The 225,083-nt window shown below is 38.1% G+C and overlaps 4 protein-coding genes across 4 annotated transcripts; 1 reads left to right on the top strand and 3 right to left on the bottom strand.

Annotated features, from left to right (window-relative positions):
- Nucleotides 1-1,269: 1,269 nt before the first annotated feature.
- LOC139149626 (prenylcysteine oxidase 1-like) lies at nt 1,270-36,007 on the bottom strand. Its single transcript, XM_070721461.1, has 5 exons — nt 35,761-36,007; nt 14,518-14,593; nt 10,202-10,638; nt 9,481-9,675; nt 1,270-2,911 (listed from the first exon to the last, which is right to left on the bottom strand). The coding sequence occupies exons 1-5, from the start codon at nt 35,987-35,989 to the stop codon at nt 2,349-2,351; spliced, it is 1,500 nt and encodes a 499-aa protein (XP_070577562.1). The 5' UTR covers nt 35,990-36,007; the 3' UTR covers nt 1,270-2,348.
- Nucleotides 36,008-71,084: 35,077 nt separating this feature from the next.
- LOC139149627 (prenylcysteine oxidase 1-like) lies at nt 71,085-84,076 on the bottom strand. Its single transcript, XM_070721462.1, has 5 exons — nt 83,720-84,076; nt 80,120-80,195; nt 77,587-78,023; nt 76,563-76,757; nt 71,085-75,525 (listed from the first exon to the last, which is right to left on the bottom strand). Exons 1-5 carry the CDS (start codon nt 83,940-83,942, stop codon nt 74,966-74,968), a joined length of 1,491 nt encoding a protein of 496 aa, XP_070577563.1. The 5' UTR covers nt 83,943-84,076; the 3' UTR covers nt 71,085-74,965.
- Nucleotides 84,077-87,103: 3,027 nt separating this feature from the next.
- Nucleotides 87,104-177,741, top strand: LOC139149628 (dynein axonemal heavy chain 6-like). The gene is given in 88 exon segments (XM_070721464.1): nt 87,104-87,207; nt 89,564-89,868; nt 90,700-90,890; nt 91,616-91,797; nt 92,481-92,899; nt 93,589-93,728; nt 94,588-94,755; nt 95,688-95,800; nt 96,350-96,412; nt 98,468-98,735; nt 99,086-99,191; nt 101,112-101,357; nt 101,742-101,911; nt 102,663-102,811; nt 103,442-103,498; nt 104,473-104,624; nt 105,099-105,216; nt 105,514-105,635; nt 106,345-106,577; nt 107,809-107,931; nt 108,692-108,865; nt 109,351-109,569; nt 110,111-110,400; nt 111,177-111,409; nt 112,118-112,308; nt 114,102-114,182; nt 114,588-114,749; nt 115,290-115,411; nt 116,071-116,242; nt 116,548-116,652; nt 116,814-116,932; nt 117,319-117,393; nt 118,931-118,993; nt 120,992-121,076; nt 121,535-121,785; nt 122,422-122,707; nt 123,114-123,259; nt 123,851-123,919; nt 124,599-124,785; nt 125,434-125,525; nt 126,672-126,843; nt 127,628-127,858; nt 128,625-128,873; nt 130,416-130,736; nt 131,013-131,075; nt 131,458-131,650; nt 135,204-135,384; nt 136,045-136,283; nt 136,971-137,249; nt 137,811-138,005; nt 138,609-138,799; nt 139,364-139,492; nt 139,956-140,044; nt 140,811-141,030; nt 141,458-141,628; nt 142,166-142,333; nt 143,149-143,439; nt 144,064-144,225; nt 144,902-145,105; nt 145,693-145,874; nt 146,059-146,167; nt 146,492-146,617; nt 147,254-147,508; nt 147,898-148,029; nt 148,526-148,621; nt 149,072-149,212; nt 149,502-149,717; nt 150,077-150,195; nt 150,455-150,688; nt 150,832-150,961; nt 151,278-151,392; nt 151,902-152,038; nt 152,537-152,856; nt 153,365-153,564; nt 153,974-154,276; nt 154,834-155,067; nt 157,317-157,527; nt 157,917-158,019; nt 159,382-159,531; nt 159,534-159,599; nt 160,369-160,566; nt 161,079-161,269; nt 161,881-162,092; nt 162,998-163,227; nt 164,318-164,546; nt 168,883-169,040; nt 170,180-170,326; nt 175,867-177,741. Coding segments are annotated over 88 exon segments (15,408 nt in total). The 5' UTR covers nt 87,104-87,199; the 3' UTR covers nt 176,128-177,741.
- Nucleotides 177,742-189,623: 11,882 nt separating this feature from the next.
- Nucleotides 189,624-222,637, bottom strand: LOC139149629 (anaphase-promoting complex subunit 1-like). The gene is made up of 47 exons (XM_070721465.1): nt 222,464-222,637; nt 220,838-221,078; nt 220,043-220,198; nt 219,696-219,765; nt 218,766-218,860; nt 218,328-218,410; nt 218,055-218,134; nt 217,562-217,701; nt 216,764-217,014; nt 216,010-216,213; nt 214,857-215,046; nt 214,287-214,352; nt 213,415-213,564; nt 212,721-212,867; nt 212,019-212,079; nt 211,120-211,307; nt 210,620-210,685; nt 209,591-209,782; nt 208,538-208,608; nt 207,551-207,645; nt 207,119-207,267; nt 206,736-206,820; nt 206,114-206,394; nt 205,156-205,319; nt 204,673-204,750; nt 203,679-203,768; nt 203,351-203,462; nt 202,175-202,324; nt 201,629-201,678; nt 201,022-201,206; nt 200,483-200,574; nt 200,149-200,235; nt 199,380-199,510; nt 198,909-198,987; nt 198,087-198,161; nt 197,586-197,665; nt 197,260-197,350; nt 197,017-197,070; nt 196,156-196,436; nt 195,547-195,664; nt 194,921-194,998; nt 194,580-194,723; nt 194,105-194,254; nt 193,652-193,747; nt 192,861-193,056; nt 191,277-191,411; nt 189,624-190,474 (listed from the first exon to the last, which is right to left on the bottom strand). The coding sequence occupies exons 2-47, from the start codon at nt 221,012-221,014 to the stop codon at nt 190,380-190,382; spliced, it is 5,808 nt and encodes a 1,935-aa protein (XP_070577566.1). The 5' UTR covers nt 221,015-221,078; nt 222,464-222,637; the 3' UTR covers nt 189,624-190,379.
- Nucleotides 222,638-225,083: the final 2,446 nt, after the last annotated feature.

Below are 225,083 nucleotides of genomic sequence, written 5' to 3' on the forward strand. Positions count from 1 at the left end.
CCAGTATTTAGCGTGTCAATACAAACCATACAGTGAACAGTCAGGGTTGTTTTTGTTGAAAAGAGATCTCAGATCAAGTCCAGACTAGAATTCATTTATCAACAATAACGATGGTCATTTATGTTCACACTGGTATGTTGCTAAATACAGCATTGGGTGTTCTATGTAGTGATAGAATAACAAACAAATGCTGATACACAGAGATGAACATTGAACAAATGCTAAAAATTACAGCAAATGTCTTTTTAAGGTTGGGTTTACCTTGTAGCTTGTAAAGCAGTTGAAAGTTGCATGATAAAGAAGTGTTATTTATGCAAATGTATGCAAATCACCTCATTTCTTGGCTTATTTTGCCTCCCAATTTCAAAATTTCCAACGAATTTAACTCCAATCCGGCTGGGTCAAATTTTCTGAAATTTCACATTATGTTTTTTAAATGCTATATAACACAACAACTATCAATTGGTTTTGTTTGGCAATAAAGCTCTTACATTTTTAATAAGAGGCATTTTAAATAAGAGGCATTTTAATTTTGCTGATCATGATTTTAATCAATTATTAGAGTGTCAGTCTTTAAACCCCTACAATTTTAAAATGAAGATGGATAATGCCAAGTAAAATAGTTGTTTTTTTTCTACATGAATACTATCCTTTCAAGTGAAATATTACATTTCAGAAAATACTGTCTAGTTTTCGACTTAAATTAATTTTTATCATTAATACAAAATTGATGTTTTTTACCCCAAATATACACCCACTTCATCCTTTGAGTAAACTACTGCTACTGCTACTCTTCTTTTCTGCTCCTTTTTTCTACGTTTCATTCTCATCAATTTTACCCTTTCTAATTTTTTTAAATGTTCTACATAACTTTTTACAGTGTTTACATCTACTATAAACTTTTTGAAAATAAATTTATGGCCGTCTCATCTTCAAGGTGCTTTTCAACGAATAGGTTTTAATGTTGAAAATAAAAATATTATGTATTACTGTCAAAATATATATGGTGAAAAATTTACAAAAGGGTTGATTTTCCAATAATCCTGCATATGCATCCAGAAGATCATGTGGCGCTGCACCAATGCTATGGTGTCGGATTGTTGAAATATTGTGTACACAAGAAATTTGCTGTAGTCCAAGAAGTGATCTCAGTGTGTATGAGGCTAGGAAAAATGTGGATAGGCTTACACATTGTGTATTGATGCTAATACTTTTGTGTCCCATTCATTCTGATATGTATAATCAAAGATTTCACAGTGGCGGCTGGCAGAAAAGGCAAAAAAACAAATTAACATGTATTGTTTCGTGTCATCTGAAAACATGCGCATCATGACTATTTTAAAATTAAAGTTTGTTAAAAAAATTTGAAATATGAATGCTCTGTCAATTTTGAAAAATACTGCTGACAAAATGTGAATTTTGACTTACACAGGGTTATCTGCATTTTAATATGAACATTGGATTGTGAATGGAATGAGCAGAATAACATGTGAATTCATGTTTTGGATAAGGTGTTTTGTTCAAGAAATGTTCTAAAATATTCCTCAGCATTGTTGCTTTCAGTGGCAGCAACTTGGTTTTATGACAACCAATTAGAAAAAAAGAGACAATTAAAAACAAGTTGGCTTTCACCAATTTTAATTCCTAATGTTTAAAACTTTCACCGTGAGTCTGCAAATATTCAGCATCATCAAATGAAAATGTATGCTGAACGTGTGCATGTACATGTACATCTCACTTTCCAGAAATATCTGGATATCTGCAAATGAGATGTACCATTAAACTTCAAGATATATATCACTTTGCCAATTATCTGCTCCTCTGATTTTCTGTTCACCATTTCTAACTGACATCTTTGCTTGTCTTTGTGTGCATCATATGTATCAGTGAGACATAACGAAAAAAGTATTCATATTTAGTAATTAACTTTTCTTCAGAAATTTACAACCAGATATGTTTATTGCTACCCTTTCCAAAAGTGTGCCACTTGCAGTCCCTGCAAATCATTCTTTTTATAGTCATATAACCCTGAAATGATTTGTTATATCATCGATTAAATGTCCACTACAGTTCCTGCAACTTGTTAGACTGGATATGTCTATAATGTATAAGCATGCATGTATATATTAGGGGGGCCATGGAAAAAAAACAGGAAAGATGAGGGGGGCCATAGATTTTTTCTATAATTTACTAGGGGGAGCCATGGAAAAAAATCACCGAGAAAATAGAAAATCCTCCACCCTCCCCCTGGAAGTAAATTCTGAATCGTCCCTAACGACCGATGAAATTCTCATCATGAGTACATAACATGCGTTAATTTGGAAGGTGATCACAGTAATTTCAATATTCTATATGTCAATAATGAATATCCACATACTTGTAAAGATAATGATTATTATTGCTGGTACTATTTGAATAAAACTAATAGCGCAACTGACACTAAGGCTTTCCTGTTTTATCAACAGAGCAGCATTTCGAGCGGCTATGACTGAACCTTCCATCTGACTCATGACGTCATTCATTACACCAATGTTATACAGACCAGGCGACAATACCACATCTTGGTAAGAGGCGCCACCAGCGGATTGGGGCTCCAAAACTGGATGTCCAAATTTCCAGTGGTGCTCAAAACGAATAGACGGGTTGATAAACATGTCTTCAATGTCGACAGTAAAGTTGCGGGTCGTCGTCACTGTGTAATAGATAAGATCTGCCACGTTTTTGGATGTAATGAAGACAAGGCCGCTGGATTCGCCAGGAGTGCCGACGACGAATCCAGGAACATCGCGACCAGGGTCGTTGGTGAAATATTCCTTGTTGTAGCCCTCGGCAGCAACGACGTAAACATACGAAGCGTACCAGTTCCTCGATGGTTGGCTCACAGGAGGATCAAAGTTCTGGAAATTTATGTCTAGAGAAAAAAAGTATACCGACAGTAGGTGGGTATACGAGCAAGATGAACCCAACCTAAGGATTTGCGTGAAGTTATTAATTGAAATTTTCCAGCAAAGTATAAACCAGATATGATATATACTGAACCATGTTTCAATATATATTGCAGTCGTCTTTAAATTGAAACTTTTGCCACATGTTTGCAACTTCATTGAAACTGTTTATTCAACATCATGAAAAATATTTACCATAGATTAATTCCAAAGGTTAGTAAGTATACAAATATGTAATAAGCTAAAATAAAAATACTAAATTTCTTCGAATGCTATCATTGTATCACCACTTTATATAGCAAGTGCACTTACGTTTCGTCAATTCCTTCAAGGTTTATATGCCAAATTTTGAAAGCCAATTAGATATGTAAATTATAAATTAGCGTAGATAAAATGTAAAAAATCTTTCATTAATACAATATAATTGACTCATCAATATACATATTAAGGTTTATAAACTTTTATTGTAGAGTCTTTCCGGCCTAATGTATCAATTTTTGAAAGTTAATTATACATGCAAATTAGTAATTAGCTGGTGTAAAAATCCTAACACAACTTTCACATGAGTGTTATATCGTAGCATGTCGAATGCATATAGTAAGTTTCGTCAATTTGGATTGAATGTACTTAGATATATATACCTAATTAGGAAAGTTGGTTAAATATGCAAATTAGTAATAAGCTGTATTATAAATGCTAAATGACTTTCAATAATGTTATATCAAAGTATCTTCCATGTACATGGCAATTTTCGTCAAATTTGATCGAGTCAATTAGATATGTATATCCCTCATAAGGAAAGTTCGTTAAATATGCAAATTAGTAATTAAAATGTCTATGCCACGCCCCAAACAACGGCTTTTAAAATCAATCTCCATGCCTTGGAGTCAAATTCTAACCATACCTCACATTGAGAGTTGCGCGCTGTGGATAGTTATGAGCAAGTAAAGTAGGTGGGCGCGTCCCCAATGCCCAGTCAGTCGACTTTTTTCGACTTTCCGAAGTTCAAACGTACGAGGTTTATCTAAGTATTTCACACCTCTAAAAGCTTTCCTTAAATAACTGTGAATTGCGAGGCTTCCGTTGAACGACCTTATTCAACACCATTTCTCCACTGACCATGGTTAAAGGCTGTTCGTTTTATGACTGCGAGAACAAAGGCGGTTGGGGTGAATTTTTGTCAGATTCGCGTCTCGAAGTCGACTAAATAAGGCAGGAAGTGCTAAGACTGTTCTGTATATGTATGAATGCGAGTTTGTCGAGCTACAATTATACCCCAGTCCCTCAATCGTTACCTAATGGTGTCCCCTAGAGATTTGTCAGCGAGAAAGTTCAAGAGTATACGATGTAATTTTTTCTGAGTCGGATTATGCCTTTTTCAACTTACAACGACCAGGGAGGTAAAAAACGTATATTATTTCCATGAAACTCCATAGTAGGCAAATAGACTAAATAAACTGAAACACCTCTCGAATTTCACCATTACACACATCAATTTCTCTAAATTTTCGTTGCAAGAGGGGCGGACAACTTTTCTCGTGCTCTCCCCCTCGGAGTATTCTAACACTTCTATTTAGTAAAAAAGCAAATTAAAACACCTCTTAGATCGCACCAGACTGCACCATTGCACACAAAAATTTATCTAAATTTTTCACGCAAGATAGGGCGCACCCCCTCTGACACTTTCCCACTCAGCCTCGCGTGTTTTCCCCATGTACTTTCAAATTCTGCCCAGTCAGATATCCTATTGAAAACCCTGTCATGATACCCATCCTAATTGGATACGGTTGGATACTGTACTGGTTATAGTATGAGCTTTTATATCTGTATTTTGCTGTCACTTTGAATTTCATTTTGTGAGTTTCATCTTTTTCAACCGTCATGAGATAACTGATAATAATCTAACAAGGTACGTCAGGATTTGAAAGTCTTTACTATTGCTGTATTTTTGTAAATTTTGCAAATACATATATTGGTATTTAACTCTTCTAAGTTTGGGGGGTCAGTCAAAATTCTGAGTAAGAGAGGGGGGGTTACTCAAATTCATCGTGGTTGGGAAAGGGGTTACTCGAAATTTCGGAGTTTCCGATGAAATTCCTCCGATCCCCTCCCCACGCCGTAAACAATGACGGCTCCCTTACGTTGGCAGTACGGGGAATTTCCGAACAGGTACTATGATATTGAGGGTTGTTTTGTTGATGAAAATGCATAAATTCTAAACTGATTCATTTTTTTCTTTTGTAACAATGTGTCTTTTTTTCTGTACACATTAATAACTTCAACTTAGGTTCAATGCGTGCTGTACAATAAAAACCAGATGTGAACTGAATGTGCTCACGTGGTTTACAAAAGGTTCATTACATAGTAGTACGCTTCACAGAACAATCAGATATCTGTCAGATCATTATATGTAGCAGGTTTCATCAACTTTCGCACAGTACTCTCAGAGTTAAATGACTAATTACAAAACTTCATTTAAAATGCAAATGAGCTGTTTATTAACTTGACACTGCTCAATGCTTCATGGGACAATTAGATATCTATCAGATCAACATCTGTAGCACGTTTCATCAAATTTAATGCTGTAATTACGGAGTTATATCAACAATTACAAAACTTCATTAAATATGCAAATGAATCCTTAATTCACTTGACACTGCACAGCACTTCACACGACAATTAGACATTTATAAGATCATTATTTGTAGCTGGTTTCACTAAATTTGGTTCCATAATTTGAGAGTTATATCACTAATTGCAAAGTTCATTAAATATGCAAATGAACCCTTAATTAACTTCACACTGCTAAATGCTTCACAACACAGTCAGATATCTGTCGGATGAGTATCTGCAGCAGATTTCATCAAATTTGGTGCAGTCATTTCAGAGTTATATGACTAATTACAAAACTTCATTAAATATGCAAATGAGCTACTCATTAACTTGACACCGCACAGTGCTTCATGCGACAATTACATATTTATCAGATCAATATCTGTAGCTGGTTTCACCAAATTTGGTGCCATAATTTCAGAGTTATATCACTAATTTTCAAAGTTCATTAAATATGCAAATGAATCCTTATATAACTTCGCACTACTAAATGCTTCTCAACACAGTCAGATATCTGTCGGATCAGTATCTGCAGCAGATTTCATCAAATTTGGTGCAGTTGTATCGGAGTTATATGACTAATTACAAAACTTCATTAAATATGCAAATGAGCTATTTCTTAACTTGACACTGCCCAATGCTTCTCAGTACAATTAGATATCTTTCAGATCAATATTTGTAGCAGGTATCATCAAATTTGGTGTAGGAATTTCGGAGTTATATCACTAATTACAAAAGTTTATTAAATATGCAAATGAGCAGATAATTGACATGACACTCACAGTATCATTATAATATTCTGAGATTATCATCAGTGAAAAGTTTATGAAATTCTTCACAGTATTTCTTGATATATGTCGACACTGTCATTACTGTCTCCATAGGAAAACTATTGTATGGGAAAAATGATGTTTCATAACTTCATTAATATGCAAGACACACCAACCAAATTTAATCAGTTCTTGCAATTGACATGCAGTACATGTCTACCTAATCTGACTTGAATCTGTTCAGGCGTTTTTGATTCATCGTAAAAACAGACAGACAGACAGACAGACACGGACAGAAAGACAGACACCCGCTACGACATTAACACGTGAGCTAAAAACGGCCTGCTACACAATCATCCTTGGAAAAACTTCCCAACGTATGACTCTGAAGGTGCAGTGTCGCTCGCATCCATGGCGATGACTGCGTATACTTCAGTATGATGGCGGTTGCTGGTACTTTGTTGCTTGTCCTGAGCGTTGCATCTGCCAGACTGTTTCCATTTTAGCTTTATTTGTGAATCGGATATCAGAAGTGCCGCTATGTCAGCTTTACATGTCATGCATATCAATTTGGACATTTGACCTAATTTGTACCTGATCAACAGTATGCAAATACCTCAGCTGGCCGAAGGCGTCCTGCAGAAGTAGCACATTTCGCATGTTGTTCATATTTCGTATCGACACTATACGCAATGTGACAAACCAACCTCGGAGGAAAGTTTTAAGGAATGTTGCTCGGAGTATGGCACAGACACTTTAAGTAATGTAATTTCTTAGTATCTTTCAGTGCTGATATATCCAGAGTGATCAAACTTTATAACAATTCTCATCAAATGGTGTGTGGCCGTTGTCAATGTATATCCGTTCTTTATTACAATCATTAATTATGCAAATAAGCATAAAATATGCACACTCTCTAAACACTAGTCACTTCTTGCCATTTGCAAATCGAATCTATTTACTAGATTTCATTTTGATCCAATAAGCCATACTCGAGAAATCGCGCTAACAGACAGACAGACAGACAGACAGACGTTGCTGCGACATTAACTCACGCGTGTGAACACGTGAGCTAAAAATGCATAGATCACATTCGTTTGCAATGTTCGTTAATTTTGAAAAAAGCTTGCTCCGTAAAAATGACGTGAATCGATTTGTCGACAGTCTACCATTTCTCCACTGAACGCTGTTTGTTTGGTGGCTGCGAGAACAAAGGTACTTCGGGGTGAATTTTGATTGCTTGCCTTGCAATATTGGTACCGGCATTTGTCAGATACGTGTCTCTAAGGGACTGTTTAGAATTTACTTCCAAGGGAGGGCGGAGGATTTGCTATTTTCCCGGTCATTTTTTCCATGGTCCCACTAGTAAATTATGGAGAAAATCTATGGTCCCCCTTTTTTCCTGTTTTTATTCTCCATGGCCCCTCGATATATACATGCATGCTCACACACTAAAAACACATTATGCAAAAGTTCTGACTCAGCAATTTTTGAAAAATATTTAATGCATTAAATATGTGACATATGTGACTTTGTTATTAGATCAGTAACTTCATACATGTTGCTTGTATTGGAAATACTACAGGTAGAGGACTTTTAGGATAAGAAGTGTAATGAAATAAAAAGATTTTTATCCATCATGGCTATTGATTTCTTTGAAAGGGTCAAATTTGCAATAAAGTCATGTGTGGTGCTCAAAATCATTGGGTAAATAGGTGACTGAATGTAAATTACCTCAAAACTAATTGGAAACACCCATTTTTCTGGCCATTTTTTTAAACTCATCCTTCCAGCTACAACAAATGTTATCTGTTGGAAAATGACTATGTTGTTGGTATTCGGTCGTCTCTCACCTTGAAGGGACATTTGCTGTAACTTTTGGCATTTGTTCAATGTTTTATTTTCTGTGTATCAACAATTGTTTCTTATAATTCTATCCCTATATAGAACACCCGATGCTGTATTTATCAACATACTAATACATACAGTCGTAAATGACCATTGATATTGTTGACAAATGAATTCTAGTCTGGACTTCATTCGAAATCTCTTTTAAACAATAACAACGCTGACTGTTCACTGTATGGTCTGTGTTGACATGTTTAATACTGGACATGTCATGTTACATGAGGGAGGAGAACAAGATACGGCAGTAGATGCATAAAAAACCACTGTGAATATTACCAACTTTGCAGCTACAGGAATTTAAATACACTTATGAAGGTTATCTGTACACCTATGGAGTTTATCTGTCACCCAGGTAGCCACAATGGTTCTCTGTTTATAGATCAGGACTTCTGGGCAAATATTGAATTGATGTGGGGTTTCCCTTAGTCCCCCTAGAAGATTGTAGCATTTATGTCTGGGCCCCCTAATTTTTCTTGAATGAAATGGATGGTCCCCCTGAAAATCCTCCGGGCCCCCTGGAAGTCAATTCTGAACACTCCCAAAGTCAAGTAAATGTGGCATGAAGAGAAAAGACTGTTCTGTATACGTGCATGAATGCTTTTACCAGCCCTCGATGGCTATTGACACCAGGCTGTCAACAGACTCGCCCTATAATTATACCTCAGTCCCTCATTGTCACCTAATTGATGTTCCCTAAAATTGCGAGATTTGTCGCATGCCTGTTCCGGCGAGAAAGTTCAAGAGAATTCGATTTAATTTTTTCAAAGTCGACGTACGCGTATTTCTACTACGTATAGGCAAAAACACTCATTTTCACCAGTAAATGCCATTAGAACAGAGTCGGCACTTATAATAAATGTGAAGCCGTGCAAATAACTTCAATGTTCGATGTTTCGTCATCTAATTTCCGAGTTGGCCACAATACAGATGTGCTGATCACATGATCTAGTATGGCGACTGTGTTCATTAATATGCAGTCAAAATTGACTGAAATATTAGCCCATACCCGACTCTATTTTCGTGAGCAGCGCAGCCAGCGGTAGAAATGGGGCAGGGGACCAAACTACCAGACCGTCGGTCACTTCGCTCCATGCCCACGACATGTCTCTCCCTACCCCAGTCCCTACCTCCAGCATAGCACTTTAATTTTATGGTTTACATTGTGTCTGCGAAGTGAAGGAGGTCTTGAATGCCAGACTACCACTGAATAATTGAAAGAGCAACAGTCCTGATTGCATCCTGACCTGTCGCTTCCAATGGTGCTGCGATAACTACATAGTCGGCATACATTTCACGTTGCTCGTTCTCTCGTTGGTACACCACGTTGAAACCATCCGACAATCTCTCCACCGTTGTTACTGTCGAATTCAGGAACACATCAGCTGATGTTGCCTCAGCAAGTGCATCAATTAACTTCAAATTACCGCCAACAACTCGACCTAAGACGTACACAAAAGCATTAACACTTTACAGAAGATTGATATATTAACAGCTAGGATAGTATCTTCTGCAATCTACCTGACGAGATTATGATCGATGTGTGTACATCAGCCAAAGTCCTTTCGATGAATATATATACAAACAGTAATAGACCCTCGACATAGGGTCTGTGATATAGTTCATCACGTATTTGCAATTAAGGAAGAATGCGCCTTCGGGACAGAAATTCGCACTCTCAAAATTTTACAATTCTTTTGTGATCTACCAATAGGCGGTCTCATTAAAGCTCTTGGAGTAAGAAACGTTTTCGCCGTTCATAGCTTTTCCGAAATTGAAAATTCTATTTTCCCCCAAAGTTAACACAGGGATGGAGGCCACTTTGAATTTCAAATATCGGTAAATGTTAGATAATATTTTTCTCTCGTACCAAACTTTGCGCAGTGGCCCCCTGATTTTTATTTTTTTATTTGAATGAGAATGGTTGAAAGTTTGACCTGTTGATTGTTGTTACTCGCACGATCTTACCTCTCCCCATTTCCATTGACAGTGACGTGTACATGGAAAATACATGACCTTCCATTCCTTGAGAATTAATCAACTTCTGCAGGGGTTCCATCGCTAAATCTTGCAGTTCGAGATGTACACCCCCGTCCGTGTAATACTGTCGACTTTCAAGAGTCGGCCATTGTCCAAGTGCACCGTAGGACAAGAACTCCTCCATCTCTGAGAAGGTCTCGTAGCCCCTTAGAGCATAGTTGTCTTCCATCCTGACATAGAAATCAACTGTTCCGTTTTCCAGAATGTCCATAGACTCCTCGTGGGCTGTAGCGATTTCCCTGGTGTCGATCAGATGCGTACCGTTCCATGCAGTGAACGTAAACGGTGACACAAAATTTGGTTCACCGTCAAAATCTCTGTCTGTTCTATCGAGACCCATTTCATTGACAAGTTCCCTGACATATCTACAAGAAAACTTGACTTTGTTAGTGATTGCATTCACATTGATTGCCTCAACATAACCATGCTCATGCTAATGATTTCAATATTTCAATACAGGCGATAAGACTTGGGACAGTGAACTACAGACCTCCATCAAAAATTTTTAAAACTCAGACAAAATTGTTAATCTTTACGGCCCTGATACCGCTTTTGCGGACCGAGGTCGTACAGCGGAAGGGCCCGAGCGTGCGAGGTCCCGTAGCCCGTACGACCAAGGTCCGCAAAAGCCGTATCAGGGCCGTAGGCCTAAAGGTTTTATCATATACCCTACGGAATGACAAATATGTAGTAAACGTAGTAATCGACATCGCTTTGGAGATAAAAATGCGTGCGATATCAAAAATTCATCGCCGTTTGTGTCAATTTTTCAGAAAAGCGATGGCCGCTTCCCGTCGCGGATTGACATATGTGACGTCATTTGTTTTGCTGCAGAATTCTAAAACGCGCAAAGCAACATGCGAAGTAGTACGTGACCTACAGAGATCCAGGCAGAAATCAAGGTGTAAGAAGGACAAAAGCGTCATGTCTATTTATTGTAATTTATACTGAATAGGCACGCACTTGGAATACACAGGATTTCACCAGAATTTAGAACTATAAGCCGATGTCACCAGCGCGGCACAACTTGTCGCCACGCGCCACTACGATCTGAGCAAGCAGACGTTTTCCTAGTATTTGTGTAGAAATGGAACGTTTGCGGATGGCAACGCGCGTAGTAACAAGAACCGGGGTAGGTCAGAAATACACGCCATTGCCCATTATTGGGCACCGGGCCGGGCATAGTAAGTAAAAAAATGCATGGATGTGAGGGTGCTTTCCGCCATAGCTTTACACAGGCACGTGAATGTAGTTATATGATAAATCTTCTTTACAAACAGCATAATTCAAAAATGATGACGACATCACTTCAAATTGTGGCTAAACGTTTTGATGCCATCTTCTGTTAAATTTATGCAAACATGAAACGTTCTTGACGACCTTGACATTAATGTAGCCGTGTTGATCTCAGTAGATAACCACAGGGGTTTAGGTAGCACATTGAGATCAACTGCAATTGATTAAGCATGAATTGAATTAAGCATGAGCTTTCGAAGAAAACAATCTCCTTCATCAGATGCTGAGGTGGAATGAATAAGAAAGAAGAAAAGCCAGGCATGCTCATGTGAAAATATGCCAAACAGAAGGTGTGAAAACGAAACAAAGGAGCAATTAAGAAGTGTCAAAAATTAAACAAAGGGCAATATAGAGCCAAATGCTGTGCGGTTAACTGTAGCCAGGAGAAAACAGTTACTTGTAATGTGATAGAAACCCATAGCCTTGGTGATTATATACACTGGAAGGTGTGTTTAGGGTGGAAACTGGTAGGGGAAAACAACTTTGACTGTCGGTTGACTTTCTATAGATGGTTGTTACCAAGCTGCCATTTTGGATTTTGATAGTGGTGTCTGAGTATGCTACCTACACCCCAGTTGTTATCGTAGATCAACACAGCTACCTGTCACATAACTATCAACATGTCAAGTACCATATTGGGCCGAAAGAAGTGGAATGCTGTCAACCTAAAAATCAGTCAGCCCAGGTACATCCAGATATCATGTTCCTCTCCGAACTCGAAATGCATGATTTGACAATTAAAATCCCTCGAAACACACCTACAACACAATTCAACCTTCTCTGCGAAAATGTGCCACAAGCTTTCGGAGAAACTTCGCAACCATCTCATCAATGTCCTGTACAGCAGACAAAGGAACACAAACAGCCAGCTAACAGAACTCAACAACAAATTGAAGAATTTTCCGTCAATATCTGCCCGTACTATAGAAGAGGTCGGATGTGCGACCGACAATGTTTACCTTATCAGTGTCACAAGCTGAAAGTAATAAAGGATAAAAAACTGTCCGTTCTGACCAAAACTGCTAGAAATAGCAATCCTTGCACTAGTGGAGAGCCTCAATGCAACAACATTGTCACCGTATCTAGTAACACACTGTTACCCGTGAACAGTCACTATTAACCCGTAGTTTGAAATTTTGACCTTACTGAACCACTTGATAACTTAAAGTATGTCTTTGTGGCGATTTAGAGTCCTGTTTAGAGTCCTGTTAGAGTGCTGAATATTTCCACAGCCAACTAAGTGATGACTCAGGACCAAATCAAACGGCGATGTATCAACTACATAAACCCAAACACACATCAAAAGAACAAACTTAGACACCACGAGAAGGACGTAACCCTAAACTCACCTTTACATCGACAGCTTACACATATTCGCCTGTTCAGAAATCATCGATAAACAACAGACTGTTGTACAATCTAAGTTCTGAAGAACGCAATGCTGTCAAGGCCCTCAAATTCAATTCCGATACTGTCATGTGAATCATTGAAAAATTCTAAGATGGTTTCCATGCATTCCACCACAGCATAAAATTCATCATGAACCACTCTGAAGACCTGGTCAACTTCCTAGACACCATTATCAAAAACCAAGATGGCATTTTGGTGACAACCATATATAGAATACCAAGCGACAGACAAAGCTATCTTCCACCTACTAGTTTCCACCCTTAACACACCCTGTCTACAGTAAAGCACTAAGATACACACGTATTTGTGCTGAGAGGGCTGACTGTGAAAATCACATTGGCAAACTGTGTCGGACATTCACTGCATTTAATTGCAAGCCAGCAACGTTAACAGTAAACGAACAGATAAGCGTGTCAGCCACATCCAGCGTAGTGATCTCCTCCAATATTGACCAAAATTGCCAACGACAGAGTCCCATTGGTAATCACCTATAGTCCACAACTCAGTAAACTACTGACAATAATCAACAAACTACAACCTATAATAGAAGAAGACACACACTTAAAGCAATATTCCGGGGAAACGCTTATAGACAGCCAGCTAACCTGAAACAACACATAGGAAACAGTAGATTGTCTGTATACAATCAATACTATGGAACATCACCCTGCCGTAAAACTAGATGCAAACTTTACCCTGCCATCAACACAGACACCACTATAATTGGATCAAACAACAATAGCTTCAACATCAAGGGATCACATAACTGCGACACCACCAATGTCATCTATGCTATCACATGCAAGAAATGCCAATCTGCCATATATGTTGGCCAAACTGGACAATCACTGCGTAATTGGCTCAACAATCACAAATTTGACATATAGAACAATAAAACATGCAAAGCTGTTGGCGAACACTTCAATCTACAAGAACACTCCATCAGCGATTTCGATGTGCTCGTATTAAAAAAGATGAGATGCAAAATCAACAAGAAATAGAGGAACTTAAAATCATAAACCATTTTGACTGTGCAAACAAAGAACTTTACCGAGAATATGGGTTTCTATCACATTACAACTGTTTTGTCCTGCCTACAGTAATCCTTTCAGCCATTAACTCTTTATTGCCCCTTCTTTAATTTTAACACTTCGGAACTGCACCTTTGTTTCGTTTTCATGCCTTCTCTTTGGCATATTTTCACATGAGTATTCTTGGCTTTCCTTCTTTCTTATTCATTCCACCTCAGCATCTCATGAAGGAGCTCTTCGAAAGCTCATGCTAAATTCGACTATACAGTCGATCCCATTGTGCTATCTAAAACCCAGTGATTAATACAAAGATGAAGCATACAGAAATGATGTCAAATAAAAGGTTTTAGTACATTGGATGGAGAAGTATTTAGATGGAGAAGTATTTAGAACTTTTGTTGTCTGTCAAATCATGGTGCTAACTTACAAAGAAAATTGGATTTTGAGCTAGACGTGCATGTAGTATGTGTTACACGGGATCAAGTATAGACAATAGTTCATACATACTGGTGGTATCCAGCCCAAGAATACACGCCGATGACGAAGACTTCACCGTCAATTTTCACATCATAAACACGGCCACCTGATGTGGTTAAGGTCATGTTCAGGGAGACGAAGGGAAATTAAAAACAGCGTCAATGACACTTGGCTCTCATTTGGGTAGTTTTGGCAGGCCAAAGTGAGTGTACTTACAACACTTAATAGCTTCTATGGGCCTTTGGCTTGTAATAGTCATAATGTCAAGTGCATTTAAACACATTTTGATTCATAGTTCATCAAATACCAAGGGGAAGTATGTGTGGTTTGCAAACTGTTGCAATGGACAAACCCATATACAAATAATCGCAATCATACCAATCCGTAATCCAATAACACTAGGTCAAAATTGTAAGACAATAGTTGTAAACATAGACACCAAACAGCACAGAACAGACAGTAAATAGACGGTACACAAACAAAGTCATATTCGTGAAAGAAAGATATATGGACCTCTGGCCAGAAGACCAAGAAGTGATGTCAGGTGTTTCGAAAATAGTAAGCGCATCCTGCCCCACATGTGGCACCCGCCATATATCAATCTGTAAGTCAGATAGGTAGTGGTCACTAACTAAGGCCCCATGTCACCGATGCCATCAGTGATCATTTGTCGAAGAGAGATATTGTATTTATCAACCAGCTTGCGATACCTGCCAAAAAAGCGTTTGAATGTAGAGACAAGTCTTGCTCTGGTGTAACCTTGATTTAACAGTTTGAAAGAGAGATGGCCATGTCTCTCTACAAAATCACCATATGAACTGCATGCTCTTGCATATCGAATAAGCTGGGAAATGTATACCCCATATGCAGGTGAGAGTGGAATATTACTGATGAGGTGTGGAAAATTAATTATACTAAAGTTGAAATCATCTCTCTTGTCATATAGCCTAGTAGAAAGGTGACCATTAGAGTCGAATTCAAGTAAAATGTCCAGATATGATGCAGAAGAGGCCGTTTCTATAGTTTCTTTAATCTCCAATTCTGGAGGATAAATCATAGCGAGATATTTACTGAATTCAGAGTTATTCAATGAAATAACATCGTCTATGTATCTAAATGTAAGGTTGAAAGTACGAGCTACAGAGACCTTTTTCTGCTTGATAAGGTTCTGGATAAATTCTGCCTCGTATGAGAACAGAAATAAGTCGGCAAGTAAGGGAGCACAGTTAGTGCCCATGGGAATTCCTATACACTGTTGGAAAATGTGTCCTCCAAATTCAACAAATATGTTGTCAATGAGGAAATCAAGCATACTGATAATGTCTTTCTCGGTATAAAACACTTTAGCGTTAGTTGTATTTTTAACAAAATATGTAGAATTATACCCTAATACCACATATTTGTAACGGCGTGAACCGTTTTTGTAGAAAAATGCTTGGTTGATGATGTTTTTCAAGCGTCTCTTCAATTTATCATGTGGTATTGTGGTATACAATGTGGAAAATCGAAAGTTTTAATAGATGTGAACAACATGCAGCCTCGCACATCAACATTAGCAATACAATCTACCATACCAAGGTGTCCTCTTGTGTATTGTATTACATTGAATTAATGTAAACAATATTTGTCAAGCAGTAATATTTAAGAAAACAACATATTATTGGCTTGGAGTTCTTTGGTTGTGTTTCTGTAAAAATATCAACAACATGTAAAATTCTGACTCACAGTTACTGACATCTTCACAAAGTTTACACTATTGCTGCTTATCATATTTATCCAGCAAACTTTTGCCAGTGATAACTTTATTCAGACAAAGTCCCATTCACAGTTTAGCATGTACCTACACACCTAATACAAAGGTGTAATGTGCAGCGGTTTTCATTTTTTTGCAATTTGATTAGAGAATTCAAGAATGAGATATGTGTCATTTTATTTTTACCAAAAACAGCCAAACTGTCTCAAAAATGCACAATTGCATATTGTCACAATTTGAACACACCCAACTAAGTTTACCCCTGGGAACATGTACACCAAGTTTCAAAGCAATCGGACAAGCAATTTCACTGAAGAATATAATTGACTAAAAATGGGAGAAATTGCCCAAAATTGCTAGCGATAGAATGAAACTCCGTACTTATATGTTATTCAGAAGAGTGTAAAAAACAGAACCATATGTTTACATGACGCTTTCTCATAGTCAGCGGTGTTAGGGGTTGATCACTTAATTTAGGAGGAGCTGGAGGTAATGGATATGGCAACATTTTTTTTTATCCATGCTGGCAGAAGTTTTTTTTTAAAGGTCACTTCGAAATAATTTTCTATCTTCCAGTACAGTCAAAGCAATTGTTCAACGAAAAACAAAGACATTAAAACAATCATTTCAAAAATTTCTTTGTGAAATACAGTGTTGTTACAGTGACAGTAGCCGTAATATTGTTGATTTTTTTCAGTATTAAAGTGTTCATTGTATCCACTACTATTTCTTGTTCTACTCTCAAGACTTTATTGAAATGCCCGCTATTCAGCTGGTGAACACATTAAAAATATACTTGTAAAGTGCATTAATAGTGTGTACAAATAGATCTCAGTCCAGATGAAAATTTAATTGTGCACAACAAACAATGCATTGTATACACTCCACATGTAATGACTGTAATTCCTGGTGTCAACATGGGAAGCCACAAACTGTAGTGACACCAACGATACTTGATAAAATCAGCAGATGTTATAGCTACTTGCTTTTAACATTTAATCATTTAATTATGTGACAAAGTTACACAACCCTCTAAGATAAATCCATGGTGGCATACTATGGTATAGCATCGGCCCACTACAAAATTGACTTTATGTAATAGCCCATGACCCTCTTAACGGGCGGACACCTTCAGCGGCCCTGTCCAGTACAGTTTACTTTATGCAATGGCCATGATCGACCCTCTTTACCGGCGGGTGTTCAGTGCGCGGGTGCATCATTCGGGCCTTCCCAAAGTAGATCCTAACACTTCTTGATTTATTTAATATATAGAAATCTTGAAAAGTTACATCTATATAGGGATCTGCAATTTCCTAAAATAATTTGTCTTTATTTTAATCTGCCTGGAAAGTATTTACGTAGTTCTTTTGAAATTCATTATGCAGGTTCCTGCAGATGTTCACATTCAGATACTTCTAAGCTTAAGTTGTGACAAATTAGCTGCGTTGATTTTAGGATAGGTTAGCTATTCAGAATATCAAACGATATTCTGCAGAAATTGCTTTTCTGATGGCTTGAAGTTTTAACGTTGGTTTTAAGATACCAAGCATTTCAAGAAATTTGTTGTTTTATAAAACGTCTTTAGAATATTGTTGAATGGAAGTTTTAAAGGGACAAGTCCTCTTTTTTACCTTTTCCAACAGTTAACCTTTTTTTAGGTTTAAGAAAGTCAGCAGTAATGCATTTGTAAACAATTTGCAAATAAAGAGAATACAAGTTCACATCCATGCATACTGAGATTTCTGCTCATTCATGTCATATACCATATGCAGCAGATTAATTATCATCCAATATATGAATGCTTTCCTTTAATTAACCACTGTACTCAGCAGCGTCCCGAGAGTACTGAGGGCACAGTCTACTGTCATTTTGTTTCCTGTCCACTGGGCAGACAATTTTTTCTATAGATTGCCAGCAAAAATTTTATTCGAAAATTCTCGAGCCCCCCAGAAATCAAATGGGCTACCCCTTAGTTTGTTTTCCTTACGATCTATGAGCGGTCTATTTAGGTCATGACCAAATGTACCGGCATGCAGCGGGCCATTACATACATGGGCCTGCGTACAGCCTAGTTTGGTTCGAAGTCACAACGCGGTCACACTACAAACAAACCTGACAACATGCTGACAGCGTACGGTACCTATATCGAGTTTGATTATAACATTGAGGTAGCACAAGAGTACCTCCATAATTACAATAACATCGATTTGGATTTCGTTCTAAAGAGGCAGACGATATCGAAAGCCCTCCCATGGTAGAGTGAAAGTTACTGTAATTACAGAGGATGACAGTCCAATGATATCCCGAATCGCTAGCTCTGCATGGCAGGGCCACAGGCGTGATGTTTTCTGGGTAGTTGCTATAAGTGTAGTTTATGCTACGTTCCGACGTTCTCTTCCGTAGCCTAATCACCAAGGTAAGAAACAGAATTATCCGGCCTGCCAAGAAAACTGCACGTTCAAGTCGAAAAATAAACACGAATCCTACAGTCAGTTACCTCGTTCGACGCGGAAGGCTCTCAACTGTCCAAAAAACACTCTCATGTCACGATAAAATGACAACTTTAGGAGAAATCTGCCTCGTTTTGACAAACTAGGCATTTCTGGCGTCCACCGTTGTAATAACGCAACTCATAATCATAATAATCTTCGAAAGTTTTCATTTTATCGTGACATGAGTGTGTTTTTCGGACAGCCGAGATCCTTCCGCATCTAACGAGGTAACACAATGTAGGATTTGTGTTTATTTTTCGACTGGAACGTGCAGTTTTCTTGGCAGGCCGGATAATTCTGTTTCTTAACTTGGTGATTAGGCTACGGAAGAGAACGTCGGAACGGAGCATAAACTACACTTATAGAAACTACCCAGAAAACATTAGGCCTGTGGGCAGGGCCGTGTGTTACTGGCACAGTACACAGCGGTGCTCGGTGCCACGCAGAGTATACCGTGTCGCCTACCCGACGCAGGCATTTCTCCACTGACTATGTGTATCACTATCACCGCCGTACAGTGTAAGCACGTATCGTGGTCACGTAAAAAGGCACGCAGCATTTTGCTACTATCGACGGCCGCTGTCTTGAACTTGTAGGCCTACGGGGCCCGGATGTACAAAACGAAGACCCCTGAATTTAGATTAAAGGGACAATACACTCTGACCGGCAAGGACGGATCGAACGTTATAGTATTTAGTGCGCAGTAATTACGCTGTTTCGGACATAATACACGCCAAATTACTATCACATCAGAGTCAAACTGAACATTCGGCTGTGCGACTTGATGATGTAATAACAATGGCCGCTAACATTCCAAACACAATACACGAAGTGAAAGTAAAATTAAGCCAAAACGGCGAAATATGGCCCTTAAATACCGGAGATATTCACAGGTCTTTGATTTGTACTTTTGACTTTGACAGATACGGCAAGCCGCTAGTAGGCCTATTGGTTTCGGATTGCGATTCTCAAATAAACGCAATTATTATAGGTTTTAATGTTTCATATGACCATTTTTTATAAAGTTGTGGATGAATAACTCACTCCTTCACTAATTGAATCAATCCCAACTAAAAATGGACGATTATTACGAGATATGTAACAGGGTCTTCGTTTTGTACATTTGGACCTGAAAAACGCCCAAAATTAGAAGGTTATTTTAAACTACTCCAAAAATATACGTCCAAATTTTGTTTTTGGCACGGAATTGACTTCCTCCCACTATTCTTCACAAATTAAACCAGTACTGACGAAATGTGGCCCCCAAATACCGGAGATATCTTCGTTTTGTACTTTTGGACGTTGAGAGGTACGAAAGCATGATCTAGCATTGATTTCGGATTACGATTCTCAAATTTACTGAGTTATTGTGTTTTTGTTGGTTATGAGACACTTTTTGCTACATTTATGATAATAACTCTGTGTTTCTTGTAACATGTCTCCGAAAATTCGGTTAGGTACGGCGACGATTGTTTTTGCTGATTTTATTTTGTGTGTAAAACCCCATACAAGATATACAACGCTGAAATTAAATATAATTTAGTAAAATTTGCTCTGAATTTGAAAGTGCGGACAAATTCTTGGGCTGACGAGTTTTTGGACAGTTGGGTTACCGAAATTTGATATCAAACACTCGTTTGTGCTAAATGTTTCAGTCGCTGTACAAGACCGGACGATCGTCATAACAACGGTTGTAGTGCTACAAATGACAAGTCATCGTTGATGACACGAGTCCCGCTTGTCCATTTTGTTATAATCTTTGGTGTCTAGGTAGCTGTGGTCTAGGTAGCTCGTGGAATGACATTGATGCAAGGGTGCATCAGGCCTGTGACTTGCATAATAAAGTAATCTGAGGAACGTTCAATAAAATTGACCCATCTCTGCCGGTAATGACCATTGAAGGAAATTTTGATTCATCACACATAACGATGCCCTCACTGCCTCTAGTGTCATGATGGCATATACTATACACATGGTTTGGTGGAATTTTAGAAATGGTATGGGATCGGGTATGTTGTTGTAATCAGCCATTTCGGATCATATAATGAAACAAATTAATGTGCACAAGAATGCAGCCATATCACGTTTAAACAAAATCAGTCCATCGAAGGACAGTGACCTATGTTTATGTTTCAAAGACATAAAAAATCACACCAAAATTGAAATCAAATGGCTGTCTATTGACCATATGGATCATAGCACAAAATTAGTAGACATGCATATGTATGCCATAGTACTTTATCTTTGTACCAAGTCTCAACAACATTGGATAAGGAATATTTGCATATGATTAAGCCTCAAAGACATGAAGAAATCCAAAAAAACACCATCTGGCAGCGATATTGGGGAAAAATGACAATCTGGCAACCATATTGGAACATGTCACGAAGTACATTGACATGTATATGTATGCCATAGTGCATGATCTTTGTGCCAAGTTTGGACAACATCGGTGTAATAACCTTTGAATTAAGCTTCAAAGACATGCAAAATTCCAACAAAATGGCCAGTTCTGCAGCCATATTGGCTCTATCCCAAGGTTAATTGATACATGCATATGTAGGCCATAGTGTTATGTCTTTGTGCCAAGTTTGAACAGAATCGGTTCAAGGATGTTTGAGTTATGGTTCAAAGACATGAAAAATCGCAAAAAAATGGCCGCCTCACGGCCATATTGGATTGTATCGCAAATAATTCGACATGCATATGTAGGCCATAGTGTTATGCCTTTGTGCCAAGTTTGAACAGAATCGGTTCAAGGATGTTTGAGTTATGGTTCAAAGACATGAAAAATCGCAAACAAAATGGCCGCCTCACGCCCATATTGGATTGTATCGCAATATAATTCGACATGCATATGTAGGCCATAGTGTTATGCCTTTGTGCCAAGTTTGAACAGAATCGGTTCAAGGATGTTTGAGTTATGGTTCAAAGACATGAAAAATCGCAAAAATATGGCCACCTTGCGGCCATATTGGATCGTATCGCAAAATAAATCGATGTGCATCTGTAGGTCATAGTGCTATGCCTTTGTGCCAAGTTTGAACAGAATCGGTTCAAGGATGTCTGAGTTATGATTCAAAGACATGAAAAATCGCAAACAAAATGGCCGCCTCACGCCCATATTGGATTGTATCGCAATATAATTCGACATGCATATGTAGGCCATAGTGTTATGCCTTTGTGCCAAGTTTGAACAGAATCGGTTCAAGGATGTTTGAGTTATGGTTCAAAGACATGAAAAATCGCAAACAAAATGGCCGCCTCACGCCCATATTGGATTGTATCGCAATATAATTCGACATGCATATGTAGGCCATAGTGTTATGCCTTTGTGCCAAGTTTGAACAGAATCGGTTCAAGGATGTTTGAGTTATGGTTCAAAGACATGAAAAATCGCAAAAATATGGCCACCTTGCGGCCATATTGAATCGTATCGCAAAATAAATCGATGTGCATCTGTAGGTCATAATGCTATGCCTTTGTGCCAAGTTTGAACAGAATCGGTTCAAGGATGTTTGAGTTATGGTTCAAAGACATGAAAAATCGCAAAAATATGGCCACCTTGCGGCCATATTGGATCGTATCGCAAAATAAATCGATGTGCATCTGTAGGTCATAGTGCTATGCCTTTGTGCCAAGTTTGAACAGAATCGGTTCAAGGATGTTTGAGTTATGGTTCAAAGACATGAAAAATCGCAAACAAAATGGCCGCCTCACGCCCATATTGGATTGTATCGCAATATAATTCGACATGCATATGTAGGCCATAGTGTTATGCCTTTGTGCCAAGTTTGAACAGAATCGGTTCAAGGATGTTTGAGTTATGGTTCAAAGACATGAAAAATCGCAAAAATATGGCCACCTTGCGGCCATATTGAATCGTATCGCAAAATAAATCGATGTGCATCTGTAGGTCATAGTGCTATGCCTTTGTGCAAAGTTTGAACAGAATCGGTTCAAGGATGTTTGAGTTATGGTTCAAAGACATGAAAAATCGCAAAAATATGGCCACCTTGCGGCCATATTGGATCGTATCGCAAAATAAATCGATGTGCATCTGTAGGTCATAATGCTATGCCTTTGTGCCAAGTTTGAACAGAATCGGTTCAAGGATGTTTGAGTTATGGTTCAAAGACATGAAAAATCGCAAACAAAATGGCCGCCTCACGCCCATATTGGATCGTATCGCAATATAATTCGACATGCATATGTAGGCCATAGTGTTATGCCTTTGTGCCAAGTTTGAACAGAATCGGTTCAAGGATGTTTGAGTTATGGTTCAAAGACATGAAAAATCGCAAACAAAATGGCCGCCTCACGCCCATATTGGATTGTATCGCAATATAATTCGACATGCATATGTAGGCCATAGTGTTATGCCTTTGTGCCAAGTTTGAACAGAATCGGTTCAAGGATGTTTGAGTTATGGTTCAAAGACATGAAAAATCGCAAACAAAATGGCCGCCTCACGCCCATATTGGATTGTATCGCAATATAATTCAACATGCATATGTAGGCCATAGTGTTATGCCTTTGTGCCAAGTTTGAACAGAATCGGTTCAAGGATGTTTGAGTTATGGTTCAAAGACATGAAAAATCGCAAAAATATGGCCACCTTGAGGCCATATTGGATCGTATCGCAAAATAAATCGATGTGCATCTGTAGGTCATAGTGCTATGCCTTTGTGCCAAGTTTGAACAGAATCGGTTCAAGGATGTTTGAGTTATGGTTCAAAGACATGAAAAATCGCAAACAAAATGGCCGCCTCACGCCCATATTGGATTGTATCGCAATATAATTCAACATACATATGTAGGCCATAGTGTTATGCCTTTGTGCCAAGTTTGAACAAAATCGGTTCAAGGATGTTTGAGTTATGGTTCAAAGACATGAAAAATCGCAAACAAAATGGCCGCCTCACGCCCATATTGGATTGTATCGCAATATAATTCGACATGCATATGTAGGCCATAGTGTTATGCCTTTGTGCCAAGTTTGAACAGAATCGGTTCAAGGATGTTTGAGTTATGGTTCAAAGACATGAAAAATCACAAAAATATGGCAACCTTGCGGCCATATTGGATCGTATCGCAAAATAAATCGATGTGCATCTGTAGGTCATAGTGCTATGCCTTTGTGCCAAGTTTGAACAGAATCGGTTCAAGGATGTTTGAGTTATGGTTCAAAGACATGAAAAATCGCAAACAAAATGGCCGCCTCACGCCCATATTGGATTGTATCACAATATAATTCGACATGCATATGTAGGCCATAGTGTTATGCCTTTGTGCCAAGTTTGAACAGAATCGGTTCAAGGATGTTTGAGTTATGGTTCAAAGACACGAAAAATCGCAAACAAAATGGCCGCCTCACGCCCATATTGGATTGTATCGCAATATAATTCGACATGCATATGTAGGCCATAGTGTTATGCCTTTGTGCCAAGTTTGAACAGAATCGGTTCAAGGATGTTTGAGTTATGGTTCAAAGACATGAAAAATCGCAAAAATATGGCCACCTTGCGGCCATATTGAATCGTATCGCAAAATAAATCGATGTGCATCTGTAGGTCATAATGCTATGCTTTGTGCAAAGTTTGAACAGAATCGGTTCAAGGATGTTTGAGTTATGGTTCAAAGACATGAAAAATCGCAAACAAAATGGCCGCCTCACGCCCATATTGGATTGTATCGCAATATAATTCGACATGCATATGTAGGCCATAGTGTTATGCCTTTGTGCCAAGTTTGAACAGAATCGGTTCAAGGATGTTTGAGTTATGGTTCAAAGACATGAAAAATCGCAAACAAAATGGCCGCCTCACGCCCATATTGGATTGTATCGCAATATAATTCGACATGCATATGTAGGCCATAGTGTTATGCCTTTGTGCCAAGTTTGAACAGAATCGGTTCAAGGATGTTTGAGTTATGGTTCAAAGACATGAAAAATCGCAAAATATGGCCACCTTGCGGCCATATTGGATCGTATCGCAAAATAAATCGATGTGCATCTGTAGGTCATAGTGCTATGCCTTTGTGCCAAGTTTGAACAGAATCGGTTCAAGGATGTTTGAGTTATGGTTCAAAGACATGAAAAATCGCAAAAATATGGCCACCTTGCGGCCATATTGAATCGTATCGCAAAATAAATCGATGTGCATCTGTAGGTCATAATGCTATGCCTTTGTGCCAAGTTTGAACAGAATCGGTTCAAGGATGTTTGAGTTATGGTTCAAAGACATGAAAAATCGCAAACAAAATGGCCGCCTCACGCCCATATTGGATTGTATCGCAATATAATTCGACATGCATATGTAGGCCATAGTGTTATGCCTTTGTGTCAAGTTTGAACAGAATCGGTTCAAGGATGTTTGAGTTATGGTTCAAAGACATGAAAAATCGCAAACAAAATGGCCGCCTCACGCCCATATTGGATTGTATCGCAATATAATTTGACATGCATATGTAGGCCATAGTGTTATGCCTTTGTGCCAAGTTTGAACAGAATCGGTTCAAGGATGTTTGAGTTATGGTTCAAAGACATGAAAAATCGCAAACAAAATGGCCGCCTCACGCCCATATTGGATTGTATCGCAATATAATTCAACATGCATATGTAGGCCATAGTGTTATGCCTTTGTGCCAAGTTTGAACAGAATCGGTTCAAGGATGTTTGAGTTATGGTTCAAAGACATGAAAAATCGCAAAAATATGGCCACCTTGCGGCCATATTGGATTGTATTGCAAAATAAATCGATGTGCATCTGTAGGTCATAGTGCTATGCCTTTGTGCCAAGTTTGAACAAAATCGGTTCAAGGATGTTTGAGTTATGGTTCAAAGACATGAAAAATCGCAAACAAAATGGCCGCCTCACGCCAATATTGGATTGTATCGCAATATAATTCGACATGCATATGTAGGCCATAGTGTTATGCCTTTGTGCCAAGTTTGAACAGAATCGGTTCAAGGATGTCTGAGTTATGGTTCAAAGACATGAAAAATCGCAAACAAAATGGCCGCCTCACGCCCATATTGGATTGTATCGCAATATAATTCGACATGCATATGTAGGCCATAGTGCTATGCCTTTGTGCCAAGTTTGAACAGAATCTGTTCAAGGATGTTTGAGTTATGGTTCAAAGACATGAAAAATCGCAAAAATATGGCCACCTTGCGGCCATATTGAATCGTATCGCAAAATAAATCGATGTGCATCTGTAGGTCATAGTGCTATGCCTTTGTGCCAAGTTTGAACAAAATCGGTTCAAGGATGTTTGAGTTATGGTTCAAAGACATGAAAAATCGCAAACAAAATGGCCGCCTCACGCCCATATTGGATTGTATCACAATATAATTCGACATGCATATGTAGGCCATAGTGTTATGCCTTTGTGCCAAGTTTGAACAGAATCGGTTCAAGGATGTTTGAGTTATGGTTCAAAGACATGAAAAATCGCAAACAAAATGGCCGCCTCACGCCCATATTGGATTGTATCGCAATATAATTCAACATGCATATGTAGGCCATAGTGTTATGCCTTTGTGCCAAGTTTGAACAGAATCGGTTCAAGGATGTTTGAGTTATGGTTCAAAGACATGAAAAATCGCAAAAATATGGCCACCTTGAGGCCATATTGAATCGTATCGCAAAATAAATCGATGTGCATCTGTAGGTCATAATGCTATGCCTTTGTGCCAAGTTTGAACAGAATCGGTTCAAGGATGTTTGAGTTATGGTTCAAAGACATGAAAAATCGCAAACAAAATGGCCGCCTCACGCCCATATTGGATTGTATCGCAATATAATTCGACATGCATATGTAGGTCATAGTGTTATGTATGAGGGCCCGTTCTGGTCAAATTATGTTTTATTAATTTTAGTATGTTAGAATTAATTTTATGTAGATTGGAATTAATTTACTAGCACCTCGAATTAATTGTATCTTTCTTTTAGTTAATTTTTATATGCTTTAATTAATATTGTGTAGTCTTACCGAATTAATTCATGTGTTCCAATTAATTATTTCTGCTTATCTTTGCTGTAATTATTTTATGTAGTCTAGAATTAATTTTGCTAACATTTCAAATTATTTATTTTATGTGCCGGAATTAATTTTATGTAGTCTAGATTTATATATTAATTCCTTCAATTAATTTTGGGTTCAAAATGTTTTCACGTGCTGCAAGTTGAATGTTTGCTAGAATTAATTCTACCAGTGTCTTGAATTAATTTTGTGTTCGGTCTAAGTAATTATGTGTGTGTACGCTCGAATTAATTGTGTGTTTGTGCGAATTAATTATATGTGTTCGCTCGAATTAATTTTATGTGTTTGCTCGAATTAATTATATGTGTTTGCTCGAATTATTTTCGGCCGATCCCACAGTCCTTTGCGCACACTTTCTTGAATCAATATGGCGGCTCCCGACCCGGAGTGGTATTAATGACAGGCGCGCGCTCGAACCGTGATCTGTAAAAATGGATATCAATAAACTGATCACAAAAACTTTTGTGGTGTCTCCGTCTGAGGGATCTTGTATGTGATTGCCCATAGAGCCAAGCCCAACCAATTTTGTGTTTTCACCCTTTCTATCGGGCTTTGCCAATCATCGTGTACTGTAGTGTAGTGCATTGTACTGTAAGCGTACGCAGCATTCAAGCAAAAATGAAATCTGCTGAACAGATATCTACGAATATGAAAACCAATAAAGAACTTAACAATGACCACCATGAAATGTCTCCAAGCTTGATTACTGTGAAATGTCCCTAGTTACAAATATAGCATTCGGCAGTTTCACCTCTATCTGTATATATATACAGATAGAAACAGAGAAACTGTCGCTATACACAAAGCCGGCCTGTTTTCTCCTCCGGTATAAAGGCCGGCTTCGCGTAGCGCGAGTTTTAAGCTTACGGTACACTGCACTACACTTCAGTACACGATGATTGGCAAAGCCCGATAGAAAGGGTGAACGTTCACGTCTGACGTAAACACAAAATTGGTCAGGCTTCGCTCTATGGGCAATCACATACACGATCCCTCAGACAGGAGACACTACAAAAGTTTTTGTGATCACTTTATTGTATTGATTTCCATTTTCACAGATCACGGTTCGAACACCTGGGGTCGGGAGCCGCCATATTGATTTTAGAAAGCGTGCGCAAAGGACTGTGGGATCGGCCGGAAAATAATTCGTGCAAACACATATAATTATTCGAGCAAACACATAAAATTAATTCGAGCGAACTCATAAAATTAATTTGCTCAAAGACATAATTAATTCGAGCGAACACACAATTATTTCGACCGAACACAAAATTAATTCAAGACACTAGTAGAAATTAATTCTAGCACACATTCAATTAATTGCAGCACGTGAAAACATTTTGAACCCAAATTAATTGAAGGAATTAATATATTAAATCTAGACTACATAAAATTAATTCCGCACATAAAAAACATAAATAATTTGAAATGTTAGCAAAATTAATTCTAGACTACATAAAATTAATTACAGCAAAGATAAGCAAAAATAATTAATTGGAACACATAAAATTAATTCGGTATGACTACACAAAATTAATTAAAGCATATAAAAATTAATTAAAAGAAAGATACAATTAATTCGAGGTGCTAGTAAATTAATTCCAGTCTACATAAAATTAATTCTAACATACTAAAATTTATAAAACATAATTTTGACCAGAACGGGCCCCCATAGTTATGCCTTTGTGCCAAGTTTGAACAAAATCGGTTCAAGGATGTTTGAGTTATGGTTCAAAGACATGAAAAATCACAAAAATATGGCCACCTTGCAGCCATATTGAATCGTATCGCAAAATAAATCGATGTGCATCTGTAGGTCATAGTGCTATGCCTTTGTGCCAAGTTTGAACAAAATTGGTTCAGCAGTGTCTGAGAAACGGCTGTGGACGGACGGACGGGACCCAATCTATAAGTCTCCGCCGCACTTCGTCTGCGGGGACTAAAAAGTTCAGTGACTAAGCAAGTGTTTGTAAGCTTCAATATTGAACGTAGATAATCATCTCATAGATAAAGGTATATTGTTTCGCACTACAATGTAAAACGTACTATTTTACTCAGTCTCAACACGTATCAATTTGGCATTTGTTATCAGCGATAACAAGAAATCATCGTTTAAGCTATATTTTATTCTGAACGTACGTCATCAGAACAACTCATAATTTGTTAATTTTTTAAACATTGGACCTTTAAGTTATAACATTTCAAGGGCCCATTCCTGAACATGCACTATTTTTTCGACCATCGATTGAAACTTACACAACATATTTCCTTCTATTACCTAATCATTAATATGTCTTTTGCGATAGAAGGGTTTGATAAGCCGAGTATTTGCTTATCGATCTATAGGAAAATCGATATCAAAATGTTTTCTTTTTACAGTTAAACTTGTGTAAATGGCCGACGCGTTATTTGAAAACGTGTGTATAGTGGCGTTTTGCTTTTGAAAGCAGCCCCTTTCAAACTAATAATTCCCTGACAATTACAAGTAGGAACTATCTTGAATCAGCTCTTAGTAGGTTTTTCCAACAATCTATAGTTTAAAGGGCTCGTATCTCAGTATTTGTCAGAGCATCGTTAGTTTGAATGGGGTGTTTCCTACGAATGACCTGTCAATGAAGCCTGTGAGAGATGGTCCCTTGACTGGCCAAAGTTCAGATTTTACTGTAATTCGATTCATTCGAAGGTATAGCTCCATGATTTTAGAGATGTCATAAACGCTTTGATAGCGCATTTATTTTTTTTTTAAATCGTTGTTCAAAATGCTTAAATGTCACTATGTTGTTTAACGATCATATGCTACAAGGCAACTGTTGAAATTACGATTTTCGTATGCATTTCTAAAAGAGCTGAGCTAGCAAAATCTGTTCATATATACCATTATTTACTCAAGAGTCTGATGTGAAGAAACTTCGAAAAAATAGTTTTTGCTACATTTGTCATAAAGCAAAGCGAAGCAATTTCATGATTAAAGCTCTATAAGCTGCATTTTTGGCATTATTTTCATGATTTTACTTCCAAACGTACATAGGTCCATATAAACACTGGTGGGTATGCATGTACGTATTTTCAACCGTGATTGTGACTCTATCTTGAAATTTGAACAACTAAAATATTAAACTAGTGCCGCACCCGTTTATTCAGCCTCCATGGCAAGTGTATACAAACTACGTTGTATGCATTGCCAAGAGGTGACAATGGATGCAAATGCAGTTGATATGGCTTGATGGAGATGATTAAAAGGATGAGAGACAAAACTGGGACATTTGATTGTGGGAAATTTAATACTAAAAGTGACAGCTCATTGGGCTTTAAACTTGCGGATTGAGAAGCTCTGTCAACATTCTTGAAAATTTGATTGCACTTCTCCGAGGCTGAAATCACTTTTCTGTCGCAACAATAAACCTACGCGCGGAGATATGTTTTTTATTTGGCTTGAAAGCTGTCACTTTCTAAGGTCAAATCAGTCCGAATGTGTACTCGAATAATTGATAACATTTGTCGAGTACATTTAACTCTTAAAAGCTGGTGTTACCAAAATCTACGAAAACAAATACGGTGGTCTTTACCTATCTAAATTTCCTTGGCAAAGTCTGATTGCAGTTATCATTTCGTTGGGTCTTTTTTGGCATTGATAGAAACCTATAGAACAGTTTTATAATACGACAAACGTTGCTTTGTGTTATGATAGACATGAAAGGACATTGCTTTTGATTTACTCGTCTTTAGTTGTGCAATGTTGTTTTTCAAATTACACGTTGCTGTAGTATACACAAATTTTGGCCTTCATTGGCAATGTTGTGGCTATTACACAACTTTCACCTCTTTCTCCGATGATGGTTGTTCTTTGCAATGAGAAAGTGGGTTCTTTTAAAGTTGCGTGACCAATGAACCGCGGCCTACTTACAGCGAAAACGGAGTCAGCGAGGACACTCTCTTGTGCCGAGCGACAAAATAAACGCAGCCACTGACTTTTTTTACAGACAAGACACACAGACGATGTGGCAATATCATGAAATCTTTTCTATGAAAAGGTGTGCTAGCGTTACCAGACTTACTTTTTTGAACGTGTTGATTTCGTCATGGATGTGTAAGACAAATATATCCATGTCTTGAACAAAAAAATTGAAAAAATCTAAATTTCAATATTATCGATGATTTTATCCAACTCACAAACTGAAGCAAGGGTTTTCCGTCTTTAGCTGACGCTAAAAGCGGATAGCGTCAATGGAAAAACACACTACGGACCCGACCCTAGTACGGATAGTCGCTGGGAGGGTAGAGGTGTCGGTCAAATAGTCGACGGTGTGCTCGCTGTCGTCGGAATTTCGTCTGGACGTTTGTAATAGACGTACGGTGATGAAGGTGGCATCGAATAATATAGATAAGGTGTATAATACTGGCATTTCGATGGCAGCAATCTATATTGAGCCACTTGATGCGATGTTTGTTCGGTTGATGCTTTCCCCGTTTCGCTGAAGCTACCACCTCGATTGAAGTTTGCGTAGATGCAGACGCAGGAAACGTGATACCGCGCCGTTCAAGCTCTTTCTGTACACAATTTACCGTATTTTTGGTTTTATTCTCAACTCGCCATGAAGAACATTTTGTAACAATAAGAATACAAATTGAATCTTTTGTTTGATTTGTGGGATTTATTGAATAGGCGGTGTGCCTTCGATGACGTTAGTTTGGTGTTCTGTCTGAAAAAACGTCTGTGGCTGCGTTTATTTGTTGCCCGACACAACAGAGAGTCACGCTGACTCCGTTTTCGCTGTATATCTCATGCTAATATTGTCAATGATGGTGTAAAATGATTATTTCGCTCGCATGCAAAATGAAAATTTGGTAATCTTTAGACTGAAACATCGATATGTTACAGCTTGTTGTTCTGTAGTTTTTTGACTATGGTCACTTTTCATTATATTGACTTTACTGCAGTGTAACAATCCCTCTTTACCAAAAGCGTTAAACTCTGCCGCAAGCAACATTTTAACTATTGCACACCACGGAGTTCGTCGATTTTAATAATTCTTTAATTCATGCAGTAAATGAATGTTCCACTACATGGAACAGTCCCTTTCAAACTAAGATTTCTGTAACAAATACTGAGAAAGAAACTGCTATGAACTATATACAGTTGGAAAGCCTAGATATTTGGCAACTAAGTTACGACCATTTTGTTGTCATCACGTGACAGCAATTATGTTCGGGTGTTTAACAAAAAGTGCGTCTTAGATTTCTGTTTATATCTGTTTTTGTTTTAAAGTTTACACAGAGAGTATTTTAACAGCTAAATATAAATACTCCGTCATAAAAATTGATTTAAGGCCCGCATAAAAATCTGAGACACCTTTTCAAGCATATAATACCTTTCCATCATGTAAATTTCAGTGAGAAATCTTACAGTGTTGACACAGGAAATAGTGAAAACTTATTTTTGGCAGCGTATTTAAAGTGACAGTAGCTATAACTTTTGGAAATAATTTGACTATTTTTGTTAAACATCACGTCCTTTTCACATACATAAATCACACTGAATAATAGAGAATCACCTTCTAACTGACTCCGTGCACAACGTGTGTCAATTTCTTGTGATGAAGAATGTAGTCAAAATGAATTTTTGAACGGACTGAAATTCAACAATGTTGACAAACGAAATTCAATGCAGTCTACTTAGTGTGCTTGGCTATAATTATATCCTCTCTAATCGACATTTAGTGTGGTTTCAATATCTTGTGAATATTGTTGAGGGTAGCACACTGTAGATCACTTTTTTAGTATGACATAAGCTTTCGGAGACAACAGTCTCCTTCATCAGATGTACTTGCAGAATGGACAAAGAAGCAAAAGGCCAAATGCATCGTGGGTAATGGACAATGCCTAAAGGAGGTGTCAATGTGAAACAAAGAGTTTGAGCAAAGGTGTAAAAACACTGTTGAATGAGGACAATGGTTGGAACAACTGGGGCAAAATACAGCCAACATAGTTATTTGTAATGTGTTAAAAATCCGTAATCTCGATTGAGTCCTTCTTTGACACAGTCGAAATATTGTATGATTTTGAGTTCTTCAGTCTCTCTGCGGATGGTGCTTTTACTACGAATCTTTCTAAGTACAGCCACACGGAAATCATTGATAGAATGTCCGGCCAGGTTAAAGTGTTCGGCAACAGGTTTATATGTTTTGTTGCTCTGTATATCGAACTTGTGATTGTTTTGATGCGTTTCCGCAGTGGCTGTCCCGTTTGGCCAATGTATACAGCGGAAGGACATCTTATACAGGTGATAGCATAGATGACGTTACTGGAGTCACAGTTATATGATCCTTTGATTGTGAAATTCTTCTGATTGGGTCCGACTACAGTGGTGGCGGTATTGATGAGAGGGCACAGTTTGCATCTTACTTTATTACAGGGTTTTGTTCCATGGGATTGGATGGTCATAGGAAGTTTACTGGTGACAATGCGTTGTTTGAGGTTAGGAGGCTGCCTATACGCTACATCGGTTTTTCCGGGAAGACTTCTCGGAGTAGTGTGTCCTCTCGTATGATTGGGTGGAGTTCATTGACTATTTTGTTCAGTTTCTTCAGTTGTGTACTGTAAGTTACAACCAGTGGGATTCTGTTTAAGTCTTTCTTCTGCCTGTATTGGAGGAGGTCGTTGCGATCGATATTGCTGGCCCGGTTGATCTGTTCATCAACTGCAATAGGATTATAATTTAGGGCGACAAATGTTTGGCGAAGCTGACCAAGTTGTTCGTCACGGTCGCAATTCTCAGAGCAGATTTTGCAGTAACGTATTGCCTGGCTATATATAATTGAACGGAAGACATGTCTGGGGTGGAGCTTGCTGGTCGAAGATAGCTGTGGTTTCAATAGAATCTGACTTGGTTTCCGTCACGATATCGGCGAAAAGTATGGTCAAAAGTTACAGCTACTGTGGCTTTAATTAAATTTCCTGTCGCGATCCCTGTGTAAACAATGACAAAGAAATTAGTCCAGTAGGTTTTCAAATATATAGGCTTTCCAACAGTATACAGTTTATAGTGGTTTCTTTCTCAGTATTTATTTGAGAATTCTTAGTTCGATTGGGACTTTTTCTTGTACTAGAACCTTGGTTCCAAGATTCACTGTAGCAATTACGTTTGCTGCTAGTTGGAGATGGCAAATGGCGTAGCAAGAACAACATAAAATGACTGTTCGTATTTCCAGATAGTTCTCACATTTATGTAGCGTTTCAAGTCGTCAGATACCAGTATTTCTTCGGGGAATCACAGTTACTTATACTGCGATGCCACGATGCCTATTAAAATGCACATCACCAAGTTAGGGTCTATCATACTACCCATGCTGTTACTTATTAAGTAACATGTACACATGTACCTTGTGTTGAAAGTGTTTCAACAGGATCATAAACCGATGACTCTCGCTTTAATTGTTCTAAGCAATTGTTTTCCTTCGTAAGATAATACCGATCACAATACTGTAGTTATCTGAAGTTCTATTGCTACAAATTTGATGTTTTACCATTACAAAGGACTATGTAAGGTTGACAGTAAAGTTGACAGTTCATATTATTTTAATCAAATAAACTTTCAAAGTGCATTAAGCTTGTATTATATAATATATATATATATATATATATATATATATATATATATATATATATATATATATAATCGTATATCAATCTATCTATCTATCTGTCTATCTATCTATCTACCTATCTATCTATCTATCTACCTATCTATCTGTCTCTGTATGTACGTATGTATGTATGTATGTATGTATGTATGTATGTATGTATGTATGTATGTATGTATGTATGTATGTATGTATGTATGTTAATTATTATTAATAATAATTTATTGAACTCTTTGATATACATTTATGCATTATTTTTGTAAATTTATTAAAAATTGCCTCATAACCAATAAAACACAAATAATTCAGTGAATTTGAGAATCGTAATCCGAAATTAATGCTAGATCATGCTTTCGTACCTGTCAACGTCAAAAGTACAAAACGAAGACCCGCGATATCTCCGGTATTTAAGGGCCACATTTCGTCAGTACTGGTTTAACTTGTGTAGAATAGTGGGTGGAAGTCGATTCCGTGCCAAAAACAAAATTTGGATGTATATTTTTGGAGTAGTTTACAAATAACCTACTAATTTTGGGCATTTTTCAGGTCCAAATGTACAAAACGAAGACCCTGTTATATCTCTCGTAATAATCGTCCATTTTTAGTTGGGATTGATTCAATTAGTGAAGGAGGGAGTTATTCATCCACAACTTTATCAAAAATGACCATATGAAACATTGAAACCTAAAATAATTGCGTTTATTTGAGAATCGCAATCCAAAACCAATACTAGCGATTTGCCGTATCTGTCAAAGTCAAAAGTACAAATTAAAGACCTGTGATATCTCCGGTATTTAAGGGCCATATTTCGCCGTATTGGCTTAATTTCACTTTAACTTCGTGTATTGTGTTTGAAATGTTAGCGGCCATTGTTATATCATCAAGTCGCACAGCCGAGTGTTCAGTTTGACTCCGATGCGATAGTAATTTGGCGTGTATTATGTCTGAAACAGCGTAATTACTGCGTACTAAATACTATAACGTTCGACCCGTCCTTGCCGGTTAGAGTGTATTGTCCCTTTAATCTAAATTCAGGGGTCTTCGGTCTTCGATCTTCGGTCTTTGGTCTTCGATCTTCGGTCTTCGTTTTGTACACCCACGTAGGCCTACAAGTTCAATCACCACATTGCGCAGCACTAGTACACAGTAGCATTTGCCATGATTTGTTTTTATTTCTACTGCATGATAAAGCGGCCATCGGCGTGTACCGAACCACACGGGACCTTGGACCGCTAAAACGCTAAAATGTAAGCAAAGCATATAAACAAAATCAACGCACCCATGTACGCAGAAATATGTTTAATAGGACAGTTAATCTCCATGCTTTCTGACTTACCTATACGTGAGTCTGTCTCCAGTATAATGGCGCTGGCGTTGGGTACCATTTTCTTTAAATAGTACGCACACGATGTCCCGCCGATGCCAGATCCTACAATGACCACTGTTGGGTTACTGAGAGAAGAAGTACTAGTTGCATCGACCGTTAGTTTACAAAGTACATTTTGCATCGTAATGCAGAAAAAAAGCAGTGAAATCCATAACAAAAACATTCTGGTTGGGAGCATTGCGGTTGTCCTCGAAAAAATCCCTGAACCCGGAAGCTCGTACATATTGCGTGAATAGTATTACTCTGCACAAAGGTCATTCCGCCGTATATACGCTCTGTGACACACCTGAAATCACCATAGTTATCGGAGTCTTTATGCATTCGCTAGAAATTGTTTACCTTTAATGCACTAATAAATCAACGTGTTGGAAAATCTGTCACGTTCCGTCTTGTTTCATCTACAGGCGCTTGTTACTTGGACGGGGCGACAGCCCCTGTACTGTGGCCGACTGAAAAAAAATGATCATGAAGATATAAGACCACACCTGCACCCTCAGAAACTGTTTTCATTCTCAATAGAGGTGCAAGTTATTCAATTATAGGAGCTCTGAAAAAATAAGATTTCGATTGCGATTCCTCCAGCCCTCTCTAACCGTTATTTGTGAACGCAGCCTTACACGTTTAATGGCTATTGCTATTGTTGACAAATTGATTCTTTTCTGCACTTGAATTTAATTTTAAACAATAGCAATGCTGTCAGTACAAATATAAAATGTGTTACAATAAGCTAAGGGACAACACAGATTATAGGGGAAAGAAGGTCGATGATTTTTTTGGGGGTGGGTCGCAAGCGCAACTTTTCACCCAAGCAATTTTGAGGGTAATAAAATTTCATGCATGCCTTGGAGGAGGGTCACCATTTTTGGGCAACTGTTAGAAACTAAGATGTAGAGCTTCGTCCATACATTTCAAATCATTTCTACACGGGAGTTTATTGGGCAAAATATTAACAATCCGATAGGCACATTTATCATGCACATAACTTACGATATAAAATGGCAGAACATATAGTCAAAACTGCTGGTCCTAAAACTATCCTTCTTTCGTATAGTTTTTCTGAGTGTTGGTTTAACCAGGGAATAGGGAATGAAGACATGTTTTTATCCCATTTCAACAGCGCTGCAGAGACATAGATACGCAAAATTGACATGACCCTATTAGTAATTATAGTAGGCGTTCAACATACTCCTTATCTAAAACTTCACTATGCACGGAAAGTTGTTTTTCGCATCCCAATGAAACCCATCTTCAAAACTGGACGGACGTCAGTCTGCATATCAGCCTATACACTAAATATTTAAAAGGGGAGATACAGCGGTTGTGCAAGAGAACGAAGGGTGTGTTCCTATGCAATGCAACAATTGAGGATGAATTTCGCTTTTTGATGGTATGTCATGTGTACAATAAGCTTAGAAAAAGTATATCCCTTAATTCTACCACTACCAAAATGAATACAAATAAATTAAAAATTACACGTAATGTCGGTAAATTTCTATTTTATACTTTCAAATCATGAAGTGGTGCTCACTCTATAACATAGCACATCTTTGACTGTAAATGTATTTTTCTTCTGACTGAAAGCATGCAGGCCGATGTCCTTTAGTGCAAAATAATTATTATTATTATTATTATTATTATTATTATTAATAATATTATTATTATAAACAATTTTCCCGTACAAACCTTAGCTTTATCAGTACTTGTATATGTGTCTGATACTTTATGTGAAATGTACGTTGCTTGAAGAGGGAGGTTAAAAGTGCATGTGAGTACAGGAAATATGATCCTTGGATTTCATCGAAAATGTTGATTCACTATACGTGTACATGGTAGTCTATGAGATAAATATAAGCAATGCTTTCAAATATAAAACTTGCAATATTTGTACATTTACAGACATTGGATAATTTATATAAATGTGCTTGATTAGAACATAGACCCTAAAAAGAGGGTCTTTAAGTAGAATAGGATGGTTAAAAGTGCATATCTGTACAAGAAATTTGATTTTTGAATTTCACCAAAAATATTGAGCCACTATGCATGGGATTCCATGAGAAACCATGAATAAGTTTTCCAAATATCAAACTTGGAATATCTGTACATTACTAGACATTTGGATGCTTGTTAAGAATAGGGTTATTACAAGTGCGTATGTGTACAAGAAATTTTGTTTTGGAATTTCACCGAAAATCATACATGGTTGATCTACTATACATGGTAGTCGATGAGAAAACTTTGAACAATTTCTTTCCGTTATAAAACAAGTAATATCTGTGCCCTAATAGCCGTTGGTTAATTGATACAGATGTACATGATTAAAATAGGGTGGTATAAGTGCATATGTGTGTAAGAAATTTGATTTTGGAGTTGATACACTATACATGACAGTATTGTTGTGAAGTTTCTTTACACAACTCATTCAGACTTTACATCCGTTATAAACTTAGCAATGTAAAATGTGACCGTTCCTTCTAAGGCAAGTTTGTAAAATACAGCCATTCTATGATTTAGTTTGTACCATTCGCTGGTTTTGTTTTCAGCAAACACACGTACATCAATACAACTCTCAACTTTCAAAACTGCTAGTACATGTACTAGCATTTTTCACATCATATCTGCTTTATATACCGATTGTATACAAAAATGATCTATTAGGTACATGTACTACTGGTCAGATGGGGTCAAGGAAATGGCACAGCATTTTGCTGCATGCTTATTTAGACGACCTATCTAAAAATCCTACTCCATTATACGGTCGTTTCATCTTCATCACAAAGTTAACAATCTCACGATAGTATTGTGTTGATGACCTAGTTACTTTGCCTTCTTAGCCCAGTGAATATTAGTCAACATCTGCCACCTTTTACGCTTTTTGTTCGTACGACCTCAATAAGTCTTTGCTTTTCCATGTGGTTGTGTCCCAGGTTACGATAAATGGATAAAATTTTGATTCACGCTGGCGGGTAAGTAGTTTTCTGATATTGGGACAACTGCCAGCAAATGTTAGAGAACGCTCTGGGTAGAATGGCAAATGAGTAGAATGGCAAATGAATCTTCGAGCTTGCATGATGTTACAAGGTTGATACTTTGCATAAACTTTACTATGAATTCGATGAGAAAAAACGGTAGTGTTCTATAGTGTTCTGCTCCGTGTTTTCTACATTTGTTGGTATCTTATTGCGTTAGTTTAATTTAATATTCCCTAATAAACTCTGTAACATCACTGCGGGGCCTGCTGAGAGCAATTTCAATAGCAATTGACAATGTAAGGTTTATTTACAAGTTACCTTCAACTGAAACTATGCGAGGGAAGCGTCCGTATCCGCCGCCATTGTGAGTGTCATTCAACCCATGAGCACTCACGCGAAAACCAGCCTTGCAAACAAAAGAACATCGCGATGTAACAGTCTGTAATTAACATTATTTCTAACCACCGCTCAGCTATTTACTATCTAAGATGAACATTTTCTATCCTGTAAATATTTTTCTTTTTCACTCTTCAGAATTGATATATATTTAATAATTTTCTCTTGTTGCACTCTCCGCAGAACGTCGACTTTCGAGGTTCGATATCGCGATGCTCTTTTGTTTGCATGGCTGGTTTTCCCCCGAGTGCTCATGGGTTGAATGAGATTAACAATGGCGGCGGATGCGAACGCTTCCCTCACATTTAGAGAGAAAAGTGGGCTCTGCGTAAGTTTACAAGCGCGGCTGAGCACATCGTTTACCTAGGCGAGGTGGATGTGCTCGAAAACGAAGATTAATGTAAGTTTTGGATTCTAAATCGGCTGTTTTTGGCGGAGAAACTTATTTCCGAGGCGCTACCAGCGGTTTTGTCTTTGGCAGTCAGCAGGGCTGTGGTAGGAGGCCTTATAACGCCGGTAACACACAGCCCTGACACGCAGAGCTACAGCTATAAGGGCCATCAAGCGGACGAAACACTCGTGAAAGATGAGCCAGAGAGAAACGAACTGTAGGGAGAAGATAATTTTCAACGCCACATTCTCTGCCATGTTGACAATCAGTCATCCAGTTCTGCAAGCTTGTAAATCCCTATTTAGGTAAAAAGAATTTTACTCTTTCTCACTAAACGCCCCTATCTTGTAAATTATTGAATGCTTGGCCTATCGAGAAAAAATTCCTACTGTTGCCTGTGATATCGTGCAAAATCATACTGACACTTTGATTGTCACGGAACCTAGTTTAACGCAGTGGCTGGTGCAGTGAAAGCTCGTTTTACTTTAACACTTGAAGGGTATATAATATTCATTAATTTCAATGACTACATCGTAGAGGAGGTGGTATTGCTATCATCGCTAAATCGAGCCTAAAAATCACAGTTCACAAAACAGCTGTTTTCAGAACATTTGAATTAGTTGAGGCAACAGCAGGTTTGCCTGCAGCGGGGATACGTCTCACTTGTTTGTCGCTCTCCAATGTCGGATTTTCTCTCTGATTTTTCACCTTTGATGGAAGACGTCATCCTTTCAAAGGGTCATTTGATTATTGCCGGTAACTTCAATTTCCACGTTGATAACACAAATGATCATGATGAACAAAACTTTACAGACCTCAAATCATTCCGACTGCCTAGGCATGTCAAATTCCGACTCACGAATAGGGAGACACTCTCGATCTAATTATTACCAGGATGTATTTCTGATAATCGAACGACTGACGATTGGAAAGTTCTAAAAGAATAAAACAGCTTGAGTTACGTACAATAATGTTTGGCTTTAAGTAGTTTCTAAGTTTATAATAGAGTCGCTTCGACATCTAAAGAATGGCCATTGTGACAATCAGGGTCGTAACGCATTTCGTAAATGATCAATGATCAAAAGTTGAGGGACTTTGATTTTGTAATGTCTTAAAGCTAGGCGGTGGCACTACATGTGGAAGGTAAAACACGGGGGAACTTTTTGTGCCAGGAGTGTAATTTTAGTGTGGCCAGTGAATAAAAATACAAAAGCATTAGCCGATATGACAGCACGAATTGTGGTCTGAGAAAATATCTGTGCCAAGTAAGATAATGGTGATTCCAATAATTTGTAGTTTGACTTTGTTAAATAAGCCAGTTCAAGATTTGATCTAAAGTAATGAAACCTTGCAAATGTCAGATTAATCATAACAGAATGGTCACGTTTGTGCGAATTTGTGAGAATCGTAACCTTGCAATGGCGCAAATCAACGTTTTCAGAATGCTACAATGTGCCAGAGAATCAAAATCTTACTGCATTGTTTGTTTTTTTCGTGTTTCAATGTCGTTCCTGTCTAGGCACCGGGTCATTATCAATATTTTACTTTGACAAGTTGCTCATAGATTATACGATACAGACTTTCAGACTGGAGACTGAGGTGAGCCGCGTGCAATGTTGATCATGTAGCTGCTTCTCAGGACCACTCTCGATTCCCCATAGTCGATACAGAACGTTTGGTAGTGCTGTATCAGATTTCTTTCACGTATACAAAAGTGTCCTAAACGGTTTGAATACGTTTGCGTAGGCAGAGATAACGCAAATGGAAAAAACTGAAAGTAATCTGTGTTTGATTAGGTGGAGTAGGTACTCTAAGCGGCAGCAAGCATGAAAAGATGCGAACTATTTTTCTGAGATAGAACTAATTTCGATTAAATGAGGTACAGGTATTGGCAACGAGGTTCTTGCTATAACGGGTCTACACGGTAGCGGATGTACTGGTACTGGTACTCAAACCCTGCTATTATCACAAATAAGTTCGATTACTATATTCGACAGAAATAGAACGCATGCCATCCACGAATGATTAGAACTTTTTAATTACTTTAAGTAATTATGGCTTGCAGATTGATACATCCTATGCAAATTTGCATATATCCCTATTTAAGAAAGTGGTCGAGACTCGTCAATAACTCCCACCTTTTACAGGACTTTGTTACCACTAGCACCAGAGGACCAATAGAAGCTATCTGGTGAGTACCCGACCAAGTTTGAAACTTTATCTTGAAATAGTAACCATATTGGTCATATATGTCTAGAACTTATTAATGAAATGTGTAATAGACATCAAATCAGGTCCAATAATCGTTTCATTCAAGGTAAACTATGAAATTTACCAGGTCCAAGGACATATAGATGATGACAAATTTAAAGGCAATGGGGCCATCTTGAACCACGAAATAGTGGTGGTACCAGGTGTCCGGAATGGGTAAGCGTACCCTGCCAGCTAGCCGCACCCGTCAAGATTGACCAAAAGCGACAAATTCATTGTTATTTGGTGAATTCACCAAATTACTTTTGTGAGTCAAAATTTGGTATGCTGTCACTCATCATTTGAGAAACAGACAGGTCATATTTGGATACAACATCTCTGTATCTACCGTAGAACTTCTTAAATGATTTCACTAATCTACTTTCTGAGAATCCTTGCCTCACTAACTTTTGAGCTAATAGGCTGTGTCTAACTCGAAAGTCTTCATATGAATGGCATGCTCTACTGTATCTGAGGAGTTGTGAAATATACACACCATAAGCTGGAGATGATGGTATATGCTCGACAAAAAGGGAAAGTTTATGATTTCAAAATTGAAATCGTCTCTTTTGTCATACAGCTTAGTATATAGAGTATTATGTCTAATTTCAAACAATACATCTAGGTATGATGCCGAGTCCACACTTTCAGTTGTTTCTTTTATTTCTAAATCATCTGGGTAGATGTGGTGTAGATAATTGGATATACCAGGATTGTTTAAACTGATGAGATCATCAATATATCTGTGGGTGTTGTTAAATCGCTTGGCAATCCTTTTACACCAGATTTCTGAAGTGATTGCATGAACTCTGCTTCATACGAATACAAAAATAAGTCTGCAAGAAGTGGGGCGCAGTTTGTGCCCATGGGAATGCCTATGGTTTGCCTGAATGTCATGCCAGCAAACTTGATAAATATGTTGTCAATTAGGAAATATAGCATTTGAATCACCTCAACATCACTGTATTTGAGTTTGGCATCACTGTTGTTGGTGAAATAGCCTAAGTTGCGCTTGATGGCAATGTATTCATACCTACGACTACCATTCTTGTAAAAGAAGGCTTTCTTCACGAGAGATGATAGCCTGTCTTTAAGTTTGTTATGTGGGATGGTTGTGTACAACGTTGAAAAATCAAATGTGTGGATTGAATTGTACATGTTTTTGTTATTTTGTAAAATATGTAACAATTCTTTGGAGTTCTTTAATATCCACATTTGATTGACCCCACTAGTTTCATAAATTTTGTCACAATACCGTACCAAACCAGATTTAATGGTTGATAAAATGATGGTTAAAAGTTGTGACAAGCGTTTTGTTGTACACTTACTGGAACCAGCTATGAAACGTTGTTTAATGAAATGTGTAAGTAATTATGGTGTGCGGATTGATACATCTTATGCAAATGTGCATATATCCCTATGTGACAAAGTGGTCGTGTTCGTTAATAACTCCCAATCTTTAATGTGGGCTTTGCTAGCACCAGTGACAAATAGAAGCTATCTGGTCAGTACTCGACCAAGTTTGCAGCTTAACTTGAAACATTGAGTCATATGAGTCTGAGACTAACAGCGTACGTGTTTACCTAACTAATTTAAATTTTGTAAATGGGCCCCGCTCGACTTGCGAACCAGCTATATTTTTCTGGCTCCACATTACCACTGAAATGTAAATTTTGTATTTGCCTGTTATGACTTGTGAAGTGTACTACTACTTTTCATGGTAATAAACCAACCAACAACAAACCAAACATTAGCACTGACGTTCAGTGAATTTTATGATTCAAATATATGTATATATAAAAAAAGACTTTCGTAGAGTAGCCAGAGACCGATTTTCAGGAGGTTCTGATCAAAATGATTTGAAAGTTGCAACAGTACATTTTCAGTATGTAGAAACGAAATGTGTGCAGATCTTGAGATTTCGGCAAGTCACATGACAAGTAGACTTCCTGCCAAAAACGAGCCAGAGTTACGAGTCACAACTAGTCCAACAATGCCAAGTATTTTCCTCAATGAGGTAACTTTGTAAACCTTTTCCCGAGTGGATCAAACAAAGACGATATTACAGCAGCTGGGAAGATGCAAGTGACAGTGGAGAGCTAAACTGAAAGTAACATATTCAGAAGATTAAAATGAATTGTCAACCACCCGAATAGTTATGAATCATTTTGTATTTTGAAATCTCACTGAGTCTTGTGAAGTCTCAGTAAGTGCATACTTAACTAGGTCTCGGGACACACGCAAACATGCATTCACAGGAATCAAATCTAGAAACCTATCATGAATATGTCCATCAGGGACTAACCGAGGTGGAAGCCACCGTTAACCTTGAATGTGCATTACGATGGAGAACCAATAATGATGGTGCAAAACCTGACAAGGTAATGTAAACTTTCTGTTTCGCCTGAGACGATTAAAGGTTATACATTTAACACAATCCTTTTATCCGTTCTATTAATTTGACGTAAAGATGACGCAGGTATTTCGTCACAACAGGTCTGAACATATTAAAAGTTAAAAGGTATTGTCATATGTTGCTAACATCGTCAGAAGAAAGCCAATTAAAAGTGCTCGGCTACACATGTTATATTTTGGCCCCCGCCCTTGGCAATAAAGAAACGTCAATTATGAAGACGCCCTTCTCTTTTTTTCTTCAATGAACACGTCACAAGAAGTGAATTCAGACACTTGTGAAGACCATTATCTATAGTGGACCTAGACTGTATATATTTCTGCATTGTTACAATTAAACTTGTGATTACTGTTGTTACAACCATCAGCAAGAAAAATCACAGACTCGGTACCTCTCTTTCACGTACTTTCATACCATGGTTTCTTTCCATTGAGGGGTTTTCTGTAGAATGCATATCAAATGGATATTTTTATAAGCGGAGTAAAAGGTATGGCAAAGTCCCAACAGGGGAGATTACTGGAGGGAGGAGTTCTATTTCCCTGTACGTAGCGCAGTGAAAATATTTAACAAATTTGTTGCCCTTATTTGCATTCTGAAAGACACAACCTCTGAAAAAAGTGTTATTTTGAAAGACATAGGAGACAAGAGCGCTCAGTATTCATAACAAACTACTGTTATTATTTAATGAATCATTGGGCTATCAGGAAAATAGATAAGTCCAATATAAGTAAAATCACTTTGGACAGATCGTCCAAACTCTTTTGCAGTATTGATTTCATCCTAAAGCTCAATTCGATTCTTGCTCATTGTGACGAGCCCGAAAATGTGTTAATAGCTAGTATGAGGTGGAAATAACAAGATTAACCTACCTGTGACTTGGAATCAACTTTTAGTCAGTCAAGCAAATACCAGTAAAAAGCATCGCTATGTATCGAAACGAAGAAAACCAACCTACAAATCCGTTATGCAAGCGATTATTTTTTTCGTCATAAACTTATAGCACTAAAACATTCTGTATCTGGCCATAAGTCTGTCAGGAAACTCTTTTTGATTTTCTTCATTGTATTAGTACATCTTATATTTCAGTTATCAGGACATCGAAATATGAAATAGCTTGTCAGAAGTATATCTGGTATTCACCCTAAAATAAATCAAATATAACGTTAAAGGCTAAGAACAGAGAGGCTGATGTATTCCAGAATCCTATAGGATGTACACGGAGTACAAAAAACGATTCTTAAAAAAACCCAAATTCCTACAAACCCTCTATTTATGACAACCAGATCAGCGTGGATTCTTTATCAAGACTCATAGATGGGTCTCACTCTCTGAAATCATAAAAATAATGTGCAAATACCATGTCAGTATCACTGTTGTTAATCTTATCATAACACTCCCCTATTGTCAGCAAATCTGTAAAATCTTCCAAACAATAGAGCTACAGTCTATGTCTAAATAAATCATTGTCCTAGGTCATTTTTACACTCATGTCTGTATTTTTTTCGCATCATGATGGGGTTCTACTCGAAGTCCTTTTGATTTTAAACTTCGCTGAAAAATATTGGAGTGCAGGACAAAGCTAGCAAATATGACATAGATAATCAAAGTGATAACATAGCCCAACTTCGCCCTTCTTCACCTAATCTGGACGACTGGTACATTGGCAGTCAGTCTTCGGCAATGATGTTTTACGCGGCTTCATTTTAAAACCAGTGCAACGTGGCCACTGCCATGGTGGGTGCCCGCACTTTCCCAAAACTCCTAACCCTACAACACGAGTGTAACTTGGTGCCATGGTGCGTGCCCGCACTTCCCTAAACGCCGAACCCTACAACACGAGTGTAACTTGGTTGAAAATAGTTGGACTTTAATGAGCTCACGTATTTCACAGGAAAGATTGTTTATTTTGCATTTATACAATGTTAAGTCATCCGAAAATGCTCATGCGCTTAAAAATCCTATATGCACATTGATTTTTAGAACTACTGTCCATGCTAGAACCATAGGCCTAGCGAAAATGTACGTCCCAAGGGGGTGGGGGTTTAGGGATGTCTTGGTCTCAGTACAGGTTTCTTGTTGCAATTGTTTGTTTTATGTTAATACGTTGGACTACAATATTGCCAATAAAGATTTACAACCGTAGTTGTCTGGATCTTAGCACTGGGTTTGTAAAGATTCTTTTTTCTTCTCCGCTGTTCATGTATTTATCCTGTGATAATCTTAGGCAAGGTGTTACCACTATGTTGCATCTATCATCTGATGCGTTAGGTTTCCTCATGCGCCAACTCAAGTAAGGGCAAGTTATTGATCTGTGGACGCTGTCACCAGATTATCACCTGATTAACTTTGAGACAATGCCACCAGGCTGCTGACCATCTGTAAATGATTATTCCCCCTTATTATCAGAAATGATAAATTAAAAGTAAGTCGTAAACTTTATCGTATGGGCAAGAATAGCTGGAAATGCAAACGACAGGGTAAAGGAAAGAATTAGCGAAAATATTACCATCTGTTCTAACATAAATGAAATCGATAAAAATTAGATGAAAATCTATTCGCAGCCACTAGGAAGGTATTCAAAACTAATGACTAAATCACAGTAGAATCCTTACAATGATGCTTTTGTTTACTTTGACGATTTACTGGTAGCATACACCTAGATCCCAATATCTATTTATTCATAAGATAACTATTATCAAATTGTAAAGAAATGTTCATGCTTTTCTGAATCAGACCACAGTACGCGTAGATGGAGTAAATATATAGATCAGGCGACACACGAATTCACTTTGCGCTCGAAACTTTATTTTGCCCGGTCAGCCTGATGGCTGCTTGGGGCAACTCTTAGCTCCGAGAGCCTGGAGATATGCTCACTCCAAGGCCCCCAAAGTCTGACTCTCAAATTTACAATACTTTGTTGACAAGAAAACTTGCCAACGCTAGTTTCACAATGATTAATACGTAGTATGCATGAGACGTGTGACAACACCATTGTTTTAAATCCAAGCTGTGAAAATATGAAAAGCGATACTTAACAAGTACAGTTCTGATAAACGTTTGACTACATTGATCTTTCTATTGTCCAGCCTTGCGTGAGACATTCCATGCATAATCATAGGAATTAACGAGACACGCGCTGCCATTGAATTTAAACAAAAGAGACTTGAAAATATAATTTGCCGCCAATTTTGAAGAATTACACCTCGTTCATTGAAATCATTGGCAAGTAATAGGAAAATTAAAGGTGTCTTGCCGCAAGGGACGTGTTACGACTCTACGCAACCACATATTATCGGTAACAGAACATTTAGTCAAGTTTACCCATCGTCGTACACCACGCCCTCTTCGGCGAGTCTTATCACCCAACGCCGAAAGAGCAGGCGAGAGCAGAAAAATGCTCTGGCTTGCGAGAATGGTTTTACCGGGGTACATCACAAGAATTGTATACTAGCAATTACAGACAAAAAGAGCTTCTACAATGTTATAATACACAGCCAAAGAATGACTAATCTGCAGAACAGTTTACCGGATCAATCCATGTTTTGAACATATTAAATTACTATCACCACGTTCTCATTAATTTGTGTTTGCCTCTGCTGTTGTCAAAAGACCCAAGATTTTGTGCTCGAGATCATTTGAGTCAAACTATGACGGAACACCTTAAGTGACATACATAAATAAACAAATAAAACAGTTCCCGACGGACCTACCCTATTTCCTTCCGGCATGTTGACTGAAGAACACATTTTATGGCCTCTTCAGATTGGATGATATAGTTCATAGAATTCCACTAGCTTCCTAAGCAGAATTGATTACGTCATTCGAGTGAACTTCTTCTCACACACATTTGGCCGGTCCCTGATAACTGTTCAAATAGGGTGTTGTTGCAGTTATTCCATGTGACGGCTTCCTTATTCCTTTGCATAGTTTGCACATCCATTGCCATAACCATACCGTAGCTTAACTCAATTGGTTAAACTTTCATTTAAAGTCATCTGAAAAGCTGGTACCTTTTTAGATCGCTAATATTAATTACTTCCAATCATATGTATTTCCATAAAGTATTTCCATAATTAACAAAGGGGATGCGTTTTCTCTCTAGCGAATAGCGCTGGTTTCTTTCGAGAATATATATATCATATTATAGATCATTTCAAAGAAAGAAGTTAATATGCAGCAAAAACCACCCCTAACTCATTTGTCCTACCATTTATTGTATACTAATTCTTCCAACAACTGAAATTGTAGATGGATGTAATGCTCTTGTGCAGAGTACGTCTCAGAAGAAAATACTTTGTTTTATCGTTACAATATGATAAATGCCTGTTAAACTGATTATTTACAGGAAGCGTTTTGTTTAAAGTCAAAACATATTCATTTAGCAATAGCATACACAAGGTTTGACAACGGATCATGAACAAAGTTGTGTGGTCCGACTATTCGCAAGAATATTACCTGCTGCGCTTTCTAATGGACAAAATCGCTTTGCCTGTCCACAAAGTTTTCACGTCTTGTTATTCATAACATTAAGCAATCACACAAGTGATTGTTTAATCTTATTTGACAAATCTCCAACAAGTAGTTGACTATATGGGTACTCTTTCTGTTAAACATTATGTCACAGTTGGCGTTCCACAGGGTTCAATTTGAGGACCTCTTTTATTCATGATTTTATTGACGACATGTCTTTATTCGTTGACTCATCTACTTTGCATATGTATGCAGATGATCAGACACTGTTGGCTAAGGGTAAATGTATTAGAGATGTTAATGATGTCATGAGCAGAGATATTTCTCTAATGTCGAATTGGATAATTGCAAATCATATGCCTATATGCTAAAAAATCTAAGTGTCGTTTGATAACAACCCATCAAAGACGGAGTCGTCTGAATGAAATATATGCCTCATTATCAGTAGAGATAATTTGCACTCCGATCTCACAAGTACAGTCGGATGGAATCTAAGGGATAATACCTGATTAAACGTTATCATGGAATGTTCATATAGATAATTTATGTAAGAAACTAAGTCAACGCATTGGTTAACTTCGGAGATCGCGTTCCTATATCCCTTCTGATCGTCGTATTGTCTTTTATTACGGTCTTATTAGAGTGCTTTAGGTTATTGTTGTACTGTTTGGAGTAATACAATGATTAGGAATCTTGATAAAGTTTACACTCTTAAAAAAAGAGCGTCATGTACGCTTCTTTCACTAGGAATTGAATTGCTTTCAGATGCTTTATTTTCTATGTTTGATGTTATGTCAATTAGACAGAGAATTTTTTTTATTTCATGGCAATCTTAAGTTTCAAATGTATAAATGGTTCTGGACCACAGTATTCATCTCATTTATTCACTCCACAAGGTACTGTTCATGTTTACTATGCACGCTCTACTTCTCATCAGGATTATTATATACATAGATGTGTTTTAAATGTATGACAACGTGGTTTTCATGTTCCGTGCCACTATACTAGAGTGTGGAATTCATTACCGACTGAAATCAGGCATTTATCAAGTTTGGGTATATTTAAATCTAAATTGAAAGAATATGTTAAAAACGACATGCCTTTGTGATTTACTTTTTCGTATTTCATTTTTCTTTTCTTTTCTATGTGTATTTATGAGCCCCGATGAAAATTACTTTACCGGTGATTCGGTAACTCTATAAAAGTGTAAATAGAACAAGGCAAGAGTTAGGACACGATTGTCAATGATTGTGTTGTCTTTCAGATCGCAAGACAACCGCAATACGACCAATCTTGAGAATGGCATCCCATATAACACCGTTTGGTGCCACTGATTATATCGTCTTCACCGCTATGTTGGCAGTATCGGCCTTCACTGGAGTGTACCATGCGTGTGTCAAGGGAGGACAACGGACGACGTCTCGGTATGGAACCTGCATTCGTTCAGAATACATTGACACAAATATACAAACATGACTGTCCGAAGAATGTAAAATTCGTGATTTAAATAGCGCGTATTTTGTACAATGTTGCCGTCATCAGGTCTCAGGGGGTGTGCTGTTATTACGGCCGGGGATGGGCCTGCAAAATCCGGGGGTCACCTTAAATGTGGAAACCGCAAAGGGGGTTCTACTAGTATGTATTTTTCAAATAGCACAGAGGGGTCACTTGATTTTCATATAAGTATCCATCCCGTCAAAAAGCAGTTTCAGTGTTTAAAATATTCTAGGAAATAAAAATAATTCGCTGCATGATTTCATTCACTGAAGTCATTTAACCGTAAAACTGAATACAATTATAATTATTTGTCACACGAATATGTTGCCTTGGCAACTCTATACAGGCTTGTCCTCTTGTAAATCGAGCTCGTTGAGGGCAATGAACAATTCCTATTACTTCAATATTAGAATGTAGCTAGTTTTGTTAGGAAAAATTTTTAATAGTTTACCTGTAGACTATCACAAGAAGTGAAATAATACCTCCAAGGTGAAATTCCAATATCATTATTGTCGCCCACATCTGACCTTTCAAACATCCTATTTGAATAAAGTATATTTGTATCCATTGTCAAACACTTATAAAAGCACAGATTTAGTTAGTTTAGTATTATAAAACAATATTCATAGTTTTCTCATAGACTATTATTTGCCCAATAGATGCCCATTATTATGATTTGATTTTATAGATTAAAGCATTTTGCCTTCTAATAATTGTTCAGAAAATGGTGACCCTCCCCAACAGGTATGCTTGAAATTTCATTATACCCTCTAAAATGATTGCGCCAAAAACATTGCGACCCACTTGTAATTTCTGTCCAATCCCTTTGAGGAAGGATTCAAAAATTATAGCAAGTCAGAGGGGGATTTGAATGCATTGTGAGTTTGTTAGGGAGTGCGTTGAAAAATTCCGAGAACTTCTTTTTTAATTTTACCGCCCCCTCTCCAGAGGTGTTAGAGAATTCAGCTTTACTCAAGCTATGTTGGGGAGAGGGGGGTCATGAAATTTTGTCATATTTAGAGGGGGTTATTAACTTTTTGGTGCAATTGGTAGGGGGTTCACTAATTTTGACTGATACACAGCAAGATTTTGCCGGCCCACCCCCAGTCACAATAACTGAACGCTCCCTAAGGAAACATTAATCGATAATTCGATGAGTTTGAATTTCTGGATTGCTTTAAGATGATTCGCTAGAGGAGTTTCTAGATTTTAAATATAGACAGTAAATCATAGTTATTCGCGTTCAGACCACACTCAGTCTCGGTATGATCAATATGGCTGGCTTGTAACAAAATGTGCAGGATATTTTAACTGCTATTATGTCGCGTCACAACAGTACGTTTCTGTTTCAAATCTAATAATATATATATTTCCTACATACATGCATTCATGTTGTGCACGAGGTATCGGTGAACATTGTTTTAGTGGGACAACATGCGCATGAGGATGACGCATGATCAATGGAGTTTATTTATTGGCATAAAATTGTATACCATACACAGTAACCTGTTCTGTAGGGTGAGCCTTCATGGCAACCAACTTTCCTTGAGATATCCTATAGAAAGAATGAAAATCTCGGTTAGCATTGTTAACGATGGATTATGAAATCCCAACGATTTTAAACACAGTTTAATTTATTCTGTCATAGATTTCTGTTCGCGGACAAGAGCATGGGGGCATTACCGGTGACCGCATCATTCACTGTGTCCTTTTTGTCAGCAGTCTCTGTGCTCGGACACCCGGCTGAGGTTTATGTACACGGCATCACACACATTCTCCACGCGGTAGCATTCCTTTGGACCTTTATCGTTCTCGCTGTTGTCTACGTCCCTGTGTTCTATGAGTTGGAACTAACCACTCCATATGAGGTACGATAAAAACGAACGCTCTCTCTTCCTAAATGGGAAGTTCTATTCCCGTGTGTTATATTTAGGTTTCCGAGAATCTTGAAGTTCCCGTACTTCTCATTTTGACTATATGTGGCGTTACCCAGTTAAGATTACCTCAAGATCAAGTCACGTGGGCAAGTGAGTCCCATTCAGGACCCTTTTGCTCACCGCGATCCCTACCATTATTTAACGTAACGAATCTCGTCCCTTGTTCTTGCAGAATATTGCTAATCTTCCCCTTTACTGTTTCGTTATAAAATTTACCAACTTCAGGACATAAAAAGTTTTTAAGACTTACCGATTTCTAGGTCTCCTCACGAGCAACGTGAATCCGATCCGTTATGCGCTATTCTTAAATAATATAATAAACATGTTTTCGACATTCCACTCAATTGCAACATCATTGAGGATCAACGTGATGTTTGCTTATCATTTCAAATACCAAAAGTGGATAAATACCATGCATCCACTATTATTAAAGTTTCATTAATAGAAAGTATATCCAAATTTCTTAATAAGAATGGCCGACGCTCAGTTCTTGAACAAATATTACTATTAAGCCCGAAATCAAACAAACAATAAGCAAGTATAACTAGTCCTCTTCGGAGCGGCCATGTTTTATCCCCTTATGCACGAGTCTACGTCTGTTTCTCTATGAAATCTAGAATCTATTAGATGGTCGCTCTGAAATTAACTTGGGTATTTTCCTGTGAGACATACAATGACATTTTGTCTGTATATTCTTTTGATTTGCAAACACCATGGTCAATCGATGTCTTTGACACCAGTTGCCTCGAAAATTGAATGCGAATAGGAAATGGTTGATCACATATGGCATGGCTTGCCGCCGAAAACGAATTTTAGTGAGGTCACTAGTCATGTTTACTACTTTATTTTTTCTCATTTTAATATCAGTAAAAATGCGAAATACGGTGTATGAGCTTTATACCTTCCAATAAATTGTTCAACGAACATTGTATGAAATGAAGATATAGGGGCGATACGTAATTTTTTCAATGAATGATCATTTTAGCGAAATGTATTTATGTTTATTACAGTCCGACTTAAACGAATCTGGTGGCGGAAATTTAACAGCAATGTTTGTTTGTCTTTTTTTTCAGTACATAAGTTTGAGATATAACACTCATCTTCGCATATTGGCCTCGGCAATTTTCATCCTACAACAAGCCATGTACATTTCAATTTGTCTACTCGGCCCAGCACTAGTGTTTGAAGCTGGTACGTAAGATTTATTACTTGCATCATACATCAGACGTCCTGCGCCCCTCATGATCCAATGGTAACTTGTGGATGGAGTAGTGGGCATAATTTGACTGAAAGTGACCCGGAACTATTTTCAACGTGACAACTTCGGGGTTTTAAAATTATCAAATTACATGATTTACATAGAAATTCCAGTTTAAAATAATTATGGTAAAAATCGATAGACCGCTAATAGTGATTTCAGATATGACAATGCGCCGTTCGATGATGAAGATATCGAATCGGTCTAGACTATTAACAGATTTTCGTCTGACAAGGAAACAAAGCATATGATTGTCATTAGCAATTCAAATAAACCTAAAACATTGAAGTGAAATTAAGGAAGAGAGGCATGTAATGAAAACATTACAGCCCAAACAAGGGGCGATGTACCCTCGAAAGCAGGAGACTTTTGCCCTCCTTACGTTTGGCATAGGGTCACCTGCTCTCGAAAACATAGTCCCTTGTTTGGGCTATTATTGTAGCGTTCTAACTATTAGACTAAAGAGATTGGCCACTTGACTTACTTTAAAATTAAAATATCGTACTCTGAATCCTGCAGTGACGTAACCATAGTCCCTCTACCGCTTGTATGCAATAGACGCCGGATATGCTATGTGAAAACGGTACAAAAATACTTACGTTGCTGGTAAATGGCGCGCATACGAATACGCATTATCTATCTTCGTCTCTGCACCTATTTTGTTTGTACCGTTATAATCCGTGGCACATTTCAGCCAACCAATAAATCAATTTGCATCTTCACAAGAAGAAAATCTAAATAGGGCTAATTTTTACTTTTCAAATGGTTTCATTATCTGGATTATTAACTTTTAGACCTATGTAACTCTATAGAATTGGAACTAGGGTGTGATTTGTCTCTGCGCGACCAAATACATTGCGGAGGGGTAACGATAATTGCACAAGATAATTTAAAAAATAGCGGGAATAACATCTTCCCACGACCCTCATAGTTATACTGGAAGAGAAGCAAACACTTTTCTTTGGTTTATAGAGTACGTGTACTTCAGGCAATGAATTTAAGTCGGTACGTACGTTCAGCAGCAAGAAATTTCAGAAATGGGAGATAAGGGAAGAAGTCACCGCGAAATAAGTGTTCATCTCCAAAATGTTTTGCCCAGTACGAGTAGTATCTCTGAACGAAACGAAGTGTAAGACGATACTGTCCCCAACGCGATATCAAACGCCTTCAAGGTCAAGATTTTGGTCGGGTTGTAACGGTTGCAAAACTATGTGGGGAACTTGGATCATTATGCAGAGAACATCATTGCGTTCGTTGATCTTGAACCACACTTTACAATGGGATTCCCATCTTCAACTGAAAAAGACGAGCCAGCACGTACAAAGATTGACAGCTGAATAAATTAATCAGATAAAACTAAATGTGGATGCCACACTCTGATTTGGCACATGGTTGTCACAATATTTTCCAACGTACAAGTTTGCGACATTGACAGGAAGCGCGCAAAACTTTAGTAGGTCAGGTCGAACTGATGATATCGGACTTTCCTTTCCGGAGGCAACATAATTGGTTCTGTGTTTGCTCGTTACTCGATCCGTTAAAAACAATTTGCCCGAGCAAAAACCTGTCACAATTTGATGCATTCCTAGGCCAAAAATAGATACTATCAGTGCCACGCCCAAATTAAATTGGAAAATGAGATCTTCGGTAAAGTGAAAATTGGGAAAACGGTAATAGTGCATCGCTTAAAACAGAGTTTGTCAGACGGAAGTTTGGATGGCCGCAAAGTGCCACCCTCACAGCAATATATACGTATTTCGACGTATTTGTGGTCCCCACTAGGAATACCTGCTAAATTATAGAACATAAATTTAGCAATTGTACCGATCTCTCTATCTTCATTTTTCCATGTGTTTTTTGCGTGAATGTTATTTTATATTTCTAGCGAAATAAACTGAATGAATGAATGAATATTTAAATCTCAGACCAGTTAATAATCGCGAAAATTAAACCATTTGAAAAGTTAAAATTATCCCTATTTTGATTTGACGTAGTAAGGTGCATCCTACAAGCATTCCCTTCGTGCAAACTAGGTAATAAACAAGTTTCGACAATAAAATGGTCATCATAAAGAGCAGTCAATCAGCCATATTGAATTTTAAAAACAAAAACAAGCTGACATGTCTACATGGTCCGTAGCTATGACGGCCGAGAAAAATTCTAATATTCCTGAATCGACGAATTCGCTTTCAGGGATAATTTAATTTTGGGTTTAGTTTTCATTCAGATATAGCGGTTTTGTACTCATTATTAAGAATTTAGGACGATTTTCAAATTCGGTTCTGCTGTATCGGTCCCAAATTTCAAAATTTATTTTTGAAAAGTCAGAAACCAAAATCGAGACACTAAAAACGAATAATCTTAACTTTAGGTGCTATAGGGAGTCTCGCTATAAAATGTCACATTTGATTATGTGAGGTGCGCAGTACAATAAATTACCCACAATTCTCTTTGATTTGTATCCTTGAAGGTTTCTTTTCTCATAACTTTTCAGTTCTTTATGCAAACAATAATGTGCAGCATCAGAATAATTGATAAATAATATCAAGTAAAAGTACGTTTAGAAATTTTAGCAAAAGTTTCCAAATAACCATTAAACAACCATTGAAGTCACATTTTGTAGGTACTACAAATGTCATACTTTTTAGGCTGCAAGTTATGACGAACTGAAGGGGTCATTCTGTGAGAAAACTTAGAATGAAAATTTCTTTTGTTATTTCCATTGAAAAAATCAATATCCTTTTGTTTCAAAAACAGGTGCAACTAGTCTCCCTACTTTCAATCACATTATTCTGTATGGCTGAAGACACAATCAGTGGAAAATTTTACGAAATGCCATCTCCTCTCTCAATCTTGTATAATTTTCAAAATCATTTAAAATGCGAATTGAGGAGAATGGTGTCCTTAAAAGTACGTTTTCAGAATTTTACAACTAGTCTATGAATTTGTCTACACATGGGAGACCTGTAGACTTCTCTAGGGAATCTCTGAGGATACAAATCGCAATGAATTATGGGAAATTTACAGTACTGTGAGGTGTAGCGAAGATTAATGTTACGGGTTCTGTCTACCGAGTTGTCATGGCGACAAGTTTCCTCACGGATCTCTTTCACGCACTATTGTTAGATAAAATCTCTTGCCCTGTGACCTTCTCTTGTAACATTTGAACTTTTCGTAACAAAGGAAAGGTTTGCAGTCAACTACATCGTTGCTGATCATGCTGATCATTTCTAAGGGAGTGTTAAGTTATTACGCCTGGGTGGGCCGGCAAAATGCTGGTATAGGGGATCACTTTAAATTTGAAAACTGCAAAAGGGGTCATGTATTTTTCAAACAGCACAGAGGTGGGGGTCACTTGATTTTCATTATTATCAATCCCGTCAAAAAGCAGTTTCAGTTTTCAAAAATATTCTGGGAAATAAAACGATTCTCTGCATGATATCATTATCTTAAGTGCAAAGAAGAAAGAAATAGGTTGTGACAAATAACATGGTTATCATAAAGAACATTCAAATCAGCCATATTGATTTTTATCCTTACTTGGTCATGGTTTTGGAGAACATTGGCAAGGTGCATGCTACACTTGGCTTTTACATTTTGGGACATAACGAAAATAAGTTCCTTGATTAATATCTTTTGTCATGCTTACCACAAAAAGAACTATGACTCTTAAATCAAATATGCCGATACAAGTTTTTGAACGATTCCTTGATCTTCCTTGAAATACGTCCAATTCGATGAATCCGCGCGGAAAGCTTTGTCATCGATGGTTCTTTGCTGTAAATACCATTGTATTATATCGTATTGTGAAGACCGTTGGAGTAGGATAAAGGTACTTCAAATCTGTAACGCCCTTGTTTTCACATAACTTATTTTAAACTGTTTTAATAACTTAAACTGTGTCAGAGACATTTTTGAGACACGTAGACACAGTCACAATCAACATGTGAAAAAAGGAAGACTAGCAGAGGATTAGTTTGATTGTGCAGGTTACTTTGTGAAAGTAATATTTTAATGTTATAAAGAACGTCAACATGCAAAGAGTAATAGTAACTAGGTTTAACCTGTATCCATTTGCTCTTCTTTTTCAGTTCATGGCTATGCCGTATGGAAATCTGTTGTTGTAGGTGGCGCAATTTGTAGCTTTTACACGGCAATTGTGAGTTTCACCAAAATTGTTTTACTACCTATAGCCCATCTGCTGATGAATCTGTCTTTGTCAAGAGTTTGATATCTACCTCATGAAGGTGTCAAACTTATGCACCTATCAATGTTTTCCACCGAGGTGAGTGAGGGGCCACACAGGAAATTGATCGCACATCGTATCCCGACAGTGGCAAATTTGATCACCACGGTACGCCAGACTGCGGGGAGGGGGATTTGAAAATGTCACAAAATTGTCATTTTTGTTTTGCGACATTTTACATTGTGCTTGCAATATCCCGTTCAGTTCAGCCTCGGCATGCAGATTCTAGTGTTAGAATGGATCGATTTTGATGCAACAATGTGATACAATATGACGATAATACTCGTCCAGTGAGTGTTCTCCTGGTAATTTTAGCGTAACGGTGTTAAGCATGACAATGACGACAACATCCTATTACTTCACTAGTTCTACACTTCAACGCGATACTGTAGCCTACACAAATGTATATAGTACAGCCCTTCATTCTCAGGTTTTCAAACTGACTCCATTTCTTGGCTATGATTTTCATTTGTAGCGTTCAAAACGTAAACGGTACATCAAACAGTAAGCAACAAGATTCCATAGGAAAAGATACGCATAACAAACGCGGATTATGCTGCTGTCGAGATCGAGCGTTGAGAAATTGCCGACGATATGAATGACTCGCGAAAATGAATGCATAATTTCCGATATGCTAGGTTTTCATGGCCCTTTGAAAGCTTAAAAGAAATAAAATGACTTTAAAGAGTTGGACAGACACCCGATACTGCTGAAAAAAAAATCACGAAACGATCAATTCATGATACCCTTAAAATCTTAAAAGACGTAAATTTTTGCGACATTTAGACCTACAGCGCAAGGTGACAGTGAATTTTGCATGTCTGTCGTAAAATGGTATCTGTCAAAACAATTAGCAGCCCTTCTTTCTCCCGAGAGTATACGCGACGGATCGTGTACCTCGATGTAACTATTATGACAAGGGAGCCGTCATTATTTACGGACTGGGGGTCGGAAGAATGTGAGGGGGTCACTCAAAAATTGAAAACTTCAAGGGGGTTGCTGAAAATGCGGAGAGGAAGAAGGGGGGCGGTCACTCTATTTTTTGAGCGAAATAAATTGAAACACCTCTCAGATTGCACACATCAATTTCTCAAAATTTACGATGCGAGAGGGGGACACCCTCTTGTGCTCTTCGCCCTTTGGGTGTTCTAACACTTTTACTAGTAAAGGACAAATTGAAAATATTTCTGAGATTGCACCAGACTGCACCATTGTTAACATCAATTTATCAAAATTTTCACAGGATCTATGACAAAACTGAACTGTTGTGAATTCATCCTTTATTATCAGAGAAACATATATTTTAATTGACTTCAGTTCAATAACCATTTTGACATTTAACCATACCATATTCAGGGTTGTCATTGTACTTTCAAATCCTGCCCAGTTAGATATCCTTGTGAAACCCTGTCATGATACCCATCCAAATTAGACGATATACTACATGGTTAGATACTGGTCATAGCGTGAGCTTTTATATCAGTAATTTGTTGTGACTTTGAATTTCATTTTGTTGGTTTCACCCTTTTCAACCGTCATGAGATAACCTTAACCGATGATAATCTAGCAGGGTACATCAGGATTCGAAAGGTCTTTACTTTTGCTGTCTTTTGAAAATTTTACAAATGCGTGTATTGGTATTTAACTTTTCTAAGTGGGGGGGAGGGTCAGTCAAAAATTCAGAGTTAGAGAGGGGGTTACTCAAAATTCATCATGGTTGGAAGGTGTGGGTTACTCAAAATTTCGGAGTTTCGGAGTTCGGTTGAAATGTAAACTTGTTAACATGTCAATATATCATGATAATAGTCTGCCTAAGGCTTGTGAACTATGGTTAAATACCAACGAGCATGCAGCAAAACACCAACTTGATTGTCGGACGATTTAACCACCGTGTAAAAATCTAGTCCTTGTAGCGTAGTTTAGTGATTTGATAATAAATTTTGTTTATCCACTTCCCTTACTGTTTTCAGGGAAATTATTCAGTCACCCTCCTGCCACTGACGCAGCTAATTTCAGGATAGTTTCAGCTCGCCATCCATTTTCAAGTCACATGCCCTGGTGAATGTGTACGGTTGTACACATTCATGTAGAGAACAGCATCCTCCATAGAAACACCATCCTCCATAGAGAGGCGGCCATCTTGTTTATTTACACTGGGAGTTGCTAACAGGTGTCGCGCACGCGACTTCGCTGTCACTAGCCATGTCAGGCCATTTTTAAATATTCGGAATAGAGAATTGGAATGTACTTCAATCTATAGATCTCAGTGAGGGGAACAAAACAAGCCTTGAATGATCAAGATCGGATGAGTAGTTCAGGAGACACAGATTTTAAAGTAATAATTTTCATATTTTTTCTGCCGTTCATGAAAGTTTTGGCGTTTTTAATTTTAATGAAGTTTTGATGTCAATATATCAGAAATAATACATCAATAGCTTTGATGAAAGCTTAAAACCTGTTGCAATATTCCTTTTGAAACCAATTGTGGCCATTCACTCTGAAAAAACTTATTCAACTGCAAATTATATGCGGTCAAAATTTGAATATTATCTAATTTGACCGACCGTAAAAACAGTGCGTTCACAGAAAAACTAAGTCCACCTAATTAAATATGCAAAAATTAAATATCTTGATTATTCTCCCATATAGAGACATAGAATTTTTAATTTTTAGGTTTTCTGACAAGCTGAATTCAATGAAATCATTCAAAATGACGGCTGACCATATCTTATGTAGTTTCCCTGATCAGGCTTTCAGGTATGCTAATTTATGCAAATTATTACATTTCAAAAAGATTATTGATTGTCAGTTTCCTTAATTAGCCAATATATCAGCTAAATAGGTAACTATAATCATTGGTGCCAGACTAGCCCATAAAATCACTCATGGTGTGCGATGTATGCATTCTACCACTAAATTTTTGTTTGCGTTTGTTAACATTAAAAAACTAATATTTTGTTCAGTTTACGAAAATTTACCAATCCCCAAAGCATCTTCTACAGTAAATCCTTAATCACAGTGGTTTCAAACTTTCCAAAACTGTCTAAGCAGTACGCGACAGCGTACACACTGGCCTCACTCAAGTCACAATGTCGGTAGCTGCAATAATTGTAGCCCACAGGCCTTTGTTTATCATGTTGGCTATTCAGCCCCGGCCAGTGGCTGAATAGCCAGCAACACGGCAAACAAAGACCCGTGGACCACAATTATTGCAGCTATGTTGATAGCCAACACAGCAAACAAAGGAGCGTGGGCTAAAATTTTTGCAGCGGAAATGTCGATAGGCACTCGCGCTACCTCCCGATCACGCTCAACGTAACGTTCGATCAATTTCCATCGTAACCGCTCAACAAAATTTCATAAAACCTTCGAATCTTACTAAATATACGCTAAATTTTATCATCAGATAGCAAATTTTGCTGTCTTGAGGTCGAGATTTTCGTTCAAAGTTCTTCTTTCAATTTCAAACGATGATAACATGTGAATATCACAACATCGAGGCTATGACGCATTAGAAAATTATCTGACGTTTCCAACAAGGGGTCATACATTGAAATCGGCCCATACGATTCAGTGGAATGTTCCATCTAAAATAGGGGTCGCTAAATCACCCTTTTCTGGCGATCCGCGCAGCAGAACAAAACCCGATTTTCAAGTTTTTATAACTGTTTATCAGTTTTACTTTTTCGATTTTTTTTCTTGGAAATGAAAGAAAATGTTTTTGACAATCAAAATTAGGTATCATGAGGAAAAAAACATCATTTATTTAGGAGAAATATGCCTCCAAAGGTGGGAGTTTTTACGTGAACTTCACTCGGCAGAACAATTTTTTGGGTGTTTGACATGGCTACTGTCACTCCACACCTCACTACTTGTTCGGAGGTAGACCGTGCCGTGCAAACGGTAGAATTTTCCTAGAGCTTGTCTAACAATCTCAAGATTTTTAATGGAATAACTACGGGTAATATTACAGATTCTACATGTTATTCCATTATTTAGCTACTCGAAATATCCTTGCCCCAAGAAACCTTCATTTTTTTTATATGTAGACAACATCCAATTGTAGGGGGAGAGCAGCAGCCATTTTGTCTGTTCATAGCGCTCTCATTTTTGTTAGACCTACTAATATTGAGCGGATGAAAAAACAAGACTCTGTTCCAAAATAGAGTTTATTTCTAAAACTTTGACGTTTCGATTCCTCACAGGGAATCTTCATCAGGAATCTAAAAAACAACAAAATTACAGTAAATATGGGACTAGTAAAAACGAAAAAGAGAAACACTGCGTAAAACCATTTAAAGACTATTCGAAAAACTGAGTTGTTGGTTTATAAAAGGAATTATAGCTAAAAATCAATCTGTACAGACGAGAAGAAAAAGTTTTGAACTTACAAACAGAAGACGAGTAAACCCTCAGTCTAAAAGTAGCGATGTTGACCGGCCGGATCGTACAAAGCCAATGGCGCGAAATACAATGAAGGGAGGGCTCCCCAGAACAAACAACTTACAGACATGAGGATAGGACTCCCTAGCTGTAGATGAAGCGGTTTGAAAACCTATCGGAACTGTACTTTATTCACCAGTCCTTTTTATTGATGCCGTTGGTGACAGAGTACCAAGCTTATGAATGAAATGAAGTTCAAGCTGCTTTCTTATTTTATCTGCTTTTGAATACACTTTACAAAGACCAGAGAAACGAAAATTATTGATGTTGTGCCCGGGTTCATGAAAATGGTGGGCTACTAGAGTATGTTTATGAGTTCTGGTACTGTATAAATGTTCATTAATTCTGATACGGAGTTCACGTTTCGCCTAATTTTTACACTTACCACAGATAATGACGTAGATGATATTGCGTGTATTACATGTTACATGTCCGACAAGAGGTTGAGATTTTCCAGTGAGTGGGTTAGTTATGGAATTTTGTTTTGTTTTCAACATGTGGGGACATGCTCTACATTTGTTGCCTACTAATATATAGATGCACGCCCTCGACATCCGACACTGCTGCTTGAAATCCGGACAAATGTTATCAATGTTACATGCGTGGCTGTTTTTGAAGCTTGTATTCTAGAATTGTGAATGTGTTTTTTAGTATTCATTGATACACTAGCAGTCGCCTACTAAGATGTGTTTTCATCATTCTTGCATGCGTAATTTTCAAAAGCGTCATCTAACAATGCGGGCAAATGTGTATTTTTGCATCTTAATGAGAGAACAATGGATATATCAATTGTGAACAGCCCTATTGCAAATGTCTTTCGGGAACACTCCTAAAGTTATGACGTTTAGCGTGCACATCTCAACGTTTACTATATATAGCATATCACGGCTGATATATTACGTCACTTGGATGAAGGCATATAGGTGTGGGTATATGATGATAGGCATTAGGACATGATCATTAGAGGAGAACAAGAACTTTTCTTTGAAAACAGAACAAAAATACTTGAAAATACCACAAAAGTTATAGTAGATGGCGCTTTTAAGGTAGAATGCGCCTCTGGGGTAGATATTCGGACTCTCAAATTTTACAATACGTTTTTGGTATACAACGTGTAGGAGTCCTTTTTGAAGCTCCTGGAGTTAATGACGTTTTCACGGACTTACTTTTGCACACCCAAGCAATGCTTGTTAATACATATACATTTTTTGCATAAATGAGTATACACTCTATACGGGAAACGGAGCATTAGATGCTGTTTGGAGTGTAATCTTTCTACGTGATCTCTTATTGATCCAAACACAGGGAGGGCTGAAAGCGGTTATTTGGACAGATGTATTTCAATTCCTTGTCATATCAGCTACAGTCATTGCTGTACTAACAATGGCAACTCTCCAGGCTGGTGGACCTGGCTACGTTTGGAGATATAACGCTGAAAATGGGAGACTAGATATTAAGTATGTGCATTATATTTGTATCTAATTTTTATATGTGAGCATTTTTTTCAACTTTCTACGTTACACAATAGCACAATATGCATAAAAAAATCTGCATAACAGCAAGGGGTCACATTGTATGATATAGCGTTTATTGCGTTCCTTATTATTTTATTACATGCCTCGATGTGAATGCATATCACACACAATTTGAATAGGAACATCCGGGGAGTTAGCATGGCATGTGAACGATGTACAGACCGGTTTCTATAGTTACCGGTCCAATGTAGCCAACAGAAAACCAAGCAGCCGGAAAATTTTTTCGTGGAATGAGGGGACTTTCGCCGGAAACACATTCAAAAGTTCATGATTTAAATTAAAAAATGGAAACTGGGTGTCGTATTATAAAAGTTTAAGGAATATCGAAATTTATTTCACTGATTGTTGACAGTGTGACAAAAAGCAAGGTACAATCCAAGTTGTATACAAAATGCAGGTTGTGGATCACGCAACCCTTTGTAAATCTCCATTTCACCCAGGAGGCTCACAACGCGCAACTCTTGCAGGCCGTCAAAATGCGCAACTCTCGCTAAAAACAAATGCTTGTTCTTGGAGTATAGTGAGAACATCCTCCCTCTTTAAGCTGATTTCCACCCAGGAGGGCTACCATCACCTTTTAGGTACTGGATGAATATGTTTTGCAAAAATGAAACTTATATAGGGACCCCTCAGTGTGCAATGGCAGATACCAAGGAGGCGTGGGAGACTGGCAGGGGCAACGTAGAAGCGATGCTGCGCAGCCCTGCTGAAAACATTGGACACACTGCTGGTAAGCAGGTCCAGGTGCGGGGCTTAACTACGAAGCACATATTTTGAAGGCCACTTGCCCTTCGGATCGTGCTGCAGATTCTTTCACTGCAAAGCCTGGGCCCAGCAACTGTGCAGAGCTATTGAAAAGGTCTGGCCAAGATCCTGGAGGGGGCCTGGAGGATACATGCTGGGTTTTGCATTAAGATGGCCCGCAGAAAAATGATCGCTACCTGTACTGGCTACCAGCAAGCAATGAAACCCAGTTCTGCCTCGAGATTTGCGAGAGCGAGGTCTTCAATGACAGAGAAGGGGAAAAGATCCACTGGACCCCTCTCCATGTCCTAGAAATCCCTCCCCTCCGTATTCTGAAAACCCTGGCATTGCAAGGCCCTTCCCACAGGTGAAGAGTGTACTGCTGCAATGGAGAAGTGTCCCGTCAGTCAGTGATGAACACCATTTTGTGGGTCATTTCATTCATAGCCGTCACCAGTTGGAGGATGGCGTCATCTATCGGTTTCAACCCCATCACCGTTTTCTCTATATCATAGAATATACCAACGGTGCCACTGGCACTATAACTACAATACCAGGTGCTAGGGGTCGTATGAAATCGTCAACTTAATCGGGAACACTATTTTCGGGCATTAGTCCCAAAAGTTGATCGAGTTTAGTCCCAAAAGTTGATCGAGTTTGGTTTATCCTCTCCAAGTGACGTAAGTTACTCTATCATTTCACCGTCTTGATCGTCTGCTACAGTATTGTCAACCATTATGGAAATACCTTCGACGTCAGTGTAGGAGCTTAACGCTATATGTAAAATATTCATGCGCGCTCTGCTATTTTGACTTTCGTTAAAATCTGTTGGATGCTGGTGGATAATTGTAAATTTGTTTGATATTGCCCCACGCATGTAACTAAATGTAATATAGCGTTAAATGTGAGGAGGCATGTAATAAAAATATTATTGTCTGAATACATAGGTTTATGTGCCCTCGCAGCAGGAGACAATTTCCCCTCCTGGCGTCAGGCAAATTGTCACCTCCTCTCCGGCACAAAAACGCATGTATCCAGGAAATAATATATAATGCTCACTTCTGTCATGACGGGCTGCATTGGTATTGAAGCCCATGATGAGAACGGATTTTCCATTCGAATGTCCCACGAGTGTAGAATCACTGAGTTGTTGAATACGGTTATTTACCTTACTGTCCGGAAACTGACAACACACTTCATGTAATCTAATAATTTCTTTTACTCATAGCTTTTCCTTGGATCCTACAGTCCGCTTGACGTTTGGTAGTTTGGCGTGGGGTTTTGGAGTAACAATGCTCACATTGTTCACTTCCCAAACCGGATGTCAGAGGATTTTAGCTGTGAAGTCTTTAAGAGAAGCGAAAAAGTAAGATTTCGTTTATTTAACGTTGTAAGTGAAATGATCACTTGCCCTTCGGCCTACAAAGTTGACAGCTCATCGATTGTAGTTCCTGATCGACGTCTCTCTCTTGAGTGAGAAAGAAACATAACTTTGATGACATCATATTTAAGTTTTAAATTTTCCGTTAAAAAATGTAAGGCTTTTTTATTTATTTTCATTGTTTAGGTCCGTATTATTGAGTCTACCGGTTTATGTGTTGTTTGGAGTTACGCTCCATTTGCTTGGTTTAGCATTGTATGCGTTCTACAACGGTAAGTCCTGATCATTGTTCATTGCTTTTAATTCTTTTCCCAATCCCAAAACGTAAGATCATCAATCAAATTACTTCCCGGAATCTTACTCTAGAAAGTCAGTTTACCAACTTTATAACACGTATACTTGTCTATGATTTCATGATCAATTGTTGACTATATTTTCATACCAGATGTTCCTATCACACCATCAGCCTTCAACGGAACCATTTATCAAGGTTAGTAGCGAGTTCTAATTTTTTTAGGGACAAATCACCGACAGATTTTGTATTCCAAGCTTTTTGGATCTCCTAATGATGCTGAGCATTCTCAACACGGTACTAGCGTTGAGAAAATGGGTGCCTGATTTAATGGCTGTTTGGCATTTTAGAAATGGGATTACCATTTGGAAAATGCGTACCAAGCGAACGAGTAACGCGTGGGTGATCGGCTTGTTTTGACTTATTCACTTTCGTCAAATCTACAATTAAAAACCAATTGAAAATATTTTATGGATATGGTTTTCCCTTACTAATAGCTAATGTCACACAATCACCGGATAAAGACTTGCGGCCTCGTTCCCAGCCAGACTATAGCTCGCCTGATCAGGTATTTATGGTTTTTTGGAGACCTGTCCTATAGTGTAATCACAAGATAAATATTTGATGGAAAAGTTGAGATGATTTGTTACCTTTCGAATGCATAAAATAGTTTTGTGGTCATGATCGTCCCTTCTCTGTTTTGTCATCTATCTGTCTGTCCACCTGCCCCTGTATCTTCAAGCTGCTTACAAGTGATTCAGTAATTACGTATCCATTATTTCTTTCTCAATAGAAGGTTCTGTGAGCTAACTTTCAGGAGAGAGAGAGAGAGAGAGAGAGAGAGAGAGAGAGAGAGAAATGACAAGTGTTTTTGCTCCCTTCAGATCTTAGTGTATTTCGTCAGTTCTCAGTTCGGCAAAATCCCAGGAATTCAAGGGCTGTTCGTGTCTTGTGTAACTGCGGGCTCACTAAGGTAAGTCACTTCATACATATGATCTTTGTCACCGTGACCTTTAAAGAAATGTGAGCAAAAGGGATGGGGGCACAGCTTAGTTCATTCGAACGCTTTTAAAACATTAGACTTCTACTATGAAGATTAATAACATTTGTTTCATAATAGTCGAATGTAAGTATGCTCTTTATTTATTGTTTTTCTGTTTTCATTTGAAACGTTTTATGCTGCATTTGGGTTGTTTCTTTGATGATGTGTCGAATTGTCTATCGTCTAAATTTCGACATTTTGCTCGTGAACATATATTCGTAAATCACTATACGGCTTTTTCTTACAAATGTTTATGAAAAACAAAGAAAATTAATATACAAAAGGTGAATCTTCAATTTTTACGAATACACAACCTCATTTTTGGTTTCCAATTATTTTATTTTCAATTACCATCTTGTCCCGTTTTTCTTCCATACAGTTCTGTGTCTTCGAGTATCAATTCTATGTCAGCTGTCACATTGGAAGACTTCATAAAACGATGGAGGGTCCAGGCGAGGACAAATGGCGAACAACGTGTAGCCAATGATGCCAGGGACACTTTAATTTCCAAAATTCTGTGTATGTATAGCGTTTCTCGTCTTTTGTTTCGTAATTGAAATATTCCATTTCAAAAGTACTAAAAGTGACTCGCCCAATTATTTATGTTATCTATGAGCAAGAAACATGAAATTTGATAATAATAAATTGATTAAAACAGGCGGGTGTGATATTTGTGTACAATGCACGACAGGCATGGGGTTAATTGTTCCAAATATGATGTATACCCGCCTGTGGAATTTTATATGATATTATATTGTACACGTATATCTAACATTTTAAATCTATTTTCTCTATAGTTAAAGCACCCTGAAATGAGATTACAGATTTTATAATTAAACAAACTTCGTTACGGAAAATTCAGAGCACTGTAAGCATTAGGTATACATTAAACGCTCACTTTGCAGTGACAATGGAATTCAATGGAAGACGACGAAATGTGTTAACTTTGCTGCGGAGAAGCGCATGCCAAATGATTCAATAGGACTATTTGACCACTATTTAAATCGTATAGTCGTTCAGTCTCCGAATTTTCCCTATCATCCGAACGCCCCCTTATTAAACCTTCTACGCTCACATACGGGCTTATTTTAGCACTGGTATTGGACGATGAAGTCTCGTCCAATCGGAACAATGTATTAGATTACCTTAGACATTGATGTTATAAAATGTTAAATAGATAGACTGATACATACATACATACATACATACATACATACATACATACATACATACATACATACATACATACATACATACATACATACATACATACATACATACATACATACATACATACATTAGTATGTTAAGCCCTTTTACACCTGTAGAGTTCTACTATGAAGTATTTGAAATTCTCCTGTCTATGTGAAATATTGAATCATTGTAAACCGATTTTATTAACACAGAAAACTCGTTTTTGTCAATCATGCTTACAGCCTGTGTCTATGGAGCCCTAGGTGTTGGTCTTGCTTTAGTCTCAGCGAGTATCAATACTCTGATTGTATTGAGTCACATGTTGCTTGGACTGGCCGGAGGACCAATTTTGGCAGTTTTCACAGTCGGAATGACGTACAGACGGGCCAATGGAAGGTTAGTTAGTCACATTATAGTGGTCGCTTTTGAATCAATCCATGTTTGTTATGGAATCCGTTTTGCAAACATCCTTAGGTTTACCCATCAATAAGAATTTTTTTTCGTTTTTTCGCATCAAAAATGCACAATACATTTATAATAACACGGTTAAAATGACTAGTCTTTTCAACACAGAGGAATGGTTATCGGCACACTGGTTGGACTTGGTGTTGGAGCCTGGGCAGCAATCGGAGCAAAAGTGTACAGAGATCAAATTAATGAAGTGTCGGCGTTTTACAGGGTACGTTTATTTGTCGTTCTATAAGGTAGATGGCTTCGGGGGTCACAATACACATCAAATCTGAACACATCTACAGATGAATTGGTTCCACCTTTCTTTCGAAGAACGTGAATCCATCAATGCAAGCTTAATACTAACAAACCTTTTTACGATTTGTCATGCAAAGTATCATAGGAATATTTTAGAGGCAAGTATAAGGTCAAATATACCCAACACATCTATGCATACACGCACGCACATTATGCACAGGCATATAACCAAACAGTACAAATTATATATATGCATTTTGCTTTCAGATATCATTTGTGCTGTACAGTACACTGACCAGTGGCACAACAATTGTGGTGGGTATAATCGCCAGCGAAGTAATCCGTTTGATATTTCCGGCGGAGCGCCAAGCTAACGTCAGCCCATCGCTTCTGGTAACATGCTTAAGGTGAGCATCGAGAGTTCTGCATTTTCTGCCTCGGGACAATTGTTTTCTGACACTCAGATTTTTACAATAATTTTCTTGTCTCCTGCTTTTTGGGCTCATTTTGATGCCTACGGAATAAAATAACTTTTTCACCATCTTGATTTTGAAAAGATCGAAAATTTCTCCTTCGTCATAGAAATACGAAACAGGCTATTACGGCCATTTTGAATTTCAGACATTGGTAATTCAAGGTAACTTGTTTCTCGTATCTCAAACTTTGCGTGGTGACCCCTGATTCACATTCCTGGTTATGGAAGGGAATATTGATTTAAAATTTCTTTGACGAAAGATCTAGCAAACGTTTAAACTTTCCTGTTTCAAATTGCTTATTGCCTTGATGTGGCATGAGCAATGTGACGATAATTGAAGGAGCTTCGCATTTCTGTGAAGGCTGCTCATCGTCACCAAAGCCGTTATATAATGCATTACCCACTGACTTCCCAGCATACTCTCTGTTTCAGACCCAAAGATCGGCGACCTGTACCACAAACAGCAAAACCACTCATGAATGAATGTGACGAAGGAAGTGGGGAAACTGCACTGTGAACGATAATTTTACCGTATTCGAAATTCGATCGAGTTTGACACCGATTTTAAATCCAAGAAGGATAGTTATGTCTTTTGAGGCGACTTTGAGAGAATTATCACGCGATTTATCGTACAGATACTTGAGTCTTCCTATTGTGATTTCATTCAGTTTAGTAATACAACCATTGCATAGGTTAGGATTCGGACATGTTTTAAGTGATTTTCGAGAAGCACGTGGGAATTTTTTTCGGCGGTTTCTGTTGCATGGATGTGCTGGCGTATAATTGTATTCTTGAATTAAAAGATAATCGATATCACTTCCTTGTGTCGATTGAAGGTGAATGGAGAGTCTTGTTCAAGTTAAACCAAGGCTAAGTCCAACAAAGCCCACTAAACAGATGTAATCTGCAAGGGATGAAAGTGACATGACCAGTTTGGTGACAGTTTACTTCAGTTGATATGTTTATTCGTTCTCAAAGAGCAAAGGCCACCGCCCATCTTTTCCATAAACTTACAAAATCAAAGGAAAATATACACGGACACGTGATAAAGAAAATAACATTACTTCAAGTCTAATTTACAGGTCAGGAACAGCTATTGCTCAGCTTTTAGGGCTTCATTTCTTCTCAACATTGCTTTATGGATGTACACAGCTAATTTGAATAAAATAACAGAGTTCTTTGATGAAAATAGAGAGATGAGTTTTTCAATAGTCGGATTGACATTTACATAGGCAGGCAGAAACTTTTCTCGAAGTTCACTATACATCGGACAAAACAATAAGAAATGAATTTCATTCTCCTGTACTGTAACATTTCGTTTTTCACAAAAATAACAATTTCTAAGTCTTTGATCAGTGTGTGCATGTCTTCCTGTTTCAATCGCAAGGCAATGGTTTGAACAGCGGAATTTTGACAGAGAAAATTTAAATTTCAGTACTTGGACATGCTGTAGGTAACACTCTGGTTCAAGTTGCGACTTGAACAAAGAATAAAATCTAAGACGCGGAGATTCACTAACTACAGCATACCACTCTTGCCTATAACAATCTTTTAGTCTTTGAGAAAAGACAGATAAAAACAAACTGGGATTACCCACTTGTTGTTCGAGCCATACCTCACCAAAACCATATCTCATGAGTAGACCTTTTATTTTTGTAACCCAATTAACTTTACCTGCTTCATCTAAGTCTTTTAACATAATGTAACAGGATTTCGGATAACGAGAATCGCTCATTTCTATAAGTTTAAGCCAGTAAGCTATGCATTTTTTCATGTATATACAACTTAATGGGAATCTCCCACATTCACCCAAAGTGGCTTCATTATTCACACCACTCCCAACACCAAGTAAAAATCTACATAACTTAAAATGTATTGCTTCAATAAAGGAGAGTACTCAAAACCCCATATCTCAGCACCATAGCATATAACAGGAACTACACAGCTGTCAAATAATTTAAATGCATTTTGTAAAGACATACCCCCAGTTTTCTTAATAGCTATTTGAATTTGTGTTAAGGCTTTTCTACCTTTGCTAGCCAGATCGTGTTTTGCTGGAGTCCAACTTAGTCTAGATGAAATTAACAAACCAAGGTAATTATAATGCCTTACACTTTGTACTTCTTTACCCATGTAAAACCACTTTTCATATTTCTTTAAAATGCCGCCGTTTCGAAAAACCAAAATTTTTGTCTTGTTTAAATTTACTTTCATGCACCACTGCTTACAAAAACGCTCTAATTGATTAATTTTGCGTTGTAAAGAAATCGGCAAATCTGCATTATCTACAACATCATCAGCGTACATAAGTAAACCTAAGCATGGCAAATCTTCACTGACAAATATACCATCCCTTTCATTTTGACTCATATATGTGTACAACTCATTTATAAATAAACTAAACAACAAAGGGCTCAGCATGCAGCCTTGCCTTGTACCAATATTGCATTCAAAATAATCCGTTAGGCCGTTACTACACAAAACACATGATTCTAACTTAGAGTACATAGAACGTAAAACACTCAAAACTTTGCCATGTAAACCATATGAAATAAGTCTATACCATAAATAATCGTGCCTAATACAATCAAAAGCCTTAGAAAAATCAACAAAAATACAATACATTCTCCCCTTTCGATTTGAAAGATACTTTTGTGCTATCGATTGTAAAGAAAATACATGATCTATGGTACAATATCCTCTCCGAAAACCAGCTTGTGCTTCAGTTATAATATTTAAATTATTTACCCACTTGACAAGGCGGTCATTTAAAATTTTTGTAAATATTTTACTAATCACTGACAGCAGGGATATCCCTCTGTAATTGTTTACTTCATACACTGATCCCTTTTTGTGTAGAGGATAGATAATACCTCTACACCAAGAGCTCGGAAAATTACCAGAGACTAAAATAGCACTAAACAAGTTTACCAGGTAATTCGATAAAATATTGGCACCACATTTGAACATCTCGTTCACAAAACCATCTGGTCCTGGTGACTTGTTATTTTTCAATTTATTAATTGTGTTTTCAATTTCTGTTTGGGTAATGGGCGAATTTAACAAAACTGGTTCATTTCTATCACACAGATCGCAATACCTGTCATGTTTCATCAAATTGCTCTGTACATGATTATCAAACGCAAAGTCACCCGTAGGTACATTTACATTTAACAAATTGCGAAAATAGTTGTACCAATCTGAAGCTGTTACTTTATTATTTACAGATCTAGTCCCACTACCTCTTAACCTCTTGATCGCCGACCAAAATTTTGACGGATCGTTGAGGTTTGATAAATGCAAAGACTGTTGATCCCGTCGATATGTTTGAAGTTTTGACTTGCAAAGTTTCTTATGATAGTTTCTAGCTTCAATATATTTACGTCGTGTGGTTTCATTGCTCGATTTTCGAAATGCTTTCAAAAGCTGAAACTTTTCATTACGGAACTTATTACACTCATTTACTTCAGTTGAGGTATTGTAATACTGATGCAGGCAAAACTGATGTTTCTAATTCTGGTTGAAATCTGTGATTTGTGTCATTTATTGAGTATTTGTCGTCATTTACGTAATAATGCGTGAGTCCGAGTGTGGTGGACACGATAAGTTCGGGTGGCTGAGTTACAGGTGTACGTAAGACGCCGGAAATGGCCGATCTGCGCAAACTTATTTCATCCGAGCGCAGTTAAGTTTGTGCCTCCACTCAACGTCTCCAAAAAAGTTCGCAATCCTTCCACTTTACCCTTTATGAATTTCTGGAAGAATGCGCCTGGGAAATACGGTGACATCGGCAGAAAGTAACATCGGCGTACCTATCCTGGATGAAGTTTACCGTAAACTGTCAACAAATGCTCTGAAGACTTGTTCACGCAGCTACAGCGCCGGGTATAACCTCCCGAGTTCAGTGATTACTTTGACACCTATTACGATTTATGTCGCAGTGGTCATCGTCACAATGTATGGCTGATACTTTTGATGTTGTTCGTCTGTAAATGAAAAATATTTTCCGCGTTTCCACCTACATGTTTAAAATTTCCAAATTATCATGTTAAATCTTGTTGAGAACTGACTTGGGTGGAAGCATATTGATAATGGAGCCAGATATCCTTGATGGTTCATTGATTCGATGACACTTTGCGTTTTAGTGTCTCTCAAGTAGGGCGATCAAGTATGATTTATTAAAATGATGCAAACGGTGCGATGGTACATTCAAGGTCCTTCGAAGTAGAATATGTGAGCAACCGAAGCGAAAATCGCATGCTGTGACGCTATTCATGTATTTAGTGATAACTTTTGAATTTACGTTCACGTTCTGGGCAGGAGGACAATGTGAATGTGCGGCCTAACTACCTAAATCAATCCAGTTTAAAGCAGTCATCAAGTCTGACAACCCGGTTCATTGCTTTGTCAGTTCAAGTCAAAGAAGAAAATTTGTCTTGATTAAGAAAAATTTTATTCATTTAAATTCAATTCAAACAAAAGATCGTGTGTTATTACGAGTCTACTTCGCATAATTGTATCATCGCATTAGCAACTGGCATCGCCTTAATCTGTTCGGTACAACCCTCGAAATCCGCGTCGTCTCAACTACTAGTTACTTCCACCCCCCCCCCTTTTACCTTTCTGTTCACGTATAAAAGAAAAATTACAAATTTTATTTAACAGAGTAATAAATATCAGTGGCGATCATTTACATTCCAAGTGACAGAAGGATCCATAGAATTGAAAAGACATATTGGCCATTATGGAGTCGGGAAACCACGAGACTTTGCATACTGAAATCCTAAAAAGTCGTAAAAACGCAGTTGTCCTACAGGTTTGAACCAGAGCTCATTCTTTTTTCTGCTTAACAGTAAAAGTGATATCCTCCATTTTCGTGATAAGTTTTTCTGAGTTTTTTCAATTTTAAACAGACCCCGTCGGAAACTGTCCAAAAAATAATCCAATTTCGAACCAAAATTGACCAATTTATTTCATAACCCACTCAAACTGCACTCGCACTGTAAACAGTGAAGTCTTGAAGTGATGTGATGTGATGTGAGCCGGAGTTAATTAAAAAAGGTGCGATGCAGCAGAAGAAGCAAAGCAATAATCGTGAGAGTGCCAATTTCTCATCCCCAATATGTTGAATAATGTTTCTGAACTCAACGATGATACTACTTGTGCGTCAATAGAACTCTGCAATTTCACGTCCATGCATTTTGCCGCAGAAAACGAACTGCATTTTGAATAGTGCCGTACAACCATGAATACCAGATGGTATGATCTTGTAGGGGTAATGAAGTGGCCAATCAGACGGGGGCCTAGATACCCCCAATCCTGGATAAAGGGGAACAAAGCGAACAAAACATGCCTTGCTGAAGGACGCGATGTCGAAGTCGTGTATCAATGTCATAGTTGGCGGAGAGGGAATCTAGCCTAAACATAATACAAAATACACCCCTCTTTATTTAATTAATCGTAAGTTTATAATAGGCGCTAATTTGGAAGGGGATAACAGTAATTTCAATATTCTATGTCAGTATGAATTTCCACATACTTGTGAAGATAATGATTAATTTCGCTTGGATTGTTGGAATTAAACAAATAGAGCAACTGGCATTAAGGCTTTCCTTTCCAATCAACAGAGCTGCATTTCGAGCGGCTATGACTGAACCTTCCATCTGACTCATGACGTCATTCATTACACCAATGTTATACAGACCAGGCGACAATACCACATCTTGGTAAGTAGCGCCACCAGCGGTGTGGGGCTCCAAAACTGGATGTCCGAAATCCCAGTGGTGTTCAGCACGAACAGACGGGTTGATAAACATGTCTTCAATATCGACGGTAAAGTTGCGGGTCGTTGTCACTTTGTAATAGATAAGATCTCCCATGCTTATGGACGTAATGGAAGCAAGGCCGCTGGCTTTGCCAGGAATACCAATGATGAACCCGGAAACATTGCGATCAGGGTCCTCGGTGAAATATTCCATATTATAGCCCTCTGCAGTAACAATGTAAGAGTACGCAGCGTACCAATCCCTCGCTGGTTTGCTCACAGGAGGATCAAAGTTCTGGAAATTTATTTCTGGAGAAAAAGTACACCGACAGAAGGTGGATGTAGCTAGAAGGCTTTGCGTAAAGCTATGAGTGGCTGCACAGGACCCTATTCAGGGATGGAAATGTGTTTTTTATGTAATAGAGGAATGGGGTATATTCTGTTTCGTACATTTACTAAAACGACATCCGGAAAGTGCACTATACTACTACTCTGTTCATACATTTCACGCTATTGATATTCTGTGTGATGGTTTTCTCCTTCTTATGCTGAAGTGTTATACCCCACCCCCTGCATAGATCTAATACCACGTCCTTGTTTTCTGTGAGTTTTCTTAATTGAACACCAGCTCATGTTCGATCATTCCATTGAGTAAAAATGTATTGCAGCACTGGTAAGTCAAGCAAAATGCCATACTTTCAACGATAACAAGGTTCTAGCAGCGGCCACTTTACCTTTCTCTGTACCTCGACAGTAACAGCGGTCAATTTCTCAATTTTAGCGCGTCTTTATGCTCAACCCCATAAACAATGCCAAACTGCTGAAGTTTCGTCCGCATTTCAGCAGTTATTTTTGGCACAGGCTTTCGTTTACAGCCACTCTGATGGCTCCGATAACTACACCTGATAAAACGTCATCGACAGGATTTCATTTCTTACATTGTGATGTATATTCAGAGATATGAAAACTGCAGTATGACCCATGCAAAGGACAAGAACAATGCTAACATTAAAATCCCCCGAGGGGTACTCCCACGGAAAAGGTGTACCGGTCACTATATCACGAAATAGTCTCTGAACATGGGTCGAGAACAAAGCAAATGTCCCATGCTTTAGGAAAACCTTTACATGCAACAGAATAATAAAAGGGGAATTTCCCCAAATTTGTCAAGCAAACCCCTAACAATGGGTCATACTTTTGGAATATACACAGGTACATGTTTTCACCTTGGTCGGCACATTCCCGCATGAAAATATCAGGAGTATCCCCAGGGATTAACATCACACGCACTATACCCGTTGTCATCTGAATAATTGAAAAAGAGACAGTACTGATTGCATTCTGACCTGTGGCTTCCAAGGGTGCTGCGATAACTACGTAGTCGGCATACATTTCACGTTGCTCGTTCTCTCGTTGGTACACCACGTTGAAACCATTCGACAATCTCTCTACCGTTGTTACTGTCGAATTCAGGAAAACCTCAGCTGAAGCTGCCTCAACAAGTGCGTCAACCAACTTCAGGTTACCGCCAACAACTCGACCTAAAAGGTAAAAACATTAAAACTTTACAGAAATACATCGATATAATAACAGTTAGGACGGTAACCTCTGCAATCTACCTGACGACATTCATAAACATATCATGTTTCATTGAAACGAGCTGTCCTGTTGCTCGTCGTACAGTACCTAGGTACAGCTGTCAGTATAACCCAAATCGTGAAAGAAACAAGGCAAACTTTTAAAGTGTGTTGGCCTGCCGATTTCCTTCCGATGAACACATGCATACAAATATACTTGCATGCATGCATACATACATAGATACATACATACATACATACATACATACATACATACATACATACATACATACATACATACATACATACATACATACATACATACATACATACATACATACATACATACATACATACATACATACATACATTTCATTACGTATTTGAATGCTCCCAGGGACAGAAATTTTGCACTCTCAAATTTCTACAATTCCTTTCTGGTCTACCAATCGTGGGGATATTTAAACCTGTTGGAGTAACAAACATTTTCACAGTCTTAGTTTTCGAAGATTGGAAATATTATTTCCCCCATACTGTGAACACAGGGATTTTGAATTTCAAATATCAGTAAATGTTAAATAATTTATTTCTCTTGTACCAAACTTTGTACAGTGACCCGTTACTTTCATTTTACATTTGGTAAGGGATGATTGAAAGTTTCATTGAGGAAGGGCTGACCAAAGTTTAAGTCTTTACTTTCGAGGCGATACCCTGATTCAGATAAACCTCGTGTTTCCTCATTTCCAATGTGTGACGTTAGAACATTAGATTGTTGTTACTAGCAAGATCATACCTGTCCCCATAAACGCTGATAGTGACGTGTACATGGAAAATACATGACTTTCCAGTCCTTGAGAATTAATAAACTCCTGCAGGGGTGCCATCGCCAAATCTTGAAGTTCGAGATTTACGCTCCCGTTTGTGTAATACTGTCGACTTTCAAGAGTCGGCCATTGTCCGAGTGCACCGTAGGACAAGAATTTCTCCATCTCTGAGAAGGTCTCGTAGCCCCTTAGAGCATAGTTGTCTTCCATCCTGACGTAGAAATCAACTGTTCCGTTTTCCAGAATTTCCATAGACTCCTCGTGGGCTTTAACAATTTCTCTGGTGTCGATCAGATGCGTGCCGTTCCATGCAGTGAAGGTAAACGGTGACACAAAGTTTGGTTCACCGTCAAAATCTCTGTCTGTTCTATCGAGACCCATTTCATCGACCAGTTCCTTGATGTATCTACAAGGAGACTTGACAAATTTGTAAGTGATTGCATTTACATCGATTGCCTTAAAATAACCATGCTTGTGCTAATGTTTTCAATATTTCAATACAGGCGATACGACTAAATCCACGTAAAGCCTCAGAACAATATGAAGACTTGATTCAAATTTTGGTGGCTAATTTTAACTGCCCTTGAACAGGGACATATAAGCTCTTCAGAAATCCATTACAAATTTGGGAAGTCTGGCAAAATCATATCCAGTTTTCAAACAGTATGATTACAAAACCATGCCAACAATCACTTCAACGTGGGGCAAAACATTTTGGGTGCCCTCTTCTGCGAATTTTAAGCAAATAGCAAACGTTCTTGAAGATCTTGACATTAATGCAAAGAAGACGCATACACATATCAATATAAATGATGTCGAACTTGACTTTTATGAAAGATTTTAGTATATTGAATGGAGAAGTAGTTAAAACTGCTGTCTGTCAAATTATGGTACTAACTTACAAAGAAATCAGTCTATATATGGACGTGCACCGATAAATTCAACTCACTTTTTTAATTAAAAATTGTTAGTATGTAATGTAAATAAATTGTAGTTACGCGTTTTCATTATCGTCCAGACACTTTCGAATTGAACTTTTTTATGTCAACTGCAATTTCCAGTTCTACTCCAAAGTATGTTGAGAGATACATATGTTAAGCTTGTCAACCGAGCCTGTACATGTTTAGACTGCACTGTTATTGATGGCAAGTGACTTTTGGTCAGAATTAGAATTAAAGTGTAAACAATAAAGGCGCTGTATCGACCTGAAATGTGGTGGGTGTTTCAAGATTTCTTTTGGACGGAGTTGAACAAGAAATTTGGAGTGACGCAAAAACAAAACTAGTTCGAAAATCATCAAAAATTACCGCTACTGGCCCTTTTTAAGTCTGGAATGAAGTATGTATTTCAAAACTGACAGCCCTTTTATAGAGTAAGATTAAACTCCAGGCTGGAGTTTCCAGGTTCTTCGCTGGAAGGGTCAGTTTATGAGCCCTATAGCGACCCTGATTTGTGTCAACCGAAATAACTGTATTTGGAGCTATGAAGAAAACTCTGTGACAGTAACGTATGAGAGGTACAGTAAAACACCTCCACAAATTACGGATAATTTGACACAAAAGTAATATAAGAAAGAAACCCGGATTTTGAGCCAGCGCTTTTACATTAAGTATTTAGACGCGCATGTATAGTGTGAGTTGCACGGGACCATGTTGACAACAGAACAGTTGTCATGTCCGTCCCAGGGATTTGGGGGGGGTAGTTGTGTCTCGGTCTCAGCACAAGTTTCTTGTCGCTATCGTTTATTTTTACACGTTTTAGCATGATATATATTGTAACATGATATAGTAGCATGATATTGTACAAGATTTATACTATCAACGTTTTGGTGTCTCGGTCTTATTTTAGCACTGCTTTTGCAAAGATTTGTTTTCTACTTCACTGTGTAATGTATTTGTCCTTTGACAATCTTAAGCGTTATTGTATCACTGTGTCTAGTATCTAATGCGTTTGATTTCCCAATGCTCCAAAGAAGGGACAGTATCCAAAGCAAGCAAGGGTAAGTTACTAATCTGTGGTCGCAGTCACCAGATTATCACCGGAAGACCTTTGACAAAGTCAACAACCAGCAAGGGTATAACAGGGGGACTTTTGCTGGTTAGTATTTTGTTAACTTCGTCAAAGTTCATCCGGTGATAATCTGGTGAGACCGTAGTAGCTCACACTTGCCTGCTCGCTTTGGCAATTGGCAACCACAGTCATGATAAAATAGTACAGATTATCATACGTGACACTATGCATGCAGCTATAGCCAGTAGAGAAAACTAGGGTCTATGCTGCAGTGAAGAGAACAATTTCAACAAGAAATCTTCAGAAAACCAGTTAATAAGACCAAGACACTTTTAAGGTTGATAGTATAAACTTTTATTGGCGATACATATCATACTTCCACGTTTTAAAACTAAATGATAGCAACAACAAACCTGTGCTGACACCGAGATACACATACTCCCACCACTGGTAAACGGACGTGACAACTGTTCCCTACTGGTTTATACATACCCATGGTATCCAGCCCAAGCATAACCGCCAATGCCGAAGACTTCACCGTCAATTTTCACATCATAAATACGGCCACCTGATGTGGGTATAGCCAGGTTTAGGGATACCAAGAGAAAAATTGAGAAAAGGAATAGACGTAAATGAATATAACTAAAAGTAACGTACTAGCATGTATTCAACTCGTTTAAAATTGTATCTCTGTACACTTTATAAAAAATGGCGTTAAATGAACATTGTCCTTATATCAGTAAGTAGGTACAAACACAATGGTATAGTATCTGAAAAGGGCAATCACGGCTGCTCTGGTCATTAAAGCAAAATACAATATTCGCGAAACGGTAAACAGTACAATGTAGTCCAAAATACAAGTGCATATTTCCAAAAAAATACACGTCGTAAGCGTGCTGCTAGGGGAACTGTTGTTTTGAAGTTCGATCTAAACTTTCAGACTTTCTGTAGACGGGAATGTATTTTCCTTGAAATATATATAATAATAATGGAATTATCGAATGATAATGAGACTCTTTAGTCAGAGATAGTGAACTATTCTCATTTAGGGGAAATAATCCTTTTCGGCAACTTATAATGCCAGAACTGGTAAGCTACAAGATTTTATTATAAAACACACGATGATGTATATTATTGTCCCACGTCAATGCACTATGTACCCGACAATACTGTGGAAAGGATTTAAATGGCTCAAGGGAAATCTTGTAGTAACTATTTTTGTAGACAAATTACGGTATTGTTTCTTAGAGCAGTTTATCAAGTGTGAATGATAGAGCTATTTGTGATTTAAATATCATATCCACTCGCTATAAAAATAATGGGTATAGTTCAGTAGACAACTGCTAAAAATCCTCGAGACGTTATGCAATATTTTAATGATCAAGAGAAAAACGTTTTCTGATCATTGTCCTGATGGTATTTCTATTGTTTTAAATGACTGCATCCTTTCTTCAGTTGATGATACTGTTTGTAATCCATATCCAAGCAGACTCGTATGGAATGATGGTACAAAACAAAAATGTCTAGAGTCTTTGCAGAGTTCAACAACTCAAGCCAAACTCAGTATTTTGTTGCCTGTAAACAGTTCTATTTCATGTGCTGCTTCCTTTGAAGCTATCATCCACAAAGTCCCTAAGTTTTCTTTGAAAAAATTGCACCAAGACCTAGCTATAAAACATCAAAATCAAAAAGAAAGAAAATGCATCCTTGGTTTGATAAATCTTGTTATTCAGTAAAACGCATTTTCATATTATCATGCTGATTTAATCGATACATGTCAATTAAAGATTCGGTTCGTAAATTTGGCTTACACTAAATGATAGGTATTTTCGATCGCTGTTTGGCTATTTACAACCATTTACAAGGTGTCAATCTTGTAATTTTGGGGCTAGCTGATTCCGGAGTTTTCAGATCTCACGAAATTAGGTGTATTGTGGGATTCTGGCTTTCCAGGAAACCTCTCTAACCTTTAATCTCTAGTCAGAGGAGGGACTTTAAGCTGTAATACATTTACTATTCGACGCTCTAGTTATTTGTATTCTCATCAGGATAAACTTGATTAATTCCTTACCTATGCCTCTCACAAATATGTTAGGACAGTTAAGGGAGAGTTTAGTTATTACGGCCGGGGGGCGGTAAAATCCAGGGTGGTCACCTTAAAGGGACAAAGATACTGCTAGTTTTATATTGCAACAAATATTATTCATAGTTTTCTCATAGACTACATAGTAAATCAACATCATCAATGAAATCCAAAAATCATTTTTTTTTGTATACACATGCACTTTTTACCTGCCACTTCAAGCATTGTACATTTACATTAATTATCAAACATATTTAAATGTACAGATTTAGCTTGTTTTGTATGGGGGAATGTTAAATAGTTTACCAAATAGACTCCCATGTACTGTGGTTTAATATTTTAGGACGAAGCACTATATCGGCCACATTTTCCCCTGTAATAATTGCGCAAAAAGGTGACCCTCCCCAAAAGGCGTGTGTGAAATTTCATGACCTTTCAAAAATGCTTGCGCAAAAATATTGAGGCCCACCTGTAATTTCTGTCCAATCCCTTTGAGGAGCGGATTCCAAAATTATAGCAAGTCAGAGGAGGGATTTGAACACATTGTAAGTTTGTTGGAGGGGGCATTTGAAAAAATCTGAGAATTTTTTTGGATTCTATCGCTTCCGCTCCCCGAAGTGATTGCAAATGCAGCTGTACTCAAGCAATGGGAGGGGTGTAATGAAATTTTTCCAATCTTATAACGGGGGGTCATCAATATTTTGGTGCAATATGTAGGGGATTCACTTATTTTGACTGATGCACAGGAAGAATTTGCCGGCCCAACCCCGACCATTAACTGAATGATCCTGGGTATTGCCTAATTCAAAAGCCATGCGCCGCGTGCCCTGTTTCCCGCGTGGCAGTGCGCCAAATTTCACGGGCCACGATTCACATTCTGCATGTCTGTGATCGACAATTTTCAATTTCAGTGTGACCTCCTACAGACATGCTCTTGCCACTCCCGGCTTGACATAACACCTACGTGCAGGCTGACAGCTTGGGACGACTTTCAACTGGAAATAGTATCAAGGTACTGCGTAAAACATGACGAAAGGGGAGATGGGAAATACGATGTGAATCTATGGATAAGCCGTTCGCAGCATCCAAGTCTGTTCGCTTTTAAAACATCGAATCGGGGGAAAGTTGAAATTTTTGATAAGGCAACTAACTTCTTTGGCTGGGCTACGATTCTAAAATGTGTTTTAGGGACTAGACAGAAATTAGGGAGACCGGTGTGATTTTGGGTGGTCGCGATTTTTCGCGCAAACATATTTGAAGGGTCATGGACTTTCACGCATATTATATCTTTTGGGAGGGTCACCATTTTTGCGCAACTATATGAAGGTAAGATGTAACCGATGTTTACGCGATCTTCTTGTTGAGAATATAACACCTGGCTTCAGCTAGCCAATCAGATTGTGAACTGTCACCTGATTTTCGTCAAATTACTTGAAAGTTTGCATGGAGGAGGTAAATAGTAAAAGTTAAAAAGTATTCTTTGAAATTTCAAAGGTGAAATGAAAAATTATGTAAATTACGCTGTAGATTTCAAAGGTAAAATGAAAAATTATATCAATTACGCTGTAAGATATTATTGATGTGGACTGTGACACGCACGGGAGGGTCACTGTTTTTTGCGCATGAAAATTAGGGAGGGTCACTTGTATTCTTACAAACACTTTTGAAGCTTAAGTGTCAATGTTTTTCGCGCAGCGTCATTTAAACACTTGTGTTCCGTCCCTTACTGTAACAACCTTGGCCCCTACATGTAGAATTTATAAACAACACATACGTATAAAGGTCACCACTTTATGCATATAGAAGGTGCCATTGAAGTTCTGATGGTGATTTAACAGCATAGACGATCAATTAATTAAGCAAACTGGAATGAAAATGCCTCTGTTTCTAGCTTAAACGGCAGCTCAGAGCGTGAATAGCGGCCCTTCAAATTTCGCACGCTGGCACTTGGAACTTGAGCACACAGCACTCAGATGGCTCTTGAAAAAGGCTAATAGTTTCTGGCTTACCTATACGTGAGTCTGTCTCCAGTATTACCACGTTGGCGTCGGGCAGAATTTTCTTTAAATAGTACGCACACGATGTTCCGCCGATGCCAGATCCAACAATGACCACCGTTGGGTTACCGAGAGAAGAAGTTGCGTCGACTGTTAGTTTACAAAGTATGTTTTGCAGCGAAATACATAAACAAAGCAGTGAAATCCATGACAAAAACATTTTGGTCGCGATCATTGCGGTACTCTTGGAAAAAATCACTGAATCTATGGTCAAAAGAAGCCAGTACCGCTATATATAGCGTGAAGTGTTTTACTCTGCACGACGATCACTCCGCCGTATATACACTCTGCGACACATCAGAAATCCATATCGACTATCGTTATCGGAGTCGGCAAATAAATTAACTGGAAATACCTTGAAGTCACTTGAACTTGTTCACCTTTAATGCTCTAATAAATCAACGTGGCGAAAAATCTGTCACGTTTCTCCTTGTTTCATCTACAGCCGCTTTTTGTTGGATACGCGGTTGACAGCCCCCTGACCGACTGAAAAAGTGAAGTTATAAAAACCAATTCGCTGCAATACACACATATCGCCAAGTTCAAAGACTGTTTCCACTCTCACAAAAGGGCGCAACTTATGGGGAGCCCATAAATATTACAGGGGTGTGGTTTTATGAAGATAAGATAACGATAAGATAAAAAGATACAATGAAGATAAAGTGCTAAGCCATTAGCGTCAATAATTGTAGCCTTGGTTGTTGGTGGGGATTGGGCTTCTGTCGTGCGGCTCGCGCCTTGCCCCAACCAAGTTGGTTGGTTGGGGCTGTGGCAAGGCGCGAGCCGCACGACAGAAGCCCAATCCCCACCAGCAACCAAGGCTACAATTATTGCAGCTACTAAGCCATATGCCCTTGGTGTCGTTGTTTGAATAAAGTATATAACATATAACGTGTGTGATTCATTCGTAGTGACATCCTTCACTTGTGATGCTAACTTTAAAGTTCCCCCTGACTTATTCTTTGCCGTGATGACTCCCGACACACAAACCAGAGCTCGACTCGGAGTCGGTGAAAAGAGACCAGTGTCTGTTGATGTGGAACAGGCATCCGACATGCATCTACAGCTGCAGTTGCTCAGGGGGGGGTAGGGTAGGGTAGGGGTGTCTTAGTCTCAGCACAGTTCCATTGTTGCTATTGTTTATTTTATTTTAATCTGGAACCATTTTATCGCATTTCATGTCTTGTAGTTCGAAAAAAACTAAAATAGGATTGATGCCGTTTAGTTTCAGAAGAAAATAGACAAGAAGACCTTGTAACGGGACAGAAGCTGTAACCGTTGATAATGGTTTCAATATTTCTTTGCAGTGTATCAAATAAAGTTTCTTGCTGTCTCGGTACAGCATGCTGAAACACACAATGCCCAGTTTGTCAACAAAGCATGTATATTTAGCTACATGATAGTTAGGGGGCACTTGAAAAAATTGATCATATCGATGGGGGAATTTGAATTTTTTTGAGGGTATTGACGGGGATCAAGGTTTCAATCGCGTTTCCTCCAACCCTTAACCCTGCTCCTCACGAGTAAGCTTATTTGTGCATATCGCATACAGCCTTATCGCATGAACCCTCGTGTCTTTCACACAGTAAAAATCTTGCATTTACTTGTTGAGTTAGTGCTCAGGCCTTCGGAAAACATGTCCAATAGGTGCACAATATTTGCTTTCTATTTTTCTCGTTTATTATTTCTACGTTTCTCGTCTATTGACCGACAGCCGCATGTATTTTTGAGTGAGAATGTCCCGAACATTTTGCTGTCTCTTACCTAACTACATTCTCCTCCGAATCCCCGTAAGGGACCGTTCAGTTTTTACGACCGGGGGGCCGGCAAAATCTTGTCGCCGGTTTTTAAAACAATAAAGACCCCCCTGCATTTTTTGTGAAAAAAAGATGACCCCCCTTTGTCAGACGAAAAAATTTGATGACACCCCCCCCCCCCTCCATGGCTGAAAAATAACTAAAACCCATATGTCAAATTTACCCGCATGGTTTGGATTTGAACTCTGGTACGCGGCGCACTTTATCCATGTAGCAGAGATGCCAGTGCACAAACAAACGTCTCAGCCACATCCATGCAAATGTCTGTTAATTAGGACAACTGTAAGGCAATTTTTAACTTCATTTCCATAGACAACTTATGTCCATCACACTGTTATGCAAATTTCCCTTTTTGTCTCAGTGCTACCATTCAGGGCCGCGAGCATGTAAATGGTCTTTCAAAGATGAGATAGGCACTTAACCAGATACTTCTGTAATATGAGTTGGCCGCCGAAGGCAGCCCGCTGCTTATTGTAGTGGGTTGGCAAGTCCGGGCCTGCCGGTAAAGAGGGTCATGGGCCATACATCGATCATGGCCATTGCATGAAGTAAACCTATTTATTGTAGTGGGCCGCCAAAGGTGGCCCGCCGTTAAAGAGAGTCGTCTCGATCATGGCCATTGCATGAAGTAAACCTATTTATTGTAGTGGGCCGCCGAAGGCGGCCCGCTTGTAAAGAGAGTCGATCATGGCCATTGCATGAGTTAAACCTAATTGGAGTGGGGCCCCAAAGGCGTCTGCCCGTTAAGAAAGTCATGGGCCATTACATAAAGTCAATTTATTGTAGTGGACCGCCTAAAAAGGCGGCCCGCCAGTAAAGAGGGTCGATCATGGCCATAGCATAAAGTGAACTTTATTGTAGGTATTATGTTTTTGAAAATGTGGTGATCCCCCCTTTCCTACCAGTGAGAAAGCGATGACCCCCCCCTTTGCGGATTCAAAAATTACGATAACCCCCCCCCCGGATTTTGCCGGGGCCCCCCGGCCTTAAAAACTGAACGGTCCCTAATGTGCTTTGCAATCCGAAAAATTCAAAACACAATTGTTTTCAATTTTAGCCTAAAAATAGTAAAAACTGATAAATTTCAGTCAGAACAGTTTGGATTTTAGAGGACGTTACGCAATATACTGTTCCGCGTCAGCTCATTTACCCGTGGACCACAATTTTGCTGGTGAAGATCAAACGCTATTGAAACGTGCACGGTGCACTGCAGATAATCACATTCATGTCGTACCAAAATGCACAATGGTCAATATAAACATGGTTTGTATCTTTTCAGGGTTGGTGAGCATTGCTTATGCATTTTCATTTGACTATCTCTTTAGGCCCCTTTAATTTTCCTATAGATTGTTGAATCTATTTTAGTCATTGTTTATCATGTTTATCAACAGTAACGGCAGACCGGCAGAACTAGTTGGAGATTTTAAAGTGACCTACGTGGTCATACTTAATACTCTATCAGGACTTAGGTAGACCTTCGTCCCGTCGTATTGCATTGTGGGTACATGTTTCTAAGCAGAAATGGCGGCCCTGGAGAAACGAAAACATTGCTGAGAGAAGTGGATAATCAGCATGCAGCACATAAAGTTTGATCGCTAATGTGGATTCCTAGCTCATGACCGGGTAAAAGAAACATAAAGGTTAGCTTAAAAGTCTTTATTTTATCGCTCATGCTTTTGTTACAAAGACAGATCCGTTAGTCTCAACGTATTCAGTTGAGCTCCCCGTAACGCAGGACGCTCAATTGGCAACTGTAACTGACTCAATACATGGTACAATCATTGACTCACGTCCATTCTGTAATGTTCTTCACAACGAACTTTGATCGAGGTGACCCGTCAAGTACAATATTGCAGCTAGCAAACCCCGGCGACACAAAATCGCACTTTCAAAGCCATTCTTGCAAGAGTGGCTTTGAAAATGCGATTTGTCTTGAAAGTTGAACACGATCAAGTCCGCATGTTGTGTATGTGAGTCACTTTATGACCACAGTCCCTCAGGGTGTACTCTTTCCATAGCTTCTTATCAACTTGAAATGTTGCTAAAGTGTATATTATCCTATACATTGTAGTAATGAAGTGTGCTATCTCTGTGTGATTCATACTGCTAGTGGTAGACCATATACTATTACGGTTTCTAGACGTTTCGGCACCAAGTCGTTTCGGCCCAAGACGTTTCGGCCTCCCGATTTCAGTCCCCAAGTCGTTTCGGCACCGCAACCCTAGACGTTTCGGCACTGCTGAGGTCTATCTGAGGGAAAATGTGCTGGAGCGTAATGTTGCACATCCAAGCACTAAAAAAGTAGTGTCAACTATCATTTATGTACATGCTTTAATCTTTGTGAGAACATAGTAAGAAACCGTAAGAAAAAACATCATTTTCAAATCTGTGACACAAGTTTATCGATAGCAATAGCCGCCGACACAGCAAAAGTTTGAAAGCGGTGCCGAAAAAGCACAGCAAAAGTCACACAAAATGCACATAAAAGTACTGGTCAGAAGGCAAAGGTCACGCTTACGAATATGACGGGTCAGTCAATTACTAAATAGTTTGAAAAAAATTGAAACAGGGACGCCGAAACGTCTTGGGTTGCGATGCCGAAATGACTAGGGGCCGGAAATTGAGAGGCCGAAACGAATTGGTGCCGAAACGACCAGTTACCTACTATTACTACTGGTACTGCAAGAATTTAGAATAAATCTGTATCTACTGTACAGTACACTGCAAGTGGCTGGACAGAAAACTTCACCCCTTTTTCCAAAACAATAATTCTTATCAAAGGTGACATGAAACTCCATCAAATTATATATTTTTGAAAAGAGTCTAAAGTTTAGTGTGGTAGCACAACTTTACTTTAAGGATGAAGGGGTAGATATTTGAGGTACAAACTCTCAATTTTGATATTAATGATGAAAATAAATGTAAGTTAAAAAACTTGATACTACTCTATGAAATTTTGATATCTCATTTGAAAAAGAGTATGTTGAAAAAACCGACAATTTTGTTTTTCCATTATCTATTGTCATGGCAGGGGTTGACAGATGAACATTTAAAACAGGATAATCAAAATTGAATGATTCATATACACAATTGACAATTTTTATTGCCAAATAAATTTCTTTCTTTACTATGTACATGTATAGTATTTAAAGATTTGAGAAAATATATGCCATGTCATGTGCATCGCCACCTTAATTTAATGTTACCTTGTTGTAGTTGTTAAGTTGCTTGTATTTTTTCAAATCTACACTCTCGATGTCTTTTTAACTACAATTTGCATTTTCCTTTTCGTGCATCATGAGGGAAATATGGGAGGTAAGCCAAAGCAAATTTCAAAACACAGAAAAAACATAAAATTTGAATAACATTTTTTTTGCTCTTTCTTTGTTGTTTGCGGTTAAATAACAATGTGTGTCTGTTCAGGTTATTTATGGTTGACCTTGATTAAATTGTAGTTTAGTGAGCGTGTGTCACAGCTAACTATTTTACAGTTTGAGAATAATGTTCTGTCAATTTTTATGCACATTTTATGTTTGTTTACATTCTTTGAAAGATAAATATTTATCTCGCAATATGTAGCTTAGTTTGCCCATTAATTTGACAAGCTGGATCTTTCACTAAAATTTTGTCTCTAAAACAATTCAATATATTCAGTAATATTCGCATTTGCTTGAGTTGTATATAGTTAATATAATTAATTATTTGAACTTTAAGCAGCCTGATTAAACTCAAATCTGTTTGTCAGCAAGAACTAACACAGAGGCTTCATAAGCCTTTAACAGGTTTTGCTTGGTTTCCTATGTTGTACAATGTATATAATATTGATTTGTGTTTGAAACAATGAACAGAAAAAGTGCAGATTTATGATGATCATAGCACACTGATGATATGTTGGACTTTTCTTTTGTCGTATTACATGAATTTTGGTCTCCCTACCCTGTCAAACCTTGATTGACCCATATCATCTCTTTCTTTTCAGGTTTGGAAAAAAAAATAATCAGCAAAACACAAGGATTATGAGCAGCAGGAGTGTTTCCAACCTTTCCAGCGAGTCTGGCCTGGAGCACTCTGGTGCGCTGTTAACCAGTGAGCTGGGTATCACTACAAGCAATGATACAGGCAACTCACTGGCATCACAGAGTGCTTCCACGTCAAGAAGCTCCCAGCCAGCTCATCAACATGCATTTATAAACTCCGCAGGTGACCCTAGGAATGATCAGTCTCCAGAAACAATGAACGGCCATCAGAGCAGAATGAACGGAACCGGACATCAAGTCCATCGAGGTAGGCATTCCACATATTGTGTATTGCACCAGTGGCTGCTAGCATTAAGCTTTTGAAATGAGAGAATGAAACTCGCATCTAAGGATTAATTTATATTTTGAGTCTGGTTAAATCTCTCGGACAGTTTAGTCCATGATGTCCAGAGAGCTATAGTAGAGTAAGTTTGTTAGACTTTAAATGGTAGCTCTGTCATTATTTTGTACCTCTCACAATATATATGCCATTGTAAAGTGTTCCACTGGTATGGCATCCAGTGAAAATGATAGTGCACACAAATACCCAAAGAACAAGTACATGTGCATAGATATGACACTTATGTATTCTTATAAAAAATGTTTTTGAAAAACAAGTTATGTAAGGGGGTTTACAGTTTGACTGTTGAGCTAGTTAACAAATATGGCTCAGGAGAAAGTCTATTTAAGGTAGAATGCGCCTCAAGGACAGATGTTTGAACTTTAAAAATTTACAATTCTGTTCTGATCTACCAATTGTGGGTGGGGGGGCTCATTTTAAAGCTCTTTCAGTTGATTGAAAATTTGATTTTTTCCACATAGAGTTAATATAGGGATGGTGGCCATTTTTAATTTCAAATATTGGTAAATGTTAGGTAGTTTGTTTCTCTAGTACCAAACTTTGCATGTTGACCCCTGATTTCTATTCTAGATTTGGTAAGAGAAAGTTTCACTGAGCAAAAAGTTTGAGCAAAAATTAAAGTTTTCACTTTCAAGGTACATACTACCTTAATGTGGTGATCCTCCTGTTCAAATCATCTTTCATATCCCATCCTACCTGCTAACATGCTGCATACTCACTTATCCCTCCATGGCCCAGGTAACATAAATGGAACCCCACCGATACCACCAGTGACATCACAGAAAGCGGCAAGCAAGAAACAGCCGCCACGAAAACCTCTCGATTTGATGTCGAGGTTGTACGACAAGGGCACAGACTCCCAAGCACTGCAAACCATCAACGCTGCCAACAGAAGAATCCAGAAACAGAAACAAGAGTCTCAAGACCAGGTGAGGATGTTTTTTTTTCCACTGAAAGGGTTAATGCATGTGTGGAAAAGACCAAATTTATATCACATATAATACACATATAGTTCCCTGTCCCAGTTACCTTCATGTTCATTCTGTAGGAAAAGAGCAGCCGTCAAGGCTGTTTGCCAAAACAGCGTTAGAGAGTGGGTAAAATTTATTGCTTTCTTTAGCAGGTTATTTTTAAAAAGTCAAGTGGGATTGGTAGGGAGTAGGGTTTAATTGTTTTTGGAGGTTTGGGGCAGAGGTGAGGGCAAAGTTGTGTGGCAAATGGAAAGGGCAATACAGAGTTCTGCAATGAGGAGCTTTGTACCTCGTTGGAAGTGGGAAGTTAAGACATAGGTCAGATTGTAGAAGGATGACAGTTGTTAACAACTGTTATATTCTTCGCTATCAAAATTTTATTTGATTAATTAGAATTAAAGTTTGTTTGATATGCATTGAAATGGTATCTTTACATGTGAAATCATATCTTGTTACAATTTATCACATTGGTTAGCAGACTATTCCCAACTTGAAAGAAAGATGAGTTGTTGTTTCGTTTCGATGGTGCTTGTATCATATTTTTCTTAACATGTCTGAGACACTATAGCCAGGCATATCCAAATATATCTAAGTGCTGATGTGCAAGAGTAAATGATTTTTTTTGGTCTGCTATATGGTGTATCATAAAATGTTCAACTTTCCATTTTCCGCCTCAAATACAGCCTCCCAGTGTCGCACCAAGACCGCCATCGGCTAAAAGCTCTGCACCAGCTCCAGCATTTCGAACGCTGCTCTTCAAGCGTGATCAAGCTCAGGCCATAGCCAGGAGACAGCAGCTGAGAAGACGCGGCAGCAACTCCTCCCTGGACGAAGAAATCGTCAAGGCTTTTGCAAAATCTGATGGGTGAGGAATAAGTACCGCACCTAAAAAATACTGAGTCCATCTTCCTCATGATATTAATCATTACTTATCTAAGGGTACCTCTAGTGATGAATAAATACAAATATACCCCTTAAGACAGTGTTGAATTGTACTTAGCCCAGTGTTCCCTAGTCTGGCTGATAATTTTTTCCTGTATTTTGACCAGTGGACTATAAAAAAAATGAGGCAGAAAGTGAAAGTTTATCAGTCTAATCATGACTCAGCTAGAATGTTGAAACCAGCATGTTTATGACTGATGCTACTTTCCAGATTTCACGAAATTAGAAGATAAAATTTTGTCGACATTAGGACTTCATGCAGCTTAGGAGCATATTTTAAATAAACTCACAAAAATCTTGCTATTCGTTCCTTTTCCATAGCCTGTGTGGACTTGTCGTGCAACCATCTGTGTTGTTTGTGGAAATTGAGTTTACATCACAAATGGCAGCAACTTTAATTGAAATATTAGTAATTTTAGATGTTGGCATTCATATTCTACAAATTGCATGGCAATCCTGGAGCATAAAATAATCATACCCATATGTTTTCTTGAGCTACATTGGAAAATTTAAACTTTCAATTTTCAAGATGTCGTCTACCACCCCAGGTGTAATGTGTAATGTTTCTATCTGTATTGATCAAAGTTTCTCATTTTGCATCGTCAGTGCAACTGAACAGAAAGACCAAGAGCAGGCAGCGCCACCAACCCCTCCTGGAAGCAAGCAGTTGAAACGGGAGGCCAGTAAGGATGCCATTGAAAGGCCAGACAAGAGCACTCAGCTGAAAGATGACGACGCAGAGAAACAGGACGATGTCAAGAGAACAAAACTTGACGCAAATGGTGAAACAACTGAAGCTGCTGGCTCAGGCGATGCCGAGAGACCCAAATCACAAGACATGGCTTCAAGACCGGATACTGGAGTGTCTTTCAACTTGGATGTGTCGCTACCACCCACAAGGGTTGGTTCTGCCAAATCAAGGTCCGGTTCCAAACCTGTAACGCCAGCATCTTCTGCTTACTCCCTCCGTCCTGACCCAAGCATAGTACTCACTCACTTGAAAACAAACATCTACGATGATACAGGTGAGAGATACCTACTGAACACTTAACCTTTTCACCCCAAATTCCCTGTAGACAGTTCCACTATCACCATTGAAAACGATGGGTTTAGGCCAAACCATCATTCTGGCAAAGCGGAACTTGGCCTACAACCAGTGGCCACACTTGTGTAGTGGTCATTTTCAGGTATCTCATGAATTTTGACACGTTAATTTTGTTAAAGCCCCTCTACAGAACAGCAACCTCTCTTATTTGATCAGTGGCCACCTTTAGATGCTCGAATTTTATAGAAGTACCTTGGTACACTGGTAAACATTTCAGACTGAATGACAAGCAAAAACATTAATAACTGCAACCTATGAGTCTGTTTTGACTATGTATTATTTGTCTGTATTGTGACTGTTGTTTCATAAATGAAACGTGATATTTATGAGAATTATGGTATTGAATTGTGTGAACTTTGACCCTGATCTCTTGCCGTGTTCACCATTCAGTGGAACACCTATCCGTAATGTAATGCCACACCCACTATTTTACGAAATGTCACCTCCACGTGCAGTATTTGTAGTCTCTTTTCTCAACAATTTTGATTGTGTGCTGCATGAGCAGTTGTGTGGAAGATCCCTATGCTGTGCAGTCTTACAGTCCCAAGTCATGTTCTCAACTCATCCAGTACACTGTGTCTTTACATGGCTGTCTCTGTTTGTTCAAAGAACCTGAAAATGATGATGCCATGTACCACCTTATCAGAATGCGTAAGAAGTTGGGTTTGGTGACGGAGTTACCTCACTACGGTCCCGGCATTGAACAGGACATGGAAGGGATAGAGACCAGAATAGATGATCCCATAAAGGTATTCTAATCTCAGACTTCCCTTGCTGTCAACATGTATGAGCAGAATTTTTTCTTTCTTAACTTTGCGAATGAGCTCTGTGGATCAAGTTGTTCTCTTTGTTTGTGTATCTGTAAATTTAACGTACAATGTTCTATACACCTAAAACAGCAATGATGATCCTAAAAAATTGCTATTTTTGAACTGCTTAGATTGTTGATGAGACATAATGACTCGTTTACATGTATGAAATTTGTTTTAGGGTTTATCAACATACATGTAAATATGATGTATACCTCATCAAACAAAACTTTAATGTCAGGCATGAAAGGCTGCAGTAACCCAGCAATGTTTTGATTTCAGTACTTTTGAAATTCAAAAAGGTTGTTTCATAGAAGTTTGCATTTGGATTGCCCAATAAATTTTAAGTTCCAAAAATTGACTGCTCATCACTGGCACCCTTGTCATCTGAGCTAGGGAGTATGAACACATGCTATAGTAGCTAGGGAGTATGAACACATGCTACATCCACCGAGCATGCAGCCTGAAGCAGTGAGGTGCCATATGCCTTCTTGAAGACTTCCTAGAATAGTTCAATCAGAACAACAACTCACCCTTTGAAAGGTGTCCATTCAAAATTGGAAAACGTTATGCAACATCAGCATCTGAAGTCATACCCAGGAACAATTCCCAATTTCATGTAGTCTGGGGTCAAATATTGACAGTCGGCGTCAAACTAAGATGTATTAAAAAAGTAACAAATAGATTTGCCTCTTCAACTGATCATGAAAGTGCACACATGCAATACAAAGTTACCAATACCACAACTTCATAGGGCCTCTTCAAGTACTTCTCACGATGAAATTTGTTGTTCTTTCAGCACATGTTGGAAGAGTTTGTAGATGATGGAGAATTTTTGTACGCACTGCCCAGAAACAAGGATGATCCCAGAGGGCGCTATAATCCATTTGATCTCAGAGTAGTGTCTGCTCACAAGGCCAGATCTGCTAAGCAATTCTTCACTCTCAGCGGAACTTGTGTAACAATGGTAAGTTTTGACTTTCTCCGATGCCAATACCAGTGATTTCTAGATTTGAGAAAAAGGAATTCTCATTAAAAGTTAACCTAAAAGTTTAGACACAGCAAAGGTCCACTTCATATAACTGATTTAAAAATTTAATAAGGGTATCATACTTTACTGCTGCATATTCAGGTGGTGTTGACTTGTATAAGAAAAGTGTTAACTATAATAATGATTTGGCTGCAGTGCTGCTCCACTGTAAGCTGCCAAATTAGGCGTTACCCTGTTGAATAATTTGTGTTTCCACAAGTCAAATTACTATACAGCAGCACAATTAAAAGCCTTCCTTAACTCTGTGACAACAAATCCTTGAGAAAAAATGACTTTATACATAGCTTTTACAGTGTTGCTGGCATACTAAGCAAATTCACTAGTACAGTGCTTCTCCTTTAAAACAGCTATGCAGAAATCCAGTGTAAATGTCATGTCAGTGCTACAAGTATCACATTTTCAGAAAATGCAATTGTAAAGATTACAGTTTTGAAAAGAAATGACTCAAGAAAAACAAAAAGTATCAATTAAAATGCAACATTTGTGTGATTCTTCGGTTCAGATATTGTCATACGTGTCAATTTAAACTACATTATGTGTGTACATGAGTGAAAATGCTGAATGTTTGCATTAGGATTTCCAGTACAGTAGTAGCTAGAAGCAAATAAAGAGAAATCAAACAGAAGGACCATTCATCTTTATGGAATATGCTATGCCTTTTTTGAACACAATGTAATACACGAGTTGCTGGTACAATTAGATGTTGTGATGAGACAAGTTTTCTTGGACAGCATTCCAATTTTGGAGAAAATTCTGCAAAAGAAGCTGATCTGTTTTGTCGTTGTATGAAAATTGTAATCAATTGTATTGAGGAAGCACTGTGTTCTGTTTTGTTCAAACTTTTACAGAAATATGCAGATTTACCGGAGGACAAGGCGTTATTTACTCCAGTGATGCAATGGCTTCATGAAAGAAGACTTTTCTATCTCATATATGACCACCCAGTCTTTGCAAAATTCAGGTGAGATCATAGTTGAGATAACTTTTCACAGTTGAATTGTCTACCATTTGGAAATTTGAATGCGATATCAAAATCAGTGAGACTGAGCATGATTTGGTTTGTGTGCAATCACCACAGGTATAGATTCATGTGATGTTTTCCTGAAATAAAGAGCAATGCTTGTTTGTAAAGAAAATGTAATCATCTGTAGGCAGAGTTATTTCACAAATTGCAGATGTACGGTCAGTAGTTTTTTAATAGTAGTTGTCTTCTGACATTTCTATCAATGATAAAAGAGCGTTGAAAAAGAGAAAGTTTCAAGCGCAGTGTTTGTATTCTTTTCAAATCTCTCCAAGAACTAGTGATTACTTGCAGAAACACTTGTAATATTGGTCCACTGTTGCCTCTGTATGAAGCTGCATTGGTTAGAATGTGAATAAGTCACAAAAATGTTACTGTAAATAACTTATATAAATCATAAATAGCTTCTTCTGAAGTCATCATTATCTTCCTTCCCCCCCCACCCCCTTCCCCATGGGAGCATTCTAATATTTTGTGACTTTTCTACAGGATATGGAAACAGTTCAACATTTGGAGGATGAATGTCAGAGCACAGAAAAACTCAAGCAGCAAGTACGTACAAAAACTTGATATTTTCATTTTCTCAGACTAGTGAGTAGTTATTGATTTAATAGGTAAATATGCAAGACCCCCCTACTCATATCTTGATCAGCTCCATCAGAAACTCTCAAGACTTAGCTTTGTTAGTCCCCACGGACACCGTCCGGGGGGACTTATAGGTTTGGTCATGTCCGTGCGTGTGTGCGTCCGTGCGTGTGTGCGTCCGTGCGTGCGTCCGTCCGTTCACGCAGATATCTCAGAGATGCAAGAAGCGATTTCATTCAAACTTGGTACAAGGATTACTTCATATGTCATACAGATGCACGTCGATTTGTTTTGTGATATGATTCAATATGGCCGCCAGGCGGCCATTTTATTACGATTTTTTCATGTACAGAGCCATAACTCAGACATGTTTCAACCGATTTTATTCAAAGTTGGTACAATGACATTGACCAATGTCATAGATATGTACATCATTTTGTTTTGTGATACGATCCAATATGGCCGCCAGGCGGCCATTTTATTACGATTTTTTCATGTACAGAGCCATAACTCAGACATGTTTCAACCGATTTTATTCAAGTTGGTACAAGGACATTGACCAATGTCATAGATATGCACGTCATTTTGTTTTGTGATACGATCCAATATGGCCGCCAGGCGGCCATTTTATTACGATTTTTTCATGTACAGAGCCAGATCTCAGACATGTTGCAACCGATTTTATTCAAAGTTGGTACAAGGACATTGACCAATGTCATAGATATGCACGTCATTTTGTTTTGTGATAGGATCCAATATGGCCGCCAGGCGGCCATTTTATTACGATTTTTTCATGTACAGAGCCATAACTCAGACATGTTTCAACCGATTTTATTCAAAGTTGGTACAAGGACATTGACCAATGTCATAGATATGCATGTCAATTTGTTTTGTGATACAATCCAATATGGCTGCTGTGTGGCCATTTTATTACGATTTTTTCATATGCAGAGGCATAACTCAGGCAAATCTCAACCGATTTTATTCAAAGTTGGTACAAGGACATTGACCTATGTCTTACATATGTACGTCAATTTGTTATGTGATACGATCCAATATGGCCGCTAGGCAGCCATTTTATTACGATATTTTCATGTACAGAGCAATAACTCAGACATGTTTCAACGGATTTTATTCAAAGTTGGTACAAGGAGATTGACTAATGTCATACATATGCATGTCAATTTGTTATGTGATACGATCCAATATGGCTGCCTTGCGGCCATTTTATTACGATTTTTTCCTGTCGAGGGCCATAATACTCTAAGGCATATCTTAACCGATTTTATTCAAAGTTGGTACAAGGACATTAAACTATGTCATACATATGTATGTCAATTTGTTTCTTGATATGATCCAATATGGCTGCATGGCAGCCATTTTGTTACAATTTTTTCGTGTCCTTAGCCAAAACTTGGGCATGTCTCAATTAATGAAGAGGACTCTATCCTCTTAGGACATGTAATCAAAGTACCCATTAACAAGTGGGGACTGTGTCATCAACGATGACTTGTTAACTGTGTGAATGCGCATTTGTATAGCACTAAACTTAATCCACAATGTGCCAAAAATCCAACTAGTATACTGCTTTACATGTTAGCAAATTTTATTTGTACTGGACATGCATATCTTGACTACAGTCTTTTATCAAGTATCAGAAAAAAGGAAAGGCAACAAATCTAAACAAGAACATGAAGGTTGACTGTGTTTTAGAAGTTGCTTGTGGAAGCACTAGAATGGGATCTGCCTTCTTTTATAGTCAAGCTGAAATATTTTCAATTGCCTACATGAGAAATAGGTCCTTAAATAGATATTGGCAACATTCCAATTTTTCATTTTTGTTCACATGTGTGCTTCCTTAGACATATGTGTCCTGTAATCATCATCGTCAGTAGGATCTGGTTTGCATAGTGCCCTCCATGTAGGAGAGAATACAGTGTGACTTCATGGTGCTCTTCATGTGTGATACATGTACCATCTCTAGTATCTCATTCTATCATCATTATCATGTGATATTCACAGAACTGTCATGACAAAGCAGCTGTTTGCCGCCAATGAGATCCTGCAGAGGTGTTTGCTCTACATCCGGGGGATGTGTGAGACCGCATCCAGCAGTCTGACTGGCGTCGGCACTGGTGAGAAAGCCATCTCTCTGATCAAGATTGACAAGTACACCACTCTGACCCTGGACGACTTCTGCTCAACGCAAGCCCAGCAGTGTGATACAGCCTTGGCACAGCTCAACAAGCTCCGTGGGAAAGCTGTCAAGCTGACTTGGGAGTCATGTGCTGTAAGTCCATCAGTCTTCTCTCAGAGTTTAAGATATTTAAACCCTGCAATGTCAGTTTCTATAAGCCTGGAATTTTTCGAAATTTTCTTGTACCAGCCTGTACTCGTGCATGTTGAAGAATTTAAAGGTATGCAACCCCTATCGTGATACAGCTGAAAAAGAAAACTCGCGCCAAAAAACAATCAAGTACAATTTTCAAAAGATAGGGTATAACTGTTATCAAAGAAAGGACTTCAAATTGGAATTATATAGTAATAAGTAAGATTTTCTGCAGTCAATGGGAATAGTTTAGCAGCTGAATCTTTTGTATGACCAACCAAAACATTCTTTTCAATGACTTTTGGTTTCAGAGGGTGGCCGAGATGGAGGGGATCACACACGGCATCAGGTCTGGCACTCCGGTGGTGAAGAAGAAAAGTGCTGACAAGACAAAACTGAAACCGGGAGAGAAAAGGAGTGAGTCTTATATATACCATTGAGCATATGTTTGTACCAATACAGTCCACTGTAGGATTTGTTTGCTGAATACTTGTTTTCACATTCCAAAACAGTACTGCCATCCTCATAGCAGACTATTGCCTACAGATATCATCCTGAGGAATAAGCAGTTTTCAATTACTGATAGTCATGGAATGAAGAGTACATTGTTACATATCCTTGGCATTCTTGGCCGATGGGCAGATGTCTATTGGCTCAACATAGCATAACTAGAGGTCTTCATTCAGGGGGGTGGGGGTGTGGGGGGGTGAGATCATTCTAGTCAGGCTATCCTGCATTGCAAGGCTAAGACAACCAAAATCATAGTATGCCATGGTATTGAACTTCTTGCAATAATGTGCCAAAGTATTTACATGAATCCATGGTTGTATTGACTGTACATTTTGCTCTTTTGGCTCACTTTTTTCAAAAGCAGTGTTCTCCCCAGGCCATTTTAGCGTAGCGGTCCCGCTACGCTTTAGCCTCTCCCCGCTACGCTTTGATTCTCCCCGCTACGCTTTAAAATATTCCCGCCATCCTTTAGTTCACACACCGTTGGCCGTCCGGACGCTTTGCGTAGATACCAGCTGTTGCATGCATTGTCTACACATTAGCGCTCACTGCAACTTTCAACGTGGTGAAAGAGTGGAAGGTGTGAAGTATGGTATGCATCAGATAAGTTGTCCGGAAGTGTTGAGAGGAACGTTAAAACAATAGAAGAATCGGCTGGGTTGTTCACAAGTTTTCATTCTACAACTACTAGTAGCCTATTACGACCAACAAAGACCTTTACAGTCGGTGGGTCGGTACATACATCGGCGACAAGTATTCACAGAGTTAGCACTAGCAGGGCCTTTGATCACACTCCAATGCTTTGATCAACGAAATGGGCCGCAAAAGAAACAAGAGAAGCAGTTGACTGGTGAGGTTGATTGTGATTTTACAACGATGATCGTTCTTTGGACCGAGTACGATCACGATCGCGTTCACATTGCATTCCAATATGGCGGCGGCCATCTTGGCCGCAATGTTTATAACCTGTTGACATTGATCGTGGCGTCACGTGCGGTTCCACTCTGACACGTTCTCTAAAAGATTTATACCTGATTTTCGAGTGATTCTAGTCATACTTAGTTCATTTCTTGTAATCATCTTTGTGAGATTTATAAAATCAATAATCGAACGACGATGTTCAGTGGCAGTGGTATGTAGTTACGCAGAGAGAGAGAGAGAGGGGGGGGGGGGGCGGTGGTTGAAATCGATCCCCGTGATGAAAAATTATTGGTGGTGTTTGTCGTTCAAAACCGATATAAAATTAATTACATTTGAATGGTGTAAAGCTTAAACTTGTGAATTTTCCTCTTCGTTGGCAATTTTTGACAATTTTATTTGCAATATATGTATTAATGAAACTCCAAACAGACGAACCATTTCTTGCTTTCAATCTGAACTTGCTGTTACTGTTTGAATCTTCTGTTTTATTAATTCTAATTGTAATTACAATACTGTGGTGATTTATTTAAGTGTAATAAAGAGTTTCCATGATGTTCAAACTGCATACTTGTGTGTTACCATTGCATTTTGTTCTGAGTGTACAAGTATGTGTGGGTGCATGTGCATGCTTATATACATATGCAAATGCAAATTAATGAATATGCAAATGATTATGCAAATTAGCCGCTATGCTTTGGCTTGATCCTGGGGAGAACACTGAAAAGGGACCTTAAGGCTTACATTTTGACAACGAGAGATCGTCTCTCAGGTTCATACAAAAATTGTGATTCCTTACCTTACATTTCTTACATTTCTCATCATATTAACTTGCCTGTACCAATTTCTATACGCGATCCTTGATATTGAGTTCAAGGTCACTAATTTTGTCTTTTTCTTTTTTTTCAGGAGAAGGCCCATCCTATACTCAGATAGCTGAGTGGAGAGCCATCCTTTCTAGGTTGTCTGCTTTCCTGAGAACAGCCGACTACATTATTCTGGACCTCCTGCACAGACTCACAAAGACCGCTGTCAGACACCTGCTGGAATTCTTTGACGGCTCCATTGCCCACGGAAAACACATGGAATACGACGCCAGCAGCAGTGATAGTGACAGTGAAGATGAAGAGTTCAGAAGACCCAAGAGACAAGCATGTAGGTTTTCATGTATTTGGATAATGCTGTCGGAATTGTTAGTAATATAAGGGCAATATGGCAGAGTGTAACCTAAAATGAATGTTTTTGTGTAGGTTTACGATGCCTAGTTAGAGCAAGTGAGTTTATATGAAAGATGATGTTTGTATGGAAAAATTATGTTTCTGGACATGAAAAAGAACATGCTATGTTTTAAGTGATATTGTTGTTGTTATTGTGAAGTACAACACAAGGATGCAGGGTGTACAATTAGGGAAATTTTGAGTAATCTTTGTCGTCAACATTTATATGGAATGTGACGTGCTGCTAGTTTTCCCATGTAGGGATGCTAGAAAAACTTTGTCGACAGATCATAAAGTGACATTCCTATCTTGTTGATGCTAGTCTTCAGAAGAGGATACGTCCCGGAAGATAGTGAAGATGGCAGTCGTCCATCCACCGGTCACTCACATTCCAGAGGAAAGAAAAACAAAGAGCCTGAGAAGGTCATTCCCAAGTTTGACTTTGACAAGCCAGAGGAGGATACGGGACCTAAAATTCTCGATGCAGATGAAGTAAGTTGTTTCACATTTTCGATCATGGATTCTTTTGTATCTTATAACACCAGTAGGTGCCACTGTATGTAGGACATGAGGGTAAAGTTTTGTAATTTGAGTTGAATCACTTTGTTGTATGTAATACTGTGTGCATCTAAATGGCCAAACTATTTGTATAGTCTGCTACAAATGAACATGTTTTACCACAGTCCCTCCATATTGAAGGACTGTCTTAGCATTGATTTGGCCTCCCTTGGAAAAAGTTCGTCTCTCAAAGTTGACTCAGAGAATGTCATTTCCAACAGTGAAAAACCAAGTGATAAGAATCTTTTGTTTGTAGTTTTTGTATTACTGTCTAGTTGAGGTGTCTCAAAAGTGAAACATTTCAACTTTTGTCCAGACTTTCTTCCCAGGAAACTTAAAACCGTCCTCTTCCGAAATCATAAATAAGAAACGAGGGCCCCCCCCCTGCAAAATTTGGTACTAGAGAAAATCAAATTACCTAAAAATTACCCACATTTGAAATTCAAAATGACTGTCATCTCCCTGTGTTAACTCAATAGGGAAAAATTCAATTTTCAATTTTCAAAAAAACAAGTCATTGACAACTTTACTTACTTCATGAGCTTCGAAATGAATCCCCACAAGTGGTCCTGGTAGACCAAAAAAAGTATTTTAAAAATTTGTGAGTCCAAATGACTGTCCCCAAAGTGCATTCTTACTTAATCCGTCAGTTGCTCATCATATTCAAACCATCTCTTTCCCATAGGTACTCCGAGAGATCAAGGAAATGGAGGCTGTGGAAATGCCTCCTGAATCGGTATTTGAATTGCAGTTAGTTTTAGACGTCCCGCCACTTTCAAGAGCTCCAAGCTCCTTGCATTTTGCATCAGAACACTCTCACTCCAGAAGTTCCAGGTATGGAAATTTTTTTTTTCAGTATTTTTTATATTTCATAATTTTCTAATGCATACGTGTATTACTGGTATAAGAGCATATATATCATGTTAGATGTGGATTTGACTTACAGATACAACTGCAGTAAATCATAAACGTAATGAAAATGTGGTGATATGTTGAAAAAGTATATTTGAAATAATATCCTAGACTGAGAAGGATTCGACCAGGACATTTTTGGCTTTTTTCTTCATTACTCTGCTCACATCTTTTACCTACCATGTTTGAATATTTCTTTCATGCCAGGATAGCAAATATGTCTGTCTATAATGCATGCTGAGATTTTGACACCGATAGTGTACATCCTCACACCAAAGTTCACATAAGACACTAAATGTATAATTGCCATCTTCATCAACTTTTTGATAAAATATACCTCTTTTTAAAAAAGCTGGATACTGTTCTTGTGCATGCTTGACTCAGTACACCAACAACGGAACTACTTTTTGCAAGCAACAATGCTGATAGAAAGTGTCTTCATTTGCATGCTTCTTTACCAAAAAAACTAAGACGTCATTCTTTTTTTGAGCTAGTATTAACTGCTTTCATCACTTTGTTACTCTGCACACATCCTTACAATGGCTACCAAAGGCGTTCCAAATCACTGCATCCGCAATCCAAAGCTGTACAGGTTATGTCTGGTCCAAGGTTTGTATGATGAGTTCTGTGGTGCCTTATCTTCACCACTCATGTGGAGTGACCGTGGCTCTGCCGAGTGTCTAGTGTGTGTGTGTTCATTGCTAATGCCTTAACATTTGGGTGAAAATTGCTAATATCTGGTGTTGTGATGTTTTCTTCATTACTCTCAACAATTGTAACTAGTGTAGCTTGTTCCGGTATGTCTGTAATGTGGATAGCATTTATACAGCCGTGAAATAAATTTTTTTATCATGTGATCACGTCTTATGAAGAAGCACATTTCTCCACCTTCAAGGTCAAACCATGTATGATCTTTCTCTGGCTGTCATTGAGGGCTGTCTTGCTGGAGAGGGGAGATACTGTATCAGATGGATTCATATTTCAGCACTGAAATGTACCACATACATATACCGTGCATGCACAACATGAACGTCGGGAGCCGTGGGACAGAACATTCACCATGTATAATTATGTGCATTATGTGTCCAGTACAATGTACTTTGTCAGTATGTCATTGCCTTAGTAGTCAAAAAATAAAAGTTGTTCGGGGACAGTTTAAAATGTTTTCTGTGGTTTTACATTGTGAAAATTTACTTTGTGTTTAATACTCAATGTCACTGGTCTTTGTAGTGTAGAGACATGCACGTTTGTAAGCTTTTGTGTTTGTGAGAAATGCATATTTTATCTACTAACAGGTTTGTATTTCAAACTAGCGATGAATCTGAGCTCATTTGGTGAATGCTATCTTGTATGTTCTTTGATTTCGTTGTTCAGTTTATTCATATAATGGCTCACTCAGAGCACAAAACTGCTTGGCACTCTTAATATTATAGATCAAAAGATAATATTTTGCAAAATGACAGAATTAGCCAAGTTTTGAAACTGTTTTGAAACTGTTTCTAAGGACATAATTGTATGCAATCTTTCAATTTTTCAAGTCTTACAATTTTTGTTATGATATGAAACTTGTCTTTTTTTCTCAGTGTTCTGTCCAAGCTGGCCAGTCAAAGCGTGGCCAGTGTACCCGAGTCTGTCTTCAGCAGAGAATCTTTCAGTCTGGACGACGGCAGTCAAATGACAAAGAGAAAGAAAACCGTGTCATTCCATGGCCAGGAACCACTTTCCAGTTCATCAGGTCAGAACAGTCACTGATGCTGTGTTTTCATTTTTTAAGCCGAATGTCAGACAAATTGACCCACTGCCATTGATCTTTGCACGGTAATGCAGTATCTCATAAACGGTTTTCTCAACCATGAAAGGGGATACACTTTCCGTGATATTATCCCTACACGTAATGGTCTTGCAGTATCCTGATCATCATGCATACATTCAATACTGTACAAGTTTATCGCAATGTATATCCTTCTATCAGATGAGCACATCATGAAACTTGTCAGTCTGACCAAAAAGAAAAAAAAATGGGCCAGGAGATTAGATCACAGAGATTTCCTCACGCTAGCTGATTCCTGTATCATCAAAATAGATCAAATGATTTGATGTACAAGCATATTCACCATCCAATCGATGTTCTTGTTGTTTGATCTTTGCCTTTTTTCCCTCCATAAATTTTGTTAACATCTTTTTTGCATATTTATTTTCCCCCTCTCAGAAAGCGAAAGTGAAAGTGAGAGTGAAGATAGTGATGCGGGCAAGGACGACACTGCCAACAGATTTTTGGCAGAAAATGTGGGGGAAAAAACTCCCAGAGGATTAGCATACCCAGAGAGGTGAGCTTTTGGGGACATGCATGTCTAGGGTGATGAACATCAAGTTGTAATCTGTCACGCTGTGGTGTGAAGTAGAATTGTAAATGTAATGGTCCAAGAGAAAAAGCAATTGGTTGTTCCATACCATGGACTGCCATACTGACTCTCGGCTTGTACCAGTGTGTGAATGTAAGTATCTTGCATCGGGGCAGTCACAGTGGTTGTGAAGGCATAGCAGCCAGATACCATTGTTATTCTGAATTGTATAAGCATTGTATATCCTTTTCCTTACACGTGTGATTTTCTTCCCATGTTCAGACCACGCTCCGCAGAAACCCCTCAGCTTGTTGTGTCCAAAGTTGAAGTGAAACTCTCACCATCGGAAGGTGATTTCTTGTCAAGAATCCAGGGCATAATTGCTGGATTTGAACACACAGTTGGTAAGTTTTCCTTGTTGCTGTTGTATTCAGATATTGATAAGGTGATGAAAATGTACCGGATATGTATTTGCAAATTCTAGAATGCAATGCATACCTTTAAATCAAACACATTATCTCTCTTCTTTGGGTTGTATCCAGCCCAAGTGTGTTGAATAATATTGAGCTATGTGTGGGTCAATGACCATTTAATGATGAGATTTGCAAACTATACCAACCCACTTGGAGTTAATATTGTCAGCAGGTTGACAATAAAGGAAAATTCTGGTGTCCCTTCTGCAAATTAGTCAGTAAATTAACAAAAAGGACCTCAGGACTGTCGTTATATGCTAGTCCAAAATGGCCGCCATTATCTGGTAGTTATTTGAAAATAATGTCAAAGGTGTATTTTCTCAAAACTGTTCAAAGAGCAGCACTCCATTTCTCACTGCTGGGGCTCATTGCTGTTGCATATGCGATCAGCACCATGTTTTGTTGACACAGTACAATTGATACTATCTATGCTGACCAACTCCACAGGGAAGTTCCAGTCGGACTTTGAAAGTTTAAAGGGGAACATTACCATAAATTACCAGTAGCAGATATTTGCCAATATTTATTTCACTGTTGTGGTAGTTTCTAGATTGATTAAAATCCTGATAAATGACACCACCAATATTGAGAAGAAGCAAGCGTGCCCTGATATGTTTTGTACAAACTGCCAACCTCACAGGTCAAGTTGGAGGTCTCCAGCGAGAGCCCCAGCTGTCCATGTTTTGGGCGACACCGAGCTACGAGCTGAAGTTATCAGTGGATGAGGAAGAGGAGTTGGAAAGACTGGCCAACAGGAGACCATGGCCTGATGTTGAATTGGTGTTCGGTGATGATCCGGAATATCAAACCATGGTCTCTCAAGTCAGGGAAAAACTCATGGAAAATATCAAAGATGTCACCGAGTATGCCAAGGTAAGTCTCCATAACAGTGGTCTAAAATTTCTTGTATACAGAGTATATTTTAGATGAATGCACCAGGGGAACAGATACTTGAACTCAAAGTTTTAAGTAAAGAATACTTTGCAGGTATGCTGTTTGTGTAGACTAGTTTTGAAACTTATTTAGGGGCCGTCGATAATAAAAGCTGACGCACGACAAACGTAATTCTTTCGTTTAGGGGGGGAGGGGGTAAAAGCTCATTTCGTTTTGTGTGCGTCAAAATCGCATATGGATTTTCGTATATTGTTTTCGAAGTGCGACTTTGCAGAGAAAAGACAATGAAAAGACATAAATGTGAAATAAAAACTTGTATGCTTTTTTCAAGTGAAATATGTACGTGAAACATTTTCCTATGTGCGAAATACACTAAAATGTTCTGTATCTTAAAAGTGAAATGCGTAAAGTGGAGGTTTATTAATTAATGTGCACTTCCGGTATTTTCATGGGCGTATGGATCAGAGATTTGCGTGTGGGTTTGTCAGAAACGGCATCATAATACGAAGTTGATTTCGCATAAGAACTTTCGTTTTGAGGGGGAGGGAGGGGTTTCAAGTAAAACGAAGGAATTACGTTTCTTGTGCGTCTGCTTTTATTATCGACGGCCCCTTAGCAAATCAAGATTATTGTATTATTTTTTTGAAAATGAAAAATTAGTTTTAGGTTTCACATAGGAATAGCAGCCATTTTAATTTCAAATATCATAGTCTTGAGTTATTTGCTTCTGTAGCACCAAATTTTGCATGGTGACCCCTGAATTTTATGCCTGGTTATGAAAGAGAATGGTTTAAGTTGTACTTGCCTCTAAAATTGAACGACTTAAATTTTCACTCAAACATTCTGCAAGAACACTTTAAATCATCCCCTTTCAAAAAATCAAGAATGAAAATGAGGGTCACGGTGCAAAATTTGGAACTAGAGAAGCAGATTATCCAGTATTTACAGACACTTGAAATTCAAAAAGTTTGAGAGTCCAAACATCTGTCCCCAAAAGCTTTGGCAATCAACCGCTTAGTGATATAAAATTGTTATATAAAGTGATGTTATTAAACATTTTAATACAAAAATGACAAACCAAGGTATACTGATCTCACATACATTGCATCAGCAACTGTAAAGTGTTGGCTCTCCATTGGGTTCATTGCAATTTTCAGTATGTATGTGTATTTCACATTGATAAATTCATCTTTCGTATTCTGTGGTACAGAACTTTGATCCCTTTTCCGTGATGGTGGACAGAGCAAGGAGAGTGAATGTGGATGTATCCATGGACAAAAGAGAATGGACTACGGAGGAATTCCACCATGTCTTATCAACACACTCTCAACAGGTATGTATTATACATTATCGCCCAAACATGGGACTATGTGCCTGAGGGCAGGTGACCATTTGTCTGATGTCAGGAGGACAGATGATCTGCTGTCTCAGGGGTACATAGTCCCTTGTTTGAGCTATAATGTTTTTATTACATCCCTCTTTTACGTACTTGTCCCTCCAAATGTTTGGGTTTATTTGCAAATGACAGTCATATGCTTATATATATCCATGTTAGATGAAAATCTGTTAAAAGAAGAGAATAATTCTCATTATCAAACAGCTCATTGATATATTTGAATCACTGTTATGCGATTTTAATAGCAAATTATTTATACATAAATTTCTAAAAACCTGATTTCCTTTGTAAAGCATGTAATTTGATCATTTTTAAATCCCGAAGTTGAACCTGTCAAGTTGAAAATAGTTTCAGTTCACTTTCTGTCATATGATTACTTTACGGCCAGCTATGTCATCAACAAGTTACCATTGAATCGCCCTTTAGGTGTCGGGCATCGAGAGCAGTACTATTATTATATATTAAATTGTCCTTGACTTAAGATGTCATAGTCCCCCTCAAGAAAATACTCGTGTTTTCGTGCAGTCTATAAATGTTGGAAATCTGCACCTATCATGGTATGGCATAACCAGAATGAGGCTTTTGTGATGATTCATTCAGTGGTAACTGCCTGCAAATTGTATGTATCTCAGACCTGAATTCTACAGAAGGAAAGAAATGACTCTTCTTCTGATGTTTTCTCATTTCCATTTGCCAGATCAAGGAAATGCAACATATGGAGACTTCCAAAAGAAGCGGAATGATACACGTTTTCTCTCAGGGTTACCGGGATGCGTGCCTGCCCTATCCCAAGGAAATCATCTCCGCCGTCAACAGGAGAATGCCTGTCATAGTTAACAAGAGGAATGAAGACCTGTTGGTTGTCATCAAGGTCAGTGATGTCATTGTGTCTGACAGTGATGTCATTGTGTCTGAACTGAGGTGGCATGATTGTGAATTTAAATCAGTGTTGTTTGTTTCCTGTGACAAACAAAGATCCGCTTCCTTTTAAGTTCATCATGCCATTGTTTTATTGTAAATGAGAACATTTGTACGACTTTTGGGGAAGACACAATACAATATCAAGTCCATATGGCTTATCTTATTGTGCAAGCACTAGATCAGTATGTCTTCTAAGATAAATGGATACAAAACTGACCAAAGACAGCAATCTGAAATGTGGGAAAATTTTATATATTGAATGTATTTGCATAGGGCTGATGCAGTGAAATTCAACAAATCTCTAAATTGGCCGAAAGAATTCGAAGATCATTTGATGAACCCTTGCAGATGTAGCAATTATTTAAAACAAAATACATGCGTTCTGTCTTCTGTATTTTGTTTGTCCCTACATTACTTTTGTATCTTGCCTTTCAGAGTGCCTCTAAGAAACTAGACCATGCCCCAGAGTCTGTAGAGGAGTTTGTGGATCACCTGTCTTTCCTGGGCAGAATGGACGCCGAGCTACCGGCGTTGGAGAAAGAATTCAATGTTGTCAACAAATTGTTCACAATTTCCAGAGATTTCGACGTTCCAATTCAACCTGAAGAGCTTGCCATGTATCAGACTCTGATGCCTAGTTTTCAACATCTGAAGGTATTGTATTTTGTGTTTATTATGCATGTCCTCGGTCACTTCACATATTGCTGCGTAAATCTTCAACGTTTTGCAATGTTGAGCAGTATGCAATGATACGAACAAAATTTGCAGTTCTTTGAATCATTGACTTCAATCTATCTCCTCCATGACATACTTCATATCTATAATTGGTGACCAAACACGGACTTTCTTCAATATCATAGTTTTAATGAGAAAATTGTTCTTTTAAGTCCCTTTTCTTTTCATAAAACCGTTTTGCAGTTTTTGTTCCAGACTTAATCAACTTTCAGTCTTTTTTGCATGTTTAATGTAAAGTGTATTCTATTCTGAATATTTTAATAAACAGGTTAAGTCTTGCCTTTTTACACTCAGATGCCTTTTTTTTAAACAATTATCATTTTTTGAAATGGCAACAATACCTTCGATGAATAATTACGTGTTTGTGTATGCCTTTAAATGAGTATCACCTGAACATTTGTATAGAAAAAACAAGTCAATATGCAGAGGTGACATGATGTTTTGACTTTTTAACACACAGTCATTGATCCTGTACTGCGAAGCCAAGAAAGATGACAACATACGCAAGTACAGCGATGACCTGAACAACCACATCGACAAGCTGAGACTTGAACTCGTCGAGATCAAGAGCAGAGTGAGGGCGCCGGTGCTGCTCAGTCAACACACACTGCCGGTGGTCGCCACGGAGAACCTCAAATTGATTGGTGACGACGTCAGTAATGTGTCTGTGAAAGCAAGAAGCTATGCCAGTTACCAGGATAGATTTGGCAGCTCCATATCCAATCAGTCTAAGATGAGAGGATTCTCAGAGTAAGTCAAACGATGAAATCTTCTCTCAAGATAAAATGCAGTGAACCTGCATTTAAACCATTCTTTTAGAAGACAGCAATCGGCTGTGATTACGACTCCGACATGACGCTTAGTCGTGTTATTTTCATTGGTATGGGTTTTTTCTCAAGGGTCTATGGTATGAATCCACCAGTTTGAGTGCATACTGTGTAACAGCAAACCTTGGTTACTGAATTTTCCCTCTGCTGGGATGTCACTGTAACTCATGTCCGGTGCAAAATTTGGGGGTTTTTTTGCAGCTGAATTTAGAGTTTAAATCCTTTGAACCATCAAAGCTACCAGAGTGTAAGGTGAAATAGAGTTCATAAAAGCAGCCTATGTCCTTTAAAGTGTCCTGATTATAGAAGATCATGTCGATATCATTTGTAGCTTAGGCATGCAATATGACTCCTTAAAGTGTCATGATCAAAGAGGTGTTGTCAATGACAAGTACACTAGCTACATGCCAACCTGTCGATATTTATTTTGATACTGTACTTGTATGTATCGGTGTTATGTCAGTCTGACAGCTAAACAAGATGACTCCAGATGAAGAACAACAACTGATTACATAAATGAGTTATGAGTTATTGTCAGCATCTAAAAATGTAATGGTCAGGCACAAGAATGTAACCATGAAAAAAATCCCCTTAAACCTTGCACATCTGCATGGACCGGGCTTTGCAGGAAAGACAGCCGCAGCACTACGCTGTAAATGCGTATTCTCAACATTCATCGCCATATTTTTTATTTCCTAGGGAATACTTGTTGGCTGATCATCGCGACACTGACATGAACGCACAGCAGGTGCTGTCCGACTTGTCCGAGATAGAACGTGACTTGCAGTTACGACGTATCCTATGGGAATCCACGGATGAATGGTCTAAGCTCCAAGATGAATGGACTGCCACCAGGTTTGATCAGCTCAACGTTGACTTCCTGCAGAAGAATGTGAACAAATTCACCCAGACAGTGTTCATGTTAGAAAAAGGTAACATGATTTCTTGATGTTCGAGTTATTACATATATTCACTGATAGATTGGTGCATAAATTTTGTCACAACTTTAATGTCAAGGAAATTCTTCAGAATGTGACTTACTTGCAGTATCCACCTACTAATGTAACTTAGTACTCAACATGTTCACTGATGACAGGACGATTCCTTACCCTCAGAACATAATTTTGGCAATAGATGCTTCAGATTTTTCAATGTACATATTAATAACTTGGCTACTTTTGTCCCTGAGGCTGTATTTTCCCCAGAAAAGCGATGTTTCATTGCTGTGGTACGTTTGTGTGCAATGTGTGATGTATGTGGGTGCTTCATAAACTCTACAGCATGTGGAGGGGTCGCAGTCAGAAAATTGTAACAACTTAGCTCAGTTTAATTGAACCACTCCTTTTAGTGATGGAGATTTGGCCGAGCGGTTTTGACTGTTATGTCTTTGCTAGGTGACTGGGTGACGTACATTGTGAGTTAGAATCTGATTGAAAATCTACTGAATTTGACTATTCTGACTGTCCTGCCACTTCTGTTTCAAATAATATTGTTAACGGTTGATTCAACAAAGCAGTCGTCTTGACAGTATCTGTGTATCTCAGTATGTTACTTAGCATAAATAGTAATGTTGCCTATCTATTTACAAAGCAAAACACATCAACAACAGAAAATGTCATGATTGCGTTATTTCACAACAGGTCTGCCACCGAATGAAGTGCTGCCCAGACTGAAAGAGAAAGTGTTAGATTTCAAACAGGGCATGCCGGTCATTACTGCACTACGCAATCCTTCCCTGCGAGCCAGACACTGGGATGAAATACAGAGACTGATAGGAAGAAACTTTGCAAGAGACAAGAACTTCACGCTTGGAAATCTCTTGGAACTTGAGGTCAGTTCTTTTAATCCTTTTGCCAACATGGTTTAGGCCGAACCTGTTGCTATCAGATAGTGAGGATGGACCTGTTTATAGGGACATGGGATGAACAGGTTAAATTATACCAGTGACATGTCAGAATCATACACATAATCGTTTTAAACCTGTCTACTCAAAGAGAATGTGTAGTGATTTTTGTGAGCAAAAGTGTGAAGAAATGGGATATTTTGCCTTGCAACCTGTCATCTGTATTTTCAACTGGTGCAAATCCTGGTTAGGCTTTCTTGTGTTTCGAGATTGTCAAATCAAAAGTACTTAATGCCCCCTCAACTTCAGTCTTTTTGTCAGTACAATTTACATGTACACAAAGTTATGCGTCCGCATTAATTAGTTCCAGAGACCAGCTCTGGAACTGTTAGTTTTTGCTCACTTTCCTTCTTTCTTTCTTTCTTTCTTTCTTGCTTTCTTTCTTTCTTTCTTTCTCTATTTCCGGTATTACTATCATAGAACATGCTATACACAAATTTTACCTTAATTACCCAGAATGCATTGCGACACGCTTATGACGTCATCGCTCAACTCAGACGGGTTTTACGGGCATTTCTTGTGTGTTTATTTATTTATTTTTTATTCTGCATTGCTCGACTATCATATTGCGTTCAGCTATTAATAATTCTAGCTTTTTTTCGCTTTGTTTTTTGTTGCTTTTTGATTTTATTTTTCTCTAAATACTCGCCGTACGTGGCGCTATACTGTTTCGCCCGAATGTAACAATGGCGGCACATAAGATGGCTTCGGTCGCATAGAGAGAGAAAATTATAGCTTTCCCTAAATTTACAAGCGCGGCTGGGTACATCGTGTACCTAGGCGAGGTGGGTGTGCTCGAAAACGAAGGTCAATGCAAAATTTGGATTCAAAATCGGCTGTTTTGACGGAGAAACTGCCCGCCGTATTTCTGAGGAGCCACCAGCGGTTTTTCCCCGGTTTTTTCCTGTATCAGTCTGCGAGGCCGTTAACACACAGGCCGGTAACACACAGCCGTCACCGCACCGGCGCCGGCATGCGTTGGCTGCACGTTAAAGCAGCTCAACTTTCCAAGATCAAACGGTCAGTATCTCGTGAAAACAGCGACATTGCAATGAAATTGTTTTAGTCTGTGCTTTTAATCAAATGAAATGCATGTGGCCTCGGTTTTCAATTTCAACGGCCCAGGTCCGATGTTTCCTCTCGTCTGATCATCGTCGTAAACGACGCACCTCTTTACGGCAACAACTCAGCGCTACCCGTCAAGCGATTGACTTTTGCGTAGATCAGCGGAGCGAAAATTATTGCTCTGGCTCGCGAGAATGTCGTCTGATATACATTTCCGTGCGTTGTCGCCCCCGTATGTATCTGTTTCGTTTTTACCGTACATGTAGGCATTTGTAATCTGTGGACTGCCTTGCTTTTAGTTGTATATCATTGTGTTTACTGCTAGCAGCCCTATAGGTACGTGCTTGAATATTAAAAGCACTCTTTCATTCTGCACCTATCTTTGTCACACATTCTCTTGTTTCTTCCGCTGCTCTGGTCTCTGGAACTTCGCTTTTGCTTGCAAATGCTTTCTAGTTCATCTGTGTTTCAACTCACTACTTATCCATTCACACAATTCAAAATACCTGCTGAATCTGGCTTAATTTGCTGTAAAGTTTTACATCACAATATTTGAATATGTGTGTGTGTGCTATGCTGTTTGTATGGATTGCACCTTTAGATATAAGTACCAAGTCGGCAATATTCTTTCATTTTTTTCATCCTATGTACATTAGATCTTCCACCACAAGGAGAAAATCAATGATATATCAACCCAAGCAAGTAATGAGGCTACCCTGGAGATTATGCTCAACAAGGTCAGTCATTCATATTCAACATAAAGATGGTAACAGTCGTCTCTTTGTAAATTCTCAAACTTTCAAAGTACTTCTTTTAATTTTGTTTGGTTTTTTTTGTCTGTTATTTGGTATCCTATTGTTGTGATTGCAGAGAATATTTCCTTTGATATGTAGAACTTTCATCACAAGTAACAAGTGGTACACAGAAATCTGTCACCTTGATAAAATGATGTTGAAACCTTTTCTTAAACTTGAAATCCCTTTTCACTAAAATGAAATTCTTAAGAAATTGTTATGCATTAAACTTTACATGGCAATGATACTCTCTAGAAATATAACCATGATAAAACTTAAAATGTTAAAAAAAGCAACCATGACAAGGAACAAAGTCAAGCTATTGTTTATTTACATGTTGATTTCTAGGTCATTGACCTGTGGCAGAAGACAGATTTCCGGCTGGTACAACACAGTGGCAGAAACGATGTGTTGATCATAGCGGGGGCTGATGATATCATGGCCCAGCTGGAAGAGAGCCAAGTTACCATATCAACCATCAGAGGTTCAAGATATGTCACACCAATCAAAGTATGTTGTCAACAATATTACCATTTTTGATGTATCAAACCTCTCCAACAGAATGGTTAGATACTCAAGATTTTTAAAAGAATATGGTTGGGTTAAGCTTGATTTGGATTTTGACTGTTATGTGACTGTAGTTAGATAGGAAGTAAGGTATAAAGTTTCACAAGTAGATTCAACTAGTGTCGTAACTCTTACTGGATCTCCATCACATCTGATATAGTGGCCTTCACTTTTTCTTTTTCTTCAAGTTGTAAATTGCATTTGCAAGTGAAATTTGTACTCACACACTGTGTACCACTGAAGTCTCACTCAGTCTTTGCAAAGTTTTAGCATCTTTGTTGTCCATAGCTCCCTGCTAAACATAAATTTTACAGGTCACAATAAATATGTGACGCATCGTGCCTTATAGCTCAAAATTCCAAGACAAGCAAATAAGGACAAGTGCGATGGGAATCATTATTTGTTCTGTCATATTTGCACGAAAATGATAAGTGTTGCAGCTGCTGTAGAGTCAACTTCTGATCGTTTCTGTTTTGACTGCAGGCATTGGTTGAAGACTGGGACAGAAAACTGAGTTTGTTTTCACGCACACTGGATGAGTGGATGACGTGTCAACGTAACTGGCTTTATCTGGAACAGATCTTCCTCACTCCAGATATTCAGAGGTATCAGACATCTTTTTTATAATTATATACGTAGTGATTTTGATGATAAGTTTGGAAGCTATGAATTGCCAGCAAGTTATTATTAGGCGTGGGTGCTAGTTGAAATGTTTTAAGGCTAACTTAAGTTTGTGTTTCTCTACTGGGGACAGCAATTGTATATCAGCCCCAGGGTTTGGGTTAGTGATATCAGTACAGATAAGTCCCTTTGATGGCGAGTACCTGATGGAAATTTACACCCATTGTGTTAATTTTAGATGGAGGATCTCTCTACTTCAAAAAGTCTTTGAAGCAAAATATGGAGTTGACATGATACCTGAGCCCTGACATGTAAAAGTTGAAACAGTTTGCATCATGAAAAGCATACGTTCTGTGTAAAAGTGTGCCGATGGCTTTGGTCCTTAATGTGTTCAAATTTTGTTGTATTTGTCATAAGTCACCCCCTTTACTGATAGTCTTACTTATAGTCAAGCCATACCACAGGGCGTGGTGTGTCTAGACGTAGTAAGGCTTGTATAATGAAAAATAGTTTAATACAAGACATTTATTGATCATATTCATAACTTCTACACTAATAATTCTTGCCACTCCCTGTGGCCATACAACATTTGTGCAACACAATATATGACACATTTATAGAATGTGCAAACACTTGGTTGCAGGCAACTTCCAAATGAAGCCAAGCTGTTTGCACAGGTTGACAAGTCCTGGAAGGACATCATGAGAAGAACTGAAGACCGACCCAATGCACTGAGATCAGCCACTGCACCTGGAGTCTTAGAAATACTCCAAGCCAGCAATTCTAACTTGGAGAAAATACAGAAATGTCTTGAGGTAAGCTTGTATGAGAGACAGACATTCCTAGGCTTGGCCCTCATAAACTGTGAAAGCAGTGTACTCTAAGCTAGTTGTTGAGTTGGCCTGTTTTGAGTATGTCGTCTGTTATATATGAAACTTATTTTGTAAAAAATTATTTTAGTTCTGGCATGGTTAGAGAATGTTTTTATGGTTAAAGTGGCCTCTTCTGATAACGTTATTTTGAATAAGACTTTATCAGTGTGGGATCATGGTTTCATAGCTTTGCAAAATCCTAATCACTGCAGCAATAACCCTTGGACTGGCATGTTGACATTTTCCAGGATTACTTGGAAACCAAGCGGCTTGTCTTTCCGAGATTCTATTTCCTCAGCAATGATGAACTGCTGGACATATTGGCACAAAGCAAAAACCCAGACGCAGTACAGGTGAGAACAAAATTAACAACTGTATTGTCATTTCTCAAGTCTACAGTTATGGTACAGACATTTCCAACTGTTTGACATACATGCTGCGTGTAAGGACTTTTATCTGTCTACTTTATCAACAGCACCTTCTCACACAGTGTATCATGATCTCTCATTAACAGCCACACCTGGGCAAGTGTTTTGGCAACATCAAGACACTGGAGATAGTGCGTCTTCCCAAGCTGCCACCGACAGTGAGAACGATGATATCGGCAGAAGGAGAGGCCATTTCCATGCCCAAGTAAGACCCATTGCTACCTCTTGAACTCCAATCGTGAAAGCAAGAATGTTTACAAATTTGTCAATAAATGATTAAGATCACTCAGACAGGGTATTTTCTGTGAGGGAAAGTGTTAGTGATTAATCCTGGAAGGAGAATTAGAATAAGTCAAAAGTTTAGAGAAAGTATTGTTGACAGGTGAGTGTATTTCAAATAAAGCAACTGATTCAAAAATAGCTTTACATGGTAGATATGCCACTTTGCATCATATTGGACTTCATAATTTATGGCCATACCAGTTGAGGTGACTTCTCAAGAGGTGCGATATTAATTTTGTTGGTAATGTTTCTGTCGATGTGATATTTTAGATGTATAGTGACAATTTTTTCCCAATCTTGTTTTGACAGAAATGTCAGGGCCAGGGGACCAGTTGAGAGCTGGTTAGGCAGTGTGGAAACTGCTATGTTTGACACAGTCAAAAGGTATGTATGTGATACAGATTGCCTTCCTTTATACTTCATTGTAATTATCAAACTTAGGGAATGCTCATTTTAATTATATGAATTTGTACACCACAGCAATTTCGAGTACACATAAATGATGTAAATATTGTATAACCAATCAATTTCTCTACAGATTATGGCAGGTTTGTTACGGCTTATATTCATATTTTAAGTATTGATAATTCAAATTCAGATAGCAAATAACAAAATAAAACTCAACTTTGTTGAGTTTGAAACCGAGTTTCACAACTGACAAAATTGTCAGGTAGAATAATGAATTTCAGGAATTTCAAAAGCATTGAATTTTCTAATAATATCAGCTGTTCCAAAATTTTCTTTGATGGGTAAGGCGATACGATTTTTTTTGAAATTTCAAAATACCAGTATTGAAGTTGCCGTTAGGATAATCTGTTATGTCTTGTGATGTCAAATATTCACCAAGATGATTGCATTCTGATGAAAGTAGCTGACCGTTGGTGTATACTTCTATAGACACTTTGCAATGTGTTACACTTGAAATTTTGCACAATTTGACAATATTATAATCTTGTCAAATTGTGCCGAGTTCACCCAAGATGTCACCCAACTCAACCAAATCATTTTAACTCCAGACACTCCCTTGCAAAATGGTTCATGTGAATCTGTGGAGAACATCGACAATAACACTATGATGATTATTGTTGAAGAAACATCTCAAAATCTCTCCACTACCAAAGACACATTGTCATCATGATTACAATTCACTAAATATATCATCTTATCAACTCACTTATGGTCAGACCATTAGATTTTAGGGGAGATGGACAAAAATGGGAGGGACAAAAATGGAAGAAAATCTGCATTGCCAAAGATGCCAAATTTTTTTGCAGGTTTGCTGATTTTTGAAAAAAAATAATAATATGCAGGTCAGCCAAAAAAAAATTGCGTAAATTTGCAAAAAAAGGGTGTATGCTTTGTGAAATTAAAAAAATATAATTAGTCAAATTCTGGAAATGGGAAAAAAATTACTCATCTTGACCACTCTCTGGTAAGGATCAACGGTCCATCTTGTAAAACTAGGCAATATGGGTACAGTATTGAATGAGTTCAAAATTGATCAGTACACAAAGCTTAAATGAAAGCAGGAAAGGATGAAAGTAAAACAATATTCATACTTTTACACTCTTTTCATACCAAGTAGTTTCATCTTATCGCCATCCAAATATTTCCACAAGTTCCTCCTGTGTATAGAGATCAAAATATATGTTTGTCACACCTCATGAAATACTGTGTAAATATGCCAAAACGTGATAACCCAAACTAAGTGGCAATGTACAAAACGTGATAACCCAAACTGAGTGGCAATATACTGCATCAGCACCTACCAGGATATTGGTGCAGTTTAGTCTTTACATCTTTTGCCGTACTGGACTTTGTTACTAACAAATCTCTGATTTTTTCCAACGTCAACTCTGCTCCAATGCATGGTGTGTGAAATGTTTTCCGCTCTCTTTATGGTTTTTCATTCTCCATACAGATGCATGAAGTTTGCCAGAGATGATAAGAAAATTCTCAACCTCTGGAAACCTGAGGCTGTCGAGTGTGTTGTTACTCCCTTCTATATCGTTGAATATTTACAACGTTGATTTCAAACTGCGTTTCATTTCACTCGTCAATGGCACATGTCACACAGTCACTGCACATACTTTTTATCATATATATCAGTATATTGCTCATTCAGTCTAGAGAAAGTGTTATTGCAAAATAATGCAAACCTATATCTGCTCGTCTAGGATCTCAGCTTTGTCTTTCGGCCTGCGTCCATACTCCTTTACAAAGGCCAAGAGACAATGTCAAGATCCTAGACAAATATTCTGCAGAGAGTCTCAAAAGTAGAGCATTCTGAGATATCTCAGCTATCAAATTCTGTTTACTTATTTCCACTGATGTTGTTGTGGGAGACCTCTTATGGGTATATGTTTTTATGAAAGAAAGATTTATAGTGTTACTACAAAAATTGCAGTGACTGTGTTTCCTGTTATATCTCTAAGTTTCCATTCATGACCCACATCTGCATGCCAAGTCATTCCATAAGAACATGTAACCACCATATGTACATGTCCACAACCGGTTTAACCTAACTCAGAGAAATGCATGGTACACGTTGACCATATATTTTACCAGTAAATGCATGACGTGTACGTTATACTCACTCTCTGTTGCAGTTTGCAGGTACATGTATATAGGTGTTACAAAAAATGATAAAACAAAACATTATTTTCCTGCACACAGCAGCTTGCATGCAGCTTTTTTGTTTTGGTACATTATAAATGTACCTATGTTATCCTTGTTTGTACTGTATTATTGTGTAATATTACAATGTTTGTTAGCATGGATGTAATGGTTGTATCAAGTCTGCCTTGGCTTGGTGGCTGTTGCCTTTATTTTGCAAATTACCGTTACGGTACCTAATATTGTTTCTTGTGAAGTCAATGTTCATACCAAAGGTGGAATACCAGTAAATCTGGAAATTATCGTGCAGCCAGTCACTATTCCTTGCATCAGTGCATGTTGAAATGAACACAGTGCATGAATGACCCACTTCCTGAATATACTTGGCAGAGTGATGTCAGTTTCCTTCATCTGTCCAATGACAGAATGATGCAGATTTTGAGCTTCACAAAATCCAGTGATGAACTGACTGACATATTGCATGTGCTGGACCACAGTCCCTCAGTTGAGGGACTGTGGCTGGACAAAGGAAGGTTTTCTGTAGGCCATCTCTTCAGTTTCATCCATGTCTAAGTATGGAAAAAATAAAAAGATATTTTTATTTTTCATTTATTATTTTTATTTCAAATATAAGGTCTTTTGTGAGTCATTACCAATCGGCCATCTTTCACTCTAGTCAAGGTTTCCCAGCACCTATTCATGTGTTTGATACCGTAAATATTTAAATGATGAAAACCAAAACAAATCATCACATGTGATAATGCATGCATCACATATCCGCACCACAGTTTATTCACTGTACACATGTACCCTGTGTTAAGTCCCACAACGGTGCTGCTACCAACGCTGGTATTCCACTTGGGTGACACTGACAAAGGTCAAAAGCGTCATAAGTGCTTGTGGTAGCAATGTAAGGTTCATAGCAAGGTCATTTAATACCAAGCTTAAAACGTGAACTCCCCATTGCTTTGCAGCAAATAACTTCAGGGTATAGACATCAGTTTATCAATGGAAATTTTATTGATACTATACACAGATAGATTCCTTAAATGGACATCTAACCTGCGGGTTTTTCATTGTCAATATTTTGTTCAAACTTACTGATAGATTTCATTCTTTATTACCAGTAATGCAGCAAACTGGATGGCTATAGCTTTATTTTGTTCTTAGTTGACAAAAAATATATGCAAGAATATTACTACACAAGAACTTCAATATTTCTGTTTATTACTTGAAAAGAACCAAAATGATGTTAGCAATCAGTTTGCAATGTGCTTCTAACATACTCAAAAAAAGGAGAATATTCCCATATCCTATAGTTGCCTTTGCCGGTACTTATGCCGATACATTTCAATATTGCCCACAGGAAGTTGAAGGAAAGCCTGAATAAATGGGGAGATGACTTTGAGAGTTGGGTTTTAAGTCATCCAGGACAGGTTGTGCTCACAGTGGTAAGTATAGAGTAGCTTTGTCTTTTGTCAATTCAAAGTGAATTTGCTTCAGCTATGATACGTGTAAATTTCTTGTTTCATGTACGTTATTAGCTTTGCTATCTAAAATTACACTTTACGCTAGAGGTTCACGTAAAGTGTAATATATATGACAAGTTTTAAAGTTCCCAGAGGTATCCAGCTTGAAGATAAGTTTGTGTGGGTTTCCATCTGTGGCAGGGTGTCTTTTAGATTTTCAGATTAATTACAGTCAAGGAACTTCTTGAAATTTCCCTGAGTCAGCTTTAGACCAGTCCTTGTAATATGCAAAATATTTTGAGTCAAAGAGAACATGCTTGAGTCACATCAGCCCATCAAAATGGTTTATAGGGCACATGGATTTGTACAACAATAAAAAATAAGATCTCATATATATGTGAGTTTCTAACCAACCGCTACACCTCTTCTGCAAACTCCAGGTCCAGATAATGTTCAACAGAGATGTATTGTCGGGATTCAAGGACTCAAACCCCAATGCCAGTCTGACGCTGACCAGGGACAAGCTGGTCGGCCATCTCAACACTCTGGCCAGAATGGTGGCCAAGCCGCTTAGCTCCTACCAGACAATGAGTGTGGAAGCTCTGATGACCATCGATGTACACGCCAGAGATATCCTGTCCAACATGATTGAATTGAAAGTGTACAAGAAGGAGGATTTTGAATGGAAGAGGTGAGATTTGAGAATCTGTACGTCAGTGGCTTCAACATCAACTTGCATTAGACTAACATTCTTTTGTGATGTTTCACTTAGATCAACCGTAATCTAAAATGCAGAAAAAAGTGAATTTCCATGAATGTTCAAACTTTAGAAGTGGTTGAATTTTATGAGAGGTTTGAGTATAACACTGATCTGCTGAATTCGTACACAGGGATAAAATGTATGTTTGCCATTCATTATCGGCTTTCTATATGAAACTGTACTCCGAGCAGTGGTATCGCTTTTTAGATGGCTTACAAGACTACTACAGATGGCTTGGCATAACAAGGGTGTTTCTGCTGCATATTATTTTGAGATGCTATGGCATTAGAAAACCTTGTGTTCCCATTTTTTGTTTGCCCAATTGTAATACAGTGTATATCAAGCTAAAAAATATTCTTTTGTAATATTCTGTAATTTTGGATACAATACTTAATTTTGTATATTGAACTTGTCATACCCTCTCAGTCACCTTTGTTTCACAAAATGTGTCCAATCACCACATTTTTTCTGCCAGTGTCGAGCCTTCCACTGCTTTGAATGTGATGTGGAACCACACATGTCATCAGAAGAACTATAACACTTTATTATTGTCCTCTACTTTTACAGACAACTTCGCTATGAATGGGACGAGCACCACAACACCTGTGTGGTGCTGCAGTCGGATTCCGTCATACAGTACGGTTACGAATACCTGGGATGTTCCCCCAGACTTGTGATGACACCTCTCACCGACAGGTGTTACCTGACACTGACTGGGGCGCTCCACTTCAACCTGGGAGGGTCACCTGCTGGCCCTGCAGGGACCGGAAAGACGGAGACTGTCAAGGATCTGGCCAAAGCCGTGGGAAAGCAGTGTCTGGTCTTCAATTGCTCAGAAGGTATTGATTATAAGGTAAGTGTCGATGTTGGCAAGTGAGATTGGAAAGGGAAGTTTTTGAATGGAAATTGACTTGGCAGGTAGGTGTGCCATGGCATAGATTTGAACAGACAAGAAAATGTGTAAACTTGATTATAGACTTTTGTTAAGTCATAACTCAAGAACATGATACCAATTACAATTTTAACAATATTGACTGGTATTGAAATCTCAGACATAGTTTCAGATCATGCGAAGTTTTTCATCTAATGCTCTAAGCACAACGTATATGAATGTATTTACGCAAAATGTATTAATGATATTGTTTATGCAAATCAGGATATAATTCCTCATTATCAACGGACAACATAGAGAACATTGTGCACCTTGTGCACTATATAATTTTTTTTCTCTCATGAATTTTCTCTTTCTTGTGTCACAGACAATGGGCAAGTTTTTCTCAGGCTTGGCTCAGTCAGGCAGTTGGTGCTGTTTTGATGAATTCAACCGTATTGACGTGGAAGTGTTGTCCGTGATTGCACAGCAGATTCACAGCATTAAGACAGCCAAGGATGCAAGTGCACTCAGGTAAGAAGATTGGTGGCATTTCTCCGTGTAAATTTTATGCCTCAATTCAGCATAAAGACTAATGCATTCAAAATGTAATGGCTTGCTACCAGCGCTAACCATTCCCTACTGCTCTGCATGAAACTCTTCATTCTGTGGTACATTGTAATATCATTCTTATTCTGGTTTCGGTACAAAGAACTGAATTAAGATGTGACCACGCTTGTCTCCATCCTATCCATTAGGGAACTGTACTATCAGTGTTTTCAATCTATTTCTCTTTACACACAATAGTAATATTCCCTGTATTTTTCCATATCGTCTTTCAAGAAAACCTTCTCCGCGTTAGTAGACCAGAGCATTAACCATCCTGTCCTGAATCAACAGAGAAAACAAGATAATCAATTGATACCTAGAAAAATAAATCCCAGAGACACTTACTAAAAAATGTTTGAAATGCTTTTCTCACTGATGATGCAATGAGGGCATTTTTACGGATAGCTTTTTCTAGGATACGCAGTTTCCCCAGCGGTATTTTCAGACGTGGCAGGGTTTCACACACAAGACTTTCAGAAACAATTTTCTTAATTTGCCATTTTTTTTTTGTTTCAGGTTTGTGTTTGAAAGCCGTGACATCAGACTAAACCCAACCTGTGGAGTCTTTGTCACAATGAACCCTGGGTAAGTCCTGTAATTTGAATCTGTTCTTTCTGCATCGGACATAATGTTTCAGTATAACAGTCCTTGGTTGAAAATTCATAGAGTTACAAGTTCATCTCAAATTCACTTCCACCAGCCTTTTTTGAGCAGTGTATTGGGAAAATGTTTTCTCAAAGGTTACTGTTACCGTTTGTGATAACACTCAAACTCCAGGGGAAAATGATTGGAGTTTCTCAAGATGAGATTTGATTTATGCAGGGTTGTGGTCAAGATGGTAGCTTAATGGAACAGAAAAAACACAGACACTCACATCGTTAGACAAACACAAAAAAGGCCTTGGGGATCTGCCATTGAGTCTCTTTGATTTGTGATGGTGCCAGGCTCTTACACAAGAGATAGTCTGTTGTGCCAGCTTGTGCACAAAGCATCCAAACTTTAACCCTTTGCAGTTATTATTCAGCGTCCATAGTGGTGTTCGCCCTCATCGAGCATTATGTATGTAAGATATTTTTGTGTAGAACTGTTTCATATACCTCTGTAGAGGTTTTGCTTTGTTGATAGAAAACAAAGACGAACGTACTGAAACTTTGCAGTTAAACTGTTGAACTGCCAGTGTTTTGTTTGCTAGTCATCAAGTGGATGAATTCACAGGTGTTCTGACAAAAGTTGTGACAGTCTTTGATGTAATGCTTGGTCACAGGTATGCTGGCCGTGTGGAATTGCCTGACAATTTGAAGTCCTTGTTCCGTCAAGTGGCCATGATGGTGCCGGACTACGCACTGATTGCTGAAATCATGCTCTTCTCCGAGGGATTCACCTCCGCCAAGTCACTCTCCACAAAGATTGTCAATCTGTATCAGCTTGCCAGCAAACAGCTGTCACAACAGGTGAGCTCATACAATATTAACATGCTTTTAAGGTATACAGTAACCCGTAATCTAAATATGCCCATATATGGTCAAAGGGGCATTCCTTGGTATTCAAAATGCCCATGTGCTGTTTTTAAAAAGTGGCCACCCTCTTAAAATCTGTGATTGGTTAGATTTTCTCTTTCCACGGTAACTTTGACAAATTGGAACAGGTGACAGTATACCTTTAATGTACATGTAAGTTGCTCAACTGTTAGAACCATCTCCTCTAGGTCCTCAATATCTCTCGTTTCTTTTATGTCTTGTGATAGGTATAAATTAACGACTGCCTCATAAGATGCACCCACTGGATATTTCATTGAAGGATGAATTAGTCTGATGTGTTTCTTTGAAATGTTTGCTGTCAGTGTGTTGATGTCAGTAGACATTCATTGGGATGATTATTGGTTGTGTTTCAAGTTTGAAAATACATGAAAAGTGAAGACATGACATTTTCCAATGCATGATAGAGAAGTGAGAATTGTTAAACAAAGTAAACTTGTTTTTTGGTACATTGTGTTGTAAAGTGAGCATATATGTATTTTCTTGTGTCATATAATTGTGTTTCATTTACTATGCAATTTTTTCCTTCATTTTTTGTGTTATTTGGTGTAATTCATTTATCAGGATCACTATGACTTTGGTATGAGAGCGATCAAGTCTGTACTTGTGATGGCAGGACAGAGGAAGAGGATTCACCAGCTCCAGGATCAACATCTGTAAGAATTCATTGCTTGACTCAATGTTAAACCCACCTTCGTAAGCTTTTAGGATATTGCTTATCACTACAAAATGGCACAAGGCAAAAGATTTGCTAACATTTTCATGTGTGATTTTTATTGGTTTTTTTTATTTGGTGCTAAAATATCAATATCCATTATTTGTCGGTTGTCAGTCGTTTAAAAATTTTTACATTTAAAAATCATTCATAAAACTGAAACAGAAAGTTTGCCCCCCTGCAAAAAGGAAGATACATGTTATTACAGAGCATAGGTGACTGGTAAAGAACGTATCGTAGAGCTCGTGCCTTTCCTTGTGGATATAGATTTCTCACTTTCTGTGGAGCTTTTCGTCTGTCTCAAATCTTAGTTACAGCGTATGTACCACAGTTGCATCTACCGTTTGTGTACAGTGAGAAAATACAGATCTCCATGCTTTCAATTAAAGAATTCTGATCTTTTGTCTATCAATAAATGCCATGGAATAATAGTTACAATGTTATTTTGATCTCATGAGAGACTTAAAAAAAATATGTATTGTTAAAGGGGACTATTCCTGATGTAATGAAACAGAAACTAAATTTTTTCAATCTATTTAAAGATTCCATGGATTTGAGATTCTAAGATTCTCGCAAAGTGTAAATTACATAGGTACACACATAGATGTACAGGTATTCCATGTCAAGCAATATGGCTGTCTCTTTAATTACTGTTTTCACCGCTTGATTTTTTTGCAGAAGCCGAAAGGAGGGGTATTGTTGTTGATTGTTCACTTTTTGCCACTTTGGAATTTTTTTTGGTGATTTTTGCCATTTCCAGGCAAATCTTTTCGTATTCTACTTGCTCAACTCCTGTCAAAGAGAGTGAAACTGTCTTTCTTGGTTTGATTGCCTGGCATCGAAAGATGACAGTGCCCTTGCCTATCTGCTTGCACTTGTGTTGAAAGTGAGCGACTACACCCAGATTCCACCTATCATAAAATTTGTACTACACATATTTTGCAGCACCAACTTAAAGATGGAGTCACTTTGTCCCAAAGTTGACTTTCATGAATAATTTTATTTGAATCACTGTATGCTGTTATGTATCGTCAGTGAAATCAAGCATGTCAAAAATTCCACTGAGAACTGACTTATTCCTATATAGTGTGGCCCAGCATCAATTGACTGAAGAAGAAGAGGCGTATCTCTTAATACACGCACTGAGAGATGCCAATCTACCAAAGTTCCTGGCAGAAGACGTTCCCCTCTTTGAAAGTATCTTAGCTGATCTGTTCCCAGGTATCAGTCCACCAGCCCAGCACAGTGGTGTACTAGAGGTAGGTATTGGTGATGCTGACAAATCCTGTAGAATATGAGACATATAGTAGGTTGGGCAGATTCTTGCTGCGTCTGACTCAGAGGGTGGGTTGATTCAAATCTCTACAGTCTGCCTCCCATGAAGGAAACATACCAGCCATTGCATATAGCGCCTTGGTATTTGATGAACTGTGCATCAAAATGTGTTCAAATGCACTTGACATTATGATCATTACAAGCCATTGCCCATAGATGCTATTAAATATCTTACATGCACTCAATCTTGCCTGCCACATCTAAGCAAATGTGAGCAAAGTGTCATTGATGCTTTGTTGTTCTCCAGAGATTACACGAAGTACACATTTGGCTTCCTGGGCTTCTTTGAGGTCCCCTTCCTTTTGTGCATCAAGTGGTACCATCTTGCATATCATAAATACAAATTTTGTATGCTGTACTCTTCATCACAAGGACTTGCCTTGTGGAATGAGTATCAGTAGTGGAATGCCTATCACACCTACAAAAAAAGCTGGCCTCATGAACAAGAATATGTATGGTCAATTATTGTCACAGAGAGAATGCAATCATCCTTGAATTGTAGAATGGCAACAGCTTTAGATCTTTATAGAAACAGATTTTGTGTTCTAGTGTTTCATTAGCATTCATCATGCTAAGAAAGTATTATATTCTGAAAATTGAAAATGACAGTGTGTACCCACACAAAATCTTATTGAACACATGGAGTGCAACTCTCATCTACGTTTCCATCCCCATCTCACACATCTTTGCTGTCATCATCTCCTACAGAAAGCCATAGCGACTGCAATTCGCGACATGAATTTGCAGAACTGGCCAAGCCAGGTTGAAAAAGTCAAGCAGGTGCACAGCCAGATTCTGGTTCGTCATGGTGTCATGTTGGTTGGCCCAACCGGCGGTGGTAAAACTACTGTGCGTAGTATCCTCCAGAGGGCGCTAATCGTGCTACCAACCATTCGTCTAGATGAAGAGGAAGACAAAGGCACAAGCGTACAGTTTATTGTAAGTTACTCGCCAGCAGGTCAACTATTTCAAGTGTTTTCACATATGTGTAAGGATCACTTATTGAAATCTGCAACATTAAAACAAATCCAAGCTCCCGCCACAAAAGGTTGCGATCCACCGTCTAAAAAAGGCCCATCTCTACAAAAGTTCTCCTCAGCAGTATGTAAACAATATAGGTATTTGTTATTGATTTTGAAATTGAATTAAATTCTTCCTAGTGTGAGAATCATTTTGATCACATTTCCATATGACATGAATAGAATCATACAGTATTTATTGTGGTCAGTTGCATGTCTATTTCTTTCCCACCTCACTTTGATGCATCCCAGTCACTGACGATAGGATGGGCTGACCAATATACTGGAAAACAAGGAGGAAAAATTTAAAGGATGCTTGTAACTCATGACATTTACATGGAATTGTAAGACTCAAATTTTTACGCATGGACATGCAGGTTGTGATTAAATTTTTGTAAGTTGACGTTTGAAAACTGTCAGTATTTACTTGGGTAAATTGCAAATAAGACATTACGAAAAACATCTGTACAGTAATACTATGGGAATAAAAGCCATCGCCCTCGGTAATTGTAGGTTTCAATAAGTATAATTGTAAGTTTCAACATAATAAGGAGTTCTAGATCATGAGGTATCACAAACACGATGATAAATTGAAATCATGTTTGGTAAATTCTATAATTACATTGACTACTTTCTCTCACTGAGCTAACTTTTCCCTCCACAAAATTTCCCTGATTTCCACACAGCATAAACAAGGGAAAAAGGGTCATGTGGAGTTGTTCAGCATCAACCCCAAGTGTGTGAAGCTGGGTGAGTTGTATGGACAGACTGACCCCAACACCCTGGAATGGACCGATGGTTTACTAGCATCAGCAGTCAGAAAATTTGCCAAGGACACCTCGAATCAACAAATCATGTCTGATGAGGGAGAATATGGAGCCGGCAATGCTAGTAGGCCATCCACAACAGTGACCAATTACACTGAGGGTACCATGGTATGCAAGAGTTTAATATTTCTTACAAATTAGATTTCAAGCCATTTTTGCTTACAGTGTTCACACTTTAGAAGTTTCTTCAGTGGTTTTCCCATCTGCTGGTTTTATTTTGTGATAGGCATTGTTGTGCGTATGCATGTGAGAGACTTTCCTTTTGCTTTTTCTTTTTTGTTATCTATTTATTTATTTATTTATTTATTTATTTATTTATTTGTTCATTCCTTCATCCATTCATATTCATATTCGTTCACATTCATATTTGTTCATTTGTAGATTCATTTGCCCATCTTTTTGTTTTACTCATTATTTCATCTTATGTAATTCAGAAATATTGCAGATTGTAAATGCCATGTTCACCTTGTATTTCCTATTTAAAACTTTGCCGTTCATTATGGGATGATTTTACGATTAAATTCACTGATGTTGTAGCATCAAATGTCTTTACAGAGCAAAGCTTGCCATACCTCTTAGTGACATAGTGAAAGGCATTCTCATTTCACGACGTTCATTTTACATCCAAACTTTGTCACATTTCACTACCATATCACATAACAATGTTCATGTACGCGTCTAGTACGCAATGTAGTGCATTAAATGTCGAATTCATTTTTGCCACGCTATCATTACCACCACAAGATGTCCAGATGGGATGATGATAGCGCTCATCCCAGAAGTGCGAGTAGATCTCGTGCGGTAAGATTTTGCTTGCAGTGACTGCTGACACACGTGCTCTGAAATCTTACTATTGACAAATCACATCCTTGTTCACTTACCAGCTGACACAGAATTTTTCAGTACATTTATGCTCAAGATGATTTGGCAATGTCACTTTGCTAAAGGAAGCAACCAATTCTTCCTATTCACACCAAATAATACGGTGATTTGAGTTCCATATTAACAGAAGTGGGTGTATTCTAATATTTTGATGATCATAAACTTGAATATTTACGAACAAGTTTGGCACAAATTAATCTGACAGGACTGATGAGGATTTTATACTAAAATAATAATAATAACAATAATGACTGATTTATGGCGATGAAAGAGATCAGTCTTGCCTCGTTGCCCTTTATACCAGCTGTGCAGATTTTCACAAGAGCACCCCATGATTTTTGTTAACAACACTATGGTATGTTTAACACAGGCAGTTTGTGAGTAACCATGCTGTATAGCATCACAAAACACAATTAACCAACCTTGCGGTGACACACATATTTAAAGTTTAACCCATTATTGGTGGAAGGACAGTTGAAATTGTTGAGTTTACACCCAATTTATGAAAAAAGAAAATGGAAGAGAGAAGATTGCACATCACAAACAGTGGTCCCAGCATGCAAGCTTGGGTTGTGGTTTTCACTTACAATGATGCAATGACTGTGCCACTGGTGTGCACAGCACTTTCTGGCATGTTACGTTTACATGTGCCTCATCCACAGTATAACTTAATCATGAAAGGACACAGTCAAAGGAGGGTCATATGTCATCGAAATTTGAATCAGCTAATATAGTTTCCCTTTGTGCGTATCTTCACCACTACCTCAGACTCCCACTACACCGTCGCGACACTCGCCCACGGCTAGCTACGCCGGTGAATCCATCATCGATGGACTGGTGCCACAGGATGACGCACAAGCGGACCACGGAGACGACATCCCCGTCGACTGGAGATGGATTGTCCTGGACGGACCGGTAGACACCATCTGGGTTGAAAACTTGAACACCGTGCTGGACGACTCCAAGCTACTCTGTCTGGCCAATGGTGAGAGAATAAGCCTCACACCTGGCATGAGGTTGCTGTTTGAAGTAGATAACCTATCACAGGCCAGTCCTGCCACTATCAGCAGATGTGCCATGGTGTATATGGTAAGTGAATCAAAATACTGAATATGGTGTATTTGAAGGAGTTTTTACTTCAGAAATGTCAATGACTATGAAATAATTTCTTCCTTACAGTTTATTCCCCGCATTATTTTTCCTGGTTTTACCATTCTTTATCTCACTTAAAGAAGGAATAAATAAATACGGTCAACCAGATACTTGGTGAATATAGTAGGATTGTTTGTGACATGTTAAAACAGAGGATTACCAGAATGAATGATGTACATTGCAATGATGCGTTTCTTTTGCATTGTCACTCAGGATCCTGTTGATCTAGGCTGGAAGCCATTTGTCAAGACATGGATTTCTCGACTTCCAAGAGATGTATGTATACATTATTTTGCCACAAGTGTGAAAAGTCTGCACATCTTCATAGGTTACACCTTGTTTGATTGTGAACCCTTTTCTCCCTGATATTTGCGAAAATCACATTTTTGTTTTAAAATTATCAGTGACATACAGGTGTATAGAGCATTAGAAAATACAGGTAGCAATGTAAAGATTGGTATAGGCTATATGTATTATATATATGTATCAACTGTGCATTTTATCTCACTACCCTGAAATGTCATACATCACTGAAAATAGGACTTGCACATTTTGTCTGAGTAAGTCAACATATAAAGGCTGTACAGTAACTGTAGATGACACATCTCTTTGAACAGCAAAGTTCATAATTTACAGCGTCAGTTTGTCTGTGTTGTAGATTCCAGCCAGCGGCAAGGCTCATATGCAGGCCCTGTTTGATAAGAGTGTTGATCCAGGCTTTGAATTCATACAGAAGTATTACAAACATCAACACATCCCAGCACCCAAGATGAGTATGATTTCCACCCTGTGCAACTTGCTGGAGGCATTCTTGGTGTTTCTATCAGATCATGGAGGTTTCGGGTCTCCAGGTACGGTCACATTTCTGCAAAGATACATTTTGTATTCTTATTGCTGATATAATTTATCTGATTGTCTCATCAATGGATCAGACCAACACCTCAGAACTTTGCTACCCAGATTGAATTTGTTTTTTAAAACAAAAACAAATAACAGTTTATCCCAAGTAAGTGTAAGAAATATGTGCAAAAAAACCAACCAGACATCTTGGCAGGTAACTTTGAAAAGTTGCATGCAGGAGCAAAATTTTTTATATATTTTTTTTAGTCCCCACGGACACCGTCCGGGGGACTTATAGGTTTGGTCATGTCCGTGCGTGCGTCCGTGCGTGCGTGCGTGCGTGCGTGTGTGCGTGCGTCCGTCCGTTCACGCAGATATCTCAGAGATGCAAGAAGCGATTTCATTCAAACTTGGTACAAGGATTACTTCATATGTCATACAGATGCACGTCGATTTGTTTTGTGATACAATCCAATATGGCCGCCAGGCGGCCATTTTATTACGATTTTTTCATGTACAGAGCCATAACTCAGACATGTTTCAACCGATTTTATTCAAAGTTGGTACAAGGACATTGACCAATGTCATAGACATGCACATCAATTTGTTTTGTGATATGATTCAATATGGCCGCAAGGTGGCCATTTTATTACGATTTTTTCATGTACAGAGCCATAACTCAGACATGTTTCAACCGATTTTATTCAAAGTTGGCACAAGGACATTGACTAGTGTCATAAATATGCACGTCGATTTTGTTTTGTGATGCAATCCAATATGGCCGCCAGGCGGCCATTTTATTACGATTTTTTCATGTACAGAGCCATAACTCAGACATGTTTCAACCGATTTTATTCAAAGTTGGTACAAGGACATTGACCAATGTCATAGATATGCACGTCAATTTGTTATGTGATATGATTCAATATGGCCGCCAGGCGGCCATTTTATTACGATTTTTTCATGTACAGAGCCATAACTCAGACATGTTTCAACCGATTTTATTCAAAGTTGGTACAAGGACATTGACCAGTGTCATAGATATGCACGTCGATTTGTTTTGTGATACAATCCAATATGGCCGCCAGGCGGCCATTTTATTACGATTTTTTCATGTACAGAGCCATAACTCAGACATGTTTCAACCGATTTTATTCAACGTTGGTACAAGAACATTGACCAATTTCATAGATATGCACGTCGATTTGTTTTGTGATACGATCCAATATGGCCGCCAGGCGGCCATTTTATTACAATTTTTTTCATATACAGAGCCATAACTCAGACATGTTTTAACCGATTTTATTCAAAGTTGGTACAAGGACATTGACCAATGTCATAGATATGCACGTCGATTTGTTTTGTGATACGATCCAATATGGCCGCCAGGCGGCCATTTTATTACAATTTTTTTCATATACAGAGCCATAACTCAGACATGTTTTAACCGATTTTATTCAAAGTTGGTACAAGGACATTGACCAATGTCATAGATATGCACGTCAATTTGTTTTGTGATACGATCCAATATGGCTGCTGTGTGGCCATTTTGTTACGATTTTTTTCATATACAGAGGCATAACTCAGGCATATCTCAACCGATTTTATTCAAAGTTGGTACAAGGACATTGACCTATGTCATACATATGTACGTTGATTTGTTATGTGATACGATCCAATATGGCCGCTAGGCAGCCATTTTATTACGATGTTTTCATGTACAGAGCCATAACTCAGACATGTTTCAACCGATTTTATTCAAAGTTGGTACAAGGAGATTGACTAATGTCATACATATGCATGTCAATTTGTTATGTGATACGATCCAATATGGCTGCCTTGCAGCCATTCTGTTACGATTTTCATGTACAGAGCCATAATACTCTCAGGCATATCTCAACCGATTTTATTCAAAGTTGGTACAAGGACATTAACCTATGTCATACATATGTATGTCAATTTGTTTCATGATATGATCCAATATGGCTGCATGGCAGCCATTTTGTTACAATTTTTTCATGTCCTTAGCCAAAACTTGGGCATGTCTCAACTAATTTTATTCACCGATTTTATTCAAACTTAGTACAAGGACGTTGACCTATGTCATACATATGCACATTGATTTGTTTTATGATACAATCCAATATGGCCTCCGTGTGGCCATTTTTTTCCCGATTTTTTCATGTCCGGAACCATAACTCAGACATGTATCAAGCATATTTATTCAAAGTTGGTACAAGGACATTGACTTATTTATACATATGTATGTCGATTGGTTTCACGAGATGGTCCAATATGGCCACATGGTAGCAATTTTGTTATGGTTGTTCCATGTCGAGAGCCATAACTCTGGCAAGTCTCAACTGATCTTATTCAAAGTTGGTACATGTACATTGACTTACGTCATACATATACATGTTGATTTTTTAAACAGTAAGATCAAATATCGCTGCATGGCGGTGATTTTGTTACAATTTTCAAATGTACAGAGCCATAACTCAGACATATTTCCACCAGTATCATTCAAAGTTGGTACAAGGACATTGACCTATTTCATACATATGCTCGTCAATTTGTTTCACGTCATGTAGCAGTAACATGTCAATTATTGAAGTTTCGTAAGTAGGCTGATATGTCAAGAAATACGTACTGCATCAAATTCATGAAATTTTATACAGATGTTAACTGATGTTAAGCTCACATTGTTTTAACATTGAAAAAGACATTTATCAGTGTCATTTTAATTAATTTGTAATTGCATAAGTAATGAACTTTCCTAATTAGGGTGATATAGCCACAAATTAATACAACGGCAAATGTGATGAAACTCGATACAGATGTTGATCTCATAGTGTTGTAAATACTGCATCAAACTTTATGAAATATGGTTCCAGTGATAATCTGTCAAGTGTTAGAATTGTATGCAAAAATGTTTCACAACATCCTGTTGATTAATTCCTAGTTGACTCATTTTATGAACTTTAGGATGGTGGCCTACATTGGTTTTATGTTTTCATCACCATGGACTCATTCTTGGCCATTGAGCGCCATCTGTATCAAAGTATTTTTATCACAGACCTAATTAATGAAGAGGACTCTATCCTCTCTGAGGACATGTAATCAAAGTACCATTAACAAGTGGGGACTGTGTCATCAACGATGACTTGTTTTATAATTTTTTAAAATATTTTTTAAACAAACAGCTTTTATTTTAATGTATTTATTTTTTCTCGTAAAAGGTATACATGTCTGAATACCTGTCCTTATCATAGTGTCATAAATACTGCATACCCAGTCTCCTTTGCCCCCTAATCTCAACAAATCAGAAATGTTTTCCAACTGTCCGTCACGCAGGCAACTGCAAAATTTCACCTGCCTTGTCAAGAATTTACCTGCCTCACAGCAGGCAGACAGGCAGTTATTTCCTAAACTTCACTTATCAACAAGAATTTAAGAAATTTTTAAGTGATGAAAAAATCATCCAGCCGTCAGTTTGTCTTAAAGCTGAAATGAAAGTCTTCAAGATCTGGATAGCTGATGTGTAAGGTTTTATAATTATTACAGATGAGGAAGTGAGACCATCGAGTGGAGACAGTCAACCGTCCACTGGTATGACCTCAGCTGCATCGGGTAGATCTTCAAGAAGTAGCAGAAAACAAAGACGTGAAGAGAGACGGAGGGAAAAAGAAAGAGAGAAGGAGAGAGAGAGGCAACAAAAGCTGCAGGAATTGAAGAATAAAAACAAGTATGTAACTCATCAAGCTATCTTACTTGACAAAGTTATTCTGTCTGTCTGTTGTTTTAGTCACTTCTGTATGATATGATTTAGAAGTTGGTAACCATGGTTTCATCTCTCATAAGCTGATCCTCAAAACATGTATTTACTTGGTTGACAGAATCAATACATGTGTAGATAATGGATACAGTGAAATAACTTTGGTACCTACTAAGAAATATATGCTCCTAAGGGACCGTCTCAAATTGTCGCATAAGTTTAAAAAGTGAAATTTGTTCGAAGGGGTTTGACCTCCATTTAATTTGTAAACTTTTTATGATCACATAAATAAAACACCTCATATATCGGGACAATGACTCTGTTTGGTAAACCAGTTGCTGACTCAAACCAATTCTTCAAAAAACGCCATAATGAATACAAAAAATTTGTGAAAGCTTACATGTTTTTACACGTCTATTACACTTTTATGCAGTAAAATGCCCAGTTTTTCTCAAATTTGATCAATTGTTTCACAATGTAATGTGGCCAGGGGATACATATTTTTCAGTAGGTAAAGCAAAATGCTGCATTGTACTCCCAGGCAGACCTCAACATTTCGTAAACAGAGATTGGTTGATGATTTGTTTATCAAAATATTATCTACATACTGTCTTTTCTGTCATCTCCTAGGAATGAGAAAGAATGGTACCTGCAGAAACATCCAGACCAGTTCCTGAATCTGCTGGGAAAGATCTTTGTCTTCTGCTACACATGGTCCATCGGTGGCGTCATGAAGAGAGAGGACGATAGTGATGATGACAGCGGCATCAACACCAGGCCTGCCAACAAGAAAGAAGAAGTCAAGATTGACATCAGCTATGAATTTGACAACTTTGCGCGTGAAATGTTTGATGTAGAGCCACCACTAGGTAACAGTAACCGTCTACCAATAGCGACTCTCAAATTTTTCAGAATTGTCCCATTACAATTTCACCAATGGAAATGTGTTCTGTACTGGTGTTTATAAGCTTAAGAAAAATGAGGGAACCACATTTGATGATATGCAAATACCTTGTTTACACTTGTGTAACTTTTCTCAAACCATCCTACATCGACATTAGAGTATAATATTTCCACACTTCCCTATAAAGAAGGCTTTCAATACGTCACTAGCACTGCACATACTATAAACTTATCAGGCAAACAAATTAATTGTTACAATGATAGTGGTTTTTAAACACATGTGAGTGTGTGACATACTTAAAAGTTAAAGGCCAAAGTTTTACGGTAAATGTTATCATAATTTATATCAATACCATAAATCAGGATTTTTTTATTGTAAAAAACAATTTTATAATTGTATCACTATAGAATTCAGGAATTTTTAATGTGTTTTCCATGAGAAATAACAGTAGCATAAGATAATTGAGACACTACAGTGGCTAAATTATTTCATACTTTATGGTTTTACAGAGGGACTGAGATTTCAAAAGGATGTATTCTTAGGAAAGTTTCTGCAAAAAAAAAGAAACTTAAAGAAGTGAAACATATTAAGATTAACCTGTTAGGTCAGACAATCTAAAGATCTAATTTAATTTTGTTTTTCCATTGTTCAGGTGTCAGATTACCATCTGGTAGTAGAACCATATTCCACTACTTCATCAACTTTGAGAATGGTAAATTTGTACCCTGGGATGCTCTGGTACCCAGCACCAAGTCACTGATTGACAAGGGAGTTGCACACGTCTCCATCGGTGAACAGATGGGAGTGACCACACACATGAGTAAGAAGGTGGATCTTGAGGAAGGAGAGCTGGTACCCACGGTAGACGTGGTCAGATACGCATTCCTGGCCAGCCTGCTACTGGTCAACAGACACCCAGTTCTGCTCACAGGTAACGGGACACAACTCTCTCAAAATTGCTTCGTCTGTCAATTTCTCTCATTCCAAGCCACAGTAATCATGCCAAGAGTTTTCTCAGCACTGTATTATTTAACACCCTTTTACCACTATGGTTTGGCCCAAGCCTGTTGTTTTCTGTGGTAAAGTTGGACCTCTGTACATGGAAATGGGGTGAGAGGGTTAAGACTATTAGCATGACACTCTCACTTTAAAAACACACAGCTGCCTGAGGCTCATAACAAAGCTGTACAAGGAGTTATGATTTCTTTTCCACAGATTTATTTAACGCTCTCTGTGACATTGGGAAATCTAAGATTTACACTTATAATGACAATATTAAATGCAAACAGTATTGAAGAAGAATAAACTGATGTTTCGTGTGAAGGGTGTATATTATTGAATTAGACTTTACCTCTAAATGACCACATAGCAGAGACTTAGACAACAGAAATTATGGCAAAACTCCTCTTAGTAACTCATCCTCTTAGTAACTCATTCACAGATGTCATGTAAAGGTACCGCTGTATGATCCATGACTTTGCTTTGAACACAGGTGAGTCTGGTGTCGGCAAATCAGCAATCATCAACCACATGCTGAAGAGACTGACCGCAGAGAAAGGGACAACGATTCAAGACGGCACAATTCTCGGAGACGTCTTCAATTACTCGGACAAGGGACAGAATATTCTGTCCAACATCTCGGCATTGACGGCGGGAATATTTGGTGATGATCAGGACAACAATGACGGTAATTGAAATATTCTTTTTATCCTCGACAGTGTTTATGTGATGAAATATTTGATATTTGCATGAGCAATGTAAACATTGATCAGAGAACAGTAGTCATATAAAATCATATGAGATATAAGTCATTGGCATGCTAAGCATTTGATGGTAGCTTTCTTAAAATCAGTTTAGATAACTGTCAATCATTTTCCCTGTCTACTACTATCTGTTTACTATTTTTTTAACCAATTGTGTACCTCTTCTCAAAAGAAAACAATTCTGCCATACTGCCTTTACTGATGTTACTGTTTTAATGAAATTGTTTTTACCAAAATGGTAGAAAAACAGTGGGGTGGTGGATTTCAAAAAAACCATCAAAAATCATACTTTTGTAAGCCTTTTCATGATATTGACTTAATGTATGGATAACATTTTATTGTTTTTACTTGCATAAAATTTTAGGATTGCATACCATTTCGGTCAAAGTCAGTTTATGTAACCAGTCAAAATAAATAATGATGTAATTTCATAGAGACAGTCATAACAATAATCATCGTCTAATTTGATACATTTCAATAAAAGTTCCAATAAATTTACATCAGGAATACCATCTTGCATTTTATAGTCCTGGTAGAGGAGAAAAACAACCTTGACCTTGCTCTGATGACGGGGCATGTCAGAAAACAGGCAGGCGGCATGACACACACTACACTACAACTGAGTGCCCAGACCAGCGCCGCCAGAGTTCAAGCTCAGATACTCTTCAAACTCATCAAGAGAAGCAAAGATTCCATGGGAGGACCAAGAGGAAAGAAGGTACAAACATCTAAATGATTGTTTGGTTGACTAAGTATGGAAAGACTGGCAGAAAAGCAGTGGGTTTGCTAAGGTTGTGGAAAAGCGTTAAATGATTTGGAAACCCTGGTAACATTTCTGCTGTCCCCTAATCTGATTGCATTAATATAGTATAGGGAACCCCAGTATAAAGATAACTCAGGAACCCTGCTCACTGCCCTGAACAAAAACGCCAATTAGTATGACAAAACTGACATATAATATTGTGTGAATCAGCCATTATAAGACAGGTCATCACCAGGTATCTCACAAATTCATTCTGGAAAAGAAACATTTGTGACCAATCTGTCCCAATGTCACCATTTGACCAAAATATTTTGGTCTGTAACAAAAAATACTGTAGAACTGTATATTAAAAGTGTCTAAGCTTTGTGAGAATATTCATTAGCTAAGTGTAATATTGTACCCCATTGGAAGGACTTGCCTATGCCTTTTCCATGTCTTATCTGCTGCTCATGTGTGCAATAGTCAATGATAAATTTGTCACAGAGTTGATTTTTGCCTTTGTTTTTTTTTTCAAACCAGGTGATAGTATTCATTGATGATTTGAACATGCCAGCACCTGAACAGTATGGAGCTCAGCCTCCACTGGAACTTCTGAGGCAGTATTTTGAACTGGGTGGATTCTACGATGTCAAGAGACTGGCTTGGAAGGTGGGTTGCATGTGTACAGTTGTGTAATCACACCATCAGCTGTTGAGATGTGGTCATTGACAGGGCACTTTAAAACGATATCAAGTGTTCCATAACACAATCTACAGTAGCATTTCATCAACGATCAGTGTGCATGATATCTTTAATTGTATAAAATAATCCTCTCTAATAATACATTTACGCAGCATTTGACTATCTGTCCTTTCACCGCTATACCTTCCTTAATCTGATTGTGAGATTTTATTGTCAAACGAGGCACTGGAGTTGCCCCTAGTGGTGAAAGTTGAAAATCTGGAATATTCAACATAACTTGTAACTAACGCATTGTAATATATAACACTTCCATGACTTTTTCTCTGACATGAAACGTCATCACAATTTAATACTCCATTTTGTTTTTATCTGATTCAAATTTCCATCACTTTTTCTAACAATGCATTATTTTGCACAACCTTCTGTACAGGATATTTTGGACGTCAACTTGGTAGCAGCATGTGGTCCACCAGGTGGAGGTAGAAATGTTGTCAGTCCAAGACTTCTGAAACACTTCAAGTGAGTCACAACAGGATTAAAATCCTCAAAACATTCATGCCAGAGAATTGGATATGATTTCATTTGTATCAATACATGTAATACCAGTCAAAGGTCAAGAAATGTACATCTGTGTATAGGCTTTGTATGCTGTGTTTCAATGCCGGTGCTTGCCATATGTCATATCAGTAATACATCATTCAGAAGCAGCTGTAGGTAACTTTTAATGATTTGTTCACTATTTTGTCTTGAATGTAAACTACAGTTTCTTGTTCTGCTACCAAATCCCAAATGCAAAGCCCTTTGAGATACGCAGTATTCAGCGTGTCAACTTAGCTTGTACGTGTGTAGACTACATTGCTATCGTTGTGAATTCTGGTCCGGACTAGAATTCAACTGTAAACAGTTACCGTTACAGTGCATTTTACATTTATAGGCTCGGTGTTGACAAGCTAAATAGTTGGTGCTTCAACTTGCTATTGGGAGTGGAACAAGAACTTGACATTGACATTGACATTGACCTTCAAAACAAAAATGGTGAAAAAAATCATCAAAAGCTGCAGCTACTAGCCTTTTAAAAGTTCCTCGTATTGGTGTTCTCAGGCTTCTACAATCCTTACCTATCATACAAAACATAAAAAGAAATATTTATACCTCCACATGTTACCAAATTAAAACAGTCTTCTTTGGAGTGATGAAGTGGCTTTTATAGTTTGCAGCTTCAAAGAAAACAACAGAACACCACTATCGATTTTTTTCACATGTCTTTCTGCCTTACATTCTGCAGTATCTTGGCCCTACCACAGCCATCAGTGAAGTCCTTACAGCATATCTATCAAGTTCAACTGGGCAGATTCTTTGAGAATAAAGACTTCATGCCAGACATCAAAGAGCTGATGATACCGTTGGTGTCAGCGTCCATTGCTGTCTATTACAAGATGAGTGGCAACATGTTACCAACCCCGGCCAAGTCCCACTACACGTTCAATCTCAGAGATCTCTCAAGCGTAAGGAACTAATGATAAACATTTTTGCCTTTGGTGAAACTTTGTTAGTGTCATTTATAGTGTACAATTTCTGGCCAATAAATATCATTCAATGACAGTGAGTCATGATCACAGTATTTGCATAATCAATGACGGTCATTAGTACACTTTGCATATTTGAATACATTTGTTTAAGAATCGAAGAATTAGATTTGAAAAAAACGATTTGTTTTGGTGTTTGAATATCAATATTTTCAAGACTGGTAAATGATGTCAAGCAGGTAACATTTGCTAGATTACAAACAAAGCGTCCTTGAATGATTATATATTAATGCACTCATTATCCCTTCTTTAGAGAGTCCTTTCACAAATAAAATATTTTTACACTGCCAGTGTCAATTCGATGAGAATATCTTGTGATGTTGGCTATTCTGTGTATGTGTTTCAGATTGTACAAGGATTACTACAAGCAGATGACAAAGTGATCACCACAAATGACAACACTGCACAGTTGTTTGCCCATGAAGCCACCAGAGTCTTACACGACAGATTGGTCAGTGACGAAGATAGATTCCAGTTTTTCCAGTTTCTGGCGGATGACTTGCACAACTACTTCAAGGTAAAGCTAGGAAATTTTTTGCAAAGCTCCTCATGAAAGGCAATGAAAATATGCTTGTTTTGACCAGTTTTAGTATATATAAAGCCTTCAAATGGATATTAAGGGGGAAAATGTTATGTGAAAGAGGATTTCAATCATAAAATGCTATATGAGAAAATATTTAGAAATGTCTTTCTATGGCGAAAAGAAATACTGTACAAATCATACCTATTACAGTGTTTGTACTGGTAGAATTTGCTATGTTGACCTACTACGTTACACGTACAGTACACTATGCTACCAGGCCTTAAGCTGTGAAATGTATAATTGGATAATGTTCAAAGATCTCAGGAATTGTCCTTCTTTTATTTAATGTACAAAATACATTGCTTCTGTAAGATTTGTTGTTATACTAACATGTCCGTTTCATTTGGTATCATGTATGAAATTGACCAATACTGTTGAGTAAACAGAATTTTGCCATCAATCAAATAAGATGATGTGATAGATTTCTGTCAGAGCAACGTTAATTTCAACTTTGCAATCTACATCTTTTAGGTGAAATGGACAGCAGAGAAGCTTAGAGATGAACCAATCATGTTTGGAGACTTTCTCAACATGAATGCGCCGGCTTCAGGGAGGCACTATGCCTTGATAACGGATCAGAAGAAAGTAGCTGCTGCCCTAGAAGAATACCAGATTAGACTGAACTATGGAAACGCACAAGTAAGTGCTTCAGTCAATGTGTTTTGCCTCTCTATTGAATACACCTTGTGTTTCTAGAGCCGCAAGTCAAAGACTTGGTAATAAGAAATGATTTCCTGAAAGAATTTGCAATATGAACAATCTATATATGAACATTTGGAAATTCCAATAGCTTTTAAGTTTTAGCAAGCACTGATCTGCCTGTGTATAATAAAGGTGTAATGATTGCAAAAACACTTACAGCAAGTCATCGTGGTAGTATCATGTACCATCAATTGACTCATTCAAATTTTGTAACAGTGGTGCAATAGTGCAATAATCGTTTGAAATATGTTCAAAAGTATCAAAGACAGACACATTCAGGACTTTTTGACCCAGTAGAACATGCAAATGAAAATATTTTGGGCTAATATGCAGCATTGAATAAGCTGTTATCCAATTTGGTAACTGAATCTTACCAATATAATTAAAACAATACAGATAGACTCCCTAAGTCGCTGTGAATAGCGACAATGGACCAATCAGAGATAACCTTATTAGCATGCTGCGCATCAGCAGAATATTTTTTCTGTCGAATTTATTGCTGATCTAAAACCATAACTGGACTCCCTAAGTATATGACATCTTTAACTATTTCCTACTTGATCAAAAGTTTGCCTAATGACTTCAAATATAAACGTGGTACTGATTGCTTTGCTCATGGTTATTCTGAAGGAAAATGTGTGTTTAGCTGACTTTTATTTGTTTCAGCACATCCATTAACAGTTATTGAACCGTGTCTCCTAGCAAAGTGTCAGTCCAGAAGATCACATTCTTTATGTTCCCTTCTTCCACAGGCTGGCAAGATGCTAGTGTTCTTCAAAGAAGCCGTGGAGCACATCACCAGAGCTGCCAGAGTCTTCCGTCAGCCCAGTGGTCACATGTTACTGGTCGGTCTGGACGGCACGGGAAAGAGCAGCTCCGTGCAACTGGCATGTCACATCGCTGGATGTGAACTCTACAGGCTGACCCTGACCAGGGGTTACAACCAGCTGGATTTCAGAGACGATTTGAAGAAAGTGTTCAGGCAAACTGGAGTACAGGGTGTAAACACTGTCTTCCTTTTGACAGATAGTGACATTGTAAAGGTGAGTATGTAACATGTTTGATGTGGATATCTGGATTTGCTTTTTCATAAGGCCACTGTCTGATACTGATAGGAGTTCTCAGTCAATTATGGCTGGAGATCACTGCCTAATATTGATAGTTCTCTGTCAATTATGGCTGTGGATTATATGATTGAGTGTTTTATGATCTCTAGAGAAGTTTTCACAGAGTGAACATGTTGATGTTAGAAAAAATTCAATAGTTTTCTATTTAGTTTACTCCATCCAATGGGTGAAAAGCTCATTTACAGTATGTGAAACCCGACACCCACTACCCCATGAAACAATGAGGAGTGGGATAAAACCCATTTATAAGATTAGGTACCCATCACCCACAACCCAATTGAGCAATGAAGAGTATCCCAATGGGTAACACCTATATACAAGATGAGGTACTCGACACCCACTACCCCATGAAGCAATGAGGAGTGAAGTGCCTTGCTCAAGGGCACAACACCATGCTAGAGTCTGGTACCCTACCCACTGGGCCATGATGCCAATGCAATGTTCTACAGGCTGTTTTGAGTGTTTCTACATTTTACATTGTTATTCATATAATCATAGTGGCTAACCATACATTTTGGTCTGATGATTTTTGTTCCTTAGGAATCATTCCTTGAAGACATCAACTGTATCCTGAATTCAGGAGAAGTGCCGGATCTATTTGACAGCGACGAGTTGGATGCCATAGCCATGGATCTGAAGAGCGCCGCCATTGAATCAGAAATTCCTGATACCAGGGAATCTGTCTATGCGTTCTTCATCCAGGTAAAATATGGTGTATTCCTCAAGAGATCTGTGTAAGGTCTTCAGTATATTAGAAAATCAAAAAAACTCTGGCTTGAGACGCACAGAGATAAGGTTATATAGTTTCAAAAATATGTGCATGCGCCTCAAAAGTGAAAGTATTAAAGTTGTGGTGCTCTGAATGAAAGTTTAAGTTGTTCTCTTCCTCAATTCAGAAGTAAATAAGGAATATGTGAGCAAAAGTTTTGGTCAAAGAAGCAATTTACCCCTTATGGTGGCTACTAATATGTAAATAGAAGGGGGCAGCTAGCCTGTTTATTAATACAAGGGGGAAACTTAGATTGTAGAATCCTGAAAGTAAGATAGTGAAAACTTAATTTTCATTCCGGATTTCAAAGTAAGTCCATACACTGGAGTCGTTGAGCAGAAGAGAATCGAAAAAGTTTGAGAATTCAAAAGTATGTACCCAGAGATGTAGACCTGAAGACTTTTTTAATGTTTAAATGATTGTCTTTTGATGAATGGCTGTCCTTAGTATCAGCACATCAAAATGAAGTTTTGCCAGTTGAAACCATATATCCATTGGGGTAAAATTACTGTTGTAGATTTTAGTGCATGTGAATTCAGTGACTGTCCATGAAGAATGTTCTGCAAATATTCTGACATTTTCCTTATTTTGTGGTGCTCACATATTCAGAGAGTTCGAAGCAAGCTGCATGTGGTTCTGGCTACGAGTCCCGCCGGTACCACCTTCCGTCATCGTTGTCGCATGCATCCATCCCTGATCAACTGCTGCACCATAGACTGGTACGATGAGTGGACAGAAACGGCCATGCTGAGTGTGGCGCAGGTCTACTTTGCCAACGTTGACTTTGGCCTTGAAGATGGACATGATCCCATGGCAAGTATTCTTGTCTTTTTCAAACATCACAGAGGTGGTGGCTTCCCTTACCCTAGTTCTGTCTTCTAGTGTTCTTTCCTAGCAGTCAGAACACTTAAAGCTATCATACTGTATGTGCAACAACAATAACTGGGAAATCTGTTTTCCCAAATGTTAATGAGTCAGATGTGATATCTTGCATAAATATCACCCATCCTTGGTCCCATTCTCAACAATTAATGTCTTGATGATTTGAGACTATTTAATATTTTCCAATATTTTGTGTTATACAAGCAAGTTTATAGGTAACTGGTGATATGTGTGTTTGAGCAAGTTATATTTCATCTTCACATACTTGTGATTGTACTCTAGTGCCACCTTACATTTATAACAGTATCGTGCATTCTCTTACAGTGTTGTGCACTGTGTCCAAGAAACTACAATACTAAATGCCAAAGAGTTACAAAAAACATGCAAATAGTATGCCGCAGTAAAAAGTGCGGCAGTAGTAGCATCGAGTACGTGATTGTGTGTTAGTGTGAGAAAAATTGAAGCACTGCTCTTTTCTCACATCTGAGTACTGAATATTTTTTACGATTTATGAACAGGAATTGAAAATGAACATTGCCAGAGTGTGTGTAGACATCCACAAGGACGTCACTACAATGACCGGTAAGTTCTACGATGAGCTGAGACGTCACTACTACACCACACCCTCCAGCTACCTGGACCTCATTCAACTCTACTCAAACATGCTGAGAAAAAACCGACAAGAATTCCTTGATAACAGGTGAGTTGAAAGGATACATCATTAGTCTCTCAAACTGAAAAGTAATATGATTTGTTTTCTCACTTTTGTTGTGCTGTTTTCAAAATAATAATACAGTTTAAAACTTCTCAAACAAATGAATATTTTACTGGAGAGAATTTTTGAAGTATCGACAAAAATACAAATTTTCACCCTCCTGTTTCAGAAATCGTCTGTACGTTGGTCTTTCAAAGTTGTCTGAAGCAAACTCATTGGTGGACACCATGCAGGATGAACTGAAAGCCCTGGGTCCTAAGATTGAAGAAAAAGCAAGGGTATGTATGGCATTCATACACGGATCTGCCATGTGTATAAAGCGTATACTTTATTATATTTCTAAAATAAGTTGATGAAATTATGTCAATATATAGATGTATCTTTGTACATGTACATAAGATGATCTGAAGTTGGTATGCATGATTTTCTAGTGGCTGAAGCAACCCTATGATTGTTAAGAGGAAATGTTACAGACAGAAAAAGAAACTGGAAAATGGAGTGAAAGGGACACAGTTTGTTTATGAATCACCATTTTGCTTATATTTCTGTATGCCTAAATTTCTGATTGTACACGATGATATTTTACATTTTTTTTCCTTCAGGACACTGAGTTACTGCTTGAGCAGCTCTCCAAGGACCAGGAGGCCGTGGATGAAGTCAGACAGATTGTGGAACAAGAAGAAGCAGTTATGAAGAGAGAAGCTCAAATAGTTGAAGAGTACGCTGATGTGAGTGCTGCACAGAGTAACTTGAATTTTTGGTATTGATTCCCCAGCCTAAGTTTTATATCATTTTGGTGATACTGTTGTGCTTGTTATATCAAAACATCCTCAAATGATGTTATGTTCTTGTTGTTGGAAGATTATAAAGACTTTCCTTTCAGCTGTGCCATTGTGTACATTGCCTTGTTTCACCGCAAATTGCAGCATGTCCACCCAAGGAAGAGATTTATTTCCAAAATCTACCCGCGGCTCAGGCGATCTTGCACGGCACAATACATGTATACCAGACTTTGTGATGCTGCATATATTTCAACAAATGCTGTTGCACTATCTCCATTTGATTCCTTTGAGTGGTCACAGAAATTAGATGAATCATGGACCCCCCTTTCGAACAGCAAAAGTATCCTAAACCGATTTGCACTATGGTTTAGCCCAAACCAATGTAGTTATCTGTTGTAATCGTGGACCTATGTAAAGAAACTTGGAAGTGAACAGGTTACTGTAATAGAAAAGAGACCTCAATAGACATACCAAATTCTATTCAACTTGTGTCACCATTGGTCGTCATTAATAGAGAGGTGTGTTGATTACATAATTGTCAAGCTTCACTGTGTTGACATTGACGTATGTTTAATCTCACAGCAAGCCCAAAAAGACTTGAATTCAGTCATCCCTGCTTTACAAGAAGCTATCGCATCACTGGACTCCCTGGACAAGTCCGATATCTCTGAGATCCGTGTGTACAGCAAACCACCAGACCTGGTGATGCACGTCATGGGTGCCGTTTGTATCTTGCTCCTACACAAACCAGACTGGCAGACTGCTAAACAGGTGCTGGGTGATCCAGGATTCCTCAAGAGACTGGTGACTTTTGACAAGAACGGTGTTCCCGATAAGGTAATCATTTACGTGCGGCAGTTTGTTGGGAAAAAAATGGATGTTATGAAACTTTGATTCAAATGATCATATCCCCAAAGAAGGCACATATTCTCAGTATTTAAGGGTGACTTTATGAATTTTTATGGTACTTTCTCTATAATTTGGTTTGAATAAGGTGCAAGAGGAGAATACATGCCTAGTAGCAGACATACTTTTGGAGAAAAATCTTCAAGCAGAAGCTCATTTACATGTTGCTTGAAGCATAGAGTTCATCTGATAGACAGATAATATGATGTTACCAGAAGCACTCAAAAAATCATTAATAGTAGTAATGATGTGTAACTTTTTAACTGCGCTATTGGTGTGGCGTTCATTATCAAAGGTATTGTGTTGTTTTGTTGCAACAGGTGTTTGTCAAACTGAAGAAATTGACCAGAATGCCGGATTTTGTACCGGAAAAAGTAGGGCACGTATCGGGAGCGTGCAAATCGATGTGTCAGTGGGTACTGGCATTGGAACATTACAATGACGTATACAAGGTAATGTCAAATTTGTTTGCTCTGGTGAGGGAGTTTTTCACTTTTTTGATGCATTAGATATTGTTACAGAATGAAAGAAATTCATTTACCCTGTTGTCACAATTTGAATTTTCTGAATGTAATCTCACATTTGAGTTGTAGAGATTGACCATAGATTCCCTACAAAATGAACATGTCAATACGATGTTCAATTTATAAAACAGTAGCCAGCAATTTGAGAAATGGTGTCATTGAATATACTGAAAATAGTGTAACAGGACAACCAGACTGAACCGGATATTATACTATAAAAAACAGTTTTTCAGTCAATTGTTGTAGTTATTGAAAATTCATCAGTACCAAAATAGAAAAAGTCCAATATGGCTACATCGAAACTTAAACCTCGTATATATGGAATTTTCATTCAATGTGTAATTTCTTTTAATCTGTCAGTGAAAGTTTTTGATCTGTGTGACTCATTTTAAAACCCTCTTCGTTTACTTTTTTCTGCCCTCAGATGGTGAAACCAAAGCAGAGACGTGTTGATGAAGCCAAAGAAGCCCTGAAGATGGCACAGGAAAATCTTCAAGAAAAACAAGCAAGTCTTGCCAAGGTAATGTAATGAATCAGTGTCCTAAAGAGAAGCATAGTCACACGCCATGTCACAATGTCTTTGTCAACTACTTACATTTGAAAAAATTGACTGCTGTTATTACTCAGGGAAATAAATGTTCACAGTCTTTTCAAACTGTGATGTCCATACAGCACTCTCGACAGAACTATTTCAAAATGTCTTCAAGCATTGCAACAAATTTCTTAAGCAATCCTAACCAACCCCCAACCCCCCTTCCGTGTATAGGGCCAACCTAATGAAAGAATACTATTGGCTTGTATCAAAGTTTGAGTGTGAAAGTGTTTAATGAGCACTTCAATGTTATCCTCTACTGCTACCCCCCAGCACTATCTGCGTCTATCGTGTTTGATTTTAGGGACAATATATAATGGTATGGTAGTCTGTTCCTGCATTTATACAGTTGAAATATCATTATATTTCTCTTTTCAGATCCAGGAACATCTTCATGTCCTGCAAAAACAGTACAATGACAGCGTAGCGCAGAGAGAAGCACTGAGAGAAAGGAAAGTGTTGACGACACTGCGATTGAAGAGAGCGTCCATTCTGATCACGGCATTGGCCGATGAAAAGGTAATGAACAAACCTGACCTAGGTCCAAGTCACTGACATTGAAAATTCATACCTTCAGAAATGTATGAGCGTAATAATCAATTTCATGAAAAAATAATTCTGATTTCAAATGCAAAATTGTTACATGCATGTTACACAAATTTTTGTAAGAATGTGTATTCTTACAGGCAAACTTACCACAAAGAAGTAATTGTGCCTCTTCTGATCCAATCTTTATAGTGACCTTGAAACTTATATTTTAATCACAGACCTGCTAATTTATCACTATCATCTCATTACCCATGAATAGATACGATGGGCAGACTCCATGGAGGAGCTAGAAGGAAAGTTAGAAGGTATTGTTGGAGACACGCTGGTATCAGCAGGTAGTATTGCCTACCTGGGACCGTTTACCGCCCCCTACAGGCGGGACATGGTAGCCAGATGGGTTGAGTGGTGCCACCTGAGTCGAATACCTGTCTCGGAAGGTTACACCATTATCAAGGCTATGGTGGACCCCAACACTGTAAGTTGATAGTGGGTGTATATATTGTGTGTACGATCCGTAACATTTCATGTGTCTTAGATTTCTTTAAGGGGAAAATGCCATCAGATTTTTAAGCAGAATGCAGTTTTATCTCAGTCACATATTTGAAAAGGTAAATGTGTCGCCATCAGGACATTGCGTGACAGAGAAAATAGATACGACAGAGCACGGATCGAAGCCTAGGATTTCAAGTCACCCTTTCAAATATCACAAGAAATTTACAACCTTTTAAACCAAGAAAGACAAACAGTGTAAAGCGTTTGTGAGAGCTGAAAAACAACTTATTTTTGCTCCATGTAGCAGATACTGACTTTGACATTTTGCATCCACTCCATCAGGTGAGAAGATGGCAGAGTGAAGGGTTACCGCAGGACAACCACTCCACAGAGAACGCTGTCTTTGTCAAGAAAGGCCATCACTGGCCATTGATGATAGATCCACAGGGACAAGCTGTCAAGTAAGTGGCCTCAACACTTTAGTATGCAATGTATATCTTCTTTTTTTGCAATATTGTTTTTTTTCATAAAAAACAGTACTGGCACTGCATTTTTAACCTGCTACTAATTTTGATGATGCAGCCTGGCCTCTTTATACAAGAGACCAAATATTATGTAGAGTTCGTTACACACAGTCACCAGCACAGAGGATTTGACATAAAATATATGCATTAGCCATGTTCTGTGATTCTCATGCAACAAGAACAAATACATTGACAGCTGGATAACGGAAATGGAAGGTGACGAGTTGAAGGTGGTGCAGGCAGATGATCCCAACTACATGCGAACCATGGAGAGAGCCATCAGGGTTGGTGAGCCTGTCCTGTTACAGAACGTCACAGAGAATCTAGACCCAGCTCTGAAACCCATACTCTCCAAGGAGCTCATACACCGAGGTGGTCAGGATGTCATCAAGATTGGAGACACTGAGATTGAGTACAATGAACATTTCAAGTAAGTAGGTGATTTCAAGATTTCTGTTTTTTCAGAATGTGCTCTTGCCAATGATGAAAACCCTATACTTTAACTAGCCACTCAGAGCAAATTTTGTCTGACATAGGAGCTGAATGAATTATTCTATAATACATTTTTTATAGGCTGTACATGACTTCCAACATGCCAAATCCTCACTACCTGCCAGCTGTATGCATTCAAGTCACCATCATCAATTTCACAGTCACTTTTGAAGGTCTGCAGGACCAGCTACTGTCATTTGTGGTGAAACAGGTGAGCAACTGCTGTAACATAATCAGTTTGAGTTTGTCAGTGCAGTGCAAGTATATTCCTACCACATGTACCGAAGTACAGTTATTTCTTTGTAACAAAAATATATTTTAGAGATACCAGTGTTGAAAACCATCTGTCATGTTAAGATAAGACATATAGACGTTCTTGTGATGTCATCCATCAGTTTCTCGCTCATAGCTTTGTATATCTCAACTGTACAAAGTCTTTTAGTGTAAACCACTTTTTTTTTAAATTGCAAAATTATTTTGAGAAAATATTGCAGACTATGACATATTGGATTTTCCTCGTGTTACAGGAGAGGCCAGCATTGGAACAGCAACGTAGCGAGCTACTGGAAAGTATAGCAAGAGATGTGACTCAGCTCAGAGAATTGGAAGATAAATCACTGAGTCTGCTGCAAAAATCAGAAGGTAAACAGACTCAGACCAGAAATTCATTCATTTATTTATGTATGAAAAGAGGAATCCAGTAGCAAATCTCAATGCAGCATTCATTGGTAGTGAGACTTTCATGGCATTTCTTCTACAGAGATACAACTTTGTTACAGAAAACAAAATTTTTACTCCAAATTTTGGGATAAGATAACATGAATGCATATATGTATTGGGTTAAACCCAGAATTCAAATGGACCAATGATACAAACAAAGCCCAAGGGACTATGGTACAAACAAAACCACACACCATGCACAAATGTGCACAAATGCATAGGAATATGTGTATTTCCATATTTGCACAGGTTGGTATGTTCATACCACCATCACATTATTTCTTATGCATACTAAGTCTGTAGCACACTACACGCCCTTTTTTATTCCGGAGCAGAACTATTGCTTACATACATTTTTTTCATCACAATGCATCTTAAATTGCTACTCCATTGACATGAATCTCTTCCCATTTCTTTCACTGTCATCTCAGGACACATCCTCGATGACCAGGACTTGGTTGAAACGCTGCAAAACAGCAAAAAGATGTCCGAAGAGATCCTTAAACGTGTGGTCGAGTCAGAAGAAACTCAAAAGAAAATTGAAGTAGCCAGGCAGAAATATCTACCTGTAAGTACATCAATTACAGCTGAATGAGGCTGTGCCAAAATACATTGTTGCCTGAAATAATGTTTAGACAGCCACTGACCATGATCTTGTCACAATAAAAAACAACTTTCATGATGAATGTGTAGGTCATATAGATGGGAATAGTTTATTGTTATTCATCATGATAGTGGAATTTTACAGCTGAAGTACAGTGAAATTTATGATTTTCTGAAAGTGAAATGGAAGGAGAGAGAATGCTACCGTGCAATACGTACCAAATGGTCAAAACATAGTTTGGTAGAGATGTAGTCATCAGTCCATATTATACTACTTCACCTTTGTACATAATTATTTTACTTGACTGCAATATCATATTCACTGTTCTAGAGAAACAAGTATGTTTTTAATCTATTCTGAACATAATGAAATACCAACAAACAAAAGTTCATGATGTAAAGTATTTTCAAAATCTCCAACCATTTGAAATTAACTTGTGATGTAAAATTGCCATGCCAACAGGTTGCCACTAGAGGGGCGGTGCTTTACTTTGTTCTGGCCGACCTGGCCTACATAGATGTCATGTATCAGTTCTCGTTGCCATGGTTCCAAGGGATGTTCAGTACGTGCATTGATGTGTTGTCACCAACGCCGAGTACCAGACCCGCGTCTGGCAGAAGGATGAGTGGCCGGATCCGTCCGCCGAGCAGGAACAGTCCGGACAGTGCGAGTCGGAGTTCCACACCATCAACGGCGGCATCGATCACCAGACCACAGTCTGGCAAGGACTTCTACACTCACCTCAAGAAAATGATTAACAACCTGACTGAGAGTATTTACAAGTATGTTAAAGTCTTGCCTTTAGACTATTGAGCTAGTAGAATGTAACTGACATTAAACTGAACACAGATGCTTAAAAGTTGTAATTTGCCTTGTACATGTCAAACATGATTATACTTTCCTATACATACGTACTAGACAGGCAAAAATTGAAGGTGGAAGACTGAAGAGGAGTTATGTGTTTTTTAAAACAATGCATCACACATACAGTATTTAAGTTTATGCTTATGGTGCAGGTCTTGAAATTGTGGTCCTTATGAGACCTCAAAATAAACACAGTCAACCGCAGCAATTTGCCTCTGCTCACAGCAACAGATCTAGAAACTGAAAAAAAAAATTTTTTTAACTAAATTAGTAAAAAAATGTCAAGGCTGTGTTCATAAGAAAAATAGTATAGAAAACTTTTCATTGAATAACATATGTTAAGTACCTAGTACCTCTGGATGTAGATTCTTGGGGATTCCACTTTCACACTCATTACTGACTGTGAATGGTTCCGGTTATTTGCAGGGTTGTGTCCAAGGGTCTGTTTGCCACCCACCAGCTGGCCTTCTCATTCATGATGTGTACCAGCATCATGAGGTCAAACAGCAACACTAACAGCCAGACCCATGAACTCGGCGTCATCACGGACACAGAGTGGCAGGGATTCCTTCATGGCCATGTCTTTGCCAGTATGATGGATACTGAAACAGAGGCCAAGCATGATGGTGAGGCAATTGCAATTGTACTGCGACTCTGTCAACTTTCATGTTAATACAGACAATAATCTATGAGATAACATCAGAATCATGATGAATAATCTTACCTTTTAGAATCAGGTGGATGGCCCAATAATAGAGGGAAATGGTATGAAAATGGGCTGATGAAAAAAAACATGTTATTGTAGGAACGCACACATACAATAGTGAAAGTAAAACACCAAAATTTAAAGAACTTACAATAAGTATTATGCAGTGTTCAACAAGTTCATCTGCAGTTCAATGTTTAAGGTCCAACACATAATTGAAAATCTTAACATTGAACCATAGAGCAATGGTGTAGACAGGGTCTAGTACATTTACAATGTATATTTCTTTCCTGCGTCATATTCACCATTCTTTTCTCTCATCATTCCAGGTCTGACTGCAATGGAGAGGCTTGAGGCTTCGGTTGGAGTCACCAGTGCCTCCAGCTCTAGGAAGTCCTCAGCATCTTCCATACGCACCACCGCCACCGGCGTCTCGGTGAAATCCACGCCGCCAAAGTGGATTCCGGAAGCGGCATGGAAGCAGTGTCAGTATCTGTCAGCTGCAGTGGAACCGCTGAAGGGACTGTGTATGTACATCCTACAGAACAAAGAACAGTGGAATACATTCGTCAAGTCAGAGAACGCGTACCGAGTGTTGAGTACCAAATATGAACCTCCAGACGGACACACAGGTAAAGTATTGCAGATTTCTGTGGCGCCCTCACCATAGTAAAGTTTTTGCAAAATCATATGATTGACTGCATGGACATATACAAAAGACCCAAAAAGCTGCTTTGTTCGTAAAAAGTGATACAAATTTTTAAGTTGCATACTAATTGCCGACTGATCATAAATTATGGTGTACAAATGACTACAAAAGTATCTTATTGTAGCCGTAACAACTTGTGAATGATATTTTTACAGCTTCACAAATTATTCTTATATTGGTATTGTCCTGAGAAAAATTACACTTGCTTGAACTTACATTGATACATTGAAAAAGTTCAAGGAAAGTTTCACAAAAAAATAGTGAGCTAGTGACATTTGTTAGTGTCTATGGACATATATGACCAGTCTTATAGTCACACAGATTAACAGTTACATGTGTTTTTATGGCTACACCATCATTCCTGTGATTTTCGAGTAATATTTTGAACATTTGTATTCAAACATAATTTCATCAGCCAAGAAAGCTGGATCTGACTGCTTTTGAAAAATTAATGCCCGATCGTATTCTTGTTCACCAAAGTGGAGACTTCATCTGAATCAGGCAAGATAGGCATCTTCAAGTGGGAAAACCTTGGCCCCTTTCAGAGAGTCTTACTGATCAAGATACTGAGACCAGAGCAGCTAACTTCAGCAGTGAGACAGTTTGTGGAGGAACAGATGGGCAGCAGCTTCCTGTCGTCTGGAAGCTTTGATCTGAAGGAGATCTTTGCGGAATCCAGTGCCAAGCATCCACTGATATTCCTACTCTCACCAGGTATTCACTGAACAAAACACATATTTGCAAATGATGCTGCTAAGATGATGCTAATTTATGATTCAGATTCATATTGAAAACTTGATTTCAAGCATTAGCCTGAATTAAGATTCAGATTCACATTAATGTTAGCTTTGTCCCAGTTAGAAATTAAAGATGGGTTTTACACTAATATTGCTTGCACTCTAAAAAAATATGATAATTGAAGAGAAAATTTTTCCTCACATCCTTTAGTTGAAGGATGTTTCGACTGCATTCATACATTCATATGTGAATGATGTTTTTTGAGTTTTATTGTATATTGATATTAAGATATAAAATTACCAAGGCACTGAAAAAAATGATGTTTACATTTGAAGCAGGGGGAATTGTAAACTGAATATAATGATACTAGGTGTCTTTATGGGTATACGCAAACTCTGCTTTCGCTGTTAGCAATCAATTTAGGTCACTATTGAACTTATTGCAAGCAAAATAAAAAGAGAACTCTCAACAGAGTTTCAGACCTGAAGTAGCACAAACTATGCAAACAGCATGTAATCACAAAGTACCATAATTCTTCATTATTTAGTCCCACGGACCAACGTCCGGGGAGACTTATAGGTTTGGTCATGTCCGTGCGTGTGTGCGTCCATGCGTCCGTCCGTCCGTCCGTCCGTCCGTTCACGCAGATATCTCAGAGATGCCTGAAGCGATTTCATTCAAACTTGGTACAAGGATTACTTCATATGTCATACAGATGCACGTCGATTTGTTTTGTGATACGATCCAATATGGCTGCCAGGCGGTCATTTTATTACGATTTTTTCATGTACAGAGCCATTACTCAGGCATGTTTCTACAGATTTTATTCAAAGTTGATACAAGGACATTGACCAATGTCATAGCTATGCACATCAATTTGTTTTGTGATACGATCCAATATGGCCGCCGTGCGGCCATTTTGTTACGATTTTTTCATGTACAGAGCCATAACTCAGGCATATCTCAACCAATTTTATTCAAACTTGGTACAAGGACATCGACCTATGTCATACACATGCACATTGACTTGTTTTGTGATACAATCCAATATGGCCGCCGTGTGGCCATTTTATTACGTTTTTTCATGTCCAGAACCATAACTCAGACAGGTATCAAGCAAATTTATTCAAAGTTGGTACAAGGACATTGACCAATGTCATAGATATGCACATGAATTCTTTTGTGATACGATCCAATATGGCCGCTGTGCGGCCGTTTTGTTACGATTTTTTCGTGTACAGAGCCATAACTCAGGCATATCTCAAATGATTTTATTCAAAATTGGTACAAGGACATGGACTTATGTCATACATATGCACGTCAATTTGTTTTGTGATACAATCCAATATGGCTGCCAGGCGGCCATTTTATTACGATTTTTTCATGTACAGAGCCATTACTCAGGCATGTTTCTACAGATTTTATTCAAAGTTGATACAAGGACATTGACCAATGTCATAGCTATGCACATCAATTTGTTTTGTGATACGATCCAATATGGTCGCCGTGCGGCCATTTTGTTACGATTTTTTTCATGTACTGCAGAGCCATAACTCAGGCATATCTCAACCAATTTTATTCAAATTTGGTACAAGGACATCAACCTATGTCATACACATGCACATTGACTTGTTTTGTGATACAATCCAATATGGCCGCCGTGTGGCCATTTTATTACGTTTTTTCATGTCCAGAACCATAACTCAGACATGTATCAAGCAAATTTATTCAAAGTTGGTACAAGGAGATTGACCAATGTCATACATATGCACGTTAATTTGTTTTGTGATACGATCCAATATGGCTGCTGTGCGGCCATTTTATGATTTTTTCATGTACAAAGCCATAACTCAGGCATATTTCAACCGATTTTAATCAAAGTTGGTACAAGGACATTGACCTATGTCATACATATGCACATTGATTTATTCTGTGATTCGATCCAATATGGCCACCATGTGACCATTTTATTACAATATTTTCATGTCCTGAACTACAACTCAGACATGTATCAAGCGAATTTATTCAAAAGTATTTTATCACAGATCTAATGAAGAGGACTCTATCCTCTCTGAGGACCTGTAATCAAAGTACCCATTAACAAGTGGGGACTGTGTCATCAGCGATGACTTCTTCATTATTTGTTTCTCATTGTTCATATTATTAGTGAGTATTTTGAAATATTATTATATCGGCAGTGGTTTAATCGACTTTCCTCATCACAGGTGTTGACCCTACGGCTGATCTGATGCGATTTGCCAAGGAGACGCGGGGTAGTACACTACACGTTGACATGATATCACTGGGTCGAGGGCAGGGCCCCAAGGCTGAGGAACTCATCTCCAAGGCACAGATATTGAAAGGAAGATGGGTATTCCTTCAGAATTGTCACTTGGCAGCTTCTTTCATGCCCAGACTCCAAGCTATAGTGGACGGGTATGTGAATAGTGCAGTCTTACATTACTACTTGTACTGGAATAGATGTCAATAGGAATATAATATCTATGTTAAATATGTCATTATTTTTGGACAAATTTTGATTGACTTGAGATATGTTAGTTTGTAAATACAATAACCAGTGAGATTGGTGTCAATAAGATTGTAATTCTTCATGATATACTCTCATTATTTTAAAATCTCAACAAACCCTTGTTCTTGAATTCTCGTGCAATCACCTTACTGTGTATTTCATGAACCACAGACTCTATTGAACTTGACTTGAATATTTGCAGTCATAGGTATAGTAATCATAGCCCCATTGAACTTGCCTCATAGAAAATCTTCCTGTCAACTCAGTCAATATATCTGTATTTTTTCACTTGTAGTTTCTCCAAACCCAATTATGACTTGGATCCTCAGTTCAGATTGTGGCTCAGTTCAAAGCCTGACCCATGCTTTCCAGTCTCCATTTTACAGAGTGGCTTCAAGGTAGGTAGAAGATCGTGATGGTTTATGGTCATATGAACAGGACTCTGGGTCTTGGAATAATCAAATAAATGTTGCTTTCAGTTGTGCTTATTGTCAAGGGGTAGACGTTATGGACATGAGAAATGTTGGTAAATAAGCATGTCAAGTTCCAATATCTCAGTTTGATCAAAATGCTTTCGCCCTCCCATTATAGCTCACGCGTTCACACAAGCAAGCTAGTGTCATACTGATGTCTGTCTGTATGTCTGTGTGTCTGTCTGGCTGTCTGTTTACATGATATCTCATGAATGGCTGGATGGATTTCAATCAAATTTTATACACAGTTTTAGTTGTCAGATGGCAAGAACTGATTAGATGTTATGCTTATTTGCATAATTAATGATTTTAGGTAAAAATTGATCTACATTTAGAAGGCGGCACAAAATTTGATGAGATTTACTATAAATGTTGATCACACTGTGATATATCAACCACGAGAGATTTTGAGGGGTGACACAAAAGTTAAATGTTAATTTGCATATTAAATGAACTTTCATAATAAGGGATATATATCTGGATGGATGTGACTAAAGTTGATGGAACTTGCTATGTACATTTATGATACTAGGATATAACATCCTTGGAAGTTATTTAGCATTTTCACTTCAGCTTATTTATTGTTAATTTGCATACTTAACAACCCCCAACTCCCCCCTCCCCTCCCAATCAGGAACATGAGACTGGAAAGACTTTATCAAAGTTTATAAAACTTGCTGTCAATGTTGATGAGATAATGATATTGTATCTGTGAAAGAAATTTTGCATTTTCTCATCACCCAATTGATAATTTGCATTTTAGAGAACATTCCAAAATAGGGACATTAAACTAAAAGGACTTAACCAACGCTGATGAAAGTTGCTATGTCAGCTGATTGGTAATTTGTATATTTAATGAACTTTTCAAAATTAGTGATTACAGGAGGGATTTGACCTAAGTCAGTGATGTTATATTGATAATAAAATTATAAAATAGTAGTGAAAAAAAGTGTGTATTTTTCGCATCAACTAATTTATAATTTGCATATTTTAATGAGTTCTCACAGTTTGGCATATATAGCTTGAAGGACTTGACTATAGGCAATTACACTTGCCATGTAAAGTGTAATGTACATGGGTTCATCTATCCCTTTGAAAATAATAGGGGCATATGAAAAGTCTGTTGATGAGAGGTTCAAATCATATTTTTGGTCTTGTCAAATTATTCCAGTATCTGTCTGCAAATTATTCCATCATCCAGGTTAGTAATTTGAGCATTTATGTAGCATAAGGTTAACGCTTACACATATACAAATTGCACAATCCTGCATTCCTCTGGCCTTTCAGATGACAGTGGAACCCCCTAAAGGCTTGAAATCCAATCTTCATCTCGCTGTGACTAGCCGCAGATCTGTGGAAGCATGGGAAGACAACACACCGGGACCAGCGTGGAAAAATCTACTGTTTGGTCTCTACTTCTTTAATGCCATCATCACTGAGAAAGAAAGAAGTTTGGAAGACTGGGATGGAATATTCCGTATGACTTCACAATGTCTGATTTGGAGGTTGGTCTAATGTCTGTGATATTGAATTTGATGTTGAAAATGAAAAAGGACGACAAATTACAATTTTTCAACAACGTGAATTTTCAAAATAATTGTAATGAGAAGGGCATCATTTATGATTGACCTGGATATTACTACATTGTAATGTGTTCAGCTAATATCAACCTTTATGTTAGAGAAAACTGCAGCAAGTGTTTGCTTTAAACAGAGATATACGTTGGTTTCAAAGAGTTAGTAAACAGACTCTCATCTTTTGCTATCAGGTCTGCTGGGTCAAATCCAATATAGCATTATATGTCCTACAGAATGTTAACCAAATGAAAACCTCGAGAAAGCCCAATGGCATTGACATGATTTCCTCCGACTTGTCTTTCTTAGAACATGTTTGCATGTATGTTTACCTGATAGTGATAGCCGACAGTGTATGTTACATCAGTGTGTGTGTCGTGGCGATCTTCTGCTACAGTAATGTTTATGTCTGCGAGTGTTTTCCAATGGTTTTATGCAATCAGACATGATAGGGGACTTTTCACTCAGCCATTAGATGAAAATATACTGAAAGTAGGCTAAATCCTAACCCTATGTATTCCAAGTAGCTAGAGCAAGAAACCAATGAACTAATGTATTGAAAGAGAATGGCAAAATTTCAAAAACCCAAAATTATTACTTCATTTAATGTAAAACTAGGATGACAGTACGTCCCACCACATCAACCCACTGTCCCCATTACTACTTTATCCTTAACATGAGTTTGTTTATATCCTCACAGATTTCTGTCGAGATGTTGAAGATGATGTTAGTAGAAAACCCAGAGGTACCCTGGAAGGCGCTGAGGTACCTGACTGGTGAAGTGGCCTACGGTGGCAGGGTTACAGATGCCTGGGACAGGAGACTGCTGCATTGCATCATGGGTAAATTCTACACACCGGAGGCACTGAATCCAGACTATACCTACTCTACCAACAAGGTGAGATAGGTTGCAATAATTATTATACTCTGACTGTGCTGAACTGGATTATCTATTTGCATCCGCAAAACTACCCTGGTATCTTTCGTCTCGGAAAATGTATGCATTTTCAAAAATATTTTCAAACAGTAGGCAGAGCATGGTATTGTATCATTCTCTGAAATGCAATCTAATCATCTTTTTGGCCGGGCTTATACCCGGCCCGATATCACCAATTTTGAATAAATACGAACAAAAGCACAAGAAAGTACCAGTGTGAAATTCTTTTCAGTTTACTTATTTATTTCATATTCATCCGACATACATATATCTATTTCATACAAATTGCAGTTTCTTTGACAACTTTGGCAAAAACATTGTTAGGCAAATGTTTCAATAAGAACCCATGCTCTCTCCTTGTAAAATACTTCAGTCTCTGTTTGATTTACATCTAATTCCACTGACAGTTAAACCACCACCGTAGATACAGGCTATATTACGTTTTATTTTTTTGTATTTTTTCACACACACAGATATACCATCCATTACCGAACACTTTCACCATAGATGATGTACGTATGTACGTGGAGGGTCTTCCGGAATCTGACTCGCCGGATATCTTTGGCATGGACAAGAATGCTGAGAAAGCCTACAGAGAGAGTCAGGCCAAGGAACTCATCAATACATTGATGATTGTACAGCCAAGACTCACGCAACAGATAGGGTCAGTCTGCATATTATTTGTGTTACCGGTACATCTCCATGTTGAACTTGACAGCTTCTTTACCTCCATGTGCAATGTTCATTTTAACAAAATGGACAGTGGGACAACTTTTTGATAAAACGGTGCACACTACAATGCTTGATGGACACAGGGCAAAACAGAAATCACGTGATAGTGGTATGCAAAAAACATATGAATAAATCCCACAAGTTTTGCTTGTACCTCTGTGTATATGAATTCCAGGGTTTTTTATTTCTTGATTTGTATCAGCTAGGCATAAGACAAAACATTCTCTGAAGTGACAATTCTTGTGGGATTATGGATACAAGTGCTCTACAAAGTGTTAAGCATTCAATTACATCAGTCTTTGTTCTCATATAAGCCATGCCCTGTGTCTTTGGAGTGTATCATGTATGTGGCAGCACCGCAGCTGTAATTGCTCTCAATGTACATTGTGATTGGGTCAACATATTTTAATCACTGACAACCTCCAGCCATCAGTATCATACATGCACAGCACATCATGCCATGTTTTGCTGGAGATAAGAGTATTTCAATAAGTATTGTATCTCTCTCTGACAAAATGTACACCCTTCTTTTTCGTCTCCCAGGACTGGCCGCAGTAATGATGACATCGTTCTGGACATGACAAGCGATATCTTACGACAGTTACCAGAGACTGTGGAGGAAGAAGAGGATCAAGAGAGCCATGACCAGAAAGCGACAAGAGAGAGACAGAGAACGCAAAAGATATCCATCTTTATGAATTACACTGGTGGTGGATTCGGTACGGGTGGAATTAAGAAGAAAGAACAAGAGAAAGGTCAGTGTTTTATTTTAACCTGTTCACCCCCGTGCCCTGTAAACCGGTCCACACTCACTTTTGATAACAATGAGTTTGGGCCAGACCATAATGGGGAAAGGGTTAATGTTGTGACCTGTCACCCCCCACCCCACCCCACCCCCGATGCCCTGTAAACCGGTCCACACTCACTTTTGATAACAATGAGTTTGGGCCAGACCATAATGGGGAAAGGGTTAATGTAACCCTGTCACCACTCAAGTTTGATTCCCTCCCATTGTTTTCAAGGGGTGGGTGGTCCCTATATACAGAGATAGGGGGGAGGGGGGGCATGGATGAAAACCTGTTAATCCTGTGTCGTGTAAGTTTAACTACAGTAACCCTTACCACTGAGTCTTAGCTTTGATATCGATTGATTCACTCTCTTATCATTATTACTCTAACTTAACGTAGAATGTGATGAGAAATTTCAATGTTCTGTTTAAGGGAATACACCAACATCTGAGTGGACATGACCTTGTGAAAAATGTATGACAGAGGAAGCAGCTAAAATACCTATGGTATACATTCGGCATCTTAGCCATGGCAATTTGTCAACAAAGGCTTTTGTTTGCGGTGGACAATTAATCTTTTACCTCTTGTCCTTCTGCCATCTAAATTATATATTCAATGTTCTGAATCACGAGTCGTGTAAGAAAAAATAGGATACAATAAAGCATCTGCCTTTGAAGAAAACTTAATCACAGCGTCTGCTGAATATACAAATATGCTTCTCTGTCTGAGCATCTCCCAGGGTCATCTATTGACTGTTGTGAAGAATCTCAAATATTTCAGTGGTGTGCCAGTGACCAAAATCCCAGGCATCTCGCAGCTTTACTATTTTGAAAAAAATGTTCAAAATGTAAAATATTTCACTTGTTTGACAGTGCCTTCTGAGGAAGATGAGGCTGAAGATGCCCAAGAACCGGAGCGGCCTCCGTCGGCATTGGTCACTGTGCTCAGGCAAGAAATTGACCGATTTAACCGACTTCTAGGGGTCATCCACACCACTGTCAAGTTCTTGACCTTGGCAGTCAAAGGTGAAATCGTCATGTCAGAGATGCTTGAGGAAATGTACAATGCCATACTGAATCAGAGAGTGCCAAAGACGTGGCAGGTAAGTGCGTGGTCCCAATCCGACAGATTTCATGTTTTGTACCAAGAAATAACAGTGATAGAAATATCACTGAGTCTTGTTGATAATATATGACACAAAATACTGAAAAACTTGTCAATCTTTTAGTTGCGTCAAATATACATGTAGATTCAATATTTTTCAGTGCCCTGTGCAATGCAAGGTCTGTTGGAAGGGAGATTATTTTCAAAACGGCCCTTAACAAATATTTGTAAAATACAGAATATCACGTTTTTTTGAAATGATGATATCTCATAAATCACTGAGATACTAGTCGGCAGTAGAGATTTGTAGGGGTGTTGATGTATGTACATGGATGGCTGCAATGAACAGATATATCTGCAAAGCCCCTCTGGAGACTCTGAGTGGCTTCATACATCTGTTGACTATCAGCCAACTGGCATGACATAACCCCAGTAATCTAAAGTTCTTATCCTGTCCTTGCCACAAGCCACACAACACAGCTCTCTGTTTGTCATCATCTCGATTCACTCCGGTATTTTCCCTGACCCCTCGGATCTCCCTTAGAACTATTCCGTCTCTTGGGAAAAATTATATTTATAGTGATAAACTGAAAAATTGTTCAATTTTTGTCAAAGCTGATGTGGAAATAATGATGCAAACAGCCTTGATACAAAATACTGATTGAGAAATACTGGAATTTTATTATAATAATTCAAATCAGTGAAATCATATTTTAGATGTTAAATTAGTTTGATCTAAATGATGAAGAAGAACAGCAGTTTTGTCTTCAGTCGAGTGTCTTCAAACCTAGCAGTACGTTGTCTAATGTATTGTATGTGAGTTTTACTTTTGATAAAATTTCATAATTGTGATAAAAGAATGTGTATCGATAAAGCAGGCAGTTGGTGTTTCATGTTTCAAAGAGTCACAAAATAAAATTGAGAAATCCATGTTGATTGTAGCACATCTCAGCGCTCAGCTTGACAGTCAGTAGTTATACTAGTGCCTATTTTCTGTGGATATTTCAATCCGTATGCAGAAATGAAACTAATTTAGGTGAAGCTGTTCAGTCTGTAATCATTATTTCACTCTCTCTCACCATTGCCAGCAAGCCGCCTATGAATCGTGCAAGCCGCTGGGTTCCTGGGTAGCTGACCTGCAGCAAAGAGTGGATTTCATGAGTAAATGGTCGGACCAAATCGCCGCGGCTGCTGAGAGACGAGAGAAGGAGAAAGCGGCAGCTGCCCAGGGCCACACACTACCTGAACTGGAAGACCTCGACAGTATACGTGAGCAACCCAGGAGTTTCTGGCTTGCTTCATTCTTCTTTCCACAAGGTATTTATGCTTCTGAATATTCAGTGCTCTATATTATGAGACGCTTTTATTTATCAATCAGTTTATGAATCCATTTCTTTATACAAGATCCACAACGATTCAGCTTTCCAGCTCTCAGTTGCCTGTATGAAAGCCCAACTTAGCCTTGAAAGAGGTCGGACTAAATATATGTAACTCTTACAAGAATTCATGAAGTATCCAATTCACTTTTGTCAGAGTAATAATTCCAAACTCAAAATTCACTGTTCTGATGATTTAAACTGATTTGAAGTGTTTCATCATGAACCAAGTTCTGCTTCAGAACATCTGCTTTACTCATCCATCTGTCATTGTGAGTGACACTGAACTATGAAAGACAAACACCAGATTACACAGGACTTGGAATGTTACACGCAAATCTAGCGTCCTTTAATGTTTCCAAAATTTCAGTTTTATCTTTCACATGTAAAAACCCTTAACCCTTTCTTGTTTTCATTTTCCTTTTTAACATGTCACGTGTTCCCTCTAATCTAATGCTAATATCCATCTGTTGATTGTCATATGTGTAGTTGTTGAAATGACATTTTCCCTGTCTCTATATCTTATATCTCTGTATTTGTGTGCGTAGTAACAAAACCATGCCAAGCACCTAGTTCTTCCTGTGGTGTGATTGCATAAAGTGACTGAATCAGTGTGAAAAGAGTGGCCCTAATCTCTTGAGTAGCTAATATAGCTGCATATTGGACATAGTAGATTGTCTCCAAGGCAACAGAGCTATTTGAGTGTCCGTGCCTGTCGTCATGACGGCTTTGATATAGCGACTGCTTGATACGGTAGCTGCGTGTGGCTGTTTGTATCACGGATACTGACAAAGAGTTGCTCAGAATTCCCAGGCGGAGTTTGAGTGTTCACTTCAAAGGGGTAGCCATCGTGTCAGGCATATTCGACACCTGCTTGTCATTACAATCATCACACCGATTTTATGACTGCCATTTGAGTTTTGATCAAAATTTTTTCTGTAAGATATGAAAGAACAGAACAGGAAAAACATCTTGTTGGACTGCAAATAATTTTCAAATGCCCTTGAATTTAAAATCTATGAAGTGTTGAAATAGCCGGAAACTGTTATCTGACCTATGAGTTCAACAAATCTGTTGGCGTTCCAGTGGTGCTGATATCGATAAAACACGCACATACACAAGTCTTTGACAACTTTGCGGTCAGAATAAAATTGTATTGGTCAGGCTGTCTATCAGGTCAAAGGTCGTTCTTGTCAGTGAGTGTACAGACAGTACAATCCTTGCTGCACTGTTTGCAATATGTGTGTATACTGTACATCTATCGTCACACTGTTTCCCAAGAGTGATATTCCTCAAAACCATGACAAATATCATTCACGTATCTGTTTTGATTGGGTGGTAGACAATACAATTTCATCTACCCCATCAAACCTAGATGAATTCCCCAACCACTATTTATACTTTCTCTTGATGGGCATTTGCAATGTCCTAAGAAATGTGGTTTGTATTGTAAAATCACAGGAGAGAAAAGACCCAGAGCTCAGAGTGGCTGTTTCCATTCAACAAGTGTACAATTTTAGACCCAGTCTCTGATGCAGAAGCAGAAGCATAGTTTATGAAAAATAGCTTGGTAGATTAATCAATGTTCATATTAAGGTCGTTTTGTGTGTATTTTATGAGCAGCACCACCAAACTTGAGATTACAGTTTGAATTAATAATATGATATGATATTCTATTCTATTCTATTATATTATATTATATTATATTATATTATATTATATTATATTATATTATGTTATATCATGATTTATCACATGAACTGGCCCGTATCTCCACCTGTGTGACGTACACCAGCACAGATAAGAAATCCATATTACCCCTGTTGTACGTCATCAACCGGAACTTTTTTCCTTCAATTGTACCGTTCATACGTGCATGTCGCGACACAGACCGATTTGTCGCGATCGATGCCGTGCTGTCATGGCATTTTGACAAAAAAGGTGACCCAAAAATCCAGATATGGAAACATAGAAGGCATGCCCAACGAAATTTTGAGTCGCTAAAGCTTTAGCTATTCCCAAGAATCGAATGAGGATACCGTCGATCGTTTGGCTCAGTAACGTCACGACTCCAGTCGCAAGGCTCAATGTGGACGTCGTCGTACCTGGCGATCGCCAAGTGACGTCGTACCTGGCGATCCCGGTTGGCGATAAATCCGAAAGATACACCTCAACGAAAGTTCAACTTAATAAATGAATACCGTATAAACTTCGGGAAAGCGATTTAGAAGGCATAAGTATCGACGAACAACGATAAATTTCCTTCATCACACAAATTATTCCGTTGTTTCTCGATCGGAATCAAACCTGCAGCGTAAGGCTGTAGTGAAGACATAAGCTGTCGACCTGTAGCCTACACAGCGCTGTAGAATCCTATGTATTTCGAAAGTTGATGACTCGGATAACACTCACAACAGAACAAAGTTCCCGTCAAGTAACAAAATTGGGAAGTACCTACGGGTGATATATGTGTCACAGCAAACATCAAAGTCCGTATGACGAAAACGTTGACGACTGAGATGGCCACCGGCGGAGACAGGTGACAGCAGTGCCCCGGCCCACTACACAAGCGTAAGGTTACACTCAGTCTGTGTGTGTCATCGATCTGAAACTTTCGGGCTCGCCAAGGCTATAAACTTGTGATATTTCAAAAGCCACAGCATCTCTAAGAATGATAACTACTGTTTCGATCGTGCCATTGCATTCACTTTATAAATATAATTGTAAATATTCTAAATAACCAAAATTACTATCGTTATCCGTCGCTAGCGCGGTGAAAGCTATGTCCGCCGATGGCAGACTTGCCTTGGCATCAGTCCAGCGCGAGACAATGATTGACACGCGCACGTGACCGAATCGGAATGTCTGATCGGTGGAGACACCATTCCATGTATCAAATATTTAGCTTAATGGGATTTATGAATGAAAGTATACCTGTAAACATTTGCACATCTCCTGGGTGACGGACCGCTTTACTCATTAAATGTAAGTAATCCGCGTAAATAAAACACAAAATCGCGATAAAAATCATGCAATTTGTTACAATAATTTTGATCCATCCACATCAAAGAAAAATAAGAAGACTGTTCATGTGATAAATACTTGTGTTTTTCGAGGAGCCGCACAACTTCTCGCCTTCGGCTCGAAGTTGTACGGCTCCGCAAAAAACACTCGTATACGATGACGTCAAACAGAGAAAAATACCATGGGATTATATATAAGTATATGTAGCCTATGTGCAAGCACAAAGACAGTTGCACAATATAAACACAGATATTGCAGAATATGTCTTTTTGTGATGCAATAGACTATCCTCATTGAGAAATGCATTGTTTGTTCTGTGCCGTCTTTTTAAATTCAACGTCAAAAAGAAATTATCTTGCATCATAGTTGTAATGCCTTGATTCTGTACTGTAGTTTTGACATTTCATTGTATTAATTCGCAGATTTTTTTTCTATTTTTGCATCCTCCTCCTTTTTCAGAAAGGCAGTAAAATTGTAAATTTTTGTTTTTTGTTCTGATAGAGGATATGTGACAATTTTCTTCTTGTGAAATGAGAGCACTTCTTGTTTTCAGTGAAAGTTTGATAGTGTGCCTACTACCAGTAATGATAAGAAGTCACAAGAGCTATCGTCAGTCAGATTTCCAAATGATATTTACTTTGTCAGAATATCACTGGAGAAGTGCAGCTAAATGTCAGACTAACAAGCATCAAATTCTGTGTCATATAACAAAAGAAGCGATAAAAAAAAACTGCTCCAGCTGCCCTGTCATGCAAGATTCAACGTCAGCTACATCTGAAGTTATTTCATGATACAGTAGCCACTCATTTCAGACACAATGTAGTACCAGCCGTACAACTACGCCTGTGAAGCCAGTGTTGATCACAGGAGATCAGAGACAGTTACTATGGAATACAAAAGTGCCAATCACGGTCACCCTGAGTGACCGTGTGCCAATCAAAGGGGATGTTTTCTCTAGTGTTGAAATCTAGACTATAATAAGAATTGTACAGTTCCTTTACAAAGGGAATCACACATCAGTTTGTGCTCGTCATCCCCTTTTTACATGTCAGATCTGCAAAACAAGAATTTTATCATGCCCGAAGAAATGACTTCGGAGTCACTGACCATAACCCTATGGCTCTCCACAGAAATCTAAAACATTCCAGAGCACCCCTTTATCAAGGTTTACAGTGTGCTGTTTATAGATCTCTATTTACCATTATCTGCGTTTACCTAAATCTCCTTTACAACCAATGTTTATGTTGTTGCAGGCTTTACCATGGCTGTTCTTCAAAACCATGCCCGCCGGGAAGGCTTATCTGTCGATGCTCTGACCTTTGACTTCAAGGTCATGACCTCTGCCGATGATTCTGAAGAGACGCTAGCGGATGTCAAACAGAAGATTAACGTCAAGGAAGTCGCTTTCAAAGTAAGTCTTGATGGCACTGCATCACAGTTTCAGAACTCGGGTGGCATACAGTCGTGTAAGAATTATCTCAAGACGAAATAGTGATAACTTTCTGTAGTTAGGTGATACGCACAACAATATATTAAAATGTCAAAGCATAACAAAGTTCCGAGACTTTTGAAGGTTCTGTATTGTGTCATAGCATTCATGATATGTCAGCATGTAGACAACTGATAACAGATTCCACTTGCTGACTGTGCTTTTTATCTTGCCATGTCAAACTTTTACACATACATTATCCACAACATCATAATAGTCTCTAAGTCAATTTTGTTCACAATGGTTATTGACATGCATAGTTTTTACAGTTTTACCAACTTTTAACCAGTTTAACAGTCATGTTCCAGTGTTCTTTTAATAGTTACCCTTGTATAAAAACGAAAAAGCGGTAATATACTAGTCTTGTAACTTCTTAACTGACTGTTATTCTATCACTTTTCGTCATGTTATACTTGGATTGAAAAAAGTGCTGGTAGAAGGAAAATGTCGCTTTTTAGCATTTTCTTTTCCCAATACGTACACCGATCCGTGTTTCTAAACTGAGTGTAGCAGTGCACACATTGTATATATGAAAACCCCTTTACTCCTAAGTATGCTGAGAGGTCGTATGTTAAATCTTTGATTGAAATTTGATCACCTCAGGGCACTTACAGCTTTGCCATAATAGCCTAAAGAGGAAGGGAACCGTACTCTGTTTATAACAACACAAAAAGCCGGCCATGCAGAAAGCAGAGCGTGTATTGGAAGTGTTTTTGTTAACTGAGGGTGTTCAAGTGGAAATTCTCAGTGTTGCAAGAATGTGCCGTCGGTGAATGGTGTTTGCATAACTGTCAATCAAAGGAAAGGTTGAGCAGAGAACAAGTTCATCATACATGAAAATTTAATATTTTAGTTTGCAAATTGTTTGTTTATGAGAATTTGCCCTAAAAATAAGGACTCTATCATATTGTATGTAGCAAAGTGTTTACGAAGTTTTCACAAAATTTCAGTCAAATTAATCATTTATATTTTTAAAAAAATTTTAAACAGTAAATTCATAGCATGTTTTTCCACAAATATCACTTGCTGACTGAGTATTTTGTGTCTGCTGTGCTACACAGGGTCCAGCCCCACCATCCGAAGGTGTTTTGGTCTTTGGTCTGTACCTGGATGGCGCCAGGTTTGATCCGCGGACCGGCTGCCTCCAGGACTCTCGGCCAGAGGAGAGATTCAGCAATCTGCCGGAAATTCACTTTATACCAGTGCAGGTAGGTGTTCCTGTCATCCACTGACCCAAAACATATACAACCGAGCTGCTGGGACTAACAAATTGAAAAAAAAAGTGTAACTCAGTTGTTGTGTGTATGCTTCACAGAGTGATGTAATGTTTGCCCTGAGGCGACATGCTGGCCTGCCTATCATCTGTGTGTGTGTGTATGTGTGTGGTCCGTTTTGTGGTCTTCCTTCTGTGGATGAAAAAAAAGAGAGAAATGGTCCCTTGCCAATACAAGTGGAGTGATATCTTGTTCAATGTTTTCACAGTGCAAACATTGGTGCTTTTTGTGCAGCAAACAAGTGGTATTTGGAAACGGGCCCAAAAAGGACTTTCAAACACTGCAAATTGTGTCAGTTAGTACTCCCATTGATTTTGTGTAATGAATTAACCTGCAAAACTTATCCTTGATAACAATAATCAAAACATGAAATTGAACTGCTGTTGCAATGTTGAGAGAGAGATTTTTTATACAAGGTCGAGATAAATCAGCATTTTGGATATTAACATTGCTTTATGGAGTAATTACAGTATGTTCCCCGGTCAGATAAATAGCGTCGTATTTCATCTGTTACAAATATTTGGTTTAACAATGGTTCACTTCATGATGTCTAAGGCACTACTGTTGTCATCAGTGCAACACTGTGATAAATATTGGTTTCTAGGATAATTTGACATATATTTTTGTAAGGACAGGGTGGTCCATGAACCCCCAACTTTACTGCTTTAGTTTTACTGTACTTCTACTGTAAGGAAGTGGAGCACCACATTGTATTGCATTGAGATTATGTACAGAGGTGAAAAATTCCTGCAAATTCTGGATACTTTTGTTGATGATAAACAGTGTTTAACCCTTTGAGCACCAAAGTCAATTTTTGTCATCTTCATAGAATGTATCCATTGCAAGTAATTTTTTTCAGATTTTTGCCAAAATTTTGATAAAAAACTGTAGCCAATGAAATGTGATGTCCATTTGGTCTAAAATTATAAAAAAAAATCACAGAAACACTCATAACAATTGATAAATGTTGCACTGAAATTTTGGTGAGAAAAATTACAGCTCTCAAAGGGTTAACAACCTTTCCACTGACATGAGATGTAGTCTAAAATCTCGCCAGTGTTTTTTTACCCAAAACTAACTAGTAAGTTTTGGGTGGAAAAATGCTAAAAATGCCATGAGAAGTGTTGCTGAATGTTAATTTGCACCACTTTGATATAATCCCAGAGCATTGAATTTAACAGGAAATATCAAACGAATAAATTATCCAGGTTAAAATTGACCTTCAAAGTATCCCTGTCATTATTTTGTTACCAGTAAAGAACATCATAAGCAGCTTGTTTGTTTTGATTGTTGAAAGCCAAACCAGAAATTTTCCACGTAAGGCAGGGCTATTGTTCTGTGTGTGCGGTTTGTAAGGCTGAGCTATTATACTAGCCCATTGTACGGCAACTATCACAGGTAATTGGCAAAGTTTGTTGTCAACAAGAATCAGTTTTTGGAAGGCATTCCATGAAAGTAATCATCCAAGGTATTTTAGGTGGATGTTTTCCAAACACTGTTTATCTCTGTCAAGCTTGACGTAAGGCAGTGGAAGCCAGTCATTGTATAGAAGCCAAAATGTTTGATCAGACCAGGGTTAAGATATAGCAATACACAGAGAATGGAAAACTGCCTTGACATTAGAATGTGAGGAGAATGCCTTAGGGCCTTGTGGCTTTCACACTTCCAGTGGACACTGGCTGTCTTTGTTTCACACCAAGCATTGCTGTTTGTTTGTCCAACACCTTTAAACCCAATACAGCGCTCTGCCCTGAGGAAACTGCCTTGAGGAAACAGTAACTTCACCTAATGACTCACCATACATCAATTTGCCCCGTTCTTCTTTTTGAAACTTACCTTCAGACCACACTGAACAGAATGGAATTCTTCCTCACGCCTACTTTTTACTCATTATTAATCATAAAATTTCAGTTGTTTTCTTTTTCATTTTGTGGCAAAAATATGCAAAGCTTTCAAACTATTGGTGTTGACACCTATAGCGTGGCACAGTGCCTTGAGATCAAGATAAAGCAAAGTGGCTTGTCTTGAAATTGTTCCTTGATGTTAAATTAAAGCCCCAATAGCTGCTAATTTTATGCAGTATTTTCATGATTTTATTTTCATATCTAAGTTTGTTCATGTAAATGTGCTTACTGAACGACGTGTATAGAAGTATCACTGCTGGCTGATTTTAGCCTAGAATCCTATTCGTCCGCTTGCCTCCGTACCTCCGACCCACTCCCGTCTAGTCTCGTGAGCAGTTTTTCGAGCTGCATCGTAAAAACTGCTCATTTGAATGTCAATGGTCGCCAACTGAGACCGTGACGTCACTAGCGTCCCTTTCCAAGTCAATCACTGAAAATGACCTTCTCGTGATTGGCCTATGACTTGGCTGGGCAGAGCGACAGTGTCAACATGATTAACATATTGGACGTCATTTTCGCGCGAAAGAAAAATGGCTGCAAAGGAGGCTCCGACCATCGTAGAAGCGATAAATCAGACTGTAAATGACGTACTACGGACGGTGCCGGGCATATCGTCTCTCAAGGAACAGCAAAGAGATGCTATTATTCAATTTCTGAGAGGGAGAGACGTACTGTGTGTACTGCCGACGGGATTTGGAAAGTCCCTGATTTATCAACTCGCACCAAAGGTGCTAGTGGCTATGAATGCTCGTGGAGTACAAGTACAGACGCGGTCACGAGTTTTGAAACCAATCGAAACCAATTGTATTTGGACGTTTTTACCGGGGTTTTCGTCAGACACGATGTCATCTTGCAGCCACTGCAACCACTCGTGTTTTTTATTTAATTCCATTTTCATGGTTTTTAAACGTCTGTTTTTAATTAGTTAATGAAAGAGCCGATTGTCCAGATAACATCATAGTGGCATCTTGCAGATGTCGACGAATGCCGAATCTCGGTGATAACATCAGCAGTAAACGACGTCACTTCCAAATTCTGTCCTAGCCAGCTCGTTATTCAGTCGTAGTTTTGCCTTTCTATCTCGAAACATTCAAAACATATATAGGTGAGTTTGTCTGCAACACGCAACACTGTAATTCTTAATGTTGAGCGCGATAGAAAAATCATTCAGTCGATGTGGTTCTGTTGACATGTGCGAAATTGCCGCGACGAAAAACTAGCCACAGACTGTGCCGTAATTGGGCATCATGAATATTAATGAGCTCTGCCCAGCCAAGTCATAGGCCAATCATGAGAAGGTCATTTTCATTGATTGACTAGTGATGTCACGGTCTCAGCTGGCGACTATTGACATTCAAATGAGCAGTTTTTACGATGCAGCTCGAAAAACTGCTCACGAGACTAGACGGGAGTGGGTCGGAGGTACGGAGGCAAGCGGAGGAATAGGATTCTAGGCTAGCTGATTTGGGCCATGCCTACAAGTTTTAACAGGTTGAATAACAAACGGGTGCCGCACTCATAAAATAGCGCCCCAACGGAAAAGTGCAAAAATCGGTATTGCCTGCACATACACATCGTGATCATAAAAGTAACAAGCATGATGCCATTTACTCGAATGCACCACACACAATGGCCAACATTTTGTAGTTGTAATCTTTATTTTCTCTGTCATATGATTAGTTTTTGAAAATGGCGGGAAATCTACGATAATGTTAAAACGTTTGAATTTACGCACCACTTTCTACACTCATGACAGTGTACTGTGTTATATACTTTTTCAGTGTCCAATGGGTCTCATTCAAAGAAAGTTCTTGGAAAACCGAGGATATTTTGAGATCAGTTTATTACACAGTCGCCGCTATTGCGGCATTAAGTATTATCCAAAACATTTATCCACATTGTTGTCCTGAAATCTATTATTTGAGCATAGACCCTTCAAGAATTGGAGGGTCTATGATTTAAGCCTCTACAACATAAAAAGGTTGTTATGTGGCAACCGTTCAAAACTCCTTGCTCTAACAAAAACATATCCTCATCTTGAAGTGTCAGGTAGTGTAAGAAAACATGGACACAATAAATAAACTTCCAAAAACAATGTTTGCACCGTGAAATTTCATCGCATTCTCATGTCTCTCTGGTATTCGTAATGGTAAATGTTAGCATTTTTAGCTCCGCTGTCAGCGACGCGGAGCTTATCAAATAGGTTGATTTTCCGTCGTCGTCCGTCAACAATTGCTTTGAAATTTTATATGCAGTTCACTTGGGGTGACCTCACTTAAGTTTGTTCAAATCGTGGTGAAATTTGCATATTTGTATTTTTGGGGCATTTTTTGGTGTTTTTGGTAAAAAAATCTTCTTCTCTGAAACCGCTTGTCCGATTGCTTTGAAATGTGATATGCAGTTTACTTAGGGTGACTTCAGTCAGATTTGTTCAAATCGTGGTGAAATTTGCATATTTGTATTTTTAAGGCAATTTTTGTCATTTTTGGTAAAAAAATCTTTAAAAATCTCCTTCTTCAAAACTACCAGTCAGATAGCGTTGATATTTGGTACATAGGTCCCTAGGGATGATCTTTTTCAGATTTTTCAAATTGTGCAGAAATATGCAAATTTGCATTTTAAAGGCAATTTTTGCCATTTTTGGTCAAAAAATGTATTTCTCAAAAAGAACTGGTCAGATAGTTTTGAAATTTGGTATACAGGTTTCTATAGATGAACTAAGTAATATATATTGAATTTCTGATGAAATCTGTAATTTTGTATTTTTAGGGCAATTTTTGCCATTTTTGGTCAAAAAGTGTGTATTTCCAAAATTACTCATCTTATAGCTTTGAAATTTGGTATACAGGTTTCTACAGATAAACTAAATGATATTTACTGAAATTATGATGAAATCTGCAATTTTGTATTTTTGGGGCAATTTTTTTTCCATTTTTGGTCAAAAAATGTGGATTTCCACAACTACTCATCTGATAGCTTTGCAGTTTTGTATACAGGTTCCTGCAGATCACCTTAATGATATTTATTGAAATTATAATGAAATCTGCATTTTTTTTAATTTTGGGGCAATTTTTGCCATTTTTGGTCAAAAACTGTGTTTCTCAAAAAGTACTGGTCTAACAGCTTTGAAATTTGGTATACAGGTTTCTATAGATGAACTAAATTTGGTCTTTTTGAAATTATGATGAAATCTGCAATTTTTATTTTTGGGGCAATTGTTGCCATTTTTGGTCAGAAAATTTTATTCTCAAAAAACTACTCATCAGATAACTTTGGTTGACATGTTCTTTAGGGATGATCCGATGTGATATATTCAAAGTATGATGAAATCTTCAATTGTGTATTTTTGCAGCTATTTTAGCCACTTTTTTCTGGCCACTGCATTGAGCTATCAAAGATTTCCACCTTCTTCATCAACATGTGTCAAAAATAGTTATTCTCTACGTAAACACAGCGGAGCTATATCGGCCGCTAGGTCGCTTGTTGAAGTATGACATTGAAGTTAGAATAAAGACGTCGCTTGTACGTTCTGTATTACTATGATCCAGCATCTTATCTTTCCCTTCCTAGATATCTTCCCAGGCAAAAGACAGTGTTTCGGAGCTCAGCAGCAGGACTTCCACTCCTCTTGTAGATAGCAAGAAACCTCAAGATGGTCAGGAGAAACTCATGTACGAATGTCCACTGTACAGGACATCGTCAAGGGCAGGCACGCTGTCCTCGACGGGTCACTCCACGAACTTTGTGACCGCCATCAATCTGCCGACCGAACATCCGCCGGATCTGTGGGTCACTAGAGGCGTTGCTTTACTTTGCCAGTTGGATGACTAAACCTATCACTTTGCAGGATGATATTGGTTGACTTTCACTTTTTTTATTCAATAGCGATAGCGTGGCGAGGTGCAACCGTTGTGTATGATAGTGTGGTTTTGAGGTCAAACCACAGAATGACACCCGAAGGAAGCCAGAGAACTACATAGAACTGAGTTTGCAAACCAATAGACATGTTTTGTTGCACATGTATGATCACTTAGTCAACCTTTTCAAAACCACATGTACATTTCATGCAGTGAAAACCGCTCTTGTACTCTTTCGCTGTGGGGATCGTTTCCTGGATAAAGGAAAGTTAGTGTACCTTCAATTATTTCCCCTAAATTTACAGCTTTTTGAAGACACCTGACAAGACACTTGACAAGTAGAGTAATATCAATTAATTAAATGACATGTAAATGACTGCGCAGAAAGAAAAGCCTGTGAAACAGTGCAGATGCAGAGAGTATGAGTTGAACATTTAACTGCTGTGATTATTGACTGCAGGAAATGAATGTCACACATTAAAGTTATTAACATGCAAATTGTAAATAGTTGAACAGTTTGAAGTTTAGTGTCACAGCTCTGCGTAGAATTCTACACAGAGTAACTTTGGTACTCTCTGTGAAAAAATACCTTGGAAGCTGTGAGTGTGAAACATGCATGGAATGAATTTTTAATCTTGAAATATTTTCACCAATCCATGGTCTGGCACATCGCAGCTGAACAAACATTCCAACCTGGAACATGGGTGAGAGAAAAAAGAATTCGTAATCCTACCTGAATGAGAGCAGTTGGAAGTGAACATGTACTTGATTTTATAACACATGTACTCAATTTCATGAAACGTGTACTTAATTTCATACAGACAACAAAATGTTTATGAAATATTGTATGTTCTCACTCACTGCTAGTCATGGTGTATTGATGGTCCAGATATCAGAACGACCAATTAACTGTCAGGTCAGTCCATTAATAAGGGAGGGGTTACAGGATCAATAAAGGAATAAATGAAGGCGGTAGTCTGCTTATAAACTTTGCAATGAAAATGATTCCATCCATAACATTTACTCTTTGGAAATTGGTATCCGTCCTAAATATTGATTATCACATGATTAATTTTTTTCGTTGTATTTCTACTGGTTGTTATCTACAAATTTTCTGAATGAAGAGCTGTGCATTTTTTACCGAGACATGAATTTATTTGCTGTGTTTGATTCTGTATATAATAGTCAATGAAAATACTGTATCATAATTATTCTAATATGCTGATCTTTCCTTCGACAAATTGTATCAAACCAACTTAACTTATAGAAGTGAACTTTGTGTATGATATAAATTTATGCAGTAATGAAATATACCGGATATGATTTCACATTTATGTCATATCACGTTTATGTTGTTTTTGTTGTATAGCAGCCAGGCCTGATTATATTTTACAGATGTTACGTATACTCATAAAATGTGCAAGCTATTTTTATTGCTGTGTTCATATTTACAAGACATTACTACACATTCCGCCTTCTATCACTTTTGTATTTGCTTATATTTTGTACAGCAGTGATGTTGAAATTTGCTTTGTTTTTTTTTTAGCTTTACAGTCATAAATAAAAATTTTAGATATTCACATGGGTATATGTGTAGCTACAGTGTATTTTTTGGATGGGGTGGTTATTCCCTGAAACCACCACCATCCTCCCCCTCCCCCCTCCCCCTCCCCCCCCCCCTCAATGCAAGACTTGCTATTTGAGTTCAGAGAACTTGTGAGTGTGCGCATGACGAGACCTGATAGCCATTACTTGGCCTGCCTAGGTTGAAACTTTGCCATCACTTGCGTCATTTTTTTCCGGGGGGGGGGGGGGGGGGGGGGGGGGGGCAACTCAAAAGTCATAAAAATGAATTTTGTCCTTTGCATACTGAGTCACATCATCTCCACCCAGCTCAGACCAATATGCAGTAAGTGTCCTGCCTTGTGAATCAAAAAATGACACAAACACAAAATTTTGGTGGATCAGAAATTTTCTTCATATGTATTCATATTGAAAAGATCTCGTATTTTGCAAACATCCTTCAGAATTGAAAATTTGTTTTCGGGACCTACTTATTCCAAAGATAGTGATACCGAAGGATTCAAGTATCTAGGCAATGGTTGCCAAGGAAAATTTGTCAAATCCACGAAATAAAAGAGTTTTTGTGCATTTATTGACCGGAAGATGCAAGACGATGGCACCAAATTCAAGCAGACGCATGGTTGCCGGTCATGGGATCGCGTGACGTCATAGATATGCAGATTGGCACAGCATGTTTTTGAAAAGACGCCAAGCGAAAGACGTGTATTTTGGTGATTTCAATATTCATCTGAATGTCTCCATCTTTGAATTAAACCCGCCATTTTACTGTTACAATACAAAGTCATAAGTACTCTTGTGACATTAGGTTGTGGGTGTACAAAGACAGTGCAACCTAGCGACGTCCTGTTGATCAAATTTTGTTGTATCTAAGTATCACAGATCTGTTGCTAGGTTTCTAGATTCCGTTCCAACAGTAAGCTAGTCGCCATATCCTGACAAATCGCACAGTGTCGGTATCATTTGTAATGATTTAGGAAATGAAGATCGATCGGTCTCCATGGCATATGCGACAACACACATCAATTTATATCGGTGATTTGGAGGCAGTCTCTCTCTCTCTCTCTCTCTCTCTCTCTCTCTCTCTCTCCCTCCTATGGTGGAATTTGTGAATTTCCAATTAGGTATTAACGACATGCATGGATTATAACTCACAAAATTAATGTTCGCTACCTATACTTCACAATTGAAACGCCAAACTGTATCCAATTAAACCAGACGTATATTAGCATTATCACTGTGATAGTGACCTCTGAATATCATTCACAATTTTACATGTATCAACAATAAAAAGGTATCGAAAAGGGTCATTATCCAGTTTGCGAGCCTACAAAGTCGTGCGTAGATGGATTTTGTAATCAGTATTTACTACCAACTAGTGTGTACGACTGCTGGCTAGATACAAACTCTCTTCTAATTGTGGCAGTCGAACGACACACCGTAAATCACATCTAAAGACGTGATTGGACTGATCTTGATATATCATTTTACAGGAGAACGTAAATTTGAATACATGGACTTAACGTGATGAACCCATGTACCTTTAAAACGTAGGCGTTGTTGGACCCCATAAAGCTATTGACAAGGGTACTCTGAGTACAGTAACTGTGGTACAGACATTACCGCACAGGCGCTTGGCACATTGCTGGGATAATAATCGTATTAATATGTAGAATGTCTATATACGACTTGATTATTCAGAAAAAGAATCACCGTACGTGAGATAATAGTGTAGGCCTATAGGCCTACATGTTGACTGGCATTATACCGAGTGGCTATGGCTGCCTGGCTCGGGCCAGGCGAACGCACTGCATAATCATCAATGAGTAGAATGTCTACATGAATTGACTATTTAATAAAGAATAACGGTACGTGATATTACTGTACATATCGGCTAGCTTAATCGAGTGGCTGTAGAGCTCTGCAGGGCTTGGGCCACTGCTGCACAGACATGTCTGTGCAGCAGTGCAGTGGCGGGCCCAAGCCGGGCCAAAGCCCACAGCAGCTACAGACGCTCGGTTAAGCTAGCCGACATGTACAGTAATATCACGTACCGTTATTCTTTATTAAATAGTCAATTCATGTAGACATTCTACTCATTGATGATTATGCAGTGCGTTCGCCTGGCCCGAGCCAGGCAGCCATAGCCACTCGGTATAATGCCAGTCAACATGTAGGCCTATAGGCCTACACTAATATCTCACGTACGGTGATTCTTTTTCTGAATAATCAAGTCGTATTTAGACATTCTACATATTAAATACGATTATTATCCCAGCAATGTGCCAAACGCCTGTGCATTACCGTGTTACTCACAAACCTTGATGTAATGTAAAGTTTAGGCACATGAAACCCCGACGTGCGAATACGGGTCACCTCAGATATACCAACGATTTATGTCGGTATATATGTCGGTCAACACCAAAATGTATTAGAAATTTTACGAAATACCTGTTATTTTTCCTAAATTTTTGTTTTACTGGTCAACAATATTAAAAAATACACTTTGGCCAAAATGAAAAGATAAGTGCACGTGTGTCTGTCTGTCTGTCTGTGTCCGTGTGTGTCTCTGTGTTTGTTTCCAAGTATATGACTTCTGGAAACAGTGAAGGTAGGTCGGACACTGTTATGTATGTGATGTACTAATATATACAGTGTATATCAACGAAATTAACAGTGCATATAGGAAAAAAATTCCCGATTCACAGGCTTTCTTTTAATGGCCCGGAAAAAATCCCCAGGATAGCTAAGCCCGAAGTAAAGAAGGCCAGATTACCAGAATGATGCGTTTGTTTCCTCCATCTTTTTTCTTCATCTTGGATATCAACCAAGCGAGGCAACTCTTATTTGTCAAAAAACCTTCCCTCTTTTAGTCGTATGTGTATGGTTCATCTTGAGGCAAAGTTTTGGTGCATTTTGCAGCTGTTAGCAAAAACGTGACGACTACTACTTTCCGCAATCTTACCATGAAAAATTATGTCAATTTCTCTGCGGGATCAACATGACATAGCTGGGTGGTTTAAATGGAAGAAGTTCTACGTTTAGGGGTTGATTGGATATCGCATTCGGATAATATTCATCGGTTGTGAGTAAAAGTCCTGATTTCTTTCGGCTATTGCAAGAGGGTGAGCCTCACTTGGAGTCTATTAGTGACGTCAGCATACCAATTTACTGTACTTACAATCCATCAGTCTACTTAAGAACAAGATATGTATTCAGTCTTGAATATTATGTTTATGGAAGAACTTCAAAGCGTCTGAAACGTAGAAAACTTTCAGGCTGTTTAATAGTGCTAAAGGAGTTTGAAGGGAGATTTGCATGTTTGAAACACTGACCTCCTGGAGACGTTGTTAGTCGTCGTAAGCTTATTTCACTCAAAAGACTTGGCTCCCAGGACAGCACGGCCATTCTTCGCAAATTCTTTTAGCAATTCCCTCCAGGATGAGGAACAGAAGGCGATGCGGGGTTGTTGAAAGACGACCGAGTAAAGATGTAAGATGTACCGAAGCTCAAATCAGTTATCACTAGTATGGACTTACTGGTTATATAGCTATGGATTAAAAGCCAGGTTCGATGTTCGGTGACATAAGAGCGGACCACGCATAGAGAGCAAAGCTATTTGCTCATTAAATTTGAGAACTTAAAAAGGGAGGGCTACTTTAAGAAGATGATCGCTAAGGAAGATTTGAGAGAATTTTAGACCCGCTTAGAATTGTGTCATCTGTTATAATATAATTCAAGATGTCGAATCTTAGGGTAAAGTACCAGTGGCTGAATCTTAAGGTACAGAGTAGCTGTTTTCAAATTGCACGTGATTTGTTTTATCACGCTAAGGGAAAATGAAGCAAACTCCTCTTGAAAAGCAGCTATAAACTGAAATGTAATACGTTCCGAGAGCCAAGTAAAATCCACCGAATGGTACGCTACCCTTATCATGCCAAATTATCTGTTAGTAGATCAGGGTAGCCGTAAATGTATTGTAGAAATGTCATAGCTCCGCAAGGTAGAATAAACCTAGCCTCGGGAATAGTTTTCGGGCCCAACAGTTTTTACGGCTATAGTACTTTTCAGATCTGCTGCTGGCGTGGAAGTTTTCTTTTCATTTTCCTTTCTTTTTTTCTTTTTCTTTTCCTTTTTTTGTAAAAATCGAAAATGCAAGTCCCCCTATGGAGTTGTGGAAGATAAGGGATATGGCGGCAATTTTTAATTTCAAATATGAGATTTTAGGTAATGTGTTTCTCTAATCCACTGATTTCCATTCAAATATGATTTAAAGTTTCCGTGGCGCAGTTGGAGCATGTAAATGGTATAAAATTGTTACAAGACTTGCACAGTAACATGGTTCTTTCTGCTACGGTTCTTTCTGATAGCGGACAGAAAGCATATTCTACATACTATTCTTCCAGTATGCTTCAAGGTCATGATCAGTATAATGCAAAATTGACAAGAAAGGTGTCAGAGGATAGCGATTTTGTTTCCTTGTGATGTAAGTTTTGCTTTGATAAGATTGTTTCAATCGAAAAAATTAAGAATCTTGGCAGCTTCATGAAATGTTTGTGCTATAACACTTAATAAGCGTAGAACCAATTTAGCAGACATATAATATATGACAATTCACCGAATGTGGTTCGTGCTCATGCCATGTGATCGCACATAGTTGGCGGTGAATAACACTAAGCTCCGGGTCTGTATTCTAAATCGGTAATCGCCAGCAACCTTGGGCCGAGGGACAAACTGTCGCGTAACATCTAGCATGCTGTTTGCTATTGACCGCCTTAGTCATCAAGTTCCTGAATGACAATAAATTTTAACTGGTGAAGTTCCATGAAACTCTCGGTAAATATTCTTCCGCCTGCAAAATATAGCACAATTTTTGATACCGCAAACGTCGCATCCGCCATAAGCCGACTTGCAGTGATTTGCGCATGCCTGATACTCGTCTAGTAGCCATACACGTTTCTGAAATCAAATGAGTACTATTGAATTCCTCTGTTTGTAAAATTGAACATCACATTTTGTCTCCTCACAAGTTTCCATCGAAAGTCTCATATAGGGTATTGCTCTAGTATGGTACTTTAGTGTCATGCGATTTGTAGACGATAGTGGTTAAAGCACAAATGTTCATAGAACGAACTTTCTTTCTATTCGTGCCTATTTGAACAGAGTAAAACGAAAGCATACATTTGGATTTGGAAAATGCAAAGTTTACAGAGTCTTCGTCGTGTTTAAACCCTTGAGGAACAAAAAGTCCATGCGACTGGCAAACTTTACGTTTATTGTAAAAAAAGTTCCAAGTAAGAGTACCCAGACAAACCCCGCTACACGTTTATTTTCCCAGTTGGAGGCTAGATGTGTCCCCGGTCAATTAAGCACTTTACAGATATTGATTGTCTTGCTTGGAAATACCCCAGTGGAGGTTACTAGGTGACAGCCCCGGTACGGTAATGTACTTGCTCTTTCAATTAGAGTTACACTCAACAGAATGATTCAAACGTGCAAACGCAACTCATTCTATCGTCAAGTGGTTTCCATTATGTCGGTCCGAGTACACAAACACGGTGCACGGAACAACTAAACTCACGGCAGATGGACCCTTTCAAAGTCGGTGTAGCTTTTACGTAAACAATGAGTGTACACAATCTCTATTCTGCGGTTTGGGTGTCAGGTTACGGCGGCCTTATTTGTCCTTTTCCTCGCGAAGAACGCAGCCCAGGTGTTCTCTCGTTATTGAGATGTCGATGGCGCTCGGTTTCAACGACGTGATATAACTATAAGCGCAGTGTCATGTCGACCACCGTGAAACATGACAGTCAGCACAGCGATGGCAATGACAAGTCAATCATACACACATGTGATGTAATATAATGTAATGTCATGCAACTATACTTTGTGAATAATAATTGAACTGGCTGCTGAGAGAGGTTTTCAAGGGCAAACACTTGAATGATCACATCCTTTAAATATCAAAGAAAATCGATACGGAATAATTAAATAATATCCCTAAGTCTAAATACGGAAATATTGGGTTGAACGATAATTTTGTGTGAGTATGTATGTGTGTATTACCGTATATATATCTTTATATATATATATATATATATATATATATATATATATATATATATATATATATATATATATATATATATATATATATATATATATATATATATATATATATATATATATATATATATATATTTCTATTAAGGTTAGATATCCATTTAAAATAAATAGGGGATTTTCTTTGTTTTATCAGCAACATTATAGCCTAGAAGTTCGTCCATAATAATGATAATAAGGTTATAATCTCGTAAAATCATGCGCTGACATGCCATTTTCAGAGTTAATTCTCCCGTCTCATCAAACACTATTGCACCAAACTAAAGCTTAGTCATTTCCACAACTTGAAACAAAGATTATGTTATATAGCCTTACGCAGCTAGCCCCACTGGAGTAGATATTACAAGCGAGCGTCTATCGAAAGGACTTACCCTTTCACACGTTTCAGTGCAACCTAACTATTTTCATGTCAAGAAATAAGTTCATCGTGATTCGATGGAGTTCTCTTTTATTGCGGAATTTCGTTAACAATGTTAATAACATTTATAAGCATCCTTTAAAGAAATTCGTTGCCTGACTATTAAATTTTGTCATTTCGGATTTCCTTAAGTAACGATACGTGATATATATACAACACGATTGGACTATACTGTAATTGGATGCTAAAGTAATGATCGGTTTAATATGCAAACGTACGCTCATCTGCTTTCTTTTTAATTTATACACTTGTTTTTATGAGTAATGTGTAATATTGCAACATTCAGCTATAGAAAAATACCGCAATTATACGGTGTCGCTCACATTTGATCAGAATTGGTACATACCAGTATGGGTACCAAAGATCAACAATAAACGATGCTTTTATCTGTTCAGTGCAGAAAAATTCTACGTTGATGTTATGACAATGATTTCTGCACAGTACAACCAGAAAAACAACAAGAAATATTTAAACCAGAAAAACAGAATGACAAAAGTTGGACATGCTGCTACAGAGAAATAGATGTTCTGATCTAAAAAGGGCACAAATTGTCCTAAAAACACAAATATTGAAATTTCACAACATTTTTTGCAAACAGCTTCTCAGCTTGTCAAAAGATGATCTGCAACATTTCGCGAAATCTATCAGCAATATAAATCACTGGGCCATATGTATGTTGTAGTTACAGCACGCAATCTTATTTGCGCTAGTGATATGGATGTACATTGTATCCTCAGACAGCATTATTATAAATTTGAAAATTTACTCAGAAAAATAAAATTAGCACAGCTTTTCTCATTTGGAAAAACTTTTATTTAGAAATATACGATTGTAAAAAAATGTTCAATTTCATTGTGACCACCCCCTCCCAAGATCTAATGGTCCGTCCCTTAGTTTGAGCAGGTCTGTTAATATGTAACAGTTCATAAACAATGACAGGAAATGACTCAAGCTAAGTGGAGTAGCATGCTTGCATGCCACCACTCCTACATTTGCAGAATTTCCCTTTTTCTTACCACATTTGCACATTTTTGACACTGATGTGTTCATTTGAACAAATTCACATCTCAACCTCTACATCTACCTATACACCAAATACTGAGATGGTAGCTTTGGCGGTATGGGAGCCTTTGTGTGTGACGGACATACATTCGCACATACCTACAAATATACAGACACAGACGCCACTCAGACTCATCATATAAGCTCTTTTTGGTATTTATATATAAAACCAAATATGAGCTAAAAACTAATACATTTGCCAAATTTGAAAAATATGAAGATCCAATTATCCCAAATTAGTTCCAATCGTGTTATATCGAAATGTTCGGGCTAGTAAGACTCGAAACAAATCTGCGATGGGCAATATCAGCAAAAATGCCCGTGTGACCACTACAACGGTACAATATCAGTGGTTAAGTTTAAAATGTAATTGAAGAGTTGTGTGTTTGGTTGTGTCAGATGTGGCGTGTGACAGATCATTAGCAGGGCTGGGAACATTCAGCTTAATAAAGGCTGTATCGCTTCCTACGTCCAGCATTATCGCCGGGTATACCCAATGCATATCAATGATTCCGATTCTGCAGCTTGAACTGGTCGGTGTGATTACATGTAAAGCCAGATACGTGCCAAACTAACGTGAATCGGTCGCAGCTGTAGTATCTGTACGTGATTGCCTCTCTCGCTGTTGCCGTCGTTTCTCTGCAAACGAGAAGCAGATTAAAGACCCTGTACGTGGTGTAATTTTCAAAATGAAGGGCTCGCCAACTTGAAGAATCCAGTGGATGCCTAAACCCGACTTTAATCTGGTTGAAGTCAAACAAATTGAACTCCTTAAGAATGGAAATGTTTTGCTGAGTTTAATTTGAGCATGGACTGCGGGTAAAGATAGCCTACGTGTTTTGTGCATCCCCATCTATTGTACAATAACCTACGAAGCTGGTTCCATAAACATACAAATCACAGCTCATCAGCTAAAACGGGGTTGAATGGTGATATCGCCTCGCAGTTTAATAGCAATAATAATTCCACGTATGACATAAACAATAAATAAAATCGTAGTTTATTTTTCGAATCTGAAACTTCCAGATAGTGTATAGCAAATACTATATTTAGTCAAAGCTGTAAAATTAATACATAGAACCGGACTTTTCTCTCCATGGTCTTTATTTATTACCAGTATATTATTGGCCTTGCCGACAACGTCATATTCATTTCTAACTTTGATCGAGTTAATAAGATAAGATATGTACAAGACAATATCTACGGTGGATATAATTTATGGACCTGGTATTCAGATGTGATAGGTGTCCCTCAAGGCAACTCACTTTCTATTTCCGATATGAAGGCGTTTATATATAGCTTATCGCAATCGCTACGTTGTCGCGTGCATAAATTAGCCCTGGGTGCATCAATGGATGTACAAAAATCGGTTGTACTTATTGCGGAAAAGGCAGAGCATATAAAAAAGCACACAAAGCCGCTACGTCTTTTAAAACGTTCGGCCGCTGTTTAATTTGTAGAAAACCAAAGTAAATGGTTTATTTCTGTTTTTAAGCCAAGTGAATCGAGTCTGTATTCCCCAATAGTGTACAGCGGGGTTCTGCGGTTACAAGCAAAAGTAAACAGAAATAAACATGCAGATAGGCTAGGCATGTGACAAACACCCTATTATAAGGAGCACGGTCTCCCTCCATGGAGGTTCGCTCGGTTGCCATTGACAACGCTTTCACACAGAAATTCACCCTCACGGTCAATGTACGAGAAGATTCTCCATATATTGCCGAGGAGTCCGCTGTTTAATTCTCAAAGTAGGTAAACGGAGAAGGTCAGTTCAAAGTTCTTACCCAGCGTAAGCGCACATAAACCACATACGCCAAGAAGTGTCATTGTGGGAACAATGGGTATATACTGCAGTTAGAAATCCCGCATTCATATGATCAAATGATGGAAGTAAAAATCCCCCTCCATGGTCAAACACACGGCACTTTGGGCATCAGTGAACCCGGGTAACCAATAAAATGAGATCGTACCATGATTTCAGCACTTTAAAAATCACTTTTCCCCTCTTCAAGTTGCTCTTTTATCCTTTTACAGTTGCACAGCAACATTAATGGTGTGGGTATGTATTTGGTTGTGACGAAGAGAGATGCCTGCACTCCACCGGATTGTGTTATCACATCGACTTACAGGGCATAAGGGGGGATTATCCCAGCTCGGTTCAGTGAAGCCTTTGTTTTATGCTATTGTTTCTCCCACTCATTAGAGTTTGTGCCTTGCATAGGAATGCAGTGATATTCATTAGCTTTGTAGTGTTTACAACTTTCGTAGTCTTCGCACATTCCCGCACAAGGCAGTTCGTCGTCGATTTCGTAGCAGTCGTTCGGAACGCTATCATTCGGAAACCCTAGACAGATCTCGTCCTCGGTGCATGTATCGCATATATTAAAGTCCAGATTTGGGATACAGTTGTATCGATTCCAAGCGACGTGCTCGCAGGTCTCCCCGATTTCGCACTGTTCTCCGCACGGCCCGATCCCGTCTACGCACTCTGGTTCTTGGAATTCATCTTCGGGAAACCCGACGCAAATTTGCCCGTTTTTGCAGTGCGCGCACGAGTTGTGCACGTCTTGGCGTGCCCTCCCTACGACAACATCCGACTCGGTAGCTCTGTTCAGACAAGACACAACGTTGCCGTCCTCGTCTTTGCAGCGTTTATCTGTTTTGCTTCTCGCCAGTTCGTAGCCTTGATCTTCGTTTGCGCCCCACTCATCTTCCAAGCACTCCTCGATACACTTGTTATCTGATTTCCCGGTGAGCGCAACCTCGCTTACCGTGAAACACGATAATATTACGACAACCAAGGCAAGCTTCATCGTGCTCCTTTGCCCATCAGTAACTGTTCGCCCGATTCAGTCGGTAGCGATCACCGAAAAAGTCTGTCGCCAAAGCAGTGCTTCGTTCTAAGGTGGGAAAAACGTTCCTTTCCTCTCCGTTCCTTTCCTGTCCAGGATTAAACAATTTGCATGAGAAAGGTGTTGCTGCGTAAAGCAATTAGAACTTCACCCACTCGCAGTATGGTTGTGATCTGCTCTCACCGAATCAACATACATTTGTGACTGTAAATATCCTGTAAATTTAGCGTTAACCATTAACTGGAAAGAACCGCCGCCACCATTCGATTTTGATGAATGAGCTGTTTCGTACAGATAAAACGGGAATGTCGACGTGAGGGCGCAATTTTGCGAACTTCGTTTCTCGTACGGAAAATTCACATTGAATCCCCTTTGCTCTTTCGTTCAATTGTACTTCGATCCTTATATACTTTTTTCATATGACGCCAAAAATATTTGACGCAAAGGGTAAACGATCCTTATTGACATTACAATATGACTTTTTAATTTCATAAGTTACAAAAAACACATGCACATTTTCTAATATCCGTTACTTTGATTATTTTGATCTAAACACCACAGGAAAATCAAAGTTTTCAAGCTTTGAACAGAAAGAAGCTCACAGAAGTTGAAACTACAGTAAAATTTCTTGATACCTGGGCAACACTGTGTGTGGTTATTTCCATGTACCTCCATGGTTGTACCTCTGTGCTCCATGGTTGTATCTCCATGGTAGTACTGATATATATATATATATATATATATATATATATATATATATATATATATATATATATATATATATATATATATATATATATATATATATATATATGGTAAAAATTGATAACACATTCTGTGTGTATATACACATACACTGAGCAGACACACCATTGTGTGGAGGGACCCTGTATGGATGTAGCACATACAGTACCTTCACAGTGGCACTCTGTACACAGTTTAGAAAAGATGTCACTCAACAACAATCAACACAGAATATATTCCCACAGCCCCTCGACCATATAAAGAAAGCTCTCATCTGTTCTCTGTTTGTAAATACAGTACATGCACTCCAGATTATGTGCCCCATTGTCAATCATTTAGCATGTTACGTACATCATGGAAGCGCATTTCCAAATATAGCATTGCAGTATTCTTCTGAAGGGAATAAAAAACGTCTCTTTTGTTTTGACAGCAGAAACGAAACAAAGAGCGTATTTTGGAAACAATAATTATGCTAATCACCTATTATGTAAATAATCACCCCTCTCACTTCAGAGTGGTATGGATTACAACAATACCCTTATGCTCTGCGTACAGATTAACATATCCTCTGCGTATTGTTTACATTATGTACCCAATTGGACAGAATGTAAAAACATGCGCACCATTCTAGTTGTCACTATGGGAGCTTTACTCCCTAGGGACTACAGATTATACACAAACAGGGCACCGTTTACTTTTTGACCATTTCACATTTATTCTTCAAAAGTCAATTCACAGTATTGTGAACAAAACCCTGAACTTTCCTTTGGAAAAAACAACAAAATGTCACTGTACGTACCATGGGGACATTTTACCACTTTCCTATGTACAGGATTTGACATCTCACACACAGCTTCATTACACTATTATGAATTTCTATCATGATTTGTGTTGGACTCCCCTTCATGCAATCAATCTTTGAGGTAAGTTAAAAAAAACAGTGAGCCAGTAATACATAATCGTGATGCCCGAATCACACGAGCACGAATCAATCTCAAAAATAATAGACCACATGGTACAATAAATACGACAATGTTTGCGTGATATTTGTGATCGTCCTATGTTGGCAGTGACTTAAGGGACATCCGGGTTCTGAAGTGTACAATCTTGATTATATTCTATTGAATTGAGAATCAAAGACTTGAAAACTCTCTGTTTACGCTTGCTTTGTCAGTTTGGTGATCATTTCAGGTTTGAGGCACTGGTTGCTACCAGTGTTTGTAAATCATGATTACACATCAGCACAAACCTACAAACTTCAAAGTGGCTGCAACATAACTCTGTACGTTCTTTACATCTTTCTTGGAGTAGGACATTCTCATTCTTCATGCTGTGGCCAAACACGCAAAAACTGTGACATAGCAATGAGACAGCAGGAGAACCTCTTCCACACACGTTGCATGACAGAATATGTTCAGTGGATAACTGCAAGAACCAGGTGACATTCTACTGTTGTAGAGCTGGTAGCAGTCTCATGGCCGATGACACTGGCAGGTGGAGATCTGTCAATACTTTGATCAGCTGTGGTACACTCTGACAACCTGAAAATACAGACAGAATAAAAATTAACCTACCATATTGAATGATGTTTCAATCCCTCAAGTCAGAGTTGACACTTTTCCATACCTGTTAGCATATAATGCACAATTCGAGGAACACGAATATTTTCCATTGATAAATGGTTAAGTATCTCTGAATTTGCATACTCGATCAATATTCATAGAACACAATTTACATAAATGCATACTAATATGTCATGCTTTGAACCTGCCTTACACAAGAAAAACTTTTTATGCTTTCATGTGTACTTGAAGTACCTGGTGCAAAAATGGAACATTCCAAATTTATTTCATGGTATTTGAGTATTAGTGAAGTACCTGGTGCAAAAATGGAACATTCCAAATTTATTTCATGGTATTTGAGTATAAGTGAAGTACCTGGTGCAAAAATGGAACCTTCCAAATTTATTTCATGCTATTTGAGTATTAGTGAAGTACCTGGTGCAAAAATGGAACCTTCCAAATTTATTTCATCGTATTTGAGTATTAATGAAGTACCTGGTGCAAAAATCGAACCTTCCAAATTTATTTCATGGTGTTTGAGTATCAATGAAGTACCTGGTGCAAAATGGAACCTTCCAAAGTTATCTCATGCTATTTGAGCATTGATGAAGTACCTGGTGCAAAAATGGAACCTTCCAAATCTATTTCATGGTATTTGAGAATCATTTACCTGACTTCATGAATATTCATTGGCACAACATTACAGCGTAAAGCCTGCAGAGTAAGCACTGCAGCAGGTGAACAAAATTCACAAAATACTCCTCACAAATCAAACACAAACCTAGAGTCCTCAACATCTTTGACAACTGGCACGGCGATGGAATGTCATGGAAGAGCAGGAAGGAGTAGAGTAGGTGATCGAGTATCCTGGATGTGTTTCTCATCTTTAAGTAATCAGCCACTGACGCAACGTTGCCTGTTGATGGAAACGTTATGCAAGAGATTCTTTAAGAACACAAAGTTTCATTGCAGAGACTCAATTTCATACTTGTGCGCAGTCATCAACGCAGTATCAGTTTACTTCAGTTTTTGTCATGTAACTTTGAATGAACTCCAGTCCAGGACAACCATTGCAAGTGTTATCCTACATATCAAGCATATCATGATGACACTTTGGGATCTTGCTGAAATTTTCAAGCACTCAAGGTGCATGGTAATACTTGAGTCACTGGAAATTTTGGGTGTTCACGGCAGTTGACAGGTTAAAAGTTTGATCTACAACAACCAAATTTACATCCACAAATGACACTACCAGACTATGGTTCACCAAAGTTTACCTGTTAACAGGTTCACCCATGGATACACAGATTTTATTCTTTCCAAAAGACTTTGAACGACATGTTAGTTTGCAGTGTAATCAATACTAAAAAGATCACATGCTTGGTAATTTCCTGCAGTGCTGATTTCAATGAGTTCAATGCATGGTCAAAGTTATCACGGGTACTGATGAATTGACATCAAAATTGAAGACCCTTTCAAAAAGCAATGGTAAGACAATGTCTGTTGACTATTGGCTGAATATTGGTTTAAAATAAGCAAATTGGCAGAGATTTATTAAAGGTACAGCAAAATTATACTGAAATTACAACACTGCAGTTTGTTTCATTAGTTTTACTCTCATTAGAAAGAAAAAGCTAAGGAACCAAAGCAAAAGAATTCAAAATACCGCAATTCTACGGTGTCGCTCAAATTTGATCAGATTGGTATATACCAGTATGGGTTACCAATGATCAACAATAATGTTGTTTCTATCTGTTCAGTGGAGGAAAATTCTACGTTGATGTTATGGCAATGATTTCTGCACAGGACAACCAGAAAAACAACAAGAAATATTTAAACCAGAAAAACAAGAATGACAAAAGTAATTAAGGTCTAACTTTAGGTACTGGAGGTCAACTTTAGCAACATGCATAGCAGAAACAAGCCCTCTTAGTTTAGTATAAACGGTCTTCCCCCATCTACTGTGTATGGTTGCAGCTGGTCTGTTAATATGTAACAGTTCATAACAATGACAGGAAATGAGTCAAGATCAGTGGAGTTTGCCTTTTCTCACTGCCATGCCTCCTGCACATTTGCAGGATTTCATTTTTTCTTACCTCATTTGCACATTTTTGACACTGATGTGTTCATTTGAACAAATTCACATCTCAAACCCCTGCATCTACCTGTACACCAAATACTGAGATGGTAGCTTTGGCGGTATGGGAGCCTTTGTGTGTGAGGACATACATCCGCACATACCCACAAATATACAGACATACAGACATGCAAATCAGATGCAAATGAACTGAGACAGCTTATACGATAACCTCACATTGGTACACCAAATGTGAGCTCAAAAGTTAGCACAAAGTGAGAAATTTACCTTGGAACCAGCTGTCAAGATGGTTATCAATGCGACTCTTGACAGATGTCAAAAACTCTGAGTTGATGAGCGGCCACATGAACATGGTAGGTAATGTCTTCCTTAGTCTTGGATACGCCTCCTCGTAGTATGCTAAGATCAGTTTGATTTGCCACAGTGAATAGGCATTTGGACTGGTGAGTGTTGTCTGCACCGCCTGTAATGTTATAAGATCAGATACATGTGCTTATTAGCCAATGCTGATCCACTCATAGAACCCTGACAGCCCTGTTCACACGCAGTGGTCCCAACTTCCTGCATGCTTATTAAACACGTTCACCCACACCCAAGTCTACAGTCACTATCGATAACAATGGGTTTGGTTCAAACAGTTTGTGGTGAAGGGTTTAAAAGTACTTATGGATATTCAGTCACTGCAATTTGCATATACCCATAAAAGAGGCATGCCAGCTGTCATTTATTAAACATTAGTAGCACTGTATGGTGTTGGTGGCACACTTATTTTTGCTTGGCCATCCATGTAAAAATCTATAATTGGCTACCATAAATATCACTGACCAAATTACTTTAAGGTAAACCTCATCCAAACTTTTATATTCCTTGAAAGATTCAATTGATCAGTTTTTCTGGACTTTGTTGGTTTGAAATGTTTTACAAGGCACACCTGTTGACTTCAGCATGTTGGTTTGTCAAACCTTTTGACTACAATAAATATATGATAAACAAAATATAATCATATACACTTTGACATTCAAATATATGAAGATGTAAAAGAAAAGAAACTGTCTTGCCTGATCCATCGCAATGTGTGTCTCCAATATTTCAGGTTTCTCTTTGGTAATGCATTCATACAGCACTGAACAAAACAGTGATATCATTTCTCTCTCCTGCGATGAATAAAAGAAATTGAGATTTAAACAAGTTGTATGGTATATCATCACAACTGACATGATCACAGTGGGGAATGGACATGATGTCAAGGAAGGTTCAAACGACCAAACCAACCTACCCTCATGTGCTCTGCCTATTGAAAACGTTGGGGATGGGGGGTGTCAAGTTAGGAATGAAGCCAAGTGGTTTTGAATGCACAACTCTTTTCTGGGTGAGCACGGTACTGTCGGTTGTGAGTTTGAGTCAAACAGAATAAATATTACAGAATCAAATTAAACCTTTAGGCTTTGCAAGCTCAACATCTGGTTTTTGCAAATTCATGATATTAAATGTAATGTATTTTTTTTACCAACCTCCTTTGAGGACAGATTCTGGTTACAGCAGTACTCTGCAAACACCAGTATACTGGGATCTGAAGTGAAGGATCTGATGACATCTGGTTGAACTGTCTGATGTCCTGACTGGTCGTGGGTGAAAGTCTGCGATAACAGGCTGCGAAATCCCTGTATTGAAACAAGACAGAGACCATCAACTTTTATATCAAAAGAATTACAAATCATCTCTCTACATATATTTTTAACTATTTATTTATTTGACCAAAAGTTTTACTATTTCAAAGAAAAAATGGTGCTAAGAAAACAAATTATCCCTTATTACTTTTCATAGATAACTTATGTGTAACTTAATTGAAATGATGACTTCATGAAGTTACTACAATAAACACATCGAGGTAGACTGTCACATTACAATTCTCTCATGTTCAAAATTAAATTTTCATTGTAAAACAGGACTGCTACTACAAACAACCTTGCGTTCTTCTAAGTTTACCTTGGGATCTTCAACATAGGAGAGATGTCCGGCCCTCTGTTTGACATACAGCGTTCCACTGTTATTCAAAATAGCCTTGACTGTGTCTCTGTACTTGACGGCATCCAACTTGATGTGCCAGTATCTTGGACCCAAAACGCTGATCTATTCCACGCAAGGAAAGAAAAGTGATACATTCACTCCATTTTCAGGACAGGGAAAAATGATACCAACACAGGTGTTCATTATGCATAAAACTGTGTGGCATAAATACATATCGTCAATTGTACACTTGATGTATATGACTTCTTTACTAAAGGCTATGTTAAATAATTAGGCGATACTGATAGCACTGTCCTTACCTCTTTTAAAAGACCTAACTCTGGAATAATACATGGAGCCATCATCTCCACCTTTAGTTCCTTGTACCATGCGGTTTCCTTTAATGGATGAAACAAAGCAAAAAAGTTCAACAGGACTTTGAGTACATACAGGCAGAAAGTTGTAAATGATGCATTTTAGGTATATGAGTGACAAATGAAACGCAAAACACGATTACTATACATTCTCTGCAGCTCCATATTTAAGAGGGATAACTAGTTGCATGTCGATAATAAATTTGCATATTCCGTTGTTACGCAAATTGCTTCTTTCGTGTGGTTCATCAGATATGATCAGGCTGCCTTTAAAACAGGCAAGGTGGCACATCCCTCAAACTGTCATGTCTGGAGAAGTGTGGAGATATCAACCACTCAAAGGCTTAAGTATAGTGTACTGAGAATAATCAAAGTTGAAGGGTTAGACAGCAAGTCGTACTGATGGCACATATATTTGTCATTTTCATACCAATTTCTACATAAGATACCAGTTGCATACCAGTAGATATCATTTCTAATGTCAAAATGGACCACTATCTGATCACTGCTCTATGATAAAATGAAAAGGATTTTGAGATTATTTGGTCTTTTCATGGCCATTTTCATCTCACCTTAAATATGACCTCCAACCTTGCATAACACAGTTTGTTAGTGTCTACGTCTCTTGGTAATATCAACCTTGGTTCAGCTGCCAGAACATAGAGATGCCGGAGTGCTTGCAAATGATACCTGTGGAATGAAGACAGCCAGCAAGTCTATAAATGAAGTTCAATTTATCCTTCATTTGGTGCATGCTCCGTATGAACATTTCAGTCGCATGACCTTGGTTTTCTTGGAATTATTTCAGTGCATGGTAACTCCACTTGCAGCCCTCTACACCTGCTTCAGAAATCGAAACATGTTAATCCATGCCGAAATCATAGTATTGGCTGGATTGCACACTTTAAAATTACCAATTAATTATATTGGTGAAACATTTTTTCATTGCCTTTGTTTGATGTTTACTCTCAAGCCATTTGGAGAACTGTTTTTCCTCAATCATACAACACGTGACATGCAACAACAGATTACAACCTGGATTCCAGCATCAATTAAGATAAAAAAAATATAACCAGGCAGGCGGTTAATTTGTTTACAGTAAATTTAAGTAGTAGGACAACTTTTTTCTGACATGCCACCTGGTTTTTACATGAGAAATGAACCATAATATGATACATCACCTATTATCATTGCTGTGCATTGGAAACCTAGGAAACAGAGAACACACCAGAGCAGCGATGGCAGTGTTGGAAGTACTCAGTGTGTATCGGCCACCACCGAGAAACAGCAATCCTATGGCCATGTGAGTCGCCATGTGGCTTCCATAGTGGACTTCATTCCCAATCCTGGTGTGGAGATGTCTGGTGAGACGTAACACTTCCAGATTGCCGGTGCCGGCCATCACCATGGCCAGTGACAGCACTGTGGCATTCAGACAACTTTCTATGGTGTTCTTGCCGGCCTGCAATATGGGACAGTAGAGTGTTTGAAACAAACCTTAAGAGGCTGAATGAATCGAAAGTAAGTATAGGGGTAAACATTTATTTGTTTCGAGGTGACGAGTTGAAAACTATTTTAGAGATGATATACACAATTTATTTTGTGATACACAGGACAAATCAGGCAGTCCAATCAACTGGTTCTGCATTTCAAGACAGCAGATATCTATCCTGAGAATCACACACAATATCTCAAAACAGCGACTGATTTATCCATCCGTCTGTAATCAACGCTGAGGCATAACAATTTATGGTGAAAGTGTTCATTCATTCTGTTTATCACCCTTTTCTTGCCGCAAAAAACTGAAAGTGTCTATCAATTATGGTCACAGAAATGTACATTCTCAATCTTAAATTGCCATTCCGAGACACATAAATCTGAAGTTTCAAAAACCTGCATGTGTGTTATGAAATATGACATATCTTCCAATAATATATGCATATTCTAATAAAATCATACATCTAAAACGAACATCTTTTGGGCCAGACACCTTAAAATGCACAATACTATGTGAACAGCATTTCTCTCTCAGATAAACTTACTATTTCAGCATCTGTCTTGGTGGATAGAGATATAAAGTGCTTGGCAAAATGAAGCTGTGGGAAGAAAATATTGAAACTATTACTGGAGAGATTGTGTGGGTGTATTTAAAAGAGTGTGAAAAGAGAAAGTCAGATTTAAGAAGACATAAAACAGACCAATGATATCTAGATATCTTAGAGGGCATTGCTAGTCAACGTGTTTCAAGCCAATGAAGACATTTCCAAGCTTTTAGGTTCACTTACCAAACAGTTGAAAGCACTCTCATTGGCAGCTCCAGCAAAGCGGAGACCCACACACATACAGGCTCCAGCTAGGATATTGCAATATGCTTGGCTGTAAGATGAATGAAAAACAAAATATTATATACTCCTGCTTGACATTGCGCAAAATGAAATATTTCATTAAATGACCTACAATACTCTACACTTTAATAACAAATTTTCAATCACTATTATGTAACCCTCAAGGGACAAAGGCGTCGCATTTGTTACATCACAGAAAATATTCCCAAGGTCTCCCATACTGTACATGGAACACACTGAATGATTTCAATTTTTCCAGTGTTTACCTCATAGTTTGGTAGTCAATATCTGTATCATTGCCACCATCCTCTGCTGATGTCTTCTTGAAGGCATAGTCATGCACTATCTACAATTGGAAAACAAAAGCACAGTTTTTGAGAGAGAGACTGTAACTTCAACATGTCTAGCCTTTAATGAGAGTTGTTTTGACTGGTAAACACAGTGTTATGAGAACACAACCAATCTTCCTATCCCCTTCCCTCTCTCTCTCCCTCCCTCCCCCTCCCTCTCTCTCTCTCTCTCTCTCTCTCTCTCTCTCTCTCTCCCTCTCTCTCTCACACACACACAACCAATCTCCCTACCCTCCTCCCTCCCTCCTCCCTCCCCCTCTCTCTCTCTCTCTCTCTCTCTCTCTCTCTCTCTCTCTCTCTCTCTCTCTCTCTCTCTCTCCTCTCTAACATCCCATTTTCACTTAAATTCATCAAACTTTACTTTACCACAACTTAATGGGGATACCCGATACATGGCGGTGATAAGTGATTGCTCACCTTTGGTATATTACTCTTCACCCATTCAATAGTTGGACGAATCTCATCCCAGAGGATCAATCCATGGCTGAGAATCTGTTGGGCAAGATATAAAACAAAACCAAATGTCAAAATGAGAAGAATACAAACTATTCTTTGACCACAGAATGGGACCTTTAAGTAAGAGTAAACCGTGTTGCGCATCTTTGCATTTGGACATCAGGAACAGGAACAATGACTCATAACGCCCTCGAAGTCAAAATGAATATGGCCAAAACATGGGTCCGCTGATTGTATTTCTTATTTAACACTCGGTAAATGCATTACTAGGCTTAACAAATACATGTATCAAAATATGTTTCTAACTGTAGCTACTGTTGTATTGAAAGGCATGAAAATATAACTTTGAAACAGTTCTTCATTTATTTTTGCTTGCTTGCCAATACTGCTTCAAAAGTTGCTCTTTTTTTCTCTTAAAATTTTTCTCTAAATTTTTTCAATACTTTTCTGATCTACCACTTGTTGGGTCTCATTTTAAGCTTTTTTAGTAAGAAAAAATTTCACAGTCTTCAATTTTCGAAAATCAAACATTTCATTTTCCTCTATAGGGATAACAAAGCGATCGTATCATTTTGAATTTCAAAAATCGGTTATTTTAGGTGATTTGTTTCTCTTGTACCAAAGTTTTTCGGTGATCCCTTATTTTATTCTTGCTTTTGAAGAGAATAATTAAAAGTTTGCTTGAAGAAAGTTTGAGCAAAGTTTTAAGTCTTTCATTTTGGAGGCTCATACTACCTTACCTTAAACAATGAATTGAAAGTTTTTCATCAAAAAATGTCTCACCCTAAGAATCAGGAAGTCTGGCCTGACAAAGTCTAGAAGAAACTGTGTATCTGGAGCGGTCAGCCACTGTGCAACAGCCCTGGCAGAGACAAGATGAGATAGTAGAATTAAAATACAGAGTGATTGACACTGAGAGTAAACAGGTGTTGAAGAGGGAGAGATGTCAAGATACAGTTTGTAAACTGTATATAATGGAACAAAACCACTTAAAATTTGTCACCAACGGCTGCGTATCTTCACACGTAGGTCTGATGATATAGATGAAAGCAAAGAGACCGGCTGAAGTTACGGTTCAACTATATGGCATGCTGTTGTATACAAGGCACATTGTTTTGTTAAAGTTTACAGAGTCAAAGTACATGACTCAGCACACGCATTATCTAGTATCTCCATATAACTTATAACCTATAAACAGTGTAACTACTTTGTTTTGATGTACTTTGCTAATAGTGGCTAATTATACCAGCTTACCTATTCCCTGTCTTTAAGAACATGAGTCCCAGGGCTAACGTAGCCCCAGGTGACGTCAAGTCCGTGTTCACTTGATCTCCTTCTTTGATTTGGTAGCTTGGGGATTTGAACTTTTCTCTTTGTGCTGCAGTCTGGAATGATGGACCCAAAAATATTGACAAAATACAGTAAAAATTGTGTTTGGTTCAAAAAGTTTGATACTTCATTCACTTAATCACATGCAAGCAATTAAGAATTGCCTATGTCATTAAAAAGGTCAATAAATTTGTAAAAATATCATTAATTGCCCAAACAAAATGGTCCACAAGTTTGAAAGTCACTACGGCAAAAAAAGCAGAAGAACGCATGAAAATGGTTCAAATGGCAACAAAGTCTGACAAAACTGAGGTCCTACATTTACACTTTGCCGTGTTGTTGATAAACAAGGATACTGTCTCCATATACACAAACCAATTTTGTTTGTAGTGCGGTGGCTGTGAGTGTCTCTCCGTGCATGCTGCCAGTGTAAACAATACTATCATTTAACTTTTGTACAAAGAGTATGTGAGTAGATCTGCCCAGTTGGTTTACGATATACTCTCTCCGGTTCACTCAAATAGCTTTCATTCTACATGACTTTTGTTCCACAAAGCTATACTGTTTACCCCAATGGTGAGGTGATTTCTGGGATAGGGTCACAGATGAATTCTGGGATAGGGTCACAGATGAATTCTGGGATAGGGTCACAGATGAATTCTGGGACAGAGTCAATCGTGGGATGCATGCTTACCATTGGTCGTCTCTGGCCTCCAACCATGTAGTGATACAACTGATCAGCAATGTTCAAATCTGATAATCCTATAGCGTCACTACCATGCTGTCAACAGGGAACAATCATTTGTCAATTAGTTCTTAAATGTTTCTTTTTTCATCTATTCAAATTTTCCAACTTTTCACTCAGTTAATTGTTTGTTTGGTCTCAGTCTTTGACAAGTCAAAGAGAACACCCAAGTCAGTGATTTGTAAAACTGGCTTTAAAGATAGATTATTAATCACATGTGGTGATCTAGCTACAAAACAAAATGAAATCGAGTTGATACTGACAAGACAAAAGTGAAACTCACCCCGAGGGTAACAAGTCCCAGTGATATACCAGCAGCTAATGAATAGGACTCCCTATCTGTACAATTCTCCATCTCAGGACCTGGTGGCCTGCCTGTAAATGCAATATCACAGATAAAATCCTGGCATATTGCCTGTTTCCCTTTTAATTGTTGCACATTACATCTGAATTTCTTAACCCAATTGCAAAATTCTACATATGGAGTTGTAAGGTTTCGACTCGGTGCTGAAAAAGCTGTCTGTTCTTGCAACCTTTCTACCCCACTTCCCCTTTAAAAATAGTCTAACCGTCTAAATGTAAACAAGGATTTGGTGCTATTTTGACTTTTCACTGATTGATTGAAATGTTTGTGGTGAAACAATAATATGAGCTCATGTCAACAAAGTATACTATCCTTTTACTGAAACGATAAAATGTTTTCTGAGGACACTGAGGCAGGTTTGACAATATGAGCAATAATGACAATAGTTTTAAGGGTAGGAAACCGTACAGAAGCTCTGAATATACGTATGGATTAATGGAGGTTAAAGGTCACTGTACCTATTTCAGCCAGTAAGACTTCAGCTATGTGTCTGTGAGCGGTTCCCTGATAGACCAGACCAATACCAATGATAGCTGCTACCTGTACTATGTGTGGAACATCCAAGTCTGATGATGACACAGGAAGTAGTGCTTCAGCATGGATGCTCAGTGTCTTGGTTGTCGATACATCCATCGTGCCTCTCCTATGGACAGAGTTCCAAAGTGCAAATGAGCAAAGGCAATTTTGTATCCATGACTGTGCATATTTAACATATAACCTTCTCTTCGACTGAGTATACCATCATTAAAATAAATTCTTAAATTTCAAATATATCATCTGGTCAAACTTAACTGCTGTGTTTGTTTGTTTTTTGTATTTCTGCATATCAACTGCCAAATCTGTGAATTGATTGGTCAGTGTTACTAGTCACTGTGGAGACTCATAATTTACATCAGAAACTCAAAAGCTGCACACTAAACAAAAGCATTATTTACTCATCAAAGTACTCAACACAATGACATTCATGATAGTGGCCGTTAAGGTAAGACTTATGCACATTATACTGTGGATATGTATGGCGTAAACATCTTTAGAATACATGTAAAATTGAGAATTATCACTCACTTCACCGCAGCTAATCCCAGCAAAAGTCCAACACTTGTAAATTCATGTGTCTGTAAAGAGCAGGTATTGTAAACACACAAAAAGACAAACAAACAATTAAATTTTCTTGCTTGGTGATTGTATGTTCATAATAGAGAGAAATAACATACAATGAGACACAAACATCAAACTTGGGCAAACCATAGTTTCCTGATATTTCCCACTGTCTGAAAAAAATTCCAGTAAAACAGAACTTCTCTAAATACATCAAGTTTGTGCAGTTTCAATATGCCCCACAAAACACATTCTAAGGGCGGATGTTCAGCTATGTACATATATCATCATGGATTTTATCAACGGGTGAAAACTCCTACTTCAAACCAGTGAGTAGGAATTTCCAAAGTTCTAGGGTCGCCTCATTGTATTATACTCCAGTATGCTTCTAAACTCTCATCAGATATTGTACTGATATCAGTTTATTTCTACTCTTCCGCACTTATGTCAAGTAAATGACTGGAAGTAACTCCATTGGTCTGTCTTTGATATTTTTTTTACAATTTCACCTACCTTTATGAGGTATTCATGTAAATTTAATGTATCCAATTTGGCCAGATGGCCGTTAAGTCCCAGAGCCATGAGAAATCCAGCATGTTCATTGGTTAGTTCATTGCCAAGGCCAGTCTTGGGTTTGTTGTATACAATCCATTTTGCATCAATCTACAAAACACAAAAGATACAAAGCTATAAGGAATCAGTTTTCACACAACTGGCAATACCTGGTAGCACATTTCTGAGTCCAAGTTATTGATTGCTGTCAATAACTGACAAAATCCAATCCTGGTTATGTTGCAAATTCTGGTTATGTTGCATGTCAAAACAATACAGACCAAACATAGAGCAGAGACCAACCTCCAAATCTTATATAGATAGATTCAGATCTATTTTTGAACCTGGGCCACTGAACTTTTTGCACAAGTATAATATATTCATAATTACATCCACACAGAAGAAAAACACCCTATTCACATATTAAACCTACTTCACTCACAATTGTACTGTATGGTAGCATTAACCCTTTGAGCGCTAAAATCAATTTTTGTTACCTTTATAAAATTTACACCAGTCAACTTTCATAAGATTTTTTCCAAAATTTTGATAAAAAACAGTAGCCAATAAAATGTGATGTCCATTTGGTCCAAAATTATCAATATAGGTGTAGAAAAAGTCATATAAATTGGTAAACTGTTGCACTAAAATTTTGGTGGGAAAAATTACAGCACTCAAAGGGTTAAAAGTGCATGTTGTTCATTATACAGAGACAGAGAAATCAGGAAAAGACCAACACTGCAAGAATGTAAGGTTATCATTTTAGGGGAAGTGATGTCTTTGGATATTAACCCTTTGAGTGCTGCAGTTGTTCCCACCAAAATTTTAGTGCAACATTTTTACCAATTTTTATGAATTTTTCTGTAATTTTTTGATAATTTTGGACCAAATGGACATCACATTTCATTGGCTACAGTTTGTTATCAAAATTTTGACAAAAATCTGAAAAAAATTGACTGAAGTACATTTCCTAAAGGTGACAAAAATTGACTTTGGTGCTCAAAGGGTTAAGTATGATTATTTATCCCTGCAGACCTGGAGGATATTCAACTGACAGGAAATGCAAAGTAAAGTATGCACAAGAAGGCCACAAAGTAGGAGGCCTAATTGTTGATACAGAAATGAGACAGTGATTACCTGAGAGTCACCCGGTGCTATCCTGAGTCCCGCTGCTACACCATTGTGAAATGACGGCCATGCACTCATGTTGGCCGGTACATCGATGTGTTTCAGGTCTACTGTGTTGTTTCTGTACAAACAGAGACAACACAGAGCAAATTAGCGGTCACATCAGTGTGCCTCTATTTACAAAATGACATACAAAGCGTAGGAGAGCATGAGAAAATGACCAGGACATAGAAATACATATCCTTCGCAAACCAGTACTATGTCCAAGTAAGATAAACATGCGCACGTTTGAAGTTTCCCTCTGAACGGAAATGTAAAACATTTCCTCATAACATACCTTGGTGGCGCTCTACCAGTCAGATTCAGCTTGGGTATCGTCAATGTTTCGGTGATGACTGGACGAGACGTGCACAAGGTAAACATACCCCTGTGAAAATAAATGTATATCGTTTGTTTTATTACGTTGTGAACAGATTCTTACATAGTTACGGGGACAGAGTGGCCATATCTTCAGGCATTAGTTTTGTGATTTCCCTTCATGCAAGGAACATGTTACTATAGTGATTGAAATAAAATGAATAGCAGTTTGTCACATATCAACTTAACAAAAGCACTACTTCGAATAATGACGTGCAAATATTTCTCAAAAGAATTTCTGGCATATGCCAGAAACTGAATAACATCACAGAAGAAATTGTTTTCCATTTACGTGCAGGTGAGGGAAAATCTGGATGCCAAATGACAAAACACTTTTAATGGCAAAAATAGACATAACACACATTCTTGCTTAAGCAGAATACAATACAACATCCAATGTCACCGTATCCTGACAAAATTTGATTGAAATCATCAGAAAGCAAACTACTAAAAAGTGAATGAAAACGTGTGAGGGACCCTGCCAGATGCGCGCAAAGCATGCAGTCCTCTGTGAACATCAATGGGAAAAATCTGCAAGTCCTCTATGTACAAATGTAGTGAGCAAAATAAACGGTTGTAGAGTAATTTGGGAAGGTGCAATCAGAGGATTGATTAACCTTCTAACCACCATGGTTTTGGCCTAGACCCATTGTTATCAATGGTGAGTGTGGACCTGTTTACAGGGAATTGGGGTGAACAGGTTACAAATGGCAAATCCTGCAGTATTGTATAAATATGAGATGACAGGCCACTCCTACATTTTGAGAATAAGGTAAAACCTTGGATACAAATCAAATCATTACTGGATATGAAAGCGGTCAAACAGTGTTCTTTACATTGCAAACAACAGCAAAAGATGGTCATGATGATGATGATATATACAAAGAAATATAGAAAGGTGATGGAAAACTGACCTGCCCACTGGTAGTGACATTGTTCTTTGACAGATACTTAGCAATCTATTTTCTTGTTCCTCAATGAAGTCATGATCACTGCAGGTAAAACATGTTGAAAATAAATACTGAATGAAAGTCTCATGAATGACAAAGGGTCAAAGAGACGTACAGTATAAAACTTATTGTGTAATTCTTCACAGACATTTAGGGTAGTGTTGATTACAACCGATGCCATTTCTCTGTTCCATTTCAGAGGGCGCTAAAGCAATACATGGCCACAAGAAATACAACTCAGCTAGGTGGCTGTCACCTTGGTGGTTTGCCATAAATGCTCACATTAGTGTACCGCAGAAATGTGACAGGATTTACTAGATCATCCATATCCATGCAGCATATTTATTGACCTTAACAACTGTCCAATAAAACTAATTTCTATTCTCAACATTTTTTATTCTATTGTCCTTGACATTGCTACAAATCAGCAATGACAACATCACATACCTGACTTCTGGTTTTTGCACCAATGCTATCCTGACTGGCTTGGAAGACTGCAAAAGTCGTCTGACCTCCTGAACTCTGAGATCATCTGGGAATCTCAATTTCAACAATTCCAAGTCCAGACATTCCATTCCGTCGTCTTCCTCATCTCCGTTATCCTCTTCAGCCTGGAGACAGGAAGAACAAATTGTTACTGGTAAAACATTCGGAATGTACTTTACAAATTGACAGTGTATAGATTCTCTCAGCCAAAATAGGGAAAGAGTAACTATTTATGAAAACATCCAAGAATATAATTCTGTCTTCTTTTTAATGGCAAATTTACCAAACTGTCATGACAAATAATCTATTTTGTTTATGGTCATTACCATAGACTTGAAGCTTAGAGTCTAAAACTGCTGGCATACATGAATCATGTTCATTTATCACAGATAATTACTTTTGGAGGGAGAGTATTGCTATCATAGGGCCCACAGACATTTGATCATCTTAGACTTTCAAAATACTGTTTTGTTTTTTGCTTCTGAGCAACTTGTCAACACTGCTTTCTACAAGATTTGGTCATGTGGATGACACACAGTTGAAATGATGAGCTCTTATAATATGAATGAACAAAAAGATATTTTTGAAAATCCTGAAATATTTGCATGCAAAATTTTGGAATGAAGATATTTGCAGTTCTAACCCTGACATCATCGTGGTTTGCCCAAAGCCCATTGTTTTCTATGGTGAAGTCAGACCTCTACACAGGGAAGTGGGGGTGAAAGGGTCAAGGTTCAAGTTTGGCAGCTTGATTGAAATTCAATACACCGAATGTCTTCTCAGGATTCTCTAGAAGTACTCGGTTAAACAATTTGTTATTCTACATAAAGAAACATCTTGATCACCAGGGTTCATTTGGATGACCAAACTTTTCTAATCAATCTTTACTTTTTGAAGGTAAATAAAAGCTGTCACTCACAGGTGGCAGATGGTCCTTCTTGTCCAGCAACCTGGCCTCAGCGGACAGATCTTGTCGTCCAATCAGCATGTACGCAGTCTCTGGCCAATCAGCAGGCGGGTTACTTCTACAGTGATAGATGGCGTCATGGAGGGCTAATGAAACCCCAAATGGCAGACACTCCAGGTCTTGCAGCGTCAGACCCATGTTTGTCATGCACAGTACAACTCTCTCAGCAGCTGAACAGTCCTTGGCAAACGTCAGCTCTTTTTTCTTCATTTCCTTGGTGAACTGCCTCGGCCCTGATGAGCAAATGAATTATTTGAATATATGATATGGAAAATACATCAGACAGTGAAAGAATGACTTGTCTTTGGAGCTAGCAAACTGAGGCGTCAAATAAGCAAATCACACTTTTCCTTATTAATTTGGAACTTCTTAATAATCAGGTCACTCAGAACAAGCCATTACATTTTTGTTGGTTGATTGAGTATTCATGTTATGCATATAAACTTTCTGAGAATTATGCTTTGAGTACGGACATATCTATAAGTAAGAGTTCATTTGTTCAACCATGGAGAAATGTACCAATATTTTTGGGTGCAATTGTCAATATTTTAACAGTCAAAAACAACTCGCCTACCTGATGGAGGTATTCTTTGAATGAATTTATCTTCCATCTCTTGCATACTAGTGGCAGTGGTTGGAGTCAGAAAGGTGACATACAGCTGTTAAGGTTGCAAAAAAATTTTGATGTTGTGTTAAACTCTGAGGGCCAAGTCACAAATATGGTTCAATGACAAAGAATGTTGCTATAACAGGGAAAGAATGGACACAATTTCAGCTAGAAAACATAACATGTATGATTTTAAAAGACCTTAAAAATTTCACTTTCAATGGCTGTAACTTCTGTTACTTTCTCTGAAAATGATAGCTGTCACCAAAGTTACCAAAATCCAAGTAGCATGGGAGAGTGGGAATTTATTTTTTAACTGCAGGCAACTTCAGACATTGATATAAACTTACCAATATGATATTGCGAGAATACTGGTTGATGTTCTCGAGGTACGGGTAAGTACCAACAGCCATTCCTTTGATCAGCTTGCAGAGGTACTGATAGACACTAGGGGGCGCTGTTGATAGGTAACTGGCCTGCTGTAAAAGTTGATGATGCTCTGCAAATGGGACACAAGAAACAAGTGCAGATGTTTGTGAGTGTACGTTGAATTTCATACAAATAAGATTTTAATTTGGCCTATTCTGATCACTTGCAATTTTGCTTTTCAAACGAAATTCAGTTTGTATTATCATTTTCAAGGAAATATTTATTTTGTATCTTGAAATTTTCTGCTTGATCTAATTTGATGTAACAAGACTCTCTGTGTTCACTTTAATGCTTCTGTTGATGAACTGATGATACTATGGTTTGTATAAACAACACTGGAATTCAACGCTTACCTGGCAGCATTTGTTTATACTCCTCTTTGAGACCAGCGACTAGTGTGGGGTGATCTCTGCAGTAGAGGTCTATGTACTCAGCCATCTGTAAGTCACTGCAGAGGTACAGTCAACATAAAGCATCAATGATAGCATGACAGTATGAGTATTACTGGTAGTATTGCAAATGGCAGATATCAAAGAGTGTAAAAGTTTTGTCATGGACCATTAACATGGTTGTGATTACACCGCTAGCAAGGGGGCAAAAACCACAGTGAGGCTCAAAGGTTTTATTCACTAACATTTGGAACAGGTTCGGTTTATATGCTGACTCGCACAGCGGACATTTGCTTTGATATCAGTTTGAGTACGGCCATGATAATTTAGGAAGTTTAATTTTTGTTGAAGCAGCCACAGAAATGCCCAGTGGTCAGATGTGGGTTTGATTTGAGAAGGTTTAATTTTATCAGCAGCACATATGTGAAATCTGCCATGTCCGCCATTGTGTACATCAGCTTTGTTTGGTGTAACTTGTATCCATTTTGTTACCTAAACTATATCAACATCTCATGGTGATTAATGAAAAGTTGTGCCATTAAGGTAGAATGTGCCTTGGGGACAAATACTCAGATTTTTTCAATTTTTTTCTGGGCTACCACTTGTGGGGGTTCATTTAAAGTTCTTTTTCGAAAATTGAAAATTTCATTTTCCCCCATAGAGCTAACACAGGGATGGCATCTATCCTGAATGTCAAAAATCAGTAAATATTACAATTTTTTTTTCTCTCACCCCAAACTTTGCACAGTGACCCCAGATTTTTATTCTTGATTTTAAGAGAATGATAAGTTTCAATGAGGAGAGTTCAAGCAAAAGTTTAAGTCTTTCCCTTTGGAGGTGTATATTACCTTAAACACATATGACACTGACTTCAAAAGACAACACCTTGACGAATTATCTTCTTGTATATCATTATTCTTACACTTACAACTTCAAAACATTTTATCATACCTTGCAATTTGTACAAGTAACGCAGCTAAATCTTGTGAATTCCTGGACAACATCACATTTAATTTGAATTCCTGCAAAATAAATGGAAAATTTGACACAACAAGTAAAGCTTCAAATTCTGATGATACAGGATTTATCCTGTATCATTTAATCAAGCAAATGTGGAAAATTGTAATTTGTCTGTAATCAGATTATCCCCAAACGTGTGTCAGACAAGACAGGGTTTGGAAAGAAAAAGTTTTCCTGACAAGTTTACATTGTACAATGACATATCCAATGATGAAATTTTCATGAAGAAAAAAATACAGATTACAGATGCTATAGATTCAGTCTTAGATGTATTTTTGGGGTTCATATTGGCATGCTACATTTGAAAAATCCACTCTGAAAAGCTTTAGTTTGTCTGATAGCAGAAAACATAATTTTGAGCTTAGCCTGTGCTGTCCAACTGTCAATGGCTTCAATGGACATATATTTATTACTTTATTCTTTTTGAAGATGAATGAACATTGAAAACTGTATCTACCCTTGGTTTTTAATATATGTAAGCACTAAAACTATGAAGGAATACATCGATGAGACTAAAAGTTTACTTTTGGAAGTGCCGGTAGTAGTTTTACACTTTCAACAACACTATTTCTTGTACCCGTAATTCTATTGCTTTCAAGGATGTGATTGCAACCATCTTCAGGGAATAGTAGAGCTACGGTAGAATGCACCTCAGGGACAAATATTTGGACACTAAAATTACTTCAATTCTTTTCTGATCTACAATTTGTGCGGCTCATTTTAAAGGTCTTGGAGAAGACAATTTTCCACCGTCTTAGTTTTTGAAAAATCCAAAATTTATGTTTTTCCCATAGAGTTAACACAGGAATATTGCAAAATATTAGTTACTTTGTGTGCCAAGTTCAAAACTTTGCATGGTGACCCCCGATTTTTATTGATGATTTGGTAAGAGAATGGTTGGGAGTTTCATTTAAGAAATTCTGAGCAAAGGGTAAAGTTTTTCACTTTTTGAGGCCCTTACAACCTCAAAAACAATGTACCTACCTCATACACTAAATGTAATGTAAACAAGATTGTTGGAATGTAGGTAAAGAGAACAGCTGTTGTATCCACACTGCCTTGTTCATGTTTCATTCCATCTTCTGATGAGATATCTGGATTTGTCAGGTGTAACAGTCTGGCCTGTGAGTGACCCTCCTTCTTGTGGTAATCTGAGTCGAACAGATACTCCCAGTCCTGCAAGGAATTGAGATTTCAAGAAATGTATGTTGGAATGGAGCTTTTTCTTGTTTCAACTTTTTTATCAAATGATACAGATGATTAACTCTGTAAGTGGTGTAATTTTTCCCGCCAAAATTCTAGTGCAACATTTTACTAATTTTTTTATGAATTTTTCTGTAATTTTTAAAAAATTATTTTTACCAAATGGACATCAAATTTCATTGGCTACACTTTCTTATTAAAATTTTAGCAAAAATCATAAAAAAATAGACTTGGGTATATTTTATAAGGGCGACAAAAATTGACTTTGGTGCACAACTTGAGCACAGCTGTTCAAAATTTAAGCCGAGGAGTCAATGTTGTATAGGCTAATCCACTGCAGCAATCACTAATCTGCAGCAGTGAATATTATAGAGTCATCAATTTTGTTCATGGCGGCATTAACACTCTGTTTTTCTTGTTATCTTTTCTTATTATGCATAAATAAGTGCTGCAGTAAATTATACTTGCTTTGTTGTTTTATTAAAATGTTTCATTAATATGATGACATAATTCAACTCCTATAAGGCTTTCACACTTTTGGAAGGCCTCCCAAGATGTAACACAGGTAGGTATTTATATAAAGCAGTAACTTGTGCATTTTCAAATCAATAGGCAGTGATTTGGGTCATTTACTTTTATGGAAAATTATTTTATTTACTTATGCACCCGTAACAATGCACATGCAATTGACTTCTCACGGTTTATAGGAATTTCAACTTGTACTGTGTTGCAAGTCAAACACACACAAAATCACTCAACAATTTGCAAACAAATTTGAGCAATAACCATTTTCATTATTATTTCACTCACCTCAGAAGAACCTGACATCTTATGTTTCTTTGGTGCAATGGGTGACAGAGAACCATCCGGATCAAACTGTGAATGAGCCAATCAATGACAAGGGAAATCAGCAGATGAAATGTTGACAATATGCTGGTTTCACTTTGAGTATCACATATCAGGGTGTTTCACACATGTAGTAATGTAATAAAGACGTTGATGACACATTTACCATTCTGCAACAACGAATTCTGGAGTTTGAACCGTTGAATTCCGGATCAAAACACTACCCCTTGACATCTGAATATGCTTGTATATGCTATAAAGTATCACTCATCTGATATGAACCATCAAATATAATTTGTAACTGATACAGCAGGTAAGTAGCCAGCCCTGTATTTGTTTTTGACTTGGCCAAAGAATCAGTGTGTCTTCCTAACTAAGTTGAGCAATTACATGATCTTTTTCAATGACTTCGTAAAGCCATGAGTGCCAATCATGATAACACCAACATTGACATCTTTTCGTACCTGGTTGGCTTGATGCAGTCTAGCAACATCGTATCCCATCATGCTGAGCAGACAGACCATAAATTTCTGCCATTCTGATCGGCTGGTTGGCCCGCCGGGGGCGTTGTTGGTGGCATACCACCTAACCATGAGTTGGATGGCAACGTCTTTGGGTAGGATGTACTTCAGAGCTTCTAGGCAGTATTTCACTGTAACAGAAAAAACACAAGAAAGCTTGTTTGACAATTTGGTAAATGTGTTGCTATTCCTACGTATCCATCTATCAAACATACATCAGTGCAGTTAAGTGTGTTTGAGGAAAAAAAATGATGGGTGACAAGACGGAATCAAATCTTCAATTGCCTTGTACTTCTTGATTTTCCTGCACACAGGGTCACCTGTCCTATTGCAATGCAAAGATGAAGAAGATGGAGAGATACTATGTCTCGGTAAAATGATGGGTTTTTTAGATTTGGATTTTTTCATCGACTGTTTCTTCTGAGTCACAATGTCAGCTTGAAATGTATATGAGAAAATTCACGCTGAAAACTCTTCTGCATTGTAAGTGTAATTTTGATATTTTCAAAAGTAAAACTTATACACAGTAAGATGACCTATCATATCAAATGAAATGAAACGTTTTGAAGACAGTTTGATGTGAAAATTTATCAAAAACTGAGCATGCTTTCAATTATTCAAATTATATCTGGGTATTGTAAAGTGTATCTCCCTGAGAGAAATATTATTAACATATTCTGTTCTCCTATTTTTTGAAAAAATTGCCTTTTTAATTTGATTGGAACAATGAATCTGAACTCTAGGGTCTGCTGCTTCTTGAAAATACCTTGCAGAGATCGAATTGCTGTCTGCACAATTAATGCCCCAACACACTGAATAGATGAATAATTCAATATTCTCACCAAGAGGTGAAGAGCACATTTCAGGCAGTGAGGTCCTGTACATGTTACCATTACCATACTCCTGTAAGGACAATCGAAAGTACGTATAGTTTATCGTGCATGACATATATTTAGAAAATTAACGGTAAAAGGAGCAACAAAATAATACTTCACATACATAATTCCTTTTCCTATCAGTGGACTACTGTTTACAATTACCAAGTTGAATTCAGTTGGACTTGTGCTCAACGCTTGATGAACTAATGAATCATATTGCCTTTCACGCATTCCATTCATTTTTAACATGCTATCCATTCAAGGCGAGAATGAACACTGAATATGGTTGAAAATTTTTGCAATATTAAAATTGCACTTGATACACTTAATTTTTTCAACTTTTCTCACATTTTTTGAGACATCATGAGCAAACAGAACAAATTCACTATGAGAATATTAGTGTAGTAATGATCAAATCTTTATAGACCAGAATAGCTATACTACATGTATAATAAATATCAGAAGACTTTTCTCATCCATTTATCGAGCACCAATTGGTAATTTTGTAGGCCTCTGCCTTACTAATTAGAATGGCTGAAAACTATGTCACTGTGAAAAATGAAAGTAACAATGTTTATATGGTTTTATTTGTGCAATCAAATTGACTTATCATATGAACATCAAAAACTGTTTTGAAAGATCTCAATTTTGGATAACTAAACTCACCAGTGTAAATCGAGTTGATACAGGATCTCGCAGAGCAACAATTTGACCACAACTGCTGAATGCGTAGTCATCTAAGTAAGATGGCCCTGTGTCTTGTAATTTGGATGAATCACTGAATTCAGCTTGCACAGGAGACAACATCACAACCTACATAAAGAAAGTAAATGGTGGCAAAAAAGAATTACAGGAATGCAAAACATGGTGAATGTTTTCATTCTAATCGTACAGTGACATCATCAGGTAATACTTGAGTATGCTGGTTTCTCGCAGACAAAGGTAATCTTCAAACATGAATGACATTAAATAGTAGCAAGATATTGACTCTGCTATTTGTACGTGTTCTAAAATGAGAAGATTTGGTGTTTTCTTCATTGCACAAGGGAATGTGAAAGATTTACAGCATCCAGGATTGAGAAGTGACTTTCTGCGAGCAGAAATTAAACTGGTACATTCCATGGTGAAGTCAAACCATTGTAGTGATAAGTTAGAACTAACATGGAACAATATTGCGTGCAGCGTCATCATTAACACAAATACGATGTTAATTAAATTAGAAGCATCTTGACACCAAAATCCTTCCTTCTCCATAGTGTATTTTTACCCAGTAATATTGTACATCTGTACTTTCCATTCCAATGAATTTTTCAAGGAAGTCATGCTAGACTGTAAAAACTATGTCATGGTAGTTACTTACTTCCTCCATGACAGCACCCATTGCACTGGAAGGTCTGCTGGATGTGGTCGGAAACCTTGGACTATCTAGGGGTGTACTTGGACGAGGTAGTGAACCTGACATTGTCAGTGAAAGGGATGACGGCGTGTATGGAAGGTGAACCTTACTGACCTGTAATGGGGCAAAGAGAAATGCAAAAACAAAATAAAAAATTTCACATGCCGATGGCTTAAGTATATCAGGACCTTTATCTTCTTGGACAAAATAACAATCAAGATAGATTATCTGCATGTTAAGATGACTTTGTCCCTTTGCCTGCCAAGTTCATACTTCACCATCAGGTCAAGTTGGTTAAAACTAGCAAAGCAGAACATGTCCCATACGGTATATTTCAACAAAGACTTGAAGATTTTGGAGGTCCCTGAAGACAGAGTTATGGTAAACATAATTTTTAAAGACTAAAGCTGCTATAAAATACCAAACCAAGAGGGTGAAAATGCTTACGGTTTTGGCTCAATACTGCTTTTTTTCTGACTTGGCAGATGGGGAAGTGATACTGTCGGGCAGGTAAAGGGTTACTTTGGTTTAAGGCTAGCATTCAATTTTATTATGATCAAAAATAGGCTATGGAAGGTCAATACACAACAGGGAAGTTTACAGAAGTGCTGACGTTGGTACAGTACCATGTGTTCTGAGGACAGCAGTATCATAGGATGCGTTTAATATCAACAGCCCTGGCCACTTCACATCATTCACAGTGAAAAAGACAATCTGTTTTCACTGATTGTTTTAACTTATGTGAAATTACTTTTCATTGATGTTCAAGGAAAAATCCTCTGCTTACAAAGTGTTCAGCTTTGTGATTGTAACAGCATGCAGCATGGTTTACTTACCTTGACTATACCACTGTACAATACTAGACTTCCGTTGATATCAATGGTCAACATCATATTTAATTTCTGTAAAAAATAAATTTGTATGTTTTGTTGATAGAATGATGGCAAAATTAAAAAAAAGACTGAAAATATGTTTCTCTCTGGCAGTAAACGCCCTCAACGGTTCTACTCCGGAATAAAAAGGACACAGGGTGCTTTACACAATCAATACAACCAAGGGACCACATGATGATGGTACAAGCAAACACCCATGTGCAAACATGAACAGAGTTGCACACGCTTCTATGCATGTTTGTGCACATGGTTTTTTGTGTACTTTGGTTGAGTCAAAGTCTGGGTTTAGACTATTAAGAAATAAGCAAGAACACCTGATCTCTTCACCCGTGAATTCAAATAAGTTTCTTACATTTAAGTTGCATGGTAAACATTAAATTTTGATGATTTTGTGCATGTGGTTTTGGAAAGATATCATTTAGGCCATCACAATTGTACAGAAAATCACATTGGTTCTGTCACCTCAAATAGCACTCAAAATTCTTCCTACTTTATTAGCTCATAGCAACTTACATCTAACGATAATACATCTTTGGCTTGTATGACAGTTGTAGTTCCAAATATCAGCTGTTTCCTGTCATTAGTCTCGCTGTACTTGACACATCGCAGTTCTCTGCATAATTCCACCAGATAACACAGAAATTTCTGTCCGCACATGTCACTGGTCAAAAACGCCTTCGATGCCTTGTACTGCGGTCCTTCACTGAAACGAAAATATGATACAGCCTGTCATGATGTGGGACAGAATAACATCAGCAAAAACAAAACAAAGTCTTTCCGTCTATTTATAAAACTTTAAACAAGAGTTTCTTCGCTTAAATACAAAACATCAAAACAGAATGTTCTTAACTTTAGCTCAAACTTTCCCTGAAGGAAAACTTTGAACCATCTTCTTTCATTGTGAAGAATGAATGCAAAGAGTGACAAATTGCATAAAAATTTACTAATATTTGAAATTAAAAATAGCAACTGCACACCGTGTTCAATTGTGTAAAAATTTACAGATATTTGAAATAAAAAATGGCCACTACACCTTGTGTCAACTCTTTGGGAAAGTTAGAACATACTTCAAAATGAGTCAACACTACCAGCAGACCAAAAAAGTATTGAAAATATTTGAGTGTCCAAAAAGCTGTTTCTGAAGCACATTCCACTTTCAGGTAGAATGCACCACAGGCAGATATTGGACTCTCAAATTTTTACAATTCTCTTCTGATCTACCACTTGTGGGATCTCATTTTAAAGCTCTTGGCGTAAAAAATATTTTCAACATGATTGTTTTTTGAAAATCCTTCAAAAATTTTTATTTTTTTCCATATAGTTACCACAGGGATAGCAGTTATTTTAAATTAAAAACTTTTTGTAAATCTTGGGTTATTTGCTCCTCCAGTACCAAAATTTGCACATTTACTCCCAATTTTCATTCTCAATTTTTGAAAAAGAATGGCTGAAAGATTCCTTGAGGATTCTTTGAGCAAAAGTTTATGTCTTTTACTTTCGAGGCGCGTACTACAAGGCTTTACCTCAACACAACTATTCTGAATTTAGTACTGCTTGTTGTAGGCTATAGTACATTGACTGCGCATTGACCGCCATATTCTCAGATTCAGAGATATAAAATGCAAAATACAGCCACAGACAATTTTGAAGAGCAAAGCAGACTTACCACTGTGTAGGCGAGTGTTCGGTCCAGATGTGGTCCAGGCATATCTCAGGAGCCAGAGGTTCAACAACATCCACACAACTGTCATTTATCACTGAAGTTGAAAAGGATACCACCGGTGATCTGCTGATAGCCGGTGATCTCATTCCTGGTGACATGCAAATACCGCTGGAGCTGCTATGATGGAAGGACGGGGACTGCGAGCGACTACAAATAGAAAAGTCATTTTTATATTGAAATGCACATGATCTCTGCATGATGAAATCTGATAACTGACATCACAACTACAATAAACCCTGGATTCATTGCACCGCTGCATATCAAACATTTTTTGATGTTCAGAAGAAGCTACTGAGGTCACACAAACATACAATGTGCTGTGTATATGCATCTCTTATATCATTAGTTTGACCACAGTCCGCTGGTTTGACAGAACAGTTGTACAGGTAGTATTGCTGTCTTCTCTATGCAGTTACATTAAACTCACGTTTTTACTTTGGGTGAAGTTGCAAACTTGTGTATTCAAACATTCACTATTAATTTTATTTGGTGTAGTACCGGTACATCATGTTACAAAATGTGTAACCATGTGAGATTAATAGATTGGTTCTCTGACTTTTTCACATTCTGATGTTTAAATATGGCAGAAAAAGAGCAACTATTAGACTGGCCACAAGACCAGGATGTTGAAAAGACCTGTATACAAGATTAACAACGTCCTGATACTAGTGTATGCAGAGGACCAGAGAGCACACACCTGAGGGCAGCCATGTGAGTGATAGCTGGGCTGAGCATCCTGGCTGCCGGAGATGCAACTCTACTTGAATGCTGGCTTCTGTACGGCGATGATCTGTTTGGTGACTGGCAGGAAAGACTCAGATTGGAATGAGAACTGCTGATCATGAATCCTGGCAGCAATCCTGAACTTGAACTTGGAAACTGAGTTGTATTTGGAGTCTGGCTGGTGTAGCCGGCCAGACCACTCAAGCCTGAGGCGTTGTAACCTTCCTGTATCCATAAGAAATGGGTTTTCATTTGAAGCACAAGCACCAGAATAATATGCAATATATGATTTACAGCACATTATCAGTATGTTGCTGCAGTACAGTGTGATATAAAATATGTAATAACATGCCATAAAGATGATTAAACACAGCAAATTATTCAGCTGAAGTAATGAATCAATGAAGGTAACATTAAATTTAGCATTTAAATTGCATCCAAAATACACCAGAATTTATAACTTGTCAGGACATGCGCATGTGCAGTAGTGCTTTTCCCAATCACTAGTAGTGATAATTTTCCTTACGCTGCCATTGGTTTTCCTCAGTTGAGAATCAGATGGAGCCTCTGTAACTAGCTCTTTCCATGAATACGTAAGGTTCAAGTTTTGTCTTCAGACTACAGTTGGAAACAAACAAGTACATGATGTATCTTTCACCTTCCTACAGCTGTCACTTGGAAAATAACTGCAAAATGCACAATAACACCATTCTTTCCGTTGAAGGTCTATTCACGCTCTTTGGGCACGTTTGGGTGGATGCACCAAACTCACCTCTAAAGTAGCTTTCCTGATTGTCCAGACTGAATGAGATCCAAGCATATCATCGTAGGTCATCACCAGCGGTGGTTTGATGCTGGTGAACACAATGTGTTGGGACTGGTCAGTCACATAGTTTACACGACTGATACTACCTGATCAACAAAAAATATTATCAAGTTACTCGGGTGTGCCCCAGGTGTTCAAGCTGAAAGTACATACCCCTATGTGGATGGAAATAAAAATATGAATCACACTGAGATTTTAAGTCTCCTTTGGGATTCCTTATGACAAAGTGAAATCATAGACCCTCGAGAAAAACAAGAAATATGATGAAATGTCAAAAGAGCTCAAAGGAATTTTCTAAAATTGATATTTTTAAGGATAATATTAGCAGTAGCATATTAGATACCTACACTGACGTAATACAAATGTAGGCTTGAGTAAACACAGGGTGTGATTCTGTAGCAAAAGCAAGGCGTTTAATGTTGTCCTGAAGATGACTCACCTCCATATTTACAAATAACTGGTGCTGGTTCATCAAGTGGATGAAGAAGACTGAACAGTGAGGGCAGTATTTCAGAACTCCTGTAGGGGAAATAACACAATTTTGAAATGAGGGTTATAGCGACAACATACAAAACATTTCTTTTAAAATTTGTAATATTCATCTTCTAATATTCTTTGTCCTGATCCTGTTTGGAGTTATTGCAACAGAGAAAGAATATAGATCATACAGTAGCCTGCAGAATGGCACATGTTTACAGTATACATGACTTACTTTTTGTATTCGTTTGTTAATTCACTTTCTCCCGATGATCTCTCAAAGAGAATGCCATGTTCTACCATCCAGGCATTGGCTACCTGTGCATAGAGAAAAACAAGGGATATAATGTCTTACAATAATAAAAGTATACCAATTTACAACAGGAATCTAAATTTCCGGATGAATGCACAACTCACAAAACAGCTCAGTAATTGCTATCGAACTTCACAATATCTTGGAATAATATTTGCATGGCACTACTGCAGTAAACGGTCTAAACACACTTGATGGACATCAAGTAAGTTTGTGAATTGTAATTGTCAGTTTTGCAATGCATCTTAACATTGAAATATAGCAATCACTGTAATCAGTTACTGAAACCTGACATCAGTATATGAAGTGTCCGCAGAGATATCTACCCTGGCTGTATGCACTGTGTGTTGGTTTGCTCACCTGGAAGGGCAATGTCACCACATGCTCCTCTCCTTTTGACGTGAAGACGCTCAATGCTGTACCTTGAACTACACAGACACTCTCCACTAACTCAACTGTAATGACAATCCATGGATTACAATCCTGAGGCACATATTACAAAACCTTGAAGGTACAGGACTTCAATGTAAGTCAACACAAGTGGATATATTTATGTTTAAGAATAGACAGTCGAGAAAGAGGATAGGAAGCTACTGCAAAGAACAGAAGAACTGTGAAGAAGCGACGAGCGATCTCTTTTGGTATAATTATAATGTGTGAATCGATTTTTGCATAATTATCAGCTGGGTGATAGCTGCTGCTCGACATCCGGTAGTTCGCAGTGAAAAAACTTCATTGAACTTATTTTCAGCATAAAGTTGTCTTTCCGATTGAAGTCGGATTCCCTTGTCCTAAAGATTGATTTATTCCTAGATGCGACAAAGAAACATTGCTTTCCTTCTGAATGGGATTATTCTCTGCTACGAAAAAGGTGTGTTTAGGACACACTGAATGTAAGGCCTGCAAGCATGTTTTGCGAGATTGTACGACAGTTGGATGGTAATTGGATTTGTTTATCAATGGATATGCAAATCCAACGTAATTTATTCCAGCATAGTTCGTTCAAAGGAAATACCGCAGCTTCCCATCCTGTTTTTTGACTGTCTTTGGTTAAAGATTCTACTTTGTATACAACCACACCATGTTTGGAGTCCTGTACAGGTGTATTTTTTACATATAATTTATGACAAAAATATTTTCTAAAATTACATATCTAATAAAAGCGGAAAAAAGTAAATAGATTACAGTAAATTATAGCCTTGTGTACTGAAAAAAACCCCAACTTTTTCTTTATATTTTTAAAGTAACTCCCAGACTTCCATCATGTTCTAGCTATGGATAATTGTTTACCAGTTTGCTCTTTGCCCTCTTGTAAAAGATCAGGTTTGCCACTGGCTGCATTGAAAGTACACCAAAATGCCTGTCAAAACCAAAACAAAAGTTCATGAAAGTGATCAATGAAACAGAAGTGTGTGCTAGTATAACAGCCATTAATATGTAAGAGGAAAGATGAAACATGACATAAATTCAACAACCAATTTTTTCAAATGGTACATCTGAGAAACATTTTGATACTTCTGACTACCAGACAGATTTGATCAAATTATTTGAAAGGCATGCTTGGCCAGTATACTACAAATTTGATGGTGGACTGGCGTGTCAAACATGACATTATACAGGATGGAAGTTATTCACACCTCTGTCACCGGTGCTGATACAGTGAAAGACTTGTGCACTACTTTGCAACTGCCGTGGCATCCTTTGCTCCATACAACTGTGTGTCCAGATATGTACATCTCCTCATCAAAGTCTGCGCTGTCTCCATCCTCGGCTCTGAGGTGCCACAACTCCTTCTGTAATAGAGATGATAGCCACACCCTTGCATATGAGTGATTGTAGTTGTTGTTAGGGTGTGTTGGAATAGCTGAAATTAAATGCTTAATTCCATATAAAGTTGAGACTTAGAGACCAAACTTAAACTTAATAACATGAAGAGACCATCTTGTTAGATTGAACTGCACCCCTGCACTGATAAAATGTCGAGACGAGTTCTTAATGTGTTTCAGTTATGTCCAAGGTACTTATATATTCTAGAGTCCACTTGGTGATTAAGTGGTCTTTCAGTACAGCAAATTACACTGGATTGTGCATATGGCTATTCACTTTTCAACAATACTTTTATTAGATCTGTTACTTGACATTAAAACATCTACAGCAACATGGTAATCATGGATTTGTGAACTGCAGAAGATTTGTGGTATCTCCAGAGGTGTAGAAAATAGCCCGCAGATTGTAAAAATAACCGTCTGTCAGCTCAAATCTGCCAGCTGTGATAATTATTTGTTTTAAAAAATCAGGACATTTTGCAGAAACTGTATGTCCTTACACACTAGTAACTGCCTATACTTGAATTTTTACCACCTATAACGAATATTTTCTACATCCTGGATCTCTTTGTGTCTTGAAGATCTGCAAACTGCTATCACACTCACCTTGCCAGTGTCCTTGATAGCCACATCCTTGAATGCAAAGATGGGAATATCTGGATCTCCCCTATTCGTCAAGTGATGGTGGTATTTGGATGTGTGTTGCTGCACAGGGCCAGGATGTAACTCACAATGTCCCCGACCATGAGGAACAAACTCCTGCGGCTCAGATGCAGCGATCATGCTATCTTTATCTTGCTCCAGTTTGGCGTTATCTGCTTGAATATCCACTCAAAGAACCAAAGAACTACAGAATGAAGGAAAATGTAAATTGTTTTATGTCACGGAATACGCGGTAGTTAAGTTTATATGTTTGTGCAATGCCTTGATGGGAAAAGTACCATCTCTGCATAATACTACACCCTTTGGCCAGTTAGAGAACCAAACCTGATTAAATCAAGGCAAAAATGATTGACATATTCATTGATCTGCTGTGGTACAGATACTTCTACTGTACTGCAGGTCCTTGTATGATGTATTTTATGAGATAATCTTACAAAATGCCAAAGCTACCAATAAGCATAGTGTGATCAGATTTAAAATATGCAGCTATCGGCACAATCAAAAATCAGATCCACTAAGAGAGTGAACAGCTGTGATATGGTGACTTTTACCCAAAAACCTGCGGCCATAGCAACCAAGATGGCACTCTCCGGCTGCAGAAGAGTATTCAGCAATTTTACATATTCTCCCGTCCACTGTGATACACCGGGAAAGAACGACTGTCTAAATCACTATAGTCTGGGAGCACTCATGCTGAAAGTGAAATCTATAAAATTTGTATCCTAACTACTTTTTTTCACTGGAACTCACTGACATTGGGAATCCAGAAAGACCCCATCCCCACCCTACTACAGTGATGAAAAGTCGCCCAGAGGTGGATGGTGTAAATGAAGAATAACAGACAACCAAATGCAAGCTTATGTTCAACTATGATTCAGTGATACTGATAGTCTTAATAATCATAGTATTTAAATGCTGGCAACAAGATTCTGCTGAATGTCAGCCACTGTATGACAAATATCACACTGTAAAGATTTGATTTTGGTCAGCTTGTGTGTTAGGGATGGTGGCGGTACTGGGGATTTCTACATTTTGGTAAAAATGTTTTATTTCAGTTCAGTTCAAAATGGGATAAAAATATTTTGATCATAACATCCTGTATCAGTTTCTGACGATGGAACAGAAGTGGTGATCAATGTTATTCTTGAAAATGTTGACAACCTTAGAGCAGATTATAACATATTACAGCAAGGCATTCCACAACATGAATGGGCAGTGAATACAAGCGTATGTCCAACCTGGCAAATTTCTTTCGTAGCCTTCCTGTGTGACCTATTGTTGACTTAGGCATGGTAATATGAAGTGCAGGGGACTTGCCTCTTATGATCATGGATGTTGAATGACAAGGTGTGAAACACTTCAGTGCACTGGAACAAAATTGTATAACTTGAACGACAGTTTAACAAGACATTTTACCCGAAAAAAGAATCATAAGCAGCAGCAGATACTTTTGATAACAGTTTGTAAATGATCTGCAGCCTGAAGGTCATTCACCGAAACGCCAAAACATTGACGATAATGACGTCCAACGTGACATGAGAGAGTATGTACTCGGTTGGGTGCTATTACCTTTGAGATGTGTAACAATTCGACTTTAATCCGCCAAGCGACAAGTCATGGACAGCGAATAAGACATGCAGCGGAATTGCAGAAATCTGTCCTTATTTTGGTCCCGAGTTATAAGTTATTCGTTCCGTTCCTGCTGCAGTCGGCCATATTTCGCGCTGAGCTGTAATTTTATATTGTGCGCAGGTCAATGCGCGTAATGCCATGTTAGTGCATCATGGGAGTTCATAGCAGACGGTGAATGAACTTTAAAAAACTGAACGGTACGGTACACCCGTGACAAAAAGTACAGGTTCAGTCTACGTTCCCATTCCATCCATCTCCTGACAGAAAACAAACATTTCACAATGCTAATCACTTTGTTCATGAGAAGTGGCCCATGTGCTTTCTTCTGGACTGGGGCACTTATCCATGAAAAAGACAAGTCATTGACAATGACATAGTCCCCACTTGTAATAGGAGTATTAGTCTTGATAGGGCAGGGAAATGTGGTCATTAAGAAGTATCACTGGATTGTATATCTTGAGATCTATGGGCATATAGGTCTATGACGTTGTTCCTAATTTATGGTTCTAAATCGGGAAAAAAGATCAGACCTCTAGCTTTATTGGCCAGCCAAGAAATACATATGTGCATAATAAATGAGGTACAAGATGTGACATCTTAAGGTCTAATATCCTATCAAAATTGGAGGGTATAAAACTTGTGGTTACTGAGTTATGCATATATATGTATAATCAAGGTCAAAAGTCATAGAGGTCACGTGACATTTTGAAAAAAAAAATTGTATTGCTAATTAATCCCTATATGCCAAAAATCAGACCTCTAGCTCTATTCGCTTGCCCAGAATTAGATGTGTGCATAATTAATGAGGTAAAGCGTGTGTTGTCATAAGGTCTCCCATCCTACTGAATATAAAGGACATAGCACTTGTTGTTACTTATTCATTGACATAAACGTATATTTAAGGTAAAAGGTCATAGAGGTCACATGACATTAGATCAAAAAATTTCTATCCTATAGTTATCCCTATACACCAAAAATCAGACATCCAGCTCTATTGGCTTGCTCAGAATTAGATATGTTCATAATCAATGAAGTACAGTATGTGGCGTCATAAGGTCTCCCATCATACCAAATATGAAGGGTGTACCACTTGTAGTTACTGAGTTATGGATAAATATGTATATTTCAGGTCAAAGGTCATTGAGGTCACGTGACATTTTGTCAAGTATTGCTAAGTTATCCCTATATACCAAAAATCAGACCTCTAGCCCTATTGGCTCGCTCAAAATTAGATATGCGCATAATTAATGAGGTACAATATGTGGCGCCATAAGGTGTCCTATCATACCATACATGAAGGGTGTAGCACTTGTGGTTACTGAGTTATGGACAAATATGTATATTTGAGGTCAAAGTTCACCGAGGTCACATGACATTTTGTCAAAATATCTGAGATATCTGCGTGAACGGATGGACGAACGGATGGACGAACGGACGGACATGACCCAATCTATAAGCCCCCTGGACTTCATCTGTGGGGACTAAAAACTGTGTCACTGCATCCATTTTGCAATATGACTACGATGAGAAACTAAATTTTTATATTTTTCTTGGCCTTATACATGGGAGTCTATGGAGAACAGCCTTATACATGGTAGTATTTGGAGGTGTAAACTAAAAAGTCCTCTAACACGGCCAAATTTGATCGCATTGTGAAACAAATCGACGTGCATCTGTATGGGGTAGGGTACTATCCTTGTGCAAAGTTTGAAAGAAATTGACCGGGGAATGTCTGAGATATCTGCGTGAACGGACGGACGCACGGACGCACGGACATGACCAAACCATAGACCCTCGAGGTTCTATGACCAAACCTAAAAGTCCCTTCTCCTCTCTATGCATGTACGGACCTAACGTGTCTAAAATGTCTAACATGTATGTCATTTTAGGTTTTCAAAATCAGTCAAAATCTACCATGCCAATCATGCAAACCTACCGTGTATCGTGCAAACTAACGTGTACGGTCCTAAGGGAACCGTCATTATTTATGGCCTGGGGGGGGTCCGGAGGAATCTGAGGGGGGGGGTCACTCAAAAAAAGAAAGCTACAAGAGGGGTTACTCAAAAGTGGAGAACAAGAAAGGTGGGGGCTGCTCAATTTTGTTGATATGTACTGAAGCATTTAGTGGAGTTACGAATTGATACAACAATAGTAGTAACGATATGTATATTCATACCCGGTATTTGTGTACACACACACACACACATAATATATATATATATATATATATATATATATATATATATATATATATATATATTATATCATAATATCTCATTACACTATGTGTTTCACGTTATTGTGATCTTCAGACGAGAATGATCAGCTATTCGACGTGGCAAGCCTTATGTTAGAGGCTAGTACTGAGTACATTTTTCAGTATTTCCTGATTAAAGATTGATATACTTGCCTGATCATTAATGAGGAACGTCTGCTTTCTATATTCTACATTGTATAGGTTACCGATAGGGAAAAATGTGTAAAGCAAGCTAATTCTGATTCTATAAAGTTTAAAACCAGTGGAATGCCTTGACAACAAACCCATCTTTTATTGCAG

This window comes from Ptychodera flava, chromosome 14 (assembly GCF_041260155.1).
Source record: "Ptychodera flava strain L36383 chromosome 14, AS_Pfla_20210202, whole genome shotgun sequence".
NCBI classification, from domain to species: Eukaryota; Metazoa; Hemichordata; class Enteropneusta; family Ptychoderidae; genus Ptychodera; species Ptychodera flava.

Excerpts from the sequence above, each read along its gene's own strand:
- LOC139149629 (XM_070721465.1), bottom strand. The coding sequence starts at position 221,014 with ATGATCGCTGCATCTGAGCCGCAGGAGTTTGTTCCTCATGGTCGGGGA. Across the intron at positions 217,702-218,054 it reads AGTTATTTGTAAATATGGAG|GTAGTATCAGTCGTGTAAAC; the intron begins GTGAGTCATCTT and ends TTTGTTGATCAG. Across the intron at positions 198,988-199,379 it reads TTCTTAAAGACAGGGAATAG|GGCTGTTGCACAGTGGCTGA; the intron begins GTAAGCTGGTAT and ends TGTCTCTGCCAG.
- LOC139149627 (XM_070721462.1), bottom strand. The coding sequence starts at position 83,942 with ATGATCGCGACCAAAATGTTTTTGTCATGGATTTCACTGCTTTGTTTA. Across the intron at positions 78,024-80,119 it reads GCTTGGGCTGGATACCATGG|ATACATCAAGGAACTGGTCG; the intron begins GTATGTATAAAC and ends GTCTCCTTGTAG. Across the intron at positions 75,526-76,562 it reads AGCACCCTTGGAAGCCACAG|AAATAAATTTCCAGAACTTT; the intron begins GTCAGAATGCAA and ends CTTTTTCTCCAG.
- LOC139149626 (XM_070721461.1), bottom strand. The coding sequence starts at position 35,989 with ATGCTCCCAACCAGAATGTTTTTGTTATGGATTTCACTGCTTTTTTTC. Across the intron at positions 10,639-14,517 it reads TCTTGGGCTGGATACCACCA|ATATGTCAGGGAACTTGTCA; the intron begins GTATGTATGAAC and ends GTTTTCTTGTAG. Across the intron at positions 2,912-9,480 it reads AGCACCATTGGAAGCGACAG|ACATAAATTTCCAGAACTTT; the intron begins GTCAGGATGCAA and ends TTTTTTCTCTAG.